Below are 288,358 nucleotides of genomic sequence, written 5' to 3' on the forward strand. Positions count from 1 at the left end.
CTTCCCCTTCCCTAATAGAGAGGGTTTTCTGGAGTCCCGGGGCATCTGGGGAGGGGTGGATTCCAGAGGTTGCTCAGGGCACGTCACCATCGGATGCTGACATCTTAGCATACGTGTACAGTTAACGGAAATTTCAGACCAACCTGATAGTGTCTTTCCTATTCAGAGCTGAGACAGAAGAGTCATTGTCTCCCAGGCACAGACAATACAAAAAATCTTGCAGCTTCCCATCCTCATACAGATGGGCAGTGTCCTCCGCCTGCAAGGAGCCAGAGGAGAGGGCTAGCTTACGCGTTACCTTGCCTTCTATTCCATCTCAATTCCGATTATAGGACATTTGTTGCGCTTTCAGAGCTCTTGCTGCCTGGGCATAAAGGAGCAGGATAGCGACACATTTCTAAAGTAGGGTAACATTTGAATTAAGATAATCCTAAGCACAGAAGAAGTGACGTCAGGCATCGTGGGGAAATACTATCGGTATGTGCTTTGGAGTGACGTGGATCTGGGTTTGAATTTGTCACCTGTTACCATGGGTCCTTAGCCTGTCTCAGCCACAGTGGCCGCATCTGCAAAATGACATAATGATATCATAATAGCCATCTCACAGGGCAATAGTGAGGAAGAACTGGGTTCAGTTCCTGGCATGTAGTGAGGTCTTCATAAATGGTAACTTACCTGGCTACTCCTACTTGGGTAGACTTTCAGTGAACAAAATATCTTATTTTGTATAGTGATTAATAGCTTTTGACTTTGGTGTCGGACAGAGGTAGGTTTGACTCCTGGTTTCACCACTTATTAGCTATGTGACCTCGGGTGAACTCAGTTTCTGGTGCCTCATCTGGGAACAGTTACACTTTACAGGTTTGTTGAGAGGTTTCTACTTGATGATGTTTTCTAAAGCATCTCAGCCCATGGTAACTGTAACACAGTAACTCTTGCTACCAATAAGAAGGCAAATATTTCTTCAGGTATCATGTTTCCATCAGTCCACACAGGCTCCTTGCCTTCCTGTTGTACTTCGAATACACTCTAGAACTCTTCTCCACACCTACAGAGTCCTACACAATACGGCTTTGCCTACTTGACTGACCTTACCTCCAGCCACTCTCTCCCTCACAGCCATATTGGGCTCCTTGTTATTCCTCAGCCAGACCCAGCTCTTTCCTGCTTCAGGGTCTTTGCATTTGCTGTTCCCTCTCTCTCTTGTGTCTCCAGATCTGCCCGTTGGTGGCTCCTTCTGGTCACCCAGGTTTCAGTGAAAGTATTACCTGCTCAGAGAGGCCTTTCTCAATGACCCAATATAGTTTTCCCATCTCCTAGCTGCTGTGTTTTATTTTCTTCGTAGCATTTATTGCTACATGACATTACTTTCTTTGACTTTATTGTCAATTTCCCCCACTAGAATAGAAGCCCCAGGAGGGCAGCCACTTTAATCTGTTTGGCTCACTGCTGAATCACAGCAACTAGAACAGGACTTGGGGGATAGTAGAATAGTTATTTGTTGAATGGATAGATGGATGAAGAGAGATGGCAAAGGTCTTGACTCTGGCTTTTGGGACTGTCATGATGGCTGGGAGTGGTATTCCCCCTACGGTATGGAACTGCCTGCAGATTACATGGTAATAGCTCATAGAATGGATTACATCTCTAACTGGAAAGAATCCTAATGAGCTATCCTCCTGCAGAGCATTTCTCTCGAGGCTGCAGCGGACACCTAAAAATATGCCTCGTATTAGGCAGCCACCCATGTGCCTCCGTGAGGTAGATCTATTTGCGTCGCCCAGATAATTTCATATGTCGTCTGCCTCACTCTGCATGTAGATACAGATTCAGAGTGTTGAAGTTCCAGTAAACAGGCTCTGGGAGGCATTGGAAGTAGTAGACACTTGGCTTGATAACTGATAATGAACCAGAGTTAGGGAGATAGTTTGCACGCAAACCTGCGGGTGCAGATGGTGAGTCTACTGGCATAAATTAGCAAAGCCCATAGAGGAGCCTGGGCTTGACTATTTTATTGTACATGGGAGGTTATTAAGAAAATAGTCGAGGGTCTCTGGAAAAATAAGCAATAGCAGTGTGCTGTTCCTGCAGGATTAACAGAGGCAGAATATCCTTGACTGAGACAAGGTTTGTTTCGATTTCTGTGTGTGTGTGTGTGTGTGTGTGTGAGAGAGAGAGAGAGAGAGAGAGAGAGAGAGAGAGAGAGAGAGAGAGAGAGAGAGAGAAGATATTAACAGTTAAGCAGGAAAGGGCCTGAAAATGTGGTGGTCCCTGATGATTGGGTTTACCTGAGTCTCTCTAACCAACTAGGGAGATGTGAATTCTCCCGTGGGCCTCAGGCATTTCCTGGTCAAGAATTCTTAAGGCTTGTTCTTCTTATAGTTCTCTCAAAGCCCCTAGAAACTTATATAAGGAGAAACTAGAAGAGCGAAGCGTCAAGACTCAAGGGGTGATCTGGTGGTGGCAGTGATCCCAAAGGCTGGCCCCTGGGCACGAGAGATCCCGATTGGTAGAGAGATGCATTTCTAATGAGCTCCTCCTGTGTTTCTGATGCAGATGTTTGAACTATACTTTGAGAAACACTGATGTAGTATCTTTCACCTACTGAAGTTTTAAAACTTGAGTGTAACCCAAACCTCACACTTCTCCCCAGCCTCCATCTTGCTCTCCTGTCTTCCAACTGCATAAGGTCCACTAGGGAGTTAGCTATTATTTGCTACTGGGCAAGAGAAGGCCCCTTATTGGGCATTTCCTCTGTTTCTTACTACACATGTGCATTTGTCTATTCGGCAGCCTTTTGATCTCCTTTTGATTCCTGTTTTTCCATCCTCAAGTGGATGCTAAAATTCTTTCCCAGCTATAGTTGTTAAAGAGTTGTAATTCACTGTTCTAACCAATCAGAGGCTCAATATAGGTGATACGGTGAATGTTTATGTCTCCCCCAAAATTCATGTGTTGAAATTCTAAAGCCCAAGGTGATGGTATTAAAAGATATGGGGCCTTTGGGAGGTGATTAGGTCATGGGGGTGGAGCCCTCATGAATGGGATTAGTGCCCTTAAAAAAGAGACCCCGACAGAGCTCCCTCACCCCTTCCACTATGTGAGGATACAATAAGAAGTCCTAGAAAAGGGCCCTCACCTGACCATGCTGGTACCCTGATCTCAGACTTCCAGCTTCCAGAACTGTGAAAAATGAATTTCTGTTGTTGATAAGCCACCCAGTCTATAGTATTTGGTTATAGCAGCCCGAATGGACTAAGATAGTAGGTGTCCTAGTTATTGGTATAAACGGTTTAAGGCTCTTAGAGCAACTGAAACTCAAATGAAGAAACTCAGGCACCAAACATCAGTGCAAACCTAAGAGCTCTTCCCTGAGCTCCATACCAATGCACACAACACCTACCTCTATCCCAGCATCGGTGCCTCCCCATATCCTGCCCCATAGCAACAGGGCAGCTGGCATCTGTCAGAGATGTGGATAAAGGAGAGTTTCAGAGAGGAGGCTGCATTTGAGCTGAGCCAGGAACACAGGCAAGACATCTACAGATAAAGTTGGAGGGGGAGTGCTGTCTAGAAAAAGGTAACAATATGAACATAATCACAGGAAGTGTAGCGTCTTTCCAACTCACTGAATATATATCAGAACCATGTGGGGTCAGAAGGGGAAGAGATGGGTTCAAAATGCAGATTTCAGGGCCTTAGCCTCAGAGTTTTTCTTCTATAGGTCTCGCAAGGGACTATGGATCTTAATTTCAATAAGCTCCCACCTGAGTGATTTTGATAGAGGTGTTTCATGCAACACACTTTGAGAAACACTGGCCTAGTCCAACGATAGTTTTGTAGAGATGTAGAAACAGACTCAGGAGAGTGACCTGTTGGTTAAAAGTACCTATTCTGGGGATGCTGTGAAAGATTCTTCCATCTAAGGTAGGGGCTCTGAGCCAGGCTCCTTAGTCTTTCCTAATTTGTACTTGGCTGTAAATTTAATACCCTTTTTATGATACTTGAAAGAGCTGTACAGTCTCATGGTCTGGCCATTACTGCTGGCATTAAAGAAATGACTATTACTGGTACTTAATATATCTTCTCCAGTTTCTTAATGACTGTGAGGCACATAGCGGAAGAGGTGCCCTGTGTGCGTATAGCGCACATGTACCGATAGCCCACACCTGTTCTCTTGGTGTGGGTTTGACTGGCAGCAGCTTCTTTCTTCCTTCAGACATTCTAGCTGCCCTCCCTCCTCTTTCCCCAGCTGTTGTGACCCTATTAAAAGAGGACAGTACCTTTACCCCAAGGCTCTCCCCCTGTTGCTTAGACCCCCATGGATCTCCTGGTTACCCTCAAGCGCTAACTTTCAAATTAGCTAATTCTTGGGCAGCAGGAAGAGCCCACCCATTAGGACGCTAAAGAATTACTTTAGGAACTGAAACAAGGGAAACTGGTGACTGTGTGTGCTAATCTGAACTTCTCTCTCCCCCGTCATGTTTCTAGGGGAAATGCACGGGAGGGGGTGATGGTGTGAGAGCCCTCGCTTCTTCACCGCCCTCAGTAAACTACCTGAATTCCGGCACATCACCCTTCCATGTCATGGAGGATCATGACATGGCAATCAGAGGGCAAATGCATCGTCATTTAGGTTCATGATAGTGTGCTGTCTCGGATTCCTTGAGTTCAGAATGCTTGAAGTGGATATGCCACAGAAAATGATTTGTGCAGTTTACATCTACAATTTCCTTTCCCCATAGATAGAAGATTTGGGACTGAAGCACCATTAGTCCAGAATAAGAAAGTTAGAGCAGCTAAAATATCTTTGAGCCCATTTCTTCCCACAAGCCTGGATTGCACTGGGCAGTGAGAGCTTGGGCGTGGGCGAGAGTAAGAAAGAGACAGAGATGAGAATAAACAGGATGGAACAAGTCAGCTGATCAGGAGGAGAAGAGGAGGACTAACCATTTTTCTCCCTCTGTTTCCATGAGTGGCCAGCAGCACCAGGTCCTTTATTTAATCCTTTACTGTCCTGGCAACGACAAAGTATGTTCTGTTTAAGTATCTCTTGGGAGTTTGGGGGGTGGGGTGGGTAGTGAGTACCTGAATAGATTTAGTGATTTTTGGTACGTGACGCATCCTGCCAATTGTCTTGCATAAACAAGGTCAAAGATCCACAAAGGCTTGGTTCTCCTTTCCATGACCCTCAGGTTTCCTGCGTGCTACAGTCTCCAGGGGAGCTACTTCCATAAACAGATGCTGGACACCAGCATGAGGGTGCAATGCGGGGGAAACTTTCAGCATATAGATTGATTTAAGGACGCTCATTTAGATTTAATAGAATAATTATTGAGATAATTATTGAGATAAATGGCATGTCATGTTAGTAGTCGAATATTGCATAAACAAGATATAGTGGCTATAATTATAGTTCTCCGGATACCTTAATAGGTATATTAAGAGAAGTCAGTGAGCCACAAAGAATTTTACTAAAAGTCAATATTTCAAGAAATCTATAAGCTGTCCCAGACTATAACCACCACTTTGTCTCTAGAAAATATATAGTTAATAGAAATATGGTCTTCATGGTGCCACCTTTCTCTCAGTTGGTCTAAAGAGGTCTGCCAGCTAATGACACGTTCTGGACAATTACTTTGTAAGTTGGCCAACGCTGGGGTCTATGGGAAACTTGATATTTTATGGTACTGAAAGTTAACTGAATTATAGTAAACATTGACTAGACGTCTAAACATATGTTATAGTCTCTAGATATTAAATGGTATAGAGCTGCTCTCACCTTGTTTCGGTTGCTGGGGTATTAGATAATACACTGCAATAATAACTTATGAGACTTTCTGTCATATGGTATATGGGAGCCTTTATAACCTCTAAGTGCGTCTGAGATGAGCGGCTATATTACAGGGTAAAACATCTGGACCTGGAGTCAAAACCAAGCTCTGCCCGTTGCTAGCTGTGTGACCTTGAGCAAGGTACTTCATCTCTCTGGTTTTCAATTTTCTCGCCTGCAAAATGGGCATAACTATGACGCCTCCCTCTAACAGCTGATGCTGGGGATGGAAACAAATCAAATAAGGAGCTTGAAAGCACCCGAGGCATAGTAGAAACACAGTCAATGTTTGCTTTCTTTCTATAAATGCAAAGCAATTTGCAAACAAGTGATTGAATGCATTAACTTGATTGATGACTTAGAACCAGATACTGACCTTAATTAAATTTACCTGTTTGAATCCATCATTATCTTTTCCATGTGGTCAGAATGTAGTTAAGAGCGTAAGCTTTTTTTTTTTTTTTTTTTTTTTTTTTTTTTTTTTTTTTTTTGCGGTACGCGGGCCTCTCACTGTTGTGGCCTCTCCCCTTGCGGAGCACAGGCTCCGGACACACAGGCTCAGCTGCCATGGCTCACGGGCCTAGCCGCTCCGCGGCATGTGGGATCTTCCCGGACCGGGGCACGAACCCATGTCCCCTTCATTGGCAGGCGGCGGACTCCCAACCACTGCGCTACCAGGGAAGCCCCAAGAGCGTAAGCTTTTGATGTCCTGCTTCCAAGTGTAATTAACTGTGGCTTGTAGGTCAGGTTATAAAACCTCTCAGTTTCCTCATCTGTAATTTATAAGAATCCTAGTGCCTGCCCCACAGAACTGTCATGAAGATTAAATCATGAGAGCAACATACTTAGCACGACACCTGTTCAAATCAAGCACTCAGTCAATGTTAGCTATTGATCTTTGCTTTGAAACAAGAGGTGCACGGCGGGTTTATGAGGATGGCGTGCAACTGGGAATGACAATCTTTGGGGAGCTAATGGTGTGGGCTGTGGAGCCTCTGTTGTGTATGTCTTCCTCCTTGTTCATTCTCCAGGTCTCAAATAGTATTTTATACCTAGAAGCAGCAATCATCATCATACAGTTATAATGTCCATTCATTTCTTCAACAACAAATGGTCATTGGGTGCCTATAAGTCCTACAGAATTCACTGGGTACTAGATACACAGTTACGAACAAAACAGTCATGGTTCTTACTCTCACTGAGCTTGTAATTTAGGTCATTTGTAGGGTACTATGCTTGGTACTAGGGAAACATACACTGTGGCCTTAGGATGTTTACAATCTAGTTGAACCACCTTAAATTCTTTCTGGAGCAAGACAAAATTTAACTAGAAAAATAATAATACAGTCTAGCTGGGTTGAGCAGGCATAGGCACATAAAAATAAACGATACAGTATGGTGTGGCTGAGCACCATGTGAGTGACACATTATGCTAGAAGAGTTCAAAGGAAAAGATGATCAGTGAGGGTGATTTATGATCTAATTGATTCCAGAATGATCGGGGGCAGGGCCAGTGCCTGGAACATGGGCCAGATTTTATCATGCTAGCAGTACTTGGATGTTAGGGAACAAGGAGATTATGAGTAATTGCAAAGGCAAGGACGCAGAAATGTGTGGGGTGTGTTTAGGGAGCATAGACTACTTTAACCGAAGGAGAGATTTTTTTATATGATGGTACGCGTAGCTGGTGTTGTATAGTTGAGGCAGTAGACAGGAACGTTATTTTGTAGGAACTTGAATATCAGGTGGGGAGTTTGAAGTACCACCAAAATTATCCAAAGAGGGAGACGTGTACAAAGCGATGTTTTTAGAAGCTGGAGATGTCAGTATGTATGCTGTGTTGCTTGGGTACGTGTTCGAGAAGAGTTATCAGTAATGAACAATTGCAAGTAGTTCAGTTCCACCTCCCCAACTTTATTCTAAGGAATCAGACAATGGTGTCAAGATGTGTGCACAGAGATGTTTATCCCAGCATCTCAAACATTCTTTAAATAAATGAAACATCACAAATGTGGTTGAAATCTCTGGTTTTAACCCCTCCTCTCCCATATCCCATTTGCCCCTTTCCTTACTCTGTGTCGCCATGAATTCGGTGTCAATCATCTCCACGCACGTTTTTATATTTTTATGACCACAACGCATCCACGAACAATACGAACTGCTATTTGCCAGTTTTTAAACTTGAGAGGAATGGTATCATACTATACATATCCTTCTGCAACAACACTGTTTTTGAAATTCATCCAGGCAATATATGCAGCTGTTGTTGAGTAGTTGACAACTTCAGCATGCGCCAGGGTCACCTGGGGGCCTGTTAAACCACACCTTGTTGTCCTTCCCCTCCCAGAGTTTCTGCTGCAGTGAGTTTGGGTTGGGACCAGGAATCTACATTGCTGACACATTTCAGGGACCATATTTTGAGAATCACTGCTCTAGTCCCTAAAGAATAATAAATATTCCATTGTCTGAATGTGCCACAATGTATTTCCATATTCTCTTGTTGAGGGACATGGTTTCCAGTTTTTCACAATTCTCATCAATGTTGTAGTGAGCACAGTTAGTTTGTTTATGTCTCCTTGCACCCTTGTGTGAGTTTCTATCGTCTATGTACATAGGAGATATTCCTGGATGGTAGGGAATACTCATCTTCAACTTTATGAAATTTTACCAAATCATTCTTCAAAGTGGTTGCACTAAGTCTTACTCCTTTCCGCCCCATACACATGCCCGTGTGTCAGATTTCCGGTTGTGACACATCCTTGCAAAAACTAAGGTCAGATTTTTAAACTTTGGCAATCTGATGCATATTCTGTTATTGTTTGCATTTCTGTTTCCTTAATCGTTGGGAAGCTGAATATCTTTTCAGGTGTTTTATTGGCCATTTGAGTTTATATACAATTTGCATTGTTTTCGATCCACGTTGTCAATAGAAATATAATGTGGGCCCCATAGTGTAATTTAAAATTATCTGGAAGCCACATTAAAGAAAGTAAAAAGAAGCAGGTGAAATTAATTTTAGTAATCCAGTACATCCAAAATACTATCATTTAAAAACATTTAATCTATATAAACATTGTAAATTCGATATTTAAAATTATTTTTTGCATAATGTCTTAGAAATCTGGTGAGTATTCCACACTTATCATACACCTTAACTCTGATCAGCGACATTTCAAATGCTCAGTAGTTACACGTGGTTAGTGGCTGCCACATTGGAAAGTACAGATTTAGTGCCCAGTGCTTCTTGGATATACAAGTTGCAAAATAATTTCACCACTCTGTAACTTGTCTTTTCACTTTGTATATGTTGATTTATATTGTACCAATTTTTAGTTTTAATGTAGTTACATTGACAGTCATTTCCTTTATGATTTGTGCTTTTGTGTCTTGTTTAAGAAAGCCTTACCCCACGATCATATAAATGTTCTGCAGAATATTCCTTGCCAAGTTTTTCGTTTTTCTTTTAACCCTGAAGATTTTAATCCAATGGGAATTAATTTTTATCAATGTTGTCAGGTGGGAATCTTATGGAAAAAAGTTGTTTTCCACATAGTGAACCAGTTGTCCCAGAACCATTTACTGAATACTCCACTACATTCCATTTATTTGTCATGGTACCTCTCTTATACATCAAGTTTCCATAGAGTAGATTTGTTTCTATGCTTCATATTTTGGGCTATTGGTCCTTTGGTGTACCACTGCGCCAATATCACAGTGTTTTAATTACGGAAGCTTTTAAAAATACGTATGGTATTTGTTAGGGTGAGTCTCCCCACTTGTTTTCCTTTAAAATTTTCTTGGCCGTAATATGAATTTTAGAATCGGCTCATAAAGGTTCATGAAAACTCATTTTTGGATTTTGATCAGACTTGTATTGAATTTAAGGTTCTATGAAAGTATTATTCACTGTCAGTGAAATTTTATAATTTCCTCCAGAAAGGTATGATGTATATCTTATGTCTAGATACCTTATAGGTTTTTATTACTATTGCAAATAATATCTTTCAAAAATTTATTTTCTAATTTTTGCTTGCTAATGTTTAAGGATGCGATTAATATTTTTGTTTTTCGTATCTTTGTAACTCTTATCTTTCAATCTTGGTGAATCCTATTTAAAAATTTACGTAGTGTAAAATTCACTTTTTTTTTTTTGCCGTGTGGCATGTGGGATCTTTGTTTCCTGACCAGCGATTGAACCCATGCCCCTGACAGTGGAAGTGCGGAGTCCTTAACAACTGGACCACCAGGGAATTCCCAAAATTCACTTTTCTTTGGTATAGAGTTCTGTGAAGTGAGACAAATGCATACATTTGTGGAACCACCACTACATCCAGGATATAGAACAGTTTTGTCACTCCCCAAATTCCCTCATATTGCCACTTTCTTCAACCCTTTTCTTCATGTCCATCCTCTGGAAATCACTTATCTGTTTTGTCTCTCTAGTTTTGCCATTCACAAAATATCATATAACTGGAATCACATTGTATTTATCCTTTGGAATCTGAGTTCTTTAACTTAGTAATATAATTTATCCATGTTGTTGCATATGTTGGTAGTTCATTACTTTTTATTGCTGAGTAGGATTCCATTGTGCAGATGTACTATAATTTATTCATTCACCAGATGAAAGACATTTGAGTTGTTTCCAGGTTTTGGTGATTATGAATAAAGCTGCCATAAATATTCACATACAATATTTTGTGGGAATTTGTTTTCATTTCTCTTGGATAAATATCTAGGACTCAAAATAAATATGTTTAACTTTGTAAGAAACTGTTAAACTATTTACTAAAGTGACTATACCATTTTGCAGTCCTATCAGTGATATGTAATAATTCCAGTTGCTCCACATCCTTGTCAGCACTTGGTATTGTCCTAGTTTTTATTTTTCTTTGTTTTGTTCTTTGGCCATTCTAATAGGTGTGTAGAAATATATCATTGTGCTTTAAATTAGCGTTTCCTTAATGACCAGTGGCGATAAACATCTTTTTTGTATAGTTATTTGCCATTTGTATATCTTCTTTGGTAAAGTGTCTGTTAAAATATTGTGCCCAGGGCTTCCTTGGTGGCGAAGTGGTTGAGAGTCCGCCTGCCGATGCAGGAGACACGGGTTCGTGCCTCGGTCCGGGAAGATCCCACATGCCGCGGAGCGGCTGGGCCTGTGAGCCATGGCCGCTGAGCCTGCGCGTCCGGATCCTGTGCTCCGCAACGGGAGAGGCCACAACAGTGAGAGGCCCGCGTGCTGCAAAAAAAAAAAAAAAAAAAAAAAAAATATTGTGCCCATTAAAAAAGATTAGGTTGTTTTCTTATTGTTGAGCTTTGAGAGTTCTTTAGGTGTTCCGGATACAAGTCCTTTGTCAGATGTGTGGTTTGCAAATATTCCCTCCTAGTCTGCAGCTTTTCTTGTTATCTTTGATCATTGTCTTACACAGAGGAAAAATTGCAAATTTTGATGGAGTTCAGTTTATCAATTTTTTCTTTTATGGATTTTCCTCTTGGTATCATGACTAAGGGTTCTTTGCTCAACCCCAGATCATGAAACTTTTCTCCCATGTTTTCTTCTATAAGTTTTATGGCTTTGTTTTACATTTAGGTGCATGACTCATTTTGAGTTAATTTTGGAATAGAGTGCAAGGTATGGCTTTACATTGCCTTTTTGGCATATGGATGTCCAAATTTTCCAATGTCATTTGTTGGCATGACTATTATCTATCTCTGCCTTTGCACCTTTGTCAACGATCAATTGACTATGTATGGGAGTATTTTGTATTTTTTTTATTAAAGAGATGTAACTTATATACCCTAAAACACATATTTTAAGTGAACACTTCAGTGGTTTTTATATTTATAGGGTTGAGCAACCATCACCACAATATAATTTTGGAATATTTCCATTACCCCCCAAAAGAAGCCTTTTGCCCATTGGCAGTAGATCAACTACATTGGTGCCCCCCTTGTCCCAGTCCTAGGCAATTACTGATCTACCTTCTGTCTCTCTGAATTTGCCTACAGTAAGTCCCTTACACGTGAACCTTCAAGTTGCGAACTTTCAAAGATGTGAACATGTGTTCACATGTCCATTCACGTAAGTTAGTTCACATGTCTGACATACATTGTCACGTGTGTGCACATCCTCTACAAGTGGTTGTGCTTTTGTGTACTTTACAATACTGTATAGAGTACAGTAGTACAGTGTCTTTATTTCAAGCCCAGATGTCCAGAAGCAAGTGTAAAAGCAGTGGTGATGTAGCTGGTACTGCTAAGAAGCGCTAGCTATTGTACTACTGTACTGTACTGTAAGATTAAAAATGTTTTTTGTGTTTTTTTTAATGTATTATTTGTGTGAAAAGTATTATAAACCTATTACAGTACAGTACTATATAGCCAATAGCACTAGTTGGGTACCCAGGCTAACTTTGTTGGACTTATGAACGCGCTGACGGAACGGAACTCATTTGTATGTAGGGGACTTACTGTATTCGGGATATTTCTCATAATTGTAATCATATAATACGTAGTCTTTTGTTACTGTTTTTTTTCCCACGTAGCAGAATGTTGTCAAGGTTCACCCATGTAGTAGTATGTATCATAGCTTCATTCTTTTTACCAGGAATAGTATTCTGTTATATGTACATGTCACACTTTGTTTATCCATTCATCCGCTGATGGACAGTTGGATTGTTTCCATGGTTTGGCTCTTCTAAATAATGCTGTTATGAATGTACATGTACAGGTATATGTACGATGTATTTTCATTTCTCTTGGATATATACCTAAGATAGGAATGACTGGGTCATGTGGTAACTCTGTGTTTAACTTTTTAAGGAATTTCCAAACTGTTTTCCAAAGTGGCTGTACCATTTTACATTCCCACCAGCAGTGTAAGAGGATTCCAGTCTCTCCACATCCTCACCAGTTCTTCTTATTGTCTGGCTTTTCATCGATGACATTTTGGTGCTTATGAAGTGATATCTCATTGAAGTTTTGATTTGCATTTCCCTAATGACTAATCATGGTGAACATCTTTCCAAGGGCTTCTTGGTCTTTCATGTATCTATTCAAACCCTTTATCCGTTTTTAACTGGGTTATTTGTCTTATTTAATTGTAAGAATTCTTTATATATTCTGGAGGCAAGTCCTTTACTCGAGATATGGCTTGCAAATATTCCCAGTCTGTTGAGACATCACTTCTTCAAAGGTATCCTCTGAAAAACAAAATTTTTAAAATTTTGATGAAGGACTTCCCTGGTGTTCCAGTGGTTAAGACTCCACGCTTCCAATGCAGGGGGGCACAGGTTCGATCCCTGGTCAGGGAACTAAGATTCCGCATGCTGTGCAGTGTGGCTAAAAAAAATAATAATAATAAAATATTGATGAAATTCAGTTTGTCTGTTTTCTTCTTTTATCATTTGTGCAATATCTGTCACATCTAAAAAAAATGTTGCCCAACCCAAGGTCATGAAGGTTTACTCCTGTTTTCTTCTAAGACTTTTATACTTGAACTCTTATATTTAGTTTTGTGGTCCATTTTGAATTAATTTTTCAGTATGATAGGAGGTAGAGGTCCAAGTGTATCATTTTGCATGCACATATTCAGTTGTCCCAGCATAGAACTCTCTTTGCACTCTCAATTTTTTCCCATTAATTTATGTGTCTTCCTGTAATACCATACTGTCTTGATTTCTGTAGATTTATAGTGTCTTATATGTGAGGCTTCCAACATTGTTCTTCTTTTTAAAGATTATTTACTATTCTAGTTACTTTGCCTTTCCATATCAGTTTTTCAGAATGCTTATATTAGTCTGTCTGTAGCTTCTCTTGATGGAGAAAGTATGCAAATATAAATAGTTTTGCTGCTTTTCCAACTTTTAAATTTTTTAATTTTCTTGTCTTATTGCATTACTGGGATCCTCCTGCAAAATTCTGAACAGAAGCTTAGAGGACATCCATGTCTTATTTCTAACTTTAAAATGAATGCTTCTTATGTTGTTATACTAAATGTGGTGTTTACTGTTGGTTTGTGGTAGACATCCTTTATCAGGCTAAGGAAGTTGCCATCTATTTCTACTTTAATATGAATTTTAATTTTTTTTCACAAACTATTTCAGTCATTCTGTGCTTGTATGCAGATTTTTTATCTTGTGTTCCCTTTAAATGAAAGCATAGACTTTTAATGGTGCCAGGTTTATCCTGAGGTCTTATTTCCAACTCCTTGTTTTGTATGAGCCATGACCTTCTCTTCTCTACACACATGACCATTAAAATTCAAGATTCTAGTTAAAGGAGACTCACAGATATCCCAAGGCTCTTCTAATATTAGGTCATATGCTCAGTGCCCTTGTTTTCAGGTTCCTCTTCATTCTTGGTGTCTGGTGGTTTCTTTTACTTTTATGAGAGTTCAGCTAAGCATGTAAAAGTCTGACTTTTAAATAAAATTCTGCATTTCTAGATATTTTACAGCAGGAAGGTTTTGGGGGTCCACTATATTATTGGGAACTGAAGATTTTCACATTGTTTATAAATGGGAAAAAAATGGAAACAACCCAGCGATTTATCTAATGCATAGCCTAGTTGCTTCAAATGTTTGGCACTCAATAAATATTTGTTGAATGCTTCATGATTTATAGCTCATGATGGAAGAAGAGGAGAATGAAGTAAAAAATAATGAACCAAAGTTTTGAGCCTGGGAGAATGATGATGATAGACAAGCGGGGGAGGCTAGAAAGGGGGCTAGTTTGTGGGAAAAAATGTGAGTTTGATTTTGGCTATATTTTGTTGGAGGTGGCAGAAGGCCTTGCTTGTTGAGTGTTTTGGCTGCGTATGTGGGACTAAAGCTCTGGAGAAGGGTCAGGGCTGGATGAATAAGCTAGGCAATTGTTGGCAATAAGGTGATGATTGAAGCTATGTCACTGGGGTAGAGAGTATAAAGGAAGAACAGTAGAACCGGTTTAAGATTTAGGCTTGATTGGGGTAGAAAGAGAAAGCACAACCTATGAAAGTAAATATAAAAGGTGAAGTCCAAGCAATAGAATAATGAAGACATTGTAGTATCACAAAAAGGTGGAAGGGGAGAGATTTTAAGGAAGAAAGGGTTGTTTTAAGAGAAGATGGTTGGCCAACAGATTCAGGTACTGTGTAGAACTAAAGACCCCAGGATTTACCTGTGAGGAATGGTTTCATCCCAGTCCTATTTATAACCCCATGGCAATAAGCATGTTATAACATTTCTCTTTTTATCTATGATATAATTTTCATCTTGAGTCTAATCAAAGAATCAGAAAGAATGGTTTGTGTTATGATTTTTTTCCACATGTGTATGCTTTTGTGTTTACCTATTTATATGCACCCATAAACACATCTTTGAAAGTACATCTTGTTGTTATAAATCTCTAAATGTAGTTGTAAAGAAGCCACTTAGAGATTTCCTGCTATTGAAAAGCCACAGTATACGGTTTTAAATATTTTTAACTTTGTTCAGAGCAAAAAGGACATGGCCCCTTAAAAAAATTAAGTGGGTTTGGAAGAGGCTTGAAGTCTGTTACATAAATTTCTAAGGAAACCGACTGTGTGCTAATGCCAACTAAAAGTCACGGCAAGCATGCTGTGAACATGTGCAGGGTATGACCGTAATCTTCTTTTCTCCCCCGTCTCTCTTTTTTTTTTTTTACTGCTAACAAGGAACGAGAATTTTTAGAGGCTAGAAACTTGGAAAGGAAAATAGGACTTTTTTAGAAGGGTTGTAAATTGCCGACTCTAGGTCTGACCTGCTAGTGGGGGGGTATCAACAATTGAATGAAAGCCATTTGAAAGAGCTTTCTATGATCAGCTCTTCCAAAGCTGTAAGTGCAGGAACCATATACGGGAGCTATATATATATATATATATATACATATATCTATTTATCTGTCTATCTTCCTACAAATTTCTGACTCTCAAAAAATATTAAGGGTGAGTTATAGAGTTATTGTTTACTTAGATGTGAGATGAACACCTAGAATTAGACTAAACAACAGTGGCTATTGGTTCCTCAGGGCTACCTCATTTTAACTAGTGTTAAAGTCTTAGTATAGATTATGTATCACATTTTCTTGTGTTGTAGTTAGAAATTATTTTTATTTTCAATAGTTTTATTTGTAGAGTTATATTTGTAATAAAGCTTAAATGTCTCTGTGTGTGTAATGCAGGCAAACGTGCACTAGTTGTTAGGTATAATGGTGTGCCTAGATTAAAATCTTTGTTGCCTATTGTCTTCAGCTGGGAGTGATTTCATCAGCAGAACCTGTTACGTATTTGACCCTCTGAATTGTGGGGAGTTCATCAATACCCGTAGGGCTCATTCCTAGGATTTAGAAGGCTAAAGATGTGGTATAAATCGAGCACAGGATTAATCTGAGTTCGTGGTCTTGAATGAGGGAAGACAGAAGTCAGAGAGAACAAAAGTCAACGTCAAGGGAATAGTAGGGAGAGCAGAGGCAGACATATTGCTGCAGAGATCAGGAGTCTTTGAGAGACAGACCAAACCTGCCTGAGTCAGGTGGCCTTTTATACTTTTTAGGCCATAGCACAGAACAACTGGATTCCCAGGAGGTGACCAGGGCTAGAGGCTGGCATGCAGCTGTACTGTCCCAGTTTGCTGCCTAGGCCATTTTTGAAGCCGGAGCAGACCCTGACAGAATCCTTTTCTGCTGGGATCATGAGGCCGTAACCTAGCCAGCCTGTCCAACTGATGGCAGCACTCCTGGTTTGTACACCTCATATCTTGGAAGAAAGGGGAAGCCTCCTGCCTGTCAGCACTGCAAGCTCAAACCTAAAATGAGATGGCAAACATCACAGAAACACACAATATTTATTTTTTAGACATTGCATTTAAGAAGGAAATTTCCTGAACAATGGACGTAATGATAATCAAAGGTGGAAGAGTATGAACCAATTTGGTAGCCATTAAGTCTTTAATTTTCCGGTCCATGGGGATTGACAAGAATTAGAAACCAGATGGAAAGGAATGTATCCTTAAACATTCAAACAATTGATTTTTGTCTATGATAAAGCAAATGTATGTAATGAAACCCTTGTCTGAAATTCTGTATGTAAAAGGGGTGAGATAAGTGGGGAGATTTTCTATAGTTGCTTCTAAAAGCCTTAAACTAACTTAAGTTGGAAGATTTTTCTTCTTGGGCTGGAAATTTTTCAAACACTTTTTGGATACCTTGGTATAAACTTGGATGAAAACCCTCACAGACATCTCATAATTTATTCATGGAGCCTCATAGGATCACTTGGTTTTCTCAGCTATGAGATATCAGTTTGGCTACAAATATTGAAATCCAGGATGACTCAAGTCTTTGTTTTTCCTGTTAACTTACTTGAAATCACGAAGCAGAAGTCTAATATTTGACTATGATTATCCAGCAGTGTGTTTAGATTAGGATCTTTGTTGCCTATAGTCTTTAGCTAGGAATGATTCCATCAGCAGAACCTTTTACATATTTGTCCTCATACGCCCCACTACCCAAGAGAAATGTCAGTGGGTTAGATTTGGGGGAAACCCGAGTCTGTTGTGATCTAAGAAAGGAATGAAATGCTCCTGCACCTGTGGGCTGCACTGGTCTCAAAATAGCCGGTAGCCAAGGCCTGAGTTGTTTGTAGGAGCTGGTTGGACCAAAGCCATGACACCATTGCTGCCTAGCTTCAAGCTCAGCGATCTTCTGCAGGACCAACGCCCCTGACCTATCTGGAGTGCTCCCCTGCTTTCTTGCACCTGATTTGCTGTTCCTGCCGATGTTCAGGCTGCAGTCACTGACCTAGGACAGTTCTTTTCTCCAAGGGAGCATGTTTGAGTCGATGCGAGGCTCTTCATCAATGCTGTGCACACACCTGTGCTCAAAACCATACCCCTGACTTCTTTGAGGGGTGAAGCATTGAGAGAGTTGGAATGGTAGGGGTAGAATTTACTGTGATCAGAGATTGGATTGCATAGCCCAAACCAGCCTTATGCGTAGATAGACCAGGTGGATAATCACGTGGTATGACTTGGACATGGTCTTGCTCCACCTTACTCTCAAAATATCCTCCTCGTGAGACTGTCCTAGTGCCTGATATACCACTGTTAAAGATGGCTTCCTCTAGTTTAAGGCCTTCTCTACAAAATACAAATCCTGGGGCCCAGCACAGTGTTCAACCACTTAGTAGATCCCCAAATGTTTGTTGAATAAAAAGTGAATTGGAGGAATTATCTATTAACCTAATTCACAGTAGTACTAATGGGGACTATTAGGTTTCCAGATGACTCAACCATTTAAAACAGTGCTTCTCAAACATTAATGTAGATAATGATCACCTAGGGGTCTTCTTAAAAGACAGATTCTAGGGCTGGACAAGACCTGAAAATCTGCATTTCTAACAAGTTTAGGTGATGCCAAGGCTATATATACTTTGAGTAGCAAGGACTTAGAAGACCTCAGGGCAGGGTTGCCCACCTTACCTGATCAAAGAATCTCTTGGGATGCTGGTTAAACATTCAAAATCAGAATCTCCAGGAGGCAGACTTGGGAATCTTTATTTTTAACAAGTTCTTCAGGTGATTTGCATGGCTGGAAAAATAATCTTAGGAGGGAATGGGACATGGGCTTAGAAACATATGGGGGCATTGGTCCATGGATCTTTTGGAGTAAGAGACTTGGAGACGGCACTGGGACAGATTGGAAATCATATAGCTACAATTTTGCTCTAGAGTAATTCCTGTATGTGGCCTGGAGTTAGAAGGTAGAGGGAAAATGAGGAACTACTTAATTTTTTCCCCAGCAGGTAGCATTGGTATCACTGTTTACTAGCGCAAAGCTTGGTTTTCTGTTTTTTTTTTGTTCCTTGAGTAAGTTTGGTATCTTGAAAACAGCCAAGTTGATAGATAAAATTTGGGGTATTACTTTTAACTTCAAACAGTTTTCCTTACATTTGTCTTCTCTGCCAGTTTTTAAACCTTTAGCCCTTTCACCATCGTAGATTCTGTGAAACGTTGGGAAACCTTGTTTTCTTGAACTAATAAGACAGAGATGCGAGGGAATAGTCTATTAAGCAGGGCTGCTGGAGAGACTGTCATTTCTTTAATATCCACCCACTGAGCCATGGAACTGCGTGAGGCCCAGCAGTGGGATTGGAGGCAGCGACGTGCTTCAGTCTGCAGCCATTCTAGAGCATCACCAACGACCGAGGTGAAAGTTTCTCAAATAAGACATTCTGAATGAGATGTGCGGCAAGTGTGAGAGGCTGCCGAGGAGAGACAGGCAGCTTCAGTGCAGACACGAGCCAGGAAACACGGGCACAGGGGAAATATCACTGACTTGCCAGAGGCCGCGTTACAAGTTGGTGGAGTGGCTCCTATTTGTATTAAAGTTTTCTTATTTCCAATTCTGAACTGCAGCCTTGGGGCTATTGATGTCCCTGCTTTTTAAGCTACCCTGTGGAAAGATCTGCTTCTCATACTTACATACTTTTGAATTCTGTCTCTCCCCTTCTCCTCTTCCCATCTGTACAACTGGGATAGTGGTTGGGATTTGCAGCCAACCACAGGAATGAGTTTTCACATTATTCCAGGCAAGAAAGGGGCTTCTTTGTGAGTAGACATTAGACTTGTTTTTGTCAAGCTGCATTCCAGCGTGGAGACCTAGAGGGGCTCCAGACCGTATTCGTATCCCTTTATCCTCTCCTATATCTTCTTGTACTGTGAGAATGATCCAGTGACAACACCTATGACTGTTCAGGGTCACTTTAAAGGGTCAGGAATGGCAAGTTTAAACACAGAGTGTTGACTTCATTGCTTTCAGGAGCCATGATGAACTCTAGGGAGTTGCCACCGGGTGACCAATGATGCGTATTTGAGTGCATGTCTATTGTCGTTTGACTGCCTTCAGATGTGAAAGACTGAGGGGCCTAAGTACACGGCACACATTCTGTTGATTACTTATATACAAAACCATATCTAGATAACTCATTTTAATTTCTAACTCCTACTTATGAATAGCACGATACAGCAGTGGTCAGATGACATTGAGGGACTCAGGCACAATATTTCCTCTTTGCTGCCTGAAAGGAAGGTACCAGAGGTACTGAATCTGTGTTTGGGAGGTCCAGGGGTGCCAGAAGGGCCTGGTGTGTCTCAGGGTTTAGGGATGCCGGAACAAACGGGGATTCATGAGGCTGGGAGGTACCTTGACGTCTAGGCACTAAAACGTCCAGAAATTCTCAGCAAGACCAAGGTTGCTTTTTTTAACGTGGAGGTTGCAGCTAAATATGTGAGGTAGCTGAGGCTGTTTCCAATATTATTTATTTATTTTTAATTTTTAATTTTATATTGGACTGTAGTTGATTTACAATATTGTGTTAGTTTCAGGTGTACAGCAAAGTGATTTAGTTGTCCATATTCATATAGCTATTCTTTTTCAGATTCTTTTTCCATATAGGTTATTATAGAGTATTGAGTGTAGTTCCCTGCGCTGTACAGTCGGTCCTTGTTGGTTATCTATTTGTTATATAGTAGTGTGTGTATGTTATATAGTAGTGTTATATAGTAGTGTGTGTATGTTAATCCCAAGATTCTAATTTATCCCTCCCCTCCAGGGTATATTTTTGCTTGGATGGAACTATGGAGGAGGGGCTGTGAAATGAAGCTTTGGCAGAAGGGTGGGACCCAAAATCGATGGTGGGGCAGTAAATCTCAAGAGCCTTAGAGAACCATCCAATTGTTAATGGAGGAGAAAGAGGAGTAAAAATGTGGAACGGATGCCCACTCACTATTTCACATTGATCAGGAGAGGGAAATCTGGAACTACAAAGGGGAAAAAAGAGATCCTTAGAAGAAAGGCCTTATATCGAGATGACATTTACAATATTTAACAAGCGCCACGGCATGGTCATCAACCAATCACAGTGCATCCTGTCCAGTACTCCACATTGCTGCATACCTACTGTATCACAGTTTATGGGTCCAAGATGACATGATTTTCACCATCCTTGCTGTTGGGACCGTGGCCCTACTATGAAGGGGACTCCAAGCCCGGTCCTTCTTGCCCACTTAAGGCCCAGCCTCAGAGTGAAAAGCTTTTGTGCATCAGGGCACTACCCAGAAAGAGGAGGCCATTCTCCACGCAGGGATTAGAAAAGTCTGAAAATGTGTAGGAACGGAAGCCTGGGGAGTGGTGTGATGGCGCAAGCTGGGACCAGGAGTCCAGACTGACCCACAGAGTCAAGAGATAGGAAGATGGGAGCTAGTTTTTGTTTTAAACCTTTTATTTTATATCAGAGTATAGTAGATGAACAATGTTGAGTTAGTTTCCGGCGTACAGCAAAGTGATTCAGTTATACTTATACATGTATCTATTCTTTTTCAAATTCTTTTCCCATTTAGGTTGTTACAGAATATTGAGCAGAGTTCCCTGTGCTATACAGTAGGTCCTTGTTGGTTATCCGTTTTAAATATCGCAGCATGTACATGTCAATCCCAAACTCCCTAGCTATCCCTTCCCCCGACCCTTCCCCGCTGGTAACCATAATGGGAGCTAGTGTTTGAGGCAGACGGGTGAGCATTTGTCTGAGTAAGGTCTGAATGCAGGATGTCATCATTCTAGGTTATCAGGTGAGCAGATTGACAAGCATTGTCAGGCAAAACCAACCAACAGACATACTGTCTACCCAGGCTGATGTGTGCTGGGTAATTAACGGGGACTGGGGTGGCTAGTACCCCACGTGGGAAAGTTAGAGGGATGGCAATTGGAGTAGTCAGCATAAAAACTGAGGACTCGGTCATGAAGACTGGGTATCAGGAGGTCACATATTAAGTCATTGGGGGAATTGGAGTTCCAGGTGAGGACTTTTGCACAGAGAAACAAGACACAGACATGGTCACTGGGACATTGGGGTCTCACAGTAATAACGGAATCAAGAATATAACAAACTAGAGGCTAAGTTACTGGTTTAGGGTTCATAGGATGTAATAATTGGCAAAAATGATCATATCTCTACTCCCTCTCATGTTAGAGAAGAGGAAACATGCCTGGAGAATAGAACTTGCAATAGAACTTGGTACTAGGACGGGTTTCTAGACGCCTCATCTACTTGGTGTTCTTTTCCTCACACTGCCCTTCTGCCTTGAGCTAGGGCAGGTCTTGCAGTGTGGTTTGCAGCTGACTGTAGAAGGTGAAGTTAACCTAGCTGATGACTCAAAGGGTTGCTGGCAGGCTTAGAGCCCAACCATGGTCTCTTAGTTCAATCTTAAAATAAAAATAAAATTAAATTAAAAATTATTATCTTACTATTTATTTTATTTTTTTAATTGAAGTATAGTTGATTTATAATATTGTGTTTTAGGTGTACAGCAACGTAATTCAGTTTTGCATATATATATATACATATATATATATATATATACACATACATATATGTATTCTTTTTCAGATTCTTTTCCCTTATAGGTTATTACAAATATTGAGTATAGTTCCCTGTGCTATACAGTAGGTCCTTGTTGGTTATTTATTTTATATGTATCAGTGTGTATATGTTAATCCCAAAGTCCTAATTTATTCCACCCCTCACGCCCCTTTCCCCTTTGGTAACTGTAAGTCTGTTTTCCATGTCTGTGGGTCTTAGTGCAATCTTAGCTCCAGGATCTGGCCTCCCCTACAGCATCCTGTTGTTCCGGATACTAGTAGTACAAGCATAGTCTCTATATCAGCTTTATGACATTGACATATGTTGCTCTGAACTTAAATAAAAGGCGAGCTGGGAGTAGATTCTTGTCTGCTAAAAATAACTTCACTTAGAATGCTCTGTTGTAGGAAAGCACAAAGCCACTAGTGAAAGCAACTAATAGATATCACAGGTTTCCATGACACTGGAGAAAAGGATGGTTTCACAGGGGAGGAAAATTAAGGTTAAAAAAGTCTTCTCACGTTCATGATGCTACCCTTCTTGTCACTTTAGATAAGCCCTCAGCTGATTGGGACCAAGAGTAGGTGGTAAAAAAAAAAAAAAATTAGAAATGGAAAGATGCAAGGCAAGAGAATGGGTGAATCTGTTCAAAGAAAGGGGCTGCTTCCTTAGCCTTGCATGTTATAACTTGCCTACTTATCCGTCACCAAAGAGCATGCCTATTGCTATCAGGGATGCAAAAAAGGGATGCTTTTCACACGATCCAATCCACTCAGCCAAAAATGCATAAAGGGACTTGGGTAGAAAAGTTTATAATATGTTTTGTGGTAATGGAAAAACTCATTTAAAGGCTCCTTCAGCTCAAGTGCATTTGGGAGCTCCTAGTTAGCGCTGCTGAAGTGGCCACTGCACAAGCTAAAGGAAGGTGAATGAGGCCTCCTTGGTTTTTTAGCCCAGAGGCGAGCACTCCTGCTCTTGGCCAGCTGTTGTCTGAGGCCTTGCTCATTTTGAACACACCATGAGCACAGGCCTTAATGACTACTTGGGGATACGATCTGGGCAAGTTTGAGCTTATGAAAAGCATTTCTAAGGTCACACGCCTTCTTATTGGCCAGGGTATTTAATATTGTGTTTCATTTCATTAAAAAAAAAATTTCCCTAAATAATTGACTATGCCCAGCATGTCATCTTAATTCAAAAATTTTCAAGGGACATGTCTCCTGTGGCTTAAAAAGAAGCTTAGACATAACATACTCAGATTTGATTTGATTTTGATTTTCCTTGCATTTAAAAACAGGAAGTAAGAGGGGATTCTCAGAACAGATTTAGAATTTCATATTTGGGTACCCAATGATGGTGTCTAGCTTATCAATAGACAGAAATAAATGAACAGCTGTTTTAATGATTGGGAGGTTGATTGCTTCATGTTGTTATATTTATACTCAGAGTTCTACATGTTCTACATTGAAACGTTTTTAACTTGGAGTTTAAGGCCCTGTTTGTTTTTTTTTTTTTTTTTTTTTAACCTAGATTCACTAATTACAGGGCGCATTTGAGAATGTCACATAATATTGTTTCTCAGTCCCCTCACTGGTAATTATAAAATAGGGATGATGGTACTAGCTAATGTTCAGTGCATCCTCATTTTACAGATGAGGCAGCTGAGACACGGAAAGCTAGGTTATAACTTGCTCAGGGTGACCCAGCTAGTAATAGCAGAGGTAGGATTCCAACTCAGGTAGACCAGTTCCAGAGCCTATGCTTTTAACTCCTAGTTTTATATATTGAAGGGGTTTCAAGGCTCAAATCAAATGTAATCATATGTGTGAAAGTGCTTTGCAAACTATAAAATGCCAGATAAATAGGAGGTATTATAAAAGCTTCTGAGCCTGACAGAAGGCTTTGGTTTCCTCTGAGGAAGAATATTCTTGGCAGTAGGAACGTTTTGGTCTGGTGATAGGAAGTTCCAATATAGTAGGCATGATGCCTTGGTTTGAAACACTTAAGAGTAGCAGAAAGCTCACTGGACTGAAAGGAAGCCGACCTGGGTTCTAGTGCCAGTTGAGCTACTAATAACCGATCAATCTTGGCTAAGTTATCGAACTTCCCTGAACCTCAGTTTCATTAAGTAAGAAGCAAGACAATTGGTGTAGACAGTGGTTCTCAATTTTTCAGGGGCATGAACCTCCTGTCCATCGGCTTATGGACTCTAATAACAGGCTCTGGCATCTCGCCACAAACTTTGTATCCAACTTGAGGGTTTCACAGACCCCCTGCAGCCCAACCATGGTTCAACAGACCTGAGGTTAAAAACTCCAGGTCTCCATGTTAGAAGGTTCTTTGTAGCTCTCAGACTCTAAGACTGGAACTGCACTTTGTAAATACATGCTTTCAAAAAGTTCTTTACAGGAAAATGGCCCCATAAATCATGGAAAGTGCACATGAAACCACTGTGCTGAGATGGTCAGAATCACATGATTGAGAATTTAGGAAGGGATTGCCATTGATAGCAGGGAGGTATAGCTGTAATAGCTCACCAAAGAATCCTGCATTTCCGTTTTATTTTGCTGAGGAACTTTTTTGAAAAGGGGAGGAGAGAGTCACAGTGGCAATATCCAGCTTGATAATATTAATCATACATTCAGTTTTGCAGCACACTTAGAAGAGTGCTGGACTTAACTGCTGTTAGTTCTGGTATCAGCAAAAGATAACAGCACTGTTCCCTGCTGGTCCACAGGGAGAAGCAGCATTTTTTTTTATAAGAAGCCGACTTTGGCATGGAAGCCATAAAGAATTTTATATCAGTAAAAGTAGACAGTGTCAACCCCAACTGGGTGCAAGATTGGTGGGTGGTCTGTTTGTGAAACATTTCTAATTACTGTGATGAGTCCTGCTGGGGTTGCTAAAATGAAGTGTCTGTCATATCCATTTCCTGGTGTTTTGAAACAGCTGCAAGAATTGTCAAAGAATTCCAAAGTCCGTGGAGCTGTGGAGCAAAGGAAGTATTTTTAGCAAGGATCCAATCCACCCTCTCATTTTCTAGATGAGAACTACTGAGGTTCGTTCTGTCTTAGATCTGGTCCTTTGGAAACCGACTGAACAGAGTTTTGTGTGCAGGAAATTTCTTGGGGAGCACTCTCAGGAAAAAGTCTCTAAGGAAGTGAATGAAGGAGGATTGGGCAAAAGGATTTGCTGAACTGTGACGTGGTTACGGCAAGTTGCTCACAAGCTGAGATGTTCCTTTAGAGTGATCTCCACTTGAGGCAAGGGGGGGATGGGGCTTTGAACACCTGCACTGCCTGATGATTAGATGGAAAGGAGCCATAACATCAGACGTAATATCCCTTTGGCTGAGGGCAGTTTCTGGAGACTGATTCACCTGTGAGCCATCAGCAGCCAACACTCCTGGCAACTGGGGAAATGAGTGCCTTGGTGCAGAAGGCGGTTCTGGATGACTTAGCACAGCATCTACTACAGCAACAGAGAGTTTCATTTGGACCACCATCATCTCTCAGCTAGATCACTGCAATGGCCTTCAAACTGGTTTCCTTTTCTACACTGCAGCCAGTGTTATCGTTCTAAAACTCAGTTCTTATCATGTTGCTATGGCTACCAACTATTTTTAAAATTAATTTTGTATCATATAAGTTTCAGATGTACAGCATTATAATTTGACATCTGTACACATTACAAAGTGATCACCGCCACAAGTCCAGTTACCATCCATCACCATACAGTTAACCCCCTTCACCATTCCACCCACCCCCCCAATCCCTTTCCCCTCTGGAAACCACTAATCTGTTTTCTGTATCTAAGTTCATTTTATTTTGTTTGTTCATTTTTTGTTTCTTTAGGCGCCACATGAGTGAAATCATACAGAATTTGTCTTTCTTCATCTAACTTATTTCACTTAGCATAATACCCTCAAGGTCCATCACTGTTGTCTCAAATGGCAGGATTTCATTCTTTCTTGTGGCTGAGCAGTATCCCATTGCATGTATATACCCCATCTTCTTTATCCATTCATCCATCAGTGGATACTAACGTTGCTTTCATAACTTGGCTTTTGGCAATAATGCTACAATGAACATAGGGGTGCACATATCTTTTCAATTTAGTGCTTTTGTGTTCTTTGGATAAATACTTAGAAGTGAAATAGCCGGGTAATATCGTAGTTCTATTCTTACTTTCCGGAGGAATCTCCATACTGTTTTTAAGAGTGGCTGTATCAATTTACAGTCCCAACAACAGTGTATGAGGGTTCCCTTTTCTCCACATACTCTCCAACATTTGTTATTTCTTATCTTTTTTTGATACTAGCCATTCTTTTTTTTTTGTCTTGAATTTAATTTATTTTTTATACAGCAGGTTCTTATTAGTCATCCATTTTATACATATTAGTGTATACATGTCAATCCCAATCTCCCAGTTCATCCCACCCCCACCCCCGCCACTTTCCCCCCTTGGTATCCATACGTTTGTTCTCTACACCTGTGTCTCTATTTCTGCCCTGCAAACCGGTTCAACTGTACCATTTTTCTAGGTTCCACATATATGCGTTAATATTCAATATTTGTTTTTCTCTTTCTGACTTCACACTGTATGACAGTCTCTAGATTCATCCACATCTCTACAAATGGCACAATTTCGTTCCTTTTTATGGCTGGGTAATATTCCATTGCATATATGTACAATATCTTCTTTATCCATTCGTCCGTTGATGGACATTTAGCTTGTTTCCGTGACCTGGGTATTGTAAATAGTGCTGCCATGAACATTGGGGTGCATGCGTCTTTTTGAATTATGGTTTTCTCTGGGTATATGCCCAGTAGTGGGATTGCTGGGTCGTATGGTAGTTCTATTTTAGTTTTTTAAGGACCCTCCATACTGTTCTCCATAGTGACTGTATCAATTTACATTCCCACCAACGGTGCAAGAGGGTTCCCTTTTCTCCACACCCTCTCCAGCAATTGTTGTTTGTAGATTTTCTGATGATGCCCATTCTAACTGGTGTGACGTGATACCTCACTGTAGTTTTGATTTGCATTTCTCTAATAATTAGTGATGTTGAGCAGCTTTTCATGTTCTTCTTGGCCATCTGTATGTCCATTTTGGAGAGATGTCTATTTAGGTCTTCTGCCCATTTTTGGATTGCGTGGTTTGTTTTTTTAATATTGAGCTGCATGAGCTGTTTATATATTTTGGAGATTAATCCTTTGTCCGTTGATTCATCTGCAAATATTCTCTCCCATTCTGAGGGTTGTCTTTTCGTCTTGTTTGTAGTTTCTTTTGCTTTGCAAAAGCTTTTAAGTTTCATTAGGTCCCATTTGTTTATTTTTGTTTTTATTTCCATTACTCTAGGAGGTGGATCAAAAAAGACCTTGCTGTGATTTACGTCAAAGAGTGTCCTTCCTATGTTTTCCTCTAAGAGTTTTATAGTGTCTGGTCTTACATTTAGATCTCTAATCCATTTTGAGTTTATTTTTGTGTATGGTGTTAGGAGTGTTCTAATTTCATTCTTTTACATGTAGCTGTCCAGTTTTCCCAGCACCACTTATTGAAGAGACTGTCTTTTCTCCATTGTATATCCTTGCCTCCTTTGTCACAGACTTGTTGACCACAGGTGTGTGGGATTATCTCTGGGCTTTCCATCCTGTTCCATTGATCTATATTTCTGTTTTTGTGCCAGTACCCTACTGTCTTGATGACTGTAGCTTTGTAGTATAGTCTGAAGTCAGGGAGTCTGATTCCTCCAGCTCCGTTTTCTTCCCTCAAGACAGCTTTGGCTATTCGGGGTCATTTGTGTCTCCATCCAAATTTTAAGGTTTTTTGTTCTAGTTCTGAAAAAAATGCCATAGGAAATTTGATAGGGATTGCACTAAATCTATAGATTGCATTGGGTAGTATAGTCATTTTCACAATATTGATTCTTCCAATCCAAGAATATGGAATATCTCTCCATCTGTTGGGATCATCTTTAATTTCTTTCAACAGGGTCTTATCGTTTTCTGCATACAGGTCTTTTGTCTCCCTAGGTATGTTTATTCCTAGGTATTTTATGCTTTTTGTTGCAATGGTAAATGGGAATGTTTCCTTAATTTCTCTTTCAGATTTTTCATCATTAGTGTATAGGAATGCAAGAGATTTCTGTGCATTAATTTTGTATCCTGCAACTTTACCAAATTCATTGATTAGGTTTAGCAGTTTTCTGGTGGCATCTTTAGGATTCTTTATGTATGGTATCATGTCATATGCAAACAGTGACAGTTTAACTTCTTCTTTTCGAATTTGAATTCCTTTTATTTCTTTTTCTTCTCTGATTGCTGTGGCTAGGACTTCCAAAGCTATGTTGAATAATAGTAGTGAGAGTGGACATCCCTGTCTTGTTACTGAACTTAGAGGAAATGCTTTCAGTTTTTCACCATTGAGAATGATGTTTGCTGTGGGTTTGTCGTACGTGGCCTTTATAATGTTGAGGTAGGTTCCCTCTAGGCCCACTTTCTGGAGAGTTTTTATCCTAAATGGATGTTGAATTTTGTCAGAAGCTCTTTATGCATCTATTGAGATGATCATATGGTTTTTATTCTTCGATTTGTTAATATGGTGTATCACATTGATTGATTTGCATATATTGAAGAATCCTTGCATCCCTGGTATCAATCCCATTTAATTATCGTGTATGATCCTTTTTATATGTTGTTGGATTCTGTTTGTTAGTACTTCATTGCGGATTTTTGCATCTATATTCATCAGTGATATTGGTCTGTAATTTCCTTTTTTTGAAGTATCTTTGTCTGGTTTTGGTATCAGGATGATGGTGGCCTCATAGAATGAGTTTGGGAGTTTGCCTTCCTCTGCAGTTTTTGGGAAGAGTTTGAGAAGGATGGGTGTTAGCTCTTCTCTAACTGTTTGACAGAATTCACCTGTGAAGCCATCTGGTCCTGGACTTCTGTTTGTTGGAAGATTTTTAATGACAGTTTCAATTTCAGTGCTTGTGATTGGTCTGTTCATATTTTCTGTTTCTTCCTGGTTCAGTCTTGGAAGGTTATACCTTTTTAAGAATTTGTCCATTTCTTCCAGGGTGTCCATTTTATTGGCATATAGTTGTTTGTAGCAATCTCTTATAATTCTTTGTATTTCTGCAGTGTGTTGTGATTTCTCCTCTTTCATTTCTAATTTTATTGATTTGAGTCCTCTCCCTTTTTTTCTTGATGAGTCTGGGTAATGGTTTATCAATTTTGTCTATCTTCTCAATGAACCAGCTTTTAGTTTCATTCATCTTTGCTATTTTTTGTTTTCTTTATTTCTATTTCATTTATTTCTCCTCTGATCTTTATAATTTCTTTCCTTCTGCTAACTATGGGTTTTGCTTGTTCTTTCTCTAGTTCCTTTAGGTGTAATGTTAGATTGTTTATTTGAGATTTTTCTTGTTTCTTTAGGTAGACTTTTATAGCTATAAACTTCCCTCTTAGAACTGCTTTTTCTGCATCCCATAGGTTTTGAATCGTCGTGTTTTCATTGTCATCTGTCGCTAGGTATTTTTTCATTTCCCCTTTGATTTCTTCAGTGATCTCTTAGTTATTTATTAACATATTGTTTAGCCTCCATGTGTATGTGCTTTTCACGTTCTTTTCCTTGTAGTTGATTTCTAATCTCATAGCACTGTGGTCAGAAAAGATGCTTGAAAGGACTTCAGTTTTCTTAAATTTACTGGGGCTTGATTTGTGACCCAAGATGTGATCTATCCTGGAGAATGTTCCATGTGCACTTGAGAAGAAAGTGTAATCTGCTGTGTTTGGATGGAATGTCCTATACATATCAGTTAAATCTATCTGATCTATTGTGTCATTTAAAGCTTGTGTTTCCTTACTAATTTTCTGTTTGGGTGATCTGTCCATTGGTGTAAGTGAGGTGTTAAAGTCCCCCACTACTATTGTGTTACTGTCGATTTCCTTTTTTTTTTTTTTTTGATTTCCTTTTTTATAGACGTTAGCAGTTGCCTTATGTATTAAGGTGCTCCTATGTTGGATGCATACATATTTATAATTGTTATACCTTCTTCTTGGATTGATCCCTTGATCATTATGTAGTGTCCTTCCTTGTCTCTTGTAACATTCTTTGTTTTAAAAGTCTATTTTATCTGATAGGAGTATTACTACTCCAGCTGTCTTTTGATTTCCATTTGCACGGAATATCTTTTTCCATCCCCTCACTTTCAGTCGGTATGTGTCCCTAGGGCTGAAGTGGGTCTCTTGTAGACCCCATATGCATGAGTCTTGTTTTTGTATCCATTCAGCAAGCTTGTGTCTTTTGGTTGGAGCATTTACTCCATTCACGTTTAAGGTAATTATCGATATGTATGTTCCTATGACCATTTTCTTAATTGTTTTGGGTTTCTTTTTGTAGCTTCTTTTCTTCTCTTGTGTTTCCCACTTAGAGAAGTTCCTTTAGCATTTGTTGTAGAGCTGGTTTTGTGGTGCTGAATTCTCTTAGCTTTTGCTTGTCTGTAAAGCTTTTGATTTCTCCATCAATTCTGAATGAGATCCTTGCCGGGTAGAGTAATCTTGGTTGTAGGTTTTCCCTCTCATCACTTTAAATATATTGTGGCAATCCCTTCTGGCTTGTAGAGTTTCTGCTGAGAAATCAGCTGTTAACCTTATGGGAGTTCCCTTGTATGTTATTTGTCGTTTTTCCCTTGCTGCTGCTTTCAGTAATTTTTCTTTGTCTTTAATTTTTGCCAGTTGGATTACTATGTGTCTCAGCGTGTTTCTCCTTGGGTTTATCCTGTATGGGATTCTCTGCACTTCCTTGACTTGGGTGGCTATTTCCTTTCCCTTGATAGGGAAGTTTTCAACTATAATCTCTTCAAATATTTCCTCAGGTCTTTCCTCTCTCTCTTCTCCTTCTGGGACCCCTATAATGTGAATGTTGTTGTGTTTAATGTTGTCCCAGAGGTCTCTTAGGCTGTCTTCATTTCTTTTCATTGTTTTTTCTTTATTCTGTTCCACAGCAGTGAATTCCACCATTCTGTCTTCCAGGTCACTTATCTGTTCTTCTGCCTCAGTTATTCTGCTATTGATTCCTTCTAGTGTATTTTTCATTTCAGTTATTGTATTGTTCATCTCTGTTTGTTTGTTCTTTAATTCTTCTAGGTCTTTGTTGAACATTTCTTGCATCTTCTCCATCTTTCCCTCCCTTCTTTTCCCGAAGTCCTGGATCATCTTCACTATCGTTATTCTGAATTCTTTTTCTGGAAGGTTGCCTATCTCCACTTCATTTACTTATTTTTCTGGGGTTTTATCTTGTTCCTTCGTCTGGTACATAGCCCTCTGCGTTTTCATCTTGTCTATCTTTCTGTGAATGTGGTTTTTGTTCCACAGGCTGTAGGATTTTAGTTCTTGCTTCTGCCATCTGCCCTCTGGTGGATGTGTCTATCTAAGAGGCTTGTGCAAATTTCCTGATGGGAGGGAGTGGTGGTGGGTAGAGGTGGCTGTTTCTTTGGTGGGCAGAGCTCAGTAAAACTTTAATCCACTTGTCTGCTGGTGGGTGGGGGTGGGTGGGGGTGGGTGGGGGTGGGTTCCCTCCCTGTTGGTTGTTTGGCCTGAGGCGACCCAACACTGGAGCCTACCCAGGCTCTTTGGTGGGGCTAATGGCAGACTCTGGGAGGCTCACACCAAGGTGTACTTCCCAGAACGTCTGCTGCCAGTGTCCTTGTCCTCACGGTGAGCCACAGCCACCCCCTACCTCTGTAGGAGACCCTCCAACGCTAGACTGTAGCTGTGGTTCAGTCTCCTATGGTGTCACTGCTCCTTCCTCTGGGTACTGATGAGCACACTGCTTTGTGTGTGCCCTCCGAGAGTGGAGTCTCTGTTTCCCCCAGTCCTGTCAAAGTCCTGCAATTAAATCTTGCTAGCCTTCAAAGTCTGATTCTCTAGGAATTCCTCCTCCCGTTGCCAGACCCCCAGATTGGGAAGCCTGACGTGAGGCTCAGAACCTTCACTGTGTGGGTGGACTTCTGTGGTATAAGAGTTCTCCAGTTTGTGAGTCACCCACCCAGCAGTTATGGGATTTGATTCTATTGTGATTGCGCCCCTCCTAGCATCTCATTATGGCTTCTCCTTTGTCTTTGGATGTGGAGTATCTTTTTTGGTGAGTTCCAGTGTCTTCCTGTTGATGATTGTTCAGCAGTTAGTTGTGATTCTGGTGTTCTTGTAAGAGGGAGTGAGAGCACGTTCTTCTACTCCGCCATCTTGAACCAATCTCCCATACTAGCTATTCTGCAGACGTAAGGGGACATCTCATTGTTGTTTGGATTTGAATTTCCATAGTAATTAGTGATGTTGGACATCTTTTCATCTTCCTCTTGGCCATCTGCTTGTCTTCTTTGGAAAAATGTCTATTCAGATCTGTCCCCAGTTTTTAATTGGGTTGTTTTTTTTTTTGTTATTGAGTTATTTGAATTCCTTACGTATATTGGATATCAACCCCTTATTGGATACATTCAGTCCTCCATATCCATGGGTTATGCATCCGTGTATTCAACCAACCATGGATAAAAAAACAAAAAACAATCCAGAAAATTCCACAAAGCAAAACTTGAAGTACCTACATAGCATTTACATTGTACTTACAACTATTTACATAGTATAAGGAATTATAAGTAATGTAGACATGATTTTACTATATATAGGAGGATGTGCATGGGTTTTATGCAAATACTATTCCATTTTCTATAGGAGACTCTACCCTGTGGATTTTGGTATCTGAGGGGGGTTCTGGATCAAATCCTCCTTGAAGTTTGAGTGATGACAGTATGTGATTTACAAATATCTTCTTCAGCTCAGTAGGCTGCCTTTTCATTTTGGCAATGGTTTCCTTCACTATGCAGAAGCATTAGTTTGATGTGGGGCTTACAACTCTTTAGTTGGCTCCTCATGCCTTCGATAGTATGGCTTCCAAGGTCCCTCAAGGTCTGACTGCTATCTTTAACCACAACACTTGCATTTTCCCTCTTGACCTCCACCGGCCAGCCATGAAACTACTTGCTGTTCCATGAATGTGTCCTGCTGTCTCTTACCTCTGAGCCTTTGCACATGCTATTTCCTTTGGAACATTCTAGTATGCACACATGCACCTAGATACTTCTAGTTTAGATGGCCCCTCTTTTGAGAAGCCTTCCCTGACTACTTCCATAGTATCCTATAACTTTTCCTATTGTAACTCTTCTCTATTATACTGTATTGAAATTCCCTGTTTACATGTCTGTCTCCTCTCTAGACTGTAAGTTCCTTGAGGGCAGGAAATGCACCTTTAGTATGCATCCCCTGAACTTAGTACAATGATTGGAACTTGGTAGGTACACAAAAATACTTGTCCAATGTTCGGGTGACATGTCTTGGCCAAGGTCACACCCTGTGCATACCCAGGGACGGATTGTTTTTGATGTTTTGTTCAGTTACCATGGGGACAAATCATCTGACCACCAAGTTTCTATGTGTGTGTCCACATGGAATTATATGAAACTGGGCCATTGCAAATAGAAAGTAGAATCACATCATAGATGAAAAAGCTCTGGCTGAGAGGAGAAATGTAATATCTTTAAAGTGGATGTGACCTATATGTCAGATTCTTAAAGCTCCTTCCGAAAGGAGATTTGAAAGAGCCTGTAATCCTGTGAGGGATACGTTGGGACACGTGGAATCATGACATAGCATTCAGAGCTGATAGGCTGGCGTATGGAAGTGTTAATCATGGTCAATAGGATTAATCGTTGATTATAGGCATGTCTTCTTCAGACAAATTTTCAGCCTCTGCAGGGATTTGCCTGGAGGAGATTTTATTAGCAGCGCTACAGAAGCAGGGCCAGATTAAAATTGTGCTGCTTGAAAATTACTGCCAAGAGACTTAAAATTTTTAGTAAGATGTTCAGGAAGCCAAAGGCTTCTGGGTAATGTGTGAATTCCAGAGAAGTATTATGCTATTTTCCTTGCCAAAGGTGGGCTCTCTAATGTCCTAGCTAGGCCATAGTACCTCCATTACATAAGCTGACCTTTAAAAATGCTATAAAAAGGCAGTAATCAGGGCCACCCTTTCCAGAGCCAACAAGGATTAGACAGGAAAAAAAGATGTCACTGCCCTTTGTGCACAGTCATTCTGGCCCTGCTCCCAAGAACAGGCCTCTCTGGCCTTTCATCGGTCTCTTTGTTTTCTCTTGCCTGCAGATGCTCAGTAAAAGCCCATGCTGTTGGGAGAGGTGCCTACGTTTGGACAGGATACATATAATTTATGGCGGTCTCCGTAATCAATAGTCATATCCCATATCTGGAATTGATTAAGAAAATGCCTCTTGAGCAGTGAGTCTTACACTTTTGGGGTGGTCGTAGACCTCTCAGAATTTGATAACAACTTAGTACCGTCTTTCCAGAAAATGAGAATCCCCAAATTTTACACCCAATTTTATGGGAAGCATGGACTCCCCAAAACCCTTCATGAACCAGTGACCAAAAGCCATTGACTTAGAGATAAGAGAAAAAATGGCTTCCGTCTATTGAGTGCTGACTATGTACCAGGCACTACGCTAAACACTTGGTATGCATTATCTCATTTAATCCACGCAGTGACCCTATGGGGCAAGTACACTTATTAGTTTACAGCTCAAAGGTGGTAGAACTGAGATTCAAACACTCGCTGGTAGGCTCTGGAGCCTGTAACCTTAACATTTATACCATTCAGCCTCCAGTGAGTTTACAAGCTTATTTCTGATTGGCCCTTTGTGCTTTAGTAGCATTGACCGTCAATCTTTCTGCTTTTTGTTTTCAGAAGAAACCTTCTTTAAGTAGTTGCTCATGGACTCTGAGTTTTAAGATTCTGTCCTTTTAGTTCTATTGATTGTCAGTATAGCTGAACACACCACTGGTCTAGTTAAACTACCATTAGATAAACAGAGTGCCCCATTTTTCACGATATAGAATATCTGCAGAGAAATACAAATGGTAGAATGTTTCTTGCAAACTGCTTCAAAACCATTATCCTACCCTTATTTCCTTCAGTGTATTTTAGGAGTGTGCTAAGGGCTGTTTGCATAGCAAAGCTGAAGTCATTATCCCTTGTCTATATTGGAAATATCTGATTAAATTTTTTTTACCTTTTTTATTGACTTTGAGTACAGATAGAATAATTAGTATGGTGTAAGTTCATGATTTTGTTTTATGATGAAGTACATTGTAGACACTATGAGACCATAAATGTTTTGGTATGCATCTCTAAAAAATATTTTTTCCTTCAGAGTAAAAATTACATCAGCATACCTAAAAATATCTAACAATTCTTTAATATTATTTAATACCCAGTGCATATTCAGGTGTCTTCAATGGTTCCTAAAATGCTGTTTACCACCTGTGGTCAAACCAGGATTCAATCTAGGACCATGTGTTGCAACTGATTGTTATAATTAAGTGTCTTTTAATCTAGAACAGTTCCTTTTTCCATTACAAAAACTTTCTGAAGAGACCAGGCCTGTTGTTTCCTAGACTTCCTTGAGGTGCTGTTTAGCTGATCTCTCTGTCTCCCTCATCTCTTAAACTGAAAACTGGATATAAAGTCTTGCTTAGATTCCAGTCAAACATTTTTGACAAGATTATACCATAGGCAACGTCAGGTACTCTGTGTTGCATCACATTAATTAGGAAATTGTCCCATCATTAGTGATGCTAAGATTGAACACTAGATTAAGGTGATTGCCTAATATCAGGAATTTGGGGCAAGCTTTCTATCTATCTGAATCCTTCTTGCGATCCCCAGTTCCCCTCCCACCTGTTCTCCAGTGCCTTATATCACTTTAATAGGCATCAAGTTATTTAATTCTATAATCAGATATAAAACCAAGTAGATGACTGCTTTTAGAGCCTTGAAATCCTTATTTAAGAGTTCAAGTAAGGGGAGGACACAGAGCCCTGTGTAGGACAGAGGGCCCAGGAAAATGCTGCTGGGGAAACCAAAGAACACATGATATCCTTTACAACTTGTCTGAGTGCTGAACTTGGTCTAAGCCCTGTCAAGCATGGGAGGCCCATTTCAGGAAGAGATTTGCCTTTTTCCCAGAGAAGACACTGGCCGTGTGACAAACATATACACGAGAGGAAGTGTCCAAGCCTGGCTGTTGCTAGGGCCAGTTCAGATGAGGCAAATTAACCTGCAGCAATGCCCCATCCCCACTGCACTCTCCCCGTCCCTGCCACAGTCGCACTTGCTTCCTTTCTTTGGCTGTTGTGCATAACTCGGACTCATCCCCACCCCTACAACGTACAAAAGCCCACACATGTTCCTGACTCTCTTATGTTTTCTTTTCCTTCTTCCGTATAAAGTCTGTTCCAGCTCCGGAATCATAGTCCCTTGTTCACAGTTAGGGATTAGTGCCTCCTTTCCCACATTTTTTAATATTAATAGGAGAGGGTGACGCTCACTGTAAGCTAGGGGAATGATGGTTAAATAGTGAACTTGCAGCTGGTACCAACAGTGGGAGAGAGATCTTTGAGGACGTGTCTTCAGTTGCTACGCATCTTGCCTCTTTGTGTGGCTGGCCTTTGTTGAGGAAAAACAAACTCAGAATAGCTATCTGCCTAAAACACATTCTCCCCTTAGGTGTGTTTGCATCATGAAACAGCTTCAAAGGCAGCACATTTCTGACTGGAATTTCCTTATTAGTGGATGTGAACACTTTACCTGTGGCAACCCATTAGTTACCGGACCAACCTCTACTTCATTGGCAATCACCCGACATGCAGTGTAGGTGTGCGCTCAGCATCCCAATTGTACCACTGAAATGGAAACCGTCTTCTCTGAAGAGTTTTGGAAAACAAAGTCATCGATCTCAATAGAGATGCTACAGATATGGTCACTTTTGATGCACAGAAGGGCTACTAATTATTCTCAAGTAAACGTCTCCAGTACACAGTGACAAGACGTATTGGAGGTTGGCAACCTTTCAGAGCTGGGTGCCAGGACTCCATTTATTCACTCTCGGGAGTGAGCAACTGCTTCAGTGGGAGGAGGCCTGGCTGTTCCTATTAGCAACAGTGGGATTGGGTCCTGTGGGTTCAAGAGAGGGCAGCCCACAGGACCTCTGGGTCCCTGTGCTGAAACTCTCTCTGCACTTCCCAACAGCTATGCTTACGGTTAACCTTGCCAATGGATCCCATCCTCCCAGACGTGAATTAAATGAAATAAACACACAGTTAGCGATTTATACCCCCAGTACTTCTTGAGAGCCCACACTTTGATAGATGCTCCACATACCATGGTAAACAGGGCTGGCATGTCCTCATCAAACTTAGTTTAGTGGGGAAGACAGACAGTAAATAGAGAAATAAATACAAAATTATAAGTCATTAAGTGCTATGAAAGAAATACACAGGGACTGTGAAAATACAGTAAGCAGACGCTCACTTAGACACAGTTGTCAGAAGAATGTCTATATGTATCAAATATGCCACTAGATGCTTGATCAAAGAGACGTGGGTGAGAGATGGTCCTTGGCCCTGACGATTTGCCAGTTTATAAAAAGTTCAGTAAGAAAAGCACGTATAAAGCATAATGGAAGCCGAGAGGAAGGAAAAATTGATTCTGCCTGGAGTAGAGTAGGGGAGGGACATCAGAGACAGAGAAAGGGCGGCATCCTTGAAGGATAACTGAGCGAATGCTGGGCTAGGGGGGTCTAGATGGAGGCAACAGCAAGAGACATGTTTGCGGGAACGAGGCGGGTCACCTTGGAACCGTGACCTCGAGTGAACTTGCCTGCAGGGCCCCAGTACTCTGGGGGCTGGATCAGGGTGGAGCTGCTCTCTTTGAAGCCCCAGAGCGAGTCAGTAACAGGGAAATTGGAGTAGTTCTTTCTATGGCTGCCGTCGTAAAAGACCACAAACTCTGGTGGCTTAAAGCAACTCCACTTTAGGATCTCAAGCTCTGAAGGTCACTGGACCAAAATCCAGCGGTCAGCAGGGCTGTGCTCCTTTCTGGAGGCTCTGAGGGAGAACCTGGTTCCTTGCCTTTTCCAGATTCTAGAAGCTGCCCACCTTCCTCAGTTCATGGCCCCCTTGCTTGATCTTCCAAGCTGGCAGCATCCCGTCTCTTAGGCCCCTTCTTAAAGTTTCTCTCCGACCGCATAGCTGGGGATAGCTTCTACACTTTTAAGGCACCTGTGTTTTGATTGAGCCCTCCTGGAAAATTCAGGATAAACTGTTTATCTCAAGGGCTTTAACCTTAATCTTACATCTGCAAAGTCCTTTTGACCATGTAAGGAAACATATTCTTGGGTTCTGAGAATTCGAATGTGGGCATCTTTGGGGACCATTATACTGCCTACCAGGAACCCAGACTCTGCCTCTTAAAGGCCCCTTCGTTTCTCATAGTTTCCCCTGGCGGCACTTCTGAAGTATCCTAGGACTTTAAAGATATTTTGAAAGTACTGCTGTGAAGTATCTGTGTTTCCCTGTGTATTAACACATATATGAGTTTGTTTGGAAGGCAGAAGGGATAGGGGTTGGCATATTGGGCCATATTTACAGGACTTAAACATTATTTCTTTAGATAGCTCAGCCCTGACAAACTCAGATTAAGTTACTATTCCGTATTATGTAATTCCACAGCATCCTTACGTGCACGTGTGCGTGTGCATGTACGTGCGTGTGTGTATGTATATACGTGAAGCCAGAAGGGTCAGAGTGAGGCAGGTTGAGAAGCAGCTTTTATTCATTCAGCAACCAGTTTTTGAGCACAGCACAAAAGGATATACAGCGTATTGGTGAATTAAAAAAGACACGATCCCTTCTCTTATCCCTCTGCTCGGAGTCGGGAGACAGACACTAAACAAATGGTTTAAGATGCAGAGCAAGTGTTTAAAAATAGGACCTGGGGCGGGAAGCAGCTGGAGGTTTTCCTACAGGCCACTGAGAGCCTGCAGACCTGGAGGGGCCTGTCAGTCACGGTGCAGGGACACCGAGGAGGAAAGAGGCATGAACCTCATGCCTCGAGGCCAGATGGAAAGATGTCTAAGTCAGCAGATGCTAGCGTAGAGGGGGGATGACAGTCGAGAACTTGAATAGGCTTGTACACCCTGCAGAGGCCAGTGTTTGATACAAGAGGGCTATATACCATGTAGCTCACGTCCTTTTGGGTCCCATGTCACCAAGATATGTGAGCCCCTTGGAATAAGATCAATCTTAGAACAATGTGGAGGAGCATAGAGAGGGAAAATCCTGAATTGTGTTTAAACCTGCAATGGCTGAGAAAAATCCATAAGTAATTAAACTTGCCTGAAATTGGCTAAATTGAGTTTTCTGCTTTCTGATGGAATGTGGCCTCAAAATGGTGATGCCGCTGTGTTATAAAACAACAATTTTACGTTTTTACAGACCTGAGAATGAAGACTGTTGAAAGTCATGCCTGACGCGTAGGTTTGCCGTGCTGAGGGGTTTAAATTTTGTTCTATCCAATTGTAGCTGGCTGTAGCTACCCATCAGGGGTTTTAATCAGGAGACAGACAGAATCAGGTCTGCATTAGAAAAATAAACTCAGAGAGCAGTTTAAAAGGAGACCTGAAGGGTGTGGATGGCAGGAAATGAATCAGAAGATAACCCCAGTCATCAGGTGAGAGAGAACTGTCTTCAAACCTCGTCATGTTCTGTCTTATGCTTCAGGGCTGGAAGGGACCGCATCATCTGATTCCATGTACTTCCTTGGGACAGGTAACAGCATTTCTGTTTTTACAGGTGAGGTAGTTGAAGGTCAGAGAAAGTGAATTTCAAATGACGAAGATTCAAGAATAGTTGGTTTACTAATGTCAGAGTGATATCCATCATGGCCTACATGAAACATGTGTATTTATTGAAACGTTGCTCAAAAGTTACCACTGGGTATATTCCCTGGAGTTTGTTACTATAACAAAGTACAATAGTTATCTTGTTATATTGCCCACGTGAAAAACCATGAGTAGATTGCAGCCTGAGGCTCATTCCTCTTGCCTATGCAGAGCCTTGACCATAAATAAGCCAGGGCAACCTCTTGGTCAGGACCTGAAGTGCATGCATAGAGCCTAGTGGGAAATACAGAGCGTGAAAGCATTGAACTTTGATACCCTACACCTGCTAAGCAATAGATTCTGTTTCCACTGCGCCTGGCACTGAGCCGGAAGGCTAATAAAATAGGCAGAATGAGTGTGGGGATGTGGTTGTCGCTAAGTTGTAAAAAAAAAAAAAAAAAAAAAAAAAAAATCCCACTGATTGCTACTTGAATTTGCGAAAGAATTGCCATGTTGCAAATGGCAGGTTGATGCTGTGGTCGCAGCAGGTTTCAAGAGGCAGAGATAGGAAGGCAAAACCAATGCAGCACCAGAAGGGAGTCTGGAGGGAGGGAGGCAGTAACCAGGAAGACACCCAAGATGGGTCCTGGAGGGGGTGGGCGGTGGGCCGGCAAATATTGACACTTAAATCTATTTCTCTGTTATTTCCCACAGCTAAGCATATAGTTTTTTGTTTTTTGGGTTTTTTTCGCGGTACGTGGGCCTCTCACTGTTGTGGCCTCTCCCGCTGCGGAGCACAGGCTCCGGATGCACAGGCTCAGCTGCCATGGCTCACGGGCCCAGCCGCTCCGCGGCATGCGGGATCCTCCCGGACCGGGGCACGAACCCGTGTCCCCTGCATCGGCAGGCGGACTCTCAAGCACTGCGCCACCAGGGAAGCCCCTAAGCATATAGTTTGAGTCACATGAATACTTTTAATTGGGTTACATTTCCCGAGAACTTGGCAAACTTCTTTTTACTTCTGTGCTTTCAATGTTTTAAGTGCTGCAGTTTTGATAGGAAGAAAATAGATTTAGTCTTTAGATACAGTCAGCTTAATGATTTAGAAGCAACTTTGGCCATACTTTTCTTTTTCTTTTATTTATTTTTTTATACAGCAGGTTCTTATTAGTCATCGATTTTATACACATCAGTGTATACATGTCAATCCCAAGCCCTCAATTCAGCACACCCCCACCCCCGCCGCTTTCCCCCCTTGGGGTCCATATGTATGTTCTCTACATCTGTGTCTTAATTTCTGCCCTGCTAACCAGTACCTCTGTACCATTTTTCTAGGTTCCACATACATGTGTTAATATACGATATTTGTTTTTCTCTTTTTGACTTACTTCACTCTGTATGACAGTCTCTAGATCCATCCATGTATCAACAAATGACTATTTTGTTCCTTTTTATGGCTGAGTAATATTCCATTGTATATATGTACCACATCTTCTTTATCCATTCGTCTGTCGATGGGCATTTAGGTTGCTTCCATGACCTGGCTGTTGTAAATAGTGCCTCAATGAACATTGGGGTGCATGTGTCTTTGAATTATGGTTTTCTCTGGGTATATGACCAGTAGTGGGATTGCTGGGACATATGGTAATTCTATTTTTAGTTTTTAAAGGAACATCCATACTGTTCTCCATAGTGGCTGTATCAGTTTACATTCCCACCAACAGTGCAAGAGGGTTCGCTTTTCTCCACACCCTCTCCAGCAATTGTTGTTTGTAGATTTTCTGATGATGCCCATTCTAACTGGTGTGAGGTGATACCTCATTGTAGTTTTGATTTGCATTTCTCTAATAATTAGTGATGTTGAGCAGCTTTTCATGTGCTTCTTGGCCATCTGTATGTCTTCTTTGGAGAAATGTCTATTTAGGTCTTCTGCCCAGTTTTGGATTGGGTTGGTTGATTTTTTGATATTGAGCTGCGTGAGTCTCTGTTTCCCCCAGTCCTGTCGGAGTCCTGCAGTCAAATCCCGCTAGCCTTCAAAGTCTGATTCTCTAGGAATTCCTCCTCCCATTGCCGGACCCCCAGGTTGGGAAGCCTGACGTGGGGCTTAGAGCCTTCACTCCAGTTGTTGGACTTCTGTGGTATAAGTGTTCTCCAGTTTGTGAGTCACCCACCCAGCAGTTATGGGATTTGATTTTATTGTGATTGTGCCCCTCCTACCGTCTCATTGTGGCTTCTCCTTTGTCTTTTGATGTGGGGTATCTGTTTTGGTGAGTTCCAGTGTCTTCCTGTCGATGATTGTTCAGCAGTTAGTTGTGATTCTGGTCTTCTTTCAGGAGGGAGTGAGAGCACGTTCTTCTACTCCGCCATCTTGAACAAATCTCCTCTGGCCATACTTTTCTATAAACCTCTTCTCCGAGCTTGATGACTTTACCAAGCACTTTTACTACTTCTTTTTTAGTAGGGCATAGTACTCCCTTCCCTCCTGTAAATAGTAAATATACTGCACTAATGACATGTAAATTTGAAAAAGGGAAAAATTCCTCCGGAATCCCAGCACCTTAAAATTAAGAATAGTTTTATGTGTGGAATTGAAAAAAGCCAAACTCATAAAAGCAGTGTAAATTGGTGGTTACCAGGGGCTGGGGACACAGGACAGATGTTGTTTAAGGGTAAACTTGCAACCAGTATTAAAGAGGCCTTAGAGAGCCACGTGTAGTGAATATGAAAACATTGTCGTGAATATGAAAAACAGTATTGTAGCATAATTATCAAACTTGCTAAGGGAGTAGAACTTAATTATTCCAACCCCTAAAAAGAAAGGACAATTACATAATGTGATAGGGGTGCTAAATACCACTACAGTGGCAATCAGATTACAATATAGAAATGTAGCAAATTGACATGTTGTGTATCTTAAATATACAAAATGTTATAGATCAAGTATGTTCAATAAAAAAAGAAACTGGCTGACAAGTAGCAAAAAAAAAGAATAAGAAAAAGAACAATTTTATCCTCGTAAACCCTTTCTCACTCTTTCCCACATGTATATGCATTTTTTATGGTTGTGATCATAATGATCTTATGCCCTGTTTTTTCACTTAACATTCGCTGTTACACGTTTCTATATTTCTGCATTGCCATCGTAATCGCTGTAAAGTAGTACTTTTCAAGGTCTTGCAACTACCTCAATTCTCTTTTTCTTTGTTTGTATCTGTACAAAATGTGAGGGGATGGATTTTGTTCTGCCTGCTGGGTTGAAGCTGCCTAGCTCAGAGACAACTTTTAGCTTTGCATTTTGATCAGGCCTCTTTCAAAGTGTTGTGTCACTGTGGGTGCATTTCAGTGGCATCCATTTCAGTTACTAGATTGGAGATCTGTACTAGGGCATTTTAGAAATGCTGGTTTCTAGTTCTTTCCTGTTGAGGAAATGCCAGATAACACAGCTTGTACTGTAATAGGTCTGCCCAGACTGCAGCTGGCCTGCCACGTGGGGCTGGAGGATTGTGAATTCAGCCCTTTGCCTCTGTCCCTTTGATTACCACAGTAGGGGGAGTTATCAGCGAGTTCTGGTGGGGGAAGTAGACAAGACAAGAGTCAGAAAAAGGGCCGTCTCAGGGTTGGGGGGGTGAGTGGGGAGTGCTTTTGGAGTTGGACCAGAATGTTGGTTGTGACCGAAGCAGAAGATGTAATAGGGTGATGCTGCACACATGACAAGAATTCTCCAGATTTCTAGAAAAGATTCAAACGTCCCTTTAAGAAGATGCTTTTCTCTTCATGTCACAGATTCCTTTTTGAATCTGATAAAAGCTATGTACTTTACCTCCTCACCCCCCAAATGCAGGCTGTCATAAATACACATTTATATATTCCACATAGCACCCTTAGGGTAAAGAACCTCATTGTGTTGCAAACTATTATATATAGAATGGGAAAACAACAAGGTCCTACTCTGTAGCCCAGGGAACTATATTGAGTATCCTGTGATAAACCATAATGGAAAAGAATATGAAAAAAATGTATATATATGTATAACTGAGTCACTTTGCTGTACAGCAGAAACGAATACAACATGGTAAATCAACTAGACTTCAATTAAAACATAAATGAATAAAACTTCAAAAAATTTAAAAAAAATATCTAATTCCGTAAGGAAGGTTTGGTGGGAAGGAGATGGTGGTACTAGTATTTCCCAGCACTTGCCCTCTGATTTTCTATTTTCTTCTTGAGAGGAATTTTGTGTTTTGTTAGGGGTTTGCAACCTTATTTAAATAAGTGGGGGTGGTGTTGGATCACAGCGACAGCCCCGGAAAGTGGGGCATCAGTGAGAAAGAGGATCTTGGAAAAACAGCATGGATCGCAGAGTTGGGGCCAGAAGGCTTATGATGAGGATTACGAGGGAATGAACCAAAAGAGAAAGGAGAGAGAAATAGTTTGAAGTTTGCCTTTTACGCATCTTGAAGCAGGTTTTCAATTATGTGTCTAGTCTTCTTTGTGTACAAAACGCCAACTCCTCTGAGTTGGCAAATTACCAAGTGCAGGCCGTGTGCTGAGTCCTTGCCAATGTCTTTATTTGGTTAAGACCCTGGGCTCTGTATTCTGACTTATTGGACTCAGATCCAGATTCCTGGGTAAGGTATCTAATCTCTCCAAGCTTCAGTTTTCTCATCTGCAAAATGGGAACGATAATTCTTAAGTGTGACGAGTAAATAAGGTAATTCTTGTGAAGCACGTTGCACAATGCCGACACACATTGTGTTGAAGAATTGAAGCCATTATTATAATTTTTATTAAGATTCCAAGGTAGATTCTGACCCTTAAGGTCCAAGGGCCAGGTAGCCAAATAACTCCATGCATGTGAATGGAAGTGTGCATTTCAGACCTCTAGACGGAGTTGGAAAGGGACTTTTGCCATTAAAGTGGCTCTTCAGATATTATCAAAGACGGTCATCTACCTGTATCGCCCTTGTCTTTTTGACGATTCCTATGATTTTGATAACGTTTATGAAATTTGGTTTGATAATTTAGAGAATAAATGCGTTCAAGTTTTCATGCATATTTCACAGGTGTTATGTAGATAAGGTTACTAGGATTCTCAAAGAGAGGACATAGTGACCAAAGGCTCCATTTCATAAATTATATGTTGTAGGAACTGTCTAGCAAGAGGGTAGGGTCGAGCGTCATCCTAAGGGGCAGGCAAATGTTCATTATGCGATGAAAATGAGAGCTTAAGGAAATCCACTAGTGTGTGTGGGACTAGTTTAATTCCTTAACTCAGCCCCTGCAGAAGTGGATGCAGATACAAAATCGAGGCAGGTTTATCCTATCAAAGGGTGAGTTTTGGTGTCGAGTCTCCTTTTAAGAGATGTTTTCTCTGTGATCTCCCACAACCTCTTCACTCACCATCACAGCAGTCATCACACTGTTCTCACTTGTTTCGTTGACTTTTCTGCTAGAGCATAAGCACGGTGAGGAGGGACTGGCTCTGTCTTGTTCACTATTTGATTCCCATCCGTAGCACAGTGCTGAGCACTTAGTACTCAATGAATACCTAGGGAAAGAAAAATAGCCCCACGCCAATGTGTTATTGAGCAGTTAGCATAATGGTTAAGAGCTTGGATTTTGCAATCAGAGTGTCTGGGATTTATGTCCCAGATCTGCTGCTTGTAAGCTATGACTACCTTGGGCAAGTTATTTAACCTTCCTGAGCTGCATTTGCTCATCTGTCAAATGGTGATAGTGATAAGCTAATTCACAGGGTCATGATGATCATTCAATAAAATGATGTATCTAAAATGCTCAGAATTGTATATGACACATGATAAATATCCTGTGAATTGTAGCTATAATAGTAATTCTGATGATGATGATTATTATTAATCAAAATGCTTATTGTTGTTGACTGTATATTGTTTGGAGGGAGGGAAAGGAAGTTTAAGTAAATGGGTTGGATGATAGAAACTGGAAAGACTATAAAGAAGTCTGAAAATACTGAACACTGATTGAAATATTCCACAGGAATAGAAGCACCTGAGGGAACATTTAATAGGATTTAAGAAAATATTACTCTTGTGAACTATATGGTGCCCCCAGGTCTGAAAGTGTTAACTAAATGTTACCAAGGAAGCACCTGATTTTACACAAGGTCTATTCATCCTAATCACGTGGCAGCGGCTCATCCGTATGCTTGAGGGAAGACTCCTCTCCTTAATTCATTACACCTTTTGGTCAGGGAGCTATTTTTCATGTGTAGTGGATGTGTCACTGAATTTTGATAGACAGCGCTCGAGTCCCCATAGAAATTCCTTTTCAGCTACAAGGGCTTGCATTTCAATTTTCAACATGTTCTTATGTTTCATTCACGAAGGCCCTTTCTGTTTGGTGGAGAGACACGTTGCCTGTAGTTTTCATTGTATTTTGATGCTCTTTTGTTCCTACATCTAGAATGTTTTGTCGAGTACGTGTGAGTTGCCACGCTCTGGGTCCCTGCCCTCATGGACCTTAACCTTAGAGCCTGAAGTGACTTCATGGGGTTCCTGGTTCTACCTAGACATTTTATACTTGGTAAATGATAGCACAGAGAGGGTGAGGGACATGTCTGAGCTCAGGGTGCTGTGTAGTGTTAGAGCCGGGGCTGACTTAGGTCTCAGATGTCCTGTCCAGTCAGTGCACCTTCTGATATAACACCAGCGTTGGAGAAATGTCCATTAGTTCCCATCACATCCACTTGTTTCAGGTAGGAAATGCTACACTGTGCTGATGGAGGGATAAACCGGTCCTATGTTTCCAGAAGCACACTGATCAGATGACTCAGGTCTGCCCTGAAAAACGTTTGGGCATGGGATTGGCTCGAGCTGATTAGTATCAATGTGTATAAAATTGTAGGAAGAACTTAGAAAACAATTTGGTTGGATTAGTTGACATTCCTCCAGGTTACTTTCCAAGTCAGAATTTAAACAAGAAGTTTGGGCTGATGAGGTCATGCAGATGAATGTACAATTTATATACAAGTACGTGGTTAGAGTATAATATAAATACAGTGTCCTCAGAAAGTCACCAAGCAGGACTTCTTCTGGTGATATCAGGTTTATTCATTCATTTATTCCTTCTTTCTACAAGTACTTATGGAACACCTACCATGAACTAGACATTAGACATACTGAGGATCTGGAGATGAATAAGGCCTCTGTTATCAAGGAACTTAGGATCAAGATTTCAGGGTAAGACCTAATAGATGGTGTAGGCTTGGGTTGGTGTTTTATGATGTACTGAGGAAAGATTGCTGGTGAGCATGCTGTACACATGAAGACCGGAAATGAATGCCATTCTTTATCCCTCTGGGAAACTCATAACCACTTGCAAGTGAGACAGGCCTCTTTGTGCCTTTAAGGGTCAACAAATCCTATGGAACCATTAGGGTAGGTCATGATCGTCAATAAAGGAAATTATATTTTCTCCTATCCAGGAACCATTGCTCTTCCAAGGAATTTGTGGCTTGGCTAGGGACAGAGAGTTATCCGACTTCCCACGGGTTCGGTGAAGATTGATTCCTTGTGTTTCTGCCATATTGCACTATGCCACCACCTGCCTACTTGGACCTCTGCCTACTGCTATGTTCATCTAAGGCTGAACCACTCTTTTGTTAGGAGATCTTGCCTACCACTGGATACTCCTCATGCCGCAGGCTTTAACCTGTGCTTGTTGTTCATGGCCAGCCTCCCAGAATGTTTCACCCCCTTAGCAGTATTCCTTTCTACAATTACTGCTGGGTTCGTCCCCAGGGGTCTGCTATAGCTCAGGAAGCAGGCATAGTCTCAAGATCTGGGCTTTCCCTGGTCTGGCCACTCTCACTGCCCAAAGCTCACACCCCATCACCAGGGCACCCCCAGTTGTGATTCTAGCAGCAGCTACCTCAACTACCCCATGACGGCAAATATTCAGCCCTGTATTTTTGCTAATTGACTTTCAGTGGCTGGGTTTTGATTATGCATCTTGCCTCATCCCCCAATTTGTTTTTTTTTTCTTTTGAAATCAGTGGAAAAAAGTCATCAACTCGCATAGAAAGGTACAAAGAAGAAAGTGAAGATCACTCATAACTCCAAAATTCATAGATACCTATTGTTAACATTGTGTGTTCGTATGTACAGAAGTACATATACACAATTCTATTAGTGCTACCTTCAAAAAAATACATCAAATCTGGTTAGTCTTTACTGCCTTCAACCTTGCCCCCCTTGCCCAAGCCATCATCATGCCTTGCCTGGGGCATATCAATAACCTCCTAGCTGGTCTACAATCTATTCTCCAGCTAACATCCATCAGATCATGTCATGCCCTTACTCAGAAGTCTCCAGTGACTTCCCATCACGCTTTGAATCAATCCAGCCTCCTTTCCATGGCCAACTAGGCCCCCTTAGCTCCTGGCCCCTCTGTGTTCTCATCTCGTATCACTCTTCCTCTTTGCTGCTCCTCAAACAACCCAAGTATGATTCTGCCTCTGGGACTTCGGCTGGTTTTTCCCTCTGCGTGTCACCCACTATTGGATCTCAAATAGCACCCTCTCTTGATACTGTCTGTTCCCTTCCTTGCTTTATTTTTCTTCCCAGTGCTTATCTTTATATGACATCATGACCATCTGTATATATGTTTTATTTTTAATTGTTCCTTCCAATAGACCTAAGCTTCATAATGACATATTGTTTTGTTTATCATTTAAACAGTAAACAGCGTCTGGCACATGGTAGGAGCTTCAATAAACATATGAATACAACTTAAACAGATGGTAAATTGGGCTGAGAAACGGTATAAACCTTTTGAAGCAGTGTCTTGCCATCCTACTGGAGTCTGAAAATCAAGACGGGATTATAAAATGTTTAGATGGCCTTTCTCATGTGTCGGAAAGTAGTTTCTCAAAGGGGTTCGAAGCAGGTTTTGAACAATGAAATGAGGATGTAGGGGTTAATGTGATTCCTCTGAAGGCGAAGGCACTTATTATGAGGCAAATGGTATATTGAGTGTTAGATTAAAATAGTCACCTAACTTTATAATCACACTTCTTATAAACAAGAGATGACACTGAAAGTGAGAGAGCACTTGACAGCTCCTCTACAGGTATATTGTCAGAACGTGTGACAGATGCCAACAGTAACAGTCAGAGTAACATGTTGATGTTATTTCACTTAATAATTTGATTTTCAATCTTTTTTACACCTTAAAATTTGTTTTGAAAGATTTTCATAGCAGATATCCACCTAGCTCCAGAAGGAAGGTTCCATAGATCATGTTATGTTATTTGCTTCTTACTGTCAGCTTTTAGAAGCCCAGGAGGTTCCAAGTCAACTCATGTTCTTTATTCTGCGTGTGAGTCTATGTGGGGACTTGGAAGAAAGTTTCTATGCCGTAACTGAGGAAGTCTTTTTTTTTTTAAATTAAATTAAATTTCTTAACAAGGAAGTCTTAATGAGGAAGTTATCCCATTGAACAAAATCCAGTCTAAAAGGTAGTGTGCTCCTGGGTTGGAGAAAGGTTTTGTCGTAACCAAGGCTTGCACATCTGTTTGGAAGCTGTGTTGTCTTTGATGTGTTTTGTGATTTAATAGCCTTACACACAGGCTTTTCAGCAGACCCAAATATACAGTGTGCTTCAATAAAATGTATACATACTTTCAAAACCAATATTTATTTGTAAGAAATCTTATGTCAATGTGTGGCAGCACTGGAGCCTAAGGAAGCAAATGTTTGCCATCAGCTTCTCTGACTCTTGAGTGCGACCTCTACTTACATGTGTTTTTCTCCTCTTTACCCTGCTGGCTTCCATGAGAATAGAGAGATGGATAATCTCTTCTTCCAATTTATGTTACCTTGAAACGCTTGCCTGGATTAGTTCAATTTAATAACATTTCCCAGTACAATTTTCTTTTTTTTAATTGTTTTTGATTTATTATAAAAGCATTCCTGTTCATTATAGAAATAGTGGGAAAACAGAATGTTAGACCTAAAATGTACCTGAATCTGGATAGCTTCCCTGGAAAGGAATTTAGAATTTATGGGGTCATCTTATGGTCCCGAGAAATGACCTCGATCTCTGATTTCGATTACTTACTAGACACAGTAAATAATATTTTTCTACTTTAAGAGGGCTATGTGGTGCTCATTTGAAGGGTTTAGAAAATGTAGAAAGTTTAAGGAAAAAAGGGTAACAATTGCTCAAAATTCCACCCCCCAGGGAGAAATATTGCTAACATTTTGACCTATGTCCTGGTAGCCATTTCTTGATAGGATTGAGAACCTAATGTATATATGTATTTTATAGCTTTTTCTCTTAACATATCATAAAAATATTCTATTTTATCAAAAATTTTTCTTAAATATAATCTTTAAATAATCAATAGTATTTTATAGTATAGAAGTGCTATAATTAACTATTTTTCAGTAAACATTTAGGTTTGGAAAATTTATCACCATTGTAGTTGACTTTGAGATAAACTTCTTTCCACATAAAAAAGAAAATTTGAAAAACTGAAATGTATGAAGAATACAAAATAGAATCACCTGCAATAAACATTACTATAAATTTAATGTATATCCTTTCAGTATTACATACACTACCTTTCCCATTTTTATGTAACTTGTAACCATCATTATATATGTATACATGTATCTATACATTTATATGAAGTTGATTCTTATTTACAGGTTCCATATTTGCAAATTCCCCTACTTATGAAAATTTGTGACCCGAAAATCAACACTCACAGTGCTTTCACGGTTATTCATGGACATTCACAGAGTGGCAAAATATTTGAGTCACCCAACATACATTCCCAGGTGAGACTGAACAAGGTGAGACTCTGCTTTCTTGTTTCAGCTCTTATATTGTAAACATGCAATCCTCTTTAAAGTCTATTAACTGCCATCTTCAAATTTCTGTGATTTTTGTTGGTGACACATATGTGTGTGTGTGTGGGTATAAAAATATAGAGCATTGTATGTGCTTGTATTATATACACGCCCAGGGGATTGTACCCCACTCTTTGAATTTTTATTATAAGTAACATATTCTCATGTTATTAAGTATTTTTGAGAACCTGATTAATGGCTGCCTAATATTCCAACCTAAAGATATACTAGGATTTTATCAACATGACATTATTATGGGGCATTAGGCTTTATTTTTGTTTTTTTTTTAATAACTTAAAAAAATTTATTTAATTTATTTATTTTTGGCTGCATTGGGTCTTTGTTGCTGCGTGCGGGCTTTCTCTAGTTGCGGCGAGTGGGGGCTACTCTTTGTTGCGGTGCATGGGCTTCTCATTGAAGTGGCTTCTCTTGTGGCTGAGCATGGGCTCTATGCGTACAGGCTTCAGAAGTGGCACGCGGGCTCAGTAGTTGTGGCTCGTGGGCTTAGTTGCTCCGCAGCATGTGGGAGCTTCCCAGACCAGGGCTCAAACCCGTGTCCCCTGCATTGGCAGGCAGATTCTTAACCACTGTGCCACCAGGGAAGCCTTAGGTTTTAAAATTGTTGCTGACAGTTAATGTAATCCATCACGTCAATAGGCTAAAGAAGAAAAATCATGTAATCATGTTAATAGATGTAGAAAAAGCATTTGACAAAATCTAATATCCATTCATGATAAAAACTCAGCAAACTAGAAATAGAAATTTCCTTAACTTGGTAAAGAACGTCTACAAAAAACCTACAGCTAACGTCATACTTAATGGCAAGAGACTAGATGCTTCCTGCTGTGATCAGGAACAAGACAAGGATTTCCCTACTAACCACTCCTTTTCAATACTGTACTGGAAGGCCTAGCTAATTCGATAATAGAAGAAAAGGAAATAAAAGGTATACATATTGGGAAGAAGGAATAAACCTGTCATCAGTCACAGATGATGACTGTCTATGTAGAAAATCCTAAAAAAAAAAAAAAAAAAAAAATCCTGGACCTAATAAACAGTTATAACAAGGTTCCCAGATACAAGGTTAATACAAAAGTCAAATTGCTTTCCTATATACCAGCAATGAACTATTGGAATTTGCATTTAAAACACGATGCTATTTACATGGGCACCGAAAATGAAATCATCAGGTATAAATATAACGATATGTATAAGATCTATATGTGAACAACTACAAAACTGATGAATGAAATCAAAGAAGATTTAAATAAATGGAGAGATATTTAATGCACATGGATAGGAAGACTCAATCTTGTTAAGATGTTAGTTTTTTCCAACTTGATCTACAGGTTCAAGGCAAATCCAACCAGAATTCCAGAAAATTATTTTGTGGATGTCGACAACCTGATTCTAAAGATTATATGGAGAGGCAAAAGACCCAAAATAGCCAACACAATATATAAGGAGAAGAAAAAATTTGGAGGACTGACACTACTCAACTTCAAGACTTACTACAAAGCTACAGGACTGAAAACAGTGTGGTGTTGGTGAAAGAATAGACAAATAGATAAGTTGGGTAGAATAGAGAGCCCAGAAATACACCCCCACAAATATTAACTGATCTTTGACAAAGGAGCAAAGGCAATTCAATGGAGAAAGGAATGTCTTTTCAACAAATTGTGCTGGAACAACTGGACATCTACATCCCCCACCCCCACCCCTGCCCAATCTAGACATGGGCCTTACATCTTCCACAAAAAGTAACTCAAAACAAATGATCAGCTTAAATGTAAAATGCAGAACTATGAAACTCCTACAAGATAAGACAGGTGAAAATCTAGGGGACTTCGGGTTTGATGATTTTCTAGATATACCAAAAGCACTATATCCATTGAAGAAATATTTGAAATGTTGGACTTCATTAAAATTAAAGACTTCTGCACTGCTAAAGGCACTGTTAAGAGTATGAGAAGAAAAGGCACAGATTGAGAGAAAATCTTTGCTAAGCACATATAAAATATTGATATCTAAAATACACAAAAATCTCTTAAATCTTAATATCAAATATCAAAAATCTCTTAAAACTTAATAACGAGAAAACAACACAATTAAAAAATGGGCCAAAGATCTGCATAACCACCTCACCAAAGAAGACAGACACATGACAAATAAGCATATGAAAAGATGCCCAACATCATGTGTCATCAGGGAATGGTAAATTCAAACAGTAGTGAGATACTACTACTTACTATTAGAATGGCTAAAATCCAAAACACCGACAACACTGGATGCTGGTGAGAATGTGGAACAGCAGGAACTCTCATTCATTGCTGGTGGGAATACAAAATGGTACATTCACTTTGGTGACAGTTTGGCAATTTCTCCGAAAATTAAACATACTCCTGCCTTCAGATCCATTAGTCACACTCTTTGATATTTACCCAGAGGAGTTGAAAATTCACATCCACATGAAAACCTGCACATGGATGTTTATAGCAGCTTTAGTTATAGTTGCCGAAAGTTGGAAGCAACCAAGATGTCCTTCAGTAGGTCAAATGGATAAATTGTGGTACATCCATAAAACGGAATATTATTCAGTGATAAAAAGAAATGAAATCTTATGCAGAAAGAAATGAAATCTTATGCCGTAAAAAGAGACAGAGGAAGTTAAATGCATATTGCTAAGTGAAAGAAGCCAATCTGAAAAGGCTACATATTATATGATTTCAACTATATGACATTCTGGAAAAGGGAAAACTATGGAGACAGTAAACAGATCAGTGGTTGCCAGGGCCTGAGGAAAGAGAGGGATTAATAAGTGGAGCACAGGGTATGTTTAGAGCGGTGGAACTTTCCGTATGACACTCTAATGGTGAACACATGTCCTATACATTTGTCAAAACCTATAGAATGTAAAACACCAAGAGTGAACTCTAATGCAATCTATGGACTTTAGTTAATAATGATGTATTAATATTGGATCATCAGTTATAACAAATCTAGCATACTAACGCAAGATGTTAATAATGGGAAAATGTGTGTGTGCAGGGGGTGGGGAGGTGTTAAGCGGGCACATGGGAACTCTGGACATTCCACTCAATTTTTCAGTAAACTGTAAACTGCTGTAAAATACAAAGACTAATTATGAAGAACTGTTGCTGAAATATCAGACAACCCTGTCATTCTGAAATTCTGCTTTTGTTATTCATACTGCCAGTGGCACATCACTTACATAAGGAATAGCTTTATCATGTATTTTAATAAGAGATGTTTATAAATGTCTCAACAAGCAGGTTGTACATGCATTTCACTAAAATATTCTGGGTATGCAAAGGTCACTTCTCAAGTTCTCCTGAAGTGTTTGAGGTGGTGTGTTAATACAGCTGGGGTCGAAATTCCTCCCCCTTTTTCTCTAGCCTTTGATGAAGGAGAAGAGGCAATCTTGGGCTTTTCGGAGGGCAGGTTATCAAAGGCGCACTTGGCCTAGGGGACTTTGAGCTTTCTAAAGGGCAGAATCTCTGTAAGAGGCAGCCGGTGAGCTTAAATCAAACAGCCTTGAGTGCATGTGCTGTTTCTTATTCTCCAGGGCTGAGTGGGTTTTGGTGTTGAAATTACTCTGGCACCGTGAGCAGCTGGGGAATTGGTATGCGGGGGATCGTGAAGAGAGTCTTTGGTTAGTTTTCTTCTAGGTCACCTCGAGTCCCAGAGGTATTCCATCTGCTCGAAGCTGTGAATGACAGGTTCTTTCTTTTTTTCTACGTGCCTACCTCTCTCAGACAGGGGGTGGGGAAATCAGGGCTCCCCGATTTGGTACCCCTCTGTGTTCTGAAATTGTGTTTATAACAAATAAGCCATGAGAAGTAATGAAAAACCCTCGGTGAGGTCAAGGTGTTACAGAAAGCCAAGGTTTTATTGTTTTTCTTCATCACTCCTCAAAGGCAAAATGAAGGCAGCAGTGCCGAGGTTAATGGCATGCTGCCATTAAAACAAAAAAAAATTGCTCCTGATTTTTGATATATGTTTTATCTGTGTTTGTCCTTACTTTCGAGATACGCAAAGCATGTGGACAAGCTCATTAATAGATGCAATGTTACAACAGATAACCGACCAACAGGAAGTAAAGGTAAATGCCTTCAAGTATCTAAATCAAGGATGCAGGCAGGGTGAGCCCAAGATCCAGTTCAATTTAGCAAACCTGTATTGAGCACCTACTAGGTGTTCACTGTTGGAGTTGGTGACCTTTGCTACCTGACCTGGCTCCAGTGGCCATTTTGATTTGAAATTCTACTCCTATTCTTCATTAAATATCCAGAATGTTCCTTAAGCAAAATAGTTATAGTTTGATTTTTGTGTCTCTCCTACCACTGGGTTCTGATACCACCTTTTGGCTGCTCTATTTTGGCCTGGTAGCTGGGCATTTCCCCCCCGGCTGTCCCAGATTCAAGACCCCTTCCCTGGATCTGGGAATGTTCTAGTAGATCTTCCTTCTCACCTGCGTAACTATTTGTTACTACCGTGCTTCTGATCCCCTTGAAACATACAAGCTTGGTTCTCCTATTTCCAAGACCAGACTCTACCTTCTTAAATTGACAACTGGCTAATTTGAGGAATTAACGTGTAGTAATTTTTCAATAGTAGAATTGTGAAGTGAAAGAGTGGGAAGTCACGTCTCCCTTCCTTGTTGTATGAATTCATTTAACCAATGACTTTATGGAGAAAGGTTTTTTTTTTGTTTGTTTTTGTTTTTAAATTTCATTCCTTTCTTCCCTTCCTGAATCAAAGGGATAATTCTGATACTGGAAATTTTGGGGAGGAAGAAGGAGAAAATGGTCAGCATCATAACAGACTGTGAAGGAGATGTTTTGAGCAAGGGGTTCTCCTCTCCTCATTCTACAATTCTGCTTACATTTTGAGTCTTGTGTCCAGATTCAGTGTCCACGGATCAGGTTAGCCAAGTGATGTTTTAGTGGGAGGGAGGGTGACATTGGCAGCAAATGGTACACTTGGCTGACCCCAATAAATGCAACATGCCCAATCAAATGGTTAAAAGAAGACAACAGAAAATATAAAATTTCAGGCCAGAAGCCGTGCTTAAGTGTCATTACTCTCTGTTATGGACTGAATAGTGTTTCTCCCAAACACATATTTTGAAGCCTTAATCCCCAGTGTGATGGTATTTGTGTATGGGGACTTTGTGAGATAATTAGGTTTAAATGAGGTCGTAAGCATGGGGCCCTAATCCAATGGGATTGGTGTCATTATAAAAGGAGGAGGAGATGAAAGAGAGTGCACAGGGAAAAAATGAGGACACAGCAAGGAGGCAGCTGCCTACAAGCGAGGAAGAGAGTCCTCACCAAAATAAAATTTACTGTCACCTTGATCATGGACTTCTGGCCTCCAGAACTGTGAGAAATAAATTTCTGTTGGTTAAGGCACCCAATCTGTGGTATTTTGTTATGGAAGCACAGGCAGACTAAACTAATACACCCTCCAACTCAAATTTCTTATCGCAAAACATCTGTACAGTATTTACCTGCTTACAGCAGTGTCTTCAGTGTTCCCTTCAGTCCAAGTATTTATTGTACCCCAAGATACTAGGCATTGGTAGTTGTCCAGAATTAGTAAAACTCTCCTTCTTTTGCATCTATCAGACATCATAACCTCACACAGACCTGGTTGAAAGAGGCAGACTAGACCAAGCAAAGGCCGTGTTGCCCAAGTCTCTACAGTGACATGGAACTAAATGTGGCAAAAATAGTTATTCACCTATCACTTTTCACAAGTCCCCCACAATTCTGATGCCAATAATTATCTGAGCTTTGAAGAATTAATTTATAGGACCTAGAGATTCTTTTAAAGTGTATACTATTTCTGTAGGTGGTTGATAGGGGCTATCAAAGTTAACTGGTAGCCTGGGAAAGACAGCTTAATGTGGGGGAGAAGAGATGCCTGCTTAGGTTTAACTGTCATGCCATGCTTTAGTATATGGTAGAGAAACAATCAAAATAGAAAGGCTTCATCAAAAAGATGTATTTTTGATCACCTAATATAAATCGAACACCTAGTATGAATGGGAAATATATATATAAAGACAGGGTGTTTTTCAAGAAATTGATTTTTAGCTATGAAAACTTTTGGTAACAACAACTTCCTCAGAACCTCAATTTATAAAATAGATATAAATGAAGCAGTTCTGATTAAATTAGAGATGGGCTACCTGAGCAGCAATGACATTTGAGACCCCCTTTTAGAGCACTAAGGCTCTTGAAGAACTCACCCTTGCTTACTTAAAGTACCTTGCTGTTTATAAGGTTTGATTCTTTGGAGAAAGATGGAAGAATTCTTACACTGAAACATGATGGAAGGAGTACTATGGTATTTCCAAGGTGTTGCTAAGAGATAAGCAGTATCATTTAAAAGGCAGGCAAAGAAAGGAGAGATGCTGAAGATCCTTGGGACACAAGGCTTACATATTTACTCAGGTCACATAATGTCTCATGGAATCAGAACCAAAGAGCCGTGGCTTCCTTCAACAAGTTCCCTTCCCACCCATCCCGCTTTGAAGTAGAATTTTTGACCGCTTTCAAAGAAAGCCTAAGGGAACAATATCAAACATTTCGGGGAAAGAGATAACCTCTCCTGGCAAGCGGGTAGGTGAGATAGAGAGATGATTGATAGTATCAGTGGAAAGGACAGATCAAAGTCCTTTCATACATAATATTTAGAGTATTATTAGATGAGTGCCCATGGTTGTCATGTAAGTAGTATTCCCTCCTCCCCTTACCTCTAAATTTTAAGTACAAACCAGGACTCTTCAGCCACACCTGATACAGTCAGTGCTATTTGGATGGACTGTGGTTTGACTTCTTCCTATCTCATTATATTAATTCACTTACCAATTCAGTTTTCCTGGCTGGATTTGAAGAGGTGGTAAGGAAGGAAGCTAAAATGCAACTCATCGTGACATCAAGCCCCCCAAACACAGTGGTAGAACTAGCCTTGGGTGGGGGGCGGCCACTGACTCATACAAGGAATTTCAGAGTAGACTGTTGGGTCCCTTCCATTCCCTGGCCCGTCTAGGATTCTACTTCTGGTCCTGATTTTCGATGGAAATGAGAGAAGTCACAGAAAAGTACTCACAAATTATATTGTTTCCCCTTTTAAAAACGGATGTATTTGGCTCTCAGATGGGTTTTCGGTCATCCAAAGTCTTCTAAGAAGTGCAAATGTCTCCAGGAGAGAAATAGTGGAATTCAGTACTAGTTGTTATCTTGGGGAAATAATAATAGCTAGCTGAGAAGAAAAGCCAGAGGAACGAGGGTTCAGAACTGGCACCTGGGTAGAAAAGTGGAGTGCTGACAGGGGAGGTGAAGGGATGGCTCTGTTCCCATCCAGCTTGTTGGAAAGCATGGATTTAGGAATGGAAGTGAATTCCTGAGTTACTGGTTACAATCATATAGAAGTACAAGTTTACACTGAACGTATCCATTTGCTAAATTATTGAGCTATTACTTAGAAACGTATTCCTTGCAATGTCAAAGGTTTAGGACTGGTTTGAACTATGCTTAAAGAGGAAATGATCATTTATTTCCTATTAAGAACTAATGATCCCACTATGTACTTTATATTTATGATTTTCATTGAACCTTCATGATCACCCTGGTAGGTAATTATTATTTTCCTTAGTTTATGCATGTACAGTGCTGTGCCCATTTATTCTATCCGTCTCCCTGCAAATTTCTTAATTTGCAAAAGTCTAATTCAACTTCTCATTAGTATTTTGTGTTTAGAATCATTTATGTAAATGAGGTAATGTAAATGTAATTTACATTATGTAATGTAAACGTAAACAGTTTTGCAAGTTACTCCTAGTACTTGGGAATTCGGGGCATTAATTCAGGGCTTTAAAGAGGCTCACATTTCAGTTTATAACCATGGCAGTCTTGGGTGCCATTTGGGTCTTTTATTCCTCTATTATTACCAAACCTAGAAAGAACTCTATGAAGGTGGTTCACTTAGACACTTAGATCCTTTATGGTAAGGTGGAAATGATTATGTGCCCACATACTTAATTGGAAAAACAAAATATGCCTTTTTTTCAAATCAATTAATAAAATCATGTAATCTCTCTCACACACACACACATTTTCCTTCCCAATAGACCTGTCCATCTCCACAGATGTATTTTCTGAACTCACAGTATATTCATTCACTATAGAAAAAAACAAACCTACAGGGAAAGTTTCCTTTTTAAAAATCACTATTGGTGTGAACCCAGTTTCTTCTTAAATTGAGATGTTTCATTTGCTTCTTCTCCCTTGAATACTTAAATACAGGTCCAACAAGAGCCAGAGAAATTCAATGAGATCTTGAAAAGAATTCGTGATTGTTCTGACTGGCTCCTGTTACCAGCCTGTAACAAATTTCAACTTTAATGATTCTGAAATGAAATAAATTGCTAAAGCCTTCTTACCCAGCTTGGAAAGGAAGCTCACACAACTACTGCAGCTCTAAAAGTCATCTATTGTATTTCAGAATACCATGTGGAAGAGTGAGGCAGGGAGGTATAGTGGAAAGTGTATCATACTACAAGCCCTGTCCCTGAGTGTCTTTGGTTTGGTTTCCTTATCTTTAAAATAGAGTATTTGGTTAGCTGATCTCTGTGGGTACTTATGACTCTTAACTCCCAAAATGGGCATGAAATGGAAGTTCTTCCAAGTATATGGACTTGGAAATTCTTAGATGAAGGTAAGTTTGGTGTATGAGTCTACTCTTTGAAATACATTCTCTTATTGTCTCTATTCATACCTAAAAATACCACCTCACATTAGTAATTCCTTCGGAGATGAGCAGCATTATTGGAATGGAGTATTTCTCCCCTTCTGGTAGAAGCTTTTTCCTCTGTTGACTTTGGAGACCACACCCGGCTATCTCAGAAGTGATTTACCTTTAGTATCATTAGGAAACATTGCTTCACTAAAGGAGATAGGTAAACAATGAGAGAAGCAGATGACATCCCGGAAGAGAGGAAGGTACAGAGAGTATACAGGTTTCCCCCAGAGTTAGAGAGGAAGGGAAAAACCTGGATGCTGTTGGAGAGCCTCACAGTATTGTTTTCTGCTCACCGTTTTGGCCATTGCTAGGGCTGAAAGGTTTTTCCATTATATAGGCTCCCAGCATGTTACATCTGGCTGTGGGAGCAGTCAGTGGCTCTTTATAGCATCGTGTGCCTACAAATAGGTTTGAATTACCTTTGAGGAGAAGGGAATGACCATTTATTTTCTTTAATCAGCTGGTGATTCTATATATATTTTACATTTATTATTTCATTGATTCTTCCTGACCACCCTGCTAGGTAGTTATTATTTTCCCCAGTTTGTATAGATGAGGCGAGTGATGATATTCAGGAATTGTGCTGAATGCAATTTTCTTACGTTTGCAAACTTGTACTCCCTTTAGCCTTTCTACTTCTAATTCTAAAGTCTTGACTTCATTCCAAAACCAATCCTATCTCTGACCATTTAGACTTGGCGTTTAAATGCCCACTGTTTGGGGGCTTCCCCGGTGTCACAGTTGGTGGGAGTCAGCCTGCTGATGCGGAGGACGCGGGTTCGTGTCCCGGTCCGGGAGGATCCCACATGCCGCGGAGCGGCTGGGCCCGTGGGCCATGGCCGCTGAGCCTGCGCGTCCGGAGCCTGTGCTCCGCAACGGGAGGGGCCACAGCGGTGAGAGGCCCGCGTACCGCAAAAAAAAAAAAAAAAAAAAAATTCCCAGTGTTTGGCTCTACTCACCTAAAGTATTTTGAATTGATTTCCCTCTGGCGCTTCCAATTCCAGATACCTTGGGTAGGGTACCACGTCTCCGGTTCTAGCCCCCAGGAACAAATCCTTAACACCAGACACTAGGCTAAAACCCTACCTAAGTTCCTCCACTTAGGCCCTTTCTGTTCCTATTCTAGGGAAACAGTAACCTTCTACCCATGCTGTGACGTAGCACCCTTCAGATGAAATACTGGCAAGTGTCTTGGAAAGGCCCTATCATGGACTTGTGAAAGATCTCACAACTATAGACAATAGAGCCAGGACTCAAATCCAGGTTTATCGGACTCCCAAACTGTTGATTTTCTTCATTCTGTTATCATACTTTCTAACTGAAAATCAGTTAAACTAAGAATCCTATTCACCCATCTTACTGTGGCTTGCGTATTTATCTGGTCTTTTAGTCCCCAAGATCCCCTGAATGTGGTCTTGCTGACTTCAAGACATGTGAAATTTAGCGAGTTCCTGAGAGTAAGTAGGACATCCTCTTGCCACTTAAAACTCTGTTTTTAGAGTGTCTTATATCCAGCACCGTTACTAATTCACCGTGCTAGAGGGCAGGGAAAGGAGAGCTATGTGCTGGGCTCGATACTGCATGCTTTCTGTGTATGAACTCATTTAACCCCTTACATCAGCTCTCCGAGGTACTTACTATCATATACTTCATTTTATACATAGGGAAACTAAGGTGTAGAGAGGTCAAGTGACTTGGCCAAGGACAAGATATTAACTGCTCGTCAGATTCATGTGCTCGCCCACATTATCCAGGCCTTTTGCATTTAGGCAAGACCATGCAGTTCATTGTGGTGGATGGGCTGTGGATAGAAGTGCTGTCTGTCATTTCTGCACTGAAGCGGTTAAGGGCTAGTGTACAACCCTTCAGCTCTCTCTTCTCCTGTCTTGGTGACCTGGAAGGATACAGCTACAAAACGGTGGGGCCTCTGCCAGCCTGGATTTCTGAGTGACAGCAAGGGGTAGAATCCCCCAGTGACCCGTGCTGGATTTATACCCTCAGTGAGAAATAAGCCTATTGTGCACTAAACCACTAAGATTTGAGAGTTAATTTGTTACCACAGCATTACCTACGCCATCTCGCCTAATACAGTGGCAAATGCAAGGATTTAAACCCGAGGCTGTGTGTCTCCAGAATCTGCATTTTGTTGCATTTTTAGGACGAAGTCTAAGCCTCCACGGTCATCTAAGCAAGTCTGACAGCTTGCTTAGAAGGGACCATGTGCTGGCTGAAACTTGGGAACTTCAGAACTGTGGCAAGTTCATTCCCTTCAGAGGAGTAATGGCTGATCTAAAATAACTATTAAGGCTGGAGATTTTCTACAGCGTTATCTACTCTTCCCCATTATGAGAAGTTACAGGAGAAAGGATCTGATTGCCTCTCAGCATATTTTCACCTTTGAGGTTAAAAAATATATTTTCTACTCCAGGCATTTTGCTTTTACATTGCAAATACATTTGGACTCTTTCACAGTTTGATGTCTTTTAAACGTTTGTTGCATTATGGGAAAAAATTACCCTTAACAGCTTTCAAGAGCCTCTGCTTAACGCATATTGTTCGTTCCTTTCCTCTAGGTGTGCATTAATGTATTAATTAATTATTGGAGTGGGTGTTGCTTGTGAAAAAGGAAAAACTATATGGCAGTTAGAAGGCATCTTGGTACATTTCAAAGCTGTGTTTGGGCATCGCTCTGGCTCTGTGTATTGTTCAGAACCTCTCCTAATACTAACTCATTAGGAGAAAGCATTATTACAAGTGAAGCTAAGGTGTTCATTTGCATAATTTCCAGATCTGTGTGTGTTATTCATACAATTATATTGTTGGTTTAATCACAAAGTTGTTAAGCTATTTTCAGGAAGTATTTGAGAGCTGTCTTTATGATGTGTAGCTCAATTTTATTCTGAAGAAATTCAGTTACACTGACCATTAAAATAATATAATCTAAAATGGAAGTTTCCATAGTTGGTTGACAAAACAATCTTGTTTTATTCCTCCCTGGCGAATTGATAATTTGCTGGTCAGCTAAACAAGGTCTCATAAATTGCCTTGTGTGGGGATAGTAATAAGGTATGAGACTGGTTTTTTCTCCTGAAGAATTTTCAATTTAAGGAAAATTTTAGAACTTAATAATTATGCTTGAGGTTTTACAGTGCTGTGCTGTTCTTGGAGTTGGAAGGTGATGGCCATTTTAAGGATGGGAGTTTTATTTGACTATGGAAACAGAGCCATCATTTTACTTTCCATGGTGGAGATTTTTGGATAGCTTCCCCTCCCCCATACCCTTTTTGTACATGAACATCTCCTATTGGAACCCCATGATAATGTAGGTCATCAAAACAACCCACGTGAAATGCATTTTCTCAAGGCCCAGCTCCCAATCTGGTATAAGAATATAAAATCTTTCTGTTTATTATCTCTCATCCTCTTACTGTGTCATCTGCACAGTCTTAGGCAAATATTGGGTTGGCCAAAAGGTTCGTTCAGGTTTTTCCATAACATCTTATGGAAAAACCCAAATGAACCTTTTGGCCAACCCAATATATCATGACTATTTATTACCACGATTATATCGCTTTATCATAACAAGGATTCTTAACTGACTCATTTCTGACTCTTTAAAGACATGTTGAAAGAAAGAGTAAGTTCAGGTACAGATTTAAAACTTTTCTTTTTCTTTTTTTTTTTTTTGGCTGTACACGGGCCTCTCATTGTTGTGGCCTCTCCCGTTGCGGAGCACAGGCTCCGGACGCGCAGGCTCAGCGGCATGTGGGATCTTCCCGGACCGGGGCACGAACCCATGTCCCCTGCATCGGCAGGCGGACTCTCAACCACTGTGCCACCAGGGAAGCCCTAAAACTTTTCTTGTTTCTTCTTACGAGGGTATGTTTATGGATTTACAAGTTTTTGTCTAGGTCACGTTGGATGACCAAGTCATTGAAAACTTGAATCAGTTATTAGGTAGCAGAAGGGACATTGGGATGCTCTGGCTTTATTAATAAATCAAAACAGGATTCAGGAGTTAAAAAGAACAATGATGGTGATAGACAGACCGATGGATGATTTTTTAGCCAGAAAATACAGCCGTATTTTCCTAGAGGGAACAGTAAGTCATGAGAAGCCCTAACTTTCCCTCAGTTAAGCTCGGTCACTAACCAGCTGTATGACTTGGGCAAGTCTTTCTGGGTCTTATTTTTCTCATTTGAAGCACAAGAGGGTTGGAGGATATCTCCAGGATCACTCAAAGCTCGAAAACTAGTTTCTGTCATTCTCAGAAATACTAGTAGGTAATCACATATTAATAATTTGACTGTCTCTGTACACAGATATGAAGATGTGTTATATTCAGTTTTAAAATTGAACTTGTTAATTGGAAACTAGGTATTAATCATTATTTAAATTCACTCTTCTGTTTCCAAATCCTTTTGTGTGTGTTGCCCTGGCTTCTGTTAAAACTTTTCCTAGAGACATGTTTTCTTTATCTTAAAATCATCTAACCAGTGATGTCATTATAAACCCAGATTTATGGAAGAAAATGCACAGATTATTTTTAAAAAGGAAAAATGTTTAATGTAACTATGGTTGAAACAGGCAGTATTAATAGTTTTGATTTCTATTGGGTTCACTCTGGGAGAAGTTCATAGCTCAGTATTTCTGTTAAACCACATCAGTACAGTGTTCAATGCAAGGAATAGAACAGAAAAAAAGGAAAAGATGAATGAAGGGTAGGGACTTGTATGAAAATAACAGAGAGGTTTTGGAAATAATCATAAAAAGAGCTAGAAGGCAATTCCTGGCCTCTGGTGAGAAGCCTGCCCTGGGCTCATCTCCCCTGCCACTGCCCAGGTGTTATGCTAAATAATGGCAACATATTTTCCTGCTGCCTAAGTACAGAAACGGATCTTGAGTTTTAATCTGACAGGGAGCAACTCAAATGAGATGTGTCTGTTTCCTTTTTTCACTGAACTTTAAAAAATAGTGAAAACTTGGAACTTCTATGACAACTTTTGGGGGCTCTCATAATCTTTTACACATACATGTGATATCACGTACAGTTTACAAAATAATGTCATGCTTAACTGAGGGCAAGTTAGGGCTTCTCATGACCTACAGTTCCCTCTAGGAAAATAGGGCTGTATTTTCTGGCTAAAAAATCATCCATCAGTCTGTCGATCACCATCATTGTTCTTTTTAACTCCTGAATCCAGTTTTGATTTATTAATTAAGCCAGAGCATCCCAATATCTCTTCTGCTACCTAAATAATTTGCCAAGATGTTTGTTATTGAAACAATTCAAAAGAATAATGTGATTTATAAGCCATGGCCAAAAATTGCCGTTTTGAAATTCTTTTCTAGATATGACCTTAAAAACTCAGTAGGTAATTAATTTCTTTATCAAACTTGTAATTGATTATCCATTAGGTGCCAGAGGCTATATTAATTGCTTCCACCTCAAACTTTCTACTGCCTGAAATGGACCACTACACTGACTGCTAACTGGGTTCATTTTATAGTCTTCTCGAAATAGTTTCATTTCTCCGTTTCACTACAAGATACACAAGATGGCCTTCTCCATCTACCTCCAGCCCTGACAATAGGCCGAAGAAGTATGTCTTCCGTAGATCTTAAGCATGTATCTTTAGCTGAGGTCCCAGCTGTTCCTTACCTCATCAGTACTGAGTGAATCTGAAATCTTGCTACACAATGCCTTATATCATTTCCCAAAAAGAATGCACTACACTCGGGAAGGTTTCATAGTTGTTAATAAATGCAAATTTATTCTAAAAGATTTCCAGAGCACATGTCCGTCATCACATATTAGGTTCAAATGGGCAGCCCAACTTTCGCCAACAAAGACCAATGAATAGCATTTTAGGAAGACAGGAACCAGGAGGGATGGTAAGAAGGAAGACAAAGTTTGAAAACATAGGTACAAACAGAATCAGATGCCGTAAGTTTTGTTCACTTAAAATAGGTGAGTAGGGCTTCCCTGGTGGCGCAGTGGTTGGGAGTCCGCCTGCCGATGCGGGCGACATGGGTTCGTGCCCTGGTCTGGGAGGATCCCACATGCAGCGCACGGGCCGCTGGGCCTGCACGTCCGGAGCCTGTGCTCCGCAACGGCAGAGGCCGCAACGGTGAGAGGTCCGTGTACCGCAAAAAAAAAAAAAAAAAAAAAAATTAGGTGCGTATTGTGAAAAGTACAGATGCCAACATCAGGAAGCATAGGTACCTAAATTCATAAGGACGTTGTGCAGAAGCCAAAACTAAATAGGGTAGACTGCAGTCCTCATGTTGGACCTCATCAGTTGAACTGAGTGGGGATAGCAAGTGACTTAATTAGGATGGATTTTGTGACTAGATTTGGAGACAGTTTATACCTAATCTAGGGAGCCAGGTACAAGGGCATGAAACCAATCAGGCCCTGACCTTTATTTAGATAGTTGGCATTTTCAGATTATAAATTTACATTATTAATAACCATCCTTTGTTAATTGCGTTTGCCTTTACAAACCCTTTTCACACAGATTTCCTCGTTGGTGATTTATGATAATCATGATAGGCAGAGTAACTGTTATTTATTCTAGTTTATAAATAAAAACATGGACACAAAGAGGTTAAGTGACTTGACCTGGATAATACCACTGCAAACTGGTGCGGTTCCCATTTATTGTCAGACACTTGATAGACATCTGTTTTCTCAGTTCTCATAACAGCCCTGTGAAGTAGATAGGTATTATCTTTATTTGATAGATGAGGAAATACGAGTTCAGAGAGCTGGGATAACTTAGCGAAGATCACATGGTAAGTGGCAGAGTTGGCCGTTGAACCCAGTCTGTCTGGCTCCAAAGCTTGTGCTCTTGACAACTAGGCTGTGTTATTTTCTGTTTCCGTTACTACAATTTTCACATTAACACCTGCTTCCAAGATAATTTTGTGGTTCACTTCATTCATTTCTGGCATTGTGAACCCCTCTAAATTCAGTAACAGCAGGGCTGCTACTGGCCAGGTTAGTGGGATCAACTCGCAGATGTTGTTTTACGTTTATAGTCTCCATGCAGGGAGGCGGGTGTGTTTCCACATTGCATTCCCTACAAGTTGCAGATCTCTGAAATGCTCACAGTGTGCATATTTTGCTTCTGGCATGTTTTTCAGAAGATACATTCCAGAACTTTTGTAGGAGGAGGCAGAGGAGAGGAGCACGCTATGATTTGAGCTTTTTCATAGCACGCCTGGGGGACTGAAATTCAGTCAATAGCAAGTGGGTTCTTTTGGGTTTCAAAGATGAGAAATAAGGGACCTTAGTGAAGGGAGAGGGAAAGAAGCGTAGACAAACTTTCCTTACTTCATGATTTTGCCTGGGGATAGCCCTTCCCAGGAACCATTTGGTTTTGGGTGTCTCTTGCAGGGTATATGAAGAGATGAAAGAAACAAGAGCCATTGACATTGACATGACTCACAAAACATATGGCTCTAAATAATGAGACCCTTTATCTTGGAGAAGAATCTAAAGGGCATGGGAGAAACCCTCACGTAACTCATTAAAAAAAAATAAAGCTGAATAATTTCCTTTCTGAGGCCATAATCTTTTGGTCTTTTTCAGATGTTGCAGCAAGAAATAAAAGCTTAGGGTTGGTAGAAATAGCATCAATTCATTAGGAAACCTCTGGATGGTGTAAGTATCTGCCATTAGCCTTCTGTTTCTTTAGCTGCTAGGGGGCCAAGAACATTAAATTATTTTAAAAAGTTAAATAAATAAAACTCCTCTGTTAAAATGTCACTGCTTCTCTGGAAATGACATCATCTGTTAGCTAAAATACTGAGAAAATGAGTACATCCTTATGTGGTGGAACGTGTGGGGAGCAAAACTGAGAGTGGGTGGTTTTAAAGCTGTTGAGAACCTTCCCAACATGAGGTCTGTTTATTAAGAGGCTTTGGAATGGATGCTCACCTACTTCCTAAATAAACAAAGAGCCTCATCTTATTCATCTGAATTTGTCCTCTTACCCAGGACTTAACTGTCTACGCTGGTGGTGGTTGTCTGTGGGCTTTCAGTTTTACATGGATCAGGAAGCCATGCTTTAAGACACAAACAGTGAAACTCAGGAAAAATTGATATGATAGTATTTTGTAGGTGGGTTGGTGGTAGTGGGGGTGTTGTGGAAAGAGCTATGGTAGACTATAGATTAAGGGCAAGTGTGTGCCCTCATGCTCAGATAAAATGCTAAGGATGGTGGGAGCCCTGAAGCAAAAACAGGGGATTGTGAATCGGCCTCGGAGCTTGGCCTAACCTCGGGTCCAGGTGACCCAGTGAGTGTCCTAGAAGAAACAGTGCCTGAGTGTTGGTGGCCAGCTACTGGGATTGGAGGTTAGCCCTTCTGAGAACATGCTTTGGGTCCAGAGAAATCTCTGGGGGACATTCACCTTTATTTCCTGTACGTAGTCACATTGTGTTCTTTGTAATTATTACCTTTACACTAAAAGTAGATAAGAATATTTCCATGTTTCATACCCTTGGGTCCCTCTTTAGTTTCTGACTCAGCTTTTTTGATATAGAGGTGAAGTCACTCAGAACTGAAATTCTCCAAGTCCCCTATTGGGTCCTTACAAACAGAAGACACTTTTGCAATCTACCCGTTTCTCAGTATAGTGATCATATTTCAGAAACAAACCGTATATGCATGGGCTTATTTCTGGGCTCTTTATTCTGCTCCATTAGTCTATGTGTCTGTTTTTATACCAGCACCATACTGTTTTGATTACTATAGCTTTTTAATATAGTTTGAAATCAGGAAGTGTGATGCCTTCAGCTTTGTTATTTCTCAAGCTTGCTTTAGCTATTTGGCATCTTTTGTGATTCCATACAAATTTTAGGATCTTTTTTCTATTTTTGTGAAAAATGCTACTGGAATTTTGATTGTATTGAATCTATAGATTGCTTTCGGTAGTATGATCATTTTAACAATGTTAATTCTTCTAATCCATGAACACGGAATATCTTTCCATGTATTTGTACCTTCTTCAATTTCTTGCATCAGTGTCTTATAGTTTTCAGCATATAAATCTTTTACCTCCTTGGTTAAATTCATTCCTAAGTATTTTATTGTTTTCGATTCAGTTGTAAATCGAATTGTTTTGTTTATTTCTCTTACAGGTAGTTCACTGTTAGTGTATAGAAATGCAACTAATTTTTGTATGTTGATTTTGCACCCTGAAACTTCACTGAATTCATTTATTCTAACAGTTAATTGGGGGAGTCTTTAGGGTTTTCTACATATAAGATCATGTCATCTACAAAGAGACAGTTTTACTCCTTCGTTTCCAATTTGGATGCCTTGTATTTCTTTTAGTTGCCTCATTGCTGTGGCTAGGACTTCCCAGTACTATGTTGAATAGATTTGATGGGCATCTTTGTCTTGTTTCTGATCTTAGAGGAAAGCTTTCAGTCTTTTACCACTATGATGTTAGTGTGGGTTTTTCATATTTGATCTTTATTATGTTGAAGTATTTTTCTTCTACAGATGATCCCCAACTTAAAATGGTACAACTTAAGAATTTTTGACTTTACAATGGGGTGAAAGCAATGTGCATTCAGTAGAAAACGTACTTCCAATTTTGAATTTTGGTCTCTTCTGGGCTAGCAATATGTACATATTATCTTGTGATAGTACATACTCTTTTGTAATCCTGGGCACAGCTCTCAGTCAGCCATGCAATCATGAAGGTAAACAAATGATAAACTGTACCCATTCTGTATCAATATAACCATTCTATTTTTCACTTTCAGCACAGTATTCAATAAATTGCATGAGATATTCAGCACTTTATTATACAATAGGCTTTGTGTTAGATGATTCGGCCCAATTGTAGGGTAATATAAGTGTTCCGAGCATGTTTAAGGTAGGCTAGGTTAAGGCATGATGTTTGGTAGGTTAGGTGTATTAAATGCATTGTTGACTTAAGATATTTTCAACTTATGATGGGTTTATTGGGATGTAACCCCATTATAAATTCAGGGAGATCTGTATTCCTTTTCTTGTCTTGAGTATTTTTATCATGAAAGCATGTGGAATTTTGTGAAATGCTCTTTTTCTGCAGCAATTGAGACAATCATGTGGTTTTGTCCTTTTTGTTGATGTGATATATTACATTGATTTTTTTTTTTTTGTATGTTGAATCATGCTTGCATTCCAGGAATAAAGTCTGGTTGGTCATGTTATAATCCTTTTAATATGCTGCTGAATTTGATTAGTATTTTGATGAGGATTATTTGCATCAATTATTCATTAGGAATATTGGTCTGTAGTTTTCTTTTCTTGTGGTACCTTTGTCTGGTTTTAGTATCAGAGTAATGCTGACCTCAGAATAAGTTAGGATGTATTTCCTGCTCTTTAAATTTTTAGGAGAGTTTGAGAAAGATCATTGTTAATTCTTCTTGAAATGTTTTTTTAAATATCATTTCTTTGTATATTTACATTGACTGGAGAACTTCATATTTTCATATGGCTTCAAGTTCATATCTAAAGTCCTTTTAATTTCAACTTGAAGGACTCCCTTTATCATTTCTTATAAGGCAGGCCTAATGGTAATGAACTTCAGCTTTTGTAGATTTGGCAATGTCTTCGTTTCTCCCTCACTTTTTTTTTTTTTTTTTGTGGTACACGGGCCTCTCACTGTTGTGGCCTCTCCCGTTGCGGAGCACAGGCTCCGGATGCACAGGCTCAGCGGCCATGGTTCATGGGCCCAGCTGCTCCGCGGCATGTGGGATCTTCCCGGACCGGGGCACGAACCCGTGTCCCCTGCATCGGCAGGCAGACACTCAACCACTGCGCCACCAGGGAAACCCCCTCTCCCTCACTTTTGAGGGACAGTTTTGTTAGAGTTCTCAGTTGACAGTATTTCTCCTTTAGCACTTCATATATATATGAAGTATATATATGTGTGTGTGTGTGTGTGTGTGTGTATATATATGTAAGTGTGTATATATATGTGTGTATGTGCGTGTATGTATATATATATATATATATATATATATATATATATATATATATATATATATATATAAAATCCTTCTGCCTCCGGCCTGCAAGAATTCTGCTGAAAAATCTGCTTATAATCTTGTTGAGGATCCTTTGTATGGGATGACTCACTTTTTTCTTGTCACTTTCAAGATTTTTCTTTGTCTTTGGCATTTGACAGCCTGATTATAATGTGTCTTATAGTGGATTTGGGGGGGGGTTATTTTACTTAGAGTTTGCTGAGCTCCTTATGTTTGTATATGCAAATTTTTCCTTAAATTTGAGAAAAATTTGGCTATTATTTCCTCAAGGAAATGCTCTCATTTTCTGTCTTCTCCTTCTTGGACTCCCTTAATGTATATATTGGTCTACTTGATGGTACCTCCTAAGTCCCTTAGGCTCTGTTAACTTTTATTTGTTCTTTTTCTTTTTTTCTTTCTTTCTCCTCAGACTTGATAATTTCAAATGACTTGGATTCAAGTTTCCTGATTCTTTCTTCTGCCTGTTTGAGTCTGCTGTTGAATTCCTCTAGTAAATTTTTCAACTTGGTTCTCATATCTTTCAGTTCTATCATTTCTGTCTGATACCTTTTTACTGTCCATCTTTGTTGATACTCTCATGTTTTCAGATCTCATTTTCCTAATTTCCTTTAGCTCTTTGAGCATATTTAAGACAATTATTTAAAGTCTTTTTCTAGTAAGTCCAATGCCTTTGTTTCTTCAAGGATGGTTTCTGTATATTTATTTTATTCCTTTAAATGAGCCATATTTTCCCATTTCTTTGTACTCCTTGTGATCTTTTGTTGAAAATCGGACATTTGCATGTCTCCCGGTCTTTGCAGATTGGCTCTGTTCTGGGGAAGACTTTCATTAATTATTAGGACATGTTCTGAGCCTTGGGATCAGTCTAGATGAAGCCTTAAGGTCTTCTCAATTCTTTTCCGAGCATTTGTCTTCCCTGGGCCTGTGTGTGTGCTTTTTACAATTCCCTCTTATGCACTGCTGCTTTTAAATGTCTTAATTTCCCTATGAATCGCCCCCCTGTTTTCTCTCAGGACTTTCTGTTCTGTTTTTCTGTCCATAATCTTGTGCCCTAGGCATCTGTGAGTCTGAAGTCTCTCTGCAGCTATCAAAAGCTGTGCATACTGTTTCCTGCAGCTTTTCCTAGTTTGGTCCAACCTGTGCCACTTTTGGCTGTTGGAGATCCAAATTAGGGGACACAGACGCCATTCCCTCAGGACACCCCCAGAAAGGTTAGAACTTTGCAAATTACATACACTCTGTTCTGTAGTTCAAGGGTGGGAATTGAGAACTAGGCTACCACTTACCCCAAATTGTACCACTCCAGGACAGGGAGGGGTGGAGCAAGTATGAGTAAAGACTCCTTGAAATTTCCTACTATTTTGAATGTGGCTTTTTCTTGACTGTGCATTTGCTTGGTTGCTATAGATCTTTTGTTTGTTTTCCAGAGTTCCTATAAAATTGTTTTAGCCAATCTCTAGTTGTTATTTAATGTTTCTGTGGGGCAGTGAAGGCCTGTAGGTTTCTAGTCTGTCATCTTGCTGATGTTACTCCCCCAGTTTCAGTTCTGGCTTACTGACCATAACTGTCCAGATGCAAAACTATGAGCATATGGGGAAGAATTTGTCTATGACTGACAATGGCAAAGTGGGACTAGATTTTAACTTAAGTGTAGAGATATGTACTGGTTGCTAAGTAAATTGGCGACAAGAGAAGCAGAATTACCAGGTTGACCCTTCTACTGTTTGCTGTGCTGTGAGTAATAAACTGTCTTATTCTGATACGAGTCTTGTTGTCTGGTTTTGGCACCTGTGGAACAGTGGCAAGCCAACCTGCGTGCTTGCTTTGTCATCTTCTCTGTACTCTTGATACTCCTTGCCACCCTATGTGAGGTTGACATTCTTTGACAGTAATGGTTGACTTTAATTCTTGAATATTCAATTATAGAGTTTTTGTTGGTGTGTGTATATGTAGTTGTGTGTATGAGTTTGTGCTCATTTTATGGATCAGCAATTGGTAGTATGGTGTCACTAGATACCCTACTGGTCCCCTAGAGCTATGGAACATATGGAATGTTGGCAGTTCTTCTTCAGATTGGAATTGAGTGTTGGAGTAATTTAACTCTGAAGGTGATGGGCCAGTCAGAGAACACAGCCTCTCTGAGACAGAGAGAGCTCAACTAGTTCCAGTGGGATATTGTTTGGATTGAAGTTGTTGAAGAAGAAACCCAGGCTCTAACTGACACAAATAAACATAAGATGAAAGTTGGGGAGGGGTGGAGGGTATAGACAATAAGGACAGCCTGTATGTATTTAATATTCTGCTGGCAGCAAAAGAAACAATCAACAGAATGAAAAGGTAACCCATGGAATGGGAGAAAATATTTGAAAATCATATATCTGTTAAGGGGTTAATATCCAAAATGTATAAAAAAACTCATTCAACTCAATAGTGAATAAAGAATTTACTGTACTGTACTGTACTGTACTAACTGTACAACCAGCCCAAACTGGCCCTGTCCTGTTTCTAACAAGATACTGAGTTGTTTTTCCGAGACAATAGAATGAAATCACAAGTTATTCAGCCAAAGCGTGTGCAGAGGAGAACATTTTTATTTCAGATAACACAGGGAACCAAAGTTTCTCCTCCCCTATGGAACCAAAGGACCAAGACATGACCAGAACCTGAATGCTGGAACCCTTTCACTAGTGAAGAGTCCGTTGTCCAGGAACTTCTGGTGCTGAAGCCCTTTTACCATACCTTACCATAAATGGCCAAATTCCGAAGTCCTCCAACAAAACCTGCCCTGCCACTCGTGCCCCCCACCTCATACCAACCCTCCTTCCCTAACTCGTAAAAGTGTGACCAAACCCTGGATCAGGGAGACAGATTTGAGAGCCTTGCCTCCTGTCACAATGAAGTCTTTTCTTTTCTCAAAAGCCGGTGCTATAGTAATTGGCTTCTATGCACATCCTTTTGCTCGGTAGCACCTCTTAGAATGTTGATCATCAAAAAGATGAGAGATAACAAATGCTGGTGAGGATGTGGACAGAAGGGAACCCTTGTGCACTGTTGACGGGAATGTAAATTTGTTCCGTCACTATGGAAAATCGTGTGGATGTTCCTCGAAAAATTAAAAATGGAACTACCATATGACCCAGCAATTCCCCTTTGGTATATAACCAAAGGAAATGAAAACAGGATCTTGAAGAAATATCTGCACTTTCATGTTCCTTGCAGCCTTATTTATAATAGGTAAGATATGTAAACAACCTAAGTCTCTGTCAGTGGATGAAGGGATAAAGAAAATGTGATGATAAGCAAACACATACACATACAGTAAAACATTTAGCCGTAAGAAAGAAGGAAATCCTGTTATTTGTAGTAACATGGATGGACCTTGAGGGCGTTATGCTGAGTGAAATAAGTCAGATGAGGAAAGACAAATACTGTATGATCTCACTTATTGTAGAATTTAAAAAAGCCAAACTCATAGAAACAGAGCAGAATGGTGGTGGACAGGGAGTGGAGGAAATGGGGAGAAGTTGGTCAACTTTCAATTATAAATAAATTGCGGGGATCTAATGTACAGCATGGTGATTATAATTAAAAATACTGTATTATATACTTGAACGTTGCCAAGTAGATCTTAAATGTTCCTACCCCAGAAAAGGAAATTGCAATTACGTGAGGTGACAGAAAGTGTTAGCTAAGGCTATGGTGGTCATCATTTCACAATATATAAGTGTATCAAATCAACACATTGTACACCTTAAACTTACACAATGTTATATGTCAATTATATCTTAATAAAGCTAGAAAAAAAATATTGTGCTGGGTACCTTCCATACATCACCCCTAATCTCACAATAGCCATTTGTTTTTAAAGAAAGAAAGATACATTTAATTTTATCAAAGCTTAAAACTACTCATGAAAAATTATCATTAATAAAAAGAAATGGCAAGCTAGACAGTGATGAAAATATTCGTAATAGATGTATTTGTCAAAGAGCTCTTATAAATTGATAACAAGAAGACAAACACAATTTTTTGAAGTGAGCAAAAGCTTGTACAGATATTCACAGAAAAACCTAAATAAACGAATGGCCAGTCCGCATATGAAAAGTGCCCAGCACCATTAGTCATGAAGGAAATGCAAGTCAAAACCACAAAGAGATCTTACTACATACGAACCAGAATGTCCAAAATTAAGACTAACAGTATCAAGTTGGGACAAAAATGTGGAGCAATTGAAGTATTCATATACTGTTGGTGGGAGTGTAAAAAGGTACAACCACTTTGGAAAACTGTGTGGCAGTGTCTAAGAAAGTTAAGCACCACCTACTTTACGAATCAGCAATTCCACTCTTAGGTATAGTCTCAAGATCAATAAGTATATACGTGAATTAAAAGCCTTGCACAAAGATGTCCACAGCAGCTTTTTTCATAATAAACCCAAACTGAAAACAGCACTTGTTTATCTGCAGGTGAATGGATAAACAAAATGGTGGTACAATTTACAGAAAAGAATATTATAGAGAAAATAAAAGGAACAAATTACTGATACAACTGTGACTTGAAGAACCTCAAATACTTTGTCAAGCAGAAGCAGCCACAAAAGAGTACATACAGCGTCATTTCATTTGTGAATTTTGGAAACAAGCAAAAACATCTGTGATGATAGAAATCAGAATAGTGGTTGCCTCTGGTGGGGGTAACAGATGTGGACTGACTGCAAAGAGGCACAAGGGAACCTTCTGTGGGGATGGATATGTTCCATATCTTGATTTGGCTGATGAATGCATGGATGTATATATTTATATAAATTTCAGATATATACTTAACATCTGTCCATTTTGTGGTATTTATATTGTCCCTCATCAAAAAAAAAAATCAGAAAAAAGTACTGAAGAGTGGACTTTAAGTAAACCAAAGCTTGTAAAAAAAAAAATGTTAAAACAACAACAAAAAGATTTTAAATCCATGATCTAAGGAGGAATAATGAATAGGTATACCTCACTACTTGGCCTATTTCCACCTGCTCACCACTTTTGCTTCCATCTATTTGGCAAAGTTGAATGACTTTTACACAGTGGAGCACACATAAATAAGAGGGAGTTGAAGCCCAGGGGAACAGTATTCAGTGCTGTCTTTACCACTAACTTCTTTTGTGATCTTGGGCAAGTCACTTCCGCTGGACCTCTGCTTCCTCATCAGTAATCTCACAATAGCCTTGTAAGACAGGTGCTATCATCAGTTCATAGAAGAGGAACTAGAGGCTCTATAACATTAGCTGAGGTATCCAAAGTCACATATCTAAGAAGCAGAAACCTGGATTCAAACCTTGGCCTGTAGGATTCCAAGGTCTGTGCTCTCGCACTGTTTTTTGCTTCATCTCGGAGTTATAATCACTTACTCTGTGACATGAAATGGAATACAATTTACCTTCTCATATAGTGAAGTTTTATGTAAGATTTCCTTTAGGAAGGAAAAAGATTTTGCTGTATTGAAAAAGAATTGAAACACACAAAAATGTTTTGCTGTATTGAAAAAGAATTGAAACCACAGACTAGCCTTGGCCTTGGACGATGCCCTGAACCATTTCAGCTGTTCCTTGAGGCAACAGTAAAGAGATAGAGACAGTCATCATACATGCCCAGAGGGTCTCAGCTAATCATCTAGTTCTGGTTGGTCCCAAGAAGAAAAAAATTGAAGTCCTTGTTTCATGAAGAATGTCTTAAGCATCACTGATCTCAAGAGTTACAGGACCCCATAAACTGGATGACTTCAGGCCTGTCTTTTTGTTAATAATGAGGTTTATTAAGGTATATTTTATATGCAGAAAAATTCACTCTTGTTAGTGTACAGTTCTGTGAGTTTTGGCAAGCATACGGTCAGGTAACCACTGTAGTCAAGCTGTAATGGTTTTCCCATAACATGAAAAACCCGAACGAACTTTTTGGCCAATCCAGTAGTTCCCTTGTGCATACCTATTTGTAATCGATCCCCTGCAAACTCCAGCCTTTTGGAAGTACTGATCTGTTTTCTGTAGCTATAGTTGTGCCCTTTCTATAATGTCACATAAGTGGAATCATATAGTCTGTAATCTTTCGAGTTTGGCTTCTTTCGTACTGCATAATGCAGTTGAAATCCAACCACGTTTCTGCATGTATGAATAATTTCATTTTCTTTGCTAAGATTCCACTATATGGATGTAACATATAAGATTGTTTATCCATACAAGAAGTGATAGATATTTGGATTGTGTCTGGTTTGGGGTGACTATGTATAAGGCTACTATGAACATTGATGTATAGATTTTTGTGTGGACGTAAATTTTCATTTCTCTAAGCTAAATAGGAGTGGAATTGCTGAGTCATACGGTAAGTATATATTTAATTGTATAAGAAACTGCTAAATTGTTTCCCAAAGTAGCTATACCATTTCGTATTCCCGTAAAAAATAAACAATCCCAGTTGTCCTGCGTCCTCACCAGTAATTGATATTGTCAGGTTTTGAAATTTTAGTAATTCTAACGTTGTATAGTACGATGTCATTGTGATTTGAATTTGCATTTCCTTAATATCTGATTAAGTTGAACTTCTTTTCATGTGCTTATTTGCCATCTTTTGCTGTATATGACATTCTCCTCAGATCTTTCACTCATTAAAAAAATTGGATTGATGGTTTTCTTTTTGAGTTTTTAGTTCTTTATGTATTTTGCATACCATTACATTATCAGATATGTGGTTTGCAAGTATTTTCTCCCAGTCTGTCTCTTGCCATTTCATTTTCTTAGCAATGCTTTTTGAGGAGAAGTCTTTAATTTTGATGGAATCTAATTGATCAATTTTTTTAATGGTCTGTGCTTTTTGGATCCTATTAAAAAATCTTTGAAGTTGCAAAGATTTTCTCCTATGTTTTCTCCTAGTAGTTTCATAGTTTTAGGTTTTATATATAGATCTATGGTCCACTTCAAGTAAATTTTTAATGTAGTGTGAGCTATGGATCAAAGTTCTTTTTTTTTCTTTCTGTACATGAATGTTCCATTGTTCCAGCACTGTTTATTGAAAGGACTCTCCATTGTCTATTGGATTGCTTTGGCGCCTTTGCAGAAGATCAGTTGACCATATATTTATGGGTCTATTTCTGCACTCTATTCTGTTCATCTGTGTGTCTATCTTTTCACCAGTATGTATATACCACACTGTAGTCATTCCTAAATCTTGATAGTAAGTCATCAAATCAGATAGCAGGAGTCTTCCAACTTTGTTCTGCTTTGAAACTATTTTGGCTATTTCAAGCCCTTCTCTTTTCCATATAAATTTTAGAATCAGCTTGTTGATTTCTATTTTTTAAAGGCCTGCTGGAATTTTGATTGGAATTGTAATTATAGACTAATTTTGGAAGAATTGACATTTTAACAATATTGGGTCTTCGGACACATTTCATATCTCCATATATTTAGGTCTTCTTGATTGGTCTCGTCAATGTTTACTAGTTTTCAGCCTGTACATACTGCATATGTTTTGTTGGATTTATATCTAAGTATTTCATGTTTTTTTCTGATGTTATTATACATGGTACTTTAAAATTTTAATTGTCTAATTTTTTCTTTCTTATAAACAGAAATTTTTGTATGTTGACCATGTGATGTCGCTAAACCTAAACTCGTTAGTTCTAGGACCTATTTTTGTGGATTCCTTGGGATTTTCTAAGTAGAAATTCATGACATTGGTGAATAGGGACAATATTGTTTCTTACTTTCCAATCTATATGTATTTTATTTCTCTTTATTGACTTTTTCCACTGATCAGGACCTCCAGTGCGATTTTAATTGGAGTGGTGAGAGTAGACATCCTTGGAGGGTCTTTAGGTGGATAATGGTCAATTTTCCACCATTATGTAATGAGGCTATGTGTAGGAGTTTTTTTTTTTTTTTTTGGTAAATGCCATTTATCAGATTGAGGAAATTTCCCTTTTATTTCTAGTTTGTTGAGAGATTTTATTATGAGTGATTATTGAATTTTGGCAAAAACTCATATCTGTTGATATGGTATATTACATTGATTTTCAAATCCATTGGATTTGTGACAGTATATAAGAATGAATGATAATGACAATAATAATTACTTCATTTATTCTGTGCTTACCATATGCTCACTACTTTTTAGTACAGAAATGTTGATTCCTTACCCTACCTGACTCACTTCTACTTCCATTGGAAGTGAACCTCCTAAGCTTCAAGGATATCAATTGAAGGAAAGCCTTTGGGAAGGGAATAAGGAATCATCATAGATATGTGAAATGGAACATGCCATGGTGAACTATATAAATACATTAGAAACTAGAGATTAAGAGGTAGGTAAAACTGTTACAGAATGCAAGTCCATGTGCCTGACGCACAGTGAGGCCAAACAAAGTGAAAAGGAGGAGTTTGAAGCAGAGAAAGGTTTATCACAGGGCCACGCAAAGAGGTGGGTGGCTTGTGCCCAAAAAACCCCGATGTCCTTGAAGGGTTTCACAAAGCACTTTTAAAGGCCAGCTGAGGGAGGGGCATGGTTGGTTGTTGCAAACTTCTTGGCATTGGAATCCTTTGTTCTTGCAGCCATCCATGTAGGTCAGGTCATGATGTTCTTGTAAACCTCCAACAAGACAAATGTTGTTCTCTGTTCTGCAGCATTTTATCTCTATATGAATGGACCCTTAAAGGTCAGAGCCCCGAGAACAGGCTATCCTGTTTATTTCAGGCTATGGGCAACATTCTTTTACAAAAGGTGAAGAGCCACCATGACTAAGCACAGGCAACAAAGCACAAGGGTTAGTAAAGTAAAGGAGCAGATCTAACATGGAGTCAGATTTGTTCTTCCCTATTATAAAACCATATTCTACCCTAAGACGAAGAAGAAGAGTAGAGCTTCTGGGTTGTTGAAAGTGTGGAGATTTGGGGACAGTGACGCATTTTGAGAGGGCGTGGGAGCTCCACACTCATTCTCACATACTTTGTCCCATACCTGTCTTCCATCCGGCTGTTCCTGCATTATAGCCTTTTATAATAAACCAGGGATCTAGTTCCGTAAGAAAGAGAGAAAATTAAGAAGAAACAGTAGTGGCAGTGACAAAAATGATAAATGCTGGACTGGAAGTGAGGGGTGTCAGAAGTGGTGCTTTATGATGTCTAAGCCACCCCAGGGTTACCATTGGCTGGAGCAGTGCCTTGATGACCAAACAAAGGGTAAGGGTGGGCCTCCTCACTGTCCTCAGCGAGGTATAGAGAGAGAAATCAGGAGCCCTGGGACAGACTGCTCGGAGGCTTCAACATGACTGAGGTTACCAGCAAACCACAGGAGCTTAGCACAGGTATGGAACAACCAATCCTAAGCACAAAACAACCAGTCCCCGGTGGGCAACAGCTGATCCTAAGTGCAGAAAAACCATCAAGGAGCACTGAAGAAAGGAAGGAGAGGATGACCCCCTGTCAGTGCAAGTTCAGAGACAGTACGGAGGTGCAGAAGACAGCCAAGTGGGTAGAAATGCCCCTGCAAGCATGTGCAACCAAAACATCTTCTGAAGCGTCTATCACCCATTCAAGAAAGTGTAAGGGAAACAGAACTAACGATATTTGTCTATTACCACCAGCTGATGAAGAGAGTGAATCAAAATAAGAGCAGAATTAGCTAGAGCATAACCAAGAGACCGCAGAGAACTCCACCCATCCAAGTAATACACTGGGTAGAGAGAGGCCTGGAAACCTACAGCTAGCTATTGCCTCTCCAGAGGAGCCTGTGGAGAAGTGGCCAACTATGTAGAGACCAAACGTTATACCAACCAGGTGCACTGATGGTGATGGTTAAAATCAACAAGACATGAAAAAAATTGTAAAAAGTGTAAGGGCACCTCTTTTGCTTCTCACACTTCTATTCCCATCTTCAATCAACACAAATATTTTGAGTACCTTTCTGTATACCAAGCACTCTGCTAGGTGCTGGGTATAGAATGATGACCAAGACAGGTAAGACCCTCACCGTTATGGGTTGTATAGTCTAGTGGGGAAGAGAAAACCTAATCAAGTAATCACGGGATATCAAAACTGCAACTGTGTTAAATAGTAAATCTACATGGTTTTATAATCTCGTTATGGAGGTCAAAGAATCTTTCCCTGAGAAAGCGAGGAAGAGATGAAATCAGGACTTCTACCAGGCCGGGGTGCCTGCCAGCTGCAGGAGGTGACGTCCTCCTAGATGACAACCTGAATAGCTTCCCCAGGAGTCATATGTGATGGTCCTAAAGAAATTTACGATTGAATTGGGATCAGAAAGATGAGTAGGAGTGACTGAAGTCAATGTCCTGAGGGTTTCTTTCGAGGAAAAACATGTACAAAGTTCCTGTTGCAGACAGAATAAAGCATGGCAAGTAGGACGGTATATAAAAAGGCTAGTTAGATCAGAGCGCAAAGAGAGTGAGAGGGAGAATGTACAAAGAAACTTGGGGGAGGTAGGGGGAGCCAGAATACACATGGCCTTACGGATTTTGTGGAGGAATTTGTTTTTATCCTAAGAGCCATGGGTAGCCAGTGAAGACTTAAGCAAGAGGACGGGGAGGGCATGATATAAAAGATTTCTCTGCTGTGCAGAAAAATAATTTGTGGATTGGGGAGTGATGTGAGTAGACCAGTCTGAGCCTTTTGGAGTATTCCAGTGTTCATATTTAAGGAGTGTAATGATGATGGTGGTATAACTGAAGTGGAAGCATTTAAGGGCATTGAAGAGGTAAATTTGATTTCAGTTGTGTGTGGGAGGAGAGGAGAGATTCAAGGATGACATCTAGTTTTCTGTCTTACATAACTGGCTGGTTAGTGGTTCCATTCCCCAAGCGGGAACACTGCAGGCGGACCAGGTAAGGGTGGGGTTGGGAGCTGTTATCATCAATTCAGTTTTCAGAGACTTTGACTTTAAAAGATCCAAGAGATGTCATGTAGGCAGTTGGTTATTCACGTTTGGATGAAAAGTGTTAAGAGCTTTGATTAGGATGTTGCCAGTGGAACTGAAGAAATGTGGACATGAATTCAAAAGATCTTTAGAAGGTAAAATCAACACTGCTTAAATGGATTAAATATTGGGAATGAGGGAGAGGGAAGTGTCAAGGATGACATAAATTTCTGACTTTCTGTAACTACATGGATAACCAAGATGAGTGATCGCTGCTTGGATGAAACAAGTATATGTTTGGATGCAGTTTCCTTTATGCTGTACCTCCACGGAAACTGAGTGGAAGAATGGATGCATGAGGGAGAGGAGCTCCAAAACATGCATATGTGATAGAAATGTGTGTGCACTTTTGCTTTTCTTCGGCATTAATTAGGCCCAAGAAAAATTCTCAATTGCTCATTACTTGTTCCCCCACCCCTTTGGTTGAATAAGTAATCATTTCTAAGGCAGGCGCTTCAAAACTGAAAGTCATCACTTTGCTCCGAGGTGTTTGTATATATCCTTTCAGCCGAGATACGTATACTTCAGGGGCAATTATGTGATCTGAATCCATTTCAGTGGGAAATCTTTTTCTTTGCATTTTCAGGGCTGTGGTTCTGCTTTATCAAAAGCCAAAGGAAGATCAGTCCTGAAGTTGGGAAATTACTTTGACTAAACACCTGTTACAGCTTTTACTTTCTACGCTAGTCTACCATAGACTTGAGTTAGCCTCATTAATTTGGCATCACTGGCAATTATATAATTCTTCCTTCATAATGAAAATCCACTTGGGTTTGCCATGTAGACCATGGACGTAATTAAAGTGGATTAATCAAAAGCCCTCATGATTAACAGTTTTTGACATACCCTCAAATCTACTGTAGGCATCAGGTGATGACAGCTGGCTGAGATTCTGTCTCCAGGACTGTTACCTTTTGAATATTAATGAAAGCAGGTTAAAAATGCTTCTTTGTGAAGGAGCATCTTAAGAAAATCTGTATACTTAAGTGGAACCTTTTTAATGCAAAGGAGTAATCCTTTTAACCCCTCATGTCTTCAACAAATTATCCAGTGACTGGTTTCTCCCTGCGTCCCCTTTTCAAAGGTGGACAAAAGGGTCTACCAAGATCCTTCAATACTTTTCAACCAGTTATATCTGGAATGTAGGGGGCAGGGTGGGAAGTGTGGCCATTTGCAGGGCTTCTTGAATCGAGGCAGATGGAGCAGCTGACTAAGGTGACTTTGTTATTTTCTTGGTCCAGATCGTCCCTTTACTGGGCAGCATTCCATACCTGCAAAGAGTTACTCCTAGAACTTGTGAATCCATTTTCTTGAGGTACTGATAATTTCATCACACAAGCCTGAGAAATGAACACTAAATTGGGAAACATGCACACAGCAGGGATTTCTTAGAGTGCCTGATATCACTGAATTTTTGAGATGTGTACCTGGGGTTCAGTTTTTGTGACTTGCTGAAAATCTGCCAGTAGAATTAGCAGAAGGTAGGTGCGAAATCTGATTTTAGGGTATGGGTTGGGTCTCTTGGATTAGGAACATTTTAACATAAGAACAAACTATTACATCTTCATTTTTTTAAAAAAAGAAACTGTTTACAATGTGCCTCAATTTGTGTCTGACCTCTAGCCCATGTCTGCGCCTCATCCTGTCTCATTCCATCCCGTGCCTATGTTTTACTTTATTCCTCGTCCCATGTTTGATCACTACCTCAAAACTTGTCCTTGTCAAAATGTTCTGTTATCTCGCTTCTAGCTGTGATGTATTTATCCTGATGATCTTTCTGGAAGAATGTCCTGTCAGGCCTTACCCCCATCTCTTCTCCTCCACCCTCTGTATTTGTCCAGTCCAGTGGGGGTGGCCCTTTCCCAAAGTCTGAGGCCAGGAAGGCACTTAAAAAATGCCTTTATTGATTAGGTCAAATGAGAAACATTTACAATTCAAATAATATAGAAGAGTTCAAGGGAAGAAAATTCAAGTCACCTGTCATCCCACCACCCAGAGACCATCACCGTTAATACCCGGTGAACATTCTTCAGTCTAATATCAGATACGGAAATGAATGCAACTTTATATGTACAACGTTACGCAAACGTGCCTTTTTATAACCTGTGTTTTCACCTAAAAATATTGAAGCCATCTTTCCTTGTCAATATATAGAGAGAGTTGTGCAGTCATGAATGTGTCGCTGTACATCGTGTACGCTAACATCCTTCATTTAATTGGATTGGCAGTTTGAACAGGGCAAATATTTGAAGAAACCAGCGTATCTTTGCTCTCACTCTTCTGTCATATTTGCTTCCGTCTCCCCTTCTTGTGGTTTCCCTCTTTTATTCCTGCAGTGCCGAGGCCTCCCTGTAAGCTAATGAAAGCTTCAGCACATACTCCGCTGGGACTGTCTGTATGTCATCTGTGACCTCTCGTCACCTGAAAAAGACAGCAAGACCCAAATATAGGAATTCCTAATGATGTCCCTCAGATGGGAAGGAGGACGTATTATTCAGCATTCCCTTTTCTTTTCCCTTTTCTTTTCATTACCAGCTTTCCGGAATGGCTGATCTTTGGGTTTTCTTCTTCTTCTTTTTTTTTCTTTTTTTCAAATCACTTCCTAGCTCTTCCAGTTCTCCAATCTTAAACTGTATTCTCAAAGGTTACTAGTGATTTTCTGATCACTAGATCCAAAGCCATCTTTTATTCCTCGCCTCTGTGCCATGTCACAAGTATTAGCCTCTCCTTAGAACTCTTTCCTCGTAGATTTGTCCTCCTACATTTCTGATGGTGCAGCCTCTGTTCCCTTTGATGGCTTTTCTTTCTGCTTTCTTACCATAGGGAGCTTAGAGACTCAATCTTTGGCCTTCTGTTCTTTTATCTTTACTCTCTTTTTTTGTTTCCCCCTAAACCATGCTCCCTTCAAACTTCTCTGTGTCTGTCAAAGGTGACATCATTCTTTAAATCACTCAGACCTAACAGTTTGAAGTTATCTTTGACTGTGCTTTCCCTTCCTAATCCAGCCAGTCCTTACATCCTGTCAGTTATTTCTTCAAAATAACCCTCAGGCACTTTCATACACTGTAAATTGGTACAACCTCTTTGGAAGGCATTTGGGCAGTAGCTATTAAAATCTAAAATGCATACATACATGGTTTGACCTAGCAATTCCAATTCTGTGAAACTATCCTATGGGAATACACAAGTGTGCCAACATATGTGAACAAGGGTGTACTTTGCAGCACTGTTCATAATAGCAAAACCTAGAAACTTCATATAAGGCAACAGGCAAGTGGTTACTGGTACATCCATTCTATGGGATGCAGCTATAAATAAGGACTAGGTGGGTCTATAGGTACTGACATGGAAAGATGTCCATGGCATATTAAGAGAAAAATATCAGTTTTTCTTGTATCATATCTTATTTTTGTATACACACCTCTATACACAAACACATACAGCCACATATATATTACACGTGTAGGAAAAAAAGGCTGTTAGATATGCACCAAACTTTTCAGAATAGTTACCCATAGGAGAGAGATTTGGAGGGAGGGTGGGGGTCTGTTTTTGCTTTCTAATTTATACATTTATAATTTGCTTGGATGTCTTAAAAATATGCACATATTGCTTTTACAATATAATGATGCAAAATCTTTCCTATTATGTCTTCATTTCTTCTGACCCAACCTCAAATTTGCGTCACCTGCAACAGTCTCCTAAAGCTCCGATTGCTTTCCTAGCCCTCTGACCATGGACGTTGAGAGCCTCTTTGAAATGAGAAGCATTACCTACCCTGGCTGTCTCCCCGTCTAAAGATTCAAAGGAAATAATTCACAGGATATGCATGAGCTTTGAAAAACTGCTAAGCACAATGTGGACGTAAGGCATCGCTTCTAACAGTGACGGGCAGCATCACCTAGGGTGTGATGTCTCAGAGAGGTCTGGGAGATCACACAAATAGCACCAATGCAATAATAGAACTGAAGCCCAAAGGGCAGAGCATTGTCATCCAAGGGCGTTCTTCAGCTTCCATTGATGAACCTCCCGAAACTAACTTTAACATTCACATCATCTTTGTTTTTGACTAGATAGCATTCATCTTTGTCATGATAATGCCAGGAGTTTGCTAGCGCTCTGCCATTGGACTCACACTTATTTGTAAGCCTAATTGGCACTATTAACATTCCAAGGACGTAGGAGCCATATAATAATGTGGGCACAGAGCTAGAAATGTATTCTCCATATTTAGAAGTGCATCGATTTCCCTTTAAGTGAGCTATTTTAATAAAAGCATATGGTCTGCCTAATGAAAAATCTCATTACCTGCACTGAGCTGTAGCGAAGAAATTGCATCGAGCGTATATATGGTGCAGTGTAAAATGTGTTTACTGCTGCCCGCATGGCTTATGGCATCTATGAAGATGTCAAAACATGTGTAGTGGTATCAGTTTTCACTTGCTGTGAAGACAAATTAAAGAATTAAGTGGAAGATTTGTGACACTGCCATCGTCTTGGCTCCAATTATTTTTTTTGAGTCCTTGGGCAATATTGTCACAAGCTCCTTTTCTTTGTGGCCACTGCATATCGGACTGTGCAGTAGCTGTGGTTATTACTGCTGATGACTGAAACTATGGGCCCGAGGTCAAACAAGGCCTCAGAAGAATTTCAAATACCGTTGGCCACTCCCACTCTTTGGACCAAGAATTAGAGGAGGGGTAAGGACATTCAACAGACATTTTTTTCCTACTATAAACCAGTAAGTAATAATCACTATGGATACAGGAGTGGGCAAAGCTCTCAAGAATTTTAGTCTACCAAATGCTTTGGTTATTCCTTTCCTAGGAATTTGCTAATGTTGGTTGCAGTTGGCAACTCAGTCGACCTTGGAGAGAGGCCCACAGTGCTTTCCATGCTAACAGTGACAATTAAGGAAGGTTAGGGCTGTGCATTAGAGTTTATATTTACAGGTAAGCCATATTCTGTTTTAAAGTTGACAACACTGATAACTATGACAAGCTTGTATGTACTCCAGAACATGTACTATGTTTTGCCATTGGTGGTATAGGAGAGAGGTATGTTTTCTCAAAGAAGGCTTCACATTCCTTTGACTTGAGATCTAGAAGTAACATTTCATAAGGAAAACATATTTTATATAGTAGATGTCTATTTAGGCTGCTGTTACAAAAGGGCCATAGACTGGATAGCTTAAACAACAGAAATTTATTTCTCATAGTTCTGGAGGCTAGAGGTCTCAGATCAAGGCGATAGCAGATTCAGTGTCTGGTGAGGGCTGGCTTCTTGGCTCATTGACTGCTATCTTCTTGCTGTGTCCTCACATAGTGGAAGGGGAGAGGGATCTCTGTCTGTGGCCTCTGTTATAAGGGCACTAATCTCATTCATGAGGGCTCCACCCTCACGGCCTAATCATTTCTGAAAAGCCCTACCTCCGAATACGATCAGATTAGGTGTCAACATATGAATTTTGGGAAGACACAAGTGTTCATTCTATTGAAGTAGGTTACTATTTTAAATCATTAATTAGTGTGATCTAACTCATCCCCTCACACACACTTTCTCAATCTTGCTTCTTAGCTCAACATTCATCATGTTCTCTTAACTCACAAAATTTAATTGGGAATTTTGTTCCTGGGTATTTGCAATTCAGTTCAACAAGGCTTTATTGTTTCCTATTATGTGCCACAGGAACTATTCTAGGCATTGGCAGGGACTTCAAGGATGAGGAAGAGGAAATGATCCTTTCTCTTATACATTCACCAGATAAATTGGTAGGGTTAGGTGTCTGGAGTGGCTAAAATCCAGGATGTGCCTTCAATTTATTCTGATGCCAACAAGAGAGAAATATCAGTATTCTGGCAAGGTGGTAGGTCAAAAGCAGTTGGAAGGTGAGGGAAGGTCAGTGGGGAGGTTGGTATAACAAAGACCAAGTGATGACTAGTGGCTTATTTAGCAGTTCATGGGAACTGGAGGTTGATCCATTCAAAATAAGATCTCCAACTCTCTTGATTTTTTTTTTTTTTTTTTTTGGTTACTTTGTATACTACAATCTAAAAAGGGAAAGCTTGTTTGTACCTTGCTTAAGAAAAGTGCAGTGGCACGTGGCTTAAATGACACAAGGATATATATTATGAAAAACAATAACAACTGAACTAATAAAGTAGCGGTTTGAAATCATCTTATTTATATTTGTCACCTTATTATTTCACAGAAAGACATCAATAACCTTTTAAAATAACATCTAGGGAACGACAGAGCTACTGAATTTGGATCTAAAACGTCACCTTTCTTTGTGTGTAGTTGAGAGGCTTGAAAAGTGTGCTCAATGTCTCCGATGGAGGCCACCACCTCACAGTATGTACGAGAGCCACGCAATGACAACTGTTAGCTTCTAACCTGTGGAACCAAGGGCACAAAAATGCCAAGCAGTGACTTGTTTTACCAGAAGATTATGAGAGTCCAAAGGACCTTTGCTAATTTATTGAGACAAACTCCAAGGGATTCATTCTGAAAGGTAGTTTGTTAAATCCACTTAATTTTTGCTTATTCAAGTGGGTGTTTTAGTAATTGTGGAATACTGGCAGGAACAGAACCGACAGATACCTCATTGATCCTCAATATATAGAGGCTGTGGAATTTGAGGCTTATGTTATGAATGAATGTGCTATGTACATATATTCCAGAATTTCTAGAAAAGAGGTGAAAAAATACGAATAGTACACAGTTATGGAAAATGACGCTTATAAAGAATTTAACATAGAGAAGTGCCTAGAATAAAAGAAGTGCACGTTTAGTACCATCTCAACTGTTGCAAGGAGACAGACAAGGGACAAAAAAATATAATGAAAGGAATTATGTCAAAGTCTTTACAGTGGGTTTCATTAGGAAGGTGGTGGGATGATTTTTTTTTTCCTTTTCACATTTTGTGTGCTTTCCAAATATTCCATAATGAATCTGATTTAAAACCAATATGAATACACGTTACTTGTTAAGAATTGGGCAATATAGGAAAGCACAATGAACACAATAAAAAATCGTCCAGTGCCTGTTCATATTATTAAACTTCACAGATACACTTGTATGTTTCATCCAACCCCATTATTTTGTTAAAGTTAAAGACTGTATCATTAAATATAATTTGGCTCTGTCATTGTACCTGCTGTGTTGTATTCCATTTTATGGTTTTAGCATACTTCGTTTACCAGTTCTCTTGCTGGTGGACATTTAGATTACTTTAATCTTTTCCATTATAAATATTGCTGTGGTGAATATCCTTGCGCTTGTCTCCTGTCTCCTCCTTTGTGTATACACGTGGCAGTTTTTCCTGGAAGTAATCAAAAAACTACACATCATGGACTAAATCTGGCTTGTTGCCTGTTTTTGTAAACAAAATGTTATGGGTACACTACCACGCCCATTTGTTTCTGAATTCTCAATGGCTCCTTTCATGCCATAATGAAAGAGTTGAGTAGCTGCAACAGAGATTATATGGACTGCAAAACCTAAAATATTTAGTCTGGCCCTTTACAGAAAACGTTTGCTAATCTACGGTATTACCTGCGTGTGAAATGCTGGGTACAGGGTGCACACCTGCAGCTGTAGAGATAGAGCAAAATCACTCTGCACTGTGGTTGTGAAAATGATGTGCTTTCCCTAGTGTCTGTGATTTCCTGTGACCCCAAAGTTTTGCCAACACTTGCCGATGTCAAACTTAAAAATTTTGCATTTCCCTAATTATTAGTGAGATTGAGCAACTTTTCAAATGTTTATCAGCCATTTTTTAAAACTGTGAATTACCTGTTAATATCTTTCACTCATTTTTTTCTTGTTAGGCTGTTTATATTTTGTTGATTCTTTTTTAGTTGAAGTTTAATTGACTTGCAGTATATTAGTTTCAGGTGAACCATATAGCGATTTGATATTTTTATACATTGTGAAATGATCACCATAAATCAAATTACCATCTCATCATAAAAAGTTATTATAATATTATTATTTTCTTAAAAAATCTTTATTGGAGTATAATTGTTTTACAATGGTGTGTTAGTTTCTACTTTATAACAAAGTGAATCAGCTATACATATACCTATATCCACATATCCCCTCCCTCTTGCATCTCCCTCCCACCATCCCTATCCCACCCCTCTAGGTGGTCACAAAGCACTGAGCTGATCTCCCTGTGCTATGTTGCTGCTTCCCACTAGCTATCTATTTTACGTTTGGTAGTGTATATATGTCCATGCCACTCTCTCACTTCGTCCCAGCTTACCCTTTCCCCTCTCCGTGTCCTCAGTTCCATTCTCTACGTCTGATTCTTTATTCCTGTCCTGCCCCTAGGTTTTTCCCTTTTGGACTTACTTTACTCTGTATGACAGACTCTAGGTCCATCCACCTCACTACAAATATCTCAATTTCGTTTCTTTTTATGGCTAATATTCCATTGTATATATGGGCCACATCTTGTTTATCCATTCATCTGTCGATGGACACTTAGGTTGCTTCCATGTCCTGGCTATTGTAAATAGAGCTGCAATGAACATTGTGGTCCATGACTTTTTGAATTACGGTTTTCTCAGGGTATATGCCCAGTAGTGGGATTGCAGGGTCATATGGTAGTTCTATTTGTAGTTATTTAAGGAACCTCCATACTGTTCTCCATAGTGGCTGTACCAATTCACATTCCCACCAGCAGTGCAAGAGTGTTCCCTTTTTGCCACACCCTCTCCAGCATTTATTGTTTCTAGATTTTTTGATGATGGCCATTCTGACTGGTGTGAGATGATATCTCATTGTAGTTTTGATTTGCATTTCTCTAATGATTAATGATGTTGACCATTCTTTCATGTGTTTGTTGGCAGTCTGTATAACTTCTTTGGAGAAATGTCTATTTAGGTCTTCTGCCCATTTTTGGGTTGGGTTGTTCGTTTTTTTTGATATTGAGCTGCATGAGCTGCTTGTAAATTTTGGAGATTAATCCTTTGTCAGTTGCTTCCTTTGCAAATATTTTCTCCCATTCTGAGGGTTGTCTTTTGGTCTTGTTTATGGTTTCCTTTGCTGTGCAAAAGCTTTGAAGTTTCATTAGGTCCTATTTGTTTATTTTTGTTTTTATTTCCATTCCTCTAGGAGGTGGGTCAAAAAGGATCTTGCTGTGATTTATGTCATAGAGTGTTCTGCCTATGTTTTCCTCTAAGAGGTTGATAGTTTCTGGACTTACATTTAGGTCTGTAATCCATTTTGAGCTTATTTTTTTGTATGGTGTTAGGGACTGATTTAATCTCATACTTTTAGGTGTACCTGTCCAGTTTTCCCAGCACCACTTATTGAAGAGGCTGTCTTTTCTCCATTGTATATTGTTGCCTCCTTTATCAAAGATAAGGTGACCATATGTGTGTGGGTTTACCTCTGGGCTTTCTCTCGTGTTCCATTGATCTATCTTTCTGTTTTTGTGCAAGTACCATACTGTCTTGATTACTGTTTGTAGTAGAGTCTGAAGTCAGGGAGCCTGATTCCTCCAGCTCTGTTCCTCATTCTGAAGATTGCTATGGCTATGCGGGGTCTTTTGTGTTTCCATACAAATGGTGAAATTTTTTGTTCTAGTTCTGTGAAAAATGCCAGTGGTAGTTTGATAGGGATTGCATTGAATCTGTAGATTGCTTTGGGTAATAGAGTCATTTTCACAATGTTGATTCTTCCAATCCAAGAGCATGGTATATCTCTCAATCTATTTGTATCATCTTTAATTTCTTTCATCAGTGTCTTACAAATTTCTGCATACAGGTCTTTGTCTCCTGAGGTAGGTTTATTCCTAGATATTATATTCTTTTTATTGCAGTGGTAAATGGAAGTGTTTTCTTAATTTCACTTTCAGATTTTTCATCGTTAGTGTATAGGAATGCCAGAGATTTCTGTGCATTAATTTTTTATCCTGGTACTTTACCAAATTCATTGATTAGCTCTAGTAGTTTTCTGGTAACATCTTTAGGATTCTCTATGTATAGTATCAAGTCATCTGCAAACAGTGACAGCTTTACTTCTTCTTTTCCAATTTGGATTCCTTTTATTTCCTTTTCTTCTCTGATTCCTGAGGCTAAAACTTCCAAAACTATGTTCAATAAGATTGGTGAGAGTGGGCACCCTTGTCTTGTTCCTGATCTCAGTGGAAATGGTTTCAGTTTTTCACCATTGAGGTAGATGTTGGCTGTGGGTTTGTCATATATGGCCTGTATTATGTTGAGGAAAGTTCCCTCTGTGCCTACTTTCTGCAGGGTTTTTATCATAAATGAGTGTTGAATTTTGTCGAAAGCTTTCTCTGCATCCATTGAGATGATCATATGGTTTTTCTCCTTCATTTTGTTAATATGGTGTATCACGTTGATTGATTTGCGTTTATTGAAGAATCCTTGCATTCCTGGAATAAACCCCACTTGATCATGGTGTATGATCCTTTTAATGTGCTGTTGGATTTTGTTTGCTAGTATTTTGTTGAGGATTTTTGCATCTTTGTTCATCAGTGATATTGGCCTGTAGTTTTTCTTTGTGACATCCTTGTCTGGTTTTGGTATCAGGGTGATGGTGGCCTCGTAGAATGAGTTTGAGAGTGTTCCTCCCTCTGCTATAATTTGGAATAGTTTGAGAAGGATAGGTGTTAGCTCTTCTCTAAATGTTTGATAGAATTCGCCTGTGAAGCCGTCTGGTCCTGGGCTTTTGTTTGTTAGAAGATTTTTAATCACACTTTAATTTCAGTGCTTGTGATTGGTCTGTTCATATTTTCTATTTCTTCCTGATTCAGTCTTGGCAGGTTGTGCATTTCTAAGAATGTGTCCATTTCTTCCATGTTGTCCATTTTATTGGCATAGAGTTGCTTGTAGTAATCTCTCATGATCCTTTGTATTTCTGCAGTGTCAGTTGTTACTTCTCGTTTTTCATTTCTAATTCTATTGATTTGAGTCTTCTCCCTTGTTTTCTTGATGAGTCTGGCTAATGGTTTATCAATTTTGTTTATCTTAAAGAACCAGCTTTTAGTTTTATTGATCTTTGCTATTGTTTCCTTCATTTCTTTTTCATTTATTTCTGATCTGATCTTTATGATTTCTTTCCTTCTAACTTTGGGGGTTTTTTGTCCTTCTTTCTCTAATTGCTTTAGGTGCAAGGTTAGATTGTTTATTTGAGATGTTTCCTCTGTTTCTTAAGGTAGGATTGTATTGCTATAAAGTTACCTCTTAGAACTGCTTTTGCTGCATCCCATAGGATTTGTGTCGTCGTGTCTCCATTGTCATTTGTTTCTAGGTATTTTTTGATTTCTTCAGTGATCACTTCGTTATTAAGTAGTGTATTGTTTAGCCTCCATGTGTTTGTATTTTTTACAGATCTTTTCCTGTACTTGATATCTAGTCTCATAGTGTTGTGGTCGGAAAAGATACTTGATACAATTTCAGTTTTCTTAAATTTACCAAAGCTTGATTTGTGACCCAAGATATGATCTATCCTGGAGAATGTTCCATGAACACTTGAGAAAAATGTGTATTGTTGGTTTTGGATGGAATGTCCTATAAATATCAATTAAGTCCATCTTGTTTAATGTGTCATTTAAAGCTTGTGTTTCCTTATTTATTTTTATTTTGGATGATCTTTCCATTGGTGAAAGTGGTGTGTTAAAGTCCCCTACTATGATTGTGTTATTGTTGATTTCCCCTTTTATGGCTGTTAGCATTTGCCGTATGTATTGAGGTGCTTCTGTGTTGGGTGCATAAATATTTACAATTTTTATATCTTCTTCTTGGACTGATCCCTCAATCATATGTCATGTCCTTCTTTGTCTCTTGTAATAGTCTTTATTTTAAAGTCTATTTTGTCTGATATGAGAATTGTTACTCCAGCTTTCTTTTGATTTCCATTTGCATGGAATATCTTATTCCATCCCCTCACTTTCAGTCTGTATGTTTCCCTAGGTCTAAAGTGGGTCTCTTGTAGAGAGCATATATATGGGTCTTGATTTTGTGTCCATTCAGCCAGTCTGTGTCTTTTGCTTGGAGAATTAAAACCATTTACATTTAAGGTAATTATCAATATGTATGTTCCTATTACCATTTTTTAATTGTTTTGGGTTTTTATTATAGGTCTTTTCCTTGTCTTGTGTTTCCTGCCTAGAGATGTTCCTGTGACATTTGTTGTAAAGGTGATTTGGTGGTGCTGAATTCTCTTAGCTTTTGCATGTCTGAAAAGTTTTTAATTTCTCTATCGAATCTAAATGAGATCCTTGCTGGGTAGAGTAATCTTGGTTGTAGGTTTCTCCCTTTCATCACTTTAAATATGTCCTGCTACTCCCTTCTGGCTTGGAGAGCTTCTGGTGAATGATCAGCTGTTAACATTATGGGAATTCCCTTATGTTATTTGTTGTTTTTCCCTTGCTGCTTTTAATATTTTTTCTTTGTATTTAATTTTTGATACTTTGATTAATGTGTGTCTTGGTGTGTTTCTCCTTGGATTTATCCTGTCTGGGACTCTCTGTGCTTCCTGGACTTGATTGACTCTTTCCCATATTAGTGACGTTTTCAACTATAATCTCTTCAAATGTTTTCTCGGTCCCTTTCTTTTTCTCTTCTTCTTCTGGGATCCCTATAATTCGAATGTTGGTGAGTTTAATGTTGTCCCAGAGGTCTATGTAGCTGTCCTCAATTCTTTTAATCCTTTTTTCTTTATTGTGCTCTGCAGTAGTTTCTTCCACTGTTTTATCTTCCAGGTCACTTATATGTTCTTCTGCCTCAGTTATTTTGCTATTGATTCCTTCTAGAGAATTCGTAATTTCATTTATTGTGTTGTTCATAATTGTTTGTTTGCTGTTTAGTTCTTCTAGGTCCTTGTTAAATGTTCCTTGTATTTTCTCCATTCTATTTCCAAGACTTTGGATCACCTTTACTATCATTACTCTGAATTCTTTTTCAGGTAGACTGCCTATTTCCTCTTCATTGGTTTGGTCTGGTGGGTTTTTATCTTGTTCTTTCAAATGCTGTGTGTTTCTCTGTCTGCTCATTTTGCTTAACTTACTGTGTTTGGGGTCTCCTTTTCTCAGGCTGCAGGTTTGTTATTCCTATTGTTTTTGGTGTCTGTCCCCAGTTGGTGAATTTCATTTAGTGGGTTGTGTAGCCTTCCTGGTAGAGGGGTCTAGTGCCTGTGTTCTGGTGGATGAGGCTTGATCTTGTCTTTTTGGTGGGCAGGACCACATCCAGTGGTGTGTTTTGGGGTGTCTGTGACCTTATTATGATTTTAGGCAGCTTCTCTGCATATGGGTGGGGTTGTGTTCCTGTCTTGCTAGTTGTTTGGCATAGGGTATCCAGCACTGTAGATTTCTAGCCATTGAGTGGAACTGGGTCTTAATGTTGAGATGGAAATCTCTGGGAAAGCTTTTGCCGTTGTATATTATGTGGAACCAGGAGGTCTCTGGTGGACCAATGTCCTGAATTCACCTCTCCCACGTCAGAGGCACAGGCCTGACACCCGGCCAGAGCACCAAGACCCTGTCAGCCATATGGCTCAGAAGAAAAGGGAGAACAAAAGAAAGAAAGAAAGAAAGAAAAATAAAATAATTAAAATAAAAAATAAATATTAAAAACAAAAAAAATTAAAACGTAATTTAAAAAAAAAAAGAAAGAAAAAAGAGAGCAACCAAACCAAAAAACAGATCCACCAGTGATAACAAGTGCTAAAAACTATACCAAAAAAAAGAAAAAACCAGGCGGACAGAACCCTAAGGCAAATGGTAAAAGCAAAGCTATATTGATAAAATCACACAAAGAAGCATACACATACACACTCACAAAAAGAGAAAAAGGAAAAATATTTATATATCGTTGCTCCCGAAGTCCACTGCCTCAATTTTGGGATGCTTCGTTGTGTATTCCGGTATTCCACAGATGCAGGGTACATCAAGTTGATTGTGAGTTTAATCCACTGCTCCTGAGGCTGCTGGGGAAAATTTCCCTTTCTCTGCTTTCATCACACAGCTCCTGGGGTTCAGCCTTGCATTTGGCCCTGCCTCTGCTTGTAGGTCACCTGAGGGTGTCTGTTCTTCGCTCAGACAGGAGGGTGTTAAAGGAGTGGCTGACTGTGGGCTCTGGGTCACTCAGGCTGGGGGGAAGAGAAGGGTACGTATGCGGGGTGAGCCCGCGGCGGCAGAGGCCGGCATGACGGTGCACCAGCCTGAGGCACACCGTGTGTTCTCCCAGGGAAGTTGTCCCTGGACAATGGGACCCTGGCTGTGGCGGGCTGCACAGGCTCCCGGGAGGTGAGGTGTGGATAGTGACCTGTGCTTGCACACAGGCTTCTTGGTGGCTGCAGCAGCAGCCTTAGCATTCCATGCCTGTCTCCGGTGTCCCCACTGGTAGCCGCGGCTCGTGCCCGTCTCTGGAGCTTGTTTAGGCGGTGCTCTGAATCTCCTCTCTTCGTGCATCCCGAATCAATGGTCTCTTCCCTCTCAGGCAGTTCCAGTCTTTTCCAGGACTCCCTCCTGGCTACCTGTGGCACACTAGCCCCCTTCAGGCCGTGTTCACACAGCTAACCCCAGTCCTCTCCCTGGGATCTGACCTCAGAAGCCCGAGCCTCAGCTCCCAGCCCCCACCCGCCCTGGCGGGTGAGCAGACAAGCCTCTCAGGCTGGTTAGTGCTGGTCAGCAGCGATCCTCTGTGCGGGAATCTCTCCGCTTTGCCCTCTGCACCCCTGTTGCAGTGCTCTCCTCTGTGGCTCCGAAGCTCCCCACCTCCGGCCACCCCCTGACTCCACCAGTGAAGGGGCTTCCTAATGTGTGGAAACTTTTCCTCCTTCACAGCTCCCTACCAGAGGTGCAGGTCCCATCTCTATTCTTTTGTCTCTGTTTTTTCTTTTTTCTTTTGCCCTGCCCAGGTACGTGGGGGGTTTCTTGCCTTTTGGGAGGTCTGAGGTCTTCTGGCAGCATTCAGTAGGTGTTCTGTAGGAGTTGTTCCACATGTAGATGTATTTCTGATGTATTTGTGGGGAGGAAGGTGATCTCCACGTCTTACTCTTCCGCCCTCTTGAAGGTCTCCCCCCATTATAGTATTATTGACTATATTCCCTATGCTCTACATTACATCCACATGACTTATTTTATATTTGGAAGTTTATACTTCTTAATTCCCTTCCCCTGTTTTGCACTTCCCCCCACAACCCCTGCCCTCTGGCAATCACCAGTTTGGTCTCTGTATCTATGAGTCCATTTCTGTTTTGCTTTGTTTGTTCATTTGTTTCCTTTTATAGATTCAACACTTAATTAAAATAATATGGTATTTGTCTTTTTCTGTCTGACTTACTTCACTTAGCAGAATATTCTCTAGGTCCATCCATGTCACAAATAGTAAGATGTCATTCTTTTCATGGTTGAATAATAATCAGTTGTGTGTATATGTATGAGTGTGGTGTGTGTGTGTATAGATATATGTATTTTTCCACGTTAGAAAGATAAATTGTATCAATCTATTGATGGACACTTAGGTTGCTTTCCTAGTCTTCGCTATTGTAAATAATGCTGCAGTGAACATTGGGGTGCATTTATCTTCTTGAATTAGTGTCTTCATTTTCTATCAATGAATATCCAGAAGTGGGATTGCTGCATCACATGGTAGTTGTATTTTTAATTTTTTGAGGAACCTCTGTACTGTTTTCCATAGTGGTTGTACCAGTTTATATTCCAACCAACAGAGCACAAGTGTTCCCTTTTCTCTGCATCCTCACCAACAGTTGTTATTCGTTATCTTTTTGATAATAGCCTTTCTATCACGTGTGAGGTGATAGCTCATTGTGGTTTTGATTTGCATATCTCTGATGAGTGATGACCATCTTTTCATGTGCCTGTTGGCTATCTGTATATCATCTTTGGAAAAATGTCTAATCAGGTCCTCTACCCATTTTAAAATCTGAATTTTTTTTATATTTAGTTGTATGTGTTTTTTATGTATTTTGGATATTAACCCCTCATCAGATATATCATTTGCAAATATTTTCTCCCATTCAGTAGGATGCCTTTTTGTTTTGTTGATGGTTTATTTTCCTGTACAAAACCTTTTTAATTTGATGTAGTCTCATTTGCTTGCTTTTGCTGCTCTTTCCTGAGGAGACAGATCCAGAAAAATATTGCTAAGCTGATGTCAAAGAGCATACTGCCTATATTTTCTTCTAAGTGTTTTATGGTTTCCCATCTTACATTTAGGTCTTTAATAAGTTTTGAGTTAATTTTTGTGCATGGTGTGAGGGAGTAGTCCAGTTGATTCTTTTACATGTAGCTGTCCAGTTTTCCCAGCACCACTTATTGAAGAGACAGTCTTTCTCCATTGTATATTCTTGCCTCCTTTTTCATAGATTAATTGACCGTAGGTGTGTGGGTTTATTTCTGAGTTCTCTGTTCTGTTGCATTGATCTATGTGTCTGTTTTTGTGCCAATGCCATACTGTTTTGAATACTAAGAGCTTTGTAGTATTGTCAGGGAATGTGATACCTCCAGTTCTGTTCATCATGATTATTTCTTTATATAATCTTTATACTAATCCTGTGTTGATGGGTTTTTTTTTTGGTTACTTCATTGTATAGAAATTTCTACCTTTCAATGGCATCAGATTCAGCATGGTTTGTGCTTATTTATTGTCTTATCTTGGACATTTTTTCCTATCCTGAAGTTATTTTTCAGTTCTCCAAATTTTCAAGTTTGCTTCTCATATTCATACCTTTAACTCACCTGAAATTTATTTTTGTGGTGTGGCATAGATTTTAACCTACTTTTGCACACAGACCATGAGTATCTTCCTATGTCAAAAGAGAGATCTATGTCATCATTTTAATGACTGCCTAATATTCTGTCATAATTCATTTAATTCATCTCCTCTTGTTTTATATTTGGATTATTCCAGATGTCCCCTTTATAAATAATGCTAAGGTGAACATTCTTCTAAAGCGAATAACTTTTGCGATCAGAAAAACAGAAAGCAAAAAATAAGGACAGCTTTAAAAATACCCAACAGCCTTCATAATGGGGTATTGCATAGTTGCATTCATTTATTAAGTACTGTTTCTAGGTGCTAAATACATGGTGCTTACGGTAGACTCTTACCATCTACTCCGACTTCCTTATTGTGTGCTTTTCTTTTTCTTTTTTTTTTTTTTTAAATTTTATTTATTTATGGTTGTATTGGGTCTTCGTTTCTGTGTGAGGGCTTTCTCTAGTTGCAGCAAGTGGGGGCCACTCTTCATCGCGGTGCGCGGGCCTCTCACTATCGCGGCCTCTCTTGTTGCAGAGCACAGGCTCCAGACGCGCAGGCTCAGTAATTGTGGCTTATGGGCCTAGTTGCTCCGCTGCATGTGGGATCTTCCCAGACCAGGGCTCGAACCCGTGTCCCCTGCATTGGCAGGCAGATTCTCAACCACTGCGCCACCAGGGAAGCCCTGTGTGCTTTCCTATATTGCCAAGTTTTGAAACTTAAAAATCCGTATCTCTGAGACTCTCATAGCTAGGGTTCTCCTTGCATCCACCAAATAGATGCACTCACATGAGATTTAGAGGCAGAAATGAGGCAGTGGCCATACTGCTGTCTTTTCTATTGCTTTTCTCAAGCCCTGCTGTGGAAAGAGTGGTCATTTCTGAGGCAGCCTTCTAGGGTGTAGTCAGTAGCTTTGTAGAAGCCTTCATGATGATGGTGGCTCTGCATCCTGTCTGGATTACATGTGTAGAAGTGTGTTTTATATCTCAGTGGTGCCAATGGTGGCCTCCTGATTCTCCGTTTTCCTGATTGTGGCAAAGGTTGTCTGAGGGGCTCAGCCCAGAACCTGCTCCTCTATCACTTCCAGTGATCTTATATGTACAGAATCCCTTGTGTTACATAGCTTTCTGTTTAAAATGCTAGCGTTGTTTCTGTTTCCTGCAGCAGAATCCTGTCTCACACAATTGTCTGAAGAGGGAGATGGAATATAAGCAAATAATGTCCACACACTTTGCTAAGTGCTAATGCATTTATCTGCTGGGTGCTGTGGGATCACAGAGGAAGGACTATTTTTGCCCACAAGAGTCAGCAAAAATTTCACTTAGGAGGTGATTTTTGGCCAAGTCTTAAAGGGCAATAATGGGCAGAGGGAACAGCCTGAGAATGTCCAGAGATATGTGATTCTGACGCAAATAATTTGGTGTGGCTGAATCATAGAGTGTGTTGTATAACGATCACCCTGACAGTAGTTGTGTGTGGGACAGTGTAGGGGGCATAGAAATGTAGCCAGGGACAACGACAAAGTTAAGAAAAGCAGAGGACAGGTGTGGATAAAAAGAAAGAAAACTGAATATGATGAATGAGAGGAAAGTCAAGGATTCTTAAGTTTTTGCCCTGGAAATCCCTCCCTCCCTCCTTCCCTTCCTTCCGACTGAAGCTCTCTGTGTTAGAGTACAAGCTCATTCCGGAGCATGTTAATTTCTCTTGTGTTCCCTATAACATCTAGCTGATGCCTCGCCCGTGATATTGCTCTATAAATATTGGTAAAATGTTTGATCTGAGCTACTTGATTGTACCTTTAAGAGTAGTTAACAGAGTTAAGAAAATCAATGTGCTATTCTAAGTCACTGTTTGGAAAAGATTTAAACCCTTGCAGTGGAGTACTGAACAGTTGGTTTGAGTTTATTCCTTTTTAATTTTTGGCCACACCTCACGGCATGTGGGACCTTAGTTCCCCGACCAGGCATGTGTGGGACCTTAGTTCACTGCCCAGGGATCGAACCCGCACCCCCTGCATTGGAAGGCGGAGTCTTAACCACTGGACAGCCAGGGAAGGCCCCTGAGTTTATTCTTTATCTTACAACAGCCAAAGCTCTTTCCTGTTTCTTCCTGAGTTGATGAGAGAAAGCATTACCTTATATCTCTAGTTTTCCCTCGCAGGTAAAATGGTCTATGCCCTTCCCTAAAACCTTTTTGAAAACCCTCACTTCTGCAGCAGAAAATCTAGTTCTTCTTTGTCTTCAACAATCACAACGGTCTCTAATGATACTAATATACTAACATCAGTACTATTAACAGTAATAATGAAAAAAAAAAAAAGGCCGGGAAGTAACACGGTCCCTTTACTTCAGATCACTTCCAAGCCCTGTTTTTGAAGGTTCAGTAGTCAGAGCTGGGACTTCTTTGGAGTTAAACCTACTTGTAACATTTTTTTTTTCCCTAGGGGTAGAATAAGACAAACTTTTTTGTTCCTTTTTCTTAATAAATATGAAGGGACTTGACAGTTAATTAGAATGTTTGTTTTAGTTCAGAGATGCCTTAGGTTACGATCAGAAAGGCCCTTTTAAAAGAGAGAACCAAAATATAGAACACATTTTGAACAGACAATTAAAAGAATTACCAGCTTTTTCACACAGTGCTATTGGAGTTCAAAGGTGGAAGAGATCACTAGCTGGGAGAAATCAGTGAAAACTCAAATATTCAGCAAATATTGGGCTATGCTTTGAAGGAGGGATTGGTTTTCGGTAGGGGAAGGGGAGGAAAACTACCTAGATAGGGTAATATCAAGGAAAAGGATGTGGAAATGGGAATGAGGGAAAGAATTCAAAGGACAGAGAATAGACTATTCCAACTCAATAATTGGGAGACAAAAACCCTGAATATGTTGGTGTGGCAAATTATTTTGCTTGGGACTTTATTTTGCATGTTCCTTAGTGTTTGGGGCATGCCAGGCTAGCAGGAGAAGATTGGCACCATTGTCTGAGTGTTGGTCATCATTTGAACCGCACTGTGGATCTGTGTACCCAGTTGTTGAACTGTTATAATGTCAGAGTGGCAGGGCCCTCAGAGACCTTTAATCCAACTCCCTCACTTTACAGATCCGGAAACTGGCGTCTAGAAAGCAAGGACTTGTTCTAGCTCACACAGTGAGTCAGGCATTTGAATCCAAGTGTATCATTGAAAGTTAATGGTGAAATTAACCTGCCAAATGCTCAGAAGAGGAACGTGTCAACCGGTTGACTACCTTATTGTACTTCCTTTCTCGTAAAAATCCCCTGCATCTGGAAAGGCGTTCCTTTCCTCTAGTTGGGTCAGAGCTGTTCTGCTGCCTCTCTGTATACTTCTGAGGGATAAGGTGAGCACATTTGTTGGCTGGGCTAGTACTTCCCTCTCGCTCACTCATGTAGATTACAGACTTTCTTTATTGAGTGAGGAAAGGAAGCAGTCACTTAGCAGCTTCGACAGGCTAAAAGCGGCCTTTATTATTAGAAATCAGCTGCTTTAATTTGGAAAAGCAGTGGTTAGATTTTGAGTTGCAGTTTTACACAGTAAGGTGGCGTTTTGTTCTGTTACCTGCACCTGGAGGAGAATGGAAACAATTTCAAAAGTGAAGCAGTTTCAAAAGCGAAGCAGTGAAAGACCTTGGAGGTTGGAGTCTACGGTTCCCAGGATAAGATTTCCTTAAGGCCTTTTGCCCAGAACATCGTCCTTTCCTCTTGAAACCGTGGAACAAGATAACTCTCACTGATTGCAAAAACCAGGCAAACCTTGACACTGGTGTTTCAAGAGAGGGCATTGAGGCAGATGAGTTACCACTGTTCTGTGAATCTCAGGTGGTGAACTGTGCCGGAATGATACCACCAATGAAGCCACTGACCCAGTGACCACAGGGGAGATTCTTAAGATAAGTACAAAGTCTGAAGCCTAACCTTAGGACAGATGGCCAGTGAAAAAATTGAGCCCTTGAGACCCTCATGCATAGATGAACACAAGAAGCAAGGACAGCTTGGCAAAACCCAACTCAGGTCCTACGGGAATCAGATGCTCCTAGTGCTAATAGTACAGCGCTCCAAGTGCAAAGGATGACGGGGAGCCTGGATTGTTCTGTTGAGACTGGAGGATGGGTTTCTACTCAGTGGAGTAAGGGCTGTATATAAATGTGCAAGTGCAGAATGATAGAGGTAGCTGACAGCTAAGAGAAACAGCAGTACAAAAACCAAAAACAGCCTCAGTTGATGTAGTAAGTCTTAGACATTAGAAAGGAGGCTTAGTAAATACAAAAGCTTTCCTAAAGATAGCATTTATTTCAGCATTGTTACCACTGCAGAAAGTCAAGCAGTTTGGAGCCTCCAGAATGAAAGCCACATTCTTTAGTGGGGGTGGTAGACATAGTGGCTAAGATTCTAGACTTTGGTTTCATCTTGATATCAGGACTTCCAACCTTGTCTCTGCCACTTCCTACCTCTGTATCCTTGGACAAGTTACTTCACTTCTCTGATCTTCACTTTCCTCTTCAGTGAAATAGAGGTAATAATAGGATATATCTTTGGGGCTGTTGTGGAGATTTAATTGTGATCGTACATAGGAAATATTTAGCATGGTGTCTGGCATAGAGAAAAATAAAAATATTAAATTGCTCTTCTATTTCTCTTCCTCATCTTTACTGATATCGACCTAGTTATTGTTTATTTTTTTGGCCATGCCATGTGGCAGGTGGGATCTTAGTTCCCTGAGCTTTTATTTGGTATAACTCTAACGCTACAGAAAAGTTGTAAGAATGGTCCTGAGAGTTTCTCTATACCCTTCACCTAGCTTCCCCAATGTACGTTACTATGTACATTTGTCAAAACATTGGTTCAGTACTATTAACTAAACTTCACACTTGGATTTGCCCTAGTGTTTCCACTAATGTCATTTTTCCATTTCAGGATCCATTCCAGGATACTGTTTCACATTGAGTTGTCATGCTCCTTAGTCTCCTTTGATGTGTGACAATTTCTTAGATTTTCTGTGTTTTTCATGACCTTGACGTTTTTGAAGAGTACTGGTCAGGTATTTGTAGACTGTCCCTCAGTTTTATATGAAAATTGGAACTAAGACTTTTTCTTTAGATACTACTCTTCTGTTAGTGAAAAGGGACTGGCGATTAAATGAAAACTACACTTATGATACATTCTGTAATTAGCTCTAGTAATTAGACTATGTTTTATCCTTATATCAACAATTCTTAGCATGATGCCTAGTATGCGATAGGCATGCATATATTTTTTGAATGAAGAAATCAACGTTTCTGATTTAATTGTTTATGATACTATTTGTATTTTGACTCATTTCTGTGTTGATGCAGTTTTAGTTTTGTAACAAAATGATATCCCAATTTAAGAGCCCCCCTCAAGCTTTATAAATAGGAAGCACCTAGGTCGATTTAACGAACTCTCTCACCGCCGTCTTGTCTGAGTCTGAGAGGTGAGACACACACACATTTGTTCCCCAATAGGGATGATCACTGATTTCTGTATTGGTCACTATGATTTACACCTGTATGAAGGTTTACCTTTAAAATGTTCGAAGAAAAAAACTCCCTGGCAGTCCAGTGGCTAAGACTTCACGCTCCCAACACAGGGGGCATGGGTTCAATCCCTGGTCGGGGAGCTGGGGAACTAAGATCCTGCATGCTGCACGGCACGGCCAAAAAAAAAGAAAAAAAAAAAAGTTGGAAGAAACTGAATGGAAAATGGGATTACAAAACTACGAGTGCTTCCATAGAAACTCAGAAAATAGCATGTGAATGATTGTATAGGGTATCTGTGCATATGTGGGCACATACACGTGTATGTCTCTCTGGGGGTTAGTATGTTCATGGAAAATGACTGAAAGGATGCATATTCAACTGTTAACAGTGCTACCTTTGCTACCTCTGTTGGTAAGGGTGAGTTTAGGAGAAGAGTGCGAAAAATTGGGGACCAACCTTTTACCTTTTACTTCCCCCTCATGATAAAAAAGAAATGAAGAAAAACATTCTGAAAGAATTCACCATGCAATCCCTTTAACTAATAACTAAAAAAAAAAAAGAAAATAGACAGTTTTGAGATCTTAGGGAATAACAATTTAGGGTGACTGATGTTTAGACAGCTGTCGGAGGGCTCTGGCAGGTGGCTGGATTTAAATATGCACAGTACATGCAAATGTCTACCTGTTGGGACTGAATTGCTCAGAGAGCTATGTAGGTGCAAGGGGGGGTATCAACACACAGTCCAAACTACTTCCTGTTTTCATGTCATAAATTTGTAAACACGGAGATGATAACAGATAGTTGAGAACCCCCCTCCCCCCTCGCCTCCATAGCTTAGACTTTCTCTCAGAACTGTGTCTACACAATCCCACATATGGCCAATGGAGGCCGCAGCTGGAACATCTTTTGTGACGGCAGTAGAACCCATTTACTGGCTATGTACATAGACTGTATATGGAGAGAAGCAAAAGGAATTTGGTTTTTATTGCATTCCATTAGTGGCGCTGACGTGCGGTGTATAGTCAAAAGCAGCACAGAATTATTATGTGAACTGACGCCAAAGGCAATGGATTTGGAACAATTAGTTCTACTTCAGGGTAATTGCTGCCTTCCCCACTTGCTTTCTCTTCCGTGTCTGCCTTATTCCCTCCATGCCATTGTTCGACATTTCCTACACAGAAGGCAATTAATAATGGAAGTCGTGGGTAATACAAAGAGCTCGATAAATGATGGGCTAGTGGTTTATTTAATCTAGTTCTATTTTTTGATTCCCAAACAGCCGTAATGGGAAGAAACGAGGCAAATGATTTACAAATCTGATGAGTTCACAAATTCATTGATTCATCAAACGTTTACTGGGTGCCTGTTAGGTCCCAGACACTGCGTTAGATGTGACAGGAAAAACTAATGGGAACGTTGGCTCTGTTTGCTATGCGCTCAGAGATGAAGTAATCCTCGGCTCCGTAACTCTGGGTGATAACAAGAAAATGGAAATCGAAATCTTTCACATTAATTGAGCTTTCTGAACAAATGATAATTTGGTTTTGAGAAATAAATGTTAAGACACATATTGCTTTTAAAAACTAAATGTATTAGGATCGTGTGGTCCGATTCACTTAAATAAAATTTTATACAACTGATGCAGAAATTCAAAATCTCAATGCAGACAGAGATTTCATCCAGCCTGTCTTTCTACTCCAGAGCTGGCCTGTCTGAATACCTACAGTGACACTTCATTCCGGGCACTTATTTTTTAAAGAAACTGCTTATAGCTGCATGGTGCTTGAGGTTTTAGGACCTCCAACTGTTGACTTTCTGTAATCTTACTAAGCATTTGGAGAGAAACACAAGCTCTCTCCTTGTACACAGGAGTGGGAATCCATCTAGGTCTGAGATAATTTTCACCTGGCTCTTTGAATAGTATTGTGATTATTAAGTAAGATTACATACAAAAAAAAAAAAACTCTTTAAAGATCTTTAAAGCACGATAAAATGTAAGGTACGTTAACCCCCCTGCACGTTCAGACTTTCATCTGGTAGCCTCACTTTTCTAGAATATTCAGCCTTGAACCACGAAGTTAGCAAAAAGAATTGTGAAGGCCAGGACTTGCTGTTATGAATCCCATATATAAAAACCATGCAATTAACTTGAGAGGGTCAGTGTACCACAGTGAGCCTTGTTAATACATACTTCTTTTTTTTTTTTTTTTTTTTTTTGCGGTACGTGGGCCTCTCACTGTTGTGGCCTCTCCCGTTGCAGAGCACAGGCTCCGGATGCGCAGGCTCAGTGGCCATGGCTCACGGGCCCAGCTGCTCCGCGGCATGTGGGATCTTCCCAGACCAGGGCACGAACCCGTATCCCCTGCATCGGCAGGCGGACTCTCAACCGCTGCGCCACCAGGGAAGCCCAATACATACTTCTTAATAAGCATGGTTATCTGGTGGACATGCAGCAGTTTGGGGAAGGCAGGTAGGGAAAGAAGACTATTAGAGGCCGGTTGGGTGAGAGCAGAAGAAGAGACAGTTGACAGACTTCTAGTAAGGAGGAGACAGAGAAACATGGAGAGAGACCGAGAGCCATATTACAGCACGGCACAATAACTGTAGTCCATAATGACGGCCTTAAGTCATGGAAGAAAAGTTAAATTATGTTCTGTGTCCTTTGAGATATCAGGGATGTGGATAGTACTGGTTCCTGCCAATGTAGTTCAAATTTCGGAGCTTGAGATGCAAACTTCAGTTATCTGAAAGCATACCAACGTTGGAGCATTTCATTTTCCTGACAATCAGAAAATGAAGCATTGCTACGGGAATATAATTATGAATTGCTCTTAGAGATAACGGATCTCATCCGTTGCTTACAAATGAAATAAAATGATTCCTGGCCCTGATTTTGGTATACCCCACCATATTTCCCGTTATGTCCAGAGGTGTAAGAGATATTATGAAGCTCAGACCAATAGGCAATAAGCAACCATGAGCATTGCTTGTTTGCCATGGCATGCCCTACATCTAACACAGTCCCTGGCAGTCAAAATTTTGCCTAAGTGTGTATAGATATATAATGTAAATGTAAATATCTCATAGGAAAAAAGGGCAAGTTGTAAAATCAACGATTTCAGTATGTTGTACCTTTTTAACGTTGAGTATAGAGTCAGCTATTGCTGTATCCCTAACAATAACGAGTATTTGTGGCATGCAACAGTAAGCAATAATTTTGCTCACATGTCTATGGGTTGGTTTGAGGTCAGGTAACCTAGGCTGGGCTTAGCTGGGTGGCCCTTAGCTGCAGGTTGGGTCTGAGTCTTTTCTGTGTGTCTTGGGCTAGCTGATTAACCGGGGATGCTTTTTCCTGGTGGTGGTGGAGATGCAAGGGAGCAAGCAGAAGCAAGAGAACCATGAGGTCCCTCTTAAGGCTTAGGCTTGAAACGGAAACTGTCTCTTCTACCCTTATTCCACCGGACAAAGTAAGTCACATGGTCAAGCCCAACGTGCACTGCCTGTAGGGGGAGGGACTGTAAAGTCACATGGCAAAGGAATGGGTCTAGGCAGGAGTGATGAATTGGGGTCTATGTCAGCAAGACTTGAGGTCAGGTACCTGTGATTACTCTTATGGGACAATAATTGGATCGTTTTGCTTTCAGCAGTAACCACATAATAAGATATGGGGCAGGCCCCCAAAACCAACTGTTGATATAGAATTGAAAACTTTCCTCCCAATTCTCAATCTTCTTCTTTTTTTTTTTTTTTTTTTTTTGCGGTACGCAGGCCTCTCACTGTTGTGGCTTCTCCCGTTGCGGAGCACAGGCTCCGGACGCACAGGCTCAGTGGCCATGGCTCATGGGCCCAGCCGCTCCGCGGCATGTGGGATCTTCGCGGACCGGGGCATGAACCCGTGTCCCCTGCAACAGCAGGCGGACTCTCAACCACTGCGCCACCAGGGAAGCCCCACTCTTCTAACTTTTTTGACAAAGTTTCTAGTAATAGTTGACCAAGAATGAGGCATCTGCAGCTACGATTTCTCTGTGCCGGATGAATAGCCATAGCAAAATATTATTGTACCCAGGAAAACCAATGGCGTTAAACAGATTGCTATTCAGCCTGTGATGATGTCTAATTTAAGTTTAATGTTCAATAGGGGTTTAATGTGCTCTAGTCAATGGAAATTAGAACACTAGGAAACACCTCTTTGATGGGTGGAGGTGTGTTGGATTGCATGACTGTATCTTTCCTGCTTGACAGCTCCTCATGCTAAGAATAAATCATTATCCTCCTGTTGAACATGTATCATCTGAGATATTACCTGGCACCGGTAAGTGCCTTAGTCTGAATTGGCACTTGGAGGGTAGTCACAATGTTTGCTAACATGTCTCGTAACTAAATTTAGTTATATAGATAGGTAGGTTAGATTATTTCATAGTCAAATTCCCACAAGTCTCATTAAAAATACCTGAAAACATGTATAGTGATTTTATTAGCACTCCCACCTCAAAATTAATTATTTCTGTCCTTTGGCTTCCTTTTAGAAGATTCAACTGGCACTGTATATTCAATCTGAATATAGTGTTAAGATCATCAGAAATGATAGCCCTCCTGGGCTCTAGGTATATCCAGGGTAGGGGTTCTTAGCATGGGGTCCACGGATGAGTGTCGTGGATTGTGAAACAACTGATCATTTGCAGGTTATGAATATATTGTATACATGTAGGAACTTTGTTCTCCGAAGAACATCTATAGCTTTCATCAGAGTCTTTTAAAACTCCAAGACTCCAACACACTAACAAAAGTTTGTGCTTGTCTAGTAGAGTTTGTGTTTGGTTTTCTGTAGGCCCATTTTAAAGAAATGATCACCAAATCGTAGTGTGTCCACAGGATGGTGATGTGGGTGGTTAAAAGAGTCTGAAAACCATGCAACTTATTAGAGTGGTGGGTGTGATGGCAAATGTTCAGTGTGGAGGAGAGAAGGCTGATTGACAGATGCTGTAGCTGTGCTTCAATTTTCAAAGGGCGGTGACACGGAGAAGGACTTGCCTTGTTATCTTTCTAGAACTGGAAGAGGGGAGATGTGAGGCACCGGATTTCAGTGCAACCTAAAAGTGAACTTTGTCGTAATCTTAACTTTCCAGGAGCGTAACGGGTAGCTTATTATTTACTTCGCAAGTAAATAATTTACTAAAACTTCGCAAGTTTTCTACGTGTAAAGCTAAAATAACTGGGTGTTAAGAATGTTCCTGTTGTCCTAGGCCCGTTAGTGCTATCCTATCCAAAGTGCTTCAGTTACTTGTCTGGGGCTTTCCTTTTCCTTTTTGAAAAATGGCATAATGAGTGCATTCACTTCAAGTGTGGAGGGTGTTTATATAGATGTGAAACCTGATTCTTTTTTATCCATGAAATCATAAAATTTAAATACTAGAAGCAATTAAGAGCTGATCCAGTTCCCCATTTTACAGATGGTGAACCTCAGGTGTCTAGTAGAGTTTGGTCCACATTCAAGGTTACACAGTGAGTAGTTGAATAAGGACTTGGCCACTGCTCTGAGTGCCTTTTCTAGACCTCTTTTTGCCTTCTGTATGATAAAAGCCAGAAATAATTAGGACACAGAACAGTCTGGACTAGAAAAGGAATTAATATCATTCTTTTCATTAACTGCTTCAACCTCTTCTTGGAAATCAGGTCTTTTACCTCCTACCTTTTAATACAGTTGTGCTCTTCTCTTTTATAATATTCTATATTTGCTGGGAATTTACATGTGGCGATTTGCAGCTATAAGCATGTGCAAATGCAAAATTAGAATTGACACAGGGGAGGTATCCTGCCGATATCTAAATGTTGCAGACCTTGAACTGTATACTTTGAGGATGTGTGAACTGTATACTTTGAGGATCTTCGAAGTTTACAACTTAAGGGACTTGACATGGAGTTTTGACATATAAACTCAAAATCTGATCTTGACAACTGATGACGTGTTGACTCTGGGTTTTAGGTAAAGCGTACTTGGGAGCCCCTGTATGTGTCTAATGGATCTATCTGAAAGTTACTAAAATTAAAGTCATAACATCTGAAAAGCTCATTTGTGGATTAAATGAGGGCTTCAACTTTACCCACTTAACAGTGCTTAACCTGCAAGCTTTCAGAAGAACAGTATAATTTTGTTCAACTCTTTGCTGGTTTCCCAATGGCCTTACCATTACTGAGCTCACTTGAAAATATCTGTTAAGAAAACATGAAAACAAAACTCAAGGCACCATGTAATAGGGGTCTTATGGCTTAAAAATATTCTAGGGAGATATTTTATCTTTATACTAGTGAGAATGGAGTTAGGAAGTGAGGGTGAGGGATCGGAGGGCTCAAAATAGGGAAACATTAATGGTCATAGAGTATTGAAAAGGCAAAGGGTCTGGGAGATATTTAGACAGGAAGACTTGACAGTGTTGAGTGATCATCGATTAAAGGGAATCAGAGAAGGAAGAATCTAATTTAAAGCCAAGGTTTTCAGCTGGTAGATGATGATGTTCTTATGCGATATTATTAATTATTCCCCATACTTCCAATGACGTGAAGCACAAAGGTGTCACTTTTGCAGCAACGTGTATCAGGGCCAAAAGCAGGAGGTAGAACCTCATGGGTGGGAGTGGGGAAGTTCAGAGCACGTGAACGGAGGAAGACCGCACAACTAGTTAGAAATACTTTGTCCTCTCAGTCATTCTGCCACCTCTCTGGGGGCCTACTTTGCTGGTCCCAGCTCCTCACCCCTCTTTTGCAAATACCTAGACATCTGCCCCACTGCCCCATTCTAAGGGTGGCTGCTGACATCTGTGTCAGGACCCCAGCGGGCCTCACCACTCGCTAGGGGAGTTAGATTCCTCTCAGATGGAACTCCGCTCCATCTCTGCCTTGGTCAGAGAGAGAGGCTGACTTCTGAGAGCCTGTTCAGAATATCAGCCCTAAGGAAAACTGACATCATCCCAGGTATTTCCTAAAATACAACCCAAGTCCTCTTTGAGGGGACCTTCAGGCAGAAGGAGCTTGGCAACTTGCTAAGGTCATGTTTTCTGCTCCTTCTTTCTGTAACACCTGTCAGTGGAGGAAGACATGGTGTGCCAGTAGCAGGGGGAGAGGTGGCCTCTCCACCTGACCTCTTGTTTGAAGCCCTCCTCTTTGCAGAGCACATCGCATCAGGCTCTCTATGTCAATGCTGCTTTAATTTTGACAGGCAGCCATCATGTATGTAACCAGGGTTAGGAGCAAGGTAAAGCCTCGCCCTTTCTTTCCTGTTCAAAAATGCACATTAGAATGAAAGTGAGTGACATTCTTGTGATTACAGAGACAAATTTTGAATCTTCTCTAATTTATATTCAAACTAAAATTGCTCCCACACTCTGGTAATTTATTATTAATAACAAATGATCTCATCTGATGCTACCCACCTTTAGAGTGCCTTTGATGCTCTGAAGTTGTGAAATTCCACTTATCGGGGATCTTAGTTCCTAAGTTTTGGGGTCAGATTCTTTCTTTCAGGCTCCTGAACTCCATCTTCAACTCCAGTCACGACCCCCACCCCACTTGTCTTTTCTCAGAGGAAGAAGGTTATAAGTGTAGTTTGTACATGCTTTTGGTTTCGTGGCCTGTGTGTTACATAATATTAGGCAGTTACATTATCTGACAAATTGTGTGACACAGTTTACAGCTGCTCTAGGAGTCCATAGAAGTGAGAGATTAACGTGGGCTGAGAGTTTTTGATGATTCTCTTCCTTGAGTCAGGGACGCTTTCTCCTTGAAACCACACAGCAACCTTGTGAAGTTGGTTCTTACTGTGCCCATTTCACGGAAGAGGAGACTGAGGCTCATCAAGGTTCACAAACTTTCCAGTGATCACGAGATGGTAAATATTGGATTAGAACTGAGTCTCGAGTCTTTCTGACTCCAAAGCCGGGGTAAAATATTTTTTGACTCTGGGGTCCTATTTGCCTGATGGGGGTGGGGAGGGAGGGGAGGGCAGTAAGGTTTGAGATGGGCCTTGAAAAACCGACACTAGTGTTTCTATAGGAGGAGGGAGGCAATGGGGAATTTCCAAATATGAAAGGAAAATAAGCAAGGGCACAGAGATGGGAATGACAGTGACTCTGCTGGTTAGTGATGAGACCAACCTGATTCTTGGTTTTCATAGAGAGTCTGGGTTAAGGACAGGAATAAAAGGTTGGAAAAAGAGGGCTGTTGGTCCTTGAAAAGTAAGCCATGTAGTTGAAATTTGATGCCAGAAACCACAGTGAATCTTTTGTTGTCTGATTTAAGAGGTGGGTCAGGGTACTGTGAAGAAAATTAAAAGTCTGTATTGGGTTAAATAAATTACACGATCACTAGGTTATTCTACACACTTAAATGGAAAGAAAGTTGATACGTGACCTTTAGGGATTCTGGGGGGTTTGAGTGGGGGAAGGATCAGATCATTTTAGGAGATTTTTGTGGTATGAATAGCAACTACATTGAACGGAGATTTTCCCTGAGAAAGGCTGATCTATTTTTGAGAAAGTACGTCTCTAATGTTGTTCCATTATTGGATTTGAATCGGGAGAAACCATTGAGTCAACCCCTCCTAATCTATCATTCTCTGGCAGGGTGATTTGTTTGCAGCTAGGTTTTGAACTGGATAGAGTATAGACAGCTGTGGTTATCAAACTTGAGTGGACGTCACAATCATCTGGAGGTTTCTTAAAGCACAGTCCATGCAGTGGGTCTGGAGTGGGTCCCGAGAATTGGCATTTCTAGCAAGTTCCCAGGTGATGTCGATGCTGCTATTCCCTGGACGATATTTTGAGAATCACTATCTTAGGCTGATTTCTCAAAGGACCAGGATCTTAGAATCAATTCGGGGAAACAAACAAGTAAAACCCTCACTGATATAAGGGAGAAGTGAGTGGGTGCTTTGACAGAAATGTCTTATGTTCAGTAAGTTGATAGGTAGGGACTGGTAACAGGGAGATCACATCATGCATTCTTATGGAAAGCAGTTCGGTAAAATGGAAAGAATACAAAAGGCTTTGGTGTCAGACCATCTGGATTCCCATCCCAGCTTTGCTTTTTACTACATGTATGGTTTCGTAAGTTATTTAATATCGATATCTCTGAGTTTCAGTGTCCTAACCTCTAAAACAGATTTAATAATATACAGTTATGTTAGAATTGCTGGGGAGGATTAAATGCAACAATCCAGGTTAAACTTGGATGTCTGCTTTGATTTGATATTTGACAAATGTACACGTTTTTGAAGAAAATGGTACTTAAGTATTTTTTTTTTTGCAGGTGTAAAAAGAATTGGCTGGCTTCACTTGTGCTTTGCCTCCTTAAGTGTGAATATTTATTAGTTGCCCTGAAAGTTGCTCCTTTGTATCACTTTGATATCTCTGTAATGTCACAGCAGAGTAAGACAGTTTTCCAGTCAGTGTCTATGACTATGAAATGAGTATTTCTGAATTTCTGCTTCGGGTTGGACTCCTTCAGATTGGAATAATTTTGAAGTACAAGAAAGGTCGCTGTCATCAAGTGTCAAAGGAGTAGCTCTTTATTTTCTGTCATTCCTGCCCTTTTTAAGAATAAATTGAAGGAGGTAAATGTTCCTGTGAGCCAGCAAAGGCCTAAGTATTCGAGGTATAAGATTAGCTCTTGTTCAAGGTCAAGCACCTAGGGAAAGTGATTACTGTTGGATGGTCTGATAAGCTATAAACTACCATAGGTGTTGGTCTGGACTCAGCCATCCCCACAGTAAGAGCCTGAGTCTTGGTTTCTGGGTGGATTGATACGATCTTTGATCTGTCTTTGGGTAGTAGTTGTCTGCTGGTATACTTCTACTTCAGTAATTACCTTGGCAAATCAGTGTTCTTCCATGAACCCCTAAAATCTGGTAACTCAAAGTGTGGTCTGTGGACCAGCAGTCTGGGAGCATGTTAGAAATGCAGAATCTCAGGCTCCACTCCAGACCTACCTAGTCAGACTCTTCATTGAACACGATCCCCAGGCAATTCCTAGGCTTGAGAAGTACTTCTCAAGGTGACCTCTGAGGTCCTTTGAGGTCTACTATTTAGGATTCTAAGGAAACTTGTAAATATTTTCACTCTTACTGTTCTCTCTGAAGTAATCACTTGAGCTGATCTTTCTGTGTCTCCATATTACTTTTCTCCCCATCCCCACCTAACACTGATCTCTTTTTCAATAAGCAGCTCAAATGTCACTTCCCTTGTAAACCTCTTTTGTCCCCTTGATCCCCATAACATTTCATTTGTTCTTCTGAAATAGTAGGTTATCACATGGCGTTCTACTAGACCAGTGATTTGCCAGCATGCCTGTGAATTCAAATTGGCTGTGCAGCTTTTAAACAAACACGGATGCCCAATCCAGGCCCATTGAACTACAAACTTTGGGGAGTGGGGAAGGTATAGCCTAACCAGAGACATTTAAAAAAATTCCCTGGGTGAATTTGATATGAATTTCTGATGAAAACCACTATGAGAGAAAATGAGCTCTCTGGGTGCCAGGATTCTTTGTTTTTCCCAGTCTCTTGTCTAAATAAATATTTATTGTATTGAAGGATGAATGGTTTACTTGTTTATCTTTTGCAATAGATAAAGCTCTTCAGTGGCAGGTTCTCGTCTTTGTATCTGGGATCTTTCAGAAGGCCTGGGGTCTTTCTGAAGGCTTTGGAGTCAGGGGAAAAAAACCCGAAACCTGAGTTTAAATCTTACCTCTGTCATTTTGTGGCTATGTGACCCTAGCAAGTTACGTGATCATTCACTCAGTTCATTTGATTCGTGATTTTTGATATTTGTTGACTGCCTACTATGCCCCACGTATGATCCTAGATGCTTGGTATACAATGGCAAACAAGATAGATATCTTCCTATTTTCTTGGAGTATACGTTGTAGTGGAAGAACGATTGAGATCAGAGAGCAGACCAATGTTCCTGGAGCTCAGTGAGCAGGGAGGAATTAGGGCTAGGTTGTGTTGGGGAAAGAGGAATGCTGAGAAGTTGCTTTGATCTCGTCACCCTCCTCTGTGAGAAACAAGGTATGCAATTATTTTCAGTTGGGCTAGTGCCTAGGAATCCTTAAGTCGTACCAAGGAAAGCTGGGTTGAAGCTTATGGTATAGCCTACAGAGGACCTCTATGTCTCGGTAAACTCAAATCTAACTCTGGGCATCTCATGGCCTCTGGTCAGCCATGATAAAGGAATTTATGATGATGCTGCATAGAAGGAAAGGCCGAAGAAATCACTGTGACTGGCTTTGAGGTGATCTTGGCTAGCTTTCCATTTCCAAGGAGTGTCACAATATGCGTGTGACCTTTTTATCCAAAGGTACCCCACCTACAAGAAATGTCCCTCGCATGTCATCATATTGACCAACCAAAATAGCAATTCTTTCGTGCTGTGGGAGAGAGTTAGAAAAGAAGCCAAAGCTGCCTTCCCCTACATTACTTAACTTACCTGAACCTCAGTTTCCTTATCTTTAAGATAAGGAGTCTTAGAGCCACCATATCAAATAATTAGTGTGAGCATCAAATAAGATAATGCGTGTATAGCCATTCGTAGCGCCTGTCACCAAATTAACTATTCTTATTCTCAGATGATTAGGGTTGAATTTAGACTCTGAAAACAAGTTGCAAAATCATCATGCAGTGGTCGGTTTGTTCTTTCATCCCTGCCAACTGGTATTACCACCTGCTGGGTGGCCACGTCTCAGAGCTCAGATACATTTGAAAAATGGACTGAAGTCAAAAGTGAGGATAAGTGGACACAATTCACTGTCCCGGGTCTATGGTGAACTTTTATCTGGAAAAGGGGATGGAGGGGGAGAGCAACTTCCTTTCCCTTTTCTTCTTTTCCACCCACCTGAAGCTTTGACAGTCAGCCTGTGGCTTATAAATTTGGCCCCAGAGAGAGGGGTGAAGAGGGTCACTGGTACTGACGTATCTCTTGTAAGTGCAAGCAACCAAAGAAGATTCTAGAGATGCAATGAAAGAATCAAATCAGAGAGGAAAAAGCAGTTACCAAGAAATCATGCTGAACTTGGTAGAAAATACAAAATACGCTCTATGAGTGTGTGTGTGAGTGGTGTGTAGGTGTGAATGAGTGTGAGTGGGTGTGAGCCAGTGTGAGAGCATATAGTGTTTTTGCATATGGTATCCATCATGTTCATGTGGTGTGAGTGTGCAGTTGTGAGAGTCTGGAATGTGTGTGTGTGTGTGCGTGCACGCACACCAGTCTGAGTGGGTGGGTGTGTAAATGTAAGTGATACAAGTCTTTGGTATTTGTGTGTGTGTGTGTGTGTTATGAGTGGTGTGAAAAGAGGGAAGAGAGGGAAGAGATATGGGAACATATGTATATGTATAACTGATTCACTTTGTTATAAAGCAGAAACTAACACACCATTGTAAAGCAATTATACCCCAATAAACATGTTAAAAACAAAACAAAAAAAACCTTTAAATAAAAAAAGAAAAGAAATTTAAAAAAAAAAAGAGGGAAGAGACAGAGAGGATCTGAAGCATCTTTTTTTCTTCCAATCCAGGAGTCTGTTCCTTATTTGCCGTCTAAACCAGGTTGTGGTGGGGGGTGGGACGTTCTTGAATCAGCCTCTTTGTTGGGTGACATATATTCTTTTGCCAAGTAGAAGTCATTTTTGTTGAACTATAAATTGGGTCATTCATTAGTATGGAAATAAGGTTTTTTAGGACCAAGAACAGCTTATGTATAAATACTCTCTTACTTCAGCTCTGAACAAAGAAACAATTGTGGCTTAAATGCAGTCAGTCACTGCTAGTATATGCCAGAATGGTTGATGATCTGTCCTCAGCGGACTTTGCTGTTGGTGCCCGTTGCGTTGAGGAGTGTAGGACTTTACCAGTTGATGCTAAAAAAGGCATGAAATGAATACACACGGTCTATATAGGGGGGTTGGCGGCAGTGGAGCTCTTTTGCCCTCTTTGGCTTGTATCTTTCTTGCCTGCAGGTGAAGTAGCTCTGCATGTCGACGGGGACAGGTACCTAGGAGTCGGGGTGAGGTGTAATTAATTCTGGACACGAAGCACACATAGCAGTGGCTCCAAATACGATTCTTGTTTCGTTTGTAGACCTTTTCTTTTGAAAATCATTGAAGTACCCCGGAGTTCTTTCGAATGGAGCCCACTGTTAGATGAGTTGGGTTGACCGTAGGCTAATAAGAAGAATCCAGGAAAATTCAGCTTTTATTGTCACCAAGAATTTATCAAGTAAATGTACAGCCTGCCCATATGACTCGGAAAGAGACTCTTCCTTTAGTTGGAAAAAGAAAACCGGAACAGGCCAGGATACACTATGACTGTATCAAGCAATGACTTCCTTGATAAACCAAGCCACCTCTCTGAAATTAATCCCCTGGAGAAAGAGGACCAAAATTCGAAATATGATTTTACTGGTAGCCAAAATGTATGACTCTTTAATTTCTACACGCTACAAGAATTTCATGAAACAGGTAGAAAAGTAAAACATTCATATTTGGTGTAGATTTATTTTTTTCCAGCTAGATGTTAGTAGTAAGGATATAAGCTTACTGTATTTTACTGAATCCCATTAAACTATTTCTGTCTGGATTTAACGGAGGAAACTTCAAATGGGAAAATTCCAGGTCTTATAAAGAAGAAGAAAGAAACAAGATAAGATCAGAATACCAAGCTTGTCACCAAAATTTCCTGTCAATGCTGCAATTAGTATTAAAAAATTAGGTATGTGTAGTCTAGAACCTCGACATCCTGGCCAGTTCCCAAATTCAAACTATTTCCGTGAAGAGCCTGCTTGCTTAGAACTTGGCACTATGGGAGGCCAGTGCTGTTTGCTAATGTGGGCGTGGGCGTGAGTGCGCATGCACATGTGGAATGTGTGGGAGAATGTGTGTTTTTAGAAGTCTCCAGCCCCAATATTACACATAGTTTTGGCACCAGCATGCCCTATTCTGTATCAGAGCCAAGGTATCCAGAGCCAGTATTATGAGTAGATATAACCGTCTGTGATGTGCAAATGAGAGGATGTCTCTGCCTACTAGACGTCTCCAGAGTTTAGTTCAGTTCCTAAGGAGACGTGCACTTGAACTGAGTCATCTTACTATTTCCTTGGAGGGAGGAGGTAACGTATATAGAGAGATTGCCCTCTAGAGACAAGGGCTTCAAGGGTCAGACACAGATGAGGGAGGAGGGTAGGACTCACTGGGTACAGTGGGGTGCTAGGCTTTTGGATAATTGGAATATATTAGGAAACATCCAGCCCACATTTTGTCTGCTTGGAAGGAAGCTCAGCAGAGTAGAGACAGAAAGACCCAGTTTTAAATTCTAGCCTCATCATTTACTAACTTGCGTGACCTTAAGCAAGTCATTTAACTCTATTCTTCAGTTTTCTCGTATGTAAAACACCGGTAATCAGTAATTACCATGTAATTGTCATGAAATTGCAGGTTGTTGTAAGAATTAGAAAGTTTGCATATATTTGTTTTTTGGAAATATTCAAGAAATGAGAATTATGTTAGTATCGACTCATTTGCCGGCATTAACTTTTTTTTGCTTGCATGTGCGAGTGACTTCATTTAAAGGAGCTATATATGAGCTTGGGGGAGCAGAAGTAATAACTGACTTACTACTACTGTCCCATACTATTCTTATAAGGTCTGTTTCTTGTTATCGTCCTGGTGCTGTGGAGCTCATTTCAGAACATTCTCTGCTGTCCTCATTCATTCATCACCCTGCAATTGATACTCATGCCGTATGAATATATCATTTTCACCTGTCTTTTTTATTTTTTAACCAGTATTAGCTAGCTTATATTTTTTTTGGTGAATTAGAAAATACACTCCTTCCTCATAGCCTTTTACTTCCATCTGCTGCAAAAGCCTTGTGATAAATACATAAATATATGGTGTATATTGTGCTAGTGGTACCACATGGAGTTGTACAGTGCACAACATGCACAGCTGTATATGGTGGCCCCCTATTTCAGCATTGTTTAGCCACACTTCACTTCAGTAACCTAGACCTACTACTCCACCTCCAAAGTATTACACTCCAATAGCCTCCTCCTAGACTGCAACCTCCTATTTTTATCATTCTCTGTATCAGTCCCAATACAACTGCTCATACCTATCACACTTTGATGTCTGTCTTTCTCTCCTCATCTCTTGTATTAGTTTTTCATTGCTCTGTAACAAATTGCCACAAATGTAGCAGTTTAACACAACACCCATTTTATTAGCTCACAGTTCTGTAGGTCAGAAGACTAAACTGTCTTCTGTGTTCTGGGTCTCACAAGGCTGAAATTAGGTGTTGGCCGGGCTAGGGTCTTATATGCAGACTCTGGGAAAGAATCTGCTTTCAGGTTCATTTTAGATGTCGGTAGAATTCAATTCCTTGCCGCTGTCAGACTAAGGTCCCATTTCCTTGTTTGCTATCAGCCAGGGCCCACTCTCAGCTCCTAACGTCTGCCTGTGTTCCTCAGCTTGGGACCTCCTTCATCTTCAGAACCAGCAACAAGTCCCCCTTGTGCTCCAATCTCACTGACCTCCCTTTCTGCCACTAGCCTGACAAAGTTCTCTGCTTTTAAAGGATGCATGTGATTAGATTGCTCACACCCAGATAACCGCCCCCCCGCTTTTGCCATGTAAGGCCATGGGAGTAGCACATAATCATGGGAGTAGCACCAGAGGGTGGAGATCATGGGGACCAAAATCCTGCCTACTACATCCTTCGTCCCCCATCCCTCATGTTGCTTAACTTAATTTCATAACCAGTCTGGACCTCATTGTTCATCACTTCAACCACATTCTGCTATCATTCTTTATTGTTTTACCCCATTGTTCAGCTGACCCATCGTGGTAACTTAACTCTGGGTCAGTACAACCACCCTTCTCATTCCTACCCCTAGGCTGCTGAGAAAGGTGGGAATTCATGATAATCTATAGTTACAGCTTTTAGTGCTGTCACTTTCTGTGTGGATTATTGGAATAGCTCTTCGACTCCTAACTTAATGCCCTCCAGCCCATCTCTCCCGTGGCCGCTAGAGCTATTTTTCTCAAATGCAATTCTGATCATGTCAGTCTGTGTTTATGGGGTTTTGTTTGTTTGTTTTGTTTTGTTTGTTTTTTGATATATAACAGTTTATGGGTTTTTGTTGTTTTTTTGTTTTTTGTTTTTTTTTCTAGTCTGTGTTTAAAATCATGTAATGCCTTCCCATAGCTTTCAGAACAGAGTTCTGACACCTTATGATGGCATAGAAGGGCCTTCTGGAGATAACCTCTACCCATCTCTCTAGCCTTATCCCTCACTGCTCCCGTGCAGGAAACCCATGTCAAACTCTACCAAATTAGTAATTCTATTGAATTCTATAGTCCTCTGTTCATGCCACGCTTTCCCATGCTTCCCGGTCTTCTGCACAGCTCTTTTGTTTTCCTGACACACCCCACCCATTGTTTTTCTTCTACTCATCCTTCAAGGCACAGTTCAAATATCTCCTTGTGAAGGCTCCTCTGTACCGTCCATTTGTTTGCCTCCTGCAGTCATTTACTCCTTCCCTTGAAAACTCACCATCAAATCACATTGCATTTATGACTATGAGAGCTCTGAGGAAGGGGACTGGGTCTTTATCCATACTCTTCTTGCTTTTTCCTTTCCCCTGACTTGGAAGAGGAGGTTAGCGCATAATAAGCACTCAGGGTGTGGTTGAATAATTGCATTTATTCTCAATGGAAAGATATAGGCAAACTTGTTTGGGGCTATTAATCAGCTCAACTAAACCTTCCAAAGGGACTTCAGTTCAAGTTCTGATTGTCGTTATGAGTTAAGGTTGCTGTGATTTTTAGCCTTAAATTTAAGATTTTCCCCAAGATTGTATTCATCCTTTTTCCTATACCTAGGAGGGATCAAGTGTTTATAAGAGATGGAAACAGACTAAAAGAGCCTATAGTACACTTCTGTCATATTCTTTGGTCTTTAGTTATAGTTAAAACTTTTAACTAGGTAATCATTCTGCCATCTGGTAATTCAAGTTGTATTGAGGAACAATGAGGTGAAATACCTCCTGTGGAAGGAATCAATAGAAATTTGTTTTTAACTCTCCTTGGCTTTTTTGCATATGCTATGCCTGCCTACTTATATATTTGTTTCACTAATTAGGTTTTTCCAATTTCCTTTATCATGCCAGGACTGTATCTTTTCATTTGTTTCTATCTAGAAAAATATTGAATATAATGTCTAGAGGAGCTGAATTTCAATGATTTCTGTTTACTCTAGATGTAACTATAAATCCTTGCCTTCAAGTATAGTGTTTAACATTAACAGAAACCATGAAGCACATTGAAGGTTGTATATAGGAAGTCCAATGGAATTTTACCACCATCAATTCAGTATATTAACTGTGGTTATGTGGGACCCTGTATTTTTCTTAATGCAGTTTGATAAAATGTGTCATACCCCCAAATGTAAGACACTTAACTTGTTTATTTCACTTAAATGCTTATATAGTCTGAGTACGGTCCTCTAATAGCAAGCATACTATAAATGTGACTTCTGTTGTACTTTAAAGATAGTCCTTTAAACATCTTTTTGTTGAAGAATGTCTAATTTTATTATATAAACATGAAATTAAATCTCACATATTAGGTTATATAGCTAACTCAATTATTCACATTCTAGAAAAGAACGGTGGCTTTCTCTTGCTCTGTTAATTCCCAAAGACGTTCTTAATTTAGAATGCTTTTCTTCCGTGGATTAATTTCTCCTTTGTATATATGCACGAGAAGCTTCTCCTGTTAAATTTTCAGTGGTCTCTGGTGAGTACAGGTGCTCCTTCAGCTTCTAACAACTCACGGTCTGTCTTTATTGAATGAATGCCTCATAAGCTAATATTTTTGGAGTGATTCACTCATAGCTGGGAAATGGACTGTTGACATTACGGAAGGGAGATTATTGGATAACCATTGTTATGAACAACTCTTCTCTGAAAGTCAAGGATGGCTCACCAGTACTGGATATTAAGAATACTGGTTAGAAAATGAATTTAGATAAGGACTCAGCAGCAGATCAAGCATTGTACGCGAAATTTTATTTTTAAATCCAAAAAAGATAAAAAATAAGAGTGCGAAATTAGAAAGTTGAGTCCTTTTTCCATTGTGTTATCTTATATTCAAACTTGAGTGATAGATTTGAGAGGGAACCTATCACTTAACACTTGAAGTAACTGAGACCCAGAGGGGTGCAGTGACTTGCCTAAGATCATACAGCTAGTGAGTACCAGAACAAGAACTATCCTGCTGTCTTCCAGACCTGTATACTTTTTACTGTATTATGTGGATTTTCTCTGCTTGTTTTTCAACTGCCAACATTGTAACAATAGTAGAACCATTTGAATGAGATGAAAAGTCACTTCCTTTTAAAAATCATTGATATTTTTCCATCCTACTTGGTGTACCCCATCTGTAACAGCTGAGGGGATTAGCTAGTAGTAGCATGCTTGGTTCTTAAGATAGTCTTGCTACTTTTCAAAAGGAATGATTTAAGAAATGCTTTTTACATGCTTAGTTGAGTGTGCAACCCTGGTTGGTGAGAGAAACCTCTTTTGTACTGTATGAGAGTTCTTTTGTTGCTTTACACTGTAGACCTTCTTAATGGAAGGAAGGGGGGAAGGAGGCTATTATGCTGTTTTGCATTTACAATTCAGAATTGTCCTTGGTGGTGCTGAAAGAAATTTCATGATGGGATATTAGGGAGTTGTTAGGCCTATTTGGGCAATTATCTATCAATCTACTTCAAGTCTTTCCATGTTCCAAAAAAAAAAAAAAAGTGATCAAATAAAAAACAAAATAGTGTACAATGAGTTTGATGAAACCTTTTAAGTACCTTTGGTTGCTAGGGCAACGCCTCCTTTTGTCTCTGTTTAATGTGACTTCCCTCTCTGCAGCTTGACTTCTTGCAAGCAGATATTTATTTTTAAAAAAGAACAAAATTCCAGGCTTATGGCAAAAGAATAAGCCCCCCTCTCTCCAACTTATTTTATGTGAATAAAACTGAGATGAAGAAGAGCCATTGTGTTCACTTTGCATGGGGAGCCTGAGGCAAAATGGTTAAGTGGTCCGAACATTGGCTTTTGAAGCCTTTGTCCTTCTTGGTATCTCAGCCCCACCTCTAGGTGCCCTTGAGCTGCCTTCTGGGCGCCCTTTATGATATCCACCCCCACCCCAAGCTCCAGGGTAAGGATGCACCTCAATACCACCCATACTCCCCACCCCAATCATAATTTAGTCACCCTGTGCCCATCCTTTCAGATACTGTTCACTGTTTTCCAAAGGGAGAGCTAGCTGAAATGGTTGGTTTTAACAGATGTTGATTTGTACACATACCTTGCCCCTTAGTTTCATCATTAGATATAAATTTCTTTTGCTGTAGCAATACTTCATCCCTGAGTTTTTCAACCTCAGAACCATTGACATTTTAGGCCAGCCAATTAATTCTTTGTCCTGTGCACTGTAGGATACGTAGCAGCATCTCTGCCTCTACCCACTAGATGCTAGCATCAACCCCCCAGTTGTGACACTGGAAAATGTCTCCACAAATTGCTAAACGTCCCCTGAGGATCCAAATAGCCCTCAGTTAAGAACCACTGCTTTATCCCAGGGAAACCACCCTCTTCTCGTGATTTCAGTGGCTGTAGACTGGGCAGCGAGAAGATAGATGTGTGGAGACATGAGAATACATATATTTTAAAGATCTGTATTTTGAGCCTGTTAGCTGTTAGTGTTCAACATAGTTGGCTCCCTGCTCTTATGTGCATAGGGTCAGGGTGCTTATACTCCTATTGCCCAGTGGCTTTTGTTCAACATTTTTTTGAGATATAATTTTAAGTTTATAGCTAAGTGAATTTTATCGAATGTATACTCTCCATCCAGATCAAGATAGCTAACACTGTTATTATCACATAAAGTCCCCTTTCCAGGCAATCCCCTTGACCCAAGAGACAACCACATATCTGCTTTGTGTTACGGTTGATCAGTTTTGTCTTTTCCAGAATGTCCTATAAATAGAATGATCAAATATGTAGCTGTTTGTGTCCGGCTTCTTTGACTCATCATAATATATATATATCTCTATCTATCTATCTATCTATCTATAGATAGATAGATAGATACATTTTAAAATTTTATTTATTTATTTTTGGCTGCGTTGGGTCTTCGTTGCTGCACGCGGGCTTTCTCTAGTTGCAGCCAGCGGGGGCTACTCTTCGTTGCAGTGCACGGGCTTCTCACTGCGGTGGCTTCTCTTGTTGAGGAGCACAGGCTCTAGGTGTGCGGGCTTCAGTAGTTGTGGCACGCGGGCTCAGTAGTTGTGGCACACGGGCTGTAGAGCGTGGGCTCATTAGTTGTGGCTCACGGGCTCTAGAGCGCAGACTCAGTAGCTGTGGTGCACAGGCTTAGCTGTTCCGCGGCATGTGGGATCTTCCCGGACCAGGGCTCAAAGCCATGTCCCCTGCATTGGCAGGCGGATTCTTAACCACCGCGCCACCAGGGAAGCCCCACCATAATATTTTTGAGATTCATCCATGTTGCTGCATGTATAGGTAGTTTATTATTTTTTTTATTGCTGAGTAGCATTTCATTATATGATACATTTGTTTATCCACTCATGTTGATGGTGGACGTTTGAGTTACCTATCGTTTTTTACTACTGTGAATATATCTGCTATGAGCATTCATGTAAAAGTCTTTTTGTGGACGTATAAACACTTTTTTGTTTTACATATATACCTAGGAGTAGAATTCTAGTGTCATACCATGTCTTAAAAATATTTTAAGTGATTAAAAAATTATATTCTAGTCCACAGAGAAAGTCAGTCTATGAAATTTCAGCCATGAAATCTACCTGTACGATATCTAAAATGAGGATCTGAGAAATTGACTGGAAAAAAGAGAGAAATAATAGTGTTTAAGAACATGGGTTTTGAGGTCAACAGACTTGGATACAAGTCTTGGCTCTGCCACTTAACAGCTATGTGGCCTTGGGCAAGTGACTTAATGTCTCTGTGTCTCAATTTCATCATCTATAAAATAGAAATAAAAACAGTAATTAGGTGATAGAATTGTTGTGAGAAGTAAATGTGACAATGCAGGTAGAACACCTCTCAGAGAACTTGGCATATATTATTATTAGTATTATTGAATTGTAAATGTTACAAATGCTATTGTTGTATGGGAAGTTCATCCAATTAGAGGTTGTGGTTTAGAAATTCGGAAGACTAAATGAAATAATGGGAAGGAGCGAGTGTAAGGAACATGGCTGTTAAATGTCCCGGGTCAGTGGAAACAAGAGAAAAGGATAATTTAAGAAGAATTCAGGATGTACTGATTCAGATGATTTAGCTCAGGGTAATTAGTCTACTGGAAAAAGTAAAAGCAAGAAATGTTGAGGATGATTGCAGGGATTCATACAATAACTGAACTATGTGCTTATAACAAATGAGGGGACAGGGAGCCTTGCAGGGTAGAGTTAAGTTAGGACTTGGAATTCTCAGTCACTGTCGGGTCCCAAACCCCTATATGAATCTCTCCATAAGAGAGGGAAGAGGATGATACAGGGCACACTGGTGGCCCCAAGATTGGAGAGCGTTGCAGCTGATCGGAGCAGGGACTGCCATGAGAACCAGTGGCAAGGTAGGAAAACCTGAACTGTAATTGATGAATTTCTGGAAGCTCAGTGCAGACAACTCTGAGAGTTAAAACCTCCAGGGGGATCCAGTCATAGAGTGGTCCCTACAGTATAGTGAGATTTACCTCCAGGAACTCGACCAGATTCCCATAGTAAATACTGGAGACAAATTCCCTCTTGCTTCTGGCAGAAGGAGGAGAAAGGGAACCATTTAAAAATGCACCAGAGCACTCTGTTCTCCTTAACAAGGCCTATTCTCAGGAGAAACTAGTTAACCAGACCCTAACTTGCTGGGATATTATCAGAACCTAACTGACCCAGGGAACAGAAATACCCAGCTCCAGCCCATTCTAGGCATTTTGGCCCACCTCGGGGAAGAATAAAAACCTGAGGAACACTTGTCAGGTTCACAGTCCAGAGGCATAGACTCACTAGAAGACTGAGACCTGATCATGGAATTATAGAAGACTTCCCTTCCCCCACACCTCACCACCATGTTACTGAAGGCCTATTTACATCAATTCCTTTATCATGTCCAGCTACCAAGAAAAAATTATAGGCATACCAAAAGACAACACAAGTTGAAGAGATAGAGCAAGCATTAGAACCAGACATGGTGGGGATGTTGGAATTATAACTATCAGTCTGGGAATTTAAAAGAACAACTGATATTCTAAGGGTGTTAATGTACAAAGTAGACAGTATGCAAGAACAGTTGGGCAACGTAAGCAGAGAAATGGGAATTGTAAGAAAGAGTGAAAAATAAATCCTAGAGATCAAAAACACTAACACAAATGAAGAATGCCTTTGATGGGCTTATTAGCAGACTGGACACAGCTGAGGAAAGAATCTCTGAGCTTGAGGATATATCGACAGAATCCTCAAAAACTGAGAAGCAAAGGGAGAAAAGGCTGATTTAAAAAAAAAAAACAGAACAAAATATCCAAGGACTGTGAGACAACTATAAAACCTGTAACGTGTAATGGGAATACCAGAAGGACAAGAGAGCAAGAAACAGAAGAAGAAATATTGGAAACAATAATGACTGAGAATATCACCAAATTAATATCAGATGCCAAACCACAGGTCCAGGAAGCTCAGAGAACCCCAAGCAGGATACATATCAAAAAATTACACTGTATCATTTTCAAATTACAATCAAACGTAAAGAAAAAATACTGAAAGAAGCCAGAGGAAAGCATATCTTACCTATAGAGGAACAAAGATAAGAATTATATCCAACTTTTCTTCAGAAAGCATGTAAGCAAGAAAAGAATGGAGTCAAATATTTAAAGTGTTAAGAGGAGAAAACTCACCAACCTAGCCTGCTGTACCCTGTGAAATCATCCTTCAAAAATGAAGGGGCAATAAAGACTTTCTCAGACAAACAAAAATTGAGGGAATTGGTTGCTAGTAGATCTGCCTTGCAAGAAATGTTAAAAGAAGTTCATTAGAGGGAAGGAAAATAATACAGGTCAGAAACTCAGATCTACATGAAGAAAGGAAGAACATCAAAGAAGGAATGAGTGAAGGTAAAAGAAAAACTTTCATTTTTCTTATGTTCATTTCATTTTTGATATTTCTAATATTATAAGCAATACATATTCATTGCAAGCAACTAGAAATACATAAAAGCAAAAAGTAAAAATTAACAATCACCCATAAGCTCTACCTCCCAAAGATAATGATCATTAGCATTTTAATGCATTTCCTTCTAGTGTCTACGTTTTTTTTTTTAATTGAGGTATAATTGACCTACATCACCGTGTTAGTTCCAGGTGCACAACACAGTGATTCAATATTTCTATACATTACAAAATGTTCATCATGTGTCTAGTTACCATTTGTCACCATACAAAGTTATATTTCTTATTTTTAAACTGATCTAACAGATAAGTTCAAAACAGTAGCAATAGTAGTAGTCAATTCTGTATGCTTAATGTGTATATATATGCTTACATATGCTTATATGCAAGTGAAATTAATGACAGCAATGATACAAGGGGTGGAAGAAAGGAATTAGGATTATTTTGTTATTAAAAGTTACTCACACTACCCATGAAGTGGTATAGTGTTATTTGAACGTGGACTTGGATTAGTTGTAAATGTATGTAGCGAACTCTAGGGCAACCACTAAAAAAAAGTATAACCAATGTGCTAAGAAAAGGGAGAAAATGGAATCATATAAAAAGTCCAATTAAAACCAGAAAAGGCAGAAAAAGAGTGGAAGACAAAAATAGGAACAAAGAAAAAGGGCAACAAATAGAAAATAGTAATGACTATAGTAGATATTAATCCAACTATATCAGTAATCACTTTGAATGTCAGTGGTCCAAGTGTACCAATTAAAAGATAGATTTTTGGACCGAATCAAAAAACATGACTCACTGTCTATTGTCTACAAGAAAGCCACTTTAAGTATAAAGAGACATGTAGATTAAAAGTAAGTGGATGGAGAAAAATATACCATGCTAACACTAATAAGAGAAAGCAGGAAGTAGCTATATTAATTTCAGAGAAAGCAGACTTCAAAATAAGGAAAGTTATCAGGCAGGGCTTTAAATAATGAGAAAGGGGTCAGTTCTCCAAGAAGATATAATAATTCTTAATGTGTATGCACCTAATAACAGAGTGTCAAACTATATGAGGCCAAAACTGATAGAACTGCAAGAAGAAAGAGATGAGTTTATTATCATATTGGAGACTTCAATACCCCTTTCTCAGAAATGGACAGATCCAGCAGGCAGAAAATCAGTAAGGACATAGTTGAACTCAGTAACACCATTAATCCACTGGATATTATTGGCATCTATAGACTACTTCAACAACAACAGAATACACATTTTTCTCAAGCTCACATAGAACATTCACCAAGATATACCACATTCTGGGCCATAAAACACACCTTAACAAATTTAAAAGAATAAATCGCATAGTGTCTACTCTCAGACCGCAGAGGAATTGAAATAGAAATCAATAACAGAAAGCTAACTGGAAAATTCCAAAATACATGGAGGTTGAAGAGCACACTTCTTAATACCACATGGGTCAAAGAAGAAATCTCAAGAGAAATTTTAAAATATTTTGAACTAACTAAAAAATAAAAATACAACTTACAGGTAAATTTCGTTGGATGCAGTGAAAGCAGTGCTTAGAGGAAAATTTATATCATTGAATGCATATATTAGAAAAGATCTGTATTACTCAGCCATAAAAAAAAAATCTTGCCATTTGTGACAACATAGATGAATCTAGAATGTATCATGCTAATGAAATAAAGTCAGAGAAAGACAAATATTGTATGATCTCACTTATATATGGAATCTAAAAAACAAAACAAAATGAAAACAGACTCATAGATACAGAGGACAAATAGGTGGTTGCCAGAGGAGTGGTGGTGGGAGGGGTGAAATAGGTGAAGGGGATTAAGGGGTACAAACCTCCAGTTATAAGCCTTGAGAATGTAATATACAGCATAAGGAATATGGTCAATAATGTTGTAATAACTCTGTATGGGAACAGATGGTTACTAGACTTAGTGGTCATTATTTCACAATGTATGCAAATATCAAATCACTATGTAATACACCTGAAACTAACATAATATTATATGTCACTTACATTTCAATAAAAAGAGAAAGACCAAAAATCAGTAATATGCTTCCACCATAGGAAACTAGAAAAGGAGGAGGAAATTAAATCCAAAGTGAGCAGAAGGAAAAAAATGAGAAGAATTAGAGGAGAAATGAATGAAATTGGAAACAGGAAATCAGTAGAGAAAATCAACAAACCAAAAGCTGGTTCTTTGAAAAGGTCGTTAATTGATACGCGGCTACCTGGGCTAACTAAGAAAAAAGACTCAAATTACTAATATCAGAAATAAAAGAGGAAACATCACTACAGATTCCGTGGGAGTTAAAAAGCTAATAAAGGATTACTATGAACAACTATGCACACAAATTTGATAATTAGATGAAATGGATCAATTCCTTGAAAGTCTCAATCTGCTAAAACTCGCACAAGAAGAAATAGCTGACATGAATAGACCCATCTCTGTTAAAGAAATTGAGTCAGTAATTAACAACCTTCCAAGACAGAAAGCACCAGACGCAGATGGGTTCACTGGTGAATTCTACCAAACATTTAAGGACGATGTTATGCCAATTCTCTACAGTTTCTTTCATAGGATAGAAGCAAATTGGATCTAAAAATTATAAAAAGAGTTAGACACCACGACCAAGTAGGATTTATCCCAGGTGTGCAAGGCTGGTTCAATATTTGAAAATCATTTATTGTGATCAACAGACTCTAAAAGGAAAATAACACGAACATATCAATAGATGCAGAGAAAACATTTGAAAAAATCCAACATCTATTCATGATAAAAACTGTATAGAGGAAAAATTTCTCAACTCGAGAGAGGCTACTCACCAAAAACTTACAGCTAACATCATACTTGTGAGAAACTAGAAGCTTTCCCCCTAAGATCAGGTACAAGGGAAGGATGTCCCCTCTTACCACTCCTTCTCATCATCATACTGGAAGTCCTTGCTAATGCAACAAGGCAAGAAAAGGAAATAAAATATACAAAGTGGGAAGGAAGACATAAAACTGTCTTCATTCACAAATGACATAGTTGTCTATGTATGAAATCCAAAAGAATCCACCAAAAAATTCCAGGAATAAACAATTATAACAGGATTGCAGTTTAAAAGGTTAATATGGAAAAGTGAGTTGCTTTCCTATACACCAACAATGAACAAGTGGAACTTGAAATTAAAAACACAATACTATTTACATTAACACCCTAAAAATGAAATACTTAGGTATAAATCTAATAAAATATATACAGGTTCTATATGAGCAAAACTACAAAACTTTAAGCACAATTAAAGAAGTAAATAAATGGCGATATATTCCATTTTCATGGATAAGAAGACTCAATATCGTCAAGATGTCAGTTCTTCCCAATTTGATTTATAGATTCAATGCAATCCTGACCAAAATCCAGTGAGTTATTTTGTGGATATTGACAAACTGATTCTAAAGATTATATGGAGAGGCAAAAGACCCAGAATAGCCAACACAATACAGAAAGAACAGAAAAATCTTGGAGGACTGACACTATTTGACTTCAAGATTGTACTGTAAAATTACAGTAATCAATACTGTGTGGGATTGGCAAAAGTAGACAAATAGATTAATGGAACAGAATAGAGAGCTCAGAAATAGACCTGCAGAAATATAGTCAACTGATACTTGACAAAGGAGCAAAGGCAATAAATAAAAGTAGATCAAAGATAGTCTCTTCAACAAATGATGCTGGAACAACTGGACATCCACATGCAAATAAACAAATGAACCTAGACATGAACCTTACCCCCTTCAAAAAAAAATAACTCAAAATGGATCATAGACCTAAATGTAAAATGCTAATCTCTGAAACTCCTAGGAGGTAACATAGGAGAAAACCTATATGGCCCCCAATAAGGGGCTATCTTTTTAGATACACCAACAAAGACATGATCCATGAATGAAATGATTGAGAAGCTGGGCTTGATTAAAATTAAAAATTTCTGCCCTGTGAAAGAGAATTAGAGGACAAGCTACAGAGTGGGAGAAAATATTTGCAAAAGACCCATTTGATAAAGGACTATTATCCAAACTATACGAAGAATTCTTTAAAGAAAAAATATATAAAGATTTCTTAAAACTCAACAATAAGAAAGCAACCCGATTTAAAAATGGGCCACAGACCTTAACAGACATCTTACCAAAGAAGATATACACATGGCAAATGAGCATATGAAAAGATGCTCCACATCATATATCATCAGGGAAATGCAAATTAAAACAATAATGACGGACGTACCACTATATACCTATTAGAATAGCCAAAATCCAAAACACTGATAACATGAAATGCTGGCGATAATGTGGACCAACAGGAACTCTCATTCATTGCTGGTGGGTATACAAAATGGTACAGTCACTTTAGAAGACAGTTTGGTGGTTTCTGAGAAAACTACAATACTCTTACCATAGAATCTAGTAATCACACTCCTTGGTATTTACCCAAAGATGTTGAAAAGTTATGTCCATACAAAAACCTGCCCGTGGAGGTTCATAGCAGCTTTATCCATATTTGCCCAAACTTGGAAGCAAGCAAGATGTCCTTCAGTGGGTGAATGAATAAACTGTGATACATACAGGCAGTGGAATATTATTTAGTGCAAAAAAAGAAACGAGCTATCAAGTCATGAAAAGACACGAAGGAACTTTAAATACATATTAGTAAGTGAAAGAAGTCAATATGAGAAGTCGACCTATTTTCTGATTTCAACTGCATGACATTTTGGTAAATGCAAAGTTATGAGACAATGAAAAGATCAGTAGTTGCCAGGGATTAGGGTAGGGGAGACATGAGTAGGTGGAGGCCAGAGGATTTTTAGGGCTGTGAAAATAGTCTGTATGACACTAGACTGATGCATACATGTCATTAGACGTTTGTCTAAATCCGCTGAATATACACCACCAAGAGTGAACCCTTAGGTAAACTATGGACTTTGGGTGATTATGATGTGTCAGTGTAGGTTCATCCTTGGTAAAAATGTACCATAGTGGTGAGTGATGTTGACAGTGGGGAGGCTAGTCATGTGTGTGGGTAGAAGACATATGTTGGAAATCTCTGTCCTTGCCTCTCGATTTTACTGTAACCTTAAAATTGCTCTAAAATTTGTCTTTAAAAAACTCTCTACGCTCAGTAAATGTTTGTTGGTTTGAACTTAAAAAAAAAAATCTAGGTGGTGTTTTATCAGGATTCTATTCTTTTGTTCATCCACCAAATCTGTTGAGCCCCTTTTCTATATAAGGCATTATCCTAGATGCTCGAGGACTTATTTAAAAAGGCCTGACACATGGCTTCAGGCCTTAAAGCTTACAATCTAGTGGAAGAGCTCAGATATGTGCATAAAGCTAACACATTAGACAATGTTTTATTTTTATTTATTTATTTTGCGGTACGCGGGCCTCTCACTGCTGCGGCCTCTCCCGTTGCGGAGCACAGGCTCCGGACGCGCAGGCCCAGTGGCCACGGCTCACGGACCCAGCCGCTCCGCGGCATGCGGGATCCTCCCGGACCGGGGCACGAACCCGTGTCCCCTGTATCGGCAGGCGGACCCCCAACCACTGTGCCACTAGGGAAGCTCTAGACAATGTTTTAAATGTTAAGTGAGTGATGTAGATATATGTGCCCTAAGAATTCAGGGGAAGAGGAGATCACTTGCAGTTGGGGTGATCAGGAGAGCATTGTAAAGGGTTTAGCTTTTGAAAAGCTGGACCTTGAAAAATGAAGTGGGTTAACTTTCTTAGTTATAAAATAATGAATCGTGTTAAAAATGAATAGCACAGCCCTGTATCCTTACATACTTATTATATATGCCATATATATACAGAGTTTTTACAGATTTACTATACATAATATTTTGCGACTTTATTTTTAAAAATTTGGATATATTCTCATGTAAATAAATGAATAAATAAAATCGTTTTAACAGCTCTGTAGAATTACACTGTACGGCTGTATGATAATTTATTGAACTATTCCTTCATTGGTGTCAATGGATATTTAGATTTGGGGGGAGTTTATTACTATTACCAACAGTGCTGCTAAAATTTGCTTGTACATTTAATTTTGTACATTTATGTGGGGTTTTATGTAGAAAAGAATCCTTCGAAGTGGAATTTCCAAGTCCCAAAGTACGTGTGATTTTAATTTTGGTAGTGTCACATTTACCTGCAAATAGATTATGACCATTTATATTCCCACCAACAGTTTATGCAGGTTACTTTTTATCCACGTCCTTCCCAACACATGGTATTCTAAGTGTTACTTTTTGCCAGTCTGATATATGAAATATAGTATCTTATTGTTTTAATGTGTTTATTTAGGAGTGAGGTAGCATCTTTTAGGTTTATGGGCCATTTTTCTTTTTCAGTAAATTTTGTCTTCTGTTGGCCATTTTTCTATTCAGTTGTTGGTTTTTATGAGCTCTTTGTGTCTTAAGGAAGTTCTCCTATTTTCTATTATATGTCTTAATATGCATTTTCCAGTTTGTTTTTTTTAATCTGACTCTGATACTTTTTCGCCATATAGATGTCCTTAAGTTATATATAGTCAATCCTTGAACTGTCTACTCTATTAACTATTCCTCCCTTTTGGGCAGGGCTTTGAATGGAGGGCTCCTATCCAGGATATAGGAATTAGGAACTGTAGACTGGAGCTTTAATACATGGCTAAGAAGTTTGACTTTATCATGTAGACAGTGAGGGACCACTGCAGGGAAAGGGGAACTGTAGGGTTTCAAGAAGATGGGTTTTTTTTTAAATTTAATTAATTTATTTTTTATATAGCAGGTTCTTATTAGTTATCTGTTTTATACATATTAGTGTATACATGTCAATCCCAATCTCCAGTTCATCCCACCCCGCCGCCCACTTTCCCCCGCTTCGTGTCCATACGTTTGTTCTCTACATCTGTGTCTCTATTTCTGCCTTGCAATTTGACAGTGTGGAAGGGTGGCTGATAGAAGAGAAGAAATGACAAAGTCAGGAAGATCGGATAGGAGGCTGCTGCATTATTAGTCAAGTGTACTGGGACATAAGTCACTTAGGGGAGTTTTGGCGGGCTTGGAAATGTTTTAAGAGCTAGTCCAAAGGAAGCACTGAAAGAATGTGGTGATTTGTCTAGGTGATAGGAGGTACTGATTATTCTGAATTTTTGAAGGTCTATGATTCCATTAAATTAAATGGGTGCTGTCACTCGATTTGAAATATAAGTGCATTTTCTTTCCTGCTTAGTCCAGTTCACCCAGCATTTACTGTGAGCTGCTGTATGCCTGCCCTTGTGCTTGGAGCTGGAGATAGAAAGATACACGTGGACTCTGGAATTCACAGTGTGGTAGGGAAAACAGAAAGATGTGAAAGCCAGATATTATATTACAGTGTGGACATGCAGCAATAGAAATACGCACAAGATATGGAAGTAGTACAGAGGAGGGAGGGGAAACTTTGCCTGGGGAGGTCAGGTAGAGTATCACAGAGGATGGTATACATAGGAGCAAGATTTGAAAGGATGAACAGGAGTTTGCCAAGTGAAAAAGGGGGAAAGACTATTTCAAGAGGTCTGGATTACAGTGGTGCCTTTAAAGAGACTTGTGAATATTAATAGCTGGGTATCATAACTTTAAGGAGGAATGATGGGAGATGTGGCTGAAGTGGCAAAGAAAGGCTCCGTTATGGAGGGCTTTGTATGCCCTACCAGGGATCTTGGAGGTTGAAACCCTGGAAAGGTTTTAAAGAGTTAGCGACTGACTAGGCTTAGAGTTTAGCGTCCTCCTTGGAGGGGATGAGACTAAAGTTAATGAGACCAGTTAGGAGGCTACTGCAAGAAGTGTGATGAGGACTTGACTTTGGGGCAGGAGAAGAGAGTGGAGTCAGTTTGGGAACGCGGAAAATTTAAACTATAGATAGTTTATAGAAGATGTGAATTTCAACTAATTGTTTTTTCCTGGGGCAGTTTTTAATAGGCTTGATAATGCTCTTTCTTCTGGGATTCCTAATGGAAGGGATGTGTAAAACTGGTGGGACAGGAGTGGGAAGCATTTGGTTGTTAATCTTGAGCTTAATTTAGTGGTTCTCAACTTGTTTTCTGCCTCCTTAACTGTGAAATTGACATCCATCAGTAACATTACTCATTACCCTGCGGTGATTTTAAACTTGGGGGTGGGGGCTGGTGTGAGGAAAGTTACGGAATCTCCCAGGGAGCGAGTATAGTTGGAAAAGCCGCCACTCTTCCTCCAAACACACACACGTCTGAGAATCCCTGGCATATTTTCAGCATCAGCATTGGTGAGAGCACACAAACACACACACGCACACACACACACACACACACACACACACACAACTGGCAAATGAATCCACATTCACACAGAGTGTGTATATATTTGCATTTACTAAAACAGCCCCTAGTTACTGATTAACAGGAAGCAGCATCATGACATTCGAGTTTTCTTCTCTGTGATACTGTGATTTTTAATGCATTTCTGATAAGTATAAATCAACTCATTGGGAGAAAGTTAACCCACTGGGAGAGAGTTAAGGGAAAAAGCATGGAACAAGTCCCCAATCTAGATAGAAGGACATATAAGATGACTAATTATTTTCATGCAGATGTGACTTTTGAGCTGGCAGCCGTTGTAAAGCTTCCAGACCGTGCCAAGTAAGATAGCAAGCGCAGTATCTGGTGACGGAGTTGGAAGAGTGCTCGTCTAGGTTATGACCAGGCCATTCACTGAGGGGAGATGCACAGCGAACAACAAATATTGGAGGGAGTGTTTGATTTTTAACCGTGCCTTAAGCCAATGCAGTTCATAGATAAGTATCAGTTGGCATAACAGCCACGACCTCCATCCTCACGGCGGTTAGTCTAGTAGGGGATATTTAGGTAGGAGCGAATATTGGAGATATTTTGAGTGGAGTTGTTATCATTTCTTTTCTGATACCCCTTGAAACACACCCCAAAATTAGGAGGGTACTTATGATCAACCTACTTATCAGGCTGAGTCTCTTGGGGGCACGTGGTCTCCATCACACCACAGCGGAGAGCTTTCTGTTCCCTGCTTGGGTTTTCTCATTGAACTCTTTCCTTGGCTAGCATTTGAGACATCATCAACTTGGGGAAGAAAAACAATATGTATAAAATATGGATCGTATCTGTAATATCAAATTATATTTTTAATATATAAACTCATCACTGATTCTTTTTAAAGATTACCCATTAAGGAAGAGACTCACATCAAAGACAAAAATGCAGACATGGCTCAAACTGACTGCATTTATGCATGAATCTTCCCTACAGTCCCTCTTCAGGGAGTGGTTTCTTCCCCTCTATCCTGTCACTTTTTGTTTTTTTGAGCCATTTTAATTTACACATGCCATAGAGGCTTTTCACGTGAAGACTCTTCCTGCCTCTTGTGCTGAAGGGTCTATTATACACCTTCATCTTTGCTCATATAAGTGCTTGGAAAACTCACATTCTCCAGAAACTGATTTGGCAGAAACCTCAGAAGCTCAGGAGGTAACACCCCTGAGATGGGAGGTCATTTTGAGTTCCATTTCCTAGTCATCTTGTGGAAAATATCAGGTGCAGACTTTTGAAAGGTTAATTTTTTCCTCAGGTTGTAAATTCTGGCCTCATTTTCTTCTGCAAGACTGTCGCAGCGTCATGATACTTCCTGGTAACCCCATATTTATTTATTATTCATGATTAACTAACCTGCTTACAGGAACATTGAGTTTCAGTGTTGGTTTCCACATCTGAGACTATAATTTCCAACGCTGAAAATCTTCTATGTGGCATGATATTTATTTAGTTTAAAAAGTGTGTTTTTGTGGTAGAAGTATTTACAAGCCTGCTTTCTAGGAGGCATCAAGTGGGTTATAGAACATGGACAGTTGTGGAGTCACACAGAGATGGTGAGGCTAGTGCAGCCACGTGTGTTCTTTGCTCATGGATTTGATACCATTGCTGCCACCAACTGGCTCCTTTAAGGTGAACAGAACATTCCCTTCAGTATCATGACCCAGAGAGACAAGGCTGCCTAGGCACAGAATGATCAGTTTGGCAACTCTAAACAGGAATTTGATTCTGGATTGGCTATTGGAAGTTTCCCTATGTTAGCGATGGCCAGAAGTGAGCCAGGACTTTGAAACCAAGAAAGCATGGCAAGGAAGAGTCTAGGGTTATACATGGTCAGAAGTAATCTAAGAGTCTGGAATCCAGGCATATGGGCATGGGGCAGAGAAGAAATCACATCTCTGAGGTCAAGGCAGTGAGAAATCTAGAACTGTATGTAGTTTCAGATCAAGAACCAGCTACTGAAGCACAGAGGTAAATCCTATTCTAGGTCAGGGATTGTTTAACTTCTGGGTCTTTTGGTAGTTCAGACTGAGGCTAGAACTTCTGACTGAGGTGGCCCTTGAATAGGCATGTAGCTAAAAATACATCTCACCCAGCTAGGGCAGGGCCAGAAGACCTAAGAACCATAAAGAATCATAAGCCCAGGGAAAACTGGGTTATAATGATTATAATAGCAGCAAATATTTATTAAGTATTTAATGTGTTGACAGGCTTCATCTCATTTCATCTTTACAGCATCCCCTGTGTAGGTACAATGACCATATCTATCTTTATAAATGGGAACATGCAGCCAATGAAAATTGTAGTAATTTCCCCAAGATCAATAAGGTGATAAGTGTCAAAGACAAATTGCACACACTGCCTCTTTTGGATCGTAACTACATAGGCTGACATTGATGCTGAGAACTCGGCCTCTGTGCACTCTGCCTAATCGAATCTTGGAGACAGAGCTTTGGGTGGGACACAGCAGGCTCCTGCCCTCAAAAACTGTGTCCTCCACCCAGGAGGATTTGGTGGGGAGTTTTTTAACAGTAGTTCAAGGGTGGGGTTGTTGATAAGATTAGGGCATGTGCAGGGCCTATACTCCTTTAATCTGGTCTCAGGTAATCTTTTTTGATGAGCTTCTCTGGTTGCTTTAATATGGCCTCAGGTGGTCTTCTCTGGTATGAAGAATGGTGGCATCTTCCATTTGTTGGGTTTTAGTTCTATAAAGAGCTCAAAGATATTTTGTATCCCTTGAGGAGGAACCAGGACCCTGCCCCAAGGCTGCACTGTTGTTTTTGCCTGCTCCTCCTTTGTCTCTGCATCCCCTCCCTTCCCTGATTAGCAACTGTTTGAACCTGTCCTTTGGGACTCAGGGAAGGTCATGGAGGCTGGAGTCTGTTGCCTACAAACAAGGAACAGGCAGGGGACATGGAAAGGCTTCTATGCCCAGGAGCCCCACAGGGTCCTGCTTGGTTTCAACATTACCCTTATAGCACCACCTACCCACACAAGAAATGAAGATCATTTACTGAAAGGAGTAGAGAAAACATTGGTAACATGGCTTACTTAACTAATGCTTCTCACTCTTTTCTGATCTGTTCTCTTGATACCTGCTTGATAAACAGCCTTGCAGTAGTTTCAGTTGGTCAATTCAGTAGTCCTATTCTGGGGACCTATTCTCTGCCTAGTGCTATACTGGGCTGTCTAGGGTTGTCTTTTTGATAAGTTCTCATTGAAAGGAAAACGGTTCAGAATAGTAATATTTAACTTCTTTACATTATATCCAACTCTGTGGTACGATTGCTTAATGTCATTAATTCTTCCATCCTCGGACCATTATCTTTTGACTCTTTGTCCTTGGCTGATCACAGGCATGATTAAAAACAATACTCCAGGGCTTCCCTGGTGGCGCAGTGGTTGAGAGTCCGCCTGCCGATGCAGGGGACACGGGTTCGTGCCGCGGTCCGGGGAGATCCCACATGCCGCAGAGCGGCTGCGCCCGTGAGCCATGGCCGCTGAGCCTGCGCGTCCGGAGTCTGTGCTACGCAACGGGAGAGGCCACAACAGTGAGAGGCCCGCGTACTGCAAAAAAAAAAAAAAACAATACTCGGGAGATGTTGCCTTCTGCGCCCTCTTACTTCTCTCTTCTAGGTAGAATCTTTGTTGCCCTTGTTTCAGATAAGCCCTCCTTTGTCCAACTGCTGCTTTTCAGGTAGCCTGACTGGTTGCTGTCATACCCCTTAGGTCTATAGAAACGCTATCCTATGAAGCTGATCTCAAGCAATAATACTTCTACTTTGGCTGAAGAATCAGTTGCTTATTTTTCACTTTGTGCCTGGGCCTATGCAGATGTCTGTTTTGATACCATTGGCATTTTCTGATATTAGCCTGGGTAGTACATATAGGATTTGTGATAGGTTTTTGACTCATTTTGCCTCCAAATTAACTCCAGAGTCACAGATCTGTCAGGGTTATTTGTCTCTTGAACTTTTTTTTCTCTCTTACTTTCACTAAGCCTTACATCTTTGCCTCCAACTTTCTGTTTAGCATATCATTTACATCCTAGTTCCTCATTTTCTCAGACTGTAAAATGGGGGTAATGATTCTTGTGCGTTCCTTGCCCACAGGGGTAGCAGGAGGATGAATGTCTTCTGCCTGTGGGGTCCTTTGGGCCCTTGGGGAAGATGATACTCTATTAATTCAAGGCAGTAATATTGAGAAAGGATGATGGTTACCAACACCTATAAATTATTTAGAGTTTGATCCTCTCAATTTAAGTTTACCCAGAGTATTTTATAGCGTTTGTACAGATTTCAGAGGCCGCGACAGATCTTTCTAAAGCCATGAAGAGTTTTCAGGCTTATGCTGATATTAATTTTAGTAAAATATGGGATTTCCCTGTAAGTAAGATCATTAAAATAATTGATTATTGGAGCACATTACTTTATAAAAGTAATCCAGAGAGGGACACGAACTATCTCTCAGGCTAAACAATCATAGACACTGTGATTGCAAGCCACAAAATACTTTAGGAAGATGTCATAAGGGAAAATAGAGTCTTGAGAGGGTGAGAAGAGGAGTCTGCTGTTGCTTTTCTTCACACTAAAGGGGAACACAAAACTCCGGCCATCCATTTTTATTTTAAAATTGAGGTAAAAAGCTACTGACTAGGCCATGCATGTGAACAAAAATGACATTGGAGGTTGAAACGGAGCTTAAAGGGACTACATATTCTCCGAAAGTTTTCTGCCATCCCCATAGAATAGGCAGGAAAAAATATCAAGCAAGGGATAAAGGATTCCGCGTGGAAGGGGAGGCTCTTCCTGACCCCTATGGTAATACTTTATTTAAAAAGTTCATTCTTCCTCTGCTTCCTCCTGTGGCAGGATGTGCATTTTGGGAGGGGTGGTCAGAGTGGAGGTGGTTAGGGCACTGCGGGGAGATGAACTTGTATGGCTCTGCACCCATCACTGGACCAGCTTGCATAGGACACTTTACCCAGTCCTGCTCTCACCCTAAGAGGAGTAGTTATGAGCCCATAGAATCAGGCACAATCTCCACAACCCACGTAGAGCTGGCAGGCAATCACTGCACTTAAACTCTCTGTCCCATTTCCTCTCTTGACTTCCCCTTGAACTTTCTGTGTCTTCCTCCATTCACTTTGGCTTTGTGGATTTACATTTCTTGTTCTTCTCATTTAGAGGTTTTTACTGAAATCAGTGTCCCTTCAAAATGATGAAAGGAAGAGATGAACTTAACTGTACAAGTAAATAGCCAATCACTGATACATCAGACAACATCCCATCGTCCACTCAGGAACCTCTGAAAGGGAAGATTACTGCTGTTGCATGGGATGGCTGACTTGATTAAACTATGTAGTGGGTTTTTTTAATTCAAATATAGTACCATCATCAATGTTATCATGAATATTTACATACTCATCAGGATAAAGAGGGGCTTTTCAGATTTTTCTGTTGGGTTTTGTTTGAGTCCTTTGATAACTGAAACAGAGCTCTTGACTATTCTGCTCTTATTTTCTGCCGCGTTCACAGAATTGTGGCAGCAGGAATAGTTAAATTCTTTTGCAGAATGTAATGTACAAGTACTATAGGTTCTATCGCATTTGTCATCCCTGAGTAGTGTAAGGGAGGGAAAATAAATTTTCCTCTACCCTTCTTGGTTCTGTTACCAAACGCAAGTTCATGTGCCCGAGACACAGTGAGGCCAAACAAGCCTAAACATTTGGAGCAGAGGAAGGTTTATTGCAGGGCCAAGCAAGGAGAATGGGTGGATCATGCTCAAAAAACCCAAACTCCTTGATGGTTTTCAGGGAAAAGTTTTTATAGGCAAGACTTGGGGTGAGGGCTGCAGGCTGTGTGGCTTTCTTCTGATTGGTTGGTGGTGAAGTAACACGGCGGTGCTCCAGGGATCTTGTGATCAGCCTGAAGTTACCATCCTCCACCTGTCTGGGGGCCTTAGTTCCTGCAGAAGAACTCAAAGATATATTTATGTAGGTCCTTTGAGGAGGAACCAGGACCTTGCCCTGTGCTGCACTATTGTTTCTTGACTGCTCCTCCTTTGTTTTTGCATCCCCTCCCTTCCCTGATGAGCACCTGTTTTTGAGTCTGCCCTTTGGAACTCAGGGAAGGTCTAGGAGGCCAAATGAAGTCTATTTCCTAGAAACAGAAAACAGGGGACATGAGAAGGATTTGTATCCAGGAGGGCCCCGTAGGGAACTGCTCTGATTCAGTTTTTGGCTGAGGCACCCCATATAATAAAAAGATTAACAGGAGAAAAACAAACAAAATTTTAATAACATGTATACTTCCTGTATACATGGGAGAGACCCAGGAAGACTAAATAACACTCCAAAATGGCACAAAGTGCCACCTTAAATATCATCTCCAGCTAAAGACAAAAGAAGATGCTTGGGCATTGAGAAGGGGGCAGTTCCAGCAGGCTGTCAGGAAAAGCACAGCAAAGGATGGTATGCTTGTTATGCAGATGTAAGTCCTTGCATTCTGCACTGATAAGAGTTTCTAGAGATTCAGTCACCCTCCTCTCCCTGGTACAGAGATGAAAATGCCTTACAAGTGGAGATTTTCCTCATAAATGTATAAGTCTCTTATAAAAGGGTAACTTCTACTCAGTTTTCTGAGTTTTGGTGGGTTTGTTTTTTCTTTTCTGTTTCTGAAAAATAACCAGTATGCCCAAGAGACATATTTTGGGGTGGTGAATTCTGCTCCCCTTCAATAGTAAAGCTTTTAACTGTATTAGGCCTTAGAAGAAGACATGATTCAATTCTCAGCCCCGGAGTGCATATTTGTATAATTATTTAAAGATAGGTAGTGTCATGAAGTGGAAAGGGTATAGAATGTGATGTCAGAATGCCAGTCTAGTATGTATTAATTAATCACCATGCCCAAAGCCACATAGGAAATAAGTGGCCAAACCGAAACTCAAACCTAGGTTTGACTGACTAGATGTCCTATACGTCTAAACTCTAGCTGTGCAGGCCATCAGGTATACTAACTTATCCTATAATAATACCTGCCATACTGTATTGAGCATATACCATGCGCTAGACACAGCACTTTACATGCATTATCACATTTAATATATCACAGCTGAGGACATTGAAACCTCAGCTGTCTGTATGATTCTGAACAAGTCACTTGATTTCTCTGGACCTTGATTGCCTCCTCTTTTTCCAAGCTTTCTAATTCTTAATTGCCAACAAGAGAACAATCAGGTGGTGCGTATGATGATGACAGTGAGATTCTGCCATCAGAACCCTAGGTCCACAAGTCCCCCCTCACTCAGTTCCTTTTTGCCTTCTGAAACTCTGTTATCTGACATTGGAAGCTGCTCCTGTTGCTTTCCCAAGAACTTCCTCTCCATTCTTTCCCTCTCTCTTGTCTACGTCTCCTACCTTTTGTTGACTGAAAAAGAATGCAAATGTGAGAGTTGTGAATTAAGTATCATTTGGGGCAAAATGAGGACTATAAGCTGGGAGACAGCATCTCGGGATAGCTTGGAGAAACTGCTCCAAAGAGGCAGGGAGAAGGTCGGTGTTCCATATGACTTTAGTGAAGGGGGACATGCAGTCAGGCACACACTTTGGCAGAGCCTTGCAGCTAGTCACGAGGACCAGATGTCACTGTCAGTGATTTTAGTGCTTTTCTAGATACAAGGAGATTTAAGAATTGGGCTCATAAAATCTTCTCCTAAAACTATCTAACTGTCTGAAGACCTGTTCTGCCGGGTTTTCCCAGAGCACAGAGTGCCTCATTCCTGATCTCCACCCTGAACTCCTTTCAGGGGATGTTGAAGGTCAGCAGCTGCAGTGGCTCATGATTTAATCCTTATAGAGGTAGATGGCGAGTGCCAATTTGTAGTTGGCACTTTTTTTTTCCTATGGGCATTTAAATGTACCTGTGCATCCACCCCGCCCTTTCAAAATATCACAAAACTCTTCCCTCAAAACTGTGTTCTTCCTGTTAATGCTCTCTTTCCATTTAAAAAGCAAAAATTTTAAATGAGTTGTCTTCACTCATCATCTCTTATTTTCTCACCTCCTGTCACTGTTAATTCCACTGTGATCTGGCTTCTGTCCTGACTACTGTCCCCTCCCTGCATATTAGTTTCCTATGGCTGCTGTAACAAATTACCACAAAGTTAGTGCCTGAAAATAACACCTATTTATTATGTTACACTTCCGCAGGAGTCTGACTAGTTCTCACTGGGTTCAAACTAAGCTGTGGACAGGGCTGCGTTCCTTTCTGGGGGACATTTAGGGGAGAATTCGTTTCCTTGACTTTTCTAGTTTCTGACAGCTGCCCACACTTCCTGGTTCATATTCCGTTTCCTCCATCTTCAAAACCAGCAATGTTGGTTGTATTTCTCTGGTTCCCTCTCGCATAGTAACATCTCCCTTTGACTACAGGAAAGACTTTTCACTCTTAAGGACTCATGTGATTAGATTGGGCTCACTTGAATAATCCAGGGTAATCTCTCCATCTCAAATTACTTAATTAAAACACATCTGCAAGATTCCCCTTGTCATGTAACCTCATATATTCATAGGTCTAGGGATTAGGACATGGGGGAGATTATCCTGTCTACCCCCCGCCCCCCCTGCCTTATATACTTCTCACTGAACTCACCCAAGACCTCATTGTTGAGAAGTCCAATGGGTACTTTTATTACTTGTCTTACTGTACTTCCTGTCTACATATGACAGTGTTGACAAACTCTTCTTTTTTGAAACTCTCTTAATTTCTCTTCTTTTATGATCAGTTCTTTTCTGTCTTTCTGGTCTTCCTTTACTTTCTCTTTTAAACATTGCTGTTCTCCAGAATGCAATCTTCAACTCAGTTCTCTTCTATCCGTACAAAAATCTCCTTCTGTTATCTCATCCATTTCCATGACTGAAAATGAAGTCACATTCACTGATGACCACATTTTATAGCCACCTCTAGAGTCTAGAACTATATGTCTGTGTACAGTGAAATCTTTTCAGAATGTTAAGTCTTGAAGATTTACTAAAGACTAAAGATTTAAGTCTTTAAGGGATGTAATTGACAAATAGGGATGTATATATTTAAGACGTACAACTTGATGTTTTGATCTACATATAAATTGTGAAATATCACCACACTCGAGCTAAATAACATATTCATCATCTCACAAAATCACCACTTATCTTTTGGTGAACACTTAAAATCTACCTTCTTAGAGAATGTCAGGTACACAATACAGTATTGTTAACTATAGTCATCATAATGTATCAATACATTAGATCTCCAGAACTCGTTCATCTTGCATTACTGAAACTTTGTACCCTTTAATCAATGTCTCATTTCTCCTTCATTCCTACCCCTGGCAACCACCATTCTGTTGTTTGATTCTGTGAATTTGACTATTTTAGATTCCACATATAAATGAGATCATGCAGTATTTGTTTTTATGTCTGGTTTATTTCACTTAGCATAAGAGTAATCAAAACTGTATGATACTGGCATAAAAACAGGCATATAGATCAGTAGAATAGACAGCCCAGAAATTAATCCACACACCTAGTTAACAGATCTTCAACAAAGGTGCCAAGAGCATGCAATACGGAAAGGATAGTCTCTTCAATAAATGGTGATGGGAAAACTGGGTATCCATGTTCAGAAGAATGAAATTGGACCCTTATCTTACACCAAATACAAAAATAGACTCAAAATGTATTAAAGACTTAAATGTTAAGACCTGAAAGAAACTGTAAAACTACTAGAAGAAAACAAGGAAAAAACTTCTTGACCTTCGTCTTGGCAATGTTTTTTTTTTTTTTTTTTTTTTGGCCAAAAGCACAGGCAGGAAAAGCAAAAACAGACAAGTGGGATTGAATCAAACTAAAAGGCTTCTTTCACAGCAAAGGAAATAATCAACAGAGTGAAAAGGCAACCTGTGGATTGGGAGAAAACACTTGAAAACCATATATCTGATAAGGGATTAATATCCCAAATTTACAAGGAACTCAACTCAATAGCATACACAACAACAACAGTACCTGATTTAAAAATGGGCAAAAGAATGGATTAGACATTTCTCCAATAAAAAAGAAAAAAACATACAAATAGCTAACAGGTAACATGAAAATATGCTCAACATTACTAATCATCATGGAAATGCAAATCAATCCACAATGAGATATTACCTCATACCTGTTCCAATGGCTATTGTTAAAAAGACGAGAGATAACAAGTGTTGGTGATGATATAGAGAAAGGGGAATCCTGGTGCACTGTTGGTGTGAATGTAAACTGGTAAGGCAGTTATGGAAAACAGTGTGGAAGTTTCTCAAAAAATTAGAACTACCACATGATCCAGCAATACCTAATCTGGGTATATATCCAAAGGAAATGAAATCACTATCTTGAAGAGATATTTGCACTGCTATGTTCACTGAAGCATTTTTCACAATAGCCAAGATATGGAAAAACCTAAATGTCCTTTGACAGACAAATGGATAAACACACACATATAGCCTTTAAGAAGAAGAAAATTCTGCCATCTGTACTAAGATGGACCTACAGTCAGATCTTTACATGGATGTCTCACAGGTACCTCAAATTCAGCATGTTCGAAAGGGAACTCATCAGTATCCTCCCCTGTCACTCCAAATCAGCCACTTCTGATTTCTTATTTCAGTCAATCGTACCACCATCTACCTAATTGCCCAGGCCATAACATTTCACCGTATCCTTAGCAGCATTCTCTCCCAGGCCAGCACTAGCCACTATGGAGGCTACTTTCTCTCAGGGGGTCTTTCTGTTCCATTTCTATTGCCATTATCTCAGTTCTTGACCTCAACATTTCTCTCTTAAGATTCCTACAAAGACTTTCTTGCTAACCTCTCCCTTCCCCGTGCCCCAACCCCTGCCATCTCTTCTTCACACCATAGATGGAAGGGCTGGTTCAAAACTTACCTTCTTAAAGTCTATTCCATGGTTTCCCCACACTTTCAGAATAAAATCCAAGTTCCTTAGCCTGGCATGTGTATGATGTACCTTTATGGTCTGGCCTCATCTTAGCATTCCATTTTCAACTCACCCTGCACCTTCCCCACCACTCACCCCTGCAACCCTCACCCCTCATGCCCTCTGATCTAGCATTATTTTGTTTTCTCAGGCTTTCCTGACTTAGCACATGTGGCTCTCCTTTCTGAGAACATGCTTCCTTCTACTTGCCCCACCTTTACCCATTTAAGAATTTTTTTAAAAACCCAAAATAGGAAGGAGAAATTGGATATAGAGATTAAAACAATTTAACCATATACATATGTTCAAATTACTTTTCATTACTCAACTAATACCTTAGTATATAATCTTATTAAAATTGTTTAAAGATTTAAATTCCTGCCAATAAAGCCGATTGTCTATGATTACCCACTCCCTTTATGTATAGTGTTCTGCAATTTGCTTTTTTTTTTTTTTTTTTTTTTTGGCTGCGTTGAGCCTTCGTTGCTGCACGTGGGCCTTCTCTAGTTGTGGTGGGCATGGGCTTCTCATTGCGGTGGCTTCTGCTGTTGCAGAGCATGGGCTCTAGGCACTCGGGCTTCAGTAGTTGCAGCACGTGGGCTCAGCAGTCGTGGCTCGCAGGCTCCAGAGCACAGGCTCAGTAGTTGTGGCACATGGGCTTAGCTGCTCCGCGGCATGTGGGATCCTCCCAGACCAGGGCTCGAACCCGTGTCCCCTGCATTGGCAAGTGGACTCCCAACCACTGCTCCACCAGGGAAGCCCTGCAACGTGCTTTTTGACTGGGCTCTGTGTCTTGGAGATCTCTGTCAGAATATCAAGATTTACCTTACCCTTTATTTACTGCTCATTGTTATACTGTAAGCAGACATTCTAGTATTGAAAGACATTTAGGTTGTCTCCTGATTTTTTTATTTTTACAAATATTGCTGGGACTTCCCTGGCGGTCCAGTGGTTAAGACTCCGCGCTTCCACTGCAGGGGGCACGGGTTCGATCTCTGGTTGGGGAACTAAGATCCCACATGCCGTGCGGCATAGCCAAAAAAAAAAAAAAACCAAGAAACCACACATATTGCTACAGGGATTATCCTTGTAAAAATGCCATGCTGTGAACACGTGCAAATATTTCCCTATGGTAGATACCAATAGATAGCATTCCAGCGACACTGACTTTTGGTTCCCATAATGGACATTATCCATTTACTTGTTTGTCTCTCTCATGGTTCACTAGTTCAAGGGAAAGGACTGTATCTCATGGTTTGTGTATCCTTAGACTTAAACAGAGCCTGGCATATAATATGTGCTTACAAAGTACTTGCCAGATGAATGTGTCTGGCTGCTCTCATTAAACAAAAGGCGTCCTGACCTCTCATTTATTGTGGTCTTAGTCTGATCATCGTAGTAGTCCTTATGCAGAGGCCCTCTGGCCCTTGAGCCTGGGGCGGTGCTTCTCTATATTTGGTGCTTGAGAGAGACCCGTTATAGCTAATTGGGCATGCTTTTGCACGTGTTACCACCTGAGATTATCATTTTTTTCACAGGCCCATGTACTTCCATTTCCTGCATTCAGCTTCTTGGAATAGCCACATCTTTGACAGCCCTACTCTGGCCTCCTTCACACCTGTACGGTGTTGGAAGATCTAGATGACTACTAATTTTCTAACAATTTTTAATAATTCCGTGTTCCCCATCTGTAAAATGGAGATGATGTCTATCACTTATCTCCCCCACTGCATATAATAAGAAATATTTAGAATATGCTCTGAGACTTTCAGATGATGGTACTATATAGATGTTGCATGAAGCAACTGTGGAAAGGGATTTCTACGTTAGTCCATAGGTGTGTGTGTGTGCGCGTGCCCCATCCAACCCATTATATTCTGCCCCTTTAGGTCAGAGACTATATCTCATCCTGCCTTTATTGCTTGTACCTAGCAGGTGTTTGGCTCTATGTTTATTAAATCAGTGCACTGGCTATCATAATAAATAGGTATGGCCAAGATTTATTTGGCATGATCGACTATGCTAAGTTCTATGGTGTTATTTCTTTCAATCAGTGACTTAATGAGCATATTAGTTTGTGTCAGTCACGGTGCTAGATACTGGTGATACAGTGGTGAACTAGATAAGAGTGTCCCTGGTATCCTGGGATTTCAGTCTAGTGATCTGGGCACAGGGAGTTTTTCAAGGGGCAGTGATGGTGAGACCTATCCTCCCTCCCCTCCCCTCCTCCCCTCCCCCCTCCCCTCCCCTCCCCTCCCCTCCTCCCCTCCCCCCTCCCCTCCCCTCCTCCCCTCCCCTCCTCCCCTCCCCCCTCCCCTCCTCCCCTCCCCCCTCCCCTCCCCTCCTCCCCTCCCCTCCTCCCCTCCCCTCCTCCCCTCCCCTCCTCCCCTCCCTCCCCTCCTCTCCCCTCCCCTCCCCTCCTCCCCACCCCCTGCCCTCCTCCCCACCCCCCTCCCCTCCTACCCTCCCCTCCTCCCCACCCCCCTCCCCTCCTACCCTTCCCTCCCCTCTTCCCCTCCCCTCTTCCCCTCCCCTCTTCCCCTCCCCTCCCCCCTCCCCTCCCCTCCCCCTCCTCCTCCCTCCCCCTCCTCCTCCCTCCCCTCCTCCCCTCCCCCCTCCCCTCCCCCTCCTCCCCTCCCCCTCCTCTTCCTCCCCTCCCCCTCCTCCCCTCCCCTTCCTCCCCTCCCCTTCCTCTTCCTCCCCTCCCCCTCCTCCCCTCCCCCTCCTCCCCTCCCCTCCCCCTCCTCCCCTCCCCTCCCCCTCCTCCCCTCCCCTCCCCCTCCTCCACTGGAGCACCAGAACCTTTCAATCCCTCTGTACCCCAGGCCACACTTTACTGTTAGGCCTTGCAAAAGAAGCCTACCCGATGAAAGGGCATTGGTAAACACTTCCTGTGCAGAGCCCTGCAAAGGGAAAGAAAAGTCATTCTCTTGTAGAATCTATCACAGTTTGTTGACAGAATATATTCCTCTAGGACCCCCTCCCTCAGTTTTTCCTCAGAAAACCATACTGTTTATTGTTGCTCTCTTTGTCATCATCTTTCAGTGTCCTTTTTTCATTTCCCTGCAGTACCCTGAAACCTTCACTGCCCTTCTGCAGCCTGTCAGAATCATCTCCTCATTGGCTGACACTGCATGCTACATCAATTCCCATTTCTTGGCCTTCCATTGCCTCTGCTTTGCCTTCAGCCTGTTATCCTTTGTTTATTGTTGCCAAACTGCTTTTTCAAGGTTGAGCTCCAATCTTACCTCCTCACTGCTACTCTGACCCTCTATCCTCTCATCCATCTCTGAACCCAATTTAAGAACAAATGTCAACAGACTGTTTCAGGATTGCCCATATTCCCTTCCCAGTAAGACTGTAAATCCTTGGAGAGCTGAGTCCATGTCTTTTATTTAAAAGACACTGTGCTCCACACTGTGAGACACAGAACAGGGGATCAATAAAGAACTTTATCAATTTAGAGCAGCATCATTTAAATGCCGTGTGAGAACAGATGAATGGGTGGGAGATGCTTGTGTCAAACAAATTAAGTTAAACTTGTGGTTCTGTAACATTTTCTTTCATTCAGCATTCACGTAACATTTATGGATCCCCTTTACGTGCCAGGTATCATGATAGATTTTGGTGATTCATAGATGACTAAAAATGGCCCCTTGCCCACAAGCATCTCCTTATCTGGTTAGACAACACAGAGGTTAAGAAATGAATATATTACTGGGTGATAATTGCTCTCATGGAGGTATGCCATGGGGGTGCCATGGCAGTTCAGGAAGGCTGGCCTCAGTCTACCTAGGTGTGGTCAGGGAAGGTTTCACAGAGAAAGTCAGGCCTGAGCTGACTTTTGAAGGTGGCATATGATGTGAGCCATATTCAGCTTATTGGAGACATTGAATCCCAACTACTTGTGAGATTTCTGACCCATCCAAATGTAGATAACTCATATCAAACTCTAACCTGATGGGAGGTATATGCTTTCTCTTTGGAGGTAATTAGGCACCTCTTAGGCCTTTTAGTAACTTCAGGGCAGGAAAGCACCGTGCAGCACGAAAGAGTTCTTGCATTTCCAGAATCTGAGCAACCTGGCAGAACGAGGCCCTTTGGACTAGGGGCCAGTTTAACATAATAGCTGTCCGAAGTCTTCGAAGTCTACTTGTAAAACCAAAATGGCAGTCTGACCACAGTGTATTCAGCATCTAAGGTTCCTATTGCTTGGCTAAACTTCATTACCCTTATCAGACATCTCTAATGCTAAATAACCATAATCCCTCCTTTGTCTAAGAATAAATGTAATTACTGACTGCACAAGGTAGGGGAAATGAAATTGCCTTAGCAAGCTTCCACATGCCACCTCCAAGCTGAAAGAACACAAAACTCTATTAATTCTTAACTTATTTCTTGGCTACACACATTTCCATACACTGCCTATGTTAATGTGTGGAGAAAGTGTGCAATTTATAACAAGTGCATACTTAGAAGCATTGCTAGGAAAGCAACATTTCAGAGTTTAGCTGCACAGGCAGGAGGCCTGAGTTCATACCTCTAATCCTTGGAGACTAACACCCTACATACTCTGGAGGCAGTTCATCTTCTGTTGATATCTGCAATTGGCTCCTGGGTTCCCAGAAGCAGCAGGACAATCAAGAGAATCCAAGGAGAAGCTCCAGTTTTGGCTGGACTTCTGGGAGAGCAGGTGGTTGGGAGTAATTAAGGTCTGATTCCTGGTAGCCTCTCACCAACGTAATTAGGCGTCTTCAACCACTAATGAATCTCACATGCATGTTGGGCTATTGAAATCATCCAAGAAAGCCTTGGCCACAGAGACATCTTGCATCACATTCAGGAATGACCTGCTGGGCTCTCTGTCCCCAGAGCTGTCCAGTCCTCACAACTGAGGGCATTTTTAATCACCTGCAAATTCAGTCTAACTCTTGACTCAGGGGCCAGTCCTGTCTGAGATAGTGGGATTTTGAGGTGCCCTAGGGTAATAGCTTGTCATCGTAAGCATTATATTGGGTCAGGATTTGACCTCATCTATCAGTCTAACAATTCAGATTCTTTTTTGTTCTTGTGACAAAGAACTGTTCTTGGACCCCAGCCCTTAGAACTGGGTTTCTGTGATAGATGCCTGGCCCTGAATCTTTCAGGCCTAGGGTCCAGCCTTGTTCTTTCTTTAGCCCTCTTAGAAACTGGAGTTCTGTCCCAGACTTGAGCCCATTGGATTTCCTCTCTGCTAATTGCTACCAGACGAGAAGTTCCTGGATGTCTAATGCTGTGTCCCATCTATCTGCCAGACGAATCAGTGGCTTCCTTCTTCCGGATATTCCTCATGCTGACCTTCTTACCTCAACCAGCTGTCCCATTCTTTTAGCTTTGTGTCAGAATTCCTCCCAAGGCCACTTCTCAGATCTCTAGACCTTTGAGTCCTTGTGCTTTGCTCTCTTTCTTTTTTGAGTGCCTCAGCACACAGGCACTTTATCTGTTTTCTTTGCCTCTTAGTAGCTCTCATCACCAGTTATCTCTTGGGATTCTTCTGTCTCTCAAAGACTGGCTAGGAAATGAGACAGTCTTTTCTGCCCACACATGCTTGTTGACCTCAAAGACAAGTCCACAGGTCCAGTTCACTTTAAGACTTGTGCTTTTAATCATGGAGAAACAAAGAGGGGACATTATAAAGGAAAAAAGTTATTATAGTCCTTCTCTGTACTTCCTAACACCTTGTTGGTATGGTACACTGATTTATGCCCCTTTCTTCTATCTGTCCCTGCTTTTTCACCATATTTCCTATTCCATCTTCCCTGTTTTGTTCCATCAAACCTTGCTTCTGTAAAAACCCTTTAGCTTACAAATTTTGTATGTTCATCCATTCAGCAATTTTTGAGTGCCTACTATAGGCTAGGAACTGTATAGACACTAGGAATATAGTGTTGAACAAGGAAAGTCATGCTGCTGCTATCATGGAGCTTGTGTTTTAGTTAGAGGGAGATTAGTAATGAACACATTGAAAAGTGTGTGTGTGTGTGTGTGTGTGTATAAGAGAATATCAGATACTAGTAAGTGATATGCAGCAAAATAAAAGACAGTAATGGGAGAGTGACCAGAGCCTATTTCTGATTGTGTGGTCAGTCTGCTTTTCTCAGGAGGTGAATTTTAGGCTTAGAGCTGAATGACATAAAGGAGACAGGAATGTGAAAATCAGGAGGAAGAACATTCCTAAAAGAGAGAACAAGTGGCACAAAGGATTCCAAGACAGTTCCAAGTTGGTGTTTTTGAAGGGCATGTTGAATGAAACACAGTGGATGAACGGGAGGAGAGCGGTATGAGTGAGGTCAGAGAAGTTGAATCAACAGGACTTGTTCATGGGCTGGATGCTAGAGGGTGATGAAGGGAAGAGTGGATCAAGGGTGAGCCCTAGATTTTGGTTTGGTTATTGTGTATATTTGGTAATACTGCTTTCTGAAATGGGGAAGAGTAGTGAAGAATTTGGAAAGTGAGAGAGAAAGAAAAAGACTATTCTTTCTCAACATTTTAAGTTTGAGAAGCCTATCGCATATGCCAATGCAGACGTCAGGTATCTTCCTTATATTTAAATCCATGGGATTGTGTAAGATTACCTAGAAGGAGTGTAGATAGTTGAGAGAATGGCGCCTAGATCTGAGATCTAAGGCTTTGTATCCTTAAGAAGTCTAGCAGAGGAGGATCCAGCATCTGAGATTGAATACAAGCAACCAGTAGGAGGAAAACCAAGGGCATAGCATCAAGAAAGGCACATGAAAAAAGTGTTTTAAAGAGAAGGGAGTGGCTGACTGCCAAATGCTATTGAGAAATCAGGTGAGAGAAGAGCAAAATTGGCCATTGTTTTTCACTACATGAATGTCATTGATGACTTTGACCATAATGGTGTCAGTGGCAGAGTGTGGACAGAAGCCTAAATGGAGTGGGTTGAAGAGAGATTGGGTTGTGAAGGAGCTGAGACAGAGGGATACATGACTCTTTGAAGAAATGGTGCTGGGAAAGGGACCAGGGTAAGTGAGCACATGTAGAAGGGGTGGAAGGTTAAGACTTTTTTTTTTTTTAAGTGGGAGATACCAGGTCATGTTTGTATGCAGATAGGGATAATCCAGTTGGAAGAAACTGAAGTTGCAGGAGAAGGCACCATTATAGGATGGAAATTCTTGAGTAGATAAAATGGAATGGGATCCAGAGAGCAAGTTGTCGGGTTTAACCATAGGAAGTCTGTCTGAAGATCCAAACAAGGCAGAATACAAGGTGATCTCTTGTCTCAAATGGATATTGTTCATTCATTTCTAAGCCCCTAAAGGTCATACACACCATAGCAGTGATCTCTGCGGACATTTGCTCAGGACACCTCTTTCCAACATCTCTTATGGGGACTTTTTGCAGCATCTACCTTACTGTGAGTTGCCTGTGTGTGCTCCAGGTCTTAGTCTGTTCTGCAACTAACTGAGCCCTGGCTCTCTAGGCTTTGAGCACAGAAATCCTAGGGCTTATAGACAATCATGCAGGGTCTCATAGGCACAGTAAGGAGTTTGGGAGTTAGGTTTTGGTTTGTTTGTTTATTTCAGTTTTATTGAGGTATAATTAACATATAACATTGTATATGTTTACGGTGTATTGAATACAATGTGGTGATTTGATACGTGTATATATTGCAAAATGACTACCACAGGAGGGTTAGTTTACACCTCTATCTTTGTGTGTGTGGAGAGAACACTTGAGATCTACTCTCAGCAACTTTCAAGTACAGTATACAAAATACAGTGGGAAGACACTGGATGGTTTTCAAAAGGAAATTAAGTTTCATTTGAAGACAAGGACTCTTGCTCTTCTGTATACAATAGATTGGAAGGGGCAAGAGTGGAAGCTGAGGAGAGCCCGAGGGAGACTGTTGAAATATTTTAGATGAGAGATGGTGGGACTACGAGTGTGGTGGCAATGGAGATACAAGTAGATGGATGTGAGAGTTATTCCAGCTCAATGCTATGATTTGATAAAATGTTACTCCTGCTTAAATGAAAGGAAAATGGATTCACTGAAAAGAAATAAGCACATAATTCAAATTTTAGTTGGTAATACATAACAGTGAGATCATTATGTGCTAAGGAAATGACCTATATAAAAGCACCTGGCACATAGTAGGTGTTCAACTTAAAAAACTGTCTTAAAATTTAACTTAGAGGGTGAATAGTTGCCCTGTTGTTATGGGGTGCTTTGAAAGACCTTAAATATAATCTCAAACCATTACTTTGGAATATTTCAAATTAATGGATACATTCCAAATCATTAAAATAACTGCAAACTCATTTCCAGCCCAGGCATCCTTCTGCATGGTTGTCTTCCAAAGGATAAGCACACACACACATAATCATTACAATTGAGTCTGATCATGTATGCACGCTGTAGCAGGTGTAGCAAGGGTTCTGCCCATTTGTAATTCTGTCCTTTGGTATTTAAAGAGTAGTGCGAGCTTTGCCTCTGGCATTGAGACATTACCCATTCATTAGGACCGGGCAAACCAAGTTGTTTATATAAGAAGAGATCCAAGTATTGGCTTAGTCCTGAAGGCTAACCACTACCACACTAGACACTGCAATTCTCAGTTTGCATTTTAAAAGACCACTGTAATCATTGGTTCTCATAGGAAACCACACAACATTCCTGGGAGAAAAATCAAGACTATCTGGATTACACAGCATGTCTATGGTCAGACTAGGATTGACATTTCTTTAGTGGGTGTTTGAAGGACCGTCTAGCAATAGTAGAGGCCTTGTGTTAGGAAATATTAGGAGATAAGGCAGGCAAAGTTGGGTGGGGACCACATCATGGAAAGCTTTTTAGCCCTAATTATTGAGTTTGGGCTTAATCCTGGTCGCAGCAGGGAACCACTTGAAATTTTAAGCAGGGGATTTTGAACATGATTTCTTTTTTCAGCTTCCCGAATATAGGGTTTCATTTAGCACCAGGGAGATAAAGTTCCTTGGTGGGCCTTTTATAGCTCAACCCTGGTGGCTGCTTGATATATTTTCTTTCTTATCAAGCCTCATCCCCCATTCTATTGAAGTCAATGGTCATTTACTGAATTCCTGTCATGTGAAAGGCACTGTGCTAGGCACTTGTTTGTCGTGTGTTTAGTAGAGATCTCAAGTCTAAATCCCTAGGCAGCAGGAGTTCTGAAAAAGTTATCTTGAATAGGGGTTTATACCTTTAAATGCTCAGCTTTAGTTTTTTCTCTCTGGGGATTATTTATTTTGTGGTTCAAGTGATTAACCCAGGGCTGCTAGATCCTTCCCATGACTCTGTCACCGCTGCCATTATGCAATGTCATTTCCTTTGCCAGTTCACTATTGCCTCTAGGATCAAGTCCAAATGCCCTGGCTTGGCTTACCAGCCTCTTCACAAAGCTGGCCTCAACCAGCCTTTCAGTCTTATTTTTTCTACGCCTGAACTCTCACCCCCAGGTGTTTCACATTCAGATCCCTTGGTGTGTTGAGACTGAAAAAGATGCAGTATCGAACCAGATTGCAAACTCCTTTTATTTAAACATTAGAAATTATTTCCAGGCAGAGACCATGTATGGTTTGCCTCTATCTCTCTTCTTCCATCCAGGGCCTCACTGAGTGGCTGGCAGGTGGCCAGCCAAGTACAAGTCAGGTAAATGAATGTGTGCACAGAGAATTCAAACTCATTTCTGTATAGCCTAAGCCTAGCAGAATCAGGATAATGAGTCTGCCAGAGGCCAGGGAGTGCAGTGCAGTGGGCAGAGAAACGGGGAGGATGTGTGGGGAGAGCCTGAAAGCCAATGGGCAGAATTTTTGATTATCTACTGTTTTAGATCATCTGCCTCACTGCTTCCCTCCATTGGTGTGTATAATTGAGAGTAAGGAATGGACCTTCTGGTTAATTGGTTTTTCTGGTTAACTCGTAGTTGACTGGAAAGTTTTCTTCTTTTGGAGAAAAAAAAAATCCTCTCTAACATATACTGAATACTGTTTTCTCTCAGTGCAATATAAGTCCAAAAAAAATCTTCTTATGATTCAGGAACCATCAACATTGTATTGAATAAATACTCCTGTATTATAAAATCAGCATTTAGTAGACTTCTATTAGTCTGTACTTAGTGCAGTGTCCTGTGGAGGATACAAAATGAGTAAGACCTACAGAATGGACTGGAGCCTGGCAGAGTTCTTTGGGGGGAAATCATGGAGGAAATAGGTCCAATGCTTGAGGCTTAGGTCACTGAGAATGGAAGGGACAGAAATGCATTCCAAGTTGTGCAAAACCTGAGTGTGAAGTAGCAAGACATGAAGAGCAGGTTGCAATCAGGGATTGGAGGACACGAGCTGTCTCTGCGGAACAGAGATCTAGGGGGATCAGAGCATTCGAGGAGAGCCTAGTGCAGGAGCAAAGCTGGAAAGTGTGTTAGGAGGTTAATTTTGGATGGCTTCTAATGCCAAGCTGAGAAATGTGGATTTTATTCTGTAGGCAACTGGAAGCTGGGAAAGGACTCAATTAGATCCTTCGTTTTAGAGGATCACTCCAGCAGAAGTGTGAAGGATGTGTTTGAAGGGAGACTGGAGCCAAAAAGAACCGAATATGTGGCCGTTTCAATGGCCCATTCATTCACCCATTCACTCACTCACCCATTCATTCAACAAGTATTCAGGTAGCATCAACTTGGGCAAGGCACTGTTCTGGCCTGGAGGAGAAATGGCAGGTTAAAGGAAGGCTAAGCTAACAAGAGTGAATGAGAAAACAGAAGAAAGAAATCAAGGAGACGGATAGAATTTCAATGTTATACAAGTAGAAATTGGGTCAATTCTAGATTTCCATTTTGTTTTCATGCTGAAAGTTTGAGTTTCGGGAATAGGAGTAGAATTCTCCCTGTGGCATATTGAATGCCTCTGCCTGAGCAAAGCATGGGGCAAGGTGCTGGTTTAGGGGTAACGGCCAGAGTTTCCTTTAAGACTCCATATCAGAAAGCATAGGATGCATCTTTAAGCAGGGGGCAAATAGGATTCATTTTAAATCCCACCAGGACTTTGGGAGTAGCTTGACTTAGGTCAGCTATTACATTCTCATTCCCTTTAATTGGCTGCTGGAAGGGGCAGCATAACTGGAACATCTGCAGGTACTTGTGGAATATCTGGTGGAGGTCTAGGGTGAGGACGACAAAGTTGGTCTGAATTAAGGAGGAGGACAGTGTTCATTGGTTTAGATTCATGGGTACCAGGTTGACAGAATTTGGTTTTTAAATTTTGGGGGTGACATAAAGAGAAGGGGAACTTTGAGGATGTTAATACCATTAACTGAATACCTCTTTCCACTTATTTGTGTCTCTTTTGCCTTATCAGCCAAATGAAGTGGTTGAAATAGATCATTTCTGTGATAGGGAGAATAATAGTGCCCTAAAGTTTTGTCCATGATCTAATCTATAGAGACTGTAAATATGTTATATGGCAAAGGCGGGATTAAGGTTGCAGATGGAATTAAGGTTGCTAATCAGATGACCTTGAAGAGATTATTTTGGATTATCTGAGTGGACTCAATGTACTTACAAGGGTCCTTAAATGGGGAAGAGGGAAACAGAAGAGGCAGAATCAGAGAGATGGCATCATGGGAAAGACTTGACCAACCATTGCTGGCTTTGATTATGGAAGGGGCCACAAGGGAAGGAATGTAAGCTGACTCTAGATGCCGGGAAAGGCAAGGAAAGGGATGCTCCCACAGAACCTCCAGGAAGGAATGCAGCCCTGACCACACTTTGATATTAGCCCAGTAAGCCCTATTTTGGACTTCTGACCTCCAGAACTGTAATACAATAAACTTGTGTTGTTTCAAGTCACTAAGCTTGTGATAATTTATTCCAGCAGCCATAGGAAACTATTAAAAACTTAATGACTTAATTTCTTCAAATATCCCTTAATCTAAAAGTTATTAACAGGGATGCACATCTTAATCATGTATTGCTGTAAAAAACATATCTGAGCCCCATTCCCCGAAAGCTGGATGCTGTAGAGGTGAGGCATGGCCCTGCTACCTGACTTCTTAAAAGATCGACAGGTGATTCTAACATATTCCTCCTTTTGAAAATTACTGTAATCTCTCCCTGAATGTCTGTTTAGATGAGAAGAAAGAGCCCAACCGTAGAGTCATATAGTTATAGCTATGGAAATCGAGGTGAAGAACGAGCATGAGAGATGGGCCATGAAACCTTAACGTTGTAACCTAGTTTTTCGTTTTCATGTCTTAGCAACCTGCAAGAGAATCCCTTGAGTAGAAGCTGCCTACCTACTGTTCTCATTAAACAACAAACATTGGTGCAGAAAGTTTTTGCTAGGATGTAATTATCTTAAAAATCCTTTTCTCCTTGTCTTTGCAAAAAGCAAATGATATTGTCTTACCTTACAGCATTTTCTAGGTCAGGACATATTAAAAAAACAAATCTATGGGTGAGTCATTTGCACATATTTTCAGACTTGACACTCCATTGAAAGCATTCTGAGATCATGCTTCAAAGAACCAGTAACCAGCATAGAGTTCTGTGAAGTCCCTTTCTTGAACAACTTTTATTCCATACACTTAGTAACCTTAGATGGTTATTAATATTAAATTCTTCTCAGGACAATCCCCAGTACATTTCTTTCCTTTAGTGATGGTCTCATTTTAGAACCTGTTTCTGTCAATCATTTCTTACTTCCTCTTAAGACCTTTTTTTCACATTTAGACTTTTTTGGCAGCTGGGCATTTTCACGACACCGCAGAGATATTTAGACCTTTTTATTGCATAGTCTCTTTAAAGTGAGAGAAATAGAGAAGTGGGGCAGGAAGGATGAAAAAAAAAAAAGGCAAGTTCTAAAGTAATCCTGTCAGACTTCCTTTTGGTTCTGGTCCAGGAGCACGAGACTCGGGTCAGCCAGGTAGGAGCATCGGAGCATCAGCCCATCAGTTGGACAGCCTATGGCCATCTGTAGATCCTCAATGCAACGGCTGGCAGAGACTTACTGGTGGGGCAGTGAGGAATGAGACCTTTGGGTTCAAGGAGTTAAATGGGATTTCTTGTGAAGACAGAAGATGAGGCTGAGTACATAAGGGCGTTGCTGAAAATGAGGGATAACTGCAGTGATTCAACACTTGTTTTAGCTCATTACCATGGGAGGGTGACAGTCCCGCTGGCAGCATATAAAGCAGGGGAAGTGGACCAAGTTAGAGCAAAGGAAAGCAGGCCTTCTCTATGCCGGCACTAAAGGAGCTTCTGTCACCATAATCTGCCTGTGACATGTAAGTGAGGTCACTTCACATCAATAATGCATGATGGCTAAGAGGGAGGAAAACAAGCTTTCACATGCAGCTGGGACCTGAAATTTTGCATTGTATTAAAATATATTATGATAGGATGGCTCCCGTACACTTCTATGGGATTGCTGCCACCGTGGCTCTCCTGGTGTCTGCTTTGTCTGAGTCCCTATTTCATAGGCGGACATAGCCCAGCTATACCAATCTTATCTTTACAAGCCATTAGAAAGCCATAGGATATGGGGACAGAGTCACAGGGAATTGCGTGACTTGAATACCAGCCATTGTTCTGACACCAGCTAATGATGTGATCAGGAAGATTGTTTAAGTTCTCTGTGAATGGGTATGAAGATACCTAATCTTCTAGTGCCTTAAAGACACATCAAGGATTAAATGGGATGTGAATGACTATGAATGTTCTTTAATAATGTATAAACCTATATATAAAAGATATCTAAACCTATATACATGCAGGGTGTGATGGTTATCATGCATAAGGCCTCTCCTTCTGGACTAGGTCTATTTCAGCCCCAGAACAAAAAGGACCTTCCAAATAAGTGAACGATATCATGGATAAATGACCTACATACAGAAGCATAGAAGCACGGCAATGTTGTCATCCCCTATAAATAATCACCTCAGTGAGCGGCAATGGCTATCTCCTTCCATTGTTTTCAAAGGCTTGTTCTGGTGCCTTGTGTGGGTACAATCTGAGTCTTAAATTTTAAATGATGACTAAGTAATTGTAGCTCTTCTCAATGAGTACCATTTCCACAGGAATAGTGTGTTCTTAAAATTTTTAAAAGGGGGTGAGCACTTCTGCTTCTGGACAAGATGGAGAAACAGGGACCATCCTCCCACTTCAAAGAATAAAACAATAGGCAAAATAAATGAAATGATGGCTTGTGAGACACTGGACATCAGGCAGTGAAGGCAGTCATCTCCAAGGCAACCAAAGCAACCCCTATGATTGTCCTATATTCCTGCCCGGAGAGAGCTTCCCAGTCACATTGCAGGGCCCAGTGGACTCTCTGTGTTGAGGAGATGGAACTCCTCTGGGAGTCCAGGGAGTCCAAGGCAGCTAGAATTTGCAGGACAGTGTAATAGGGAAGAAACAGCTAGATATAAAAAGAACTGTAGAGATGGGTAGATGGTCCTCTTTGAGTATTCAGATGAATTCAGATCAGCACTTGTGTAGGAAGAAATTACCTAAGGCTGGGGAAAGGAAACATCTGAAAGAACTAAAGTTAATAGTGCTTGGCATTTACACCGACTTAGGAATAGTGCCAATTCCTACTGGCTAGGCTGGAAAAACCTCAAGATTTATGAAACACTGGGTAAAGTAAACATGAGGATTTCAATGGAGTAGTGGAAATAATTATCCCTAGGCTGAACACTGCTGTGATCCCACCTAACAAATCTTAGCAGCAAGACCCAAAAGGACCAAACCGTTTTCAAGTAACTGCATCTCAGAACAAAGCTCAAGACATACAAAAATATCAAGCACCCAAAAAGGAAAAATAATCATAACACCTGGCATCCGATCAAAAGTTACCAGTTATAAAAAGAAATTGGAGGAACGTCCCTGGCGGTCCAGTGGTTAAGACTCTGCACTTTCACTGCAGGGGCCATGGGTTCTATCCCTGCTCAGGGGACTAAGATCCCGCATGCCACACGGTGTGGCCAAAAAAAAAAAAAGAGAAGTTGGAAAATTCAATTCAAGATGGTTAAATCGATCAATCAAAACTGAACCAGAATTGACACAGATATCAGAATTAGCAACAAGTAAATTAAAACAATTATGACTATATTCTATATGTTAAAAAACTTAGACACAGAAGTTGAAGACATGGAGCCAAACTGAACTTTGAGAGATGATAACTATCATATCTGATTAAAAATACACTGAAGGAGGGGCTTCCCTGGTGGCACAGTGGTTGAGAGTCCGCCTGCCGATGCAGGGGACACGGGTTCGTGCCCCGGTCCGGGAAGATCCCACATGCCGTGGAGCGGCTGGGCCCATGAGCCATGGCCGCTGAGCCTGCGCGTCTGGAGCCTGTGCTCCGTGACGGGAGAGGCCACAACGGTGAGAGGCCTGCGTACCGCAAAAAAAAAAAAAAACACTGAAGGAGATTAATGGTAGATCATCCAACATTGCAGAAGAAAGTATTAGTAAATTTGAAGACATAGCAGAGCCAAGTATCCAAAATGAAACACAGTGAGAAAAGAGAATAAAATACAAATGAACAGATATCAGTAAGCTATCTGACCAAGTCAGGCAGCCCAATATGCACGTAATTTGAGTCTCTGAATGAGCAGAGAGAAGGAGACACTGAAAAAATATTTGAAGAAATAATAGCCAAAAATGTTTCAAATCTGATGAAAGCTATAAGCCCTCAGATCTAAGAAGTTCAATGAATCCCAAGCACAACGAATGTGAAGAAAAGAAAACAACTGCATATCAGAATCAAATGCTGTAAAATCAGTGGTAAAGAGACAATCAGAAAGCCAAGGAAGTCACATTATGTACAAAGAAAGAAAAATAAGGATTTTTCACCAGAAACTGTGAAAGCAAGAAGATAGGAGAAAAACATCTGTAAAGTACCAACAGGGAAGAAGGAAAAAAAAAGCAGACAACTTATATCTCTATACCCAGGAAAATACCTTTCGAAAATGAAGGTAAAATAAAGACTTCTTCAGATATACAAAAGCTCAAAGAATCGATCCCCAGCATACTGTTACTATAAGAAATACTCAAGGAATTACTTCAAGCAGAAAGAAAATGATACCAGATGGAAATCTGTATCAATACAAAGGAATGAAGAGCACTAGAAATGGCAACTTCATGGGAAAGTATAAGTATCTTTAAGATATAATTGTTCCAATAAAAATAATTTTTAAAATGTACTATGGGCTTTATAATATATACAAAAGTAAAATGTGTGATAACAATAGTACAAAGGTCAGGAGGTGAGAAATGGAGGGTGATGTTCTTGTACTAGACACACAAACTGGTATTACTTGACAGTAGACTGTGCCATGTTTAAAGATGTGTCATGTTTAAAGATGCTACAAACCCTAAATCAATCATTAAAATAACAAAGAGTTATATCTACTAAGCCAAAAAAAAAGCAGTAAAATGGAATCATTAAAAAACATTCAAGGAATCCAAAAGAGAACAAAGAACAGATTGACAAATACAGAACAAATAACAAGATAATAGACTCAAACCTAATGACATCACATTATCACATTAAATGGAGATGTTTTAAGCACTCCAATTAAAAGACAAATATTGTCAGATTGGATGAAAATGCAAGACACAAGTACAAGCTGCCTACATGAAATACACATTAAATATAAAGACACAAATAGGTTATCAGTAAATGATATAAAAATACCTCGCTAACGAAAAACATTTTGCCTATAACATGCTAATCACTACCTGAGTGGCTATATTAATATTAAAGTAGATTTCAGAGCAAAGAATATTACCAGGAATAGGGAATGTCATTTCATAATGATGGTGGAGTCAATTCATCAAAAGGACATAAAAACCTAAATGTTTATGTACCTAATCATAGAGCTTCAAAATATGTTAACAAAAACTGATAGAACTGCAAAGAGAATAGACAAATCCACAATTATGGCTGGAGATTTCAATACCCCTCACTCAGTAATTAATAGAGCAAGTTAAATAGAAAATCAATAGGATTTAGTCAACTTGAACAATACTATCAATCGACTTGACCTAAATGACATTTATAGAATATTCTACCTAGTGACAGCAGGATTCACATTCTTTTCAAGTGCATATAGAGCATTTACCAAGACGGAACACATTCTGGGCTGGAAAACTACTTTCAACAAATTTAAAAGGATTCACGTCATACGAAATATATCCACTGACCACAATGGCATCAAAGTAGAAGTCAATAACAAAAAAGTCTCTGGAAAATCCATAAATATTTGGAAATGAAATTACAGACTTCTAAATAACCCATGGATGAAAGAATAAATCAAAAAGGGAATTAGAAAGAATTTTGAACTGGATGAAAAATTTTTTAAAAATTCTAATTTGTAGCATAATACTAACACAACAATTGGAGGGAAATTTATAGCACTTAATGCCCATGTTAGAAAAGAAGAACGATATTAAGTCCAAGATCTAAGCTTCCCCCTTAGGAAACCACAAAAAGCAAAGCAAATTTAGCTAAAATATACAAAAGAAAGAAAATAATGGAGATCAAAGTAAAAATAACAACAAGGAAAATCAATGAAATCAAAACCTGGTTCTTTGAGAAGATCCATACAATATGTAAACCCCTAGCCACATGGATCAGGATTAAAAAAACAGAAAATATATAAATTAGAGTATCAGGAATGAGAGCGGCAATATCTGTATGTATTATATAGATACTAAAAGAATAATAAAGAAATCATGAACAACTTTATGCCAGTAAACCTGATGACGTAGATGAAATTGACAAATCTTAAAACACACAAACTATTAAAAGCTCATGTAAGAAAAAATAGATAACGCGAATACACATATATCTAATTTTTATAAACTGAATTTGTTCTTATAAACCTTTCCATATCCAGATGGCTCCACTGTGGATTTTGTTGAATATGTTAAGAAGAGATAATATCAAGCGTATAGAAACTTCCAGAAAATTCAAAGAGAGGGAATACTACCCAGATTTCTGTATGAGGTCAGCATTGTTGTGATTTCAAAAGTAGAGAAGACATTACAAAAAAAAATACTACAGACCTATATCCTTCATGATCATAGATGCAAAATTTCTAAACAAAATGTTAGCAAATCAAATCGATCTGCAGTTGGTTGACTCTGCCAGGGTGGAACCCTTAGATACAGAGGACTGAGTATAAGGTGCTTGAGCATCCCTGGATTTTGGTAACCACTGGGGGTCCTGGAACCAATCCCTTGTGGATACTGAGGGACAACTGTATGAAAAAATGATAATACATCATGACCAGATGGAGTTTATTCCAGGAATTCGGGGTTAGGTTAGTATTTGAGAAGCAATCAATGCAATTTTCCACATTAGCAGATTAAAAAAGAAGGTGGGACGAAGTGAGAGAGTGGCATGGACTTAAATATACTACCAAATGTAAAATAGATAGCTAGTCGGAAGCAGCCGCATAGCACAGGGAATAGCACAGGGAGATCAGCCCGGTGCTTTGTGACCACCTAGAGGGGTGGGATAGGGAGGGTGGGAGGGAGACGCAAGAGGGAGGTGATATGGGGATACATGTATATGTATAGCTGATTCACTTTGTTATAAAGCAGAAACTAACACACCATTGTAAAGCAATTATACTCCAATAAAGATGTTAAAAAAAAACATATGATCATATCAATTTATGCATTAAAAACATTTGACAGAATGTAACATCCGTTCCTGACAAAAAGTGTCAGCAAATTAGGTATAGAAGGGAACTTCCTAACCTGATAAAGATTATCTACACAGCTAACATCATTCTGAAGATGAAACACGGAATTAATTTCCTCTAGGATTAAGGACAAGAATTCCAGAAACAGCTTTCCCACCAGAGTGAAGGACAGGGATTCTTTTCATTCATCCCAATATCCCCTACCATCTTGCATGTAGTTAATACTTAAGAATGTTGTTTTTTTTTTTTTCCTTGTGATGAGAACTTTTAAGGTCTACTCTCTTAGCAACTTTCAAATATACAATACAGTATTATTATTATTTGTTTTGAATTTTATTTTATTTTATACAGCAGGTTCTTATTAGTTATCTATTTTATACATATTAGTGTATATATGTCAATCCCAATCTCCCAGTTCATTCCACTACCAACCTCCCACCCCCTGCTTTCCCCCCTTTGTGTCCATACGTGTGTTCTCTACATCTGTGTCTCTATTTCTGCCTCGCAAACTGGTTCATCTGTACCATTTTTCTAGATTCCACATATATGCGTTAATATACGATATTTGTTTTTCTCTTTCTGACTTATTTCACTCTGTGTGACAGTCTCTAGGTCCATCCATGTCTCCACAAATGACCCAATTTCATTCCTTTTTATGGCTGAGTAATATTCCATTGTATATATGTACCACATCTTTTTTATCCATTTGTCTGTTGATGGACATTTAGGTTGATTCCATGTCCTGGCTCTTGTAAATAGTGCTGCCATGAACATTGGGGTGCATGTATCTTTTTGAATTATGGTTTTCTCTGGGTATACGCCCAGTAGTGAGATTGCTGGGTCATATGGTAATTCTACTTTTAGTTTTTTAAGGAACCTCCATACAGTATTATTAACTATAGTCACCATGCTGTACATTACATCCCCATGACTTATTTATTTCATAACTGGAAGTTTGTACCTTTTGACCCCCTCCACCCATTTTGTCCACCCCAACTCCTCACCTCTGGCAACCACCAGTATGTTCTCTCTTTGGCTGAGTTCAGGTGTTTTTGTTGTTGTTGTTTAGGTTCCACGTATGAGAGATCACACAGTATTTGTCTTTCTCTGTCTGCCTTATTCCACATAGCATAATGTCCTTGAGGTCCATCCATGATGTACAAGAAGCCACAAAAGATCTCTTGGCTTCTTGTTCAGTATTTCCTCCACTGCATAATTTTGTTTTTCTTTATGTACTGCCATGTCACTTGCTAGATTCCTAAACTTCCTGCATGGCCGTATAGGAGGGGATGGGTGTTGAGGTGGGTGGCATATTTACCCTCTTTTCAGTTTACTCTGCCTTTGTTCTTGCTACTCTTCTGAACATCACTGCCTCTGCTGGTCATGCAAAGTCTTTCCTCTGCTCAGCTTTTAAAACCAAAGTTTTTTCTTTTCTGCCTTTAGGTATCTGGAAGTTCCTTTTGAGTCTTTATCCTTTTTCGATCATTTCTCTTTCTCCATTCATTGAATGTTATGTTTACTTTGTCAAATCGTTTAATCTGTGTTGTCAGTAGGAATAGTGATTGAAGTATGCTATCTAGTGTAAACCATTGGTCGGTAGGGACTTCTTCCCCCACAGAAATGAATACATGTATTAAGGATACCCTGGGTGCCTCTGGGGGATGCTTTTAAAAATCTCCATTTTACTTAACTTTTTGTCTTTCTCAATATCTCTAATTCATTTAATGTTACCAACTCTTCTACGTATGTATGCTGGTCTCATACCAGCATGAAAAGCATAAATTGCCTATGTTCTATCTGTAACCAAAACTTCTTAATTTCCTTTCCTTCTTCTCATCCAACCCCCATGTTTGTTAGTTTTTTAAAATTAAGGTAACAATACCATACAGACCATTATTTTATATAGGAGTTACTCAGTGATAGAGAAAATCAAGCTCCTCTATCCCAGCTAATGGGGTAACCAGTGACATTTGCCCAAGACGTCAGGTCAATTTAATTCTTTCATTTTGCAAACAACCTTGCCATTTACATTGGTTGGCTCTGATTCACAGGTTATAATAGCCAAGGCGCTGGTTACTTCATTTGGATTTTTAAAATGTAAATGTAAGACTCTGCAAGGCAGCAAGATGTATTAAAAGCTTTCCAAGCATTAGAAGTGCAAAATGCAGAGTGGTACCCACATACTCTTATAATGGCCCTACACACTCCTGTTTCAGTAACGGAAAATGGAAGAGTCCTGAAGTGTTTTACTCCCTCTCAAAATACAAATGGAAAATTGGCACATAATAACTTTTCACTCACAGTGCAGTTCAGCTGGAAGAAAAAAAAATCTTATGTAACAGGATTTTATTGTAAATAAAACAAATCACTGACAAATTTTTTTAAAGGAGGCAGAACAAAAAGACGTTATTAAACACAAAGACAAAAAGAATGGCTGTAAAGATGACCTAGTTTTATTTGAAAGTGTCTGTAGCAAAGTTAGAGAACATATGTACTGTTTTCAATGCAAAGAGCAAGAAGCATTCATTTTCCATTAACCTGGTGGCTTTTTAGGTGTGTAATTAACGATCTATCATTATCTATATCTCCCTGTGCTTTGAAAATTGAGAAGACGTCTGGGTTATTCAGGCCCTGGAGCGGTTTATATGAACTGTGCAAAAATTGAGGCAAAAAAAAAAAGGTTTTGACTAGAGCGATATTAATAATTTTCAGTTCTTCATTCCACCATGTGTGTGTGAACAGCCTAAGCCAAACAGCTGTAGCAAATGCATTTCTGGAAACATTAGTGGACTGAGAATTTGTATATTTGTACATTTGTATATTTTACATGAAAATGTCATCTGATTTTTGAATTAAAGTGTTAACAAAAATTTCAACTCAAAAGAGGAAAAATCTAATTTGCTCTCGTGTTATTTATGATGAATAATTAAAGCAATTGAAAGTGTTATGCTTTCTGAGTTAGAGACAATCTCTAGGCTGCTTCAGGAAACTAGAAATTGTTCCAGAAATATAGTAAACTAGAACGTCGAATAGGGTCTGTCCCTAAAAGACGGGAAAACCTTGCAGTTCTAGCTTGTGCAACAAAGTGTCTTAGCCTCTCTGCATATAATGTTTTGAATCTGTATACATCGGGATGATGTTACAAGGAATGTGGAGGATTAAATGAGGTAATACGTGAAAACCCCTGGCACGTAGTAGTGTTTGGTAGATGAGACTGCTCTTAACGTAACAGTAAGGTAGGGCAGAGGAAAGAATGTTGAAAGCCTTAGAAACACTATTATGTTTGGCCTTAAATGCTTTTTTTTATTTAATTGAAGTATAGTTGATTTACAGTGTTGTGTTAATTTCTGCTGTACAGCAAAGTGATTCAGTTATATACATATATATATATATATTCTTTTTCATATTCTTTTGCATTATGGTTTATCACAGGATGTTGATATAGTTCCCTGTGCTATACAGTAGGACCTTGTTGTGGCCCTAAATACTTCTGTTCCCCTCTATGTTGAAATGGTAAAAGGTGGTTAGGTATAGATCCGAGTGTCCCAACAATGAGGCTTTTTCTTAGAGACTCTGTAGCAGAGCAGGCAGCTTGAAAGTACACTGGTTTTCTCTGTAAGGAATGCAGATACATATCCTCGTCTTTCCAGCCCTTCTTTGCTGTCATATCTAATTTGGTAAGAGTTTATTTGCTTCTCAAGTCTGGGTACTTTTCAGTTCTTTCTTATTAAAATAAAGGTTTCCTTTGCTTTTTGAAAGTTTGCTTTATGTCATTTCCCTTTGAAGAAAGACCTACCTTCTAGGAAAGACTTACCTTCGTACCTGTTTTCTCTAACTGAAAGGAATCTGGAGAGGATTTTTGCTTTTAGGAAGGAAGGTGAAAAGCAAAAATAGCGTTCGGTGTTTGTTTTACAGTGTGTTTGAATTGTGGAGGTCTACTTATACACAAATTGTTTTCAATACATACAGTACTATCCAATCCACAGTTGGTTCAATCCTCAGATGGAAACAGCAGATTCAGGGGGCTGACTATAGGACTTGAGTATCTGTGGAGTTTGGTATCCGTATCAGGTTCTGGAACCACTCGCCTGCAGATGCTGAGGGGCTGGCTGTATGTGGGATCTGACAGGTTGTAGAAAATGGAAGTACCTTGGTATGTTGAAGTGAGCCCAGGGAAACCACTTAGGTTGTGCAGCTCTCTAACATCACTTTAGTTTTATTTCTGGTATAGCTCTTATGGTAGCATGCCTTGGGTCTTTATCATTTGCACACATGTCTGAATTCTCCACTAGATTGTAAGATCTTTGGAGGCAAAGTTGGTGTTTTGTTTTGTGACCTTCAGAGCTTGACACAGGGCCTGACACACAGTAGATATTCAACAGAAGTTTGTTGATTCCCGAATTTACAGAGACTCTCCTATTTAAGAGATACCATTATGTTTTTACCTGTCAAATGAACAGATCTTAAGAAGAATGATAATACAGGGTATTGGTGATTGAGCAAGGGAACTGTGTGGCTATAGTATTATCATCAGTGTCATTATTATTTTTAATGGCAGCTGAATATAAATCAGGCAGTGTTCCTGGAAAGGCATTCTGATAACATGTTTAGAAGTCATAAACATTATCATGCCTTTTTACCCTTCATTTCTAGCATTTTTTCCTTTGAAAATAAATGATTGCTATAATTTAGCTGCAAGGACGTTCATGGCAGGTTTGAATATAATAAAAGAATCTAAACAACTTGAATATCTAATAAAATGAAAGTAGTTATATAAACTACGTAAGAGCTATACAATGAAATGCATTATGCAGCTACAAAAAACAACGAACGTAGAACCACATTTATTAAGATAGAAATAATCTATCTATACCAATCTGTATAAACATGTTGAATAGCCATAAACCAAAGTGTTAATATAGTCAGTACCTGTTGGGGGATTAGTTCTAGGACCTGCTATGGATACTGAAATCCCCAGATGCTGAAGTCCCGTAGTTGGCCCTCCATATCAGTGGTTGTGCGTCCATAGATTCAACCAGCCCCGGATCATGTAGCACTATATGTATTTATTGCAAAAAATACACGTATAAGTGGATCTGCACAGTGCAAACCTGTGTTGTTCAAGGGTCGACTGTACAGTCATCCCTTGGGTATCCAATGGGGATTGGTTCCAGGGCCACACCCCCCACCCCACGGATGGTCAAGTTCCTGGTGTAAAATGGCATAGTATGGTCGGTCCTCTGTGTCCATGGGTTTTGCAACCATGGATACCTGGGGCCTACTGTAGTGTTTATTATTGGGTGGCATAATCACATATGTTTTTCATTTCCTATTATTTTGCTGATTAGTGTCCTATAATTTTTCTGAAGTGAATATGCAGTACTTGTGTTAAATTTGTTTCTAAATGAATACAAGGAAGATAGGGGAAATGCTTGAACAAATGAATAACTACAAAATACTTATTAATAATTTCATGCTGATTCCATCCCTGAGGGGTAAGCCCCAAGTCACTGAAGTGCAAATGAAGATATGAATTCTAAAAAGGGTGATAGAGGTCATCCCATTTTTTTCCCCTTTAAAGAGAACTGACATGGAAATAGGACCCCGTTTCTCATTTTGGATAAATAAAACCTTGCAAGAATGTAAGTAAATATGTGGCACAAATGTTACTGAACCTATTCTTCAGTAATTAACAAAAATTAGTATTTCTCTGTTATTTGAAAATGCACAGTGATTTTTAAAAAGAAAAATATCCTTAGGTAACCAAATTGTCTTTTTTTCTGTAGTGAATGTCTCTTTTTTCCTTGAGATATGAAAGTCTGGTTTTAATATGAGAATATTTATGTAGAAACAATCAGCATGGCAATTTGACTCTGGCCTCCTCAAAACACGTACACGCATCCTTTGTTTGCTGAATGATTTAGTCTACTGATGTCTTTGTAAAGATTTGAGGACTATTGCTAAGCCTATAGTGACAGTGCCAAATTTCTTTATTAAAAGATAAAACTGCACTATTTCATTTTCCAGAAATACCACAGAATAACAGTGTTTAAGTACTTTGGCATCTGCTTTAAAGCAGATCTGCATTAGCTCTTAAGAAGTGAGAGTTTCAAAGGAATATAATTGCTACTGCCTGAGGGGAGATGGTTTGTGATAAGGGAGGAAATGGAAGACACCTGTAGTGGGGAGACTAATACAACTGGAATCCTGCTCTAATATTTATCTCTTCGGTAGAAGCCAGTATAAGCTAGGTCCATCCGGATTTAGGTACTCGAGTGCCCAGTGGATTTTATTATAAGGTGATTTGCTTATATAGTAGCCTCATGATGGGGATTTTAAGGGCAAATTAATGCTTGGAAAAATACAAATTTAGAGCATTGTACTCCCTTTCTGCATTTTGCTTCCATCCATCTTTTCCTTTCTCCATGTCCTTTCTTTCTTTCCAGGGTTTGATAATACTGGCATTAGCATCAATTGTTGTGTGACTTACGACAACCATTGGTAATGCTAACGACATCAATTTGTATTTCCGTAGGCACTAAGTAGCCTGCAGAATCCAAAGACTTATGAATTAGGCCTAAAGAAAAACTTAGGTTTGAAACTGTCACATAATGAAAGCAAATGTATTTTCTCCTTGAATTATTAAAATTATCAGAATAATTATCCTGTCTTACTATTTTTCATGGCATTTACTACCTCCAGTCAGATGCTGTTAAATTTTTTTTAATTTGTTATTGTCTTTGTCTTCCTACCAAAATGTACACTGCATAAACACAAGGAATTTGTCCTCTGCTGAGTCACCAGTACTCAGAAAGTTCCTTGCACATAGTAGGTATACAATAAAAATCTGTTGAATTACTTTGGGTTTTCCATGTTTTCTCTTATGGATGGTATTAGGGCTATACTTATGTTTGTGATTGGACCATTCTTTTAAAGTTCGATCAATATATTCACACTATGATCACTTTGTAAAAATTAATTAATTTTGTATTGAAGTTTAGTTGATTTACATTGTTGGGTTAGTTTCAGGCGTACAGCAAAGTGATTCATATATATATATATATATATATATATATATATATATAATATATATTCTTTTTCAGATTCTTTTCCCATGTATGTTATTACAAAATATTGAGTATAGTTCCCTGTGCTATACAGTAGGTCCCTCTTGTTTATCTGTTTTTTTGTTTGTTTTTTGGCCGCGCCGTGTGGTTTGTGGGATCTTAGTTCCCCAACCAGGGATTGAACCCAGGGCCATGGCAGTGAAAGCGCTGAGTCCTAACAACTGGACTGCCAGGGGAAGTCCCTTGTGTATCTATTTTATATATAGTAGTGTGTATATGCTACTCCCCGATTCCTAATTTATCTCTCCCTTTCCCCCTTTCCCCTTTGGTAACTGTAAGTTTGTTTTCTATGTCTGTGAGTCTGGTTCTGTTTTGTAAATAAGTTCATTTGTACCTTTTTTTTTTTTTTTTTTAGATTCCACATATAAGTGATATCATATGATATTTGTCTTTCACTGTCTGACTTAATTCACTTAGTGTGATAATCTCTAGGTCCATCCATGTTCCTGAAAATGGCATTAATTCATTCTGTTTTATGGCTGAGTAGTATTCCATTGTGTATATATATATATATATATATATATATATATATATATATCACATCTTCTTTATATGTCCTCCCCCATGTCCTCTGCTTTATCTCCTCTCTGAAGTACCTAGATAACTCTATCTGATGCACATTTCCTGAGTTGTTTTACAGATACTAAAACCCTCATCAAATGGAAGAAGTTAACTACTGGATGATCATGAGCACATAGCCCCCAGACCTCCTGGTGCCTAAGGAATGATAATGTTAACCCCTGTAACACTGCCCTGTTACCTCAGCATCAACCAATCAGAGAATTGTGAATGAACAGGTCACACACCCTGAGACTCCCCTCCCTCACCTGGCCTTTAAAAATGCTTTCTTGAAACCATCAGGGAGTTCAGGTATTTTGAGCACTAGCTGCCTTGGACTAATTGTTTGGAGCTCTGCAGTAAATGTCGCACTTTCCTTCACCACAACCTGGTGTCAGTAGATTGGCTTTAGTGCGCATGGATGAGCAGACCCAAGTTTTGCTCGATAACAACATATTTTGGGGTGGCAAATTCTGCCCCCTTACAGGCACAAGTTTGCTTAGATTAATTAAAAATGTAAAGGGATTTATTGTCATTAAGGAGGCAAATCTGTGATAACCAAGTGAACTAAATGCTCTTCTTACAGAGATGTACCTGATGCGTAGACCCAGCCAAACAATTCTGAGGGAGGCTTTATTTCATTTTAGACTGAGTGAAATGACTTGCTTGAGCCTTGATCTCCTGATTCTCCTCTAGTATCTAATTCAAGAGTCTATACTGCAATGCTCTATAATTCAGAAAGACTTTCCATCACTAGAAGCTCTTACTGCTTTGTGTGGAAAATTCCCACTAGGCCTCTGAGAGGATCCAGGGCATTTATTCATCCATCAATCATTTTAGTTTACTCTCAGTGCGAAATTGTGCTTCAAGGTAATAAAAATGAAAAATCCAGCAAATAATAAATAATCTACACCGTAGCCGAAACCTGTATCTCTGGCTTTGAAGCGTAAAAACCGGAATTTATCTGAATTTCATGGAATTAAGTACCTAAAACTGAAATCAATATATGTCAAAAAATTTTAAATGGCACCAAAAATCAATTCAATAATTGTACCTGAAGCCAAACTAGAGAATATGTGAGGACATTAGAAAATGTTAACTCCAGAGGTACGTAACAGGGAGAGTGGTAGAGAAGGAAGGGAGAGAGAGCAAAGAGAAAAGTGAGTTGGAACCATGTTCAGAGAACAGAGGTACAAACTTTTCAACTTTGTTATTGGCTAGATAATACAATTTGAAGCAATAACTTTGTGGCTATTACTGATAGATTTTTTTTTTCCCCTGTCTTGTTTCATTCTTGCTGCCTCTTCTTCTAAGGACAAGCTGAAGTGCAACATCACTAAGAGGAGCAAGAGGTATTTGTTGAAAAGTTGGAGGTGGGACAAGGAAAGAGATACTCTCTATCCTGCCCAGAAAGTGAGACATTGCCTCAGGTCTCTTAGTGTTTGAAAGCCACATTTATGTGGCAAGGTTTGAATAGACTTTCTTTGGCTGTGTAAGAAATGCTGTCCTCTTAACCAGATATTTTTCAGCTCATCTGACATTTATTACTTAGTCTGACATTATTTCAAATACTCAGAGGGAAAGATGAATGTGGGATCCAATTCACAAAGTGCTCTTGGAGGAATGGAAAGGCATTATGACTTTTTCCTAGACCATTTTGGTGTTGATTTTCTCTTCTTTCTTTTAAATCAGCCTCTGGTTATTGAGCTCACTCTGCTCCCAGTAGAATGATTTATTTTGAGTTTCATTTTCAGAAAGTGACCAACAATTAAATTCTCCAGTGTTTGATGGCTTAAGTATAGCAAAGCTGCTGGAAAGGACGCTTGAGACATAGAGAAACCACATTGGAAAGTTCAGTGTGGTACTACGTAAAGCAAATTGTTTATAACTCAAGTTCATGGCTCCCAATGATTGGATCATCCCCCTAGTGTTCTTCTGTACTCTTTCCTAGACAGGCATTTGATCATTAATTCAGGAAACATTTATTAATAAGTATCAACTGTTTATTAGGAAACTGGAAATACAGAAACGAATAATATACCACATCATCTCACGAGGAGCTGATGGTATAAGAGGAAATATAGAGAAGGAAACCAGCGATTACAATGCAGTGGAGGCATATATAATGGGGTTCTATGGAGACACATAGGAGGTCACTTAACTCGTTCCCATTGGAGGTTTAAGGAATAAGATGATGCTTCAGCTTGTAGGGGAGCAAAAATAAGTTTCCCTCTATACTTCTAGGTTCTTGGCTTAGACCCACCCTGTAATATAAGACAGATGAATGGGAGCAAAACAAACAGAAGTTTAATAACACGTAGAACTCCTGTATTTATACATGGGAGATACCCAGGAAAACTGAGTAACTCTGTGTAATGGCCTAAGCCACCATCTTAAATACCATCTCCAGCTAATGACAAAAGAAAGATGTTATAGGAGGTTAACAGGCAAAGGAGGATGTGGCTGCTATAATGCAGATTAAGGTGGCTTCTCCATTGATTAGTTTCTAGAGATTTCATCATCCTCTTTTTCCTGGTAAGGAGAGGGAGACACCCTTACAAATGGAGATTTCCCTTATAAATATAAATGTCTCTTACAAACCAGCACCTCCTACTGGGTTTTCAGAATTTCTTCTGTGTCTACTGTTTATTTTTTTCTTTTATTTCCATTTTTTTTAAATAAATTAAAGTATAATTGATTTACAATGTTGTGTTAGTTTCAGGTGTACAGCAAAGTGATTCATACACACACACACACACACACACACATATATTGTTTTTCAGATTCTTTTCCATTATGGGTTATTACAAGGTATTGAATATAGTACCCTGTGCTATACAGTAGGTCCTTGTTTATCTGTTTTATATATGGTAGTATCTGCTGTTTCTTAAAACTAATCAGCTCAAACTAATGCTTATGACAAGGAGGCACATTTTGGGGTACTATATTCTGCTCCCCTTCAAGGTGAATCAGAAAGTTCAGAGTGAGCAGGATACTCTAGGCAGAAGAAACTACGTATGTGGAAGAATGAACATATACAGGGAACTGCCAATACATTATATGACTAGAGGGTAGGGGATGCCTTGAGGGGATAGATAGATGGAAACGAGGTCAGAGAGCTAGGCAGGGGTTAGTTACATCATGCAGTGTCATATGCGCTATTCTTGGGAGTTTGAAATAAAGTCACAGATCTATTTGATTTCCAGTGGTGTTTCTTTGTAGGTTTTCCGTGATCTAGGCACCCTTTTTTGCATCTAGTTTCCCTTGTAGTTGTTGCCTTTTACATAGTAGTTACTTATTAAAGCTTCATGGACTTTGAACTTCCTGGCAGGCCAGGTTGACTGAAACTATGGCCCTAAAATAGAGCAAAGATAATGCGGTTAATGAATCTGGATTGGAAAATGTCCTTTGTGTCATTAGTGCTAGGCCCCAAGAAATAGAAAACCTGCTATATTGAAGTTTCTGTTAAGGGAAGGAATGATGCTAGCGAGGTACTGATGATTTCAGGCTAGGCCTTATGCGTGAATGCCCTTCTTGGTGAGCCTACTCCAGATCCTGGGTTTGTGTCTTAGTTTTTCAGAATAGCAACTCATTTTGATCAGTTTCCCCATACTAGTCAAAAATCAGACAACTCTGATCTTTCAGACGCCCATTTTCTTAATTTATGATAGGAATTGTATTCAGCGGTATAACTGGTGTCAATCCTTTGCACAGGGCACACTCTCCTGGTTGGCAAGTTCACTCTAGAGATGAAATGTTATGTCGGAATATTACTTTGTGAGTATGGAGTTAGAACAAAGGGAATCTGATGTTCCCAGGGGACATTTTCCTCAAGCTATGGTGGTATGACAGTTTGTCCTTCCCCACTCCAGAAATAGTCCTCTCTAGAGAACTGGTATTTGTTTTTTTAGAATCAGAGCACTGATTCTCCTGGACAGAGCACACTGACATTTTCTCACACTTTGACTCTCCCTAGAATCCATGCAAACACTCTCCCAACCCCGCTTGTTATGACATTGCTTGTCAGAGCCTAGCTTACATTAATCATAGTTTAGTCTGGTTGGAAACTAAGATGACATTGGAAACTCATCAGCAGCACATTTGCACACCATCTCTTAGGATGGAAAGAATTTCTGTAGGTGGCCTGCTTTATCCATTACTTTGTTTCACTTTCAGAAAGTAGTTTCTAGTTTGATAGACAATCATTGGGAACTACCCCATTTTGAACCTGTTGCATGCCTTAGATCCTCGTGCTAACTTATTCCATTAAGAGTCACGGATTGTTAAGCAGGAAAAGAATGAAGAGTTCCAGTTCAATAATTTGTGAACACTTTTAAGGCCATTAGCATGCTTTTTGACAAATGTAATTGTACTCTGAATACATATAAAAGTATTAAAGCATGTATCTGAGGGAACACTGATCTCTTCTTATCATCTTCTCATTGTACAGATGAGGAAAGTGATGCTCATAGAAGGGGAGTGATTTGCCCAGGATAAGCCAGCTGGTCAGTGGCAGATCCAGGACTAGAAGCTAATCTCCTGACTCCTAGTCCAGTGATATTTTTACTCCATCACTTACTATTCATGAAACATGTAAAAAGACAGGGATGGAAAAGCAAACTGATGCCTGCATTGAATGACTTCTTGAAGGTACTCACTGACAATTCTAAGTAGAAAATCCCCATTGAAAACTTCAAACACCCTTTTGATGGGGAAAAAAAATGACCAATGGGAGGGATCATTTTTGCTGTTGGAAATTTCCACCAGTGCCTCTGTACACCAATACACTTTCTGACCTTTTTTGTTATTCAAACAGCCTACTTTGGTGCCATTTATTTGCAACCACATTCATGCTTTAAAAATGCATGTTACATATTATCAACAGAAGCAGAATATTTATAGAATATTGTCAATATAAATATAGAATACCTCTGCCAGAAATCCTGGGAAAGTTAATATAGCATGCATGCAAATATTTGTGCAGAGAGTGGTTGTTGGGAGTAGTGTCAGGATATTTTTATTGTTGCATGGGAACAGTTTGAGCTGGATGGTTTTTGAATGCTTTTTCCATATCTGAGAGATTTTATTTTTCCTTAGATCTTGTAACTTGAGCTGGCACTGATGTCCAAGTAGGACTGACCCTAGAAGATAGGTAGATTGTTCTGAGGAACAGTTTGGAGTTCCCCTTGAGTACAGTGGTTATGTTACCCTGTCTGGCTATTAAGTCAAAAAGGGAGCTGTTAGATGAGCTCTTGGATGTTTGGTTTGGGTGAATGGCAAGTTTTAGTTCCTATTTGGGGCTCCATGTCTGCCTTTGGAAAATGAGAGGAGGACAAGATTATCTCTTAGGTCCCTAGCCGTTCTGATATGATATAATCATCTGATTCTTTAAGTTATTAGGCTAATACTGAGCAGTTGATGGTTGTTCAGAATCTATGAAAGATCTAGCAACTAAGCTGTGGTAGCTGACTGTGCCGGTATTTCTAGCTCTTGCTCCTCAGCCCAGGCACGTACCCTTTTCCCCGGCTCCACCCCTCTGGCTCGTGAAAATGACTACCTGTGAGTTTTCCATAGCATCTGTAGCTTCTGACTGTTTAATGATCTAGGAAATTCTCTTTGACTACCTACTGAGGTCCAGGTACTGTCCTACGCATTGAGGACACAAAGCTAAAAGTCCCCATCCTCAAGTGGAAGAGAGAAACAAGCAAACAAGTAGCTGGGCAGTGGCAACCCATTGTGATACGTGTTCTGGGAGTGCATGAATAGGGGGCTCCTGGGGATAGAGAATAGTGTACAGCCCCATGGGGGATGAAGGGTGTTGGTCAGAGTTTGGAGAAGGAAGTGGAGCCTGAGGTAAACTTGGAAGAGAAGGTAAAAGCCAGGTGAGGTGGAGGTGGCGGAGTATTTCAAGTAGAAAGTGCAGCTCAAAGACTTGCTGCAAGAAAAAATGTTGTGTATACAGGGACCTGTAAGTGAGTTTTTTAAGTTAGCCAGTTTCTGTAAGTAGTCAGCACTTTGGAGCACCTAGCTCTATGCTTGATCTTGGGGTAGATTAGAAAAGTACAGAAAGTTTGTAACTCATGTGTGGCTTGTGTTCCAAAATTCTGTTTGTGAGTCAGCCGTTTGGAATGTGGAATGCATTTTTCCCACAGAAAACAATGGTCTCCATGGTAATTAGGTTCCCAGGCCAGCCCATAAAAGCCTATGTAACCCATAATCTGAAGGATCATGCTGTATTAATAATACCATAGATGTTAATGACCATGTAAAGCTATGCTTCTGTGGGAAAATCCACTCCCTGTTTCAACCGTGGGTTCTAGAAACACTCTCTTTCCCAGTGAAGCTTCAGAAGTGTGTAAAGAAACCCTTGCTTTGCCATCCCTCCAGGTGGTAAACCAGTGGGCCCAGGAATTTTTTCAGCTCTAGGTTATTACCAGTGTCTCTTGGAAATTGGGAGAGGATACAGCAGGAAGAGGGATGCAGATAAGCAATTCAGCAGAAAGCAAAAGGGTGTGGGGAAGAAAAGAGAGACAAGGAATTGATCATTGATGTTAGAGAATAATCCCGGTCCCTGTCCCTACCCTACTACCCCTGTCTCTCCCCCCTACCCCCACCATGGAGGCAGGCATGAAAGCAAAGCTGGGATACTTTGTCCTAGCTCAGGGCGGGACTAGGGACTGAGGGAAGGAATTTGCACTTACTGAGTTTCAGGATGCCTCAGGCATTTTACACACACCTTTTTTAATCCTTAAAAGGATTATTCCTGTTTCCTGGGGAGGAAACTGAGAAGCAAATAAAAGACTTGCCCATGGTCACACAGCTAGTAAGTAGCAGAGCTGCAAATCATACTCAGATTCTATGAAGCTCCTACAGTGTATGTGTTTATTAGTAATATCTGTAAGTTGGGATATTGTCTCATTTAATTGCTGAGAAAATTAAGGCAAAAGCTGTAAGAGTGATTCTTTCAAAATACTACCACTAGATAGAGATAGCACCACCAGAAGAAAACCATGGTATCCTGACTCTTAGTCCAGTGAAGTTCACGGCATGGAGTACCTACTGTGGGCAAGGTAATGCCTTGGGCACAATGGGTAATATATGTCCCTTGAAGCCACGAGCTTACTGTTTAATGCTTCTGTATTTAAATGGCTCATCCTAGTAGACTAAGGCAGCCTATAGTAAGTGCCAGAATAGAGACATGACACCATACATTAGAAGAAGATGGAGACTGTAATTCTGACTCAAGGGATCTGAGGAGGCTTGCGAAGGATAATGGTGGTAGTATCTGAAGTTGGGCCTTGAAGGATTGATAGCAAGTGATAGATGAGCCGACCTGGAGAGAAGATATTCCAGGAAAAGGAGCCAGACGAGCACATCACAAGCACAGTGCCATTTTACTGTGCACTTAACTTTGTGTTAGGCGCTGGCTATGTGTTTTATGTACGTGATCTCATTTATTCCTCACAGTAATCCTATGAAATGAGTACCATTATTATCCTCATTTTATAGATAAGGAAACTAAGACTCAAAGTAGTTTATTTGTTCAAGTCTACACAGCTAATGAGCGGTAGGATCTAGAGCCTACAAACTTAGCCCATACCCTCATCCATTCACTGGGGTGATTGTGGTAGAGTGGGAGTTTGCTTTGGACTGATTTGTGTGCCCTCCAAATTCATATGTTGAGGCACTAACCCCCAATGTGATGGTATTTTGACATGTGGCCTTTGGGAGATAATTAGGTTCAGATGAGGTCATGAAGATAGAGCCCTCTTGATGGGGTTAGTGCCCTTATAATAGATACCAGAGACCTCTCCCCACCCCCACTCCCAACAGACACACACACACACACACACACACACACACACACACACACACACACACAACATGAGGACACAGGGAGACAGCAGCCATCTACAAGCTACAGAGAGAGTACTCACCAGAAATTGAACATGCTGGTTCCTTGATCTTGGACTTCTAGCCTCCAGAACTGTGAGGAAATAAATTTCTGTTGTTTAAGCCTCCCAGTTTACGGTATTCTTTAAATGGCAGCCTGAGCTGACCAAGACAGAGTCTTAGAGTTTTGCCAGAAACTGGCAAGCTTGGCGGGGGCACCTTGATGAGGGCTTTGATTATTATGTTAAAGATGTTGGACTTTGTTCACTGGTTCCCCAACACCAGCTAAACATTTTTGGGGTGATAAGGTATGGTTTGCTCAGATCCTACTATTCTGTTCACTCTCTGAATGGACCCAATAGAGAACAGTGGACGGATTTCCAGCTGTAAATCAAATCAAGTAGCAAAGTTAGTGGTAGATGAAAAATTCATTGTGTAGCTGGAGAAGAAAGAATTGTTGGCTTGATTTTCTAAGGGGGGCTTCACAGAGGAAATATGACTTAAGGTGGGTCTAGATAGGATTTGCATTGATAGGATTCTTTTCTGAGGAGCAAAATTGGGTTACAGATGCTATGCTGCATGTAGAATGTGTGTCAGTGGCACGTTTTAGAGGTACATCCACGGATACTACTTTTTTTTTTTTTTTTTGCGGTACGCGGGCCTCTCACCGCTGTGGCCTCTCCCGTTGCGGAGCACAGGCTCCGGACGCGCAGGCTCAGCGGCCATGGCTCATGGGCCCAGCCGCTCCGTGGCATGTGGGATCTTCCCGGACCGGGGCACGAACATGTGTCCCCTGCATCGGCAGGCGGACTCTCAACCACTGAGCCACCAGTGAAGCCCCGGAGACTACTTTTAATGAGCCTTGATTGAAACTGCCTTCGCATGGAGGAGAGTGCTCAATAAAAGGGCACTGTGCTTATAACGTGCTCCTTTTCCTAGAACATCTTCTCTCCAGGTTGGCTCATTTGTCACTTGCTATCAATCTTTCACGGCCCAATTTAGGATACTACCACCATTATCCCTCACAAGCCTCCTCAGATCCCTCGAGTCAGAATTGCAGTCTTCACATTCTAGGAGAAGGAAATGATGCATAGAAGGGCACACAAAGGGGAGGGGGGAGGGTTTGTGGGACACGCCTGCTTGGCTGAATCACTGTGACGCATGAAAGAGGATGACAGAAGCTAGGTCATAATTTCTACAGAAGGAATTGTCTCAAGGACTGAGACGAGGTTCAGGGCCACATGGTTATGTCACCTTTCCTAAAGGTAAAGGACGTCAGGCAATAACAGTACTTGAGCTCTGTACGCTTATGTAGGTGCTAAACACTGCTTGCTATGTCCTCAGTCTTCTCCTGGCTATGTGAGGAGTCCTTGGCCTTAAAGAACTTCTAATTTAGTTAGAGATCAAAGTGCCATGTTTGCAATGTCATAAGAATGTATGAAAATAATATATATAAACATGAGTGATGTATTTGAAGCTGAGTACAAGCTGAGGGCCAAATAGCAAAGGCACTAATTTGATTTAATTTGAAACAGACTTGGGCCAAGAGACAGGAGAGTTGGGCATCCTGAGAACTCAAGTGGAGGTGTCCCCTTGACCGTGAGCAGGGACATTTCTTCCTCTGAGGTGGGAGGGTGAAAGGTAAGGATGGGAGGTGGGACAGGTCAGCTGGGGAAGGTGAGTTCTAAGATTGCTTTTTTTAAGGAAGAGAGGTGATTCCTTATGATAAATATAAACGCTTTAATCATTTGCCTCGGTGACATTTAAAGCTTCAGTGAGATTTCTCCTATTTTTTTTCTGAGGGGCAAAATTGGGTTACGGATGCTATGCTGTATGTAGAATGTGTGTCAGTGGCACATTTTAGAGACACATCCACTGAGAGTTTATAGTTCTTGCTGAGTTTATATACTTTTATTGAACCTTTCTTGAAACAAGTAGCTTTACTTCCTCGTTGCTGTGTTTTTCTTCAGCACCTGAAATACCATAGAGGCTTTCTGACTGAACGATTTCTAGACTCAGTACTTTATTATTATTAAAAGGAAGGCTGTTTTTCAAGTTCTCCAAGCATTGCTCAACACAATGTCCTTTGAAATCAACTGGAGTTAGTCTTTAGGAGTCACAGGACAGAGATCTAGGCATCTGGAATATTTTGAGCTTTGCTGTAAGTCTATATGTTGATGCATTTTTAAATAAAGAATATTTACATTTTAGAGGACAAAAATCCTGGAGGTATTCAACAGAAAGGAAACAAAGCAGTGATGATGGAGTGCCATATAGGCCTTTTCATGTTATTTATCTCCATTCATCTATTCATTAATTTACATTATAAGTGATTTATTTAGTGCAGCTCTGTGCTACATTTTTAAGAGCCGTGAGGGGCTGCAAAGTAAACACATTTTCCCCATCCTCAAGGAACTTATAGTTGGAGATACACATGTTACTTAAATAAGACTGTATGTCATAAGACAGGTATAGTTTGGAGAGGGAGGTATCGTTGTGGCTTGGAGTGGCTGCTGGAAGCCTTGCAGAAGAAAAATGTGTGCTGCAACCCAGATGTCCGTGGACAAATGAATGGATAAAGAAGATGTGGTACATATACACAATGGAATATTACTCAACCATGAAAAGAATGATATAATGCCATTTGTAGTAACATAGATGGACCTGAGATTATCATACTAAGTGAAGTAAGCCAGACAGAGAAAGACAAATAGATGATATCATTTATATGGGGAATCTAAAAAAAGATACAAATGAACTTACTTACAAAACAGAAATAGACTCACAGACATAGAAAACAAACTTATGTTTACCAAGGGGGAAAGGAGGGGGTGGGAGGGATAAATTAGGAGTTTGGGATTAACAGATACACACCACTAAATATACAATAGATACGCAACAAGGACTTACTGTATAGCACAGGGAACTATATTCAATATCTTGTAATAACCTATAATGGAAAAGAATCTGAAAAAGACAGATATAGGTCTGAATCACTTTGCTGTACACCTGAAACTAATGCAACATTGTAAATCAACTGTATTTCAATCAAAGTTTTTTTCATTAAAAAACATTTTAAAAAAGAAAAATTTGTGCTGAGACGTGAGGAATGGGTAGAAACTGGAAAATGTGAGAATTTAAATGAGGAACCCAGCGTGAGTAAATATGCACAGGAAAGACTAATCGTGGTTTCTTCAGGGGGCAGTGAAGAGACAGCTTTGTCTGTAGCAGAGGATTTGTGTAAAGGAGTAGTGAGATACAATTCTGAAAAAGCCGATTGGGGCTAGCCTGTGGAGGGCCTTATCTGCCAGGCTAAGGAGATCGTACTTTATCCCTTAGGCAGCGGGGAGTCAAAATACCAGGGTTTTTAGCACCTTATCTGTGAGACAGATATTAGACTACAGATTAATTGTATCTCTATATATGTATCATATCACAGAGCACCAAGGGCTGGTATTCAGTGCTGCAGCATAAGTAAGATCTTGAATCAAAAAGCAGAGGGGATGTTACTATATGAGAAAAGGAATGAAAAGAAAGTATCATTAATATTCATAGCCTGTCACGGTTGCACTTCATTTCTTTGTTCTATTCTTCATCCACTTTAAATATTTTTAGCCTTAACTACACTTCGTAAATGATTCTAGTGAAAAGTTAGGGCCATTGTGCGTTTGGTATCCAATTTTCCGACAAGATATGAATCCTCTTTAAATGGGTCGCTTAAGAGGGAATGGTGCTTTTAAATTGTCTTAGCAGGATGACTATAGTAGCAAATTGAGGGCAAATTAGGTGAATCGCTATTATAAAAAATCCAATCTCTCCATACTGTAGCACACATTTCCTTTTCAAGATCAGTGAGGCGTTAGGGACTCGAGCAGAGAGTGCCTGGTGTTTTGATGGGGAGCCCAGCCCGCTCAATGATTTGGCGTCCCAGTAAGCAGAGTGAGGCTGTGTGTACACAATGCTGATCTCTCTGTTTTATACTGGGGAAAATAGAACTTTGACCGAATAGCCAAGTACCTCTGGATATTTCCATAAGTTTAATACCAAGTAGGCAGCACTCTTGCTGAGTGGTTTTGTTTGTTTTAGGTAGATGCTTGGCATCCTGTAGACAAAATTCCATTCACAATGAGAAAACTTTCTATTGATAAGTTTCTCGTGGAATTTTGTGTGTGTGTGTGTGTGAACTTTGAATCTTGGTAGCAATATACCATTGTTAAGGAACTGCTGAAAATTCACTTTTGCTCCCTCTCATTCCGTCCCATTCTCTTTAAAATGCAGCTGTCTATTAAACAGGCAATGACATATTCAAAAGGAAAGGCACGTGCATAGCCGAGAACAACCCATCTTGTGGTCGACTCAGTAGATTTATACCACTCTAGAAAAGAGCCTACTTCCTCCCTGTCTGATTTGGAAAGCACAGCATTTGGGGCTGTACTCCAGAAGCTGACAGATTGTCCACATTATATTCACAAGTTTTTACCTATTTGGAAAACATATACAATGAAGCCCTAGATGGGGGTTCTTAGAAGTTCCTAATTCTGTGACTATTATCACCTTGCACCTTCTACTTCAAGCATCCAAGCTGTTCCTCTTTGCCTATGCAAATCCCATCCATCACATAAGGTCCAGCTAGGATGTCCCCTTCTTTGGGAAGCTTTTAGTGACTAAACCGAAGGGAAGAGATGTCATCTTCCTCTGAACCAGAACCTTGTTAACAAACACTCCCGTGGCACTTAACATGTATAGCCTATACCAGAGTAATTTGGTTATGTTTGATCTGTCTTACAGGATAAATTCCCGAAGGACAGAGACTGTCTCATATGTCTTTATATTCGCCCCAGAACCGACACAATGCCAAGCACGTAACAGGCCCCCAGAAAATATTAATGGAATCAATTCATGCATGATATGTATTTAACTATAGACTTTTAAGGAGGGAAATGACATCGTCAGGGTGTTAGGCCAGGCGGCACTTGGAAAGACAATTTTATTAATCAGCTCAGGGCTTCTGTACTGAGTTCTACCACGAATAAGGTTGAGGATATATAGCTGAATTGAAGGGTCAATCTTACTTTGGAAGAGTAAGGGAAACCTGACTCTGTGGAAGAAAAATTTTCTATAATTCAGTAAATATTTATTGATCCAACTTTCATGTCAGGTACTATGTTAGTATTGGGAATAGAGAGATCAATAAGAGAAAATTTCAATCTTTTATTGAAATAGAGTTGACATACAATATTATGTTAGTTTCAGGTGTACTACACAATGATTTGACATTTGCATACGTTATGAAATGATCACCATGATAAGTCTAGTAACCATCTGCCCCTATACAAAGTTATTATAATATTATTGACCATATTCCTTATGCTGTATATTACCTCCCTGTGGCTTATTTATCTTATAACTGGAGGTTTGTATCTCTTAATCCCCTTCACCTACCTCCCCGACCCCCACCCCGCATTCCTGTCTTTAAGATGCTCCTAGCCTACTAATGTGGAATTAGGGGAGGTGAAAAGTATCAGGTAAGAAACAGAAGAGAAAGCCATTCTAGATTACTGATATCAGTTAGACCTTGGGGACAGCTAACACAAGAGCAGATTCTGGAAGGCCCATTTTCCCACCTTCTTGGCTTCTTTTGATAATTCCAAACGCACACTAAAGCAGAACAGGAAATGTCAACCAGCTATCATAAGGTGATACAAGTATTGGCTTTCTTGTCAGAAAAGTCACATTTTTTTTCACCTGCTGCGCCTTGGTACCTCTCCCTACATAAGGTGTAATGTCAAGAATGTGGCTAAGACTCTCAAAAAATAGAGAAGGCGTTCTTATGACAGAAAAAGGCCAAAGAGAATGATACCTAGAGCTTATTTCTGTTCTTGGCTTTGAAAGCTTCCGTTGCGCTACACATACACACAACCTGGGCCACAGGGCTTCACATGCACAAACGCATACACACCTCGCATTTACATATACTCTGACACACACGCAGGCACAGACACACGCACTGACAAACACATATGTTTGCACACTGGAACGTCTTGAACCCAGCCACTGGCTCCTGCTGCTTTCTTCTATGGAGTTGGGTTATTGTATGAGGTGAAGTTCAATGGCTCACCTCCCAACCCCCTAACACCAGCCCCCCTCCCCCGGCCCCCCATGGGCACCTTTGCTTCAAGATTTAGCAGTGTCAGTTCTCCCTAGGAATCTCCTTCCTGGGGTCTCAACACCCGTCCCGAGGAAGGCCACACACCACAACTTATTCCCTTCACCTCTTTAACATTGAGTGAGTTCCCTTTCCTGGAGAGGTTTTTTTTTTTTTTTTTTTTTTTTTTTTAAATCATGGAGAAATGTTTAAAGGGAACACAAGGACAAAGAGATGCACTGACACTGGTTTATGAATATGCAGATCTCTGTTCTTTCTATGCTCCATAGAGAACTGAGCCTCAGGGCTCAGATTGGTTCAGATTTTGAGTTTTTGCTTCCTAGCTTTTGTCAAGGGGCAATGATTGCATAGCAAACTCACTGACAGCCTCATATCCCTTACTTTAGGGAGCCTTCAGTCTGACTATTGGGACCATTCACCTGGGAGCCAATTCTCTAGTTTGGATACTTTTAACTATCAATGAGAGTCACAAAACCCCTTTCACATGCCCAGGATTTACTGCATGTGAGACTGGGGAACTGGAAGTGTTCTATGAGAATCAATAATACAATTTAGATGCTTGCTGTATTTCAAACTAAATGGAACAATATTAATTCAAACCATAAACAGCACTAAAGAAACTCAAATGTCACAGTTTTTGAAAGGAGACATGAATCGAACAGATTTCCCCCTCATCCCATACCAAGCAGCATTTTAGCTATTTTTAATTAGGACTAGCTAAATATAGCTCTTATCTTTATAGAGGAGGGATGTGTTTGACATTTTGCTAAACCTTTCTTAAAAATACAAGGCTTATTAATAAGTGATGTTAATTGCTGGAAAAGAAGAAATTAAATGCTGAGACTTTGAGCTGACCTAGTTTCAAGGTCTAAGTCAAAGTGAAAGTTAATGGAAAGCCACCAGAATCGGAAAAACACGGGGTTTGTCGCTGTCTTGGTAATAGCCTGAGATGAGAAGGAGAGAATGGAGGCGTCATCATGACAGGAGGTTTTTGAGAAGTAATTATAGAACGAAAATAGCAATAAAGAATCTCGGTAAAGAAAATCAATCAGAGTTATATGAAGATCACCAAAGATGTCACACTGGTAACATTGAGTTTTAGTCCCGTGGCACCCACAACTGGCAGCTCGCCTCATCTGAGCGGTCAGGACAGAAATAGGTTGTGTTACCACATCTCTGATGGGTCTGTCTGCCTGCCCTCTATTTCCCTGCTGTGAATCAAATGCTGGCTACGAACGCTCAGCTTGGCCTGATGATGAGGACACGACGATTATGGTTGACCTGAGTGATCAAGTCCCGGGATATTTACAGCTTTGGCAGCGAGGGAAATGCAAAGACTGCTGAGGTGTCATTGGGGGTGGCAGGTGGGTTGTGTGAGGAGGAAGAGTGATAATTTTCTAAACCAATCTCCTCAACATTTTACGAAATACTGATCTCCATTCAAATTTGAAGCCATGCCTTATGATAAGCCTTTTTTCTCTTTACTTTTTTTTTTCCTTCCAGAAGGAAAAATAAGTGCTTCAGAACAGTGCTTTTGGATAAAGTTTAATTTTTCACTTTGATTCTCTGAGGGGTAAAGAGCATGCATAGAGTATAAAATCTCTCCGTGCTATTGGGTATTTTAAAAATATATTGTTAGAGCACGTACTATAATCCTCATCCCCCTTTCTCCCTTTCATTCATCATCCATCCACCTGCCAGAGATTAAAGAAACATTTGAAGAAGTTCACGTAGCTTATAACTTTCTTATCCCATAAGTGATACTTGAGTGTTGGAGAAAAATCAGATGATGTTAATAAGCAAAAGAAAAAGAAAATAATGATCACCCTTAATGGGTACCCAGAGGTAACCATTGCATTACACTCTGGTTTTTTTTATGCATATATGTATTTGTCTATGAAAATACAGATGATCATAAATAATATATATTAATATATAATATATTAGATATATAAAACAAAAAATAGACTATAATGCAATACACACGACATAATGTGTGTGTGTGTGTGTATATATACATATAATGTCTTACAACTTTTTTTTTGGCGAACACGCTATTTTATAAACTGTTTTATTTAATAACATTATTTTAATAATTAGGCTCACATACCCAAATAGTGTAGTTAGGACATTTCTCTTGGCTGCAGATTCTGTTCCCAGCCAGATGTTCAGCAGGCAATGCCCCGGGACAGATGTATTAGTTGTTTATAACCAGGGTCTGTTCTGTTCTTTTGAGGCTGAGGCAGATTCTGATTGCACAGTGCCCACGCCATACTGATTGCTAATATTTGACTATTACCCCTGAAGGTCACAGGCAATCTCTAGCTTCTAGAGAATACCACCGTGTGGTTAGAATTAGGCTAGGGGCAGCCTAGCAAAAATCTGCCATGTGCTGGATGTCCATGGGAGATGCGGATGTGTAGATCCCCCTGCCCCACGAAGAGCTTACAGAGCATTTAGGTAGTCACGCCGTACATGTAAGCAAAGATGACTAACAGAGCTGCTACTCAATATTGGTTAGGTTCGTTACCAGATGAATGATGTGGTCTGCAGAGATGTTAGAGTTCAGAAGCCTGTAATAGTTAGAGAAGGCTTCACAGAGGAGATAATACGTGAGATAAGAGGAGAAGGGGGATGCGATTCAAATGAAGGGAATAAGAAAAACATATAGTACATTTGGGAAACTGCAAGAAGCTTAGTTTTGCTTTTAGAATCATGCTATGTCCTTCCCTTGCTCTGTGAGGGTTTTGACCCTGGCCAAATATATTTTCTGGGCTTCCTTGCCAAACGGCTTCTGGTTGGATTTGACCAATAGGAGATGCCAGTCAGACATTGGTGGGCAGGAGAAGGGGAGAAGCCATGGTCTCCCCCCCTCTTCCTCTCGGCTTTCATTTGGGTTTCTGGCAGTTGGCAGTGTTTCCTCTGTGGCTCTAGATCTTATTGGGAAGCTCCAGGGTCTCAACTTCTATTGAGCGGCTCTTCCTCCAAGGTTCCAGCTCCTCTCTGGTGTTCCTGGCTCCTGGTTCCCAGGCCCTGGTAATATTACCTCCTGCCTTGTCCCTCAGCCGTAAGGACGGTAGCAGCTTCTTGCAGTTAGTAAGGTCTGGGTTGCTTCATCTTTCCCCCATTGCTCTTCCTGTTCTTCTCACACGGTTGTAGCTTGTTTCCTGTATTAAATTACGTCTATGGAGCTAGCTGGTGTGGGTTCTCTTTCCCTGGCTGGATCCCAACTGATGCAGTCTAGAACAGGAAGTGGAAAAGATGAGGCTGGAAAGATGGTTAGGGCCAGATTGGTGAATGACTCTGTTTCTTGCCCAGGTAGGCGAGCTTGCTATACCATAAGAAGCTCCAAAACGGTAGAGAATATATTCAGTTGCTGAAAGGTCAGTGTTTGTGTCCCGTAGATTTCATTTCATGGCCCAGATGTCATTTGTAGCAAAAGTGTGGAAGTGACCTGAACTTCTCTTCTTACTCACTTCACGCACTAATAGACATCTAGACGAGAGGAGGAAGAGAATGAAAATGGAGTGGAATTCAGCTTCTTGGTGATGAATCCAGTCATGGAGATAGAGTCATACTCCAAGCAATGGGAACACTGACACCTCGGTCTGCCTTGGGAGATATAGAAGCCTTTTAGGAGGTGGTGATATGTGAACTAAGTCCTAAAAGTAGGCGTGTTAGTTTCCTATTGCTTCTATAACAAATTACTACAAACACAGTGCCTCAAAACAACACAAGTTTATTATCTTCCACTTACGGAGGTCAGAAGGCCGATACATGTCTCACTGGGCTAAAATCAGCGTGTTGACCTGGCCGTGTTCCTTTTGGAGCCTCTAGGAGATGATCATTCCCTGGCCTTTCCCAGCTTCTAGAGCTGCCTGCATTCCTTGGCCCATGGGCCTCTTCTTCCATCCCTCGTCTCCCTTATAATGACCCATGTGGTTCCATTGGGCTCTATTAAAGGATCCAGGAGAATCTACCCATCCCAAGATGGAGATCACATCTAAAGAGTCCCTTTTGCTAGGTAAGGTAACATTCACAGGTTCTGGGGGTTAGGATATCTTTGTGGAGGTGGCATTATTTTGCCTGCCACAGTAGGGTAGAGGTTCATTAGGTAAAGGAAGAAGGGAAAGTATATTCTCATCAGAAGGAGCAGAATGTGCTGGACAGAGGCAAAGGATGATGAAGCACATTCTAGCCCATCAGCAGATAATTGTTATCACTGACATTTCTCCAGCAAAAAAGCATGTTTACTATGGCCTCGGGAGCATGCACAGTACCTCACATCCCTACACTACAAGCAGAAATAAGATGTTTAAGCCAAGATACAGGCTATCCTAAAGCTCAGCTGAATATCACCCCTTGGCAAAGTAGACAGGACATTGGACTTGGAGTCTAATGGTCCCCATTAGCCTATTTCGGCTTTGCCAGCTATCTTAGTCCTTCAGGGCTGCTCTAACAAAAATGTCATAGACTGGGTAGTTTATAAACAAGAGGAATTCATTTTTCACTGTTCTGGAGGCTGGGAAGTCCAAGATCAAGGTGTTGGCAGGTTCAGTGTCTGGTGAGGGCCTGCTTCCTGGTCCATAGACTGATGTCTTCTCACTGTGTCCTCACATGGAGGAAGGGTCACTCTCATAAGGACACTAATCCTATTCATGAGGGCTCCACCCTCAGGATCTAATCACCTCCCAAAGGCCCCACATCCAAAGACCATCACAGTGGGTGTTGTGTTTCAGTATATGAATTTGGGGGGACACAAATATTCAGACCGTAGCACCACCAAATAGCTATGTAGTTTTGAGAGAGTCACCTTATCCTCTTTTAGCCTCAGTTTCCTTCTCTAAAATGGGGATAGAGGATCCCAACCTCATGGGGCCATTACTATCATTTAGGGAGATAATTCTTGTGGAAGCTCCCAAGACACTTCCTAGTACACAGCTCCCACTTATTCAAGAAGCCAAGGCAGCAGGCCAGGGTTGGGTGGTGAGTGGATGTAATGGAACTAAGCATTTGTCTGTCCCCTGTTTCTCCACTGATAACAGTCACTAGCATTTAATGAGCGCATGTTACATATCAGGTGATCTCCCCAACAACGTTCTGAGGAAGGCAGTATTAGAATACCCATTTTGTAGGTTAGGAAACTGAGGCTTTGAGAGTTGAAGTGACTTACCCAAATTCACAAAGCTAGTAAGGGACCCAGTTAGAAACTGAACCAAGTTGAACAATGTTCTTAATTGACTAATGCACCATAACTAAACCAAAATCTGTCTCTGTCATCGTGGAACTAAATCTTGGTCTTTCCTTGTTTTTTCTCTGTCTGATTCCTGTAGTCTGCTCTTCTCAGGTTAGACTTTCCTTCAATTGGTTACTCTCTGTTAGTTTCTCTGCTCAGTTCCACCCTGTTTCTCTCCCTAAGCCAACCTATCCTCCAGACAGTGTAGGGATAGTGGAAATGGGATAGGCCTGGAAATTAGCTGCATGACCTTGGACTAGAAACTTCTCTAAGCCCTTGTCTCATCCATAAACTGAAGATAATAGAACATAGTCTCTTTTTTGGAGGATTATGTAAAACATGTGCCAGTCTCTAACATTTCGATAATCAATGTAAAAAATCCCTAGCATTTTATAAAATATTATTTCCTTTCCATTCAAAGACGTCTTCAGGGATTTGTCTCAGGAGCCAGACTAACCAAGTTGGAATTTAAGCTCTGTCACTTGCTCGCTGTGAGACCTAGGGCAAGTTGCTGTGCATCGGTTTCTTAATCTATAAAATTGGAATAATAACAGTGCCGAACACATAGTGTTATTGTGAGATTTAAAGAGATGTAAAGTCTAATATGGCTTGGCCCATAGAAAGTAGCTGTTGTTTGTCTCCATAGGCATCCAGGGTGTGTTAAATTCTTAAATATCCCTTACTCCCTTATTATTCCTTATGAAATACTGATGCAGTAACAATAATAAGTCCTAAGCAAAATTCAGTCTTCTGATCTTAAATTTCCTCAACTGTAAGATAGGAATAACTATAGCACCTCCTTCACAGTAATATTTATGAGGATTAAGTGCAGTAAAATATTGAAAGCACTTAGCAGTGCGTGGCATGGTAAATTTTCTATGTGTTGGCTGCCATGATTATTCATTTGGTCAACAAATATTTATTGAGCACTTTCTAGATACCTGGTACTGTTGCAGGTACTGGGGCTGCAGAGTGGTGAACTCTGCCATCATAGAGATGACATTCTCATAGGGAGTAGAGATGTAGTGGTGACTGCTATGAAGAAAAATGGAGAAAAGTAGGGTGGTGAGGTAAGTACTCTCTGAGGACCTTGAATGCATATGACATTGGAGTATGTCAACGAGTCAAAGAAAGGACTTGTTTGGCAGATCACAGCATTGGCCGTTTGTGCTGGGTGCTGCATTTGGAGCAGAGAACGGCAGATAATCAGAAAGGCTGAAGGGTGCTGACTAGAATTCTGGCAGCAAGCCCCACTGACATTTACCAAAGTCAGCAGCGAGGCAAATAAAGAGAAGGTACTTTCTCTGTGCAAGTCTGAGGATGTATTGGACTCTGATTTTTTTTTTTTTTTTTGCATGTTCTGGACAAACTGGTCCAAATAGTCATGTTTTTTAAACCTCATGAAACTATTTATTACCCTTTATTAGCCTCCAGAACGGGGACTAGATCGCTTCCTAGAGGTTTCATGCGATGTGTGGATCTTTACAGGAGCTCATTTATTCTCTGTGTGAAACACGATGTTGGTGCTTTCAAAAAATGTAAGTAATAGCTAGCTAACAAACATCCTTGCGCTGAAACGCTGGTGGCGAGTGGAAAATTTGAAGATAACTGGTCCCCAAGTCTAGTGGTACTTCTCTATTCAACCCTACCAAAGTAGCCTTACTACTAAATGTATCCTGCCTTGGAGTCATGTGGAGGCACTGCCTTCTGCCTTCTATTAGAGGGTCTAAATACTTGTAGACTTGCCCATTATGTCAAAGAGATATCGACAAGACCAGAAATAGTAAGACACTCAAAATTTAAACGAGACTTCCCTTTGATAGCCTCTTTGGGATCTTACAGGAGGAAAGTGCTGACAATTAGGGGAGAGTGACAATGAGAATAAATGAATACCTGGATCACATGCAAGAGGAACAACTCAATTGGATGACTCTTTCACACCAAGCTTAACTACCATTCAGATAATGGACTCTGAGGGCTAAGGTGTCACTAAAATGCCATCCAACCTACTCATATCTCAGGTGTTTAAAAATTCCCACAGCATTTTGATAGAACCAGAAAGAAGAGTGACATTGAGTTTGACATTTTAGAAAATTAATGAACAGGGCTGCATTGACATGAAAAGAGCAGTGTGATAAAATTCCACTGGGAGGCGATATTCAGACATACTTGCAGGCAGCTGGGCAATGAAATCTTATCTTGTCAGATAACTGGGCCTCGGTTATTAGGAGGGATTAAGAACTAGGTTCCAAATCTCAGGAGAGGACCTAGAAATAATTCAATTTTTAGTCATAAGGTATGCCATATTTACTGAATGCCTGTCCTGGCCAGATGCTGGATGAGACACTTGGGAAATAACTAGCCTTGTCCTGTAGGAACTCACGCCAGAGGGAGACAGATAAGTAATTTAGTACATTAAGTCCTATGACAGAAGAACAGGGCACTGTGGGAACACACAAGAAGGGAGCTAGAGCAAAACTGGTGGAGGTGGGCTTCCCTGGTGGTGCAGTGGTTGAGAGTCCGCCTGCCGATGCAGGGGACACAGGTTCGTGCCCCAGTCCGGGAAGATCCCACATGCCGCGGAGAGGCTGGGCCCATGAGCCATGGCCGCTGAGCCTGCGCGTCAGGAGCCTGTGCTCCGCAACGGGAGAGGCCACAACAGTGAGAGACCCCGCGTACCGAAAAAAAAAAAAAAAAAAAACTGGTGGAGGAATGACTAAGCTGAGACCTACTACTGAGCAAGAATTTCATGAAGGAGAGGATAGGTAAGGGAGATCTGAAAGCCTGGAGGAGTTAGGCTAAATATCTAATCGGTTCCCTGGTGATGGATACAAGTTGAACCATTCTGGGCTAGTGGTTACCTGTATCTGTCCTCACAGCTTTTGCTGTACCCAGATGTTATGCCAACAATTTCTCTTTCTGTGAGTGATCAAACCACTGTTTGCTTATACTGAAAATTTCCTGCCCATTCTTTTAATTAAAATTAAATCAATCTCTCTCTGATCAGGTATGTATGTGTGTATTTTTTTTTCCCTCCTCTTTCCATGATTTTGATAATTGAAGAGATTGGGGATTGTCCTTTAGAGTAAATCACCTGTTGGCTTTACCTGTTTTTCCTTGTGGTGTCATTGAACTTATTCCTCTAATCCTTATAGTTCTGAAAACTGGAATTTAGAACTATACCTTATTGGATTGAGGTTAAACATTTCTCATAGGATTGCTTCATAGATGAGGCTGCATGTTGCAGATTGCATCACATTGAGACCCATATAATGTGTGGTTGACTCCGTATTAGTGAAAGGATCATTGGGTTAATGTGATGATTGGGTTAAGATGATGGCTGCCGGCTTGCTCTATTGAAAAGTTAACCTTTTGCCCCTTTTCAGCTAGCAAGTAATCCATGCGGGTGATCCTTTGGCACTATGTAAATATGGAGTTTCCCATCAATCTATCACCTAATAGATTTTGTTTTCCTTCAGGGTCCTTGCGCAAATCGATTACTTCAGTGGGGTTTTCATCGCTGCCTATTCTTACATAATTTGAAGGGAGATAGTGGTTTTGCCGAGATCTTTGCTTGGTTCAGAGGCATATGAACTTGCTATATCAGACTATACGTGCATTATACATACATTATACAGTTTTTCCATGTAACTAATCAGCCAACCACATCTCCTCATCACTGTTGATTATACCACATCCAGGGGCAATGGGTAAAGGTACATTCATTAAGTAATTTAAAATAAGGTGTGAGTCAATTCTTTGGGGGTATGGTTTTCAATAAGAAGTGTTGTTGGCATGGGGGTAGGAGCAGAAAGTCAAAAGTCAGGAGTTGCCAGTGCTGGAGGATGGATTACTGAGATAAGGAATGTGGCAAGAGAAACAACATTGAAATGTAGGTCAGAACTAGACCAGAGTGAGGTTACATGCTGAGTCTGAGAGTGTGGCTAGACCATGGGTCACAAACTCAAGTGCCTACAGAGACTGAGAGGTAAAGGGAGTGAAGCAAGCCAGGTGTAAGGAACAAGAGGCGTGATGAGGCCTATGAAAGGAACGGAGGTCCTCTGTCCTGTCTAAAGAGGGCTTCTACTACTTAGCAACAGCTAATTTTTGTAAGGTGCAAAATGGATCTAGTGTTGCCAGATCTTTTGATATTGCTGGAGAAGCCGGAAGTCTGAATCATAAAGGGAAACAAAACAATATAAAAACGGGAACAACCAATTTGAAGAGTAAATTAAAAATATGTACAGCGTGGGCTTCCCTGGTGGCACAGTGGTTAAGAATCCGCCTGCCAATGCAGGGGACACGGGTTCGAGCCCTGGTCTGGGAAGATCCCACATGCCTTGGAGCAACTAAGCCCCTGCGCCACAACTACTGAGCCCGCGCGCCTGGAGCCCGTGCTCCGCAACAAGAGAAGCCACTGCGATGGGAAGCCCGTGCACCGCAACGAAGAGCAGCCCCTGCCTGCCGCAACTAGAGGAAAGCCCACACGCACAGCAATGAAGACCCAACACAGCCGAAAATAAATAACTTAATTTTAAAAATAATAATAAAAATATATACATATATATGTACAGTGTAACAAATCTGTTCTTGGGCCTCATTTGGCTTATTGGGCATAATTTTGCCAAACTTGGTCTGAAAAGCCTTAAATTTGTATTTACTAAGGTCAGAAATTGTGTGGATAGGTTGAGGGTGTCTACTTTAGGTAGGGACCCAGAGCTCAGGAACTAGATAGTGCCTGATAACCGGGGATATTTACCAATCAACCCTGATCCTGCTATGGTGCTTTCATATTTGTCTATACAGTCTGTTTCCTAATTTGATTCAAGTTCTCTGAATGTATGCATCTTGTCTTCTTCCCACAGCTTCTTGCATGTTACCCTTCATATACCAGGTCCTTGAAAGAGGGATGATGGTGATGAGGACGATGATGATGGTTTCTACCGAGTAAAAAAATCAAGGTAAGTTATTCCATGTTCTTTTTATCATGGATAAGCAAGAATGATGAATGAATTTTCTGCATAGCATAAAGTGCTGCAGAGTTCATCTGTGAACTGATTTTGCCATTTAATGTTACTTTCAACAAAGCATTCATAAAATTTCATGGCTGCAGCTGTTCCGTATTATTATGTTCTCTCTTGCAAATTTTCTTAACTAGAAGCCATTCCTCATTTTTATGTTGTAATGTTTAAGAAAGTAATGAATGATTAAGGTAATCAGGAATACATGAAGTTGGGGGAAGACACATACATATGTATTTTTAGTCATATTTGAAGAGTGGCACTTAAATGATAGTGTACTAACTCTATCATAACATCAGGGAAATTTATATTGTATGCCTGGTCCGGCTCCATTTTCTGGAAAAATAAGTTCTTAAATATGTCACATCTATCACGTGACTTCCGAATCTAAACTAGAAATGGGAATTTTTCTTTGTTCCATTTTCTCCCAAGCATTCTCTGATCTCTCTCTCTCTCTCTCTCTCTCTCTCTAACCAAATACCAATTTAAGGACAGAAGGGCATAAAAAGGGGAGTCTAAATGTAGGTGCTAAAGGCAAATTATGTATTTCACAACTTTGGCTAGGAATGACTGTTTAAGTGAGTAGCTCATTAACCCAAAGGAGTAAATTTTTAATGGTGACACTTTGGCAGAAAGTTTTTTTTATTAATAATTCCAATTACTAAGTGTCTTCTGTGTGCCCAGCATTGTAATAGCTGATTTTAGTACCACGTATCAGACTGTCTGAAATTTTTACTATACCCTGGCAAGGAAAGTAGCATTAGCCCCACTTACAGATGAGGAAACCAAGGCTCGTAGAGTTGAAGTAACTTGTCCAATGACACGTATCTAGTAGATACTGGAGCTGGGATTAGTACCTGTGTCTGCTGCAGATGTTCTTGCCTTATACCATACTGCCTCCCACTATTGTTAAATAACAGTCCTGAAGAAAATAGGGACCCTATATCCATGTTACATAGTTATGTAGTCCTTAACCTCCGATCAAAATATATATGAATTTTCCCTTGGGAATGGCATGGTCTATAACCAGAATGCCCTCAGATCCCAGTAGTCTGAAAAAGGAAAAGCAAAAACCTTGCTTTTCATTGACTTTGGTTGGTTGACCAGATGGTTCTCTATTTGTGCTTTTCATGGGAGAGGGGGATTGAAGGGTAGAATTTAACCAGTGCCCTGGCTCAAGACGGATCTGGTTCCCCTCCAGCTCACAGGTACATGTAAAATAAGGTAGTCATAGAAGGACAAATACTGCATGGTTTGACTTATGTGAGGTATCTAAAATAGTTGAACTCAGAAGCAGAGTGTAGAACGGTAGTTGCCAGGGGCTGGGGGAGGGGGAAACAGGGACTTGCCATTGAACAGGTATAAAATTTCAGTTAAGCAAGATGAATAAGGTCTAGAGATCTTCTGTACAAACATGGTGCCTATAATTAACAGTACTTTATTGAACACATAAAAATTGGTTAAGAGGGTAAATCTCATGTTAAGTGTTCTTACCACGATAAAATAAAAATTAAAATATTAACATTAGGCTGAGTGAAAGATGCCAGGCACAGAAAAGGGCACACTGTACAGTTTCATTTATAAGAAGTTCTAAAACAAGGAAAACTAATTTGGGATGATAACAGATCGATGGTTGTCTTGTGGGGGAGGGGTGACTGGGTTGGAGCACCCTGGAACTTTTGAGCATGGTGGTGGCCATGTTCTCCGTTTTGATGGGGGTGTTAGTTACACAGTTGTATGCATTTGTCAAAGATGATTGAACTTTATATTTAAGATGAATACATTTCACCATCTGTATATTATACCCTGATAAAATATTAAAAACAGTCATTTAGAGGGCAAAACTAATAGCGTAGTGTGAATTAATTTAATCATATAAATCACCTAAGGCTAAAACAACTTTTTATCCCCAGAAAACTCTCTTTTACAGCAGACCTGACAGATGATTTCCAGAGTCATCTTGGGTATTTCAAGAGTTTGGGAAGTCATTATAAGGTGTATGTGTACTATAAAGTTGGTAACTCTCGTGTTTTCAATTTAATTTAAAATACTTGTAAGTCAAATAAAATAGTAACTAACATTTACTGAGTGTTTGCCAAGTTCTAAGGGCATAGATGAGTTTTGTCTGTTTTTGTATCTTTTATGAAATATGCAATCATATTGGAATAGGAAAATTAAAACTGTCTTTTAGAAAACTCTAAAGAATCTACCAAAAAGTACTAGAACTAATAATTGAGTTTAGTGAGTTCACAGGCTTTAAGCTCAAAACACAAAAATTCATTGTACAAAACTCTTTCATGCTGTTGGAAGAGTAACTGACACTTTTCAAAATATATGCCTTTTATTTCTTTTTATTTTGGCCTATTGCCCTTGCTCAGCCATCAGATACAATGTTGAATAAAGTGTAAGTATGCACAGCCTTATGTTCTGACCTTGGGGGAAAGCATTCAGTCTTTCACTATTAAGTACTGATGTTAGCTGTGGGATTTTTGTAGATGCCCTTTTTAATGAGAGTTTACATCTCGAATGGGTGTTGAATTTCTGACAAATACTTTTTCTGCATCTATTGAGATGATCGTGTGGTTTTTCTTCTTTACTTGATTCATATGGTGATTTATATTGATCGATTTACAAACATTGAACCAGCCTTGCAATCTTGAGATAAGACTCACTTGGTCATGATGAATTATCCTTTTAATATAATATATTGCTGGATTCAATTTTCTATGAAATTTATTTGAAGACTTTTTCTATGTTCATGATGGATATTGGTGGATAGATTACTTTTTTGTAATATTTTAGTCTAGTTCTAGTACAAGGGTAACATGGGCCTCATAGAATGAGTTGAAGGTGTTCCTCTATACTCTGGAAGTATTTGTTTAAACTTGGTATTACTTAACATTTTAAATGTTTCATAGCACCTACCAGAGAAGAGATTTGGGCTTGAAGTTTTCTTTGTGTGAAGGTTTTCAATTATGAATTCAATTTCTTTACTAGTTATGATGTTATTCAGATTTTCTATTTAAATGTGTCACTTTTCATAATTGGTATCATTCATGGAATTTGTCCATTTCATCTGATTGTTGAATTTATTGGCATAAAATTATCATTAATATTGCCTAATTACCCTGTTAATATCTCTAAGATGTTAGTAATATTCTCTCTTTTCTTCTTATGTTATAATCCTTTTCTTGTTCTTGATTCATTTGAAGTTTGTGTTTAAGTTTTGCTAGTGTGAGCCAAAAGACTATCTTTTATTTTATGTCTACTTTAGTGCTATTACCAAGGTGTGACCTTCTTGGGTCTCTATTGAATACTCTTGGTGCTCAAAAAGGTCTCTACAATGTAGCTCAGAACTCAGCAGACTATAAACTGTGGGTCAAATCCAGCTTGTGGATTGTTTTGGAATAGTGTGGGAGCTAAGAATTATATTTCCCTTTTTAAAACATAGTTTAAAAGAAAAAGAAGATTATGTTACAGACATCATATGTGACCCACAAAGCCTAAAATGTTTACTATCTCGTCCTTTAATGAAAGTGTTGGCTGACCGCTGCTAGCCGATGAGAACTAGAATATTTTCTAGTCATGTGTGCGCAGGGAATTGTTCAGTTTACATCTCCCCTCCGGTTGATTTTCGCCTGGCCTCACAGAGTGTCACCCTAGGCATGAACAACTTCCTAGCCAGCCAAAGACATCATGGGACCTCTTGGACCCCCCTTATTTTTCCTTCTTCACAAGGATTTCAGATCTACACTGTGTATTGTCCCATGTATGAAAATAGATGTTTCACATTTTTGCCCAGTTTTCTAGAGTTTTTAACAGCAGGAGGATAAGTCCAGTACTGGTTCCTCTGTCATAAGCAGAAACAAAAGATCTCACCACACTAAATAAAGTTTTGATCTATTTTATCAATTATTTCTCTATGTTTGTAGTGGAAGAGAAGCTCTTCAATTTGGATTGGTTTGCAAAATTGCTAGATAATTTCTAGTTCTGGAAGATGGGTTTTTTTGATGGCAACAACAGAAATTTCTTGAGAATTGTGGTATGTCAGTCTGTTGTATTATTTAATTTTCATAGCAATACTCTGAGGTTCAGAGAAGTCGTGTTTTCCAAAGACTCACGGTTTTTGCACAGCAGAACTGGAATTTGAATCTAGGTTTGTTTGACTCCCAAGCCTCAGTTCTTAGGCACTTCTTTTTTTTTTCTTATTGAAGTATAGTTGATTTATAATGTCATGTTAGTTTTAGGTGTACAGCATAGTAATGCAGTTATATACATGTATATTCTTTTTCAGATCCTTCTCCCTTATAGGTTATTATAAAATATTGAGTATAGTTCCCTGTGCTATACAGTAGATCCTTGTTGGTTATCTACTTTATATATGGTAGTGTGTATATGTTAATCCCAATCTCCCAATTTATCCATCCCTCCCCTTTCCCTTTTGGTGACCATAAGTTTATTTTCTATGTCTGTGGATCTATTTCTGTTTTGTACATAAGTTCTTTTGTATCTTTTTTTTTTAGATTCCACGTATAAGCAATACCATATGATATTTGTCTTTCTCTGTCTGGCTTATTTCACTTAGTATGATAATCTCTAGGTCCATCCATGTTGCTGCAAATGGCATTATTTCATTCTTTTTTTAATGGCTGAGTAGTATTCCATTGTATATATGTACCACATCTCCTTTATCCATCCATCTGTCGATGGACATTTAGGTTCCTTCCATGTCTTGGCTATTGAAAATAGTGCTGCTATGAGCATTGGGGTGCATGTATCTTTTCAAATTAGAGTTTTCTCTGGATATATGCCCACGAGTGGGATGGCAGGATCATATAGTAACTCTATTTTTAGTTTTCTAAGGAACCTCCATACTGTTCTCCATAGTGGCTGTACCAATTCACATTCCCACCGGCAGTGCAAGAGGGTTCCCTTTTCTCCACACCCTCTGCAGCATTTATTATTTGTAGACTTTTTGCTGATGGCCATTCTGACCGGAGTGAGGTGATACCTCATTGTAGTTTTGATTTACATTTCTCTAATAATTAGCAGTGTTGAACATTTTTTTCATGTTATTCAGTTCTTAACAACTGTTATCAACTGCTTTCACGTCGCACATTGCAGAACTGCTGTGCAAAGCGGAAAATACGATAACAAGAAGAAAAGACAGTAAAGGAAGTGAATGCCACCCCCACTGCTACATGTGTCCTCATTCTGTTACGAATTTGCCATCCTTATGAATACGGCTATGGCTCCTTTTCAGCCTGTATTCTAAAAGAGAATGAATATCATTATAGAAAAATCAAATTCTGCACTGACAAAATTTTGTTGGGGCCCATCAACCTTCAATACCCGGTGATTCTCCCAATTTTTATTGGCCACTCGAGTGTTATCCCAGAACAGCGAGGACAATTATCATTCTTCCTTAGCAGTCTAAGTGTGCATTGGCTTAGGCACTGAGCCTCCTTCTGGGCCAAAGAGTTATTGTGAGACAGCCATCGATCTTTAGTTTTTAGGATGCAACAGACAGGACTCAAAAGGCTTTCTTTCATTTCTAGGATATTAATTCAAGTGTTTTCTGAACATAACTTTTCCTATATGCAGGCAGCTTCATTCTCAGATTGTTTTAGGTACATGGAAAGGCATCACTAAAATGTATACTTGTTTTCGGCCCTGAAATTCTCACTTCCATCATTGCTTTGGTTTATGAGTGTAAACTCTGATGAAATGCAACCTGGTCACATTAACTATTCAGCCTATAAAAGGCTTATCCTATTAACTAAGCTGGTTTAGGAAGTGAGTGGAGGGGCAAGGTTGGGGCAGAAGACAGTATCGCTGGAGTTCTACGGTTTATTAGGAGATAGCTGTCTGTGGTGGGCATATCCTGGCAACAGTGTGTGGGCACAAGGATTGAATGGTTCTCTATTGATGGTAGATCCAGAAGGTGCTTGGCATTTTCTGAGTGAGAGACAATATATATGATAATGTTTAAGAGATGAGCTTTGGAATCAGGCAGACCTGATTTGAGTTCCAGCATTTCCATTTGCTATATAAATCTATATATACACACACACACATATACATGTAACTTAAAGACATAGTAGAAAGAACTCCTGGGAATCCTAATAGTTCCTCCACAGATATCCTTCCCCTTTCACTGCAATGCACGTGCATTCAGTGTTTCCATTTAAATCCTACACAGGCCATCGATCAAACAGCCTTTTACTCTCCTTGACCTTTTACCTTCCTTTCAAAAAGCACATTCATATTACAATCTATCACCCAGTTATATCCCATGGAAACTTGTGATGCTAGCATTTCAGGTATTTGGAGGAACTCTAATATCAGGATACTTTTAATGACAAGATAAATAGACACTCATTTGTCCAACGTTATTTCATCATCAAGTATATTTGACCAGCTGCCAATTAATGTTTATGGATCCTAGCGAAGATCTGATTGCCAGAAGCGTTTATTGGCGAAGAACACATTAAAACAGAGTCTCCTTAGCTAATAAGGGATCTGTAGTGCCATTAGGCCAAAGCTTCTGTGCAGAAGGGGTCTAGAACATGCCACGGCAGCACAAGCATCGTTTGGAGCTGAAGACATTTGAGACTCAACAGCAGCAGGAAGAGGCTTTCTCTAAACTCCCTTTATCTTCCTGAAAGCAAAGCTTCCCCAAAGAATTCAGTTGTCATAAATCCCCTCTCTGGGAGTTTCACAACCACAGACATTGACTCTTACCACTAAAGAGAAGATAAGTCAGCACCTGGATAAGAAATCACCTAAATAATAGACATTGTCGTAAAACTAACGCATGTCCTACCTATCCTCCTAAGGGCTCATTTATTTTTCTTAAAGTCTTCTGTTCTCCCAGAAGTTCTCCCCCTCTGCCCTTCTCCATCACCCCCCCTTTTTTTTTTTTTTTTTTTTTTTTTTTTTGCGGTACGCGGGCCTCTCACTGTTGTGGCCTCTCCCGCTGCGGGAGCACAGGCTCCAGACGCGCAGGCTCAGCGGCCATGGCTCACGTGCCCAGCCGCTCCGCGGCACGTGGGATCCTCCCGGACCGGGGCACGAACCCACATCCCCTGCATCGGCAGGCGGACTCTCAACCACTGCGCCACCAGGGAAGCCCATCCACCCCCTTTGAAGATGGTATATCATACCCCAATTCTAAGTGTCTTCTTGAGTCACATTTCTTTGGGAGCTCAACATGCATACATACATAATTAAATCTTTTCTTTTTCTTTTTTTTTTTTCGCTTACTAGTCTATCTTTCATCAGTTTAATTCACAGGTCTCCCAATTACTGAACACCAGAGAAGAGAGGAAGCGGTTTTTCTCCCTGACAGTGCCTGGACGTATGCATGGCAATAGACATAGTCTTCAGAGTGATACAAGAGGCATGTGATTCAAATCACATTTTCAGTGTCATAAAAGGGGAAATAAGAACCTGAATAGTTTATTCTGGCTCCTTAAGAGTGAACATGAGAGATATACTCATTTTACCTTCATTATTAAGGATCTATGACAAGATACATAAGTGTGACAGTGTGGACAGATGCTCTTTGTTGGAGGGTATAGTCACTTTGAGTGTCAGTGTTGCCGTAGCTGGGCAACGGACCATTTGAAATCTCAGGCTTTAGGATACAACCCTTTGGCCTACAGCCTGAGCTCTGTGTGTCCCTAACTTTATATCTACCAGAAGTTATACATAATCTAGTTAGTTAATCATCATCCAATTTGGGTTATCCCTGTTGGGCAGAGTTTCAAATAAGCCACAGGTATTTCGCCTTCCCTGTGTCCAAGCCATATATAGTTGCCTATGACCTTGGAACCAATTACTAATTGGAACCAGCTACTTGGAACCAATTACTAATTGTCACTCTAGACAGGGCCTATGACTGCAGGGGAGCAAAACTTGCCACCCCAAAATATCTTTTTGGCATGCAGATTATTTTTTTTTTGCGGTATGCGGGCCTCTCACTGTTGTGGCCTCTCCCGTTGAGGAGCACAGGCTCTGGACGCGCAGGCTCAGCGGCCATGGCTCATGGGCCCAGCCGCTTCGCGGCATGTGGGATCTTCCCGGACCGGGGCACGAACGCGTGTCCCCTGCATCAGCAGGCGGACTCTCAACCACTGCGCCACCAGGGAAGACCATGCAGATTATTTTGAGCTGAAAACATTCAAGGCCCAAAAGATTCAGGAAGAACCTTTGACCTTCCCTCAAACTGCCTAAAAGAATGTAGACTGAGGACCTGTTCCAGGAAGGGTTATCACCATAGATAACTATAATATGAACTAGGTGTGTAGACAGGGAGGAACCAAGAGAAGTCTGTTAAAATTCCTCTCTGTGTCCCATTGTCTCTGCCTGGCCCAGCATATATTTGTTTATCAAACATTTGCTTTTCCATCTCCCTGTGAATTGGCTTCCTTCCCTTTCAAATCCCAAACTCCAACCCGCAACATCTTCTTTTGTCTTTAGCTGAAAATTTTTTTTTAATTTAATTTTTTTAAACATCTTTATTGGAGTATAATTGCTTTACAATGGTGTGTTAGTTTCTGCTTTATAACAAAGTGAATCATCTATACATATACATATATCCCCATATCTCCTCCCTCTTGCGTCTCCCTCCCACCCTCCCTATCCCACCCCTCCAGGTGGTCACAAAGCACCGAGCTGATCTCCCTGTGCTATGCATCAGCTTCCCACCAGTTTGGTAGTATATGTAAGTCCATGCCACTCTCTCACTTTGTCCCAGCTTACCCTTCCCCCTCCCCGTGTCCTCAAGTCCATTCTCTACATCTCCGTCTTCACTCCTGTCCTGCCCCTAGGTTCCTCATAACCACTTTTTTTTTTTTTTTTTTAGATTCCATGTATATGTGTCAGCATATGGTATTTGTTTTTCTCTTTCTGACTTACTTCACTCTGTATGAAAGAGTCTAGGTCCATCCACCTCACTACAAATAACTCAGTTTCGTTTCTTCTTATGGCTGAGTAATATTCCATTGTATATATGTGCCACATCTTCTTTATCCATTCATCTGTCGATGGACACTTAGTTTGCTTCCATGTCCTGGCTATTGTAAATAGAGCTGTAATGAACATTGTGGTCCATGACTCTTTTTGAATTATGGTTTTCTCAGGGTATATGCCCAGTAGTGGGATTGCTGGGTCATATGGTTGTTCTATTTTTAGTTTTTTAAGGAACCTCCATATTGTTCTCCATAGTGACTGTATCAATTTACATTCCCACCAACAGTGCAAGAGCGTTTCCTTTTCTCCACACCCTCTCCAGCATTTATTGCTTGTAGATGTTTAATGATGGCCATTCTGACTGGTGTGAGGTGATACCTCATTGTAGTTTTGACTTGCATTTCTCTAATGATTAGTGACGTTGAGCATTCTTTCATGTGTTTGTTGGCAATCTGCATATCTTCTTTGGAGAAATGTCTATTTAGGTCTTCTGCCCATTTTTGGATTGGGTAAGGTCAGACACTATAAAACTCTTAGAGGAAAACATAGGCAGAACACTCAGTGACATAAATCACAGCGAGATCCTTTTTAATCCACCTCCTAGAGAAAAGGAAATAAAACAAAAATAAACAAATGGGACCTAATGTAACTTAAAAGCTTTTGCACAGCAAAGGGAACCATAAACAAGACCAAAAGGCAGCCCTCAGAATGGGAGAAGATATTTGCAAATGAAGCAACTGACAAAGAGTTAATCTCCAAAATTTACAAGCAGCTCATGCAGTTCAATATCAAAAAACAAACAACCCAATCCAAAAATGAAAATGATTTTAAGATGGCGGTTTCAGCCATTTTGGTGAGTTTCTCATTTCTCCTGGGTCTCTCCCAAGTAAGTATACATGTTGTTAAGCTTTTGTGTGATTTTTCTCCTGTTAATCTGTCTCATGTCAATTGAATTCTTAGACCTCCCAGAAGAACCTAGAAGGGTAGAGGAAAATTTTCCTCCCCAACATGAGCCATGGCAACTTTAGGCAGAAAGAACTCTCTCAGTCTGCTTTACTCAGAATGGGGCTAGAGCCCTGGCAGGGAATTAATTAAAGCTTCAGGAACTGCTTTTGATTATTCTGAGTATCCTCAAAATGAGTTGGGGCCGATTCAATTTTATTAATTGAAATTTTACAATGGTACCATGCTGGGCCCTTGGTTACAGTGTTCTCATGGACTCTAGTCTGTGCTCATCTAATCTCAGTATTCACAGATTACTGAATGCCAGGTGAAAATTACATATTCTGACACTTCTCATCTTTGTGATCTTTGGCACATCAATTTTCTTCTCTGAGCCCTCATCCTTCATTGCTGAAATGTAGCCCCAGTGTGTGAAAAGGCTTATGAATTATAAAACAGCATGCAAATATATACTGTTAATAACCTCCTGGACTCTCTTAACTGTTAACACCATGTGTAGAGGATGCAAAGGATTCAACCATGCTGCAGCTGATAAGGTAGATTTGACCATACTTATGGTTAACTGTAATAAATTTCATTTTATGTTTGCCAGTTTATTCTGTGTGAGCAGCTTCACCACAGAGGAAATGTACACAGACACAGATTCAATGTTCAGAAGAGCTCCTGTACGTAAAAGTAAGTATACAGGGTTATGTGAAAATCATGAACATGAATAGTTTTCAAGCGTTTTTAGGGACATTGTTTGAAATTCTTTGTGGATAGCACCTTTAAATACTGGATGATGTCCAAAGGGAGTGGACTTGAATGAGTGAATTAGAAACCACAATGAAAACTGGGGGGAGGGGAAGACAAAAGTTGCAGTCTCTCCCGTTGTGGAGCACAGGCTCCGGACGCGCAGGCTCAGCGGCCACGGCTCACGGGCCCAGCCGCTCCGCGGCACGCGGGATCTTCCCAGACCGGGGCACGAACCCGTAACCTCTACATCGGTAAGCGGACTCTCAACCACTGCACCACCAGGGAAGCCCAGGAAAACAGCCTTTTGTATACTCTTTAAAAGGTGGTTCAGAGCTGCTGGAGGAACAATTAACAGGCAAATCTTAGTAGTGTGGAGCCCCACAGAGGAAGGAAAAAGCTGTGTGGGCTAAGAAAACACTATTCAGGTCCTTCATGCTCAAGGTAACTGAAAAAGATTTTAAATAGGTAATTAATACCTGTCCTGCTTTAACTCCTTTTAAGAACAATGTAGGAGTCTAAATAAATAAATGTAAAATTAATACCTGTACTCAAAATAGTAGCTGAGAAAAAAATGGTACCATGAGACCAGAAAATTTGAGAAGGGCTTGAGACAGCCTGTAGGTGGGAAAAAGATAAGCCAACATTTTAAGAGCTAGGAGTTACACTAGGTTAGTCATAAGTACTGTACTTGAGTGTTCCTTTCCTTTCCGACTTTTGCTTTACTGTAGATATTTTGCAATGTATAAGTTAAAGTCAGTTCAGCAGTATACGTGCCATTGTCTGAAGAAAAAAGGCCATGTTTTTCTGTAAAGGTCTGGGGAAGAGTTTGACCAGAGTATCTCTTCTTGTCTCCAATCCCTATGTCCACAGTAACTTTAATTTCCTCTGTGTCACCCCAGAAAGTCTTCACCCTGTAGCAGATCTCCATGGTCTTGTAAGATTCAGGACCACCCTAAAACTTGCCCTTCAACTCCATTATTATTTTAATGCTTAAACTGTCCTAATTATTTCCCTAGGATATTTCATTAGGATGAGCTATTAGCTGTTGAGAAGGTTAGAGTTTCATTTTGGGAGAGTTTCTTTTACACTAATGGAGGTGAGAGCATAAGCTGGTAAAAGGATGTAAATCTTAGCCCTAATAAATTTCATTCTGAGAATTAGAATATTTTAAATGTAATATAGTCCGGCAGGCTTAAGATTTGTATTGAAAGGATGGTGTCACCATAATGACATGCATTTTTCAAGGCCTTTAGGAATAGATGACTAGACTATTAAGCCAGCCTGTCCCCTGGGGAGTGCATTAACGAATTTAGGCCACAGGGTCGATTAGTAAATCACTGCTGTGATGCACTTACTCACCTCCCAGGGCCTCAAAGAGTTACTGCACCTCAGAAAGCCCCTGAGAGTAATTTATATACTGAAAGGATTTGACTGAATAAGTACAGTCTGATGTGTTTTAATGGGCTTTGATGAGCATCAAAGACCAACTTTCAGAGTAGCATTTGTGTTTTGTAGAGGTGGCATTGAGGGCTCCGCAATTTAGTATTTCCATCTCTTCTTTTGAAATAGAATGAAAATTGTGTTCCTGTGACCTTTTCAAGGGGTCGTTTCTTTTGCAAGCTAATGCTATTTCCCTGCGTTAGATGGCTCCATAACAATGGAGGAAGAGGCAAAATGGGCAATCAGTCAAGATACAAAGTGTCGAAAATGGCAAATGTTCAGTCTCATTAAATCCGGAGATACCGCTCATGCTAAAATCTGCTCAATGGAGTTTTATAAACACACAGTATTGCCCTAGTTGTACTGTAATCCTATTATGCCACTCTTCTCCATAGATGCAGTACTAATGGAAAGTAGTCACAATGGTGGTTTGCCTGTTTTACATTAGAAAATCTTTTAGACCTATCTGTACTAGAATTTCATCCTGGGTTTATTCCACTCAAGAGCCTCCGAAGCATCATGTATTTCTAAAAGTGCTATTTTACTCTTCATTAAACCTTGTATTCCAAGAGAAAAGTGTCTTTGCAACATTTAACAAGGGAGATCTTATAATGACATGTAAAGTCTACAGACAGACAGGATTCACAATGAAATAATTTGGGTTCCTTGTATAATGAATACATTTAAATCAATGCTAGGGGGAAGGGAAATGTCTTGAGCAAAAAATTTTTGGATGCTCAGAAAGGTTGCAATATTTCCATCGCTAAATTAATATAAGGGGGACAATGTTAGTCTCATGAAAGTTAATGAACTCCCCCTAGAGCAGCGCTTCTCAAAGGCAGGTCTGTAGACCGCCTTCATCAGCATCACCTGGGGTGCTTATTTCAAATGCAAATTCTTGAGCACTACCTCAAACTTACTGAAGGAGAATTTCTGAGAATATAGGAAGGAACATTCATTTTTAATTAGCTCTTCGGGTGATTCTTTTGCACACTTATGTTTGAGAAACCCCTAAAGGGCAGCAGGATATTTTGATAAGAAATCTAGTCAAAGCTTTTGGCTCACAACCGCCATGGAAACACGTTCCTTCAAGAGTCGTAAGCTTGTGAAACCAATACTCAAGTGACCACAACTGGACGTTTGATTGGTCACAACAAGGAATGCCAACCATATACATAGCAACCACCTTTAGGAAAACACTTAGCCGTTAGAATACTGGGAACAAAATGAGATAAAATAGCTGGTCACTGGTCAGTTGTATATGCACAGGAAGTGTGAGAGGAGGGGGGCAGGTAGAGAGGATAAAGAGAAGGTAATAAGACTCACTGTTTAATCCAACAGAGGTTGATAGTAGTAAGGATAAGGGGAGCTTTAAGCAGAGAGGCAGCAGTGGTATATGAGAGGAGTGGGAGCCCTGTGTACAACTAATACATAGGTTGCATCAAGGTCCCTTTAACTCCAAAGCCCATGAACATTAACAGTATTCGTGTTTCTCAAAAAATGTAGTCCCCTTACTACGTGCATCATAATTACCTGTAGGTCTGTCAGAATGCAGGTTTCTGAGTTGCAACCCACCAGGCCAATTCAATCAGACCATCAGGGGGTTGGGAGTCCTGGAATCTGCATTTTGAGGATATTCAAGTGATCCTGATGGACATGAAAGCTTAGACCTGCAGTTAAGATAAGTATCACGGGCTTCTCTGGTGGCGCAGTGGTTGACAGTCCTCCTGCCGATGCAGGGGACACGGGTTTGTGCCCCAGTCCGCGAGGATTCTCCATGCCGCGGAGCGGCTGGGCCCGTGAGCCGTGGCCGCTGGGCCTGCGCGTCCGGAGCCTGTACTCCGCAACGGGAGAGGCCACAACAGTGAGAGGCCCGCGTACCGCAAAAAAAAAAAAAAAAAAAAAAAAAGGCAGCAACATGGGGCTGAGTTTTCACGCTGCTCTCTCTCTGGTCCTATTCCTTACTCACATCTCCCTCTGACTCCTTCCGCCTTCCTCTTCCACTTATAAGGACCTTTATGGTTACATCGGGCCCACCAAGATAATCTTATTTTAAGGTCAGCTGATGAGTAGACTTCATTTTATCTACAAACTAAATTCCCCCTTTTGCCATGTAAAGTAACATGTTCACAGATTCTAGGGATTAGGAAATGGACATCTTGGGGTGGGGGGGGCAAAGCTAATTTATTCCTCCATTCAACAGCCACCTATTGAGCACCTAATGGATGCCCATCACTGTGCCAAATGCTGGGGATAGAAAGTCAATAAGGCAGTTTTCTGCCAGTAATGAGTTTGTACTCTAGTGGGGAAGAGAGACATGTCATTAGTTATAGTGTAGTAAGTACTATGATGGAGGCATGCATAAAGGCACAATGGGAACCCCCAAAGGGGTAATATTTATTTTTCTAAGGGAAGTTGAAGGTTTTACATTGAACATTAACTTTTCAACTGGTTTTTCAAGATACTTAGAATTTCACAATGTGAATACCAAAGGCAGAGCATCATAATCAGACAAGTTGTACAAAGTCCTAAAGTTATGAAAGAATGTGGCTTGTCCAAGGATTAACTAGTTATTGGGTGTGGCTAAAACTTAGGGCAATGGTGTATGAAGTAGGTGTTGGCAGAAGATGGGGCCGGAGAGGCAAGGCAGGGACCAGATCACAGAGGAATTTTGTATGTGTTAGAGTTTGGACTGTATTCTGCATGCAGTTGGAAACCATTGAAGGTTTTACATAGGGGGATGGTATGATGAATCTGTGATGCTGGGTGGAGAATGAATGGAGGGGAAGGGAAACAAGACTGAAGACAGAGAGAGCAATGAGAAAGGTAACAGTAATTGAGAGATGACGGAGTCTGAACAAGAGTGTGGAGATCCAGGAATGGATCTGAGGGACAGAGAAGAAGAAGAATTAAAACATTTTGACTGACTCAAGGAAGTGGCATGGGGTAGAAGGGCATGGAATGGATCGGGGGAGGGGGGTGCGGTAGGGACTGAAAGAGATTGTAGAGTAGAAAGAAAAAAAGAATATGAACTTTCTAGATAGAAAATAAAGTAGCTGGTATCCAGAGAAATGGAGAATGGAATAAAATGTGGAAATAGGAATAAAAGGTGGAAACTTTTTCCAAGTGGAAAATGGAATAAAAGATCAAATAATATTAAGATCTAAGTAGATATTTGATCTGGAGAATGTAGAGCAGTGACAAAAGCATAGATTTGACAACTAGTCATCCCTGTTACATTTGTGATTCTGTCATGTAGTAGCTAGATGGCCTTGGGTGAATTCTTTCACTTCCTTTTTTTTTTAATTGAAGTATAGTTGATTTACAATGTTGTGTTCATTTCTGCTGTACAGCACAGTGACTCAGTTATATATATATATACATATATATACTTTTTTATATTCTTTTCCATTATGCTTTATCACAGGATATTGAATATAGTTCCTTGTGCAATACAGTAGGACCCTGTTGTGTATCCATTCTATATATAATAGTTTGCATCTGCTAATCCCAAACTCCCATCCTTCCCTCCTTGACACCCTGCTTCCCCTTGGCAACCACAAGTCCGTTCTCTGTGTCTGTGAGTCTGTTTCTGTTTCATAGATAGGTTCATTTGTGTAATTATTTCACGTCTTTAAGCCTCATTTTCTCCATGTGAAAAATGAGGACACATTATGTATTCAAAATGCTGTGAGAATTAACTAAGGGAACATATATAAAGCACCAAGCAGTGCCTAAAATATAGTAGGGGCCTAAAAAGTGCTGTTTTCCTTGATAACATTGGAAAAGGAAAAGCAACAGGACTCCAGTCCATCGGAGGGAGATTAGGGAAACAGAGGGACTATGGTCCTGGCAACATTACAAGACACCGGGACTCAGGTGCAGAGAACAAAGCAGAGTCCACGTATCTGAATCATGGAGCAAGGAATAAGGCAGAAATCTAGTTAGGAGAGCTGAGGTAAAAGATGATGGCTGATGGGTGATTTCATATTATATAAATTTTACTTCAAGAAAACTATTAAACACATAAAAAATAAAAGATTATGAGTGAATATAAAGCCAAGTTGATTTAACGTACCATAAAAGTTGGTCTGATATACCTTAACTTTTTTCCTTCCTAAAGTAAGGACCCATCCTAACAACTAGACTGGGGCTCTGTGTGTGTGTGTGTGTGTGTGTGTGTGTGTGTGTGTGTGTGTGTGGCGGGTGTGTGGAAGCAACGGCCCCAGTTGTGGAAGGAGGTAACCAGCAGAGGTCACGTATAGATGGCATCTGTGGTCCCATCAGGCGCCATAATTCTGTGATTTGATTTCACAGAAATACGTACATTGTGAAGCAACTGGGGCAAAAAAAGCCCGTGCTTATTCTGGCTTAGGTCGAGAGCGGTAGAATGAGAACTGGAAGAGGTGTTTGTTGGTTTTGTTCTGTTTGTTACAAATCAATTTGAGAATGAATGAAAGCGTTAGAAACTCTCTCCCCCAAAACACACCTAGACACATGCATGTGGTTGATATATAATTTCAGGAGGTTCAAAGATCCCCTGAAAATATCTGGGGCAGGGTGTTACTCACAGTTCTTTCCATCACCCACTGATTCTCTACCACTTTTCTTCTTTAAAAAAATATGTTCTATATTTCAGGCATACTCTAAACACTTTATCTGATTTAATTTACTTAATCCTTATGGCAAACCTATGAGATGATGTGGTAGACTAATAATGGCTCCCAAAGATATGACTCCATCCTAAGCCTTGGAACCTGTGAATGTTACCTCCTATGGTAAAGTTTTTTGCAGATATAATTAAAGCTCTTGAGATGGGGACGCTATCCTGGATTATCCAGTTGGCTTTAAATGCTGTCACACATGTCCTTATAAAAGAGAGGCATAGGGGCCTCCCCTGGCGGCACAGTGGTTGAGAGTCCGCCTGCCGATGCAGGGGACATGGGTTCATGCCCCAGTCCGGGAGGATCCCACATGCCGCGGAGTGGCTGGGCCCGTGAGCCATGGCCGCTGAGCCTGCGTGTCCGGAGCCTGTGCTCCACAACGGGAGAGGCCACAGCAGTGAGAGGCCCGCGTACCACAAAAAAAAAAAAAAAAAAGAAAAGAACAAAAAAAAGAGAGGCATAGAGAGATCACACACACACAGAGGGCCACGTGGGGGTAGAGCAGAGATTGGAGTGATGTGGCCACAAACCACCAAATACTGCAGCCACCAGAAGCTGGAGAGGCAAGGCAGCATTCTCCCCTAGAGTCCTTGGAGGGAACAGGACCCTGCCGACATCTTGATTTCAGACTTCTGGCCCCCAGAACTGTGAGAGAATACATTTGTTTTCTTAAGTCACCCAGTTTGCTAATCCACTCTTAGATTTCTAATCCTCGAAAATGGTGCGAGATAATATATGCTTTTTGTTTTACGCTGCCCAATTTGGGATAATCTGTTACGCAGCAATAGATAACTGATACAGTGAGATAAGTGTATTTAAAAAAAAAAAACCCTGAAACCCATTCATGGATCTTATAGCTGGAGTATAGGTTAAGAATCCTTGCTAAAGTAGTAAAAGGATATAACAAGGTAGGACTGTGTCAGAAATTTATTGTTTAATGTTTCAGTGAACCAAGAGAAATACAGGATCTCAAAACTGCATTAGACTCAGCAGTGCTTAGACTTTCCCTAGAGTACTGTATCTAATTGTGGACTGCTTAATTCAAATGACATGTGGCAAACTTTAGCAGAGTTCAAGGAAGAACCATCAAAATGATGAGACAGTAGCAGGGTAGGAAGTGTGGAAAGGTGAAAGTGAAGAGTTGAGCCTCAGCAAAAGGTACGTAAAGCGTTAACTAACAACATATACTGCAGTGCCCTCCTTACTCTAGGAATGGTGTGTATAAGAGAAAGGATGCCTAGAAGTTTTCTCTTCATGTATTTCCTCCAGTACCTGCCATTATGCCTAAGATTTTGCTATTAATAACATTCCTATTTTATTTTACTTTAATTATTATTTTCTAGAGTCTCGTTATGCAAATTCCTCTGTAAAAGGTCAATTTATTAGGTGCTGTCTTATGAACTGATAATCAGGGATTGGTTTGCCAGGTTCTCTCCAACTAAGTCAGCTAAGCACTAGTCTTTAGGCGGGATGGTACATTGGTTAGGAGCATGGACTTGGGGGCCAGAAAACCTGTGTTCCCATCTTAGCTTGATTCTTTAATAAGCCTGCAACCTTGGGAAAGCTACTCAACCTCTCTGTGTCTATAAAACGGGAGATAATAACTCTAATAGTACCTTGTAAAGATTAAAGGTGTTCATATGTGTAAAACTCTTAGTGAAGAAGCATATAGTAGATGTTATATCAATGTTAGCTATTATTACTTTCCTATAATAATAATTATTAGTTTCCCAGCCTTATTTACTCTTCTGACTGGTAAGAAGAATACTTTCCAAGGTAGTTCCCTGGAGCTGCCACGTGGTCCATTCTGGGGTGAACTGAACTCACAGGGTAGTTCAGGAACTCTGTCCCCACACCCTCCTATCTGTGATTAGAAAGACTATGGATTTTCCATCAATCCAGAACATTCATGTTTTCTTTCCAAGTGGGAGAGAGTAGAAGGAACTTTTCCTATATAATCCCTGGTGGTCCTCCTGCCTGCCAAGTTATTTGGTAAACCCACAGTTCTGGCTTTCCAGGTATACCAGCCTTTTGCAGTTTGGGGACATGGGTTTCCTGCTTTGCTCTGCTGAAATTAAAATTTTTGCTTCCTCTGATTATAGTAGCTATCAGCCACACCCAACTTCTAAATCTAAGGCAACTCTAAGTTGCCTATTTACCTTTGATGGAGAGTTTTGTTGAGCTTTTTAAGTTGAGGGCAAAAATATATATTTCTTTCCTCATTGTTTTATGTAAGTCTCTTCTGTTTGCAAGTAAGAAAACTCATCTTAAATCAGCTTAAGCTCCACATTCTCACTTTCTGTGCTTAGTTCAAATTTCTGAGAGAGAAAATGTCATTGGCTACTGGTCATCCAGTGGGTTGGCTACTCTTAAGTTGGGCGTCTATCTCTGGGGGTAGGTAGTGGTGTTTATATAGATAAGGTCGTGGCCTGAGAAGACAGCCCCAAAGGTGTAAATGACTACTACTTTTGCCCATATCTAGGGCATGTACTCCTTTATTGGTTATATTTATTTTCTTCTCATGTGAGGCTCACAGCCTAGTTTACCACTGGGCTACCTCTTCAAGGCATACCTTTTCGTACTGTGATTTTATGATGTCCAAGACTGGTCAAGTCTTGTCACTGCCGTGTCAATATTCTTCTTGACCTTGAAGCTTCCCTGACCCTAGCTCATGTCTTTAGGTTCATTTATTTTTTTTAAGTTAAATACCCTGATGAATGAATCCATTGGTCTACAACCCACAAGGAATATAGTGCCTCCTACCCATAGCCTGAAGAACTGAGATTTATAAGGGCATATTTAGAAAGCTGAGCAAATTTTCACCCCACCCTTCCTGCTGCGTGAGGGCACCATCTTATGCCAGGAGAAGTAGCAGTTGACAGACACTCCCATGCTCCCTCCATGCTTAGAAAGAAGTAGCTAGCAACAGCAATATTTCTTCCCTTTGCAGAATACAGATCTTTGGTATAAAACACTTAAAGGTTACCAACTCATGAAATAGTGGGTGGCATAGTAGAAAACACCTGACAAAGGGGGTCAAGAGACCTGGTCTGTAATCCCAGATTGAACCACACCACGTGTATGACTTTTGGCTTCTATGCAGAGAGTCGGCCTGGTGCCGTCCATAAGGCTAGACTAACGTTTCATTATTTCTCAGAACCAGCTGGGTTGCTCTGGAAGCTTCTAAGTTGCCTATGCAACATAAATATTTGTAAAAAACCACAGTTCCTCATTCAGCGTTTGCGCTCATACTGGAGTGACTGCTTGCAGCTGAGCAGTGCTAGGCATCCCAGGATGAATGCTGTAATGTTGAGGTATGTGTAGCATTGACGGGGCTAAAGGCATGCCAGAAGCTGACTTGGGGCAAGGGTTCCCTCTCCCTTTCCCTGAATGTGCCTCTTGGTACTCTGTCCATCTTAAGAGAATGAAGACTGGCAAATTGCCTGCCTCTTTTTATTCTGTTTGCTCTGCAAATGCCAAGAGAGCTATGAGGAAGATAGACTGAAAATTAGATCCTAGAAGAATGGGTCCTTGAATTGAGAGATGGAAACTCTGGAGCTGTGTTTATCCGAGGCATCTGTTTTCCTGCTTCTTTGTCCACATCTTTGGTAAAGAGGTCCTCCTAAGTTCCAGCAGCCAGGTGGAAAGTTCGCGATGGATGGCCCACATCTAGGGCCCTAGGCTAAAACTAAGCTACTCTTCAGAGGAAACAGAAGCCTGTGAGCCAGCCTGTTCAGTGCCAGCCTGTTTCTTAGTAGTAGTAGAGTCAGTACTTTATTATGACAGCTCCTAGCACCCACCTTGTTCAGCTGGATATGTTTGATGATCGATGTTTTGGACCTTGGATTTGGTTGATAGCATGGTGGTCTGTAGCATGGTGAAGCCGTTTGACACTGGGAATAAAGAAGTAGAATTAGCTAAGACTATATATACTTGCTTTGTGTTTAGCGTCATTTTGCTATGGTGGTTTCTAGGTTCAGTTGACGCTCCTATAGATGCTAGAAATCAAACAGATTTCTGCCTAGTTACTCATTTTCTAATGTATGTGCAAGAGAAAGTTCCACTTTCAAAGAATCCAGTTATTTTCTTCTGTCCTTCATCTCTTTCATAATAGTAATACTAAAAGTCCCATGTATCAAGTATTTTTTGGCAGTCACTGTACAATACATAACATCTACCATCTCTTTAAATCCCCAAAGTAACTCTCAGGGGGTTATTATCATTCATTCCATTTTATAAATAAGGATACTGAGATTCAGAGAAATCAAGTCAACTTTTTAGGATTGGACAACTAAGTTGCAGAACTGGGATTCAACTCCAGATCTATCTAATTTCAGCATGCATATTATTAATGACTACTCTATACTATGTCCCATTACATTATATTGCAAACAGTTTCAGTAATCACAGGAGTATGGCTTCCTAAGGTCAGAGGGTTAGGTTCAGCAACTCACTTAAGTGTGGAAAAAACATAGAGCACTTTGGCAACATCTACAGAAAATCAGAGAGGTAACTAAATGACAGAATGACAGATACTAGAGACAAAGACTCTTGGCCAGAAAGAGTTCCACATAAATAACCAGCCACAAAAATAGGTCCACCAGTGCCACAGTGGCATCTAACTCAGTGGCGTACATATTGAACTAAAGCATTTAGAAATCATCTCCAAAAGCAAAGGTAGAAATATAAATTTTGAATGAAAATAAAAAATCAACCTCACTTGTAATTAGATAAATGCAATGTAAACAACATTTTTTTATATCTTCTTAAACCCTTTCAGATTTACAGTGACGGAAGAATTGATGATAGTGTTGGAGAGATTGTGAGGAAAATGGGTGTTCTAGTTTGCTGCTGATAGCAACATAAATTGGTTAATACATTTTTAGGAGGAAATTTATAAAATCAACCTCAGTTGAAAAGTGGATAGCCCTTCATTCAGCAGTTCTACTTCTAGAAATTTATCAGGCAAATATCTATGTATAAGGATGCTCATTTCAATGTTGTTCATATTTGGCAAACTTGAGAACCAGTTTAATTACTACTAATAAATTGTATTAATCACTATGATAGAATAATATGCAGCCCTTAAAATGATATGTGACTGTATTTACTTATATGAAAAGAGATTCAGGTTATAAAACCTTATGTATAGTAATCATTTCATCTTTACCTATGTGTCTGTCTAGGAAGATATAATTATAAAAGGTTAGCTAATTATAACTGGGCAGTGGATATTCTTTTTCTAATATGTGTTTTTTTCCTTCAACGTTTTACAGTAAGTAGCATCACTTAAATGATCTGAAACGTGTAAAACTTTTCTTTCTTTTTTTTTTTTTTTCCCAGGGCCGTGCCACAGGGTTTGTGGGATCTTAGTTCCGCAAGCAGGGACTGAACCCATGCCCTTGGCAATTAAAGCACAGAGTCCTAACCACTGGACCACCAGGAAATTCCTAAAACTTTTTTTTAAAATTGACGTATAGTTGATTTACAATATTGTATTAATTTCTACTGTACAGCAAAGTGATTCAGTTATATATATATATTTTTCAGATTATTATCCATTATAGGTTATTACAAGATATTGAATATAGTACCCTGTGCTATACAGCAGGAACTTGTTTTTCCATTCTATATATACTAGTTTGTATCTGCTAACCCCGAACTCCCACTCCATCCCTCCCCCTCGGCAACCACAGATCTGTTCTGTATGCCTGTGACTCTGTTTCTGTTTTGTAGATAAGTTCATTTGTGTCATACTTTAGGTTCCACATATAAGTGATATCATATGGTTATTTGTCTTCCTCTTTCTGCCTTACTTCACTTAGTATGATAATCTCTAGGTCCATCCACGTTGCTGCAAATGGCATTATTTCTTTCACTTTTTATGGCTGAGTAGTATTCCATTGTATATATGCACCAAATCTTCTTCATCCATTCATCTGTCAATGGACATTTAGGTTGCTTCCATGTCTTGGCTATTGTAAATAGTGCTGCTATGAACATAGGGGTACATGCATCTTTTTGAATTATAGTTTTGTCTGGATATGTGCCCAGGAGTGGGATTTCTGGATCATATGGCAACTCTATTTTTAGTTTTTCGAGGAACCTCCATACTGTTTTCCATAGTGGCTGCACCAGCTTACATTCCCACCAACAGTGTAGGAGGGTTCTGATTTCTCCACACCCTCTCTGACATTTATTATTTGTAGACATTTTGCTGATGGCCATTCTGACTGGTGTAAGGTGGTATCTCACTGTAATTTTGATTTGCATTTCTCTAATAATTAGCGATGTTGAGCATCTTTTCATGTGCCTGTTAGCCATCTTTATGTCTTCTTTGGAGAAATGTCTATTCAGGTCTTCTGCCCATATTTTGATTGGGTTGTTTGTTTTTTTTGTTGTTGAGTTGTATGAGCTGTTTGTATATTTTAGAAATTAAGCCCTTGTCGGTCGCATAGCTTGCAAATATTTTCTCCCATTCCGTAGGTTGTCTTTTTGTTTGTTTATGGTTTCCTTTGCTGTGCAAAAGCTTGTAAGTTTAAGTCCCATTTGAAACATGTAAAACTTTTTTTCCACTTACAAATTATGTGTTAGAGCTTGTCAGTGGTGGGGTGGGTCAAATCTTCCCACCAACGTTGCATAGGCACTTGGTGTCACAGTAGATTATGGATATAGGAGGAAATGTACCTGAATATTTGAAGCTTAGTAACAAGAACTGGAGGTCTAGCAAAGAAAAGTAGTATTGGTAGTATGTGGAGAGTTAGGCAGATTGGTGGCCAGTACCTGGGCAGTCGTGGAAGATTTGGAATCATTAGAATACAGAGCAAGACTATTCATTTCGTGGTGCCAATTTTCTTATATTTTAGTATCATATAGTTCCTACTGATATCCTGCACAAATTTAATGACTGAGGCCTTTTAGACAGATAGGGCAGAGTCAGGAGAAAGTCAGCTTTGTGTCACAGGACAGTCTGGTATGATCTGACTCTTTGAAGCTTGCTTTTTATACCACAGTTGTCATTGGCTGTCTTTTTTTAAAACAGCTCCATTGAGGTGTAATTTACATACCAGACATTCATCCATTTAAAATGTCCAATTCAATGACTTTTAGTAAATTTAGAGAGTTGTGCAACCCTTCTCACAAACCAGGTTTAAATTTTCATCTCCCTCTGAAGAAACTCCATTAATTAGCAATATAATACCCCATTTTCCCATCCCCTCAGCTCTAGGCAACTACTAATCTACTTTTTATCTCTATGGACTTGCCCATTCTGGGCCTTTCATTAAAATGGAATCATATAGTATGTGGTCTTTTGTGATTGGCTTCTCCACTTTCTTAGCATAAGGTTTTCAAGGTTCATTCATGTTGTAGCATGTCATAGACTGTCTTCATGGCATTGAAAGAGAAAAGCATAAATGATTAATGAGAAGCCTTTGCTCTGCTCAAAAGGAAAAACATTTTTAAAGACCAAAAGGACTGTTGCAGAATGGACACTAAAGACTGAGGATTTAGGACAAGTGAGAAATGAAAGGGTAATAAGAAATCGAAAGACTCTACTTGTGAAATTGAAACTGATAAACTCAATGAAGAGAAAAAAATTAATTATCTTTAAGTGGTTGCAGGAACTAGAAGAATTGGGGCAAAACTGTAATGTTTCGCTTTATATAATAAACAACTGCTTAAAATTAATGCAAAGTTTCAGAGGAGATATGATACCTGCTCAAGAGAAGATAATAGAAGAAAGTGATACTTTAGCTCTTCATCTTTTGGAGGTATCTCATTGTAAACCTTTTTGAGTTGGATTATGGATAACATTAAGGGTGGCAATAGCAGGACTGCTGGATCTCCAGAAAAATTCATCAGGTCCTATTAGAGGAAAACAGACAGGAAGAAAGATCTACCATCATGATTTGGGAGATAGAAATTTACTGTGGTTGAGGGGCGGACAAAATGGGTGAAGGTGATCAACAGGTACAGACTTCCAGTTATAAGTAAGTCCTGGGAATTTCATGTACAGATGATGACTATAGTTAATGACACTATTGTATATTTGAAAGTTGCTAAGAGAGTAGATCTTAAATGTGCTTGTAAAAAATTTTGCCATTTGCAGCAACATGGATAAACTTGGAGGGCATCATGCTAAGTGAAATAAGTCAGACAAAGACAAATATTATATGATATCATTTATATGTGGAACCTAAAAAGTACAATAAACTAGTGAATATAACAAAAAAGAAACAGACTCACGGATACAGAGAACAGTAAGCTACAAGGGTATATTGTATAGCACAGGGAATATAGACAATATTTTATAATAACTATAAATGGAGTATAACCTTTAAAAATTGTGAATCACTATGTTGTATACCTGTAACTTATACAATATTGTACAGCAACTATACTTCAATTTAAAACATGTTCTTGTCACAAGAAGACAAAAATGGTGGTGATGGATATTGACTTGTCTTATTGTGGTGATCATTTTGCAATATATACAAATACGGAATCATTATGTTGTAATCTGAAACTAATATCAATTATAGCTCAATAAAGTATATAATATGTAATATATAATCTAAATATATATATGAAAAAAAGACTCATGGAGACGGCAGACATACTATAGATAAACAAGAGATCCAGAAGGAATATTGGCCTATAGAACAAACTCTGTTGGATCAGAGAGAGGAGACTGAATAAACTATGTATATGAAGGGAAAATATGGAAAATTTGAGTGTTGAGCTAATAAGAAGTGAATCATAAATATCTGTGGAAATGTTATTGCTTTATTTGGTAGTGGGAAAGGACGATAAATATGTATAATATGTAAATAATTTTGCTAATTAACAATCTACAAGGACCAAACAAGATTATGACTGGAAAAGCAGTTTGAAAAACAGAAAGCGCTATGCAAATGTAGTTGCCATTGTCATTAAGTTTTGTGCTTTAAACTCTAGATTATTCTCTTTGCATCAAACTATTCAAGGATGCTGCTTTATTGTCTTCCTTGGCCAAAACCCCATTTTGTGGCCTTTGGATTTTGTATTTTTCCTTCGGTCATTGTCTTCCCGGTTCTGATATGTATTCCATATTGCTGATTTTAGTTGCTTATCCTACTTGTCACAGCCTTGCCTAGTCTCTTGGTTCTTCTCTCTATGTGGTAATCCCACTATCAATCCCACTGGTCTCTGATTTTCACTCAGTCTGAAGGCTTGTGGCATGTAGTGAGGTGGGGAAGATGCATTGGGTCGTGTCCATCGTGCCATTTCATGCTCTTTGCCCTCCTTTCTCTGCTTCTTGTCTTTGTTAGTGGTTCCATCATGACCTCACTGATTCAGGCTTACAAACGTGAAATCTTCCCCTCCTTCACTTAAAATGTTTCTGGAACACCTACTCTGTACAAGGACCAGCTGTGCTAAATAGTAGAAGGAGCTCTTGCCATCAAGGAGCTCATAGTCAAATGTAAAATAAGGATGTCTACATAACTAATAATAATATAAAGGTTGATACATGCTATGATGAAGTTGCAAGAAAAGGACAAATTTAATTGATGCTGAAAATGAGAAAAGGTTTCACAGAGAAAGGGATATTTGAGCTGCATGTTTTTTCCTTAAAGGTGTAAATTTCATACAGTAAGTCACCCTTTTTAGTATACAATTCAGTCACCCCATAACCACCCCCCCTGCTCCTCTGTAATCAAACCTTCCCCCTACCCCCAGCCCCTGACAACCACTAATATGTTAGTGGTCTATAGTTTTGCGTTTTCCAGATTGTCATAAAAAACGAGTAATATACTGTATAAAAAGAAGCCAGTGTAAAAATGCTTTATAGTGTAACACATTTGAGATTCATCCATGTTGTTGAGTGTATCAGTAGTTCATTCCTTTTTATCTCCAAGTAATATTGCATTTTATGGGTGCATCACAGCTTGCATATCCATCTACCAGTTTGGGTTGTTTCCACTTCGGGGTATACAGGTTTTTGTGTGAATATGATTTTTAATTTCAGTTTGGTAAATATCTAGGAATAGAATTGCTGTGTTGTATGGTAAATTTATGTTTAAGTTTATAAGAAACTATCAAACAGTTTTCCAAAGTGGCTGTACCTACCAGCACTATATGAATATTCTGGTTGTTTTGCATCTCTGCTGGTACTTGGTAATGTCATTTTTTTTTCTAAATATTATAGCATTCTAAATAGTGTGTAGTGATATCTAAATGTGTTTTTAATGTGATTTCCCTATTAAATATGAACATCCTTCCATATCTTTATTTGCCATCTGTATATGTTGGGTGAAGTTTCTATTCAAATATTTTGCCCATTTCTAATTGAGTTGTTATTATTGAGGGTTTTTTCCCATTTTTATTGAGTGTTATTTTAACGACTATCTAATTTTCATCACCCCAAAAGGAAAGCCCCTACCTTTTAACAGTCACTCTCCATTTTCCTTACCCCCAGCCCCTGGCAACTACTAATGTACTTTATATCGCTATGGATTTGCATATTCTGGACATTTCCTATAAATGGAGTCATATAATATATGGCCTTTTGTGTATTCATTTTAGCATAAATTTATTCAAGGATTATCCATGTTGTAGCATGTAACCAGTACTTCATTCCTTTTAGGGCTGAATAGTATTCCATCGTATGGATATATCACAATTTGTTTATCCATTCATCAGTTAATGGACAATTGGTTTATTTCCATTTGCTGACTATTATGTGGTTTTGTTTTGTTTTGTTTTGTTTTTTTTGCTGCACCGCATGGTGTGTGGGATCTTTGTTCCCCAACCAGGGATTGAACCCAAGCCCCCTGCATTGGAAGGTGGAGTCTTAACCACTGGACCACCGGGGAACTCCCTGCTGGCTATTATGAATAATGCTGCTATAAACATTCATGTGAAAATTTTGTGTGGATATGTTTTCAGTTCTTTTGGCTGTATACCTAGAAGTGGAATTGCTGGGTCATATGGTAACTCTGTACTTAACTTTTTGAGAAATACTGAGTTTTGAGCGTTCTTTATATATGCTGGATACAACTCATTTATGAGATATGTGATTTGCACATATTTTTTTCCGAGTCTGTGGCTTCTCTTTTCATTATCTTAATAGTGTTTTTTGAAGTTAATTTGTCCGTTTTTTCATGGATCATATTTCAGTGTCGTATCTATGAAACCTTTGTCTAAACCAAGGTTACAAAGATTTTGTTCTATGTTTTCTTCTAGAAGTTTTATAGTTTTAGGGTTTACATTTAGGTCTATAATTCACTTTGAGTTAATTTTTGTGTATGATGTGAGGTATGAATCAAGTTGATTTTTTGCATGTGGATATCCAATTGTACAAACACCATTGCCTTTATCCTTTGTCAAAAACCAGTTGGCCATATTTGTGTGGGTCTATTTCTGGACTCTCTATTCTGTCCCTTTGATCTATAGGTTTATCCTTTTGCCAATATCACACTCTCTGAGTACTGTAGCACTATAGTAAGCCTTACTATCGGGTGGAGTGAGTCCTCCAACTTTGTTCTTTTTCAAAATTGCTTTGACTATACTAGTTCCCTTCCCTTTCCATATGAATTTATTTTTCAACCAACTTGTCTATTTCTACAAAAAAAAATTTCCTGCTAGAAAAAATTTTTTTAACATCTTTATTGGAGTATAATCGCTTTATAGTGGTGTGTTAGTTTCTGCTTTATAACAAAGTGAATCAGCTATACATATACATATATCCCCATATCTCCTCCCTCTTTCATCTCCCTCCCACCCTCCCTATCCCACCCCTCTAGGTGGTCACAAAGCACTTAGCTGATCTCCCTATGCCATGCGGCTGCTTCCCACTAGCTAGCTGTTTTACATTTGGTAGTGTATATATGTCCATGCCACTCTCTCACTTCGTTCCAGCTTACCCTTCCCCCTCCCCGTGTCCTCAAGTCCATTCTCTATGTCTGTGTCTTTATTCCTGTCCTGCCCCTAGGTTCTTCAGAACCATTTTTTTCTTTTTTTTAGATTCCATATATATGTGTTAGCATACGGTGTTTGTTTTTCTCTTTCTGACTTACTTCACTCTGTATGACACACTCTAGATCTATCCACCTCACTACAAAAACTCAATTTCATTTCTTTTTATGGCTGAGTAATATTCCATTGTATATATGTGCCACATCTTCTTTATCCATTCATCCGTCGATGGACACTTAGTTTGCTTCCATGTCTTGGCTATTGTAAATAGAGCTGCAATGAACATTGTGGTCCATGACTCTTTTTGAATTATGATTTTCTCAGGGTATATGCCCAGTAGTGGGATTGCTGGGTTGTATGGTAGTTCTACTTTTAGTTTTTTAAGGAACCTCCATACTATTCTCCAAAGTGGCTGTATCAATTGACATTCCCACCAACAGTTCAAGAGTGTTCCCTTTTCTCCACACCCTCTCCAGCATTTATTGTTTCTAGATTTCTTGATGATGGCCATTCTGACTGGTGTGAGGTGATACCTCATTGTAGTTTTGATTTGCATTTCTCTAATGATTAGTGATGTTGAGCATTCTTTCATGTGTTTGTTGGCAATCTGCATATCTTCTTTGGAGAAATGTCTATTTAGGTCTTCTGCCCATTTTTGGATTGGGTTGTTCGTTTTTTTGATATTGAGCTGCATGAGCTGCTTGTAAATTTTGGAGATTAATCCTTTGTCAGTTGCTTCATTTGCAAATATTTTCTCCCATTCTGAGGGTTGTCCTTTCGTCTTGTTTATGGTTTCCTTTGCTCTGCAAAAGCTTTGAAGTTTCATTAAATCCCATTTGTTTATTTTTGGTTTTGTTTCCATTTCTCTAGGAGGTGGGTCACTGCTAGAAAATTTTGACTGTAATTGTAGTTGAATTTGTAGATCAGTTTGGGGAGATTCGACCTCTTAACAATATTGAGTCTTCAATCCATAAATGTGGTGTGTCTCTCCATTTATTTAGGTCTTTGATGTTTTTCAATAATGTTTTGCAGGATGTTTTTTCCCCACGCATACAGATCTTGCACATATTTTCCTAGATTTATACCAGTATATTTTATGCTTTTTAATGCTACTGTAAATGGTACATTTTTCTTCAATATCCAACTGTTCATTGCTAGTATATAGAAATACAATTTATTTTTACATTATTTACCTTGTATCCTGAGACCTTGCTAAACTCACTTAGTTCTGTCAGCTCTTTTGTATTTTGCTTGAGGTTTTCTACATAGACAATCATGTCATATGCAGATAGAGACGGTTTTATTTCTTCCTTTTCAAGCTGTGTGCCTTTTAGTTCTTCTTCTTGCTTTTTGCAGTGGCTAGTACCTCCAAAACATTGTTGAATATGAGTGGTGAACGTAAACATTCTTACCTTGTTCTGGATCTTTGAGGGAAGGCGTTCAATCTCTTACCCTTAAATATGAAAGCTGTAGTTTTGTAGTTTCCTCAGGTTGAGGACATTCCCTTATAACCCTACTTTGCTGAGAGTTTTTATTAGGAATGGAGATTGGACTTTGCCAAATGCTTTTACCGTGTTTATTGAGATTTAATGTGCATATGATTTGCCTAGGTATCTTATTAAATTATAGATTCTGAGTCATTCAGTCTGGGAGGGCCTGAGATTCTGTGGTTCTGCATTTCTTTTTCCTTTTCTTTTTCCTGGCTGTGCTGCACAGCTTGTGGGATATTAGTTCCCTGACCAGGGATGGAACCCAGGCTCTTGGCAGTGAAAGCGTGGAGTCCTAACCATTGGACTGCCAGGGGATTCCTGATTCTGCATTTCTAATAAGCTCTGAGATGATGTTGATGTTGTTTGATAACAGACCACATTTTGAATAGCATAGACCTAGGGTCTAATCTATATGGTTTGAAGGGAAGACAGTACTGAAGGGTGCTGAAAAAGTAAGAGTTGCAAGGAGAAATGTAGAGAACAAATTTTGTCCTGGAGGCCAGTGAAGGAGAGTATGAACAATGAGGGAGTCACCAACAGTTTTAACTTTTGTTTTTGTTTTTATTTTTATTTATTTATTTTTTACCAACAGTTTTAAAAGTCTTCAGTATTAGATTTGTCAAACATGAAATTAGTGTTGGGTTTTTTTTTTAATTAATTAATTTATTTATTTTTGGCTGCATTGGGTCTTTGTTGCCGCGCGCGGGCTTTCTCTAGTTGTGGCAAGCGGGGACCACTCTTCATTGCGGTGCATGGGCTTCTCATTGCAGTGGCTTCTCTTGTTGCAGAGCACGGGCTCTAGGCACGTGGTCTTCAGTAGCTGTGGCACGCGGGCTCAGTAGTTGTGGCTCATGGGCTCTAGAGCACAGGCTCAGTAGTTGTGGTGCCCGGGCTTAGTTGCTCTGCGGCATGTGGGATCTTCCCAGACCAGGGCTACGAACCCGTGTCCCCTGCATTGGCAGGTGAATTCTTAACCACTGCACCACCAGGGAAGTCCCTAGTTTTGGTTTTATAGCAGAAGTTGTACTATTTGTTTCTTGCACATATCTGAACTATTTGAAGTATCACATCATATTATAAAACCAAGCCTCCCTCATTGTCCACATCTGTTTAGTTCCCAAGTTTGGATTGTGGCAGTTCAGATAAGAGAGAACACAACATGATCTGAATATATTTGGTTCCTGAGTGTTGAGTCATGAGTAGTAAGAGTCAGATAATGAGGAATATCTGTCTTAACTCAAAAATGTGTCCTAGGGCTTCCCTGGTGGCACAGTGGTTGAGAGTCTGCCTGCCGATGCAGGGGACACGCGTTCGTGCCCCGGTCTGGGAAGATTCCACATGCCGCGGAGCGGCTGGGCCCGTGAGCCATGGCCACTGAGCCTGCACGTCCGGAGCATGTGCTCCGCAACGGGAGAGGCCGCAACAGTGAGAGGCCCGTGTACCGCAAAAAACGAAAAATGTGTCCTAAAATATTTGGTTTCTATGTTAGTATAACAAAAGCTCAAATACTTATTTGTTTATATCTTTTTTTCCCCTACTAGCTGCATACTTCTTGAGATTTAGGATTATGTATTTGTCTTTTTCTTCTCAGACCCTTGTATTATCACTTGGTACATGGTAGATGCTCATTAAATGTTCACTGAATTGTTGAAATGAGCCAAAGGGAGGAAGGCAAATTAGAGACTACTTTCTCAAGGATTTAGTAGTAGAGGGATGGAGAATGATAATCAGATAGGTAAGGAAGATTCAGGGTTGAATGAAGGCTTGTTTTCTTCTTCTTCTTTTTTTTTTTTGTGGTACGCGGGCCTCTCACTGTTGTGGCCTCTCCCGTTGTGGAGCACAGGCTCCGGACGCACAGACTCAGCGGCCATGGCTCACGGGCCCAGCCGCTCCGCAGCATGTGGGATCTTCCCGGACCGGGGCACGAACCCGTGTCCCCTGCATCGGCAGGCGGACTCTCAACCACTGCACCACCAGGGAAGCCCTTCTTCTTCTTTTTTACTTTTAGCCATATAGGTATGTGGTTAATTGCAGGCAGGGAAGAAAGACCTAATAACTAGGAAGCAACTGAAGTTATAAGAGAGAAAAAGAATAATTAATAGAGCATGTTTCTGTAGCACATAAAGAGCACAAGTAGCTGGCTTAATCATAAGGGGGGAAAACATGACAATACTTTAACCCATTTTGCATTCAGTCACGTAGAATCTTCCTTTATCACAAAATCATCCAGACATAGCTTTCACTATAATCAGCCCTAATCCAGGAACTCATTGCTTTTTACCTGAGTAATTTATAGTTTGTCTCCTTCTCTTCGTTCTCATTCAAACTCTTCTTTGCAAGTGGCTGTTGGAACTCTCTCCCAAAATCTTTTCCAGAAACAATCTTCCTACTGGAGAACCCATAAGTGGCCCCTCCTATCTGATTTCTGATTTCAGCCTAGTATCTCAACCCCTTGAGATGGATGTTGATGTTGGGTTGTTACTGTTTTCTTCAGCCCTAGATTTCTTTATAGGTTCCATTATCAGAGGCTAATATGTGACTCTTGATTCTGTTGCTATGTTGGCATCTAACACAATGAAATTTGTTCCTATAACTGAAAGTAAATGATGATAATACCTTCCATTTTCTAATCAGAGACAAGGATTTCTGCCAAGGAGACATTCTCAAAAAATTTTTATTTCAAAGGAATGCCATCAAATGGAAAGCTGTGTGTATGTGTGTGTGTGTGTGTGTGTGTGTATTTTATGTCACAGACATAATTTCTATTTGATATGAGTTTATTCTCGTGTGGGCTAATTGAGAGCTTACAGGGTATTTGTGTTTTGCAGTCTGTTGTTTTTGCTGTGAGCAAAAATTTACTCAGCTGATGAGAATATTTTGACAACTCTGCCTGTGTGTCCAGGAACTGCAATTTGGTATGAATTTTCTGGCTGCAATGACCCAATTTTAAGATGTATAATAGAATACTCTAAATTTATATGGAAATAGTATAGCTAGCCTGGCTCCCCACAAGGAGTAACAAACATTAAGACCTTGTACAGCTCCTAATATATAAAATCATAGGATGGAAACATCATGATTATTGTCTCCTAATCTCATTTGCAAATGTTACAAATGTTGTTTACTGAAATCAAGTTGTAACAAAAATTACAAAGAATTATGGTTTTTAGCTTGAGAAAACAGTTCAATTTTTTTCTTAGGAATGTCTCAGTCAACATTTTATGATGTATTTGTACCTTTAAAAATACCCATACTTTCTCAAAATTCTTCATTTCTTGATGGCCACACATATATATATGCCCAAATAATTAATTTTCGATAGTGTTCTGTCGTTTTTCTATTGTGTTCAGTAGTTCAATAACTGTCTTTATGGTGCTTCATTGTGATTCCTATCTCCTCATTCATTTTTCAGCTATTTAACTTTTAAGATTCTGGTCACATAAAGGAATGCACGCTGAGTTTTATGGATGACCAAAGGCAACCAGTGGCTCCGTGTGTGTGTGTGTGTGTGTGTGTGTGTGTGTGTACATTTATACATATATATGCACACACGTATATATAAATAAACCGACATCATTTGCATAGGTATGTTGTAAACTTTAATATTTAAAAACCTGAAACTCAACCAGCATAAGTACTAAGCTGTCATTATTTATTAAAGATGCCTTTACCATAGGATCAGTAAAACATTATTCTGCACTAGCTGACAGGGAAAGCAAAGCAATCTGCATTCCCCGGAAGTGTGGTGTTTTAGCAGCTTTCTCCTGTAGGGTTGAGGCTGGCTTCGCAGCATTGATTATATTGACCATTTTATGGGTCAATTGCCAGGAGATTGAACAGTTGATTTGATCTGGTCTTCTTCATGGCCAAAAGGGCCCGGTGGTTTGACTGTAATGGTGACTGAAACAACAAATTGAACTGTGAAAACAGTTGAATCAATGGTGATATGTGGACACCATCCAACATCTCAGAGAGATCACTAACATAGAAACTTCAAAACCTGATTTTCAGATTCAGCTGGGGCCCTTACTCTTGATGGCTAGCTCAGAATTGGTGTCGCAGTAGACAACTTTAATTGAGGGGATTTTCAAATTTTCCATAACGCAAATCGACATTCTAAAGGGTAGGATGTTAAAGCAGCCGGAAAGAAAAACAACAAATTTCTAGTGCTATTGAGAAGCCTTGAAAGCATGCCAAGTTAAAATGATGATGGACCATGATATGAGGATCTATAATGAATTTATAGCACAAACATCATGACTCATAAGCTTGTCACGCAAGAGCAATTTTAAAAAGGAGTCCTTGCAAATTGATACCTATGTTCCTTGCTCCCTTATATCCTGAAGTGACATTTTACCATGTACTAGGAAACTGTATAATACTAAATTAACATTAGCACTTAAAAAGAAAAGGCAGTATTATGAAGCAAAGATTTGTATACGTCCATTAAGGCTTAAGTATCCATCTAGTTCTATGACTTTGGGCTCCACTTGTGACTGTGATGGCAATGCCTACACATATAAGGTGAAATGGGGGGTTGCAGCAATTCTCAAGATGACTCTGGTTGCAGCATCTCTTACCAAGGAAACTTATTGGGGGTGGGGGAGTATGAAATCCTCAAACTTTATGAGCATCAAATTTCCTTAAAACTTGCTTTCTTTTTAAATTGCCCTTTTTTTTTTCTTTGCAGTGGTGAATATTTGATAGTTTCATTTCTTACACTGAGCTTTTTCCTTGCTTGTCCATATCAGAAATGTTACCATCCTGAGGATGCAGTATACCAGAAGTCTTCCTGGGTTTGAAACTGGGGGGGGGGGGGCATCTAATGAGCTATCAATAGTGATATCCATTTACCTGGGACTTTAGGTCCTCAGTATACAAGGTAAGGGTGGAAAGAGGAGCAACTCTGTTTCTAAAGCCTTTTACTAAGACACTGAGGGATGGCTTCTCAGATTTCTGTTCTTGAAATGTGAGGCCTGAATGAGAGAACGTGAATTTGAAGCAGGTTTTGTCAGAGATCTTTTGTCTCAGGACATGAATTTATCTATTCGTTCAACAAATAATTTATTGAGTACCTGTTACATGTTAGGCAATGTGCTAGGTGCAGTGTATACAGTAGTTAACAATATAGCCATTGTCACAGACAGACATTAATTTTTTTATTAAAAAATTTTTTATTTAAAATAAAATATATTAAGATAGATTTGGAATTAAAAATTTTATATGAGCTATTACAGAAAAGGCCAGGGTGTTACGAATGAATAATGGAGACTGGTAGCACCTTTCAAATCGATGAGGGGAAGTCTCTGAAGAGTGACATTTAAGCGGACACCTGAAGGATGAGTAGGGTGTTAATCAGGTAAAGAGAGGTGGGCGCTGGGGATAAATGTCCCATAGCATGTGTGAAGGCTTAGAAGAGAGAGGCCCATGTGGCTGCAGGCAGAGAGAGAGGGAAAGATCGCTCAAGATAAACCTGGGAGGGCAGACAGAGGCCAGGTCATGCTGGGGTGAATTAGTTTGCTAGCGCTGCTGTAACAAGTACCACAGACTGGGTGGCTTAAAACAACAAAAATTTACTGTCTCATAGTTCTGGAGGCTAAAAATCCAAAATCAAGTTGTTGGTGAGTTTCGTTCCTTTAGAGGGCTGTGAGGTAGGGATGTGTTCCGGGCCTCTCCACTTAGCTTGTTATGTAGCCGCTTCTTCTCCCTGTGGCTCTTCACATTGTCTTCTCTCTATCTGTGTGTCTCTGTGTATACATCTCCTTTTTCTTTTTTTTTTTTTTTCTTCATATATATAATGACACCAGTCAGATTGGGGCCTACTCTAATGGTCTCACTTAAATTGATTACTTCTGCAAAGACCTTCTCTCTAAATAAGGTCACATTCTGAGGTCCTGGAGGTTAGGACTTCAACATATGAATTTTGGAGGGACACAGTTCAACCCATAACACAGAGCCTTGGAGGATATGTTAGTATTTTGGGCTCTTCTCTGACTTCCTAGAGCTGCCACTGAGGAATATTAGTTTTTAAAAAGATCCTTCTATTGTGTGGGGAATCTATTGTGGGGAGTTATATTAATTTTTTATGGCTGCTGTAACCAATTCACACAAATTTAGTGGCTTGAAAAACACACACAGATTTATTGTCTGCACTGCAAGTGAAAAGTCCAAAATCAGCTCTCTGGGCTAAAATCAAGGCAGAAGTGTTCCTTCTGAGGGCTGTAGGACAGAATCTGTTTCCTTGCCTTTTCCAGCTTCCAGAGGCCTCCTGCATTCCTTGCCTCATGGCTCCTTCCTCCATTTTCTTTTTTTTAAATTTATTTATTTAATGTATTTAATTTTGGCTGCGTTGGGTCTTCATTGCTGCTCGCGTGGGCTTTCTCTAGTTGCGGCAAGCGGGGGCTACTCTTTGTTGCGGTGTGCGGGCTTCTCATCGCGGTGGCTTCTCTTGGTGCGGAGCACAGGCTCTAGGCGCATGGGCTTCAGTAGTTGTGGCCCACAGGCTTAGTTGCTCCACAGCATGTGGGACCTTCCCGGACCAGGGCTCGAACCCATGTCCCCTGCATTAGCAGGCGGATTCTTAACCACTGTGTCACCAGGGAAGCCCCTTCCTCCATTTTCAAAGCCAGCAATGTAGAATCTTCTCTCCTCTCTGACATCAGCTCCGATCATTACATTTTCTCTCTCTGAGTCTGCCTCCCTCTTATAAGGACCCTTGTGATTACATTGGAGACTACTCTATAATCCAGAATAATCTCCCCATGTCAACATTCTTAACTTAATCACATCTGTAAAATCCCTGTTACCATGTAAGGTAACCCATACACTGGTTCTAGCGAATAGTTTGTAGACATCTTCCTGTGTGTGTTGTGGGGAGGGGTGTGTGAGGGGCATTATTTAGTCTACCACAGGAGTAAAGGATGAAAGCAAGAAGCCAGTCACAAAGCTTCTGTAGCCATCTGAGCAGGAGATGATTGTAACTCGGACCAGGTGGCAATGGAGATGGAGAGAAGTATTTAGATTGGAGAATTGTTTAGGACACAAAATCAACAGGCCTTGCCAATGAATTGGATAGGATAGGGGAGTGAGAGAGATGGGGTCAACTGTAGTTTGGTTTATATGTACTATGCCTCCTGGTTACTCTGAATGTCATCTTTATATCATAGACCAGGAAATTTAAACTTGCGTTTTAAAAATGCTCCTGTATATTTCTAAAAGGAACCATTTTTGCATTCGAAAAGAAGCTTTGTTTCTGTGCTTACTTTGGCATAGGTAGAAATTTTATTTTTAACTTTTTGGAAGAGTTGTGTAAAACAGTTTGCTCAGATTTGAAACCTTATGAATAAATCATTTGAAATGGCCTCCTAAATTTGCAATTTATCCCATTAAGTTTGAAAATGAAAAAGAAGCTCAAGAATTGGAAAATAAAGTCAACTAGCAAATGAAAATTGGTTGAATGTTCAACGTGCATCAAGAGCAAGTAGCAGTTGAAATACTTAAAAGAAAGAATTTTCCTGAGCAGATGACCAAAACTTGCACGTGGTCTGTATGACATTACAAGAAAGGAGGCTGGATTCTAGTTGGAGGTCTCCAGAAAAGTCCAATGGAGAAGACTGGCAAAGATATACCTGTTGAGAAGCTCCTTGACTGATTCCTATAATCAGGAGCTCCAGGGGATATTGAGGAATGAGGAAAGAGAAAACATAAAACTATATGGGCATTCTTGGGCGAGACAGCACATTACAGGTGCACTTGGAAGCAAATTCAGCATATGGAACGAATAACTATTTTATGATGTTTGACATATCTCTAGAAGCACATCCCAGAATCCCATTCAATGAAAAATCCCTTTAGGAAAAATAAATGATCAGCTTAAATGATGACTCTGCCCAGCAAACAGAAGAAAAGCTATTTCAGAAGTTGATGAGTTGTTGATTCATTTCTTTTTTGCAAGTTTCCAGCTGAATTTGGAATGAAACATATCTATTGCATCCGGCACTTTCCATTTTGAATCGTTTCTAGTGCATTCTATAGTTTAATATGGTCTTTTATGGCAAGATGTAATTGTTCTGAACTGTCACTAGATGTCTTTTATTAACTCCAGTTTGGCCTAAATGGAAAAGATATATTAATGCTATGTTTGTTTTAGTGACGGAAAACTAAAGTATCATACATATACCTAAGTCCATGTAGGTAAGTTTATTTGTACTAATCAAACAAACTGTCTAGAGCATTAGAAACTCTGGGCCATAGCATCATCTAATAGATAGACTTATCTAGGCAAAGGAGTAGGTTCAGCACTTTTCCTCATTTGTTCTGCCTCTGTCTGCTCCAGCTCCCCCAGAGATGGGCCTCCTCCATTCACCATTTGAAATCTCAAATGGTCTGATCCTACTTTCTAATCTATAAACAAGTCATATAGTATTTAGCCTTTTCCTGATTGGGGGGGGGGGGCGGCATTTTCATCTGTAATGAAAGCCTTACTAATTTACTCGTCCAAGCATATTTGTATAGCTCCATCACATGCCCACTTTAATAGATGCCACCTGATACAGAAGCCTACTACTTAGAAGCTTGCCTTATAAGCCTACTCAGTGTTTGAAATTTAGGCCACCTAAGAAAGGAAGTTCACCCACAGACACCGTTTCAGGTTTTGGTAAGGACTGGGGAGGGAAGCAGGAAGAATGAATAAATGAATGAATGAGATCTCATCTGTTATTAATATGACAGTGTTTCCACCTATAAAAATAGGGGGCTGTATTAGATTTCTAGGGTTCCTTCCAGCTCTTGTGGAAGATATCTGGAGAAAAATATCTCATTTTCTCATCCTCAGGACCTCCCACTCTGATACTGTTCCCTAGCCCTTACCAAAAGGATGAAGACATTTTATAGCTGATCCTAAAACCACATGAACTGTGGGCAAATGTATCACAGTATTTCTGGAACAGCATGCCAACTCTTGATTATTTATTATGTCATGAGTTTATGAGTGAGTGGGCCATGGTGACCTTCCTTCACAGCGGGGAGGACAAGTAGGCAGTGTATGACCACCGGGAGCTGACATAGCTGCCTCCATATGAAGTGTGGTGGAGGACATCCTGAGGTGTACAGGAAAAGCCACATGATATGATGGAAGGAGCATGGGTTTTGATTCCTACCTCAACTATAGATATGGGTTTGATTCCTACCTCAACCATTTTTCTATCAGTGTGATCTTATGTAAGTTATTTGAGTTCTATTAGCCTCACTTTCCTCATATGTTTAATAGGAATAATGATTCTATTGCCTATCAGGGTAGACATTCAGCAGTGATCCTTATTATGCTAAAACTATTTGTCACTCTAGGAAAGCCAAAGGTTTGTTCAGAAAGAGAGAGAGGGTTTCCTACACATTTTTCTTCATTCTGTGTGTTCCGGTACTAAGAATCATCTCGTATGCCACTGCTGCCACCAATCTCTTGACTAATTCTTGCCCTTACCTCAAGCTGTCAATGTTAAGAGTACAAGGAGTTTGCAGCTCTTGACCTTCTGATATACGCCTCTCTGTGGTTTAGACAAAAATGTAATGAATCGCCCGCTCTCCTCCCATCTTACCGTGGTTTGCCTACATGGTAAAATGAAAGACACAGTTAAGCACGTGAAGATTGTACTTTGAGATGGATAATATCTGTGATGGTTAATTTTATGTGTCAACTCAACTGGGCTAAGGGATGCCCAGATACCTGTTAAAACATTTCTCAGTGTGTCTGTGAGGGTGTTTCTGGAAGAGATTAGCATTTGAATCGGACTGAGTAAAGAGATCTGCCCTCCCTAATGTGGGTGGGCATCATCCATTCTGTTGAGGACCCAAATAGAAGAAAAAGGCAACTGAAGGGTGAATTCTCACTCTTGAGCTAGGACTTCCATTTCTCCTGCCCTTGGACACTGGAGTTTCTGGTTTGCAGACTCTTTGGACTCAGACTGAATTATACTTTCAGCTTTCTTTTGTTTGCAGATGGCAGCTGGTGGGACTTCCTGGCCTCCATGACCACGTGAGCCAATTCCTATAATAAATCTCATATATATCGATATGTAGATCTATCTATCTATTTATCTATCTATCTCCTATTGGCTCTGTTTCTCTGGAGAACCCTGACTAATATCAAAATTAGTATTAGTAATAATAACTACAATAATGGCAGCTAACAGTTATGAGCATTTACTGTGTTCTGTGCTTTATGCTTAGTACTTGACCTTCATAATCACTTAATCATCACAGCAGTCTGATGAGATGGTTACTATTATTATTACCATGTTAAGTCAAACACATTAAGGCTCAGAGAGGTTAAGTAGCTTGCCAAAAGCCATGTTTTGTAACTAGTAAATGTAGGAATGGGGATTTGAGCCCAAATCTGTTTGACTCTATAGCCCAAGTTTCACCACTAAGCTATTTTAAATGATCCCCAATTGCTGTGAGAATCAAATGAGACTGTAATTTGGTAATGCTTTAAAGACCTAGAAGTACTATCAAAATGGAAGGGCTTATTATTACCCAAACGATTAACTGAACCTAGCACTGTTTATTCAGATGCTTGGCAGCGTGTAGACAAAGCCTAAGGCTGTAATGGACCTTTTCCAAGTGGCAAAAGCGTAAATGTAATATAAGCTAATTGGTGACATGTCTTGATTTTCAAAGCATTAGGCAAGCTTGTAAGTTCAGCTTCCTACTGGCGTACCTATCTCTTTTAAGTAACTGCAACTGTTTTACAATTCAGAGTGATTACATAACTTCAGAACACTGGCAATTGCTCTCTAGCATTCAGTTCTCTTAACAAACATTTATTGAGCACCTTTATACTATGCGTGTCTGTGGAGCATCTCCTGTGTTCAGAGCATTCTTTGTCTGGATAGAGCTTTGTGGCTTATATTTGGAAACACTACTTTGAAAAGCCCAGAGCAGAAAGACCGAGATAAAAGTTGTTTCCTCCAGTGACAATAGTTATTTACCTGGAGTTCACAGGTTTATGGTAGTGGTTTTCATATTATACATAGTAAAATCATTCAAGGAGCTTACCTGGGTTTTACTACTAAGATCCTGATTTAGCTGCTTTGGGATGGTGGGGGGGGTGTTTGGTTTTTTGTTTTGGCTGCGTTGGGTCTTCGTTGCTGCGCGCGGGCTTTCTCCAGTTGCGGCGAGCGGGGGCTTCTCTTGTTGCGGAGCACGGGCTCTAGGCGTGCGGGCTTCAGTAGTTGTAGTGCGTGGGCTCAGTAGTTGTGGCTCGCAGGCTCTAGAGCGCAGGCTCAGTAGTTGCGGCGCATGGGCTTAGTTGCTCCGCGGCATGTGGGATCTTCCTGGATCAGGGGTCAAACCCATGTCCCCTGCATTGGCAGGTGGATTCTCAACCACTGTGCCACCAGGGAAGTCCGGGATGGTGGTTTTAACAGCTGCCCAGGTGATTCTCATTGTCCAGCCAGGTCCATAGCATCTTATCCCACACAAGCCTCCAGCTAATGAAGGAATGAAATAGAAAAGGAAAACTACCAGAAATTTGGCTATAGGTCCAACCTACTTGCTTCCTTTTCTCATTCCCCTCGATCCTTATGGTCACACTATCCCTTTTAAGTGTCTGAGTTTGGGCTTATAAGAAAAATATCCACACTCTAACAAGTGAAGTGAAAATCTGGGTAATCAAATAGTCGAAACCTCACATAGTTACAGAGGTTGGGCTGCTAACACAAATGAGGGAGGCGAGCCAGATACAGACTCTGGTGAACTTGAGACTACAGACCCCATCAAACATGAGGGGGTGAACGGGGCAGCAGCTGTGACTGTAATCCAGTCAGCTGTTCTCAGAGTTCTCAAAGTGCGGTTCTTGGACTTCGTCTAGGAGCATCAGAAGAAAACTTGTTAGAAATGCAAACCGTCAATCCCTGCCCCCGGATCCACTGACTGAATCTGCATCTGGTGCCTGGGAGCAGAGGTGGGGAGCAGCAGTCAGTAGTCTAACAAGCCCTTCAGGGGATTCTGATCCAATACAACGTTTTCAAACCACTGTCTATAGTAATGCAAGCCCGGCGTGACCAGATCTGATTTTTCAAGAAAAGTCAGGAATCTAGCTTTCTTTTATTGAGCATCTTTAAACTGTGCTGTACGTGTTCATGGAACGTCTCCTGTGTTCACATTATTCTGAACATCTCTTCTTGGCTTTCAAAGATTGGCAACTAATTCAGTTTTTTGTTTGTTGTTTTTTTGAATACACCTTATGGTCCAAAGAAAACACATCCTTGGGCTAACCCTCAATTGTCTCTATCCTACAAGGGTTAAATAGTTTTGAAATATTCTTCATGACATTCCCCAACCCACGCCTCAGTATCCTGAGTAACCAATTAAACCATGAAATTTGGAATACTGGCATAGGTAATTTCGATATGAGAACCCCAGCCTAGGTTTCCTATTAGTTTATGGATAAAAACAAACAAGCAAAAAACTAGGAAGGATTGTGGATTAAATCAGTGTCACAAGTTTGAATCCTTTCACTCTTAAACCAAATTTCTAGACAGGGTCCATCCCTGGGTATTCATAATAAATTGCATAAATAGGCAGTGAAGCCTCTTGATTTTTTTTCAGCCTATTCCACTTATCTGGAGAGTAGGGAAGGCATGTAATGCCTAGATTGTGAAATTTACAACTTTAAGTACAGTCATGACTTTAGCACTCTTTCTACATTCGAGGAATTATGTGTATGTGAGAGAGATTTACTTAGACTGTGCTCATCAAATGGTGGTTTTTGAAAGCTATTGTATAGCACAGGAACACTGGAGTTTAAAATACAGGATGACCAACCATCCCAGTTTTCCCAGGACTGAGGAGGTTCATGAGAAGGGGAACTTCCAGTTTCAAAACCAGGACAGTGTGAGAAAACCAGGACAAGTTGGTCTTCCTAGTCTTTAATGCTCGAGTTTCTCTTGCATCACTTTGCTTTGGATGTAGAACAGAATAAAGGTGGGAGTTGGTAGAAAAGTTACATTGTATTGTTAAAAACAATTTTATAACTGGCTAAAATCAAAAGGCAGACATTTTAGCCAGAAACAAGACTTTCAAATGGAGGTGCTACTGAAGTGCCTGACATGAGATATAATATCCTGGAAGTCAGGCAGGATCCAACAACACAGTGCTGACCCCAGAGAGAGTTTAAAACATGGTCAAGTATGGAGACAAAGGACTAAAGGTTTTGAGGCACCTGGTCTGAAGGGCAAATGGAGGTCAGTGAATTGCAAGGTAATCATGTCAGGATAATCAAGAACGGGGCAGGAAGTAGTGTACGAGGTGCATCAGAGCTAACAGTCCAGCATAGAGGTAGTTAAGCAACAAGAGGGTATTTGCAGCCTATTTTTGTGTGGTGGTAGGTGGTTCTATGGTATAGGAGTAGACCTCATGAATTAAAGGCATAGGGCAATAAGAAACTTTTAACAACTACAGTTGATGAAAGGTTGGATTAAATGACCTCATATTCCCATTCAATTTTGATAATCGTTGAAAATTCAGATTCTGTTAAAAAAAAGATACTTAACATGCTTATATTATTAATCTTTCACTCTATCTCTTCAAAACTTGGGGTAATAAATCAAACTTTGTGAGATTAATGTGAGGATTAAAGAAGATGCATCATTTATCACAATAACTGGAACATAATAGTTGCTCAGTAAATGGGAGCTGTTATTATTATTATGAAAATTCTTAAAATACATTTTCCTAAATCTAGTCTTTTGTTTTTTGAATTTTATTTTATTTATTTTTTTATACAGCAGGTTCTTATTAGTCATCGATTTTATACACATCAGTGTATACATGTCAATCCCAATCGCCCAATTCATCACAGCACCACCCCAAACACCCTGCAGCATTCCCCGCTTGGTGTCCATACGTATGTTCTCTACATCTGTGTCTCAATTTCTGCCCTGCAAACCACTTCATCTGTACCATTTTTCTAGGTTCCACATATATGTGTTAATATACAATATTTGTTTTTCTCTTTCTGACTTACTTCACTCTGTATGACAGTCTCTAGATCCTTACACATCTCAACAAATGACCCAATTTCATTCCTTTTTATGGCTGAGTAATATTCCATTGTGTATATGTACCACATCTTTATCCATTTGACTGTCGATAGGCATTTAGGTTACTTCCATGACCTGGCTATTGTAAATAGTGCTGCAATGAATATTAGGGTGCATGTGTCTTTTTGAATTATAGTTTTCTCTGGGTATATGCCCAGGAGTGGGATTGCTGGATCATATTGTAATTTTATTTTTAGTTTTTTAGGGAACCTCCATATTGTTCTCCATAGTGGATGTATCAATTTACATTCCCACCAATAGTGCAAAAGGGTTCCCTTTTCTCCACACCCTCTCCAGAATTTGTTGTTTGTAGATTTTATGATGATGCCCTTTCTAACTGGTGTGAGGTGATACCTCATGGTAGTTTTGATTTGCATTTCGCTAATAATTAGTGATGTTCACCAGCTGTTCATTTGCTTCTTGGCCATCTGTATGTCTTCTTTGGAGGAATGTCTATTTAGGTCTTCTTCCCATTTTTGGATTGGGTTGGTTGATTTTTTGATATTGAGCTGCATGAGCTGTTTCTATATTTTGGAGATTAATCCTTTGTCCGTTGATTCATTTGCAAATATTTTCTCCCATTCTGAGGGTTGTCTTTTCGTCTTGTTTATGGTTTCCTTTGCTGTGCAAAAGCTTTTAAGTTTCATTAGGTTCTATTTGTTTATTTTTGTTTTTATTTCCATTACTCTAGGAGGTGGATCAAAAAAGATCTTGCTGTGATTTATGTCAAAGAGTGTTCTTCCTGTGTTTTCTTCTAAGAGTTTTATAGTGTCCAATCTTACATTTAGGTCTCTAATCCATTTTGAGTTTATTTTTGTGTATGGTGTTAGGGAGTGTTCTAATTTAATTCTTTTACATGTAGCTGTCCAGTTTTTCCAGCACCACTTATTGAAGAGACTGTTTTTCTCCATTGTATATATCCTTGCCTCCTTTGTCATAGATTAGTTGACCATAGATGTGTGGGTTTATCTCTGGGCTTTCTATCTTGTTCCATTCATCTATGTTTCCGTTTTGGTGCCAGTACCATATTGTCTTGATTACTGTAGCTTTGTAGTATAGTCTGAAGTCAGGGAGTCTGATTCCTCCAGCTCCATTTTCTTCCCTCAAGACTGCTTTTGCTATTCGGGGTCTTCTGTGTCTCCATACAAATTTTAAGATTTTTTGTTCTAGTTCCATAAAAAATGCCATTGGTAATTTGATAGGGATTGCTTTGAATCTGTAGATTGCTTTGGGTAGTATTGCCATTTTCACAATGTTGATTCTTCCAATCCCAGAACATGGTATATCTCTCTATCTGTTGGTATCATCTTTAATTTCTTTCATCAGTGTCTTATAGTTTTCTGCTTACAGGTCTTTTGTCTCCCTAGGTAGGTATATTCCTAGGTATTTTATTCTTTTTTTTGCAATGGTAAATGGGAGTGTTTCCATAATTTCTCTTTCAGATTTTTCATCATTAGTGTATAGCAATGCAAGCGATTTCTGTGCATTAATTTTGTATCCTGCAACATTACCAAATTCATTGATTAGCTCTAGTAGTTTTCTGGTGGCATCTTTACGATTCTGTATGTATAGTATCATGTCATCTGCAAACAGTGACAGGTTTACTTCTTCTTTTCCAATTTGTACTCCCTTTACTTCTTTTTCTTCTCTGATTGCTGTGGCTAGAACTTGCAAAACTATGTTGAATAATAGTGGAGAGAGTGGACATCCTTGTCTTGTTCCTGATCTTAGAGGAAATGCTTTCAGTTTTTCACCATTGAGAATGATGTTTGCTGTGGGTTTGTCGTATATGGCCTTTATGATGTTGAGGTAGGTTCCCTCCATGCCCACTTTCTGGAGAGTTTTTATCATCAATGGGTGTTGAATTTTGTCAAAAGCTTTCTCTGCATCTATTGTGATCATATGGTTTTTCTCCTTCACTTTGTTAATATGGTTTATCACATTGACTGATTTGCATATATTGAGGTATCCTTGCATTCCTGGGATAAACCCCACTTGATCATTGTGTATGATCCTTTTAATGTGCTGTTGGATTCTGTTTGCTTGTATTTTGTTGAGTATTTTTGCATCTATATTCATCAGTGATATTGGTTTATAGTTTTCTTTTTTTGTAGTATCTTTGTCTGGTTTCGGTATCAGGGTGATGGTGGCCTCATAGAATGAGTTTGGGAGTGTTCCTTGCTCCACAATTTTTTGGAAGAGTTTGAGAAGAATGGGTGTTAGCTCTTCTCTAAATGTTTGATAGAATTTACCTGTGAAGCCATCTGGTCCTGGGCTTTTTTTTGTTGGAAGATTTTTAATCACAGTTTCAATTTCATTACTTGTAATTGGTCTGTTCATATTTTCTGTTTCTTACTGGTTCAGTCTTGGAAGGTTATACCTTTCTAAGAATTTGTCCATTTCTTCCACGTTTTCCAGTTTATTGGCATAGCGTTGCTTGTAGTAATCGCTCATGATCCTTTGTATTTCTGTGGTGTCTGTTGTAACTTCTCCTTTTTTATTTCTAATTTTATTGATTTGAGCCCTCTCCCTCTTTTTCTTGATGAGTCTGGCTAATGGTTTATCAATTTTGTTTAAATTCTCAAGAAACCAGCTTTTAGTTTTATTGATCTTTGCTATGGTTTTCTTTATTCTACTTCACTTATTTCTGCTCTGATGTTTATGATTTTTTTCCTTCTGCAAACTTTGGGTTTTGTTTGTTCTTCTTTCTCTAGTTCCTTTAGGTGTAAGGTTAGATTGTTTATTTGAGATTTTTAGAGAAGTTCGTTTAGCATTTGTTTATTTTTTTATTTGAGATTTTTAGAGAAGTTCCTTTAGCATTTGTTGTAGAGCTGGTTTTGTGGTGCTGAATTCTCTTAGCTTTTGCTTGTCTGTAAAGCTTTTGATTTCTCCATTGAATCTGAATGAGATACTTGCTGGGTAAAGTAATCTTGGTTGTAGTTTCTTCCCTTTCATCACTTTAAGTACATCATGCCACTCCCTTCTGGCTTGGAGTTTCTGCTGAGAAATCAGCTGTTAACCTTATGGGAGTTCCCTTGTATGTTACTTTTCATTTTTCCCTTGCTGCTTTCAGTAATTTTTCTTTGTCTTTAATTTTTGCCGATTTGATTACTATGTATGTCAGTGTGTTTCTCCTTGGGTTTATCATGTACTTCCTGGACTTGGGTGGCTATTTCCTATCCCATGTTAGGGAAGTTTTCGACTATAATCTCTTCAAAAATTTTCTTGGGGGCTTCCCTGGTGGTGCAGTGGTTGAGAGTCTGCCTACCAATGCAGGGGACACGGGTTCGTGCCCTGGTCCAGGAAGATCCCACATGCTGTGGAGCGGCTGGGCCCGTGAGCCATGGCCACTGAGCCTGTGCATCTGGAGCCTGTGCTCTGCAATGGGAGAGGCCACAACAGTTGAGAGGCCCACGTACCGCAGAAAAAATAAATAAATAAAAAATTTTCTTGTGTCCTTTCTGTCTCTCTTCTCCTTCTGGGACCCCTATAATGAAAATGTTGCTGCGTTTAATGTTGTCCCAGAAGTCTCTTAGGCTGTCTTCATTTCTTTTCATTCTTTTTTCTTTATTCTGTTCTGCAGCAGTGAATTCCACCATTCTGTCTTCCAGGTCACTTATCCGTTCTTCTGCCTCAGTTATTCTGCTATTGATTCCTTCTAGGATATTTTTCATTTCAGTTATTGTATTGTTCATCTGTTTGTTTGTTCTTTAATTTTTCTAGGTCTTTGTTAAACATTTCTTGCATCTTCTCCATCTTTGCCTCCATTGTTTTTCCCAGGTCCTTGATCATCTTCACTATCATTATTCTGAATTCTTTTTCTGGAAGGTTGCCTATCTCCACTTCATTTAGTTGTTTTTCTGGGGTTTTATCTTTTTCCTTCATCTGGTACATAGCCCTCTGCCTTTTTATCTTGTCTGTCTTTCTCTGAATGCGGTATTTGTTCCACAGGCTGCACGACTCTAGTTCTTCTTTCTTCTGATCTCTGCCCTCTGGTGGATGAGGCTATCTAAGAGGATTGATGGGAGGCACTCAGTGGTGGGTAGAGCTGACTGTTGCTCTAGTGGGCAGAGCTCAGTAAAACTTTAATCCACTTGACTGTTGATGGGTGAGGCTGGGTTCCCTCCCTGTTGGTTGTTTGGCCTGAGGCAACCCAGCACTGGAGCCTACTTGGGCTCTTTGGTGGGGCTAATGACAGACTCTAGGAGGGCTCATGCCAAGGAGTACTTCCCAGAACTTCTGCTGTCAGTGTCCTTGTCCCCCAGGTAAGCCACAGACCCCCCTCCCCCCCCTCTGCAGGAGTCCCTCCAACACTAGCAGAGAGGTCTGGTTCAGTCTCCCCTGAGGTCACTGCTCCTTCCCCTGGGTCCCGATGTGCACACTACTTTGTGTGTGCCCTCCAAGAGTGGAGTCTCTGTTTTCCCCAGTCCTGTTGAAGTCCTGTAATCAATTCCCACTAGGCTTCAAAGTCTGATTCTCTAGGAATTCCTCCTCCCGTTGCCAGCCCCCCAGGTTGGGAAGCCTGACGTGGGGCTCAGAACCTTCACTCCAGTGGGTGGACTTCCATGGTATAAGTGTTCTCCAGTCTGTGAGCCACCCACCCAGCAGTTATGGGGTTTGATTTTACTGTGATTGTGCCCCTCCTACCGTCTCATTGAGGCTTCTCTTTTGTCCTTGGATGTGGGGTGTCTTTTTTGGTGAGTTCCAGTGTCTTCTTGTTGATGATTGTCCAGCAGCTAGTTGTGATTCTGGTGTTCTCACAAGAGGGAGTGAGAGCAAGTCCTTCTACTCTGCCATCTTGGTTCAGGGCGTCAAATCTAGTCTTTCTTGATAGAAAATTTTGTTGTCTCTTTTTATTTTTTTTTTTTGTAATTTGCAAATTGTGAAGCTAATTTTTTAAACTGGTAAATGTCTCATAGTAAACATTGCCAAATTATTGATGCTTGGTGCAAATATTTCAATTCTCTTTTAATTGTTTTTTGACATGACTTTAATAACAATAACTTTTTCTCTTGTCCATAATTTAAATTTTCACTTAATAAAGTTTGCATTGCATTTCTCATTGCTTTGCATGACATTCTCCCATATATGCTTTAAGTCATTTGGGATGTAACACTAAACCATATCAATGAAATTAACCCCACTCATTGAACTTAAATAAGATGCTGTACAACCATAAATCATGACATATGACCAGCCCTAGTTTTTATTATTTACAATTTATAGTAACTGCTTTGGAATTTATTTTATTAATTTAAAAGAATATGATGTTTCATAGGGAAGTAGCATAAATAGAAGGCAATGGAATAGAATAGCTACTAAGTGCATGGGGTTTTGTAGTCAGGCAGATTGGTTGAAATCTTGGTTCCAATATTGTGGCATCCTTGGGCAAGTCATGTATTGCGACTTACGTTAGCCTCAGTTTTCTCATCTCTACAGTAGGAAAAATAATGTCTACATCAGAGTGTTGTCAGTGAGGCTTAAGTTACATGAAATGAGTCTTATAAAGCATTTAGAATGGTAAGTTGCTCAATAAATGTGAATCCTTTCTACCACCACTATTTTTGTTAGTCATTTAAACATTATAAAACAATCCTTTAAAATCCTCATTTTGATGAAAGATATCAGATGTATTCTTTCTGTTTGAATCTGATGATTTATGGCATACTTCTATCTTGCATATTCATCTTTACACTTTGTCTAGTATATTTAGCATTTAGGCAAGGGTGATATTAAGAATATTTAACACCTAACACTGTGTGGTCATTTACAATTCAGAACGTTCAACTGGTCAATGAGAATGCGCACTGACCCTAACAATACGTTAGTACCATGCCACTACATACTGGTTGACTATCAACCTGCCTTTGACATAGGGAAGTTGTGGCAAAATTTCATGGAGATTCGAAAGGCCAAAGTTTGCAGTATGATCAGGCCAAAGAAGATTTGAGTATGTGCAGGCCCACAAAGATAAAAGTCTAATGTCTATTGTGGTGTATTATTCTTTACTAAGATCCTTGCAGATGGTATGGGGTTTCAGGTCCAGTTTTCCATTCATTAAAGTCTTTGGTGCTGGGTATAATCTTTGGTATGGCATGATTATATTGCTTAGTGGGAAACTAGTGTGAAGATAGCTTAGCTTTCTTCACTCATTTAGGTAATAATAGCAGAGGCATAGACTTTGGAGTAAGACTTATAATCTATATGACCTTGGATATGTTATTTAACTTCTGTGTATCTCAGTTTCCTCAAAACATTGTGGAACTGACCTCTACATACAGCTTAATTCAAGTATAGTGTTGTCCAAGCCCGGTTTGACACCCCATCAGTAACTCCAGATATTTAGGGACATTGGTCAGATTCTCTGCTTCAAACTAATTTTAACTATAAAATAGCTACAACATGTAGCATATTCGCTTAGGGAAGGAGAGAATGCTAGAAATCAGACTATCAAAGGTAAATGTATACATTTAAAAGGGTATTATAGCTCCAAAAAGAATTAGAAATCATCGGCTAGGTTTTTGGTAGTAGAAGAACAAAAGTTAATTGAGTCAGGCAAATGTGTAAGGCAAGTTCAATAAAGGACACCAGTCTCTGTTTCAATAATGCCAAATATCCAAAAGGATATAAAAATATAAAGATAATTATTCAGATATGTTAAAATAGCTCCCTATTAACCAGGTGATTTTTGTACAAATGTTAGGCATTCAAATCCTTCAAAGATAATAAAGTCCTTAGCAGGTCATCATGGTGCCTTGTAGACCACAAGAAGGAGTTTGCGTTTTCTTCCAAGTATGATTTAAACTTCTGGATAGTTTTGAGCCAAGGAATGTTATATGATCAAGTTTATATGTTAAAAATGCCTTAGGATGTTTAATGGATAATTGATTTTTGAAGTGCAAAAGAGAAATCACCTTTGGTGAAATGTTGGAAATGATAGTGGCTAGGAGAAGAGTAACATTGGTAGAGGAGGTGATAAAAGGTAAAATTTAGTATTTATTTTTTAAGATGGAGCTATTAAGATTTCCAGGTATGTTTTATGTAGCTGGTGGGGTGATGGAAAGAGCAACGAGGTGAATGATGGTGCCGTTTCCTCACTTGCGGAAGATGTGAGACAGAGTGGGTTTTTTCTGCTCTCACTCCCAACCTCCAAACCTGTGTTGATCCCATCATCAATTTTCTGTATTTCTGCTCCTTGGATGGTAACACTACTGAAGAATTATTTCTCTCTGCTGATTGGTTTCACCACTGTCGATCTCTTCTTTTAATGCATCTGAGTTCTCACTGTTGTCTAGCAATGTGTTTATTTAACTATTAAATTCTGCATGGGAGATACTCCAAACTCTTCCACTCTTCTCAAGCCACCCTCTGCCCTTTGTTCCTCCTATTCTCGGCAACTAAATGTATACAGTTGTCGACTGAAAAATATGCACAATGTGAGAGTTGTGAGTTAAGTTTTATTTGGGGCAAAATGAGAACGATAGCCTGGGACACAGTATCTCGGATAGCTTGGAGAAACTGCTCCAAAGAGGCGTGGGGGAAGGTCAGTGTTACATATGACTTTAGTGAAGGGGGGACGTGCAGTCAGGCACACATTTTGGCAGAGGTTGGCTGCTAGTCACAAGGAGCAGATGTCACTGTCAATGATTTTAGTGCTTTTCTAGATATGAGGAGATGCAAGAATTGGGCTCATAAAATCTTCTGCAAATTTCTATTTGAAAGCCTGTTCTACCAGTTTTTCCCAGAGTACAGAGTTCCTCATACCTGATCTCCACCCTGAACTCCTTTCAGGGGGTGTTGAAGGTCAGAGGCTGCAGTGGCTTGTGACTTAATCCTTGTAGAGGCAGATGGCGAGTGCCAATTTGTAGGTGGCACAGTCATCCTTCAGAATCTACAGGGGATCGGCTCTAGGACCCGCCATGGATACCAAAATCCCCTGATGCTCAGTCCCATAGTCAGCCCTATGTATCCACGGATGTGGAAGCCTCGGATACAGAGGTCAACTGTATTTTACTTTGTAGAGCATTTTAAGGTCAATTTGATATATTTTCTCACATTTTTAGGACCTCCTCTGCTTTCCTCCTGTCCTTAAGGAGAGTTTCCCTATTCCTTTTCAAGGTTAATATACCACTTATGCTGTTGATTAATGGAAGAGAGGGTAGGAAATTGAATTAACTTTTCCTCTCTTCCTGGTATCTTCAGAGAGCTCATTTTCCTTTGAGATTGTTAATTATAATGAGTGTGTTAGCCTAGATCTGTCAGGGCCCACCAAGTGAAGAAGGACCTTCTGGAAGAGAAGTGAGCACAAAGGAATGAAGAGGGGAGAGAGATAGAGACAGGGACACAGAGACAAACAGACAGACACTGTTTAAGTCCCCTTGGATCTTGCCCAGCTTAAAGCTACCTATAGCCCTAGCCTTTGTTATATGAGCTTATAAGGTACAGTTTTAGACTTTTGCTTAAGCTAAGTTGAGTAGAGTTTCTGTCACTTGTGACCTATTGAGCCCTCTTATGGTGACCCCTGAAACACCTCTGTAACTCTAGGAACCAAAGTGAAAATAACTCTTCTTGAGTACAGTCCTCAACACTTACTTTTAGAAAATGAAGACGTCTTGAACATGTGTTTTATTTAAAAAGGTGAAAGAAGCATTGGGAGAGAGCTGGTTGATGGAAAAGGTGAGAGGAAGAAACGCTCAAAAGCACAAGCAAGCAGTTAGCTTTAGAATGGAGAACGAAAGTCTGAGTCAGGGAAGAAGATGAGAACTCTTCCTGGATCTATTCGGTCTTGTTGAACCAACTTTGTTTACATGCCTGTCCCAGAACCAACCACTGTGGCTAGAGACATGAAATGTTCTGGCTGACCAAGCCAAGGGCATGAACCAGGGATGAAGATGACTAGAGCCACCTTAAATGGAGTGGGAGTGGCTTCCCACAGGGGAAAAAATGAGCCATAAAAAGTCTGAAAACCAGTGCCCTAGAACAAAAGTCAGCAAACTTTTTCTCTAAAAGGTTAAACAGTAAATATTTTAGGTTTTGTGGACCATTTGGTCACTTTTGCCACTACTCTACTTTTGTAGTGTGAAAACAGCCATAGACAATATGTAAATGAGTAGGCTTGCCTGTGTTCAAATAAAACTTTATTTACAGGGCTTCCCTGGTGGCGCAGTGGTTGGGAGTCCGCCTGCTGATGCAGGGGACACGGGTTCGTGCGCCGGGCCGGGAAGATCCCACATGCCGCGGAGCGGCTGGGCCCGTGAGCCATGGCCTCTGAGCCTGCGCGTCCAGAGCCTGTGCTCCGCAACGGGAGAGGCCATAACAGTGAGAGGCCCGCGTACTGAAAAAAAAAAAAAAAAAACAAAAAAAAAAACTTTATTTACAAAATCAGGCAGTGGACTGGATTTGGTGTGTGGGCTATAGTTTAACAAGCCCTTTCCTAGAAGGTTGGCAGTGACCTGTTTGAAAAACCCAAAGAAATTTTCTTAGTGCTCCTATTCCTTGAGCAGGAACCTGAAAACAGCCTAGAGTCATAGAAGAAGGGAACTTTTTTTTTTTTTTCTTTTTTGCGGTACGGGCCTCTCACCGCTGGGGCCCCTCCCGTTGCGGAGCACAGGCTCCGGACTCGCAGGCTCAGCGGCCATGGCTCACGGGCCCAGCCGCTCCGCGGCATGTGGGATCTTCCCGGACCCGGGCACGAACCCGTGTCCCCTGCATCGGCAGGCGGACTCCCAACCACTGCGCCACCAGGGAAGCCCAGGGAACATTTTTTTAAAGCAGAGCTTCTTAGCCTTATTTTTTAGATGCACGATGATTTCTTATTCTATCTTCAGTAATATCCCCATCAACCAAGATTTGTTAGAGCAATCTCCCCCCACATTTGATATTCACCACTAGGAGTTCATGAGATGATTTTAGGTGGCACAAGGATAAATATTTAAAAAATTTTAATAGTTATACTAAATCTTAAAATCCATGTTTTAATAGATTTCATTGGTTATTATGGTGCTGAGTTAGACAAAGTAGGTTGATTTAAATAATATAACACATGAATGATACAAATTGAGGAAACGGTTAATGAGCATTAACTCTCAGTTGAGCTATGACCTCTATAGGCCTTTTGGATATGATTTTTGAAATTATACTTGCTCTCTTATTCCTTCCTCCATGCCTCAGACCCTCCCTAACCAGGAGGTTGCAATATACCTTTCTAGGAGGCAGGCTTCCCCATTCCCTCCACTTTGGGACTTTTCTATTTTTAATGGGTTAAGTGCAGTTCACTGGCTCTTGGCCCAAAAATCTTCAAGATACCATTGTAGTACTTGAGATCACCGATGTCTCATCTTCACATGGCCAAGCTAAAGCCAACAGCTTACCATGTGAGACAGCTCTTCTGTCTGTATTCTGTTTCTGCTAATAGTGCTACCATCCTGGTAGTCACACAGACTGAGAACTTGCTTCACATCTTTAACCGTTGCTCTTCCTGGACCATTCTGACTAATTATTTCAGGCATTTCTATCATCCAATGACTATTCATTGTAGTCTCTGTGAGAGAACATTTATTCCATAACTTTTTGTGGGGAAGATGTCAGGAAGGAGTTCCTCTTACTGCTCTCCCATCCTCTGGACTTTGGCGCTAAACAATCCTAGACACTACTTCAGGATTAATCTTCCTAAAGCACGAATCTGACATGTCATGCTCCTACTCAAGCATAGTCAATGGCTCTGCATTACCTACTAAATGATGTCTAAATTCATTAATATAGTATTCAAGATCCTTGACAGTCTGCTCCCGCCTAATTATTGGTCCATGTATTCTACTGCTTCCCTCTATATTCCCTGAGCTCCAGTGAACCCACGTGCCTCCACAATTTCATTATACTTTTCCCCTCTGTGCTTTTTCATACTCTGTTCTCCTGTCAAGAAGCCCTTCCACTTTTTCTTTTCAAAATCCTATCAGTTTCGAATGATTAAGTAAAATGATGCTGTATCCATATCATGGAATACTTTGTGGCTGTTAAACATGATGGTTTACAAGGGTTTTAAACATTTATTCACTTACGTGACAAATATTATAGAGCATCTCCTACATGCCAGACACTCTGCTGCGTGCCCGGGATACAGAGGTTCAAAGGACAGACACAGCTGATGCCGTCATAAAGCTTAAGTTAGGGTGGGGTGTTTAGACGTTGAGGAACTCAGTGGAGGTGTGCTGAGTGCTTGAATGATAATAGTGGGGGTGATACGGACATTTAATTTCGTCTAAAGGTAAAGGGCAGCTTCTTGGAGGTAGTCATGTTTTAGGGCATGCCTGAAACATGGAAAGATCGTGGTTCTTAAACTTTTTGGTCTCAGGACCCCTTTGCATTCTTAAAAATAATTGAGCTTTTGTCTATATGGGTTATACATACATATTTCAATACTTACTATTAGAAATTTAGAATTGACAATTAAAAATGTGTATGTCAATAGGTTTATTATTTTGATAACAAATACCTGTATTTTACAAGCCACAAAATGTTCAGTGAGGAAAGTGGCACTTATATTTTTACTAATCTCGTTAATATCTGGCTTAATAGAAGACTGGATTTTCACATCTGCTTCTGAGTTCAAGCTTTCTTGATGTGTTGTTTTGGTTGAAACCTACGAAGAGAGTCCAACCTCACACACATATGTAGTTGGAAAATGGAGGAGTATTTTAATAGTCTTGTCAGATAATTGTAGAGATTCTTCTTTGACACTACACCAAAACTCAGCAAGTGGCAATTTCTCAAAGGTTAGCTGCAATATGGAATCTGAAACGTTATCAATGAACTTTTCATACTCTGTTACATTAAAACCATTTCGTGTACTTTTTTACTTTGAATGGATCCTTTAACTATACATGATTTTGACCTCGTGGATCCCCCGAAGGGGGCTCTCGGATCCCCAGGGACCCTCTGATCACACTTTGACAGGTACTGGAGTGAGAGTTACTTTGATATTTGGGGGAGGGCAAAGATAAAGAAATATTCCAGTGGTCAGAAAAGCACACACAGGAAAATGCATAGGTTATGATGTTACTGAATATACAAGATATAACACACACAGGAGGATCTCAACTCTTTAAAGGAAAGTGATTAACGGAGAATAAAGTCTGTAAGGAAATGCGCCAAAATGTTAACAGTACTTCACAGGTCATTTGCTGTGCTTTTAAAATTTCCCTAAACTTTTCTATTTTCAACAGTGAGCTGGTTATTCCTTTGAAAATTGATGAAAAATAAATCCTAAGTATCTTTTATTTTTATTATTTTTTTTGGCGGTGCCGCACGGCATGCAGGGATCCTAGTTGCCCAACCAGGGATCGAATCCGTGCCCCCTGCAGTGGAAGCAGAGAGTCTTAACCACTGGACCGCCAGCGAAGTCCCTAAGTATCTTTTAAAATTTGGCTTATAGGTTATACCCTTTATGAAGCCTTTTCTTCTTCTCTCCCCAATCCAGAAGTAACCTCTCCTTGTTTAGTGCTTTCCTAACACTTAGTTTGCACTTTCCTATTGGGACTTCAAACATTTTGTAGTGTTATTGTAGGGCTGTTCATACAGATTGTACCAGTTCTATTACTTGCAGGGTAGCAGCTAGAATTTGTTTCCCCAGCATCATGCAGAGTTCCTTATATTGTAAAAGGGCTCAAAAAAAATTTTTTTTTGGAATTAAACTGAATTGAAATCCTAAGTGTTTCACCCAGTTTAAATGACATTTTAAAATGTTATTCCTAAATAACATACAACCACTCTAGAAAATTTGGGAAAATAGAGAAAAGTATAGTAAGACAGCACAGCATCATGGTTAACAGCAAAGGCTTTGCATTTCTAGTGACGTAGCTTCAAATCCTGGATCTGCTAGTTATGTGTTTACTACTATCTCCATGAGGCCACGGATGTGTCTCCTAATCATTTTGATTCCTAGTTTCTCTCTGTGAAGTGGAGGTTATAATGGAGGTTATAATCATGCCTCCCAGCATTGTTGTGAGGAATTGATGAAATAATGTACACAAAACTCCAGGTATACAGTAATTCTTGATGAATGGTAGCTACTTATTACTATTGTTTTTTGGGGGTCGGGGGGCAGGGTGTGCCCTGCTGCATGTGGGATCTTAGTTTCCCGACCAGGGGTCGAACCTGCACCCCCTGCAGGGGAAGCACAGAGTGTTACCCACTGGACCACCAGGGAAGTCCCTATTCTTATTTTGATTATCTATAATCATTCATCCGAAAATTCACAAATTCACTGTGATGAATGCATTCTCTAGTAGATTCAGAGTCACTGGGCACATAATATTCCTGTTACTGCTAATCACCTTTGAAAGTGTGCCCTGATGATTGAGTTGGTCTGAGGTGATCTCGCCATTTCCAAATAAAAACGTGCCTATAAAAAGTTCTGACTCAGCTTATGGGCTGCAATGTTATAAGCAGTCCGGAGTGGTGGCAAGAGATTCAGATGAACAAGTGGAGGGTCTAATTACCGGCAATGTTTTTATTAGAAGGCTATAGTTCATACTGTGATTTTTGTTACATTTGTTAACGACAGTGCTGAACGACACTTTCTGTACGTTAGCCTGGGAAGCATGTCCTGGGGCTGCTACAGCAGCTGTGTCAGTCGGCTGAATTGAATATCTGGTGAGCTAATAGCCAAATCAACCCATTTGTTCCCTGCCTCTTGTCATACTAAAAAAGAAGAAAATGTGCTCGACGTATGAAAATGATACCATTGACCCTTTTAAAATACCTGGGAATTTCCCAGTTGGTGGCCACGAGCTTTCATGAAGCCACACAACGCTATCTCCTTAGAACACACTGGGAGTAGGTGGAAGGTTCTCATTGGAAAATTAGGTTACCCACTGTCATCAATCAATGCCCTGTTGTCCTTTTTAAGATGTTCACACCAGCACTGACACTTCCAGACCTAGCCTAGCCATTCTATAGCAAGAAGAGAATGGGAGAGAGTTTTCACTGTCCCACCTTAGAGGGTACCAGGTCTGCTTCTGCTCTGTAGACTGCTTACCTGGCTGTGTTACCTTGAATCTGTGTTCTCCCAGGGACTAAAGTGGTCCTTGGATATGCTTGTATCCAGAGTTACCCGCCCATTATTGTTCCACCTGGATCTGATCAGTGCCTTCCATTGTAGCATTTTGCCTAGGCTTTCTCTGAGATGCCAAATGTCCCATGTCCTCAAGTTACCTCCTTATGAATCCATGTACCGTCATCAAATCCATGGATTTGATGAATCCATCCAATCAAAATTCTCATTCCCTTGCTAAGTTTAATTGTGAATCAAGAGAAAGGCATATTTTTTAATTTTTTATACAGTTTTTAAGGTTACTTACCATTTACAGTTATTACAAAATATTGGCTGTATTCCCCGTGTTGTACAATACATCTTTGAGGCTATCTTACACCCAACAGATTGTACCTCCCACTCCCCCACCCCTATACTGCCTGTGCCGCACCTCCCCACCCACGCACCACCACCACCACCACCACCCCCCCCCGGTAACCACTAGTTTGTTCTCTGTATCTGCGAGTCTGCTTTTTTGTTATATTCACTAATTTGTTGTATTTTTTTAGATTCCACATATAAGGGATATCATACAGTATTTATTATTTCACTTAGCATAATGCCCTCCAAGACCATCCATGTTGCTGCAAATAGTAAAATTTTATTCTTTTTTATGGCTGAATAATATTCCATTGTGTGTGTGTGTATACATACATACATACCACATCTTCTTTACCCATTTATCTGTTGATGGACACTTAGGCTGCTTCCATAGAGAAAGGCATAATTTTGAATTCATTCACCCTGATATGTCAGTGACTGAGAGTTCCTTATCCTCCCATGTAGCTTTGCTGGCTTTAGGTAACCTCATCCATGTAGTAAAAGTGTTTGCTATGTGCCACACCCTTTGTTATGGGTCTGGTAAGTCCCCATTCTTGAGGTACCTATGGTCTTGAGAGTGAGAAAGACATATAAACAAGAAATTATTAATACAATGTGGTACTTGCAATGATAGGGATATAATATGTTATAGAGAAGGGACCTAACTCGATCTTGAGGTGTCAAAGAAAGTGACTTGGAAGACAAGATGTGAACTGCATCTGAGAAGCAGGATTTAGCCAAGTGAAGTGACGGTGAAGGTCGTATTAAGCAGAATAGACAGCGTGAGGCAACAGAGATGAGAAAGAAAGAACATTGTGTGTGATGAAACCTACAAGCAATTCAGAGGTACAGAAAGTAGCAAAGAAGGAGATGCAAAACAGGAAGAAAGAAGCCAGTTCATGGAAGGCTTTGTGTCAGAAAATTTGAGCTTTATTTGGAGGGCAATGGGGAGGAGTGAAGCAAAAATCGAGCAGAGAGGGAGATATTGAAGTTACGGGAGAAGGGAGTGAATGACAGAATGTGGTGATGAAGATGGAAAGGAATGAGAATCCAGAGCACAGATGGAAGGATTGCCTCTGCAGGAAATACTCCCTCTTCTGGACTTTGTGCTTCTGCAAAAAACCTATTAGAAGTTCTAACTTTTCTGTATTCTGTGGAAACAAGACACACTCTCCTCCTCTTTTGTTTCCTGCCTTTGTCTTAGCTCGTCCAGCCCAGTCTGCAAATTGCACCCTTGCCTAACGTCCAACATGATAGACTGTGAAAACGGACCAGAATTTTCCTCTATAAGAGGTAGTTGATAAGTAACAGTAGCAGTTGAGTGGCATCTGACGGTTCACAAAGCATTTTCACATCCATTATCTCACAACAACAGCCCTGTAAGGCAGGCAGAAAAGCTGTGGCCATACCCATTTTATGAGGCTCAGGAAGTTTAAGTTGCTTGTCCAGTGTCAAGTCACTGTAAATGAGTACGTGTCAGAGCTTCACCTGGAAGCCAAGTCTTGGAATTCTAGGTCCCATACCCTTTTCGCTATACTCAGATGGTTTTTCAAAGCTTTGTGTATGAGTAAATGGGTTGTATGGGTGAATAAGGAATCAAGCCCATTATCTCAACTTTTTGAGTACAGTTCTATATAGTGAGCTAATCTCATCTGCTGGATCAGCATCGAGTCATCATAAATAAACGAACCCAGCGTGTTTATGAAATGGGAAACGGAACTCCATTTCATCTCTGGGCTTCTTTGTGGACAACGTATATGGAAACTAACTTTTTATTAGCCATTTATTCTTGTTTTGTTTTGTTTTGTTTTGTGTTATGTGAGCCTCTCACTGCTGTGGTCTCTCCTGTTGCGGAGCACAGGTTCCAGACGCGCAGGCTCAGCGGCCATGGCTCACGGGCACAGCCGCTCCACGGCATGTGGGATCTTCCCAGACCGGGACACGAACCCGCGTCCCCAGCATCGGGAGGCGGACTCTCAACCACTGCGCCACCAGGGAAGCCCCATTTATTCTTTACTTTTCTTCAATTTTAATTTTATATTGGGGTATAGTTGATTTAGAATATTGTATTAGTTTCAGGTGAACAGCAGAGTGATACTTTTTTTCTGCAGACTATATTCCATTATAGGTTATGACAAGATATTGAGTATAGTTCCCTGCGCTATATATGGTAAGTCCTTGTCACTTATCTATTTTATGTAGGGTACTTTGTATCTGTTAATCCCATACTCCTAATTTATCCCTCCCTCTGCCCTCTCCCCTTTGGTAACCATAAATTTGTTTTCTATGTCCATGAGTCTATTTCTATTTCTTTGTTTTTGTTTATTTTTTATTTTATATTGGAGTATAGTTGATTTACAAGGTTGTGTTAGTTTCCAGTGTACAGCAAAGTGATACGTATACATATATCTATTCTTTCTCAGATTCTTTTCCCATATAGGTTATTACAAAATATTGAGTAGAGTTCCCTGTGCTATATAGTAGGTCCTTGTCGACTGTCTACTTTATATACAGTAGTGTGTATATGTTAATCCCAAACTCCTAATTAATCCCTCCCCTAGTCATTTATTCACTGATTTAGTAGATCACCCAAATGATCTGATTCTTCTCTCTTCCCTTCTCCTTACTTCCCTTTGTTCTTTTCTTCTCAAGTACCATGGGGCCATCTCAGATAGAGCCAAAGTGGAGAAATATACTGTTACGCAAGTGACACTGTATATAAAAATTTGGGGTGAAGGCTTAGCATTTAAAAGAATTGAAGTTCAAAACTCACATCCATTTTTGGCCTATGGAATTGCTCTAGCTTATATTTTCCTCATTAAGACAATTAAGACTTTACCATATATATTAGGCCTCTAGCTCTAATAAAATGAATAAAGTACATGAATAGGGGCAAAATGAGCTATTTGATTAATGGGTCTAGCATCTGGCTTATATACTGCAAACTTTCTATCATTTATTTAGCTGTCTGCCCCTGGAAGTACCTCAACTGACACAGCATTGAAGACAAAATTAGCACCATTAAATTATTCAAACCCCTCCTCGATATATCATGCCCTCTTAGACTTTCTTTCATCCTTGTGCAGTTGTAGTGGACAAATTTAATCTCTCTGCATGCTTGCTGATTGTAAGCCATTCTGGGCATGCAGATGCTGCATTAAATGTTGACTTTCAGTCACTCCCACTGAGTTGAGTAGGATAAAGTGTACCTGTTGTCTACTTACAGTTGACACTTTCCTTGTCGTTTTGCATCTCCCTGACATTTTCCACTTTCTTCAGTAACCTGCTATATGACCTTCTGAAATTTTCTTTCTTTTGCCATTTGTATTAAAAGGTAGCACCACTGTCTTTTTTCCCTGGACCACTGCAGTGTTTGCATTTCAGCTGGCTAGCTCACTCGGGCTGCTGGATAAAAGGGGGACTACAGGGAGATGGCAGGTGGGAGGCTGTCATTGCATTTCCTTGAGGATGGGGACTGGTAAAAAATGTTTGCCAGACGTAACTGAACCCAATTATGATACGACTAATAAAATGCTGCTTTTAGCAAATATCCCTACTGTACTAGGGTAATTAATGATTATTCTCACAGGGCCTGAGAGAGATGATCAAACTCTCTCTCCTTCTGATACCTGCATTTGGAAAAATCGATTTCCCTTTATGAGAGAAAGTATATGAATGTGTGCGATTAACGTGATCATGAGCCCAGAAAATGTTTTTAGCCATTTCTCTACCTACTAGTATGCTTGTCCTTGCTCTCCACCTATATTGCTCCCAGGGTAGTATGTATGTACTCTGTAGGGAGCCATAATTGTGAGGTGTTCTCCCTGCCTCATAATATCCCTTCAGATGTATAAACAAGTACTCAGACCTCATTTACTTATAGTCATCTATTTATTCAACAACCTTCATTGAGTACCTTGTTGGCGCCAGGCACTGTACTATGTGCTGGTGATTTAACAGTCAACAGGAAGACCTAGAACTTGCCCTGCTGGAGCTAAGAAGGAAAAGAGGGGCCACGGCAGAGAAAAAGGGGAGGAATCTACTTGAGATATGGTGGTCAAGTAAGACCTCTCTGAGAAAGTGATGAAGCTAAGAGTTGCAGCATGAAAGCAAATGTTTGGTTTTTTTCGTTGTGGTATAGTTGCTTTACAATGTTGTTTTAGATTCTACTGTACAGTGGAGTTTCCTATGCCATACAGCAGGTTCTCATTAGTTATCTATTTTATACATATTAGTGTATATATGTTGATCCCAATCTCCCAATTCATCCCACCCCCCCGTTTCCCCCTTGGTGTCCATACCTTTGTTCTCTACATCTGTGTGTCTGTTTCTGCCTTGCAAGCCAGTTCATTTGTGCCATTTTTCTAGATTCCACATATATGTGTTAATATACGATATTTGTTTTTCTCTTTCTGACTTACTTCACTCTGTATGACAGTCTCTAGGTCCATTCACGTCTCTACAAATGACCCACTCTCGTTCCTTTTTATGGCTGAGTAATATTCCATTGTATATATGTACCACATTCTTTATCTATTTGTCTGTCGGTGGACATCTAGGTTGCTTCCAAGACCTGGCTATTGTAAATAGTGCTGCGATGAACATTGGGGTGTATGTGTCCTTTTGAATTATAGTTTTCTCTGGGTATATGCCCAGTAGTGGGATTGCTGGGTCATATGGTAATTCTAACTTTAGTTTTTTAAGGAACCTCCACACTGTTCTCCATAGTGGCTGTATCAATTTACATTCCCACCAACAGTGCAGAAGGGTTCCCTTCTCTCCACACCCTCTCCAGCATTTGTTTGTAGATGTTCTGATGATGGCCATTCTGACCAGTGTGAGGTGATACCTCATTGTAGTTTTGATTTGCATTTCTCGAATACTTAGTTATTCGAGATGTTGAGCAGCTTTTCATGTGCCTCTTGGCCATCTGTATGTCTTTGGAGAGATGTCTATTTAGGTCTTCTGCCCATTTTTGGATTGGGTTTTTTTAAATTAATATTGAGCTGTATGACCTATTTATATACTTTGGAGATTAATCCTTTGTCCGTAGATTCGTTTGCAAATATTTTCTCCAAATCTGAGCGTTGTCTTTTCATTTTATTTATAGTTTCCTTTGCTGTGCAAAAGCTTTGAAGTTTCATTGGGTCCCATTTGTTTATTTTTGTTTTTATTTCCATTTCTCTTGGAGGTGGGTCAAAAAAGATCTTGCTGTGATTTATGTCACAGAGTGTTCTTCCTATGTTTTCCTCTAAGAGTTTTATAGTGTCTGGCCTTACATTTAGGTCTTTAACCGATTTTGAGTTTATTTTTGTGTATGGTGTTAGGGAGTGTTCTAATTTCATTCTTTTACATGTAGCTGTCCAGTTTTCCCAGCACCACTTATTGAAGAGACTATCTTTTCTCCATTGTATATCCTTGCCACCTTTGTCATAGATTAGTTGACCATATGCGCGTGGGTTTATCTCTGGGCTTTCTATCCTGTTCCATTGATCTATATCTCTGGTTTTGTGCCAGTACCATATTGTCTTGAAAGTGAGGGAGGCTGATTCCTCCAGCTCTGCTTTTTTTTTCCCTCAAGTTTGCTTTGGCTATTCAGGGTCTTTGTGTCTCCATACAAATTTTAAGATTTTTTGTTCTAGTTCTGTGAAAAATGCCATTGGTAATTTGATAGGGATTGCACTGAATCTGTAGATTGCTTTGGGTAGTAGAGTCATTTTCCCAGTATTGATTATTCCAATCCAAGAACATGGTATATCTCTCCATCTGTTTGTGTCATCTTTGATTTCTTTCATTAGTGTCTTATAGTTTTCTGAGTACAGGTCTTTTACCTCCTTAGGTAGGTTTATTCCTAGGTATTGTTTTTGTTGTAATGGTGAATCAGACTGTTTCCTTAATTTCCCTTTCTGATCTTTCGTTGTTAGTGTATAGGAATGCAAGAGATTTCTGTGCATTAATTTTGTATCCTGCAACTTTACCAAGTTCATTGATTAGCTCTAGTAGTTTTCTGGTGGCATCTTTAGGATTCTCTATGTATAGTATCATGTTATCTGCAAACAGTGACAGTTTTACTTCTTACTTTCCTATTTGTATTCCTTTTGGTTTTTTTTTTTTCCTTCTCCAATTGCCATGGCTAGGACTTCCAAAACTATGTTGAATAATAGTGGTGAGAATGGACATCCTTGTCTTGTTCCTGGTCTTAGAGGAAATGACGAAAGCAAATCTGTTATTCAAACAAACAAACCATGGTAAAGAGTATCCCAGGTAGAGGGAACAGCATATGCAGATGTTTGGAAATTATGAGGAATGGAGAGAAAGCCATTGTAGCTGGAGTATAGTGAGTCCTGGAGTGTATGATACAAGATGAATGCAAAGAGGCAGATGGAAGTCAGAGTTTTAGGGCCTTGTAGGTCATGATAAGACATTTGAATTTTAAGTACACTGCCCTCAAAATCTCCTGGAAAGATTTTAAGGGGTGGTATGAACCACATGTATGAGCCCTATATTTCATGGCTCATTTGGGCTAATGTCCCTGGCAGGGGACAGCGATGATCAGGTCTTGTGTTCTTGTAGTATATGGATGTCATTGCAGCTACAGGATGCCATTGACTCATGGTGATTTCAGTTAACATATGAGGACATAGGTAAGTGAAGTGCTTTAGGGCTAGGGCTCCCGCATTCTATGCTCAGTCTCCCAGGTCCTGCTCAGTACCCACCTCCTTTATGAAATCTACCCTGGCTACTGCAGGCTCTAGTTACTCTCTTTCCCTTGGTACTAAAGTAGGGCTGATGGTCTCTGTCCTCCATTTGGCTGTTATCTTTTAATGCAGCGGTCACAAGTTGTCAGCAGATGAACTGGATTTGGCAGGCAGATGTGTTTTGTTTGTCCTGCTCAGCATTTTATAAAAAAATAAACTTGGTTTCCAGTGTTTCACATAAAAATCCAGATTTCATTCTTTCCTAGAAATCTGAAGAACTGCAACTCTGAGTCTGCCTTCCCATGTGACAACAAGCAGCTGGGAATGCAGCTTCTGTCCTGTTTAGATTAGTACACGCGTTCTTTTATTTGTCATTGTCCTGAACACTTCTATCAGGCCTGTTTCACTTTTGTGTTACCTGCTAGCACCTGTAGACATGCAAATTTGTGATCTCAGCTTTCATACCTTGTGGCAAGTCCTTTAATATACTTCCAGTACCTAGAACAATGCCTACTGCATTGTTGGTACTCGATAAGCATTTGTTTTTTTGGTGTTTTAAAATTTTATTTATTTTACTTTTGGCTGCATTGGGTCATCATTGCTGCACACGGGCTTTCTGCAGTTGTGGTGAGTGGGGGCTACTCTTCATCGCGGTGCATGGGCTTCTCATTGTGGTGGCTTCTGCTGTTGTGGAGCACGGGTTCTAGGCGCATGGGCTTCAGTAGTTGTGGCACACGGGCTCAGGAGTTGTGGCTCGTGGGCTGTAGAGCGCAGGCTCAGTAGTTGTGGCGCATGGGCTTAGTTGCTCCGCAGTATGTGGGATCTTCCTGGACCAGGACTGAAACCCATGTCCCCTCTCTTGGCAGGTGGATTCTTAACCACTGTGCCACCAGGGAAGCCCAATAAGCATTTGTTAAGTTAATGAATATTATGTGCAGAACTAAATTCTCAAGTTCTTTGAAGGAAAAAGCTACATTCTGTATCTTTCAGCATCTCCTATAGCATTCATAGAGTACCCTATTCTTAGGTCCCAATTAATATTTTTGATAGATATAGTGATGAAGATGCTTCGTCATATGATTTTATATAGCATGCTGAATGATCTTTCTAGAGGATATAATTGTTTACAGGAATAATTTCCAAGCGGTATGTAATAGAGTACTGAGTCAACTAGTAGTCAAGAAATGGAGCCTCTAATCCCAATTCTGGAACAGACTCACTGTGTGACAATGGACAAGTGACATAACTTTGCAACTCTGCAGCATCCTCATCTGTAAGCAGGTACTTGTTTTACCTACCTCATTAGGTTAGCAGGGGAATTAAATGAAACAGTGCAGATTCAGTGTTTTTGCATTTGTGCATTCATCATAGGTGTTTTACCCTTTATATGTGCTTTAAAGTCTTGCTATTTTAAAATGGTATATATGTTATAAGCTGAGGTCATTTTCTAATGTGCCGGAATACCATAAGCGAGTTTGTATCTCATTTGGTATGTGTCATAGTTCATACACTTATTCTATTCATGCTAACGTCAAAGGACAAAAGAGCCCTGGGTAAGATGGAAGAAAACTACTAGCATCTAACTTCTCTCTCCATCAAACACATTATGGCAGGCTCTAATCAAGGTACCATTCATTCCATGCTTAGTGGTAGCATACCTGAATTGCAAGAGAAGTTCTTAAGAAAGAACTATTGCTCCCCTATACTGGTGAACTTAAATATATAAAGTGACAGCAGTACACACACCAAAGATGGTATTACTAATTTCATGGAGGCTAACTAGGGGGAAATTTAGCTTTTTATAGGTAAGTGTAGGTGAGAGTGATTGAACAGTGGTTCATGCTTCCAGGTATAAGTATGGCGTCTCTGTGGTTCACTAACTCCAGTGTTAGTAATGTCTAGTGCCCATCTTCAAGCCTTTGACAATTATTTCTGAGTGTCATTGAAGAAGACTGCTGGACGTTAGGTAGTAGATCCTCGATAGAGTTCGTTTGATTCCACGGTTGTAGGCACCTTCAATTAACTTGCTTCTTTACTATATTGTGGGATATCTGTTAGTTGTACAAAACTTATAGCAATGAAAGTGATTCCTGACCACAGATATGCAAATGCATTTTGTCTCATAGAGACTCTGCCCTGTAGAGAAGATAATCTTAAACACTGCATTTTATTGCCTCATGGATTATTAACTGGTGTTGTAATTACAAATAAATTCAGTGAAGCCTTTGTCATTATTTCTCCGTCTTCCTAATTCTTATTTGAACTGGTCTCAAAATCCTACTGCTTCCTTCATTACTTAATTACATAAAATCTTGTTCACATTTTCATTTTTTTAATTTACATGAGAGTCATGCTTTTTATGTTTTTTTAAAATTTTTATTTTATATTGGAATATAGTTGATTAACAATGTTGTGTTAGTTTCAGGTGTACAGCAGATTTATTCTGTTGTATATCTACATTTATCTATTCTTTTTCAAATTTTTTTCCATTTAGGTTATTACAGAGTATTGAGCAGAGTTCCCTGTGCTATACAGTAGGTCCTTGTTGGTTATCTATTTTCAATATAGCAGTGTGTACATGTCAATCCCAAACTCCCAATCTATCCCTCCCCGCCCTTCCTCCCTGGTAACCATAAGTTCGTTTTCTAAGTCTGTGAGTCTGTTTCTGTTTTGTAAATAAGTTCATTTGTACCTTTTTTTAAGATTCCACATATAAGTGATATCATATGATGTCTTTCTCTGTCTGACTTACTTCACTTAGTATGATAATCTCTAGGTCCATCCATGTTGCTGCAAATGGCATTATTTCATTCTTTTTAATTGCTGAGTGATACTCCATTGTATATATGTACCACATCTTCTTTATCCATTCCTCCGTCGATGGACATTTAGGCTGCTTCCGCGTCTTGGCTATTGTGAACAGCACTGCAATGAACACTGGTGCATGTATCCTTTCGAACCATGTTTTTCTCCAGATATATGCCCAGGAGTGAGTTTGCGGGATCATATGGTAGCTCTATTTTTAGTTTCTTAAGGAACCTCCATACTGTTTTCCATTGTGGCTGTATCAATTTACATTCGCACCAACAGCTTAGGAGGGTTCCTTTTTCTCTGCACCCTCTCCTGCATTTATTGTTTGCAGACTTTTTGATGATGGCCATTCTGACTGGTGTGAGGTGATACCTCATTGTAGTTTTGATTTTCATTTCTCTAATAATTAGTGATGTTGAGCATCTTTTCATGTGCCTCTTGGCTATCTGCGTGTCTTCTTTGGAGAAATGTCTATTTAGGTCTTCTGCCCATTTTCTGATTGGGTTGTTTGCTTTTTTGATACTGAGCTAGCTGTGTGAGCTGTTTGTAAGTTTTGGAGACTAATCCCTTGTTGGTTGCCTGGTTTGCAAATATCTTCTCCCATTCTGAGGGTTGTCTTTTCGTCTTGTGTGTGGTTTCCTTTGCTGTACAAAAGCTTTTGAGTTTCATTAGGTCCCATTTGTTTATTTTTGTTTTTATTTCCTTTACTCTAGGAGATGGATCAAAAAGATATTGCTGAGATTTCTGTCAAAGAGTGTTCTGCCTATATTTTCCTCTAAAAGTTTTATAGTATCCGGTCTTAGGAGAGTCATGTTTTAATTCTTTGAAAATTATACTTTAATGCCAATGCTGCCAGTTCTGGTTTTCTTTTTCTAGGAATACGAAAAAAATCAGAGCTAGAAGGACCAGAAAGCTTTTAGTTACATAGAAATACTATCACATTGTACAAAATATACAAGAAAGTTCACTGCTGTATTGCTTGCAATAGTGAAAAACTGGAAACAACCTATGAGTACATCAAGAGGAGACTACATAAATGAGGTCTATACATACTAGGAGAATACTGTGTAGCCATTAAAATGAATGAGATAGCCATTTAAATGAATGACTCAGGCATATATAAGTGCATGATAGGCTGTGATCTTTAAGACAAATTGTTATATGAGAAAATTGTGTAACATTATGGGAAGTATTGTCCTATGTAAAGTAAAAAAAGCATCTTTATACATTATATCCAAATAATTGTATATTTATAGAAAGAAGTCTAAAATATATATATAAACTGATAATAGTTATCTCTGGGAAATAAGATCAAGAAAGGGTAAAGAGACTTTTAACTTTTACTATACACATTTCTATATTGGTCATTTTTAAAACTAAAAATTGTGCATGATTTTGGTAAACAACAAAAATGAAAGAAGTGATCTTCTAAGCAACACAATAAGCATTTTATTATTATAATCCAAGTATAAAATAAATATCCATTAGTCAATACTGATAGACACAAATCTTTTAATAAGTAAATAAATGGAGGAGACAAATTTTCCTTATAGAAGAATTACAAATTGTATGTATGTGTATGTGCATGCATGTTTATCTCCTTCCTCCCTTGAGTGTGGATTTAACGTTTCACTTCTAAAGAAAAGAGTGTAGAAAAATAAAAATAACACCTTTTACAGTGGAGAAATTTGGCAAATACTACCTGTGGTAGGCAGAATATCCACCGCCCCCCCCTCCACACACAGCTGTTCATGTCCTAATCCCTGGAATCTGCAAATATATTAGGGTACATGGAAAAGGGGGGTTGCTAATCAAATGACCTTTATATAGGAAGATTATCCTGGATTAACTGGATGGGTCCAGTATCCACAAGAGTCCCTAAATAGGAAAGGAAAAACGAGCTAGTCAGAGGCAGATAGGACTAAGGAAGCAGCATCAGAATGATGCAGTGTGGGAAGGACTCAGCCAGCAGTGGCTGACTGAAGACAAGGGAAGGAGGCAATGAGTCAAGGAATGCAAGTGGCCTCTACAAGTTGGAGAAAGGCAAGGAAATGGATTCTCCCCTAGACTCTCTAGAAAGAAATGCAGCAATGCCAACACCTTGATTTTAGCTCAGTTCTATGTCAGACTTCTGAACTCTAGAACTGTAAGATAATACAATTTTTATAACCCATTGCGTCTGACAATTTGTTATGTCAGCCATAGAAAACTACTACAGAGCTACTTTAACCAAGTTTTCGAGATTAACATCACCAATGATCAGTCATGCAGGCATCATGTACTACTTACTCCCTGATATGATGTGATGAGAAGGGCACTTTATCTCTGTGGTATCCTTACCCAAAACCCATAACCTCAGTCAAATCATAAGAAAAATATTAGACAAACCCCACTTGAGGGACATTCTGGGAAGTATCTGACCAGTACTCGTCAAATCTGTCAAGGTCATGAAAAGCAAAGAAAGACAGAAATTGTCACAGAGCAGAGAACACTGAGGAGATACGATAACTAAAGGCACTGTTCATTGGATTATGGAACTGAAAAAGGACAGTAGTGGGAAAACTGGTGAAATTTGAATCAAGTCTGAAGTTTAGTTTATAGTAAGTTACCAGTGTTGGTTTCTTAGTTTTGATGATGTTAACAATAAGAGAAACTGGGGGAGGAGTATATGGGGACTATGTTTATTATCTCTGCAACTTTTTGGTAAAGCTAAAATTATTCGAAAATAAATCATTTGTTTTGTAAAAAGATAATCTAGTCTAACCACTTTACTAAATGAGGAAACTGAAGTTCAGAGAGGGAAAATGACTTATTCAAAATAATATAGTTCACTTATGAAAATTTCACCTTCCATTTCCAGTGTATTTATTGGTTGATTTTTTTTTTTTTTTTTTTTTTTTTTTTTTTTTTTTTTTTTTTTTGCCATACGCGGGCCTCTCACTGTTGTGGCCTCTCCTGTTGTGGAGCACAGGCTCCGGACGTGCAGGCTCAGCGGCCATGGCTCACGGGCCCAGCCACTCCGCGGCATGCGGGATCCTCCCGGACCGGGGCACGAACCCGTGTCCCCTGCATCGGCAGGCGGACTCTCAACCACTGCGCCACCAGGGAAGCCCCTATTGGTTGATTTTTTTTTTCTAAGCCTTAAAAATCTGTTCTCCAAAATTCAGCTCTATCAATCTAATCCACATTTTCTAGTACTACCTAACTTTCATCTTGCAATTCTTACCTCCTTTGGGTATTTCTCATGTCACTAGGCTAAAAGAATATTAATACTTGTTCATAATAATTGTTCTCATTTCCTGCTTTAGCAACTAATATCACCTAAGAAATACTGACTGGAAGAAGTAGGATATTTTTTCTTTGTTAAGGCTGTTGCCTGATTTTCCTAAAGTTTGCCCTGATTTCTCATTAACCCTATATTGTGATGCACTTTTACATTTTTAATTGAGGTATAACTGACATATAACATTATATTAGTTTCGAGTGTACAACATAATGGTTTGGTATTTGTATACATTGTGAAATGATCACCACAGTAAGACTGGTTAACGTCTGTCACCATGCATAGTTACCATTTTTTTTTTCTTGTGAGGAAAACATTTAAGATCTACTTTCTTGGCAAACTTTCAAATATGCAATGCAGTATTATTAACTATAGTCATCATGCTGTACGTTACATCCCCATGACTTATTTATCTTATAACTGGAAGTTTGTGCCATTTGTCTCCCTTCACCTATATCACCCACCTCCACACCCCCTGCCAAACACCAGTCTGTTGTTTGAATCTATGAGCTTGGTGTTTTGTTTTTGCTTTTTTAGATCTTACATATAAGTGAGATTATATGGTATGTGTCTTTCTCTGCCTGACTTATTTTATTTAGCATAATGCCTTCAAGGTCCATCCATGTTGTTACAAATGGCAAGATTTCATTCTTTTTTTATGCCTGAATAATATTCCATTGTGTGTATGTGTGATATGTATATACATACATACATATATATTATTGGGTCCCATTTATTTATTTTTGCTTTTATTTCCTTTGCTTTAGGATATGGATCAAAAATATTGCTGTGATTTATGTCAAAGAGTTCTATGTTTTCTTCTAGGAGTTTTATGATTTCAGGTCTTACATTTAGGTCTTTAATCCAATTTATTTTTGTATATGATGTTAGAGAATGTTCTAGTTTCATTCTTTTACATGTAGCTGTCCAGTTTTCCCAGTAACACTTATTGAAGAGGCTGTCTTTTTTCCGCTGTTACCTTCTTGCATCCTTTGTTGTAGATGGTTATATATGGCCTTTATTATGTTGAGGTATGTTCCATCTTATGCCTACTTTCTGTAGAGTTTGTTTTATAAATGGATATTGAATTTTGTCAAAAGCTTTTTTCTACATCTAGTGAGATGATCATATGGTTTTTATTCTTCAATTTTTGGCTATTGAAAAATCCTTGCATCCCTTGAATAAATCCCACTTGATCATGGTGTATGATCCTTTTAATGTATTGTTGGATTCGGATTGCTAATATTTTGTTGAGGATTTTTGTGTTTATGTTCATCAGTAATATTGGCATGTAATTTTCTTTTTTGTGATATCTTTGTCCAGTTTTGGCATCAGGGTGATGCTGGCTTCATAGAATGAGGTCAGCACTGTTCCTTCCTCTGCAATTCTTGGAATAGTTTGAGAAGGATAGGTGTTAACTCTTTCCTAAATATTTGGTAGAATTCACCTGTGAAGCCATCTGGCCCTGGAGTTTTGTTTGTTGGGAGTTTCTTTTGGTCTAGTCAATTTTCTATTTCTTCCTTTATCAGTGTTGGGAGATTGTACATTTCTAGGAATTTGTCCATTTCCTCTAGGTTGTCCATTTTGCTATATCATTGTTCGAAGTACTCTCTTATGATCCCTTGTATTTCTGTGGTGTTGGCTGTAACTTCTCATTTTTCACCTCTGATTGTATTGATTTGGGCCTTCGTTTGTTTCTTGATCAGTATGGCTAAATGTTTACCAATTTTGTTTATCTTTCCAAAGAACCAGCTCTTAGTTTCATTGATCTTTTCTATTGTGGGGTTTTTTTTTTGTCTCTATATTTTTTCTTCTCTGAACTGTATGATTTCCTTCCTTCTACTAACTTTAGGTTTTGTTTCCTAGTTCCTTTAGGTATAAGTTTAGGTTGTTTATTTGAGATTTTTCTTGTTTCCCAAAGTAAGCTTGTATCACTGTAAACTTCTACCTTAGAACTGCTTTTGCTTTGTCCCAAAGATTTTGGATTGTTGTGTTTTCCATTTTGTTTGTCTCCAGGTATTTTTTGATTTCCTCTTTGATTTCTTCAAATGTTGTTTTTTAATCCATTCAGCCCCTCAATGTCTTTTTTTTTAATTTTAATTTTATTTTTTTTATACAGCAGGTTCCTATTACTCATCAATTTTATACACATCTGTATATACATGTCAATCCCAATCACCCAATTCATCACACCCCCACCCCCATCCCCTGCTGCTTTCCCCCTTGGTGACCATACGTTTCTTCTCCACATCTGTGTCTCAATTTCTGCCCTGCAAACTGGTTCATCTGTACCATTTTTCTAGGTTCCACATATATGCGTTAATATATGATATTTTTCTCTTTCTGACTTACTTCACTCTGTATGACAGTCTCTAGATCCATCCACGTCTCAACAAATGACCCAATTTCATTCCTTTTTATGGCTGAGTAATATTCCATTGTATATATGTGCCACATCTTCTTTATCCATTCGTCTGTCGATGGGCATTTAGGTTGCGTCCATGACCTGGCTATTGTAAATAGTGCAGCAATGAACATTCGGGTGCATGTGCCTTTTTGAATTACGGTTTTCTCTGGGTATATGCCCAGTAGTGGGATTGCTGGGTCATATGGTAATTCTATTTTTAGTTTTTTAAGGAAACTCCATACTGTTCTCCATAGTGGCTGTATCAATTTACATTCCCACCAACAGTGCGAGAGGGTTCCCTTTACTTCACACCCTCTCCAGCATTTGTGGTTTGTAGATGTTCTGATGATGCCCATTCTAACTGGTGTGAGGTGATACCTCACTGTGGTTTTGATTTGCATTTCTCTAATAATTAGTGATGCTGAGCAGCTTTTCATGTGCTTCTTGGCCACCTGTATGTCTTTGGAGAAATGTCTGTTTAGCTCTTCTTCCCATTTTTGATTTGGATTGTTCGTTTTTTTAATATTGAACTGCATGAGCTGTTTATATATTTTGGAGATAATCCTTCATCCGTCAATTCATTTGCAAATATTTTCTCCCATTCTGAGGGTTGTCTTTTTGTCTTGTTTATGGATTACTTTGCTGTGCCAAAGCTTTGAAGTTTCATTAGGGCCCATTTGTTTATTTTTGTTGTTATTTCCATTACTCTAGCAGGTGGATCAAAAAAGATCTTGCTGTGATTTATGTCAAAGAGTGTTCTTCCTCTGTTTTCCTCTAAGAGTTTTACAGTGTCTGGTCTTACATTTAGGTCTCTAATTCATTTTGAGTTTATTTTTGTGTATGGTGTTAGGGAGTGTTCTAATTTCATTCTTTTACATGTAGCGGTCCAATTTTCCCAGCACCACTTATTGAAGAGACTATCTTTTTCCATTGTATATCCTTGCCTCCTTTGTCATAGATTAGTTGACCATATGTGCGTGGGTTTATCTTTGGGCTTTCTAACCTGTTCCAATGATCTATGTTTCTGTGCCAGTACCATACTGTCTTGATTACTGTAGCTTTGTAGTATAGTCTGAAGTCAGGGAGTCTGATTCCTCCAGCTCCATTTTATTCCCACAACACTGCTTTGGCTATTCGGGGTCTTTTGTGTCTCCATACAAATTTTAAGACTTTTTGTTCTTGTTCTGAAAAGATGCCATTGGTAAATTGATAGGGAGTGCACTGAATCTGTAGATTGCTTTGGGTAGTATAGTCATTTTCACAATACTGATTCTTCCAATCCAAGAACATGGTATATCTCTCCATCTTTTTGTATCATCTTTAATTTCTTTCATCAATGTCTTATACTTTTCTGCATACAGGTCTTTTGTCTCCCTAGGTAGGTTTATTCCTAAGTATTTTATTCTATTTGTTGCAGTGGTAAATGGGAGTGTCTCCTTAATTTCTCTTTCAGATTTTTCATCATTAGTGTATAGGAATGCAAGAGATTTCTGTGCATTAATTTTGTATCCTGGAACTTTACCAAATTCATTGATTAGCTCTAGTAGTTTTCTGGTGGCATCTTTACGATTTTCTATGTATAGTATCATGTCATCTGCAAACAGTGACAGTTTTACTTCTGTTCCAATTTCTATTCCTTTTATTTGTTTTCCTTCTCTGATTGCCGTGGCTAGAACTTCCAAAACTATGTTGAATAATAGTGGTGAGAGTGGACATCCTTGTCTTGTTCCTGATGTTAGAGGAAATGCTTTCAGTTTTTAAGCATTAAGAATGATGTTTGCTGTGGGTTTGTCATATATGGCCTTTATTATGTTGAGGTAGGTTCCCTCTATGCCCACTTTCTGGAGAGTTTTTATCATAAATGGGTGTTGAATTTTGTCAAAAGCTTTTTCTGCATCTATTGAGATGATGATATGGTTTTTATTCTTCAATTTGTTAACATCATTTATCACACTGATTGATTTACGTATATTGAAGAATCCTTGCATCCCTGGAATAAATCCCACTTGATCATGGTGTATGATCCTTTTAATGTGTTGTTGGATTCTGTTGGCTAGTATTTTGTTGAGTATTTTTGCATCTATATTCATCAGTGATATTGGTCTGTATTTTTCTTTTTCTGTAGTATCTTTGACTGGTTTTGGTATCAGGGTGATGGTGGCCTCAGAATGAATTTGGGAGTGTTCCTTCCTCTGCAGTTGTTTGGAAGAGTTTGAGAAGGATGAGTGTTAGCTCTTCTCTAAATGTTTGATAGAATTCAGCTGTGAAGCCATCTGGTCCTGGACTGTCTTTTGTTGGAAATTTTTTTAATCACAGTTTACGTTTCATTACTTGTGATTGGTCTGTTCATATTTTCTGTTTCTTCCTGGTTCAGTCTTGGAAGGTTATACCTTTCTAAGAATTTGTCCATTTCTTCCAGGTTGTCCATTTTATTGGTATAGTGTAGCTTGTAGCAGTCTCTTAGGATGGTTTGTATTTCTGCAGTGACTTTTTTTGACTTCTCCTTTTTCATTTCTAATTTTATTGATTTGAGCCCTCTCCCTCTTTTTCTTGATGAGTCTGGCTAATGGTTTATCAATTTTGTTTATCTTCTCAAAGAACCAGCTTTTAGTTTTATTGATCTTTGCTATTGTTTTCTTTGTTTCTATTTCATATATTTCTGCTCTGATCTTTATGATTTATTTCCTTCTGCTATCTTTGGATTTTGTTTGTTCTTCTTTCTCTAGTTCCTTTAGGTGTGAGGTTAGATTGCTTATTTGAGATTTTTCTTGTTTCTTGAGGTTAGCTTGTATAGCTATAAACTTCCCTTTTAGAACTGCTTTTGCTGCATCCCACAGGTTTTGGATCATCGTGTTTTCATTGTCATTGGTCTCTAGGTATTTTTTGATTTCCTCTTTGATTTCTTCAGTGATCTCTTGGTTATTTAGTAATGTATTGTTTAGCCTACATGTGTTTGTGTTTTTTACCTATTTTTCCCCCTGTAATTTATTTCTAATCTCATAGCATTGTGGTCAGAAAAGATGCTTGATATGATTTCAATTTTCTCAAATTTACTGAGGCTTGATTTGTGACCCAGGATGTGATCTATCCTGGAGAAAGTTCCATGCGCACTTGAGAAAAAAGTGTAATCTGCTGTTTTTGGATGGAATGTCCTATAAATATCAATTAAATCTATCTGGTCTATTTTATCATTTAAAGCTTCTGTTTTCTTATTTATTTTCATTTTGGATGATCTGTCCATTGGTGTAAGTGAGGTGTTAAAGTCCCCCACTATTATTGTGTTACTGTCGATTTCCACTCTTAGAGCTGTTAGCAGTTGCCTTATGTATTGAGGTGTTCCTATGTTGGGTGCATATATATTTATAATTGTTATATCTTCTTCTTGGATTGATCCATTGATCAGTATGTAGTGTCCTTCCTTGTCTCTTGTAACATTCTTTATTTTAAAGTCTACTTTATCTGATATGAGTATTGCTACTCCAGCTTTCTTTTGATGTCCTTTCCTTTTTTCATCCCCTCACTTTCAGTCTGTATGTGTCCCTAGGTCTGAAGTGGGTCTCTTGTAGACAGCATATATATGGGTCTTGTTTTTGTATCCATTCAGCAAGCCTGTGTCTTTTGGTTGGAGCCTTTAATCCTTTCATGTTTAAGGTAATTATCTATATGTATGTTCCTATGACCATTTTCTTAATTGTTTTGGGTTTGTTTGTGTAGGTCCTTTTCTTCTCCTGTGTTTCCCACTTAGAGAAGTTCCTTTAGCATTTGTTGTAGAGCTGGTTTTGTGGTGCTGAATTCTCTTAGCTTTTGCTTGTCCGTAAAGCTTTTGATTTCTCCGTCCAATCTGAATGAGATCCTTGCCAGGTAGAGTAATCTTGGTTGTATGTTCTTCCCTTTCATCACTTTAAGTATATCATGCCACTCCCTTCTGGCTTGTAGAGTTTCTGCTGAGAAATCAGTTGTTAACCTTATGGGAGTTCCCTTGTATGTTATTTGTTGTTTTTCCCTTGCTGCTTTCAGTAATTTTTCTTTGTCTTTAATTTTTGCCAATTTGTTTCTCCTTGGGTTTATCCTGTATGGGACTCTTCACTTCCTGGACCTGGGTGGCTATTTCCTTTCCCATGTTAGGGAACTTTTCAATTATAATCTCTTCAAATATTTTCTTGGGTCCCTTCTCTCTCTCTTCTCCTTCTGGGACCCCTATAATGAAAATGTTGTTGTGTTTAGTGTTGTCCCAGAGGTCTCTTAGGCTGTCTTCATTTCTTTTCATTCTTTTTTCTTTATTCTGTTCCACAGCAGTGAATTCCACCATTCTGTCTTCCAGGTCACTTATCCGTTCTTCTGCCTCAGTTACTCTGCTATTGATTCCTTCTAGGGTATTTTTCATTTCAGTTATTGTATTGTTCATCTCTGTTCATTTGTTCTTTAATTCTTCTAGGTCTTTGTTAAACATTTCTTGCATCTTCTCTGTCTTTGCCTCCATTCGTTTTCTGAGGTCCTGGATCATCTTCACTATCATTATTCTGAATTCTTTTTCTGGAAGGTTGCCTATATCCACTTCATTTAGTTGTTTTTCTGGGGTTTTATCTTTTTCCTTCATCTGGTACATAGCCCTCTGCCTTTTCATCTTGTCTTTCTTTCTGTGAATGTGGTATTTGTTCCACAGGCTGCACGACTCTAGTTCTTCTTGCTTCTGCTGTCTGCCCTCTGGTGGTTGAGGCTATTTCCCCTCTGTATTTTTTGATTAGAGAATTCAATCCATTTACATTTAAAGTAATTGTTAATAGATGTGTAATTGGCATTTTGTTAATTTTTTGCTGGCTGCTTTGTGGTTCCTCTGTTCCTTTTTTTCTGTACTTGCTCTCCTCCATTGTGATATAATGATTTTATGTATTGGTATGCTTAGATTTCACCCTCTTTATGTTTTGTTTATCTACTATAGGTTTTTGTTTTGGGTTAGCACAAGGTTTACATATAACAGCTTATATTTATAACAGTGTATTTTAAGCTGACAAAAACTTAAGTTTGAATGCATACTAACGTTCTATATTTTTACTCTCCCTCATACCCTACCACATTTTAGGTTTTTGATGTCACATTGTACATCTTTTTATCATGTGTGTATCCCTTAACTATTGTAGTTATACATGTATTTGCCCTTACCAGTGAGATTTATCCTTTCGTATGTTTTCTGTTTTAATTAGTGCTCTTTCTTTTCAGCTTAAAGAAGTTCCTTTAACATTGCTTGTAAGGCTGGTTTCTTGGTGATGAAATCCTTTAGCTTTTGCTTGGCTAGAAAACTCTCTCTCCTTTAATTCTGAATGGTAACTTCGCCAGGTAGCATATTCTTGGTTGGAAGTTATTTTTTTTCTTTCAGCACTTTGACTATATATCATGCCATTCCCTTCTGGCCTGCAATGTTTCTGTTGACAAATCTGCTTATAGTATTATGTGGGTTGCCTTGTATATAACAAGTTTTTCTCTTGTGCTTTTAAGATTCTTTTCTTGTGTTTAACTTTTAACATTTTAGTTATAATGTATCTGGGTGTGAGTCTCTTTGGGATCATTGATTGGTTGCTTCTGCACTGGGCCCTGGGGTGGTGGGTCTGAGTACATGAGCCCTTTGACAGCTGTTTCTCAGTTCACTATAGCCCTGTAGTCCTTGTGGACACAACCCTGTTGGTTTTCAAAGCTAGATGTTTAGGCGGCTCATCTTCCAGATAAAGGTCTTAAACAATGTAAGGTCTGATGTGAGAGGTTCAAACCATTCACTCCTCAGGGAGGATATCCAGGTTTTCACATCTCTCCCAATTGTGGGTCACCATGCTGTGGTTGGAATTTATGGCAAGACTGTGTCTCTGCCTCTTACCCACTTTGATATGGATTTTTTTTTTCTTGTTTGCCCACTGCTGAGGAGTCATTCAGCTAGTTTAAGTTTTCCAGAGGAAATTGTTCCATATGTAGCTGTACATTCGGTGTATAGGGAGAGGTGAATTCACGATCTTCATGTGTTACCATTTTGAACCAGAACCCTCTTGTCTTTTTAACATCTTTATTGAAGTATAATTGCTTTACATTGATGCATTAGTTTCTGTTGTATAACAAAGTGAATCAGCTATACATATACATATATCCCCATATGCCCCGCCTCTTGCATCACCCTCCCACCTTCCCTTTCCCACCCACCCCTCTAGGTGATCACAAAGCACTGAGTTGATCTCCCTGTCCTATGTGGCTGCTTCCTACTAGCTATCTATTTTACATTTGATAGTGTATATATGTCAATGCCACCCTCTCACCTCTTCCCAGCTTACACTTCCCCCTGCTCGTGTCCACAAGTCCATTCTCTATGTCTGTGTCTTTATTCCTGTCCTGCCCCTAGATTCTTCAGAACCATGGTTTTTTTTGTTTGTTTTCTTAGATTCCATATGTATGTGTTGGCATACGGTATTTGATTTTCTGACTTACTTCACTCTGTCTGACAGGCTTTAGGTCCATCCACCTCACTATAAATAACTCAATTTCATTTTTTTTTTTATGGCTGAGTAAAAAGAAATTTTTTACTTTCTCCCGTTCTGAGGGTTGTCTTTTCGTCTTGTGTATGGTTTCCTTTGCTATGCAAAAGCTCTTAAGTTTCATTAGGTCCCGTTTATTTTTGTTTTTATTTCCATTTCTCTAGGAGGTGGGGCAAAAAGGACCTTGCTGTGATTTATATCATAGAGTGTTCTGCCTATGTTTTCCTCTAAGAGTTTTATAATGTCCAGTCTTACATTTAGGTCTTTAATCCATTTGGAGTTTTTGTGTATGGTGTTAGGGAGTGTTCTAATTTCATTCTTTTACATGTAGCTATCCAGTTTTCCTAGCACCACTTATTGAAGAGGCTGTCTTTTCTCCATTGTATATCCTTGCCTCCTTTGTCATAGATTAGTTGAACATAGGTGCATGGGTTTATCTCCGGGCTTTTTTTCCTGTTCCATTGATATATATTTCTGTTTTTGTGCCAACCCATACTGTCTTGATTACTGTAGCTTTGTAGTATAGTCTTTAGGCAGGGAGCCTGATTCCTCCAGCTCTGTTTGTCTTTCTCAAGATTACTTTGGCTATTCAGGGTCTTTTGTGTTTCCACACAAATTGTGAAATATTTTGCTCTAGTTCTGTGAAAAATGCCATCAGTAGATTGATAGGGATTGCACTGAATCTGTAGATTGCTTTGGGTAGTACAGTCATTTTCACAATGTTGATTCTTCCAATCCAAGAACCTGGTATATCTCTCCATCCATTTGTATCATCTTTAATTTCTTTCATCAGTGTCTTATAATTTTCTGCATACAGGTCTTTTGTCTACCTAGGTAGGTTTATTTCTAAGTATTTTATTCTTTTTGTTGCAGTGGTAAATGGGAGTGTTTCGTTAATTTCTCTTTCAGATTTTTCATCATTACTGTATAGGAATGCAAGAGATTTCTGTGCATTCATTTTGTATCCTGCCACTTTACTAAATTCATTGATTAGCTCTAATAGTTGTTTTCTGGTAGCATCTTTAGGATTCTCTATGTATGTATCATGTCATCTGAAAATAGTGACAGCTTTACTTCTTCTTTTCCGATTTGGATTCCTTTTATTTCTTTTTCATCTCTTATTGCTGTGGCTAAAACTTCTAAAACTATGTTGAATAATAGAGATGAGAGTGGGCAACCTTGTCTTGTTCCTGATCTTAGTGGAAGTGGTTTCAGCTTTTCACCACTGAGAACTATGTTGGCTGCACGTTTGTCATATATGGCCTTTATTATGTTGAGGTAAGTTCCCTCTATGCCTACTTTGTGGAGAGTTTTTTTATCATAAATGGGTGATGAATTTTGTCAAAAGCTTATTCTTCATCTATTGAGATGATCATATGGTTTTGCTCCTTCAATTTGTTAATATGGTTTATCACAATGATTGATTTGCGTATATTGAAGAATATTTGCATTCCTCAGATAAACCCCACTTGATCATGGAGTATGATCCTTAGGTGCTGTTTGCTAGTAATTGTTTTGAGGATTTTTACATCTATGTTCATCAGTGATATTGGCCTGTAGTTTTCTTTCTTTGTGACATCTTTGTCTGGTTTTGGTATCAGGGTGATGGTGGCCTCGTAGAATGAGTTTGGGAGTGTTCCTCCCTCTGCTATATTTTGGAAGAGTTTGACAAGTATGGGTGTTAGCTCGTCTTTAAATGTTTGATAGAATACGCCTGTGAAGCCATCTGGTCCTGGGCTTTTGTTTGTTGGAAGATTTTTAATCACAGTCTCAATTTCAATGCTTGTGATTGGTTTGTTTATATTTTCTATTTCTTCCTGGTTCAGTCTGGGCAGGCTGTGCTTTTCTAAGCATTTGTTCATTTCTTCCAGGTTGTCCATTTTATTGGCATATAGTTGCTTTTAGTAATCTCTCATGATCCTTTGTATTTCTGCAGTGTCAGTTGTTACTTCTCCTTTTTCACTTCTATTGATTGGAGTCTTCTCCCTTTTTTTCTTGATGAGTTATCGTCTCAAAGAACCAGCTTTTGGTTTTATTGATCTTTGCTATTGTTTCCTTCATTTCTTTTTCATTTATTTCTGCTCTGATCTTTATGATTTCTTTCCTTCTGCTAATTTGGGGTTTTTTTGTTCTTCTTTCTCTAATTGCTTTAGGTGTAAGGTTAGGTTGTTTATGTGAGATGTCTCTTGTTTCTTGAGGTAGGATTGTATTGTTATAAACTTCTCTCTTAGAACTGCTTCTGCTGCATCCCGTAGGTTTTGGAACATAGTGTTTTCATTGTCATTTATTTCTAGGTATTTTTTAAATTTTCTCTTTGATTTCTTCAGTGATCTCTTGGTTATTCAGTAGGGTATTGTTTAACTTCCATGTGTTTGTATTTTTTACAGTTTTTTTTTTCCTGTAATTGATATCTAGTCTCATAGCATTGTGGTTGGAAAAGATACTTGATACAATTTCAATTTTATTAAAATTACCAAGGCTTGATTTGTGACCCAAGATATGATCTATCCTGGAGAATGTTCCATAAGCACTTGAGAAGAAAGTGTATTCTGTTGTTCTTGGATGGAATGTCCTATAAATATCAATTAAGTCCATCTTGTTTAATGTGTCATTTAAAGCTTGTGTTTCCTTATTTATTTTCAGTTTGGTTGATCTGTCCATTGGTGAAAGTGGGGTGTTTAAGTCCCCTACTATGATTGTGTTACTGTTGATTTCCCCTTTTATGGCTTTTAGCATTTGCCTTATGTATTGAGGTGCTCCTATGTTGGGTGCGTAAATATTTACGATTGTTATATCTTCTTCTTGGATTGATCCCTTGATCATTATGTAGTGTCCTGCTTTGTCCCTTGTTATAGTCTTTAGTTTAAAGTCTATTTTGTCTGATATGAGAATTCCTGCTCCAGCTTTCTGTTGAGTTCCTTTTGCATGGAATATCTTTTTCCATACCCTCACTTTGTATGTATGTGTCCCTAGGTCTGAGGTGGGGCTCTTATAGACAGCATATATTCAGGTCTTGTTTTTGTATCCATTCAGCCAGTCTATGTCTTTTGGTAGGAGCATTTAATTCATTTACATTTAAGGTAATTATTGATATGTATGTTCCTATCCCATTTTAATTGTTTTGGGTTTGTTTTTGTAGGTCTTTTCCTTCTCTTGTGTTTCCTGCCTAGAGAAGTTCCTTTAGCATTTGTTGTAAAGCTGGTTTGGTGAGCCTGAATTCTCTTAACTTTTGCTTGTCTGTAAAGGTTTTAATTTTTCTGTCGAATCTGAATGAGATCCGTGCTGTGTAGAGGAATCTTGGTTGTTGGCTTTTCCCTTTCATCACTTTAAATATGTCTTGCCACTCCCTTCTGGCTTGCAGAGTTTCTCCTGAAAGCTCAGCTGTTAATCTTATGGGGATTCCCTTGTATGTTATTTGTTGCTTTTCCCTTGCTGCTTTCTTTGTATTTAATTTTTGATAGTTTGATTAATATGTGTCTTGGTGTGTTTCTCCTTGGATTTATCCTGTATGGGACTCTCTGTGCTTCCTGGACTTAACTATTTACTTTCCCATGTTAGTGAAGTTTTCAACTATAATCTCTTAAAATATTTTCTCAGTCCCTTTCTCTTTTTCTTCTGGGACCCCTATTATTTGAATGTTGGTGCATTTAATGCTGTCCCTGAGGTCTCTGAGACTGTCCTCAATTCTTTTCATTCTTTTTTCCTTATTCTTCTCTGCAGTAGTTATTTCCACTATTTTATCTTCCAGGTCACTTATCCGTTCTTCTGCCTCAGTTATTCTGCTAATGATCCCTTCTAGAGAATTTTTAATTTTATTTATTGTGTTGTTCATCATTGTTTGCTCTTTAGTTCTTCCAGGTCCTTGGTTCAACGTTTCTTTTATTTTCTCCATTCTATTTCCACTATTTTGGATCATCTTTACTATCATTACTCTGAATTCTTTTTTAGGTAGACTGCCTATTTCCTCTTCATTTGTTTGGTCTGGTGGGTTTTTACTTTGTTCCTTCATTTGCTGTGTATTTCTGTGTCTTATCATTTTGCTTAACTTACTGTGTTTGGGGTCTCCTTATCACAGGCTGCAGGTTCATAGTTCCTGTTGTTTTTTTTTTTCTGCCTCCAGTGGGTAAGGTTGGTTCAGTTGCTTGTGTAGGGTTCCTGGTGCAGGGGACTGGTGCCTGTGTTCTGGTGGGTGGGGCTGGATCTTGTCTTTGTGGTGGGCAGGGTTGCGTCTGGTGTTGTGTTTTGGCGTGTCTGTGACCTTAATATGATTTTAGGCAGCCTCTGTGCATATGGGTGGGGTTGTGTTCCTGTCTTGCTAGTTGTTTGGCATGGGGTGTCCCTCACTGGAACTTGCTGGTCTTAGCGTTGAGATGGAGATCTCTGGGAGATCTCTTGCCGACTGATATTATGTGTTGCCGGGAAGTCTCTGGTGGTCCACTGTCATGAACTTGGCTCTCCCATCTCCGAGGCTCAGGCCTGACACCTGGCCGGAGCGCCAAGACCCTGTCAGCCACACGGCTCAGAAGAAAAGGGACCAAAAAAAGAAATAAAATATTTATTAAAATAAAAAGTTTGAAAAATCATTAAAATTTAAAAGTTTAAAGAAAAAGAGAGCAACCCAACCAATAAACTATGATTAACTTATAAATCAGAAATTAGTCAGTCACATACAGCAAACCCCAAGTCTACAGTTGCTCCCATAGTCCACCACCTCAATTTTGGGGTGATTCATTGCCTATTCAGGTATTCCACAGATTCAGAGTACATCAAGTTGATTGTGGAGATTTAATCCGCTGCTCCTGAGGCTGCACAGCAAAATTTCTCTTTCTCTTGTTTGTTCTCACTGCTCCTAGGGTTCAACTTTGGGTTTGGCCCCACCTCTGCATGTAGGTTGCCCTCTGTTGTCTGTTCTTTGCCCAGAAAAGACTGGGTTAAAGGAGCAGCTGACTAGGGGGCTCTGGCTCACTCAGGCCTGGGGGAGGGAGGGGTATGGAATGCAGGGCAAGCCTGTGGCGGTAGAGGCCTGCGTGACATTTACAACAGCCTGAGGCACACCATGTGTTCTCCTGGAGAAGTTTTCCCTGGATCCCGGGACCCTGGCAGTGGCGGGCTGCAGAGGCTCCTGGGAGGTGTGGATAGTGACCTGTGCTTGCACACAGGATTCTTGGTGGCTGCAGCAGCAGCCTTAGAGTTTCATGCCTATCTCTGGTATCTGTGCTGACAGCCGTGGCTCACAACCATCTCTGAAGCTCGTTTAAGAAGTGCTCTGAATCTCCTCTGCTCACACACACCGAAACAACGGTCTCTTGCCTCTTAGGCAGGTCCAGAGTTTTCCTGGACTCCCTCCTGGCTAGCTGTGGCGCACTAGCCCCCTTCAGGCTGTGTTCACGCAGCCAACCCCAGTCCTCTCCATGGGGTCTGACCTCAGAAGCTCGTGCCTCAACTCCCAGCCCCTGCCCACCCTGGCGGGTGTGCAGACAAGCCTCTCGGGCTGGTGAGTGCTGGTCGCACTGATCCTCTGTGTGGGAATCTCTCTGCTTTGCCCTCTGCTCCCGTTGCTGCCCTCTCTGCCGTGGCTCTGAAGCTTCCCCCCACTCTGCCCACTCCCCTTCTCTGCCAGTGAAGCAGCTTCCTAATGTGTGGAAACCTTTCCTCCTTCACAGCTCCCTCCCACTGGTGCAGGTTCTGTCCCTATTCTTTTATCTCTGTTTTTCCTTTTGCCCTACCCAGGTAGGTGGAGAGTTTCCTGCCTTTTAGGAAGTCTGAGGTCTTTTACCAGTGTTCAGTAGGTGTTCTATAGGAGTTGTTCCACATGTAGATGTATTTCTGATGTATCTGTGGGGAGGAAGGTGATCTCCATGGCTTACTCCTCTGCCATCTTGAAGATTCTCCCGTCTTGTCTTCTTGATGATAGAAATTCTGACAGGTGTGAGGTGATGTTTCATTGTGGTTTTGATTTGCATTTTCCTGATGATCAGTGACATTGAGCATCTTTTCATGTACCTGTTAGACATTTTTGCAAAGAAGACATCCAAATGGCCATTTAGGTCTTCTGCCCATTTTTTAATTGGGTTGCTTGTTTGTTTTTTTTATATTGAGTTGCATGAGCTGTTTATATATTTTGGATATTAACTGCTTATCTGATATATGGTTTGTAAAAATTTTCTCCCATTCTTTATGATGCCTTTTCATTCTGTTTGTTGTTTCGTTTGCTGTGTGGAAGCTTTTAAGCTTGATGTAGTCCCATTTGTTGATTTTTGCTTTTGTTGTTTGTTCTTTTGGTGTCATATCCAAAAAGTCGTTGCCAAAACCAATGGCAAGGAGATTCTTCAAGGAGTGTTATGGTATCACTGACTGTTAGGTTTGAGTCTTTGATCCACTTTGAGCTAATTTTTGTGATTGGTGCAAGATAGGGGTCCAATTTCATTGTTCTACCTATGTTTATCTAGTTGTAGCAGTGTTATAGGACACTCATCTTGACGTTGCATTTACATAGCCAGCACATTGTTGTTGTTGTTGTTTTGCGGTACGCGGGCCTCTCACTGTTGTGGCCTCTCCCATTGCGGAGCACAGGCTGTGGACGCACGGGCTAAGCGGCCGTGGCTCACTGGCCCAGCCGCTCCGCGGCATGTGGGATCTTCCCGGACCGGGGCACGAACCCGTGTGCCCTGCATCGGCAGGCAGACTCTCAACCACTGCGCCGCCAGGGAAGCCCCAGCACATTGTTTTGGTTTAAAAAGTATTCTTATTTAAGAGTAACCATATATGTAAGTGGCCAGTGGAGATTATGGAAGAGTGAATCCTACTCCTTGACTCTGCCACTACTTAGCTTTCTCATGTCTAACAGAGGAAGAGAATCCTAAGGCTGGTTTAATTTTCCTTATTTCCTTTACTTTCCAATTTCATGTGTAATCCATAGTTCCCCCTCCTATTTATAACCCTCCTAATCAGGTATGATTTGAAATTCAGAAAAACACTTGAACCAAAATCCTTATGGCTGAGGAAGAGGTAAACAGAAGTTTATGAGCACTAGAATTTCACACATGGTAAACTAATTCTGTAGAGATCATTATATCCTCACATAATCTTTTTTTCAGTTTGTAAAGTAAGTAACAGAAAATGTTAAGCAACTTGCCTAGGATCATACAGTGGTTGAGCTCAAATTTGTTTCTAAACTCCATTTTTTTTTTGGCTACACAATGTGGATGCCACACAGTAGGCACATTGTGGGAGAAACGAGGCCAAATTGGACACAGTTCTTTGAGACAAAAGAGCAGTCAGAAGAAAAAAAAGAAGTGATTGAAATCAGGGGTTATTTTTCATTGTCTTTTTATAATGTCTTTTTTGTGTGCCTTGCATGAAGGGGAAGGCCAAGAAAGCCCTTTTGTCTGTTCATTAGCTTATTAGCATCAACAGAAAGTTTTTTAACTGTGACTAGCCAGTCTGTCTCCTACTTCTCTATTTTCTATGTTAAAAGCAGCATGATACTGGAAATAAGGGAAGAAGGAGATGCTGAATAGGAGATATTTTCTTATAGAAGTGATTGATAGTGTTTAGTTTCTTTTATACTGATAATAATATCAATTCCTCTATCATCCCACAACAGAGACAGATTTATACACACATTCATAGAGACTCCACTGTGTCTTATATGATACAATGACCTTTCCCAAACCAGAGTACTTCAGTAAATGCTTATTGGTTAGACTGACTGAGGCCAGGTTGTGATCAAGCACATATTTTGAGTTATATGGATTCTCCAGACCCTGTTTCAAGTTACTACCTCATCATTTTCAAATAGATTAACACATCATCAAACATGTTTCAAAATCATGCTCAAGGATCTGATTAGCCGAAGATAGGTTGTCTGCAATTTTATTCCCCCCCTGAAAATTTTCAAAGTACACCACTAATTTGGATCATTGAATAACATAACTCTGAAAATTCAACCAATCAATCAGTTGCTCTCCTAAGTCACTATTTTGTCTGATCACTGTGTTTAGTAATATATATTTAGCATTTCTGTAGAGGAGTGGGACATGCCTATTTGTCAAAGCCACCGTATGAAAATGGTTATATACAATGCCAAATTTTCTCAGTGATCTCCTGTTTTTCTAGTTTTCTCTGGGCTAATATATCAAATATTTACAAAAAAGAAATCTTACTTTTGTCTAATTTCATTAAATTTTGAGCTTTATACATAGTGAAACTCCCTAAAGCGTTGGAACAACTTATGTACTCAGCTAAATATGAGATAACATGGTAGTAGCTCTCAAGAAAGAAATACGAGTGATAGATTTACAAAAGGTGAAAAATTACTCTATGCATTTGATTTTAAAGTAGGTGATAGGAAAGGATAGCTTCCTACTCCCAGGTTAATATGCAACCCTACAATTGAGATAAAATAATGTTTTGCCTTGCAGATATGCCTACCCTGTTCTACATTGTTCTATAAATAGGCAGTGATGGCAGAGCAGTCTGCTCAGGCAAAATAGACACTGCCCTGGCCAGAAACACTGTCTGTATTAACATACCTGCCTGACAGCTCCAAATCAGATCAATGATTTTAAAGCCAAATAAAGGCTTTCGTTACATATCTCAAGGTAGATGCAATCCTGGGTATTTTAAGAACTATTTTTCATCAGAATGAGAATGAACAGTTTTTTACTTGCTGAATTTAATTCTATATTAAAATATACAGTATTCTCTCCTATTATGAGTAATCAGGTCATGCAGATGTGCAGGTTCCATCCTTACATTTAAACGTGTTTCATTGGAGACAAGCAACAATATTTTTTTTTCACATATATCTGCCTGGAAGCAAACATTTAATCTTTGGCAGTTAAGGGCCTCAGGATTTAGTTATTATATCACTAGGTACAAATACTTTTTACTAACTTATCCCAAATATAAAGGAAAAATTGAGATCATATCAGTTTGACTTATATAATAATCTAGAACTTCTATATTGCATCCGCTTAATTAGCTGGTCTCCCCCGCCGCACACAAACACACACAGAGTCAGTCTCTAAATAGATATTGACTCAGAAAGTAACTCAAACCTAAATGGACCTTTCTCCACTCCAAATTTAATCAGATGCTCTTTAGTTTCTGCAACTTTCTGTAGCATCCAAAGCAATATATGATAACTAAGTCTTTTTAAGCATTTACATATGTGCTAAGCATTTTATACTCATTATCTTATTTAATGTAAACAACGTTACCAAGAGTTTAACTAATAGGCATTACAAACTCCACCCATATTCTTCCTGTGAACAGCAAATAAATAGATTGTTCTCAGGCTATTTGTTCCTAAATTCCTTCAGCTTGTGTTTGTTTCAGTTATAGTTTGAGTTTGACGCACTGAAACTAGACAAGGAGGTCCCAGTTCTTACCTAATGGATGTGGAAAAGGTGTCACATCGATTGTTTTATGTCGTTGGGCAAATGGAATAATGTCTGGAAGAAAAAAAAAATACAGTAAGCCTCTATCACGTCTGCATAGTGTAAACATCATATTATTTTCCTTCCAAATAAATACTAAAGTTAATTAGGCAATTAGGAGTTTAAATGGAGAAAAAGTATGAGAAAAAGTAATGCAACAGATAAATATGGGATAATCATGAGAAAATGTAATTTTAAATATTGTCTGAGGAAGCCAGGCCCATAAAGGATATTAAGAACAGCTTGAGTAGAGCTGGATGTCTAAGAATGGACACGATCACTGAAATGTGGAAGAAATGGGAAGAAAAAACAGAATTTAAGATGAACTTCCCAATGTCATGTCCGATTAGTGCTGCTGACTCATCTAGTTGGGCCCTGAAGAATTTTCAAAATGGTAATGGCACTTTCCCAGGGAGAGTATACGATGTAGTGGAAAGATGGGCTTTTGTGTCAGACAGACTGGAACATGAACCTTCACTCAACTACTCCTAGTAGTGTGACTTTGAGTAAGTTACTTAAATTTTCTCATCCTGTTTCCTCATCTGTTGAATAGTTGCTAATGCCTCCTTAGGATTGTGTGAGGACTATTGGAAATAGCCTATGCCCAACCTTTAGCACTATACCTGGCACACAGTAATGCCCGCTCACAAATACCAGCTGTCCCTTCTGAGTTCATAAAGCGGTTGTCCATTGTGACACACTTACTTTCTAGAGATGAAAGATTATGAGACAGAAATACTTTACAGAAGCACTGAAATAAACAGGAAACCTGGATTCTGGTACTGGCTTTCCTATTAGCTTATCGTTCAGCCTTGGGCAAGTAGTTCACGCTTGCAAGTAGTTCACTCTCAAAGGTTCCTTATGTTCTCATATAGAGAATAGGATCACATTATTTCTAATGGGCTTCCCGAATCTTACATTCTGTGATTCCTCCCCAAAAAGGGAATTCTAATAGATAAACTATTGATTAGACATAAT

At 39.8% G+C, this 288,358-nt stretch overlaps 1 long non-coding RNA gene across 1 annotated transcript; it reads left to right on the plus strand.

Moving 5' to 3' along the window:
- The first annotated feature begins 4,844 nt into the window (after positions 1 to 4,844).
- Positions 4,845 to 194,054, plus strand: LOC141277583 (uncharacterized). Its single transcript, XR_012329197.1, has 3 exons — positions 4,845 to 5,031; positions 50,738 to 50,869; positions 193,898 to 194,054. It is a non-coding gene; the product is annotated as an uncharacterized lncRNA (long non-coding RNA).
- Positions 194,055 to 288,358: the final 94,304 nt, after the last annotated feature.

The sequence above is a fragment of the Tursiops truncatus genome, chromosome X, assembly GCF_011762595.2.
Source record: "Tursiops truncatus isolate mTurTru1 chromosome X, mTurTru1.mat.Y, whole genome shotgun sequence".
Taxonomy (NCBI): domain Eukaryota; kingdom Metazoa; phylum Chordata; class Mammalia; order Artiodactyla; family Delphinidae; genus Tursiops; species Tursiops truncatus.